This window comes from Rhinichthys klamathensis, unplaced genomic scaffold (assembly GCF_029890125.1).
Source record: "Rhinichthys klamathensis goyatoka isolate OS25496 unplaced genomic scaffold, OSU_Roscu_1.1 h1tg000482l_1, whole genome shotgun sequence".
Classification (NCBI taxonomy): Eukaryota; Metazoa; Chordata; class Actinopteri; order Cypriniformes; family Leuciscidae; genus Rhinichthys; species Rhinichthys klamathensis.
Window position 1 is genome coordinate 617,501 of NW_026606969.1, and position 202,500 is coordinate 820,000.

The 202,500-nt window shown below is 39.3% G+C and overlaps 4 protein-coding genes across 4 annotated transcripts in view; all 4 read left to right on the forward strand.

Moving 5' to 3' along the window:
• LOC130072194 (adhesion G protein-coupled receptor A3) overlaps positions 1-18,440 on the forward strand; it is a 221,027-nt gene extending 202,587 nt beyond the window's left edge. Inside the window, exons 17-19 of the mRNA XM_056237207.1 lie at positions 1-48; positions 15,946-16,041; positions 17,233-18,440. The exon at positions 1-48 is cut by the window's left edge and continues 101 nt beyond it. Coding sequence (XP_056093182.1) covers positions 1-48; positions 15,946-16,041; positions 17,233-18,361 — 1,273 coding nt within the window. The 3' untranslated portion in view covers positions 18,362-18,440. The remainder of the gene's footprint in view (positions 49-15,945; positions 16,042-17,232) is intronic.
• A 48,836-nt stretch (positions 18,441-67,276) lies between these two features.
• On the forward strand, positions 67,277-165,076 carry LOC130072193 (kinase non-catalytic C-lobe domain-containing protein 1). The gene is made up of 31 exons (XM_056237206.1): positions 67,277-67,638; positions 71,498-71,696; positions 80,056-80,114; positions 82,646-82,798; positions 84,000-84,117; positions 85,069-85,255; positions 85,804-86,221; positions 88,500-88,611; positions 89,828-89,899; positions 90,232-90,293; positions 90,371-90,529; positions 91,348-91,425; positions 94,105-94,195; positions 95,141-95,303; positions 101,980-102,602; positions 103,560-103,683; positions 120,196-120,485; positions 122,945-123,222; positions 127,325-127,418; positions 134,031-134,128; positions 139,653-139,846; positions 140,547-140,657; positions 142,427-142,568; positions 143,269-143,457; positions 151,505-151,720; positions 152,826-152,908; positions 153,649-153,787; positions 154,685-154,807; positions 155,360-155,419; positions 156,779-156,936; positions 164,726-165,076. Exons 1-31 carry the CDS (start codon positions 67,534-67,536, stop codon positions 164,955-164,957), a joined length of 5,130 nt encoding a protein of 1,709 aa, XP_056093181.1. The 5' UTR covers positions 67,277-67,533; the 3' UTR covers positions 164,958-165,076.
• A 3,956-nt stretch (positions 165,077-169,032) lies between these two features.
• On the forward strand, positions 169,033-170,420 carry vox (ventral homeobox). Its single transcript, XM_056237205.1, has 3 exons — positions 169,033-169,585; positions 169,692-169,912; positions 170,036-170,420. Exons 1-3 carry the CDS (start codon positions 169,336-169,338, stop codon positions 170,288-170,290), a joined length of 726 nt encoding a protein of 241 aa, XP_056093180.1. The 5' UTR covers positions 169,033-169,335; the 3' UTR covers positions 170,291-170,420.
• A 2,899-nt stretch (positions 170,421-173,319) lies between these two features.
• Positions 173,320-174,991, forward strand: vent (ventral expressed homeobox). Its single transcript, XM_056237200.1, has 4 exons — positions 173,320-173,375; positions 173,482-173,535; positions 173,761-174,031; positions 174,735-174,991. The coding sequence occupies exons 1-4, from the start codon at positions 173,320-173,322 to the stop codon at positions 174,942-174,944; spliced, it is 591 nt and encodes a 196-aa protein (XP_056093175.1). The 3' UTR covers positions 174,945-174,991.
• Positions 174,992-202,500: the final 27,509 nt, after the last annotated feature.

Below are 202,500 nucleotides of genomic sequence, written 5' to 3' on the forward strand. Positions count from 1 at the left end.
ACAGGACGGAGATCACACGCCGCCTCACCCGAAGTCCCCCATGCTGAGGTACGAACAATCGAACACACACACGCCCATCTAACACACATGCCCATCGAACAGACACACGCCCATCGAACACACACACGCCCATCGAACACACACACGCCCATCGAACACACACGCCCATTGAACAGACACACACGCCTATCCAACACACACACGCCCATCGAACACACACACGCCCATCGAACACACACACGCCCATCGAACACACACGCCCATCGAACACACACATGCCCATCGAACACACACATCCCCATCGAACAGACACACGCCCATCGAACACACACACGCCCATCGAACACACACACGCCCATCGAACACACACACGCCCATCGAACACACACACGCCCATCGAACACACACATCCCCATCGAACAGACACACGCCCATCGAACACACACACGCCCATCGAACAGACACACGCCCATCGAACACACACACGCCCATCGAACAGACACACGCCCATCGAACAGACACACGCCCATCGAACACACACACGCCCATCGAACACACACACGCCCATCGAACACACACACGCCCATCGAACACACACACGCCCATCGAACAGACACACGCCCATCGAACAGACACACGCCCATCGAACAGACACACGCCCATCGAACACACACATGCCCATCGAACACACACATCCCCATCGAACACACACATGCCCATCGAACACACACATCCCCATCGAACAGACACACGCCCATCGAACAGACACACGCCCATCGAACACACACACGCCCATCGAACACACACACGGCCATCGAAAAGAGACACACGCCCATCGAACAGACACACGCCCATCGAACACACACACGCCCATCGAACACACACATGCCCATCGAACACACACATCCCCATCGAACACACACATGCCCATCGAACACACACATCCCCATCGAACACACACACACGCCCATCGAACACACACACGCCCTTCGAACACACACACACGCCCATCGAACACACACACGCCCATCGAACACACACACACACGCCCATCGAACACACACACGGCCATCGAAAAGAGACACACGCCCATCGAACAGACACACGCCCATCGAACACACACACGCCCATCGAACACACACATGCCCATCGAACACACACATCCCCATCGAACACACACATGCCCATCGAACACACACATCCCCATCGAACAGACACACGCCCATCGAACAGACACATGCCCATCGAACACACACACGCCCATCGAACAGACACACGCCCATCGAACACACACACGCCCATCGAAAAGAGACACACGCCCATCGAACAGACACACGCCCATCGAACACACACACGCCCATCGAACACACACATCCCCATCGAACACACACACGCCCATCGAACACACACACGCCCATCGAACAGACACACGCCCATCGAACAGACACACGCCCATCGAACACACACACGCCCATCGAACACACACACGCCCATCAAACACACACATCCCCATCGAACAGACACACGCCCATCGAACACACACATCCCCATCGAACAGACACACGCCCATCGAACACACACACGCCCATCGAACAGACACACGCCCATCGAACAGACACACGCCCATCGAACACACACACGCCCATCGAACACACACACGCCCATCGAAAACACACACGCCCATCGAACAGACACACGCCCATCGAACAGACACACGCCCATCGAACACACACACGCCCATCGAACACACACACGCCCATCGAACACACAGACGCCCATCGAACACACACACCCCCATCGAACAGACACACGCCCATCAAACACACACACGCCCATCAAACACACACACGCCCATCGAACAGACACACGCCCATCGAACACACACACGCCCATCGAACACACACACGCCCATCGAACACACACACGCCCTTCGAACACACACACGCCCATCGAACACACACACGCCCATCGAACACACACACGCCCATCGAACACACACACGCCCATCGAACAGACACACGCCCATCGAACAGACACACGCCCATCGAACACACACACGCCCATCGAACACACACACGCCCATCAAACACACACATCCCCATCGAACAGACACACGCCCATCGAACACACACATCCCCATCGAACAGACACACGCCCATCGAACACACACACGCCCATCGAACAGACACACGCCCATCGAACAGACACACGCCCATCGAACACACACACGCCCATCGAACACACACACGCCCATCGAAAACACACACGCCCATCGAACAGACACACGCCCATCGAACAGACACACGCCCATCGAACACACACACGCCCATCGAACACACACACGCCCATCGAACACACAGACGCCCATCGAACACACACACCCCCATCGAACAGACACACGCCCATCAAACACACACACGCCCATCAAACACACACACGCCCATCGAACACACACACGCCCATCGAACACACACACGCCCATCGAACACACACACGCCCATCGAACACACACACGCCCATCGAACACACACACGCCCATCGAACAGACACACGCCCATCGAACAGACACACGCCCATCGAACACACACACGCCCATCGAACACACACACGCCCATCGAACACACACACGCCCATCGAACACACACACGCCCATCGAACACACACACGCCCATCGAACAGACACACGCCCATCGAACACACACACGCCCATCGAACACACACACGCCCATCGAACACACACACGCCCATCGAACACACACACGCCCATCGAACAGACACACGCCCATCGAACAGACACACGCCCATCGAACAGACACACGCCCATCGAACACACACACGCCCATCGAACACACACACGCCAATCGAACACACACACGCCCATCGAACAGACACACGCCCATCGAACACACACGCCCATCGAACACACACACGCCCATCGAACACAGACACGCCCATCGAACACACACACGCCCATCGAACACAGACACGCCCATCGAACACACACACGCCAATCGAACACACACACGCCCATCGAACAGACACACGCCCATCGAACACACACGCCCATCGAACACACACACGCCCATCGAACACACACACGCCCATCGAACAGACACACGCCCATCGAACAGACACACGCCCATCGAACACACACACGCCCATCGAACACACACACGCCCATCGAACACACACACGCCCATCGAACACACACACGCCCATCGAACACACACACGCCCATCGAACACACACACGCCCATCGAACAGACACACGCCCATCGAACACACACACGCCCATCGAACACACACACGCCCATCGAACACACACACGCCCATCGAACACACACACGCCCATCGAACAGACACACGCCCATCGAACAGACACACGCCCATCGAACAGACACACGCCCATCGAACACACACACGCCCATCGAACACACACACGCCCATCGAACACACACACGCCCATCGAACAGACACACGCCCATCCAACACACACCCGCCCATCCAACACACACACGCCCATCCAACACACACACGCCCATCGAACAGACACACGCCCATCCAACACACACACGCCCATCGAACACACACACGCCCATCGAACAGACACACGCCCATCCAACACACACACGCCCATCGAACACACACACGCCCATCGAACACACACACGCCCATCGAACACACACACGCCCATCGAACACACACACGCCCATCGAACACACACACGCCCATCGAACAGACACACGCCCATCGAACAGACACACGCCCATCGAACACACACACACGCCCATCGAACACACACACGCCCTTCGAACACACACACGCCCATCGAACACACACGCCCATCGAACACACACGCCCATCGAACAGACACACTCGCCCATCGAACACACACACGCCCATCGAACAGACACACGCCCATCGAACAGACACACCCCATCGAACACACACACGCCCATCGAACAGACACACGCCCATCGAACAGACACACGCCCATCGAACAGACACACGCACATCGAACACACACACGCACATCGAACACACACACGCCCATCGAACACACACACGCCCATCGAGCAGACACACGCCCATCGAACACACACACGCCCATCGAACACAAACACGCCCATCGAACACACACACCCCCATCGAACAGACACACGCCCATCGAACACACACACGCCCATCGAACAGACACACGCCCATCGAACACACACACGCCCATCGAACAGACACACGCACATCGAACACACACACGCCCATCCAACACACACACGCCCACCGAACAGACACACGCCCATCGAACACACACACGCCCATCGAACAGACACACGCCCATCGAACACACACACGCCCACCGAACAGACACACGCCCATCGAACACACACACGCCCATCGAACAGACACACGCCCATCGAACACACACACGCCCATCGAATGATGGGCGTGTGTGTCTGTCGAACACACACACGAACACACCCATCGAACACACTCACGCCCATCGAACACACACACGCCCATCGAACAGACACACGCCCATCGAACACACACACGCCCATCGAACACACACACGCCCATCGAACACACACACGCCCATCGAACACACACATGCCCATCGAACAGACACACGCCCATCGAACACACACACGCCCATCGAACAGACACACGCACATCGAACACACACACGCCCATCGAACAGACACACGCACATCGAACACACACACGGCCAGGGAACAGACACACGCCCATCGAATACACACACGCCCATCGAACAGACACACGCCCATCGAACACACACACGCCCATCGAACAGACACACGCCCATCGAACAGACACACGCCCATCGAACACACACACGCCCATCGAACACACACATGCCCATCGAACAGACACACGCCCATCGAACACACACACGCCCATCGAACAGACACACGCACATCGAACACACACACGCCCATCGAACAGACACACGCACATCGAACACACACACGGCCAGGGAACAGACACACGCCCATCGAATACACACACGCCCATCGAACAGACACACGCCCATCGAACAGACACACGCACATCGAACAGACACACGCACATCGAACACACACACGCCCATCGAACAGACACACGCACATCGAACACACACACGGCCAGGGAACAGACACACGCCCATCGAATACACACACGCCCATCGAACAGACACACGCCCATCGAACACACACACGCCCATCGAACAGACACACGCCCATCGAACACACACACGCCCATCGAACAGACACACGCCCATCGAACACACACATGCCCATCGAACAGACACACGCCCATCGAACACACACACGCCCATCGAACAGACACACGCCCATCGAACACACACATGCCCATCGAACAGACACACGCCCATCGAACAGACACACGCCCATCGAACAGACACACGCCCATCGAACACACACACGCCCATCGAACAGACACACGCCCATCGAACACACACATGCCCATCGAACAGACACACGCCCATCGAACAGACACACGCACATCGAACACACACACGGCCAGGGAACAGACACACGCACATCGAACAGACACACGCCCATCGAACAGACACATGCCCATCGAACACACACATGCCCATCGAACAGACACACGCCCATCGAACACACACACGCCCATCGAACAGACACACGCACATCGAACAGACACACGCCCATCGAACAGACACACGCCCATCGAACACACACACGCCCATCGAACACACACACGCCCATCGAACACACACACCCCCATCGAACACACACGCCCATTGAACAGACACACACGCCTATCCAACACACACACGCCCATCGAACACACACACGCCCATCGAACACACACACGCCCATCCAACACACACACGCCCATCCAACACACACACGCCCATCCAACACACACACGCCCATCGAACACACACACGCCCATCGAACACACACTCGCCCATCGAACATACACACACGCCCATCGAACACACACACACGCCCATCGAACACACACACGCCCATCGAACACATGCCCATCGAACACACACACACTCCCATCGAACACACACACACGCCCATCGAACACAAACACACGCCCATCGAACTCACACACATGAACACACACACACCCATCAAACACACACACACTCCCATCGAACTCACACACATGAACACACACACGCCCATCGAATACACACACACGCCCATCGAACACACACACGCCCATCGAACACACACACACACGCCCATCGAACACACACACGCCCATCGAACTCACACACATGAACACACACACACGCCCATCGAACACACACACACGCCCATCGAACTCACACACATGAACACACACACACCCATCAAACACACACACACTCCCATCGAACTCACACACATGAACACACACACGCCCATCGAATACACACACACGCCCATCGAACACACACACGCCCATCGAACACACACACACACGCCCATCGAACTCACACACATGAACACACACACACGCCCATCGAACACACACACACGCCCATCGAACTCACACACATGAACACACACACACGCCCATCGAACACACACACACGCCCATCAAACTCACACACATGAACACACACACACCCATCGAACAGACACACGCCCATCGAACACACACACATGCCCATCGAACTCACACACATGAACACACACACGCCCATCGAACAAACACTCGCCCATCGAACACACACACGCCCATCGAACACACACACACACGCCCATCGAACACACACACACGCCCATCGAACACACACACGCCCATCGAACACACACACGCCCATCGAACACACACACACGCCCATCGAACACACACACGCCCATCGAACACACACACACGCCCATCGAACACACACACGCCCATCGAACACACACACGCCCATCGAACACACACACGCCCATCGAACACACACACGCCCATCGAACACACACACATGAACACACACACATGCCCATCGAACACACACACGCCCATCGAACACACACACGCCCATCGAACACACACACGCCCATCGAACACACACACGCCCATCGAACACACACACGCCCATCGAACACACACACACGCCCATCGAACACACACACGCCCATCGAACACAGACACGCCCATCGAACAGACACACGCCCATCGAACACACACACACGCCCATCGAACACACACACGCCCATCGAACAGACACACGCCCATCGAACACACACACGCCCATCAAACACACACACGCCCATCGAACACAGACACGCCCATCGAACAGACACACGCCCATCGAACACACACACACGCCCATCGAACACACACACGCCCATCGAACACAGACACACGCCCATCGAACTCACACACATGAACACACATACACGCCCATCGAATTCACACACATGAACACACACAGACGCCCATCGAACACACACACGCCCATCGAACTCACACACGTGAACACATTAGTCGCTGCTTGACATTAGTCAGATCTTCAGATCTTCAGTGCGCTGATTGTGACCTTCACGTTAGCCTTCATAAACACAATCAACTTCTGCTCATGTGAATAAAGCAACCGTCGAGAGAAGAAGAGAGATCACAGAGCGGCTTGTGTCTAAATCAGTGTGTGATAAAGTTCTCTTCAGCCTTGGGCTGGTCAGTGTACAGTAGTTACCGTTTATACGCAGATATATATATATATATATATATATATATATATATGATTGATATGTAGATCTGTCGATGTGCTTGTTTTATAGTTTAATTGTTGAGTTTAGTTGTCTACGGTTGTTTAACACACAACTTTGTACATTAATAACAATTTATTAATTAAACATTTTTAATCACAAATTAATTGCACATGAAATTTGTCTGAGAATTGACCCCCAAATGATCATTTTAAGTCATTATTGAGTTAAATGAGAAAAGTGTCAAATAGACATTACAAAAAGTTGCTTTAGCAAGAAATATTATATATGATTCAACATAGAATTTATTACACATAAGCTTTTAGGCTGCAACGGCCATGAGAGGTGCATAAATGATGATTTTTGGTTGAACTGTACATTTAATGTTTTTTTTTTTATTATAATGAAATTCGTTTTTTTTTTATGAAGTAATTCTCTAAATACGAAACTAAAACCGCCAGTAGGTGGCAGTACGTGTCTAAATGAGCGAGTCATTGAATCATTCATTAGATTCGTTCAAACGCTGATTTGTTTAGGAATGAAGTAAATGACCCTCTTTATGAATCATTGGTTCACCCGATTGATTCGCTCAAAACACGAATTCATTTAGAAATATCAAGGCTGTAACCATGTCTTCAACATTACTTTATTTCTCCTTTAAAGTAATAAAGAAAAAGTAATAAGAACGGTAAAAGTTCCAGCTTTGTAGTTTGTGAAGTAGGCCTAATCAATTTTGACTATTTGCAAATAATATATAATTTTTGCAAACATTCACCGTTAGTGGTTTGTCTAATATGTAAAAAACACAAACCATTTCTTGTCTCGTCTCATTCAGTTATGAATCATGTAAATAAAAGCATGTTTTCATGTCCTTCAAAAAGGTGAAATTTCATAAACATGCTGAGTAGTTTGCTTCACTGGATATTATTGCTGATCATTTCTGTCATAAAATATTGTCAGATATTAAATGTTTTGCTACTTGCATCTTACCACACACTCTCACTGCTAAAACTAAAGGCCTGCGAGGGGATTCGCACTCGTCTTCTGTGAACACTAAGCCCCGCCTCCTTTGATTTGATTGGCCGTCTCACTCATTTTGACATTGAGCGCTGTTCAAACTGTTCATCATCGTAACAACAGACAGAGAGATGTGTGATGGAGTGCGACTGAGCAGAATTAACCATATCAAATATTGGGGGGGACAATTTGGCTATTTCTAACTATTGGGGGGTCTTGTTCCCCTCATTATCTGTGGTGCTACACACATGCGCGCGCACACACACACACACACACACACACAATCACACGTCTAAATGGGGACATTTCATAGATGTAATGGTTTTAATACGGTGCAAACTGTATATTCTGTCCCCTTACACTAACCCTAAACCTACTCATCACACACACACACACACACACACACATGCACACACTACCCATCACACACACACACACACACACACACCAACCCGACCCCTAAACTTACCCATCTCACACACACACACACACACACCAACCCGACCCCTAAACCTACTCATCACACACACACACACACACACACACACACACACACACTACCCATCACACACACACACACACACACACACACACACACCAACCCGACCCCTAAACTTACCCATCTCACACACACACACACACACATACACTAACCCGACCCCTAAACCTACCCATCACACACACACACACACACACTAACCCGACCCCTAAACCTACCCATCACACACACACACACACACACTAACCCGACCCCTAAACCTGTCCCATCACACACACAAGCACACACACACACACACACACACACACACACACACACACACACTACCCATCACACACACACACACTAACCCGACCCCTAAACCTACCCATCACGCACACACACACACACACACACACACACACACACACACACACTACCCATCTCACACACACACACACACTAACCCGACCCCTGAACCTACCCATCACACACACACACACTAACCCGACCCCTGAACCTACCCATCACACACACACACACTAACCCGTTTTTTAAAAACCTTTAATTACTTTATTTTTATACCGGATTTACAAATGACGTCCCTAAAGGAGGTTTTTGGAGATTTTTGTCAGGTTTTGGTCACTTCTGGGTACAAATTTGTCCCGAAAATATAGTTAAGTAGACACACACACACACACACACACACACACACACAGCTTCACTATAAAGCATATATATTTAACACAGCTCGTCTGCTGGTGCTTCACAGTTTTTAATCTGGGATTTTTAGTGCTTCTGGGTTTATTGTGTTGAAAGTAGGTCACGTTGTGTTCTCTCAGCGGCGGTTCAGAAACGCTCTGGCCTGTGAGACGCGAGTCAGACGCTGTAAACCTTTCAGCACGACGCTCGATTTACACTTCAATTCAGCCTCGTTCCTGCTATTGATTTGGTTCTTAATTAACAGAGAACATGAGGATGGTTCCTCAATACTAGTGTACAGCGCAGGATATACTGATGAATGAAGCCGGTTACGTGTATGTGAAACCGTAAATGCAAACGTGTGTGTGTGTGTGTGTGTGCTATGGCTGGAGAATACTGCAGATAATAGTATAGTATAAGCTGGATCGATAGCTCAGTAATGTTTTTTCTCATCTGTGATGTGCACTTCCATGAGTTTGATTGAAACGTGTTTCTTTTCCGGAGTGATTCTGCTGTACGACTGCAAGCGACATGATTGTTTTTTCGTTTATCTGTCTTCAGAATTATTCTCACGCTTCAAACCTCCTGCGGTTCATTTTATTTCTTGATTGTTGGTTGGATCAGCACATCTATTTTACACTCTCACATCTCAGTTTAACTTCATGTTGCGAGCTCATTTGGTTTCTCTGTTTAAAGGCGTATAGAACATCACTTTCACACTAACATGCTATTAATTACGTCCAAGTCACATCAGGTTTGATTTAAGGCAAGTAATCAGGGTAAAAAATTACCATTTCATTAAGAAATACAAACCTTTTTTATATTACAAGTTTCCGCAAATGTTACATTAAATTATGCAAATTATGCATTAACTAATTAAATATGCACTAATTTGCATACACTTCCCAAACAGAAATCTGAACACTCGATGAAGCCTGATTTAAACTTCTTGTATTGTTTTGTTGACAGAGTTTTGGATATCTATTTTTATTACTCCATAAATTAGAAAATAGTCAAAAACAGCCAGAAAAAAAATGGGAATAAATGTTCTATGAATCAGGTGAATGATATAGGCCCTACATATATATATATATATATATATATATATATATATAAACAGACCTTCAGCATATACTGTAGATCAGTGGTTCTCGAACTTTTTACACCAAGTACCACCTCGGAAAATATTTGGCTCTCCAAGTACCGCCATAATGACCAAAATGAAAATACAGTAGTGTAGGCCTATAACTATTCAGCTACAGTTATGTACATCTCAAAAATGAGGCAGTTTAATTTCTAATAAGAATATGTATTATTGTCAGCCACTTTAAACATTGTAAAAACACAGTTTGAACATTAACTGCACTGTTCTGCTTACATACAGGTAAATAAAAAACTTAAATAATGATTAAATTCACCTAAAGTGAAATAAAAACTGTAGCCTATTGTACTTAAAATATTAAGTGAAAAAAACTACTGTAGCCTACTTAATAAAAAAACAGGCTGTGTATTCATATTTAACCTTTTTAAACGTAACGTTACATGTAAAATATTTTTCAAGGCGATCATTATTTAGAACTTATCACTTTATTGTTTCCATGGTGACGCGTCATTGTTTGTCACGTGACACACCGCAGCCACTCAATGACTAATGATCTGCTTTTATTTAAAAAAAAATATTAAAAATATTCACAAATTTGTTAGCTATGGCATGAAATATTTGATATTCCGATTGTCAAATATATGCAAGTGGAAGTGTTATGTTGTTTAAACACCGTTATAACGATCGCGTTAGTTGAGCTATATGCGCCTCCATGTTAGTTCAGAGAATCGGATCTGTTGGATTTACAGCACGTGAATTCATCCACTTCTCCCGAAATACATGAAAGTAAGTGGCCGGTGAACTGGGAGAAAAAGATCACACCGGTTTGATCTTACGTGCGAAATTCAGTGATTCCTCTGCATAGCACACAACCACTGCTGTAACTTGGATGTAAATACAACTGTAAAGTTTGGTGTGTGAAGCTGCTGAAGTGGAGATTTCTGCCTTAAACTCACAGCCTTTAAAGATATATATTATAATCTACAGATGCGGATAGATAAAGTGCAATAAAATAAACACTCAAATGTGTATTTTGGATGTTTTCTTTCCACTAATCTGACATGTTATAGAAGCTAAATAGACCAAACTGACCAGTGCCTGAGAAAACAGTGGTTTTACCTGAAGTGTTTTGCCTTAAAACATTTTAAATACTTCAGAAAGTTACTATATAATACAGTAAAATCCATATTATGTGTAACTTGTGTTTGTTACTATGGTTAATATTCAGCTTGTTTCGGCCCTTTAGTCCACAGATCCGGTGTAAACACTCCAGGTGTGTGTGATGAAGGTCGCAGCATCTTTAGTGTCACCGAGAGACTTGACAGAAGTGCTGATATCTGAGTGTATGAGCTGTTCACTCGGGGATACTTTGACCCATCCATGTTTCCGAAAGCTCATCGTGTTTGTTTAACATTGTAATGAGAAATTCAATATTCTCATTCTCAAGAAAAAAGTTTAACGACATTTGAAGATTGTTAGAGTATGTTTTACAAGACAATTGCATTTCATTCTTTTCTTTCTACTTACGTTTAATTCAATGTGTTGCTTGCCTTTTTTTGTAATTATTTCTGATATTTACTAGCAATTTCTGAATTTAAAAAAAGTAGCTAAACGCCAAGAACTAAATTAAACATTATTAATTAACAATTAAATTGTTCAAAGCTGACAGTAAAGACATTTATAATGTTACAAAAGAACTTTCTGTTCATCAAAAAATGCTGAAAAATAAAATATATTATAAAAATATAATCTGTTTTCAACACTGATAATAATCATAACATAAATGTTTCTCGAGCATCAGATCCTCATTCTGAAAATTCACAGGAATAAATTACACTTTACTGTATATTCATATAGAAAATGGCTATTCATATTCTAATAATATTTCACTATTTTTACTGTATTTTTTTATCAAATAAATGCAGCTTTGGTGAGCAGAAGAGACCGTGTGTGTGTGTGTGTGTGTGTGTGTGTGTGTGTGTGTGTGTGTGTGTGTGTGTGTGTGTGTGTGTGTGTGTGCGTGCGTGTGTGTGTGCGTGCGTGCGTGTGTGTGTGTGTGTGTGTGTGTGTGTGTGTGTGTGTGCGTGTGTGTGTGTGTTTCTAAAGCAGATAATGTGCTGACACTGGTGTATCTGCTCGCTGGGACGATCTCATGTGATTGACTCTAATGCTGTGTGTCACAGGAGCCGATGGAGAGAAATCAATTTCACACACACAAACACATGCACAAACACACACACACTCACTCCCACCCACTCTCACACATAAACACACACAGAATCACATCAGCGCCGGCGACCTTCCACCAGGTCATAGTCTTCCTCCATTTCTCAACGTCTTCGGTTGTGATTCATGAAGATGTGATTGTAAAGCTGAGCATGAAGAGATCCATTATGGGAGAATCTGTCCTCGTTCACTTTCCACAGTAATTGAACTGAATTAACACTGAAGCTGAACAATGTAGAGCTGCTATACAGTAGGGGTGGGAATCTCTAGGCACCTCACGATTCGATTCGATTACGATTCAGAGGGCTGCGATTCGATGCTAAATCGATTATCAGAATCTTTTTTTTGTGTGTGTGTGACTATAAATACTTTGCTTTAAAAGTAGAAAGTAATGACCCATAAAGAATTAACGTACAATATATTTTATTAGCATTGCAAAGAACCAACAGGAAAATACATGTGTGTCTGAACTAGCAGCAGCATATTTGTAGTAAATTAATAATATAACAACGACCGGTAACGTTACAGCCGAGTGTTTTTCCTCCTCTGGCTGGAAACGTGTCATATGGCTTCTCATATGTGTCTTGTTTCCGAAATATTTTAGTTTTACTCTACAAAGCTTACAACTAGTGTGGCTCTTGTCCAGCTCCTTTCCCCCTTCAACTTCAGAAGCCAAAATATTTCCACACGTCAGCTTTTAACGAGGAGGGTGTTTGGATTTGGCGCTCAGCCATCGCGTCCGCGTCTGTTACGTGCACGCCACAGACGGTCCGGCCACTGCACTTCCGCGCTTCAGAGTTCCGTCTTTCGCGTTCCGTCAATATTACGTTATTATAAATATATATCTAAAAATTTTTTATTTTTTTTGAAAATCGATTTTTGACAATTGTGAATCGATTCAGAATCGTCCACGTCCGCATCGCGATGCATCTAAGAATCGATTTTTCCCCCACCCCTACTATACAGCAGACTTCAATTCACACACACACGCACACACACACACACACACACACACATATGGAGAGGAGATTCCCCCCTTCCATATGTGAAGCGCTTTGAGGTCCCAGAAAAAGCGCTATATAAATGTAATGAATTATTATTATTATTATTATTATATACACATTTGTGTCCTCATATATCACAAAAACAAGAGCACACTGTCTCACACACACACACACACACACTCACTCACTCACTCTCTCTCTTTCTCACACACACACACATTCACTCATTTCTCTTACACACACTCACTCACTCACTTAGTCACTCACTCTCACACACACACGCACGCATTCACTCATTTCTCTTACACACACACACACACACACTGTCTCACACATACACTCACTCAGTCACTCACTCACTCTCTCTCTCTCTCTCTCACACACACACACACACACACAGCGACATACGATTAAATATGATTGTGTAGATGAACTATAATCCTGGAGTCTCATAGAGGTTGTGCTAAACTCATGTTAAATGTCATGTTCTTCTGAGCTGTGTGTGTGTGTGTGTGTGTGTGTGTGTGTCTGAAGAAGGATCAGACTCGTTAGGTTTGTTTATATCTGCTGATTGTTGTGCTTGAACTTCAGCGTCTTCGGTCTGTCATCTTGAAGCTCGGTGAATGTGGGCGGGGAACGACAGGCTGAGAAGATTGTGTCTGAACACGGGAAAAAGAGGAGAATGACAGCACTTTAACACACACACACACTCTCTCTCTCTCTCTCTCTCTCTCTCTCTCTCTGAATGTAGTGAGACAGGTGTATAAAGATCTAGATTCTAGAGTTTCATCTTAATATAGTTTTTTACCTTTTGAAGATGTATTTGCTCTTAAATAGTTTGAATATTAAATAGTTTGAACGTTGTGTTTTTATTTTATTAGAAGTGTAATGTTAACCAAACAGTTGCTGTAGTCTGAGAGATTCAAAATGTTTGTTAAAATACAGTAAAAAAATACAGTAAAAATCAGAACAAAAATATTCAAAGGCATGTTTTTCACACTTTTTCCTTAAATAAACACATGGAATAGAAATATTTAATTGCGTTCAGGGCTTGACATTAACTTTTTTGCTCATCAGTCACTGTGGCTAGTGGTTTTTCAAAGTTACTCGCCACTCAGCATTTTCACTGGCCACAATTTGGACACCGATACCATAGGGGAATAACTACCATATAGATATTTTTAATATTATCTCATTATTTGGCAGCCGGTATATTAGGCTACTGTCACTTTAAGACCTGACGCACGGACCCATTATACTGTTTTATATAGCAATATACTTGTCTTTATGTTGGGTGTGAGCACAAAACCTGTGGGAATAGGTACAATTATGCTCAATACGCGCAATCCCTCGCCCTGTAACCAACAATATTCATCCGGAGCAAATTAAACGAGTGAGTAAAGGGTTGTGGTGTGTCGACTCGCTGTTATTTAACACTGTAAACACAACACTAGACATCTGAAGGAAACTCTAGCGCCCCCTGGAGTCGTGGAGTTTAATATCGCCTAGAGTGTCATTTCTGGAGTGATATTGTTCACATTTTCTTTGTGTTGTCTGAGTTTTTACATCGCTCTGATCCTGATTTTCCTTTGTGTTTTAAAGCTTCCCTCAAACCGTCCTGACAGTTCAAATCGATCAACATAAAACACTCTCTTCGGGGTTGAAATCAGACGCTGTGTTTTTAGCTTCAACATGAATATGAGTGTGTTTTGTGTGTGTCTGCAGGTTTTATTTAATCAGTGGAGGAGTTCCCTTCGTCATATGTGGGATCACAGCAGCGATCAGCATGGACAACTACGGTAGTGGAGAGCAGACGCCGGTGTAAGTATACAGGACTGTGGAGATATTTGACTGGATCTTGGTCTTCATTACATCTTTATCATGTTCAATGTCAATTGTATGTGTTAAAGTCAGCATGAAAGGGATGTTGTGCTAGTCTTTTCTCCTCTATTGTGTCGAATATCCCAGTGAAACGCTTCTTTAACAAGAACAAATGTGGGCGGGGCTTGATTTTCTCTGTGGGGAATTGATTGGATGGTGGTGGTTTGCTATTGGCTGATCTCATGTGAGTGACAGGTTATAGCCCCGCCCACATCATCAGAGAAGAGAAGCACTGCAAAAAAATGCTTTTCTTACTTAGTATTTCTGTCTTGTTTTCAGTCCAAATATAAAAAAATTCTTAAATCAAGATGCATTTACTAGATGAGTAAAATTACATAAGATATTATGTCCTGTTTTCCGGAGGAATTCATCAGAATTAAGTGAGTTGATGCTTAAAAAAAGCTAAATTATCTGCCAATGGGGTAAGAAAAATAATCTTAATTCAAACAGAAACAAGATTATATTTCATACCACATTGGCTGATAATTTTGCTTGTTTTAAGCAAAAACTAACTTTATTTTGATTAATTTCCCCAGAAAACAAGACTTAAAGGAGTAGTTCACTTTTAAAAACACTTTTGCTGATAATTTAGGCGAGCATGCGAGCATTAGGCGAGCATGTGAGCTTATAAAACTTAAACTTTGTTGTTGTTTTTTTAAATGAGCGATCGTTTCGCTTGATAAGACCCTTATTCATCGTCTGGTGTCGTTTAAAACCATTTGAACAGTTTGCGGTTTGCACTAAAACTGTCATTTGGACCTTGGACCGTTTGGTACCCAGTAAAGTGCATTATATGGAGAAAAATCCTGGAATGTTTTCATCAAAAACCTTAATTTCTTTTCGACTGAAGAAAGAAAGACATGGACATCTTGGATGACATGGGGGTGAGTAAATTATCAGCAAAAGTTTTTTTAAAAGTGAACTAATCCTTTCATATCTTATGTCATTTTACAACTTTAGTAGATGCATCTTGATTTGAGAAATGTTTGATATTTGGACTGGAAACAAGCAGTAGAGGGAGTTATTCTGATTCGATATTATTAAAACAATAATGATGTGCACCGATAAATCATTTACAGTAAGCACTGCAATATTGCATAATAAATACGCATTTTGATTGTGTGTTTGCAGTTGTTGGATGGCGTGGGAACCCAGTCTAGGAGCGTTTTACGGTCCGGTGGCCTTCATCCTCCTGGTGACCTGCATCTACTTCATCGTCACCTTCATCCAGTTACGCAAACACCCGGAGAAGAAGTACGAGCTGAAGCCTGTGAGCGAAGAGCAACAGAGACTCGCCGACGTCCACCAGAGCGAGACGAGACCCGAACCCGGTCAGTGTCACGGCGGATGCCCGGGCCTCATCAACCCCTCCACGCTAGCGAACGAACACTCGTTTAAAGCTCAGCTGAGGACGACTGCCTTCACGCTGTTTTTATTCCTCACCACGTGGACATTCGGTGCTCTCGCGGTCACACAGGGTCACTTTCTAGATATGATCTTCAGCTGCTTATACGGGGCGTTTTCCGTCACGCTCGGGTTATTCGTACTAATCCACCATTGCGCGAAACGTGACGACGTGTGGCATTGCTGGTGCGCGTGTTGTCCGGGACGCCGCTTGAATACGAGTAATAACAAAGCGTGTCACGCGCACAAATCCAACGTGAACGGGGACATGCGACACTGCCATTCGGATTCAATTTGCCCGGGGAAATCGATTCTGAGCCATTCGCATTGTGCGTGTCAGACTCACAATCACGTGACTTGCTTGACGCCGGTTTCGCCGTGTTGCGCCGCGCTTCAGCTTCTCGATGACGAAAACACGCCTCATGTGCTTCTCCACGCCGACCCCGAAGGATACCGACCCGCCGTGCATCTGCACCGCTGCGTGAAACCCGTCAGGACTAAAGCGCGACGCCAACGAGAACTCGCGTTTCGGATTCCCTCGGATGGCGCTAGTGCTAGCGCGCATAGCTCGCGCGCCAACTCCCCGCACGACCACATCTGCCACCTCGCTCACGACTCCTGCCATCATCATCATCATCACGTGTGTTGCGCTAAAGACGAGCTCCTGAACGAGACGTTTCTGTGCGGCTGCGGGAAGACGGCGGAGGACGATCTGCATCACACACACATCGAGCTTCACGCTCGCACACACTCGCTGGCCAATCAGAACGGGCTCCTCAAGGGGAACGCGCTGTACCCGCCCGACGGCACGGGGAATATACGCACCGGACCCTGGAGGAACGAAACTACCGTGTAGTTCCAGGGATCCATCCCACTCTAGGATTTAAGAAAGGAACTTTTTTTTTTAGTTCCATCACGAGTTTTGTTCGCTGTTTTCCTGCGTTGTGCGTTGTACAGGACGATTGCATCGGCTCCTCGAACAACACAAAACAGGGGCCTCGTTTATAAAGACGTGCAAAGAATGATCCTAAATGTGAACGTTTGCGGAAGTTATGACAGTTTACTAAGCTAACTTTTTTTTTTTTTTTTATGTATATCTACACTCACCTAAAGGATTATTAGGAACACCATACTAATACTGTGTTTGACCCCCTTTGGCCTTCAGAACTGCCTTAATTCTACGTGGCATTGATTCAACAAGGTGCTGAAAGCATTCTTTAGAAATGTTGGCCCATATTGATAGGATAGCATCTTGCAGTTGATGGAGATTTGTGGGATGCACATCCAGGGCACGAAGCTCCCGTTCCACCACATCCCAAAGATGCTCTATTGGGTTGAGATCTGGTGACTGTGGGGGCCATTTTAGTACAGTGAACTCATTGTCATGTTCAAGAAACCAATTTGAAATGATTTGAGCTTTGTGACATGGTGCATTATCCTGCTGGAAGAAGCCATCAGAGGATGGGGACATGGTGGCCATAAAGGGATGGACATGGTCAGAAACAATGCTCAGGTAGGCCGTGGCATTTAAACGATGCCCAATTGGCACTAAGGGGCCTAAAGTGTGCCAAGAAAACATCCCCCACACCATTACACCACCACCACCAGCCTGCACAGTGGTAACAAGGCATGATGGATCCATGTTCTCATTCTGTTTACGCCAAATTCTGACTCTAACATCTGAATGTCTCAACAGAAATCGAGACTCATCAGACCAGGCAACATTTTTCCAGTCTTCAACTGTCCAAATTTGGTGAGCTCTTGCAAATTGTAGCCTCTTTTTCCTATTTGTAGTGGAGATGAGTGGTACCCGGTGGGGTCTTCTGCTGTTGTAGCCCATCCGCCTCAAGGTTGTGCGTGTTGTGGCTTCACAAATGCTTTGCTGCATACCTCGGTTGTGACGAGTGGTTATTTCAGTCAAAGTTGCTCTTCTATCAGCTTGAATCAGTCGGCCCATTCTCCTCTGACCTCTGGCATCAACAAGGCATTTTCGCCCACAGGACTGCCGCATACTGGATGTTTTTCCCTTTTCACACCATTCTTTGTAAACCCTAGAAATGGTTGTGCGTGAAAATCCCAGTAACTGAGCAGATTGTGAAATACTCAGACCGGCCCGTCTGGCACCAACAACCATGCCACGCTCAAAATGGCTTAAATCACCTTTCTTTCCCATACTGACATTCAGTTTGGAGTTCAGGAGATTGTCTTGACCAGGACCACACCCCTAAATGCATTGAAGCAACTGCCATGTGATTGGTTGATTAGATAATTGTATTAATGAGAAATTCAACAGGTGTTCCTAATAATCCTTTAGGTGAGTGTAGATATATATATATATATATATATATATATATATAAACAAATAAATAAATTATTAATAAGTACAATGATACTAACTGTGATTATAGGACAGTCTATGAAATGTTCCTATAAACAATTTATAATGGTCCATATGCACAAAAAAATGCTTAAATTTTTTTATATATATTTTGAATTTTCACATATGTATGAGTATAAAGATTCGTTTTTCAGGAAGTAATTAATTTGCGATCACAAATCAGTTAAAAATGTTGCTCATTTGAGCATATATAATAATATAAATGCTTATTTATATTCCCTAATTTTTATTTATTTTTTACATATTTTTTTAGATTTTCACACACTTATGTGTAAAAAAAATCTTACTTTTCAGGAAATAATCATTAAATAATTAATCACAAATCAGTTAAAAATGTTGCTCAGTTGATCATATAATAATATAAATGCTTATTTATATTCCCTTTTTTTTAACTTACTTTTTAGATTTCCACATATGTATATAAACATGTACATGTATGTGTAAAAAGAAATCTCATAAATATAATTTTTTCAGGAAATAATAATTTCTTAATTCGTTATTACAAAGTCAGTTAAAATGTTGCTTATTTGAGTTTATATCAATAGAAATGCTTATCATGATTCCCTATGTATCTTTACATTTTCATATTGTTGTATTGTTTTAATTACTGCTTCATAAATCCTGGTTTGTTCCGCGCTTTTGACGTTTAAGCTCATCTCTGTGCGTTTGCTAAACGAGGCCCTTGGTTTCACTGCATTATTGGAGCTGGTGCACATGTTCACACTGCAGTTTAATCTGGAGTCACTTCACTTATTAGAGTTTAATGTGGTTCTTATTTACAGAAGTGGCAAACAAATGTATTTCTGTGCAGCCTGTACATGAACATTGTGTTCCAAGCTGGTGCATTTATCACTACAGGTAACAAACATTGCGTGCGTGTGTGTTTATGTGTGTGTGTGTGCGTGCGTGCGCGCGCGTGCAAACGCAACCAAGTTTATGTGATGAAAAGAAGCATTTCAAAGGATTTTGCCATATATTTATTTTCATAGATGTATTGAGAGTCCCTCGAATGTCTAAATCATTTCTGAGAAAAACATCCAGATACATGAAAATTCACCAGCAATTTTGAACCGCTCATCGTCCATCAGCTCAACATGTTTAATATATACTGTGAATATGAACTAGCGAAAACTTAGTAATACACAGAAAAGGCCTGCTTCTGTCTTTCCTCTGTTCTGCCGGTGAAGTTTGCGATGTAAACAGACGAAGAGGCTTCGTTCCAAATCCTAGTGAGCTGCCGATCTAGACAGCATTTGAAGGGAACATAAACATAAGGCAACGTTGTATGTATATACTGTACATCGTAGAGTACATTAAAAAATGCCTCCAACGTGACGAAAGAAATGTAGATTCTCATTTTTCTTTCAAGACTAAAAAGTATTGATGTAAAACACTCTATTTTACCCATTATTTGTGTGTTTTTATGATTATTACAGTACTGTCTGCTTAGAAACTTGCTAATTCAGACTCCATTTTGTGAAAATTAGGCTTAAATTTAAGATTTATCTATTTGAATTGCATATAACAATTTTTTTTTAAAGTTATGACATAACTAATAAACTTGATGTGATGCATATTGGTCAGTCACACAGACCAGATTTCTAAAATATTACTAAATAAACTGAATGTGTTTTGAATTCACAATAACCAGGTTTATATATTTAGCATCAATAAATCCAATTTTAGTTCAATCTCATACATCGTAACTAACTGAAGATTGCTTGTTATACAGCTAATCATATTTTAACCATCTTTTTATCTGAATAAATGTAATTGTTTTCACAATGAACAGATTTATTCTGATTCTAAGCCATTTAAATAAATGCATTTCAAAATATGATCATTTAATAAAAGCGAGATGCAGATATTTCGTAATAAACTATGCCATGGTTTTTTAAATCTGACAAATATGAATCACATTACGTTTATTAGTTCGTTAAATCTGTGGGAAACACTTTACTTAAAGCTTTTATGTATAATGCATCACAAAGGTATTCATATTGTATGCTATAATGCATCGGTAACACTTTACTTAAAGGGGTGTGCATAAGACTGACATGACAGGGTTTATGCATGTTTATGACAACTGTCATTAAGAGTCAGCCAATGTCAAAACCAACCACCTGACAGTTTAATGTAATGTTAACCCATAAAGCTAAGTGCTTTCTTAAGTTTGATAATTAATCTGCTATGTCATGTTTATGACATATTTATGACAGCTTGTGTTATCTTAGTAATGTCAAGTTGTCATGACAAAGACACTGACAGATTATGATGGTTTATGTCAAGTTGTCATTACCAAGACATCTCAAACAATGTCATATTTGCATTAAAAATGTCATAACTGAGTGAATGACACTTAATGACAGTTGTCATAAACATGCATAAACCCTACTTCATATTCATGACATGTGTCATGTCAGTCTTATGCACACCGCTTCAAGTAAAGTGTTACCAATGCATCTAATTGTAACCAAAGTTAAAATGCATTATAATATTTGCAGATTCCTTGTCAAATATGAAATTGGTTTTACTTTACTTTCTAAAGGCGTATTCAATTAATAGATAAGTATTATAACTGTGGTTACTATTATTCATGAGATTATGCAATGCATTATAAGTCGCAATACAAGGCATAATTAATGCATTAAAAAATGTTGATGATGCATGATATAAAGGCTTTAAGTAAAGTGTTGCCAAACGTGTATATTCCAAATTTCATTTGCAATTCAAATACATAAATGTTGAATCTGTGAGTCAGATCCGTCACGTAAGATGTGAAGTGGCTCACTGGGTTCTGGAACGTCTCTAGTTGTTCTATTGCAGATCTGTGCTGATTCTTTACTGTTTCTATGGTGAATCACTGTTCTGTCGTCAAGGAGACGTTTGTGCAAGAACATCATTGTGGCACTTGAAGGAGAAATGACAATAACATGATGCTTGTGATTCATTGGTGAGCGGCCGTGTGTGTGTGTAACACCAGACTGTGGAGGAGAAACTGCTGGATCATTCACACGCTTTCTTCATCCTCTGATGTGTGTGTGTGTAAATCTCAGTAAATCTGTCCAGAACATATCCTGCTCGTGTTTCTGTGGAAGCTTGTTTCCGCCGCTGAAGAAATCAGAAATAATAAAGGTAACTGAGACTTTTTTTTTCTAGGAATTGTGAGTTTTTATCTTAAAACTCTTGACTTTTTTCCCCACAATTCTGACTTTTTTTCACGCAATTTAGATTTGTTTCTAGTAATTGCGAGATTTTAACACAAAATTTTGACTTTTTTCCCACAATTCTGACTTTTTTCCCCACAATTCTGACTTTTTTCCCTACAATTCTGACTTTTTTCACGCAATTCTGACTTTTTTCTAGTAATTGCGAGATTTTAACAGAAAATGTTGACTTTTTTCCCACAATTCGGACTTTTTTTCTAGTAATTGCGAGATTTTATCATAAAATTTAGACTTTTTCCCCACAATTCTGACTTTTTCCCCCACAATTCTGACTTTTTTTCACGCAAATCTGACTTTTTTCACGCAATTCTGACTTTTTTTCATGCAATTCTGACTTTTTTCTAGTAATTGTGAGATTTTATCACAAAATTTTGACTTTTTCCCCACAATTCTTTTTTTTTTTTTTTTTTGCAATTCTGACTTTTTTTTAGTAATTGCGAATTTTTTTCTCACAATTCTGACTTTTTTCCCACAATTTTCTAGTTTTTTCTTGCCATTGCGAGTTTATATCACAATTCTGAGGAAAAAAAGTCAATTGTAGAATATAAACTCACAATTGAAAGAAAGTCAGAATTGTAAGATATAAAGTCACAATTCTGAGATTTTTTTTATTTTTATTTTGAGATCGTCGCAATTACCTTTTAAATTTTTTATTCCATGGCGGAAACAAGCTTCTATATATTTCCCCCCAAAATCAAAAGAAAAAAATCAATAAAGTTATTAAATATATAAAAAATATTTTTAAAAATTATATTAGAAAATTATATTTTCATTAAAGAAGACTATTTTAAGATGTATTACTTTTATTTATTATTATTTATTTTTATTTTATCATTATTTTTTGCATTGTGATGGGAAATGTTTTTAACTGCCATGACATTACTTTTTCTATTTTCTTTATGAATTTAAATGTGACCTGGGGCCGTATTCACAAAGAATTTTAAGGCTAAAAGTAGCTCCTAACTGGCGAATTTAGGAGCAACTCCTAAAAATAATGGGCGTGTCACTCCTAACTTTAGGACTCCTAATTTTTTTCACTAAGAGTAATTCACGAAGCATTTTAGCCCTAAAAGTAGCACCTAAGTCTGGGACAGCTTAAAAGCAGTCGAGAGGACTCCTAACTCACTAAGACCTATTCACAAAGGATTGTAGCGCACACCACTGCCTCTCGCAGTCGTCCGGGGTCCGCGACACAAGCGGAAATGCTGAATTGATCTGCAAACAAATCCTCTCCCATGTCTCATGCTTAGTTTTGCTTGATATCCCAGTGCCGAATTTCACTTTTATTATGTTTTTTTTTCCAGCACCAGCTGGGCCAGCAGCAGTAACTGATCCTGCGTCCAGTTGGGCTTTCTTTTCCGTTTTGGCGAGTTCATAATCCACCGTCATTCAACTATTACATTACTTCAATAGGAGCAACATTTCCTTGCTTTAAGTAGTCTATTTAGGCTAATAGGATGTCAATTAACCAAGCAAGTGTTAATGCAAGTGGCGTTTTTTCATTATTAGGCAAGTGGCGGTTTTCACTAGGCTACCTTGATTTAATTTAATTTAATTCACGACTTTTCTCTCTCTCTCTTCCTTTTTAGAATTACACTTCACTGGAGCCGGCACAAACATTATATATGCATTTCGATGACATTACTATTATTATTTTGTGTAGATGTCATATTTAGATGTCGTAATTCCATGATTATGTTAACATGTTATGTTCCGCATGATGGCCCTGTCATCTAACAACCAATCACCGTGATCACTGCGAGGAGGCTCGTGCATGAGAAGTGACGTCATCCATAGCAACGAAGACTCACTCTTAGTTTAGGAGTTGTCATTTTTCCTTACTAAGAGTAGGTCTGAAAGGCGTTGTGAATAACTTTTAAGAGAAAACTCCTAGCTAAAATATTTTAGTGCGATTTAGGAGTACTCCTAGTGGTAAGATAAAATTCTTTGTGAATACGGCCCCTGGACTTTTTTTTTTTTTTTTTTTTTTTAGATTCTCCAATTTACTTTTAAATCTGACTTTCAAATGGAAAGGTTTCCTCTTGAGGAAGAGCAACAGGTTCAGCGGTATTTAATGCACCGCTTGACAGAAAAGCATAAAGAGGCTTTAATTTCACGCGTTCCTGTTTCCATGCACCACAGATTGAGATAATAAATATTGAGAGATATTTAAATGAAGAGATGTGTGTGGATGTGGAAGATTTCTATGATGGTTTATTGCTCAGTATCTGAGTTCATACGTTTGATTTGTACAGTAAGTTTGTTGTTTTCATGCATTTGTCCATCTTTATACTGCAGGATTGTGGATTTACACTGTGAGATTTGCTGTCAGTGCTGAGAGAGTTCAGAAGCTGCTGTAAAAACTACAATTATAACTCAATCCTGTAGAACTGGATGTCTGACTGCACTCCTTTTACTAATACTTCAGATGTTTGACTTTTAACAGCAGATTTGTACAAAAAACACCCAGTCTTGCCTCAAATATCAAATTATTCAGTTCAAGAGGTTGCACTCTTAAAGTTAGTGTATGTCTATGCATTTCCAAAAAAATGTCCAATATTTCATCAGCTGAACGTGATTTCTCTGTCCCTTAAGCTTCATTTTCATATCCTTCACATTAAACATGCCATCTACTGAATAATGTCCATAATTAAGAGTTTAAGTATGCTCTGTGATGTCGAACTTGTGGCCAGAATAGAGTTTGATCTGCTCTGAAGCAAAGAAATCATCCATATCTATAATTAAGCAGCGTAACTGCGTCATATTTTTGTGGATACCGTGATACACTATCATTCAAAAGTTAGAGATTAATAAATAAATACATAAATAAGGAATGTGACAGCAAAGATATTTGTTACATGTAAAACATGCATTATAAATTGGAATATTTCACACAATTCTTACTGTATTTTTGATCAAATAAATGCAGTCTTGGTGAGAACAAGAGACTAATTTCATAAAAAATTCATTTATTCAAACTTTTGACTTTTGTGTAGTCACAAAAACATTAGAATTTCACATTTTAAAGGGTTTTTCAGCCAAAAAGTGTATTTTAATCAGGTTTGTGGAGATGCAAATGAAAGATGTGATGGAGAAAGCAAATAACGACTCAGATTTTGTGTGAGTAAATGATGATCATGTATTGCATAAATGTGTTTTCCACCATATAATGCAGGTATTCAGTTATTGTTGTTGTTGTTGTTGTTGTTGTTGTTGTTGTTGTTGTTGTTGTTGTTGGTGTGTGTGTGTGTGTGTGTGTGTGTTTTCAGACTCGCTCCAGGAGATCGTGCTCACGTGTCGTTCTCAGATCGTCTCAAACCTCGCTCTGTTTGACAGGCGTGAAATCCCTGAATACAGTTAATATATTCAGGGTCTGAACACAAAACCCCAAATACATCAATCTCCTGCCAAAAACTAACTCTTCCAGGCATATATACAGTGTGTGATCGGTAGGTCTAGGGATTGTGTGTGTGTGTGTGTGATCAGTAGGTCTAGGCGTCGTGTTAGTGTGTGTGTGTGTGTGTGTGTGTGTGTGTGTGTGTCTGATCGGTAGGTCTAGGGGTCGGGTTAGTGTGTCTGTGTGTGTGTGTGATTGGTAGGTCTAGGGGTGGGGTTAGTGTGTGTGTGTGTGTGTGATCAGTAGGTCTAGGCGTCGTGTTAGTGTGTGTGTGTGTGTCTGATCGGTAGGTCTAGGGGTCGGGTTAGTGTGTGTGTGTGTGTGTGTGATTGGTAGGTCTAGGGGTGGGGTTAGTGTGTGTGTGTGTGTGTGTGTGTGTGTGTGTGTGATCAGTAGGTCTAGGCGTCGTGTTAGTGTGTGTGTGTGTGTGTGTCTGATCGGTAGGTCTAGGGGTCGGGTTAGTGTGTGTGTGTGTGTGTGTGTGTGTGTGTGTGTGTGTGTGTGTGTGTGTGATTGGTAGGTCTAGGGGTGGGGTTAGTGTGTGTGTGTGTGTGTGTGATCAGTAGGTCTAGGCGTCGTGTTAGTGTGTGTGTGTGTGTGTGTGTGTGTCTGATCGGTAGGTCTAGGGGTCGGGTTAGTGTGTGTGTGTGTGTGTGTGTGTGTGTGTGTGTGATCAGTAGGTCTAGGCGTCGTGTTAGTGTGTGTGTGTGTGTGTGTCTGATCGGTAGGTCTAGGGGTCGGGTTAGTGTGTGTGTGTGTGTGTGTGTGTGTGATTGGTAGGTCTAGGGGTGGGGTTAGTGTGTGTGTGTGTGTGTGTGATCAGTAGGTCTAGGCGTCGTGTTAGTGTGTGTGTGTGTGTGTGTGTCTGATCGGTAGGTCTAGGGGTCGGGTTAGTGTGTGTGTGTGTGATTGGTAGGTGTAGGGGTGGGGTTAGTGTGTGTGTGTGTGTGTCTCTCTCTCTCTCTCTCTCTCTCTCTCTCTCTCTCTCTCTCTCTCTCTGAGTCAGTGTTGTGTGTAATTAGCTCTTATTTAATTAAAAAGGTCTTGAAAGGTTGGACTGTGTGTATATCTATCCCACCTTTAATGCAGTGCTTTATTATCATTTCATTCTCGGGTTTAGTTACAGGCAGTTTCCACAAATAGGGTATAAATTAGTGTCCTTTTTTTATTATTCAATTTCATTATTTGTTTTAGTCCAATAAATAGGCTATTCATTTCTGTCCTTTTATTTTATTTTTTATTAATTTAATTAAATTTCATGATTGATTTTAGTCCAACTAATAGGGTATAATTTAGTGTCCTTATATTTTATTTATTTTATATTTAATTAAATTTCTTGATTATTTTAGTCCACAAATAGGGTATAAATAAGTCTTTTAAATATTTATATATTTTATTTCATTTCATTATTTTAGTCCACAAATAGGGTAAAAGTGAGTGTCATTTTATTTTTAACATTTTTATTTTGTATTTATTTAATTCAACTTCATTTTTAGTTATGGGTATTTTTCACAAATAGGGTTTAAATTAATGCTTATTTTTTTTATTTTTTTTTATTGCTTAGTTATTGGTACTTTCCACAAATAGGGTATAAATTTAATTAATTTGTTCGTTCGTTTGTTCATTAATTCAAATCCCCTGTTCTGGAGGTAAAGTAATTTGATATGTTAATTTAACTTTTATCCAAAACAATTTGAATAGCATGAAATCCATTTAAAATGATGTTTTTTGCCTGTCCCGACTCACTGGTCTCGTCTTTCTCAACTGAAATCATGCAACAGCAACATTTTGAGTTGCTGTCAAATTAATTTAATTTTGTATAAATGTTTATTTGATAAACAGAAATAAACCACATAAATCAGGTACTGTAATAAAAAAACACTTTTTTAAAGTGCATTTTACAAGAAAAGTGTATTTCATTTTTACTTTTTAAAAACAATTTAATTCAATGTGTTTCCGTTTGTTTGTAATTATCTGTGAAATTGACTATAGCAATTTGGGTGAATTATTGCTTCGAAGTAAATCCAGCATGTGAAGCTGAAGGCACTTTTTTATATTTTGCATAAAAAGAACAAAAGATTCGACTGTCACAGTTGGGTTGAAAAAAGAGACAAGTAAAGGATGATAAATGGAGCAGTTTTACGTTTATTTTTCAAAGAACTCAGGAAACGAGAACAGAACAACCAAACATAGAGTAATGTGATAAGATTAGACGAAGAATTGGACAAAACAGGTTTAAAAACACAGACCAGACTAATTAAACGAACAGCAGGTGTGCTAATCAATCAATGAGGAACCGAGGAAACGAACAGCAGATGTGCCAATCAATCAATCAATGAGGAACTGAGGAAACGAACAGCAGGTATGCCAATCAATCAATGAGGAACCGAGGAAACGAACAGCAGATGTGCCAATCAATCAATCAATGAGGAACTGAGGAAACGAACAGCAGGTATGCCAATCAATCAATCAATGAGGAACCGAGGAAACGAACAGCAGGTATGCCAATCAATCAATCAATGAGGAACCGAGGAAACGAACAGCAGATGTGCTAATCAATCAATCAATGAGGAACTGAGGAAACGAACAGCAGATGTGCCAATCAATCAATCAATGAGGAACTGAGGAAACGAACAGCAGATGTGCTAATCAATCAATCAATGAGGAACTGAGGAAACGAACAGCAGGTGTGCCAATCAATCAATCAATGAGGAACTGAGGAAACGAACAGCAGGTGTGCCAATCAATCAATCAATGAGGAACTGAGGAAACGAACAGCAGGTGTGCTAATCAATCAATCAATGAGGAACTGAGGAAACGAACAGCAGGTGTGCCAATCAATCAATCAATGAGGAACTGAGGAAACGAACAGCAGGTGTGCTAATCAATCAATCAATGAGGAACCAAGGAAACGAACAGCAGGTGTGCCAATCAATCAATCAATGAGGAACTGAGGAAACGAACAGCAGATGTGCTAATCAATCAATCAATGAGGAACCGAGGAAACGAACAGCAGATGTGCTAATCAATCAATCAATGAGGAAACGAGGAAACGAACAGCAGATGTGCCAATCAATCAATCAATGAGGAACCAAGGAAACGAACAGCAGATGTGCCAATCAATCAATCAATGAGGAACTGAGGAAACGAACAGCAGGTGTGCTAATCAATCAATCAATGAGGAACCAAGGAAACGAACAGCAGGTGTGCCAATCAATCAATCAATGAGGAACTGAGGAAACGAACAGCAGATGTGCCAATCAATCAATCAATGAGGAACCAAGGAAACGAACAGCAGATGTGCTAATCAATCAATCAATGAGGAAACGAGGAAACGAACAGCAGATGTGCCAATCAATCAATCAATGAGGAACCGAGGAAACGAACAGCAGATGTGCTAATCAATCAATCAATGAGGAAACGAGGAAACGAACAGCAGATGTGCCAATCAATCAATCAATGAGGAACCAAGGAAACGAACAGCAGATGTGCCAATCAATCAATCAATGAGGAACCGAGGAAACGAACAGCAGATGTGCTAATCAATCAATCAATGAGGAAACGAGGAAACGAACAGCAGATGTGCCAATCAATCAATCAATGAGGAACTGAGGAAACGAACAGCAGATGTGCTAATCAATCAATCAATGAGGAACCGAGGAAACGAACAGCAGATGTGCTAATCAATCAATCAATGAGGAACTGAGGAAACGAACAGCAGATGTGCCAATCAATCAATCAATGAGGAACCGAGGAAACGAACAGCAGATGTGCTAATCAATCAATCAATGAGGAAACGAGGAAACGAACAGCAGATGTGCCAATCAATCAATCAATGAGGAACCGAGGAAACGAACAGCAGATCTGCTAATCAATCAATCAATGAGGAACTGAGGAAACGAACAGCAGATGTGCCAATCAATCAATCAATGAGGAACCGAGGAAACGAACAGCAGATGTGCTAATCAATCAATCAATGAGGAAACGAGGAAACGAACAGCAGATGTGCCAATCAATCAATCAATGAGGAACCGAGGAAACGAACAGCAGATCTGCTAATCAATCAATCAATGAGGAACTGAGGAAACGAACAGCAGGTGTGCTAATCAATCAATCAATGAGGAACTGAGGAAACGAACAGCAGGTGTGCTAATCAATCAATCAATGAGGGACCGAGGAAACGAACAGCAGGTGTGCTAATCAATCAATCAATGAAGAACTGAGGAAACGAACAGCAGGTGTGCTAATCAATCAATCAATGAGGGACCGAGGAAACGAACAGCAGGTGTGCTAATCAATCAATCAATGAGGAACTGAGGAAACGAACAGCAGGTGTGCTAGTCAATCAATCAATGAGGAACTGAGGAAACGAACAGCAGGTGTGCTAATCAATCAATCAATGAGGAACTGAGGAAACGAACAGCAGATGTGCTAATCAATCAATCAATGAGGAACCGAGGAAACGAACAGCAGGTGTGCCAATCAATCAATCAATGAGGAACTGAGGAAACGAACAGCAGATGTGCCAATCAATCAATCAATGAGGAACCAAGGAAACGAACAGCAGATGTGCCAATCAATCAATCAATGAGGAACTGAGGAAACGAACAGCAGATGTGCCAATCAATCAATCAATGAGGAACCAAGGAAACGAACAGCAGATGTGCCAATCAATCAATCAATGAGGAACTGAGGAAACGAACAGCAGATGTGCTAATCAATCAATCAATGAGGAACCAAGGAGACGAACAGCAGATGTGCTAATCAATCAACCAATGAGGAACTGAGGAAACGAACAGCAGATGTGCCAATCAATCAATCAATGAGGAACTGCAGAAACGAACAGCAGATGTGCTAATCAATCAATCAATGAGGGACCGAGGAAACGAACAGCAGGTGTGCTAATCAATCAATGAGGAACTGAGGAAACGAACAGCAGATGTGCTAATCAATCAATCAATGAGGGACCGAGGAAACGAACAGCAGGTGTGCTAATCAATCAATCAATGAGGAACTGAGGAAACGAACAGCAGGTGTGCTAATCAATCAATCAATGAGGAACTGAGGAAACGAACAGCAGGTGTGCTAATCAATCAATGAGGAACTGCAGAAACGAACAGCAGATGTGCTAATCAATCAATCAATGAGGGACCGAGGAAACGAACAGCAGGTGTGCTAATCAATCAATCAATGAGGAACTGAGGAAACGAACAGCAGGTGTGCTAATCAATCAATCAATGAGGAACTGAGGAAACGAACAGCAGGTGTGCTAATCAATCAATCAATGAGGAACTGAGGAAACGAACAGCAGGTGTGCTAATCAATCAATCAATGAGGAACTGAGGAAACGAACAGCAGGTGTGCCAATCAATCAATCAATGAGGAACTGAGGAAACGAACAGCAGGTGTGCTAATCAATCAATCAATGAGGAACCAAGGAGACGAACAGCAGATGTGCTAATCAATCAATCAATGAGGAACCAAGGAAACGAACAGCAGATGTGCCAATCAATCAATCAATGAGGAACTGAGGAAACGAACAGCAGATGTGCTAATCAATCAATCAATGAGGGACCGAGGAAACGAACAGCAGGTGTGCTAATCAATCAATCAATGAGGAACTGAGGAAACGAACAGCAGATGTGCTAATCAATCAATCAATGAGGAACCGAGGAAACGAACAGCAGATGTGCTAATCAATCAATCAATGAGGGACCGAGGAAACGAACAGCAGGTGTGCTAATCAATCAATCAATGAGGAACTGAGGAAACGAACAGCAGATGTGCTAATCAATCAATCAATGAGGAACCGAGGAAACGAACAGCAGATGTGCCAATCAATCAATCAATGAGGAACCGAGGAAACGAACAGCAGATGTGCTAATCAATCAATCAATGAGGAACCAAGGAGACGAACAGCAGGTGTGATAATCAATCAATCAATGAGGAACCAAGGAAACGAACAGCAGATGTGCCAATCAATCAATCAATGAGGAACCGAGGAAACGAACAGCAGATGTGCCAATCAATCAATCAATGAGGAACCAAGGAAACGAACAGCAGATGTGCCAATCAATCAATCAATGAGGAACTGAGGAAACGAACAGCAGGTGTGCTAATCAATCAATCAATGAGGAACCGAGGAAACGAACAGCAGATGTGCCAATCAATCAATCAATGAGGAACTGAGGAAACGAACAGCAGATGTGCTAATCAATCAATCAATGAGGAACCGAGGAAACGAACAGCAGATGTGCCAATCAATCAATCAATGAGGAACTGAGGAAACGAACAGCAGGTGTGCTAATCAATCAATCAATGAGGAACCGAGGAAACGAACAGCAGATGTGCCAATCAATCAATCAATGAGGAACTGAGGAAACGAACAGCAGATGTGCTAATCAATCAATCAATGAGGAACCAAGGAGACGAACAACAGATGTGCCAATCAATCAATCAATGAGGAACCAAGGAAACGAACAGCAGATGTGCCAATCAATCAATCAATGAGGAACTGAGGAAACGAACAGCAGATGTGCTAATCAAATAATCAATGAGGAACCGAGGAAACGAACAGCAGATGTGCTAATCAATCAATCAATGAGGAACCGAGGAAATGAACAGCAGATGTGCTAATCAATCAATCAATGAGGAACCAAGGAAACGAACAGCAGATGTGCCAATCAATCAATCAATGAGGAACTGAGGAAACGAACAGCAGATGTGCTAATCAATCAATCAATGAGGGACCGAGGAAACGAACAGCAGGTGTGCTAATCAATCAATCAATGAGGAACTGAGGAAACGAACAGCAGATGTGCTAATCAAATAATCAATGAGGAACCGAGGAAACGAACAGCAGATGTGCCAATCAATCAATCAATGAGGAACCAAGGAAACGAACAGCAGATGTGCCAATCAATCAATCAATGAGGAACCGAGGAAACGAACAGCAGATGTGCTAATCAATCAATCAATGAGGAACCAAGGAAACGAACAGCAGATGTGCCAATCAATCAATCAATGAGGAACCGAGGAAACGAACAGCAGATGTGCCAATCAATCAATCAATGAGGAACCAAGGAAACGAACAGCAGTTGTGCCAATCAATCAATCAATGTGGAACCGAGGAAACGAACAGCAGATGTGCCAATCAATCAATCAATGAGGAACCAAGGAAACGAACAGCAGATGTGCCAATCAATCAATCAATGAGGAACCGAGGAAACGAACAGCAGATGTGCTAATCAATCAATCAATGAGGAACCGAAGAAACGAACAGCAGATCTGCTAATCAATCAATCAATGAGGAACCGAGGAAACGAACAGCAGATGTGCCAATCAATCAATCAATGTGGAACCGAGGAAACGAACAGCTGATGTGCCAATCAATCAATCAATGAGGAACCAAGGAAACGAACAGCAGATGTGCCAATCAATCAATCAATGAGGAACTGAGGAAACGAACAGCAGATGTGCCAATCAATCAATCAATGTGGAACCGAGGAAACGAACAGCAGGTGTGCTAATCAATCAATCAATGAGGAACCGAGGAAACGAACAGCAGATGTGCCAATCAATCAATCAATGAGGAACTGAGGAAACGAACAGCAGGTGTGCTAATCAATCAATCAATGAGGAACCGAGGAAACGAACAGCAGATGTGCCAATCAATCAATCAATGAGGAACTGAGGAAACGAACAGCAGATGTGCTAATCAATCAATCAATGAGGAACCAAGGAGACGAACAACAGATGTGCCAATCAATCAATCAATGAGGAACCAAGGAAACGAACAGCAGATGTGCCAATCAATCAATCAATGAGGAACTGAGGAAACGAACAGCAGATGTGCTAATCAAATAATCAATGAGGAACCGAGGAAACGAACAGCAGATGTGCTAATCAATCAATCAATGAGGAACCGAGGAAATGAACAGCAGATGTGCTAATCAATCAATCAATGAGGAACCAAGGAAACGAACAGCAGATGTGCCAATCAATCAATCAATGAGGAACTGAGGAAACGAACAGCAGATGTGCTAATCAATCAATCAATGAGGGACCGAGGAAACGAACAGCAGGTGTGCTAATCAATCAATCAATGAGGAACTGAGGAAACGAACAGCACATGTGCTAATCAAATAATCAATGAGGAACCGAGGAAACGAACAGCAGATGTGCCAATCAATCAATCAATGAGGAACCAAGGAAACGAACAGCAGATGTGCCAATCAATCAATCAATGAGGAACCGAGGAAACGAACAGCAGATGTGCTAATCAATCAATCAATGAGGAACCAAGGAAACGAACAGCAGATGTGCCAATCAATCAATCAATGAGGAACCGAGGAAACGAACAGCAGATGTGCCAATCAATCAATCAATGAGGAACCAAGGAAACGAACAGCAGATGTGCCAATCAATCAATCAATGTGGAACCGAGGAAACGAACAGCAGATGTGCCAATCAATCAATCAATGAGGAACCAAGGAAACGAACAGCAGATGTGCCAATCAATCAATCAATGAGGAACCGAGGAAACGAACAGCAGATGTGCTAATCAATCAATCAATGAGGAACCGAAGAAACGAACAGCAGATCTGCTAATCAATCAATCAATGAGGAACCGAGGAAACGAACAGCAGATGTGCCAATCAATCAATCAATGTGGAACCGAGGAAACGAACAGCAGATGTGCCAATCAATCAATCAATGAGGAACCAAGGAAACGAACAGCAGATGTGCCAATCAATCAATCAATGAGGAACTGAGGAAACGAACAGCAGATGTGCCAATCAATCAATCAATGTGGAACCGAGGAAACGAACAGCAGGTGTGCTAATCAATCAATCAATGAGGAACCGAGGAAACGAACAGCAGATCTGCTAATCAATCAATCAATGAGGAACCGAGGAAACGAACAGCAGATGTGCCAATCAATCAATCAATGTGGAACCGAGGAAACGAACAGCAGGTATGCCAATCAATCAATCAATGAGGAACCAAGGAAACGAACAGCAGATGTGCCAATCAATCTATCAATGAGGAACTGAGGAAACGAACAGCAGATGTGCCAATCAATCAATCAATGTGGAACCGAGGAAACGAACAGCAGGTGTGCTAATCAATCAATCAATGTGGAACCGAGGAAACGAACAGCAGGTGTGCTAATCAATCAATCAATGAGGAACCGAGGAAACGAACAGCAGGTGTGCCAATCAATCAATCAATGAGGAACCAAGGAAACGAACAGCAGGTGTGCCAATCAATCAATCAATGTGGAACCGAGGAAACGAACAGCAGGTGTGCTAATCAATCAATCAATGTGGAACCGAGGAAACGAACAGCAGATGTGCCAATCAATCAATCAATGAGGAACCAAGGAAACGAACAGCAGATGTGCCAATCAATCAATGAGGAACCGAGGAAACGAACAGCAGATGTGCCAATCAATCAATCAATGAGGAACCAAGGAAACGAACAGCAGATGTGCCAATCAATCAATCAATGTGGAACCGAGGAAACGAACAGCAGATGTGCCAATCAATCAATCAATGAGGAACCAAGGAAACGAACAGCAGATGTGCTAATCAATCAATCAATGAGGAACCGAGGAAACGAACAGCAGGTGTGCTAATCAATCAATCAATGAGGGACCAAGGAAGCGAACAGCAGGTGTGCTAATCAATCAATCAATGAGGAACTGAGGAAATGAACAGCTGGTGTGCTAATCAATCAATCAATCAATGAGGAACCAAGGAAACGAACAGCAGGTGTGCTAATCAATCTATCAATGAGGAACCAAGGAAACAAACAGCAGATGTGCTAATCAATCAATCAATGAGGAACCGAGGAAACGAACAGCAGGTGTGCTAATCAATCAATCAATGAGGAACCAAGGAAACGAACAGCAGTTGTGCTAATCAATCAATCAATGAGGAACCAAGGAAACGAACAGCAGATGTGCCAATCAATCAATCAATGTGGAACCGAGGAAACGAACACCAGATGTGCCAATCAATCAATCAATGAGGAACCAAGGAAACGAACAGCAGATGTGCCAATCAATTAATCAATGAGGAACCGAGGAAACGAACAGCAGGTGTGCTAATCAATCAATCAATGAGGAACCAAGGAAACGAACAGCAGGTGTGCTAATCAATCAATCAATGAGGAACTGAGGAAACGAACAGCAGATGTGCTAATCAATCAATCAATGAGGGACCGAGGAAACGAACAGCAGGTGTGCTAATCAATCAATCAATGAGGAACTGAGGAAACGAACAGCAGATGTGCTAATCAATCAATCAATGAGGAACCGAGGAAACGAACAGCAGATGTGCCAATCAATCAATCAATGAGGAACCGAGGAAACGAACAGCAGATGTGCTAATCAATCAATCAATGAGGGACCGAGGAAACGAACAGCAGGTGTGCTAATCAATCAATCAATGAGGAACTGAGGAAACGAACAGCAGGTGTGCTAATCAATCAATCAATGAGGAACTGAGGAAACGAACAGCAGGTGTGCTAATCAATCAATCAATGAGGAACTGAGGAAACGAACAGCAGGTGTGCTAATCAATCAATCAATGAGGAACTGAGGAAACGAACAGCAGGTGTGCCAATCAATCAATCAATGAGGAACTGAGGAAACGAACAGCAGGTGTGCTAATCAATCAATCAATGAGGAACCAAGGAGACGAACAGCAGATGTGCTAATCAATCAATCAATGAGGAACCGAGGAAACGAACAGCAGATGTGCCAATCAATCAATCAATGAGGAACCGAGGAAACGAACAGCAGATGTGCCAATCAATCAATCAATGAGGAACTGAGGAAACGAACAGCAGGTGTGCTAATCAATCAATCAATGAGGAACCAAGGAGACGAACAGCAGATGTGCTAATCAATCAATCAATGAGGAACCAAGGAAACGAACAGCAGATGTGCCAATCAATCAATCAATGAGGAACTGAGGAAACGAACAGCAGATGTGCTAATCAATCAATCAATGAGGGACCGAGGAAACGAACAGCAGGTGTGCTAATCAATCAATCAATGAGGAACTGAGGAAACGAACAGCAGATGTGCTAATCAATCAATCAATGAGGAACCGAGGAAACGAACAGCAGATGTGCCAATCAATCAATCAATGAGGAACCGAGGAAACGAACAGCAGATGTGCTAATCAATCAATCAATGAGGGACCGAGGAAACGAACAGCAGGTGTGCTAATCAATCAATCAATGAGGAACTGAGGAAACGAACAGCAGATGTGCTAATCAATCAATCAATGAGGAACCGAGGAAACGAACAGCAGGTGTGCCAATCAATCAATCAATGAGGAACCGAGGAAACGAACAGCAGATGTGCTAATCAATCAATCAATGAGGAACCAAGGAGACGAACAGCAGGTGTGCTAATCAATCAATCAATGAGGAACCGAGGAAACGAACAGCAGATGTGCTAATCAATCAATCAATGAGGAACCGAGGAAACGAACAGCAGATGTGCCAATCAATCAATCAATGAGGAACCGAGGAAACGAACAGCAGATGTGCTAATCAATCAATCAATGAGGAACCAAGGAGACGAACAGCAGGTGTGCTAATCAATCAATCAATGAGGAACCGAGGAAACGAACAGCAGATGTGCCAATCAATCAATCAATGAGGAACCGAGGAAACGAACAGCAGATGTGCTAATCAATCAATCAATGAGGAACCAAGGAGACGAACAGCAGGTGTGCTAATTAATCAATCAATGAGGAACCAAGGAAACGAACAGCAGATGTGCCAATCAATCAATCAATGAGGAACCGAGGAAACGAACAGCAGATGTGCCAATCAATCAATCAATGTGGAACCGAGGAAACGAACAGCAGATGTGCCAATCAATCAATCAATGAGGAACTGAGGAAACGAACAGCAGGTGTGCTAATCAATCAATCAATGAGGAACCGAGGAAACGAACAGCAGATGTGCCAATCAATCAATCAATGAGGAACTGAGGAAACGAACAGCAGATGTGCTAATCAATCAATCAATGAGGAACCAAGGAGACGAACAGCAGATGTGCTAATCAATCAATCAATGAGGAACCAAGGAAACGAACAGCAGATGTGCCAATCAATCAATCAATGAGGAACTGAGGAAACTAACAGCAGATGTGCTAATCAATCAATCAATGAGGGACCGAGGAAACGAACAGCAGGTGTGCTAATCAATCAATCAATGAGGAACTGAGGAAACGAACAGCAGATGTGCTAATCAATCAATCAATGAGGAACCGAGGAAACGAACAGCAGATGTGCCAATCAATCAATCAATGAGGAACCGAGGAAACGAACAGCAGATGTGCTAATCAATCAATCAATGAGGAACCAAGGAAACGAACAGCAGATGTGCCAATCAATCAATCAATGAGGAACTGAGGAAACGAACAGCAGATGTGCTAATCAATCAATCAATGAGGGACCGAGGAAACGAACAGCAGGTGTGCTAATCAATCAATCAATGAGGAACTGAGGAAACGAACAGCAGATGTGCTAATCAATCAATCAATGAGGAACTGAGGAAACGAACAGCAGATGTGCCAATCAATCAATCAATGTGGAACCGAGGAAACGAACAGCAGATGTGCCAATCAATCAATCAATGAGGAACCAAGGAAACGAACAGCAGATGTGCCAATCAATCAATCAATGAGGAACCGAGGAAACGAACAGCAGATGTGCTAATCAATCAATCAATGAGGAACCGAAGAAACGAACAGCAGATCTGCTAATCAATCAATCAATGAGGAACCGAGGAAACGAACAGCAGATGTGCCAATCAATCAATCAATGTGGAACCGAGGAAACGAACAGCAGATGTGCCAATCAATCAATCAATGAGGAACCAAGGAAACGAACAGCAGATGTGCCAATCAATCAATCAATGAGGAACTGAGGAAACGAACAGCAGATGTGCCAATCAATCAATCAATGTGGAACCGAGGAAACGAACAGCAGGTGTGCTAATCAATCAATCAATGTGGAACCGAGGAAACGAACAGCAGGTGTGCTAATCAATCAATCAATGAGGAACCGAGGAAACGAACAGCAGATCTGCTAATCAATCAATCAATGAGGAACAGAGGAAACGAACAGCAGATGTGCCAATCAATCAATCAATGTGGAACCGAGGAAACGAACAGCAGGTATGCCAATCAATCAATCAATGAGGAACCAAGGAAACGAACAGCAGATGTGCCAATCAATCAATCAATGAGGAACTGAGGAAACGAACAGCAGATGTGCCAATCAATCAATCAATGTGGAACCGAGGAAACGAACAGCAGGTGTGCTAATCAATCAATCAATGTGGAACCGAGGAAACGAACAGCAGGTGTGCTAATCAATCAATCAATGAGGAACCGAGGAAACGAACAGCAGGTGTGCCAATCAATCAATCAATGAGGAACCAAGGAAACGAACAGCAGGTGTGCTAATCAATCAATCAATGAGGAACCGAGGAAACGAACAGCAGGTGTGCTAATCAATCAATCAATGTGGAACCGAGGAAACGAACAGCAGGTGTGCTAATCAATCAATCAATGTGGAACCGAGGAAACGAACAGCAGATGTGCCAATCAATCAATCAATGAGGAACCAAGGAAACGAACAGCAGATGTGCCAATCAATCAATCAATGAGGAACCAAGGAAACGAACAGCAGATGTGCCAATCAATCAATCAATGTGGAACCGAGGAAACGAACAGCAGATGTGCCAATCAATCAATCAATGAGGAACCAAGGAAACGAACAGCAGATGTGCCAATCAATCAATCAATGTGGAACCGAGGAAACGAACAGCAGATGTGCCAATCAATCAATCAATGAGGAGCCAAGGAAACGAACAGCAGATGTGCCAATCAATTAATCAATGAGGAACCGAGGAAACGAACAGCAGGTGTGCTAATCAATCAATCAATGAGGAACCAAGGAAACGAACAGCAGATGTGCCAATCAATCAATCAATGAGGAACCAAGGAAACGAACAGCAGATGTGCTAATCAATCAATCAATGAGGAACCGAGGAAACGAACAGCAGGTGTGCTAATCAATCAATCAATGAGGGACCAAGGAAGCGAACAGCAGGTGTGCTAATCAATCAATCAATGAGGAACTGAGGAAACGAACAGCTGGTGTGCTAATCAATCAATCAATCAATGAGGAACCAAGGAAACGAACAGCAGGTGTGCTAATCAATCTATCAATGAGGAACCAAGGAAACAAACAGCAGATGTGCTAATCAATCAATCAATGAGGAACCGAGGAAACGAACAGCAGGTGTGCTAATCAATCAATCAATGAGGAACCAAGGAAACGAACAGCAGATGTGCTAATCAATCAATCAATGAGGAACCAAGGAAACGAACAGCAGATGTGCCAATCAATCAATCAATGTGGAACCGAGGAAACGAACAGCAGATGTGCTAATCAATCAATCAATGAGGAACCGAGGAAACGAACAGCAGATGTGCTAATCAATCAATCAATGAGGAACTGAGGAAACGAACAGCAGGTGTGCTAATCAATCAATCAATGAGGAACCGAGGAAACGAACAGCAGATGTGCTAATCAATCAATCAATGAGGAACCAAGGAAACGAACAGCAGATGTGCTAATCAATCAATCAATGAGGAACCAAGGAAACGAACAGCAGATGTGCTAATCAATCAATCAATGAGGAACCGAGGAAACGAACAGCAGTTGTGCTAATCAATCAATCAATGTGGAACCGAGGAAACGAACAGCAGATGTGCTAATCAATTAATCAATGAGGGACCGAGGAAACGAACAGCAGATGTGCCAATCAATCAATCAATGAGGAACCGAGGAAACGAACAGCAGATGTGCCAATCAATCAATCAATGAGGAACTGAGGAAACGAACAGCAGATGTGCCAATCAATCAATCAATGAGGAACTGAGGAAACGAACAGCAGGTGTGCTAATCAATCAATCAATGAGGAACCGAGGAAACGAACAGCAGATGTGCCAATCAATCAATCAATGAGGAACTGAGGAAACGAACAGCAGATGTGCTAATCAATCAATCAATGAGGAACCGAGGAAACGAACAGCAGATGTGCTAATCAATCAATCAATGAGGAACCGAGGAAACGAACAGCAGATGTGCCAATCAATCAATCAATGAGGAACTGAGGAAACGAACAGCAGATGTGCCAATCAATCAATCAATGAGGAACCAAGGAAATGAACAGCAGATGTGCTAATCAATCAATCAATGAGGAACTGAGGAAACGAACAGCAGATCTGCTAATCAATCAATCAATGAGGAACTGAGGAAACGAACAGCAGGTGTGCTAATCAATCAATCAATGAGGAACCAAGGAAACGAACAGCAGATGTGCCAATCAATCAATCAATGAGGAACCGAGGAAACGAACAGCAGATGTGCCAATCAATCAATCAATGAGGAACTGAGGAAACGAACAGCAGATGTGCCAATCAATCAATCAATGAGGAACCAAGGAAACGAACAGCAGATGTGCCAATCAATCAATCAATGAGGAACTGAGGAAACGAACAGCAGATGTGCCAATCAATCAATCAATGAGGAACTGAGGAAACGAACAGCAGATGTGCCAATCAATCAATCAATGAGGAACTGAGGAAACGAACAGCAGATGTGCTAATCAATCAATCAATGTGGAACCGAAGAAACGAACAGCAGGTGTGCTAATCAATCAATCAATGAGGAACCAAGGAAACGAACAGCAGGTGTGCTAATCAATCAATCAATGAGGAACCAAGGAAACGAACAGCAGATGTGCTAATCAATCAATCAATGAGGGACCAAGGAAACGAACAGCAGGTGTGCCAATCAATCAATCAATGAGGAACTGAGGAAACGAACAGCAGGTGTGCTAATCAATCCATCAATGAGGGACCAAGGAAACGAACAGCAGGTGTGCTAATCAATCAATCAATGAGGAACCAAGGAAACGAACAGCAGATGTGCTAATCAATCAATCAATGAGGAACCGAGGAAACGAACAGCAGTTGTGCTAATCAATCAATCAATGTGGAACCGAGGAAACGAACAGCAGATGTGCTAATCAATCAATCAATGAGGAACTGAGGAAACGAACAGCAGATCTGCTAATCAATCAATCAATGAGGAACTGAGGAAACGAACAGCAGGTGTGCTAATCAATTAATCAATGAGGGACCGAGGAAACGAACAGCAGATGTGCCAATCAATCAATCAATGAGGAACCGAGGAAACGAACAGCAGATGTGCCAATCAATCAATCAATGAGGAACTGAGGAAACGAACAGCAGATGTGCCAATCAATCAATCAATGAGGAACCGAGGAAACGAACAGCAGGTGTGCTAATCAATCAATCAATGAGGAACCGAGGAAACGAACAGCAGATGTGCCAATCAATCAATCAATGAGGAACTGAGGAAATGAACAGCAGATGTGCTAATCAATCAATCAATGAGGAACCGAGGAAACGAACAGCAGATGTGCCAATCAATCAATCAATGAGGAACTGAGGAAACGAACAGCAGATGTGCCAATCAATCAATCAATGAGGAACCAAGGAAATGAACAGCAGATGTGCTAATCAATCAATCAATGAGGAACTGAGGAAACGAACAGCAGATCTGCTAATCAATCAATCAATGAGGAACTGAGGAAACGAACAGCAGGTGTGCTAATCAATCAATCAATGAGGAACCAAGGAAACGAACAGCAGATGTGCTAATCAATCAATCAATGAGGAACCGAGGAAACGAACAGCAGATGTGCCAATCAATCAATCAATGAGGAACCGAGGAAACGAACAGCAGATGTGCCAATCAATCAATCAATGAAGACCTGAGGATACGAACAGCAGATGTGCCAATCAATCAATCAATGAGGAACCGAGGAAACGAACAGCAGATGTGCCAATCAATCAATCAATGAGGAACTGAGGAAACGAACAGCAGATGTGCCAATCAATCAATCAATGAGGAACCAAGGAAACGAACAGCAGATGTGCCAATCAATCAATCAATGAGGAACTGAGGAAACGAACAGCAGATGTGCCAATCAATCAATCAATGAGGAACTGAGGAAACGAACAGCAGATGTGCCAATCAATCAATCAATGAGGAACTGAGGAAACGAACAGCAGATGTGCTAATCAATCAATCAATGTGGAACCGAAGAAACGAACAGCAGGTGTGCTAATCAATCAATCAATGAGGAACCAAGGAAACGAACAGCAGGTGTGCTAATCAATCAATCAATGAGGAACCAAGGAAACGAACAGCAGATGTGCTAATCAATCAATCAATGAGGGACCAAGGAAACGAACAGCAGATGTGCTAATCAATCAATCAATGAGGAACCAAGGAAACGAACAGCAGGTGTGCTAATCAATCAATCAATGAGGAACCAAGGAAACGAACAGCAGATGTGCTAATCAATCAATCAATGAGGGACCAAGGAAACGAACAGCAGGTGTGCCAATCAATCAATCAATGAGGAACTGAGGAAACGAACAGCAGGTGTGCTAATCAATCAATCAATGAGGGACCAAGGAAACGAACAGCAGATGTGCCAATCAATCAATCAATGAGGAACTGAGGAAACGAACAGCAGATGTGCCAATCAATCAATCATTGAGGAACCAAGGAAATGAACAGCAGATGTGCTAATCAATCAATCAATGAGGAACCGAGGAAACGAACAGCAGATGTGCCAATCAATCAATCAATGAGGAACTGAGGAAGCGAACAGCAGATGTGCCAATCAATCAATCATTGAGGAACCAAGGAAATGAACAGCAGGTGTGCTAATCAATCAATCAATGAGGAACCGAGGAAACGAACAGCAGATGTGCTAATCAATCAATCAATGAGGAACCGAGGAAACGAACAGCAGATGTGCTAATCAATCAATCAATGAGGAACCGAGGAAACGAACAGCAGATGTGCTAATCAATCAATCAATGAGGAACCGAGGAAACGAACAGCAGATGTGCCAATCAATCAATCAATGAGGAACCAAGGAAACGAACAGCAGATGTGCCAATCAATCAATCAATGAGGAACTGAGGAAACGAACAGCAGATGTGCTAATCAATCAATCAATGTGGAACCGAAGAAACGAACAGCAGGTGTGCCAATCAATCAATCAATGAGGAACCAAGGAAACGAACAGCAGGTGTGCCAATCAATCAATCAATGAGGGACCAAGGAAACGAACAGCAGGTGTGCCAATCAATCAATCAATGAGGAACCAAGGAAACGAACAGCAGGTGTGCTAATCAATCAATCAATGAGGAACTGAGGAAACGAACAGCAGATGTGCCAATCAATCAATCAATGAGGGACCAAGGAAACGAACAGCAGGTGTGCCAATCAATCAATCAATGAGGAACTGAGGAAACGAACAGCAGATGTGCCAATCAATCAATCAATGAGGAACCAAGGAAACGAACAGCAGGTGTGCCAATCAATCAATCAATGAGGGACCAAGGAAACGAACAGCAGGTGTGCCAATCAATCAATCAATGAGGGACCAAGGAAACGAACAGCAGGTGTGCCAATCAATCAATCAATGAGGAACTGAGGAAACGAACAGCAGATGTGCCAATCAATCAATCAATGAGGAACTGAGGAAACGAACAGCAGATGTGCCAATCAATCAATCAATGAGGGACCAAGGAAACGAACAGCAGATGTGCCAATCAATCAATCAATGAGGGACCAAGGAAACGAACAGCAGGTGTGCCAATCAATCAATCAATGAGGAACTGAGGAAACGAACAGCAGATGTGCCAATCAATCAATCAATGAGGGACCAAGGAAACGAACAGCAGGTGTGCCAATCAATCAATCAATGAGGAACCGAGGAAACGAACAGCAGGTGTGCTAATCAATCAATCAATGAGGGACCAAGGAAACGAACAGCAGGTGTGCCAATCAATCAATCAATGAGGAACCAAGGAAACGAACAGCAGGTGTGCTAATCAATCAATCAATGAGGAACCAAGGAAACGAACAGCAGGTGTGCCAATCAATCAATCAATGAGGGACCAAGGAAACGAACAGCAGGTGTGCCAATCAATCAATCATTGAGGAACCAAGGAAATGAACAGCAGATGTGCTAATCAATCAATCAATGAGGAACTGAGGAAACGAACAGCAGGTGTGCTAATCAATCAATCAATGAGGAACCGAGGAAACGAACAGCAGATGTGCCAATCAATCAATCAATGAGGAACCAAGGAAACGAACAGCAGGTGTGCTAATCAATCAATCAATGAGGAACTGAGGAAACGAACAGCAGATGTGCTAATCAATCAATCAATGAGGAACCGAGGAAACGAACAGCAGATGTGCTAATCAATCAATCAATGAGGAACCAAGGAAACGAACAGCAGATGTGCCAATCAATCAATCAATGAGGGACCGAGGAAACGAACAGCAGGTGTGCTAATCAATCAATCAATGAGGAACTGAGGAAACGAACAGCAGATGTGCTAATCAATCAATCAATGAGGAACTGAGGAAACGAACAGCAGATGTGCCAATCAATCAATCAATGAGGAACTGAGGAAACGAACGCGTTGTAAAAGCATCAGCAATGCTTCTATCGCTTGTTTCCACTTCTTTCTCATCTGTGTTTTGATCCGGTGATTCTATACTCTTTTAGAAAATGCGTAATAACAGCATAACATTGAAAACATGGTGGGGAAAGAGTTAATATTTATTTTCTGAACTGTCTAAATGCATCCATATTCAGAGTCCAGTCTTTTACTGAAGTGCTGTACTGTGGATCTGTGGTCTCCGTCCTTTATGTGACATTAGCTAATGAAATGATATTCCTATATGTACATATCCATTATCTGTGTCACATTCACACACACCGTCTGTCCTGATAATGAACGCGTAACGTACAGTAAACGTGATTAGCATGCTAGTTTTGCCCTTGACGTGCGTTTGTTCTCGCTAAGACAGGATAGAGGGGGAGAAAACGGATGGATTGAAGGTGACAGAAGAGCGATAGAGAGATTGTGATGCAGCAAAACACACACTGATCTGATTTAAAACACACTCGAGGGGTGAAAGACATCAGACCATCTCACACACGCTTCAGTCGCACGCGGAAACATCAGCGTTTTCCAGCACAAATATCTCAACGCCCTTAAATCAAGAAAAACTGTTTTCCCTCTGAATTATGTTGATTTTCTGACCGCATTGGCAGATATTTGTTTTTGTTTTAAGCATGAACACGTCATTTTGATACATTTTTCAGAAATTAAGACTTAATATCTTCAGTCATTCTGCTTCTTCTCCAGTAAATTTAGCTTGGATAGCTTAGCTTAGATATTAGTGCTGGAAAACAAGACAGAAATACTGATCATTTTTTACAGTGTGTTGGTCTTTCGTGTGAGCAACAGAATTCATGTGCAGATTCAACTGATTCAGATTCTAGTATAAAATTCAACTGATTCAGATCTGAGTTTAAAATCAACTGATTCAGATTCAAGTTCAAATTCAACTGATTCAGATTCTAGTTCAAATTCAACTGATTCAGATTCAAGTTTTATTTTCAACTGATTCAGATTCGAGTTCAAATTCAACTGATTCAAATTCAAGCTCTAATTCAGTTTCGAGTTCAAATTCAACTGATTCAGATTCAAGTTTTATTTTCAACTGATTCAGATTCGAGTTCAAATTCAACTGATTCAGATTTGAGTTCCAATTCAACTGATTCAAGTTCAAGTTCCAATTCACATTCGAGTTCGAATTCAACTGATTCAGATTCGAGTTCCTATTCGGATTCGAGTTGAAGTTCAACCGATTCAGATTCAAGTTCAAATTCAACTGATTCAGATTCTAGTTCAAATTCAACTGATTCAGATTTAAGTTTAAATTCAACTGATTCCGATTCGAGTTCAAATTCAACTGATTCGGATTCGAGTTCAAATTCAACTGATTCAGATTCGAGTTCATTTTCAACTGATTCAGATTTGAGTTTAAAATCAACTGATTCAGATTCAAGTTCAAATTCAACTGATTCAGATTCTAGTTCAAATTCAACTGATTCTGATTCAAGTTTTATTTTCAACTGATTCAGATTCGAGTTCAAATTCAACTGATTCAAATTCAAGCTCTAATTCAGTTTCGAGTTCAAATTCAACTGATTCAGATTCAAGTTTTATTTTCAACTGATTCAGATTCGAGTTCAAATTCAACTGATTTAGATTTGAGTTCCAATTGAACTGATTCAAGTTCAAGTTCCAATTCACATTCGAGTTCAAATTCAACTGATTCAGATTCGAGTTCCAATTCGGATTCGAGTTGAAGTTCAACCGATTCAGATTCAAGTTCAAATTCAACTGATTCAGATTTAAGTTTAAATTCAACTGATTCAGATTCTAGTTCAAATTCAACTGATTCAGATTAAAGTTTAAATTCAACTGATTCCGATTCGAGTTGAAATTCAACTGATTCGGATTCGAGTTCAAATTCAACTGATTCAGATTCGAGTTCATTTTCAACTGATTCAGATTTGAGTTCAAATTCAACTGATTCAGATTTAAGTTTAAATTAAACTGATTCAGATTCTAGTTCAAATTCAACTGATTCAGATTTAAGTTTAAATTCAACTGATTCGGATTCGAGTTCAAATTCAACTGATTCGGATTCGAGTTCAAATTCAACTGATTCAGATTTAAGTTTAAATTAAACTGATTCAGATTCTAGTTCAAATTCAACTGATTCAGATTTAAGTTTAAATTCAACTGATTCGGATTCGAGTTCAAATTCAACTGATTCGGATTCGAGTTCAAATTCAACTGATTCAGATTCGAGTTCAATTTCAACTGATTCAGATTTGAGTTCAAATTCAACTGATTCAGATTTGAGTTCAAATTCAACTGATTCAGATTTCGAGTTTAATTTTAACTGATTCAGATTTGAGTTCCAATTCAACTGATTCAAATTCAAGTTCCAATTCACATTCGAGTTCAAATTCAACTGATTCAGATTTGAGTTCAAATTCAACTGATTCAGATTCGAGTTCCAATTCGGATTCGAGTTGAAGTTCAACTGATTTAGATTCAAGTTCAAATTCAACTGATTCAGATTTAAGTTTAAATTAAACTGATTCAGATTCTAGTTCAAATTCAACTGATTCAGATTTAAGTTTAAATTCAACTGATTCGGATTCGAGTTCAAATTCAACTGATTCGGATTCGAGTTCAAATTCAACTGATTCAGATTTGAGTTCAAATTCAACTGATTCAGATTTCGAGTTTAATTTTAACTGATTCAGATTTGAGTTCCAATTCAACTGATTCAAATTCAAGTTCCAATTCACATTCGAGTTCAAATTCAACTGATTCAGATTCGAGTTCAAATTAACTGATTCAGATTCGAGTTCAAATTCAACTGATTCAGATTTGAGTTCAAATTCAACTGATTCAGATTCGAGTTCAAATTCAACTGATTCAGATTCGAGTTTAATTTCAACTGATGTAAATTCGAGTTCCAATTCAGATTCGAGTTCAAATTCAACTGATTCAGATTTGAGTTCAAATTCAACTGATTCAGATTCGAGTTTCAAATTCAACTGATTCAGATTTAATGTTTAAATTCAACTGATTCAGATTCGAGTTCAAATTCAACTGACTCGGATTCGAGTTCAAATTCAACTGATTCAGATTCGAGTTTAATTTCAACTGATTCAGATTCAAGTTCAAATTCAACTGATTCAGATTCGAGATCAAATTCAACTGATTCAGATTCGAGTTCAAATTCAACTGATTCAGATTGGAGTTTAATTTCAACTGATGTAAATTCGAGTTCCAATTCAGACTCGAGTTCCGATTCAGATTCAAGTTCAAATTCAACTGATTCAGATTCGAGTTCAAATTCAACTGATTCGGATTCAAGTTCAAATTCAACTGATTCAGATTCAAGTTTAATTTCAGCTGATTCAGATTCGAGTTCAAATTCAACTGATTCAGATTCGAGTTCAAATTCAACTGATTGAGATTCGAGTTTAATTTCAACTGATTCAGATTTGAGTTCAAATTCAACTGATTCGGATTCGAGTTCAAATTCAACTGATTCAGATTCGAGTTCAAATTCAACTGATTCAGATTCGAGATCAAATTCAACTGATTCAGATTCGAGTTCAAATTCAACTGATTCAGATTGGAGTTTAATTTCAACTGATGTAAATTCGAGTTCAAATTCAGATTCGAGTTCCAATTCAGATTCGAGTTCAAATTCAACTGATTCAGATTCGAGTTCAAATTCAACTGATTCGGATTCAAGTTCAAATTCAACTGATTCAGATTCAAGTTTAATTTCAGCTGATTCAGATTCGAGTTCAAATTCAACTGATTCGGATTCAAGTTCAAATTCAACTGATTCAGATTCAAGTTTAATTTCAGCTGATTCAGATTCGAGTTCAAATTCAACTGATTCAGATTCGAGTTCAAATTCAACTGATTGAGATTCGAGTTTAATTTCAACTGATTCAGATTCGAGTTCAAATTCAACTGATTCAGATTCGAGATCAAATTCAACTGATTCAGATTCGAGTTCAAATTCAACTGATTCAGATTGGAGTTTAATTTCAACTGATGTAAATTCGAGTTCCAATTCAGATTCGAGTTCCAATTCAGATTCGAGTTCAAATTCAACTGATTCAGATTCGAGTTCAAATTCAACTGATTCGGATTCAAGTTCAAATTCAACTGATTCAGATTCAAGTTTAATTTCAGCTGATTCAGATTCGAGTTCAAATTCAACTGATTGAGATTCGAGTTCAAATTCAACTGATTGAGATTCGAGTTTAATTTCAACTGATTCAGATTTGAGTTCAAATTCAACTGATTCGAATTCGAGTTCAAATTCAACTGATTCAGATTCGAGTTTAATTTCAACTGATTCAGATTCGAGTTCAAATTCAACTGATTCAGATTCGAGTTCAAATTCAACTGATTCAGATTCGAGTTCAAATTCAACTGATTCAGATTGGAGTTTAATTTCAACTGATGTAAATTCGAGTTCCAATTCAGATTCGAGTTCCAATTCAGATTCGAGTTCAAATTCAACTGATTCAGATTTAAGTTTAAATTCAACTGATTCAGATTCGAGTTCAAATTCAACTGATTCGGATTCGAGTTCAAATTCAACTGATTCAGATTTAAGTTTAAATTCAACTGATTCAGATTCGAGTTCAAATTCAACTGATTCAGATTTAAGTTCAAATTCAACTGATTCAGATTCGAGTTTAATTTCAACTGATTCAGATTCGAGTTCAAATTCAACTGATTCGGATTCGAGTTCAAATTCAACTGATTCAGATTCGAGTTTAATTTCAACTGATTCAGATTCGAGTTCAAATTCAACTGAATCAGATTCGAGTGATTGAAATGAATCTCCTCTTTGTTGCAGCTCAAATCAGCCGTCGGGTTTGACGTCGGTAACGTTTCCTCACGTGCAAAAACCAATGATGACTGGTGATATATATATCATTTGAGAGCTTCAGTGGAGAGAAATTCATCTGAATAACAGCATAATTCCAATCTCTTCCTCGCACAAAGCTGTTTCATAGACTTGGAAGATAATGCATGCATCATATGGATTACTGTTATGCTACTTTTATTATGATTGTTATTTAGATTATTTTTAAGAGTATATTTCTCTACAAGCTAATTTTAAGGGTTTTTTTTATTGGCATCGATGGATCCATGAAGAACCTTTAACATCCACAGAATCTTTACATTGCACAAAAGGTTCTTTAGATGATTAAAATGTTCTTTACACTAAGAAAAAATGGTTCTTTTCAGATCTGATCACTGAAAGGCTCCAGAAATGAAAGAAATCCCTCTTTTGAACCTTTTTTCCATTTTCACCAGAAGGCAGAATCTGACGGATGAAAACACATACGGATACAAATCATTAATGGGCTTTAAAGTGAAGCGTCTCGAGTGTGTCGAGCCGCGAGGTACTTGTGCAGACAAACATAAAACTCATATTTTATTTAGAGAAACATAATCATCCAGTTTCCATAGTTTTCTACTGTGTTCTGATTTATGGAATCTAATCAAATCTGATTTTTTGATCAGCTGTTGAATTATACTTCAGTTAGTTCTTTGTTTATTAGCAGCTCACTAATCATTAATTATGTGTCTTGTCCAGTTAGTGAGGCTGGTCACACATGACTCAGATTACATTGAATATGTGAAAACATGTGATGTGGAAATACTAATATTAAGTGGAAATGTGTGTGATCATAAACGCATTGATGTGTCAGTGTTTTATGAGAGATTGAGGATCAGTGTTTGATTCTCCTCAGTGTTGTTCTGCCATCTAGTGGCGGATTCATTCACTTCATAAACCATCATAAACCATCATAAACCTAGTTTACATGACAGCACTGGATCTACTAGATGAAGTATGATAACACACAATAATATTGAATGAAATTTGTGTCCTAAATATTTCTATGCAGTTTTATACATCATTAAGGCACAGAAAGTCATGCTATTTTGCGAGTCTCTGTTATTTTAGTATTATGTTTATACTAAAATAACAGAGACTCGCAAAATAGCATGACTTTCTGTGCCTTAATGATGTATAAAACTGCATAGAAATATTTAGGACTAAAAAATAAAATGTATTTTTTAGTCCTAAAAAATCCTAAAAAATTCAATTTTTTTTTTTTTTTTTTTAATTAATATTTATTTTTTAGGACTAAATATTTTATTTTTTAGTCCTAAAAAATAAAATATTTAGGATTAAAAATAAAATTATCTAGTATTTCTAGTATTTTTAATTTTAGTAATTTCTTTAAAAAATTCTATTTATTTTTATCTTTCATTTATTTTTCATTTCAGTTTTAGTCATTTTAGTACTTCAACCTAAACTTAATTTTTTTTCTCATTTTCATTTGAACTGTTTCGTCTAATACTTATATTTTAATTTCATCTTTATTTCAATAACCTAAATTAAAAATTAAATAATGTTAAAAATTACAGATTTGAATAGTTTTAGTTTTTCAATCTTATATTCATGTTTTATTTCAGATTTATTTCAATTAGGCTTGCCTAATTACCCATTTTTAATAGTTTTAGTTTTTGAATATTTTTGTTTAGCTTTTCAGCACTCATACTTCAGCTAAAATTAAACATTTCTAATTTTACTCTTTGAAATTACGTTCAAGTTTTTTTTATCTAATATTCATATTTTATTTGACCTTTATTTCAATTACCAGACTTAAAATAAATATACAAAAAATAAAATGATTAATATAGCCTACCTATTTAATTATAAGATATGATAACAACACATAGTTGTGAATTTAGTACCGTAATTTCGTGAAATGCTTTTGTAATTTTTATTATTTTTGAAAATAAAATTTCTTATCTAGCTTTCATTTATTTTTATTTCAGCTTTAGTTTTAATAGTACGTCAACTGATAATTCATATAACATATTCATATTTTGCTTTTACTTCACCTTTATTTCAATGACCAGACCTAAAATAAATATAAAAAAATGACCTATTTGAGTTATTTTTAGTATGAGATAAAGATACACAGTTGTGAATTTGACAGCTTGACCTCTTTGCTTCACTGAACCCTGAAATTCCCCTAAACCCCCCAGAGAAGAGTTAATGCTTCATGAAACAGTAAATCATCTTTATATCCTCATACTTGTGTCTTCTGCTGTTGATCTGTGTGTGTGTGTGTGTGAGTGTGTGAGTGTGTGAGTGTGTGTGAGTGTGTGAGTGTGTGAGTGTGTGTGTGTGTGTGTGTGTGTGTGTGTGTGTGTGTGTGTGTGTGTGTGTGTGTGTGTGTGTGTGTGTGAAGGTCAGCAGACAACAGTGTGGAATCAGGACTGAATGATAATGAGTGTGAGATTATGATCTTCTGATGATCGTCTCCTCAATGCCGATCCGCTGAGGGCTTTTGTAGGTGTTTATTATATTTCTGTGCACTGTAAAAAGTAATACCTAGATCTAACTTATAAAAAGTGAGGCAAGTGGCTGCATTGGATGTTTTATGTTGATTCAACTTGCAGCCTTTTTTAAGTATATTGAACACTTTAACATTACTTTATACAAACGCAATAAAATCAAGTTGAGTTAACTAATAGTACTAGTATTACTCCGTTAGATAAACCTACTTTTCTTGGTACAGGTAACTTATTTATGGGTTGCTACAAGTAACCTGTACTCATTTTAATTAGGTTTTATGAACTTTATTTTCTTAGTAAAATTAAATTAATCATATGTGAATAAACATTTTAATATATATTTTTTAATTGTCAATAACAATTACAAATTCAATTGAACAAGAAAAAGATGAGAAGATAGATTGAAGACAATATTCAATTTATTCAATGTCAACCAGTGTCACTTTTAACAGTGACTACAAAACAGCAGATAAATGTGGCCGCACATGTACACTCTAATATAAAACAAACACTGTAGAAGTGTATTTTCAACCTGTTCTGAACAGTACAGTGAAATATCCAAACTGCCCAATCTGAAATGTTTGGATCAAGGTAAATGTGAGCCATAACATCACATTGTATCACACTGGAACTGCAATGTCAAAAATGACATGATGATGGTTTAGGACGCACAGGGTCCAATCCTACAAAAAGCCTCTGATATATCTCAAGTATACACCAGTTTTGAGGGATACTTGAAGTCGAGAGCATAGGTAAGTTCAAACAGGAGGCAGCATGCTTTCGACAGGTTTGGCACACCTCTGACCACGGGCTGTCCTTATATGATAATCCCAATCGTGTCGGGGTGATGGCACATGTACATTTTCAGTGGGCAACTCCCAAGCTCAGCGTGCACCTCTGTTTCAGCCCGACTCTATTGGTGGAGACAAAAAAGAAACAAGAGTTTGGTCAGACAAATAGGAAATGAGATGAATATAGCAGACAGGTAGAAGAGATAAGACACAAAGTCCAAATTGTACTTTTGTTGCTAAAGGTGGTGGATACAAGATGGATACTGTGACTAGAACATGTGACCAGAGTGAAGTCTACCATGACAATGCCATAGAGTGTGGGTACTAAAATATCATGATCTACTCTAGCATTAGTGTTGTATTTTTCTGGTTCAAAGCATTCATTACAATAAAACAAATGCAATTGTCCTTGCCTGTACCTGATTGGTCATCACATTACTGTTAATTAAGCTACAGAGTTTAAATATCTTTCAAGAGCAAACGTAATCACCCCATATCATCACAATATTAATAAACCCACTAAGCAAAATTATGTCCAAAAGACATCTTTTCAACGTCTTTGTCACAATGACGTACATTGAAAAGACGTCCACTGAGGAGCCAGAATGAAAGTTTTTACGACTTTTTTTGAGGTGTTCTGTAATGAAACTAGTTCAGATGTGGACAATGTGGACAATTTTCAACATCATTTAAGGTCTCATTTGGACAATTTATACTTATTCTAGACCAAATAAACACTCTCAGGATATATTAAATTAAAACTCACATTTATTTCAATGTAATTTCCATGTGTAATTGCAAAGCAATTCACAGACAGTGAAGTTTCTTTTCATGATTTTTGGACAAACACGCACTGACACCTTTAGACAGCTTAGCATCTGTAGTTTATATATTTGGATCGTGAGAGAAATCAGATTCGAACCAGGGACCTTAAGCTGCCTGCCCTAAGTAGACAGTAATGATTTCATGATTTTTGGACAAACACACACTGTCTGTGAGTTGCTTTGCAATTAGAAATTACGTTGAAATAAACATGAGTTTTAATTTAATGCATCCTGAAAGTGTTTATTTGGTCCAGAAACAGTTTAAATTGTCTAAATGAGACATTAAATTACATAAAATATGTCCACATCTGAACTAGTTTTTAACCTTGTATGGAGGTTCCCTGAACGTCTATTGGACTTACAGAACACGTATAATCTGATCAAATTGTAATTGAATCTATTCTGAAGTTTGTCTTACCTGGATGTGAAGCTCGAAGACCCCAGGTAACAAAAGTGCTTGGGTATCTAAAGACCAGGAAAATGTTAGATGTTAGAAATAAGGTTAAAAAATCAGTTGTAAATGTAACTTCTTTAAGTAATAGGTTAGAAATAGTTTAAAAATCTAGACCAAAAATCTGTCATTAATTGACTATGCAGCATTAAAATAACGTGGATCAAATCTCTAAAATCAGACAGACTACTAAACATACATCTCTACAGTCTAATCTGTGCATCTGCTTTAGTAATGCAAAAGTATAATAACATAATCTCGGAGTCCTGTCAAAGACACACAACACACAAAACAAAGTGTTGTCCATAAAACACCACATCTTACTTTCCCTTATTTGCCCGCACAACTATTGCCTGAAGGCTCGAAATTGCGACCGTTTCGATCGCATATGATCCCAAAATTTAATCTGTGCAATCTAAAAATATAACTGAGGACATTTGTGCAACTAATTATTACATACGTAACTTGTATGTGTTTTTAAACACTGCTGTTGTCTGCCGATCGACCACACTGTGCAGCCATCTTAGCTTACCATGTGTGCAGGATAGCTAGCTATACAATTAGCAAACCTAACCTCAGCTCCCTAGTGGAGTAAGCGATTTTGCGTGACTTTAGTTTACATCACCAGTCATTCGGCTAAATTTGCTCAACTTACCGTGTTAATCAGACCCTGAAATTCAGATCCGCTGCAGCGACCAAACAGTTGAAGTGCCGAGGAAGATATTGCATCTGCCTGGAGTCCCCGCCAGTGAAAAAGGGATAATGCCAACTAATAAAATTTAAAATATTTACGTTTGATGAACACACCTGTCACATCGACAGCTGCTCAAATAAATTGTGCATTGTCAACTCACTTTTATAACATTTATTGTACACAACAACCACATACAAATAACTACCCAAATAAATTGCATGGGTTTTATTTAAAATATATTATTATATAAAAACTGATATATTTTAAGTAAAGAGGAAGTATTTTGATACTTTTTTGTATAAAACCAATAAAATAAACTAGATTACAAATATTTAAAATATATAAAACCTACTTTGTGGGTGTAGCACTTTTTACAGTGCATGGCTCGTGTCTCCTGAATGCAGGATATTTCGGGAGAATTTGGTTCACGTCCAATTTGCATTCTAAAGCTGCGAGGCGCCTTAAGGGAGACGAAGAAAATGTGCTTATTTGTCGATGTAAATTCCTGCAAGAGCTGCGGTGAGAGTGTGAATATGATACAGGGCTATAGACTTTTGAGCACTTCGACTTTAATATCTGCGGGATATTATCTGAAATTCTGCTGGAACTGTTCTCGAGGTATGAAGTGTTCATTTTACCCGCAGCTCATAAAATTACTTTACCAATAGAAAAACAAACTGTTAAACAAAGTATTATGTGATCCTTTAAAGAGTCAATCATTTGATCCCTTAAAACTCACCAAAATTACATATTTAAGTGTTTTTTCCTGTCTTAAAGGGATAGTTCACTTTGAAATTATTTTTTGGTATGTTTTAGCTTACCTCAAGGGCATCCAAGATGTAGGTGTCTTTGTTTCCGCAGTAGTTTCAATTGTGATATTTTTAGGTCAAACCGTTCTTGTCTGTCAGTCATATAATGCAGGTCTATGGTCACCACCTCAAAGAGCATGACCAGAGAAGTCCAAATTAAACATGATTTAATGACTCGTAAATGTAAGTACACATTGATGGCCTAAGACACGAAACGAGCGGTTTGTGTGAGAAAACCAACAGTATTATATCGTTTTTACCTCTTGTAAACACAGCCACGTCCAAGTGATCTGAGGGCGCCGGCGCTTCGGTCTGGAAGTGATCTCTCGCGTGTGTACGTCACTCATTGTTTACACAGAGATTTCGGAAGTGTTACCTTTCACTGTGAAGATCTAAACATATTTAGATATACAGGAAATCGCAATGGAAGACGATTTCGATATATCAACAGACAACGTTGAATTTTTTTCGCAACCGCGCGAGAGATCACTTCCGGCGCTTTCCGGCGCTTGCACAGACCGAAGCGCCGGCGCCCTCAGATCACTTGGACGTGGCTGGTGTTACAAGAGGTAAAAACGATATAAATACTGTTCGTATTTAATACTGTCATATTTTTATAATGGAATATTGCAGTATTCAGTATTATATATTGGTGATCTTGAATCAGAATAACAGCGACTTCGCTTCTCTTCTCTGATGATGTGGGCGAGGATATATCACATGAGATCCACCAATAGCAAACCACAATCATCCAATCAATTCCCCACAGACAAAATCAAGCCCCGCCCACATTTGTTCCACATGAAACTTCTGTTTCATGCTGACTTTAATCATATGACTCCATAATGATTTGTATTGAGTTGTTTTACAATGTATGCTATTATTATTCTACAATCATATAGCCTTAAAACAAGCTGATGGCAGAAGAGTAACACTCTGCGTGTGTTAACATGAAGGCCAGACGCAGGTCAGCATTTATTTTCAGTATTTGTTATCATTGGTCTTCAGCCTCGGGGAGAGTCCGAGAACGAGCTGGTCACATCTGCTGCTGTCATGAAGATCTGGGGCAGATGAATCTGTGTGTGTGTGTGTGTGTGTGTGTGTGAGAGAGAGAGAGAGAGAGAGAGAGAGAGAGAGAGAGAGAGAGAGAGAGAGAGAGAGAGAGAGAGAGAGAGAGAGAGAGAGAGAGAGAGAGAGAGAGAGAAGCGCTCTGTCACAATGATTCTAAACGAATGTGTGTGTGTGTGTGTGTGCGTGCGTGCGTGCGTGTGTGTATGTGTGTGTGTGTGCGTGTGTGTGTGTGTGTGCGTGTGTTTATTTGTCTCTGAAAGAAGTCTCCTGCTCACCAATGCTGCATTTTAATTGATCGAAAATACAGTAAAAATTGTGTTCAAAATACAGTAAAAATAGCATTTTTCCAAGTTTGGGGACGGAAATATATATTTTTTAATGTTTAAAAAGTCTCTTCTGCTCAGCAAGGCTGCATTTATTTGATCGAAAACACAGTAAATATTGTGAAATATTTTTCCAATGTAAATCAGCTGTTTTCTATGTGAATATACAGTAAAGTGTAATTTATTCCTGTGATCAAAGCTGAATTTTCAGCATCATTACTCCAGTCTTCAGTGTCACATGATCCTTCAGAAATCACTCTAATATGAGGATCTGATGCTCAAGAAACATTTATGATTATTATCAATTTTTAAAACATAATTGTTTTGTGGAAACTGTGATACCAATAGAATGAATACTTTTATTCATCAAGAATGCATTACATTGATTAAAAGTGACAGTGAACACATTTATAATGTTGCAAAAGATTCTATTTCAAATAAATGCTGTTCTTTTGAACTTTCTATTCATCAAAGAATCCTGAAAAATAAAATGTATTACGGTTTCCACAAAAATATGACTGTTGATAACACTGATAATAGTCATAAATGTTTCTTGAGCAGCAAATCATCATATTAGAGTGATTTCTGAAGGAAGTTAATACAAATTAAATTCAAAGATTGTTTACATTTAAATCTGTATAGTAAAAATTAAATGTTTGGAAAACATTTTTGATTTGTTAGTTCTGATTGGTATTAACAAAACAAAAAACATAATACCATGTTTTTTTTTTTTTTTAATGTCACTTATATTACGGTGATATTCTTTGAATTAAAACATGAGTAAACATGATGTAGCTGTCAGGTTTTTTTTTTTTTGTTTTTTTTTACACATTCTACTTTAGTACAAAATGGTGAAATTGGGAGTCTTGTGTGTTCTGATATTGAGATTTTTTTTTTAATATGCTTTCACAGTATCTCTATTCAAGTCGAGTCAGCTTTATTTACACAGCGCTTTTTACAACAGTGTGTTTCAAAGCAGCTTTACAGAGATAACAGGGAAATAATGCAACAAAGTGTGTTTCCAGAAGAAAATATCATCGCTTAAGTGTAAGTTCAGTGATGGTTCATTTTTGTTGTAAAAAAGTTATTAATTTAGTTTAATTTTATTATTAACATTTATATATACAGCCGCTCTGGAGAAAACCATTACAATGTCTTTAATGTCTTTTTGGCAAGATTAACCCTCAGGTGCTCTTCGTTTCGGAGTCACACTTGTTATCTTCCCGGTCAGAAGTGACCGGACACCTAAAAAAAAAAAAAAAAAAAAAAATCTCCATCCCAGTAAAACCAATAAAATTTATTTTTGTTCAATAATATTTTTTCTTTTTAATTTTGTATTTTGAGACAATTTGATGTTACTTATTAATATTTATGCAATATTTATGGTCCATTTTTGTCATTGAAAACAATACAATTTTGTTTTCTAATTTATACAAATATTTCTTCAATTATATATATATATATATATATATATATATATGTTAATTATAATTATTAATTATGTTATGTTTTTCACTATTGATGTTTCTTTCTGCATCGTGGCCGATTTGTAGAGAATTTGTGTTTGTCAATTTCCCATTCATTTCCTATGGTCGGTCAATTCATTGGTGTGTATGTGTATAAAAAGTGTGTTTGTATGTGTGTGTGTGTGGGTGAATGTGTCTGTTTTGCACTCCTGGTGTTTTAGAGTGTCACCCCTTCAATGCTGAGCACTTTTTTTCTGCATCGTGGCCGATTTGTAGATTGTACACACAAAAATTCTTAAAGTTTTTGTGTTTTTGTCAATTTCCCATTCAATTCTTATGGTCGGTCATTTTTGACCGAAGAGCACAAGTGTGACTTTTTTTTTTTACGACCACTTAGCCTGCTCGGATCATGACCTCAATTTTTTTGTGTGTTCACATATCCAATGCCATAAAAGTCACCAAGTTTCGTAACATTCCGATGAAGCTGTGATTTTTAAAAATTTAAAACAGAAACTTTTTCGGTCAGAAATGACCGAAGAAGAGCACCTGAGGGTTAAACTGTTCATGAAGCTAATAGTTGATGAAACAAAAAATGTAAAAGGTAAAATTAAAAATGGCATAACATTGGCTGTGTGACAACTTGACCTGATAAAAATCTGACAATATACATATAGTCATACACTAGCCTGCCCTTTTACCATTTAACCCGTTTAATCCCACCGGTCACAATTGTGACCGCAGCTTTTTTCTTATTTCTGGAAGCTCTAAAAATGTTTTTATTGACTTTGGGCAAGAAATTCAACTTTTAAATGACAAAATAGATTGTCTTGATTAAAATCAATTAATGTCATGTGACTAGTGTGAAAGGTCACATGACCAGATCAGTTCACTTTCTGCTTGCACATCTAGAAGAAGATGTCTTCCTCAGACTACTACAAAAAGTAGTATATAAAACATCTTAATTTACATATAGAACTATCATATTTTGTACATATATTCTTTAAAGGGTCTACTACTGTTCGGACGCTCTTGCTTACTGCTCCGCGCTTTGCTCTATCGCTTTTATATTTTTATATTTTATCTCCTTTTATCACCTAATTTTAACTTCAGCTAATCAGCACAGTGCTCAAACGCTTGGATTACTACAAAAAAGCAGAATTTTTTTACTTGACCAGCCTCCCACTGAAAGCTTACATTCCGGGGAAGAGAAAATCACAACTGTCTACACTCATAAAGGATAAGAGAAAATGCCTCCTCTGGAATCTACTTGCTGCATTAACTGCCACAGACTTTTACAAAGGATTGTAGTTCTTGAAACAAAGTTATTTGTGGGACCACCAAACCAGACGGAACACACAACAGAGATCAGCCATGGACGCCCTCAGCATACAGCCGGTGAGTCCCATGCATCTAGTACTCCTCGACAGGCCATACTGAGTGTAGAGAAACAAGCCGATCGACTTACAAATCGATGGCACAAACAGGGAGCGAGACCCAAAGGCACTCGAGACATCAGATTGTCACGAGTATCACATATTGCCGCAGTAGCATCCTCTACCCCAGATACGGCTCTGACAAGGATTGCAAACACTGGTCTCCTACCACCGCCTATACATCTTGAGAACAGATTTGAAGTATTAATGAATGAGGAATCCCTGAATGTGATGAATGTGATCGAACACAGACTGAATCAGCCAGTAGCTAACACTGCTAACTGGCGCTCAAGGTCGAGCAAACAGCGGCACTCAGCTCAGAGCGCAGCCGAGCCCAGGACTCTGATAGTGGGTGACTCCATAATCAAAAACATTAGTAGCAGGGATACAACTACATGCTGCCTTCCACAAGCAACAACTTCTGATGTAAACAGGGAACTTCAGAACATTCTGATGAAACATAAAACTGCAAATCGACTCATCATTCATGTGGGGAAAAATGATATTCATAAAGAGCAGTCAGAACTCCTTAAGAAGGATTTCAATGAACTTTTTGAAACACTTAAAAGACTGAAAGTTCAAACATTCATCAGTGGACCACTCCCAGCAAGAGGAACAAACAGGTTTTCACGGTTGCTTGGGCTTAATACATGGCTCCAAAAAACCTGCTATTTAAAAGGAGTAAACTTCATTGACAACTTCAATCTTTTCTGGAGTCAGAGGCAACTGTTTCAACAGGATGGCCACCACCCAAACAAACTTGGCTCAAGAGTGCTAAAGGACAATATCTGCTTCTCCCTCAATCATCCTTCTGCAGTCTGTGCCAATCCACTCAACCTGAATGGCACACACATACCTGGACACAGTATGAATGACCACAGGACTTCACTTCAGCACCTAAATGGACATGCGGTTGACACGTCACACAAGGACAATGATAACACCATGCAGCCACAACAACTTCTGCTCACGGACACAATCTCAGCTGAGCCCTGCCCACAGCGCTCACCACAGACAGACTGTGACATACTAGAACTGCTCCAAGATTCAGCACCCAAGGACGACTTTCTGGAAAACAGCCAGGGAAACCAGGACAGCATATTACAGCCGATAACACCAGAGCAACAGCCCGTCTCACCAGACACATTTTCTCTATCTCCAGCATCTCCACTTCTGTGCTTCTCAGAGAAAATGGAAGAACTGGTGTTTGCTGGAACCAAACTATCCCACTCTTTTGCTGCAAGCCCCCAGATGTCAACCAAAAAGCGGCAGGCCCCACAACCACCAAAGCCTGCAGGCCCAGCTCGCCCTCCCCCTCCTCCTGTGAGAGCTCTTCGGCCTCTGCCACAGCGCCAGGGCTCACACCCTCCTCCATCGGCCCGAGGTCAACCAAAAACAACTGATACCAGCTCTCAGTGATATGTGTCGGGTCTCCGCTATGACAACAGTAACTTTCTTAAATGTTTACATAACAAGCGGGAACCCAGTGTGCCTGTATCTTTCTCTATTGCTGTTCGATTACATGATAGAAGGTCTAAGGCCTTCAAAAGCCGTACAGCAAACCCATCTAATCTGGTACCTATTACACGCCAAACTAAGACTGCTGTGGGGACAAAAAGTAAGACTGTTAAGTTAGCACTTTTAAACATCCGCTCACTTAAAAATAAATCACTTCTAGTCAATGACTTAATAACCACATACAACCTGGATTTTATGCTTCTAAATGAAACCTGGCTAGAAGACAGCTGCAGTGCAACAGTCCTCAATGAAACAGCCCCTCCTAACTTTACTTTTATGAGTGTCTGCAGAGCTGTAAGGAGAGGTGGAGGAGTAGCTGCTCTTTTTAAGGATGTCTATCAATGTAAGCAAACATCATTTGGTAACTACCCGTCTTTTGAATATCTCGGTATTGTTTTAAAAGGTGCCCCACGCATTTTACTTATCATTATTTACAGGCCTCCAAAATACTCTCCAGCCTTTGCTGAGGACTTTACAGAACTGTTATCAACAATTTCCTCAGAGTTCGACTGTTTTGCTATTGCTGGAGATTTTAACATTCACATAGATAATGATACAAATATGGCAAAAGAAATCAAAACTGTTTTAAAAACTTTTGACCTGATTCAGCATGTACACGGACCGACACACACTCGTGGACACACTCTAGATTTACTTATCAGTAAGGGTCTAAACATTTCATCGATTGTTATTAAGGATGTAGCACTGTCTGATCATTTCTGTATTTTCTTTGATATATTGATCTCTCCTGCCATTGAAGCTAGATCTGTGTCTGTCAAGAAGAGATGCTTAAGAGAACACTAGTGTACTATTTATGAAGGCTATATCTTCAACACCAAGCATATCTGCTGACTCTGTTGATTTTCTCCTTGATTGTTTTAACTCAAAAGTTAAAAGTGTAATTGATGATATTGCTCCTGTGAAAGTCAGGAAGAGTGGTAGACAAAAAGCACCTTGGAGAAACTCAACAGCTGTGCAAAATATGAAAAGACAATGCAGAAAAACAGAGCGCATGTGGCGGAAGACAAAACTTGTAGTCCATTATAACATCTACAAAGACACCATCCATGCTTTTAATATGGAACTAGGCAAAGCTAGACAGACTTTCTTCTCAAATATTATAAACAGCAACTTAAACAACACACGCACTCTTTTTGCTACTGTAGAAAGACTGACAAACCCCCCAAGCCAGATTCCCAGTGAAATGCTTTCAGACAGAAAGTGCAGGGAGTTTGCTTTTTTCTTCTCTGAGAAAATCAATAATATCAGAAAGGTGATCAGCACATCATTGAGCCGCACTGGGGTCAGACAGATCAGACCACAACCGCAGAAAGTAGTTACTATGTCTGATTTTGAAGAAATTGATGGCAAAATTTTAGAAGAAACCGTACAGCACCTTAAAACATCAACCTGCGCCCTTGACGCACTTCCCACATCTTTCTTCAAAAGTGTGTTAAACTGTTTAGAAGCAGATCTCCTAGAAGTGGTAAATGCCTCACTTCTCTCTGGGAATTTTCCAAACTCCCTGAAAACTGCAGTTGTCAAGCCCCTCCTGAAAAAGATCAATCTGGATAAGACCATATTAAGCAACTATAGACCGATCTCAAATCTTCCTTTCATAGGGAAGATCATTGAAAAAGTTGTCTTCAATCAGGTGAACAAATTCTTAAGCTTGAATGGATACTTTGACAATTTTCAATCTGGTTTCAGATCGCATCACAGCACAGAGACAGCGCTCATAAAGATAATAAATGATATTCGCTTAAATACTGATACAGGCAAATTATCAGTGCTGGTACTACTCGACCTCAGTGCTGCATTTGACACTGTCGATCACGACATACTTCTTGACAGGCTGGAAAATTGGGTGGGGCTTTCTGGGATAGTCCTAAAATGGTTCAGGTCATACTTAGAAGGGAGAGGTTATTATGTGAGTATAGGAGACCATAAGTCTGAGTGGACATCCATGACATGTGGAGTCCCTCAAGGCTCAATTCTTGCACCACTCCTGTTCAACCTGTATATGCTCCCAATGAGCCAAATAATGAGAAAGAACAAAATCTCTTACCACAGCTATGCAGACGACACACAGCTCTACTTATCCCTATCGCCTAACGATTACAGCCCCATTGACTCCCTGTGCCAATGCATTGATGAAGTAAACAGTTGGATGTGCCAAAACTTTCTTCAGTTAAACAAAGACAAAACTGAAGTCATTGCGTTTGGAAACAAAGATGAAGTTCTCAAGGTGAATGCATACCTTGACGCTAGGGGTCTAACAACTAAAAATCAAGTCAGGAATCTTGGTGTGTCTCTAGAGTCAGACCTTAGTTTCAGTAGTCATGTCAAATCAATAACTAAATCAGCATACTATCATCTGAAAAATATTGCAAGAATTAGATGCTTTGTTTCCAGTCAAGACTTAGAGAAACTTGTGCATGCTTTTATCACCAGCAGGGTGGATTACTGTAATGGACTCCTCACTGGCCTTCCTAAAAAGACCATAAGACAGTTGCAGCTCATACAGAACGCTGCTGCCAGGCTTCTGAGCAGAACCAGAAAATATGAACACATCACACCAGTCCTCAGGTCTTTACACTGGCTCCCAGTTACATTTAGGATTGATTTTAAAGTATTATTACTGGTATATAAATCATTTAATGGCCTAGGACCTAAATACATTGCAGATATGCTCACTGAATATAAACCCAACAGATCACTCAGATCATTAGGATCACATCAGCTAGAAATACCAAGGGTTCACTCTAAGCAAGGAGAGTCTGCTTTTAGCTACTATGCCAGCCGCAGCTGGAACCAGCTTCCAGAGGAGATCAGATGTGCTCCTACAGTAGTCACTTTCAAATCCAGACTCAAAACACATCTGTTTAGCTATGCATTTACTGAATGAGCACTTTGCCACTGTGTCCGACTGTTTGTACTGTATTTTATTTAATTTTTTAATTCTAAACTGTTTTAATTATTCTTATTTCTTTTGATTATTTTAATCTCTTTATTCTTAACTGTTTTAATTATTCCTATTTCTTTAGATTTTTCTATGTAAAGCACCTTGAATTACCATTGTGTATGAAATGTGCTATATAAATAAACTTGCCTTGCCTTGCCTTGCCTACTACTGATATATTTTGAGAATTATACTCCTGCATATATATTTTGCTCGTAAGACTTGTAAATTTGTTTACGGTCACAATTGTGACCGGTAGTATAACACAGTGCTTCAATTGAAAACAGAGGTATTGGCTGGTATTGGCAGGTTTTGGCAATCCTACACTGAATGGATGGATGTGAGGGGGATGGATGATCTTGGCAAAAGAGAAGTGCTCACTAACACAGATTTAGACAGATTTGTGAAGAATATTTGAGAGAAATAGGCCTTTTGTGTACATAGAAAAGGTCTTAGATCTTTGAGTTCAGCTCATGAAAAATGGGGGCAAAAACAAAAGTATTGCGTTTATAATTTTGTTCAGTGTAGTGATGAGTGTCCCAGAAACGGTCAATGTGCTGGACCTTCTTGACGTACGTGACCCCCTTCCCCCCCCACCCCCACCCCAAATTGAAAGTGACTGTGATAGTGATGGCTCAGATAGGGAGTACCAGGGTGAAACAGCCCATTTGCCAAGTAGACTATTGAATGGCGACGCAGAGGTGAATTATCTGGAGGATTGGGCAGATGTTCATGAGAACCAAATGGTGTGCCCCACACATGACCACAAACAACCCTTTCTACAACGTACGGCCCATCTTCAGTGCACTGAATGAGTGAACACACATCTTCCTGAAATTGGCCTAGGACAGGGCCCAAGTGTAGTCATGGTCTAGCCCATACGGGTCTAGCCGAACAAGCAGAAGTTCCTCCAGGGTGTAACTTTGTACATGACAACCTTTTCACCTCACTAAGCCTTCTTCACGAAATGACAAAACGAGATATTGGATGTCTTGGAATGAATTGTGTCAATAGGTCTAATTGAAGAATTTGAATGAATTCTGACTATGTTGTTTCCCACCGGTCACTATTGTGACCGAGTATAAAACCTAATATTTCACTAACTTAACCAACATAAAATCAAAAAAGGCATAATGTTTGAGTGTTAGGGAGGTCTAAGGAGTAAAATGCATGTACTCAAGTTGCAAGAAAAAATTTGGGATTAAACGGGTTAAGTGTCCGTAAAAGACGTCTCAGAAACGAAATGTTGCTGATATTTTATAGGAAAGGTTAACTGACGCAAATGCGCGTCACGATGACCAATAAATAACAATATTGTAGCGTGTGCGCGCATCTGATCAAAATGTGGAGCGCGTTTGTCTGCGCACGCGCGCTGCTTCAGACTTCGGACACTCGCTCGCGGGCGTCTCGTGTAGTAATAGCGTGCACGCGCATGTCGTTACCATGACAGCATAGTTAGTAAACTCCCATGTTGCCATCGGTTATTATCAGCAGAAGAAACACTGAATCCGCAGTGCAGGAGAATGTTCAGAACTCGCGCATCTGTGACGCGTCGCGTCGGGGACGAGCGTTTCTAGGAGAAGCAGAAGCTCCAGCGGATCTGGGATCCGTCAGGACACGCGTGGATTTATCCTGAAGATCCATGGGAACATTCGGCTCTGCTGTGGTGTGCCTGGAAGAGGATGAGGAAGAGGAAGAGGAGAAGAGAAGAGAAGTTGAGCGTCTTCCTCCACTGCTCGAGGACGAGGTGAGATTGATGATTGACAGGTGGTTGATTGACAGTCTCCTGGTGATTAATACTGTTATTATAACCATGGTTCTTTTTTTAACTTTGTACATGTAGCATGCAAATATCATGGCATATGAATATAATAGTCTGTATGTGTTATTATATTTCCATCGGACCATCACTATCTAACATTAGCTGTAAGTTGGTGGTGGGGTAAAAACATGATGCATTATTTATTTGGAATGTATTCTTTATGGAGAAATAATAGGAACAAACATAAAGGAACTGAGGAACTAACATAACGCATTTATGCAGAGATTCACTGAAGAGGTGAAGATCATCTTATGAACACACACACACACACACACACACACACACACATTCGTTTGATGTTCAGAGTTTGTTCAGTGCTTTTGTCGTGTTGAGCTCGAGACTGTTTTTTGTAAGGAGTGTTGTGAACTTCCGGAGGTTCAGGGACAAGCGTATCTGGGGCAGAGAGAGAGAGTGTGTGTGTGTGTGTGTGTGTGTGTGAGAGAGAGAGAGAGAGAGAGAGAGAGAGAGAGAGAGAGAGAGAGAGAGAGAGAGAGAGAGAGAGAGAGAGAGAGAGAGAGAGAGAGAGAGAGAGAGAGAGAGAGAGAGAGTAAGAGTGTGAGTGTGAGTATGTGTGTTTGAGAGAGAGAGAGAAAGAGAGAGAGTGTGTGTGTGTGTGTGTGTGAGTGAATGTGAGAGTGTGTGTGTGATTGAGAGTAAGAGTAAGAGTAACAGTGTGAGTATATGTGTTTGAGAGAGAGCGAGTGTGTGTGTGTGTGTGTGTGTGTGTGTGTGCGTGAGTGAGTGCATGTGTGTGAATGTGAGTGTGTGTGTGTGTGTGTGTGTGTGTGTGATTGAGAGTGAGAATAAGAGTAAGTGTGTGTTTGAGAGACAGAGAGTGTGTGTGTGTGTGTGTGTGTGTGAGTGAGAGTCAGAGTAAGATTGTGAGTGTGAGTGTGTGTGTTTTAGAGAGAGAGAGTGTGTGTGTGTGTGTGTGTGTGTGTGTGAGTGTGAGTGTGTGTGAGTTTGTGAGAGTGAGAGAGAGAGAGAGATTGTGTGTGTGTGTGTGTGTGTGTGTGTGTGAGTGAGAGTAAGAGTGTGAGTGTGTGTGTTTTAGAGAGAGAGAGAGTGTGTGTGTGTGTGTGTGTGTGTGTGTGTGTGAGAGTAAGAGTGTGAGTGTGTGTGTGTTTGTGAGAGTGAGAGAGAGAGAGATTGTGTGTGTGTGTGTGTGTGTGAGAGAGTAAGAGTGTGAGTGTGTGTGTTTTAGAGAGAGAGTGTGTGTGAGTGAGAGTAAGAGTGTGTGTGTGTGTGTGTGTGTGTGTGTGTGTGTGTGTGTGTGTGTGTGTGTGTGTGTGTGTGTGTGTGTGTGTGTGTACTGTAGGGAGTTTGAGAAGTCTGTGTCTCTGCTGTTCTCTGGACAGAGAGTCTATAACGGTCTCGGCTCGTACGGCTGCACCGACTCTATAAATTCAGCTCTAGTTTTATTCTTTATTGATGAATGAACATGTTTTTCTCGGAGAGTAGTTACTCTGTTCGTCATGTGGTGTGTTGTTTTACCAGTGTCATACATTAGCTCTGTCCCATCACATGACAACATCAAAAATACAAAAGCAAAAAGCAGCTAAAACAATGCAAACGAATAATTTATTTATATCGCAGTCCAAGCTGGGAACTATAAACTGCAGCATAAAAGTGTGGGCGTCACATTATTATTATTACAGTTAACCCGTATGGTGTGATCTTCTGTGCCACTGTAATGTAAATACAGCATCACAAAAGCAATGATAAAGACTCTTCTGACAGGGTTTAAAGGCATCTATATTATTACCTGTATAACGACCCAATTACTGGGAATTTATTATTTATTTAATATTTGAAAAATAATATTACTTAATTTATATTTTCTTGATAAATATATTATTTATTTATTTTTTATCTGTTTGTTTGTTTATTTTAAATATAGTTTTTGATTATTTATTTATTTTTATCTTATTTTTTTATTTATATATTTGTAAAACAAATCTGTAAAAACTTTTTCTGTAAGCATTTCCTCAAAAAATATTACTTAATTTATATTTTCTTAATAAATATATTATTTATTTATTTATTTGTATCTGTTTATTTGTTTATTTTAAATATATTTTTTTATTATTTATTAATTTATTTATTTTAATCTTATTTTTTATTTAAAACTTTTTCTGTAAGCATTTCCACAAACCCCAGTTTGAAAACTCCTGTCTTGGGAACTACAAAGTTTAATGGAAAATCCAAATGTGTCTTTTCCAGTTAAACACGGTCCTGATATTAAAAGAAGCACAAAAGACGATTATTAAACCTTCTGAAGGCTCTTTCCAGTCTGACATCATCACTGAGACGGGCTTGTTTTTGACTCGGAGTTTTTTTGTTGAATCCGATCTGGTCTGAGCCAACAGATTTCATTACTCAGAGATTAACTGCGACTCTTGTAGAAAGTCCCTTAACACTCTCCCATCTGCCGACAGCATGCCTCGGTTATATAGCCATGTTTGATTATTTCCTTATGAAGGATAGAACACACACACACACACACAAAAAATAGTTTGTATGGAGTTTTGTTTTGCAAAACACATTAGCAACTGCATAACAATGTCCTAACATCATATCAGTTATAGGCAAACACCCCTTTAGACTTGCTTCTAACTCAAATAGAGATGAAAACACTATAAATAGCTGTCAATCACACATAACACACACATTCCCCATGAATGCATTTAGGAAACTGAGCACAATGATGTACAGACTCTTGTGACATCATAGCAGAACTTGTGACAATCTGTCTTTTGTAATCTGTGGAATATTCCATTGGAATGAATGGGTCGCTATGGAGATTTCTGAGTTTTGTACTCTATGTGTGTATTTACACTACCGGTCAAAAGTTTTGGAATAATAATTAAAATAAAAAAAATCTTAATTTTTTTTTATTGTAAAGAAGTCTCTTGCGCTCACCAAGGCTACATTTATTTGATAAAAAAAATACAGTAAAATATTATTTTAATTTAAAATAACTGTTTTCTATATCAATATATTTTAATATGTAATTCATTCCTGTGAATTTATTCCCCAAAAAATAATAATCATAAATGTTTCTTGAGCATCACATCATCATATAAGAGTGATTTCTGAAGGATCATGTCAAGTCAAGTCAAGTCACATTTATTTATATAGCGCTTTTCACAATACAGATTGCATCAAAGCAGCTTCACAGTGATAACATGAAAGTAGTACAACACAGTTCAATAATATTGTTGAATATTAAATATCCCCAACTAAGCAAGCCAAAAGCAAGGCGACAGTGGCAAGGAACCAAAACTCCATCAGATTGGATGGAGAAAAAAACCTTGGGAGAACCCAGGCTAGTCAGGGGCCAGTTCTCCTCTGGCTAACAATCATAGGGTTTCAAAGAAGCTTTACAGTAAGTGCATATCAGTGCATATCATGTGACACTGAAGACTGGAGTAATGATGCTGAAAATTCAGCTTTGATCACAGGAATAAATTACACTTTATTGTATATTCACATATTTACATTGTAATAATATTTTAATTTTTTTACTGCATTCTGATAAAATATTTTTACTGTATTTTCTTTAAAAAACATTAAAATACCTTAATTATTCCACACTTTTAGCAGTGTGTGTGAGTGTGTTTATGTATTTGTGTGCATGTGTGTTTGACTTTTACTGTTATGCTGGTAATATAATTTGTAATGATGCATTGTGTGTTAAACTAGAAAGTCGTCGTAACCCCATTGCACTGCACGTGTCTCTATATCATGCATGCATGTGATCAATCACTCAATATTTCCTCAGGAGAATGTTTCTCTGGCTGATATTTTGTGTCTGAGGGACAGCGGGCTGTCGGAGCAGGAGCTGTGGGCGGTGTGTGTGGAGTGTGTGTGTTCTCTACAGAGCATCGCTCTCTCTCCGCTCTTCCACACACTCTGCGTAACGCCCGACACACTGGCCTTCAACGCTCATGGAAACGTGTGTTTCATGGATCAGCTCGGCGGTGAGTCATCAGCTTCGTGACTCAAACACACTCACAGCGTTTGCCTGGATTATTGAAAATATTGCTTTTGATGCACATCTCTACAAATGGAGGGTTTTGACAGATGTGTCTTCATAAAGAAACTATAGATAACCATATAATTTACTGTAAAAAACAGTAAAAAAGTGTAAAAAATTTAACTGTAATTTTACTGTAAACAAATACTGTTAAATGTATGGTTTTGGCACGTAAAAACTATGAATTACCATAATATTTACTGAAAAACAGTAAGGGGACTTTCTCTGTGAACAAATACCGTTCATCGCTAGTTAATGTTTGTAGCGGCAAAAACATTGTTGGGTTTTTCCTGTAACCCCCTGTTAATGTTTCCAACCACCTGGAGAATGCGAGTACTGGGTCAGACTCACAGCCCGAATCCAAGAAAATCCAAGAGTGTTGTTGCTTGAATGATTGTGGATATTTATTGCAAATAAATATAAAGTACAAAACAAAAACTGAGAACTGGTTTAAATGTCTTTAAGCATTCCTTTGTTGCGCTTGGCATTCAGCTTTCTCACACAGGCCAAGCTTCAGTAGCGCAGATCCAGGCCGAGGTCAAAGACTATATCAGCTGGCACGCCTTCTCCTTCTCTCATGCGCTACCCACTCCAACTTATAGGATAGCGCCCTCTCTGGCTGTAGAAGGTGTACCACTCAAATGCAATAGAAAAAACAATTATAAGTAAATTATGAAACCAAAAATAAAACTCAAATGCGGCTCCTACAATGTTAATTAATGCCTTAACTAATTATTGGGAAAGTTAACTGTAATTTTACTGTAAAATACTGTTATATGTATGGTTTTGGCAAGTCAAGTCATCCTCATTTATATAGCGCTTTTAACAATGTAGTGGATTGGACCAAACTATGGATAACCATATACTTTACTGTAAAAAAACAAACAGTATAATTACTTTCCCTGTGAACAAATGTACTGCTCATTGCTAGTTAATGTTAATTAATGCCTTAACTAGTTATTGGGAAAGTTAGGCTAACTGTAATTTTACTGTAAAATACTGTTATATGTATGGTTTTGGGAAGTAAAAACTATGGATAACCATATAATTTACTGTAAAAAACAGTAAAATTACTTTCCCTGTGAACAAATGTACTGCTCATTGCTAGTTAATATTAATTAGTGCCTTAACTGATTATTGGCACCTTAGTGTAAAAAGTTAACTAATTTTACTGTAAAAACAAATACTGTCAAATGTATGGTTTTGGCAAGTAAAAACTATAAATTACCATATAATTTACTGTGGAAAAACAGTAAAAGGACTTTCTCTGTGAACAAAAACTCCTCATTGCTAGTTAATGTTAATTCATTTCTTAACTAATTATTGGGAAAGTTAACTGTAATTTTACTGTAAAATACTGTTATACATTATGTATGGTTTTGGCAAGTAAAAACTATGGATTACCACATGATTTACTGTAAAAAAAAACAGTAAATCACACTTTATATGAATAAAAAAGGTTTACAGTGCAAATACTGCTGTTGCATACTGTGCATAAAAAAATAAAAAATTACAGTGACATAAGCTATGAAAAAATCATGTTCCTCTGCCTTTTTCAGGTTAAATAATGTTTATAGATGGGTAAGGTTACAAATTATTTATTAAGTAAAAAGACTGTTTGCTAACAGTTAAATGACAATTAACTAAATATTAAATAACTAACAATTTACCATCTATTAATGATTGTTATTATAAAGTGTTACAGAAAACTTAAAGATATGTTAGCATTTCCATATTTTGATATTAGAAGGGAAGGGATGCTGCTTTCACTACCAAAGCTTAAAAACATCCCAAGCTAATGTTTGATGCACGGAATTTATTGTGTGGTTTTCCTAACCCCCATTGGTAAATAGATTATCACGGTGGAATAGTTATGCTATGCCACTTTCATCAAAACCTATTAGCTATAGCAATGTCATGTCATTAAATACGATAAACAGTGATTCTGGAACTCCTAAAACCGTTAAAAAACATATTACAGTATGTAACGTTAACCATATTCCGTCCGTTCGAAAAAAAATTTGCACTAACTGTTCGTTACAAGCAGCATTTGCCGTCAGGCAGGTAGCTAACATAAACATATTTTTGCTAGCCTAATGTTACCTTCTGCAAAATTACACCATTTGTACAAGACAAGTAGAGCTATTTTTATGCAGTGTAATTTATTACTTTACCACTATCTGGTATTTTTCTTAACCTTCTCTTCTTTCTTTTCTGGCTTCCTGAAGCATAATTCCGCTTCATGATAACTCCCGAGGAGGTTTGTATTTTGCCGGCAGCAGAGATCGCGTGGTTGGCTGGCTGCTGTCAGCGACTACTGAGGGGGCCCCTTGAGGGGGATTCCGATAACAGTGTCATTGCACTTTACTGCATTGACTATCAAAGGGGCGCTCACAGTTTGTCGTTGCATTTTATTCTTAAACAGTCGTTGTCTTGGGGCCCCAGTCCAGCTCGGGGCCCCAAGCAATTGCTTGGTTTGCCTGTCCTGTTCCGACGCATAGACTGTAAAAAAAGATGGACGACGCCCCTTCGCTCTTTTCCATTGGAGAGAACTGAAGCCGCCAGTGTCCCGATATGGCGCTGACATATTGGAACTTGAGTCTGCGCAGTAGCGTTTTCGGGACCAGTCATGCGCAGTCGTGAGCAGGAAGTAAAGCTGCGAAATCAAGGCCCCGCCCTCACTCTCGTTGAATCAATCGTAAGCACACGCCCTGCACTTTTCTTAAGTGGCCTTGTCTGCTCCGTTCCTCGCCAATGATGTCTGCTGATTGCAGTACCTCATTAAAATAAGGTAAATACAACTACTAACCACATAGTCAACATTATGAAAAAAAGTCCGTTAGTACTTCAGTGACTACTTCGCACAGAGAAGCTGTCAATCAGAGCTGTCAATCATGATGTCACAGCACCGTTTTTATAGCATCAAATAACTAACTAAAAACTAACTTATTTTAAAAACAAACACTTGAAATTACATCAACGTGATAGAAACTACAGTAAATGACAGAAATTATCCTTAGAAAAAAGATATGTGAAGTGTAATTTAATTATTTAGTTGGTCACACGTCCCGTTGAATAACATGGGGAGGCGGGGTTTATGACCTATACTAGGACCGGTCACTGGGGGGCGATCGAGATGTTTTGGCTTCACTTTTGAGGGCTTGTGCGGCACGCTTGTTCCGACGGGCCTGTGGTTTTGGCAAGTAAAAACTATGAATTACCATAGTTAATTAATGCCTTAACTAATTATTGGAAAAGTTAACTGTAATTTTACTGTAAAATACTGTTATATGATTTTGGCAGGTAAAAACTATGGATAACCATATCATTTACTGTGAAAAACAGTAAAATGACTTTCCCTGTGAACAAATATACTGTTAATTGCTAGTTAATGTTAATTAACGTCTTAACTAATTATTGGAAACTTATTCTACAAATGGATGGCTTTGACAGACGTGTCTTCATAAAGCTTGATTTTATTAATGTGCATCTCACATGTGTTGGTGTGTTTCAGTGATTGTGCTGTCGGATAATGGGGGCATTAATTTGCATAATTATTAACAGATATGACACCCTCCCACGAGTGTGCAATTTATGCCGTAAAGCATTATTAATGTGCATTTTGTGACAGTCTAAAACCTCTGAGATAAACATTTGGAAATTAACTCAAGAGAGTCAGGATCATGTTAAGATAAAACTGGTAAAGAGTAAAAAAAAAAATACTCAAAATGCTACAGTAAAAATGCTGTTAAACTGTTACTTTAACATAATTGTAAATGGTTTAACATTATATGTAATGTGGTAACACTTTACAATATGGTTCCATTTGTTAACATTATTTAAATACATTAGTTAACATGAACTGACTATAAAAATTCTTCCACAGCATTTATTATTCTAGTTCATGTTAATTTGATAATACATTCTTATTAATACACCTGAGCTAACATGAACCAACAATGAACGGTTGTATTTTTTAACTAACTAAAACTTTGCTTAACTAAGATTCATAAATACTGTAACAACGTATAGCTCATTGATAGTTATTGCATTAACTAATGGGAGCTTATTGTAAAGTGATACCTGTAATTTTACTGTAAAAATACTCTCAAATGTATGGTTTTGGCTAGTTAAAACTATAAATGACCATATAATTTACTTTAAAAAACAGTAAAAGGACTTTCCCTGCAAACAAATGTACTGCTAGTTAACGTTAATTAATGCCTTAACTAATTATTGGGACCTTAGTGTAAAAAGTTAAATGTAATTTTACTGTAAAATACTGTGAAATTAAGTTTTTGCAAGTAAAAACGTTGAATTACCATACAATTTACTGTGAAAAACAGTAAAAGGACTTTCCCTGCGAACAAATGTACTGCTAGTTAATGTTAATAGTGCCTTAACTAATTATTGGGACCTTAGTGTAAAAAGTTTAATGTAATTTTACTGTAAAATACTGTGAAATTTATAGTTTTTGCTAGTAAAAACTATGAATTATCATATAATTTACTGTAAAAAATAGTAAAAGGACTTTCCCTGCAAACAAATTTACTGCTAGCCTAGTTAATGTTAATTAATGCCGTAACTACTTATTGGGACCTTAGTGTAAAAAGTTAAATGTAATTTTACTGTAAAATACTGTGAAATTTATAGTTTTTGCAAGTAAACATGATGAATTACCATATAATTTACTGTGAAAAACAGTAAAATGACTTTCCCTGCAAACAAATGTTCTGCTAGTTAACGTTAATTAATACCTTAATTAATTATTTGGACCTTAGTGTAAAAAGTTAAATGTAATTTTACTGTAAAATACTGTGAAATTTATAGTTTTTGCAAGTAAAAATGATGAATTACTATATAATTTACAGTGAAAAACAGTAAAAGGACTTTCCCTGCGAACAAATGTACTGCTAGTTAATGTTAATTAATGCCGTAACTAATTATTGGGACCTTAGTGTAAAAAGTTAAATGTAATTGTACTGTAAAAATACAGTTAAATGTATGTTTTTTGCAAGTAAAAACTATGAATTACCAACTGTGAAAAACAGTCAATTCCCTGTGTGACAAACACATGATTATATTTTATATGGTTTGTTTCTTCTTGTTTTGTTATCAGATTAGGGTGTTTCGTGTCACAACTTGTAAAGTACAGTAGTCAACATTTGAAGTGGATCAAAAAAGTGAATCAAAGTTGTCCAGGTATTGTTCAAAATTCATGTATAACTTTGACGAAAGGTTTTGATCCATTTTAAATGTTGACGACTGTACAAATGAAGGTACAAATGAGAACTGCATACAAACTAGCAATGGTTTTGTCCCCTAGTCCCGTTGGCAGCCTGAAGGTCATACACTGAAGGTCATTCTCAAAGGCCACAGCGTATACTTTCTAAATATACCGGTGAGTTCCTCTGCCCGAGTGTTTTCTGGAGGATCTGAGATACTGTGGAGGAGAAAGCCTGACCTATTTAACAGATCCAAGTGTCTGGAGGAGAGCGTCTCTTCTCAACGTGTCCTAGTTAGACAGCGAGAGTTAGAGAAGCTCCTCTGAGGACTTACACACTTATTCACAGAGAGAAACACACTCTCTCTGATTGATGAAGGGAATATAATTACACATCACAGTTGGAGCTTTTTATACCGTGGGTGTTTGTCACAGTTCTGCGCATTTCGACCCGTAGTTAATATGGTTTTATTGGTTAAGTGATCTATAACTATTATTAGCGCTCCTAAAATCAGAGGAAACACCTAATGCTAAATGTTGAAGGTGTGTGCGTCGTCATGCGGCGTTTCTGAATGTAAAAGGTCTGGAAAGTGCAGATAAATAGAGCTATTGTGTCCTAAAAGAAAGAAGTGATTCTAAACTTCAGTAACGAGTCGTCTAATTCACTGTAAAAAGTGATCAGGTGACTTAAATGAAATTTTTTTGCCTTAAAGGGTCACATGTTGCCTTAAAATTATTAAGTAAATAAACGTCATGCTTAATCAAAAAAATTAAGTAATGTGGAATTGTCAAGTTCACATAACTTAATTTATTCAATTAAGCATTACGTTTATTTACTTAATAATTTTAAGGCAACGGGTTTACTCAATGTTTTTAAGTAAGTGAACTGAACCCTTTTTACACTCTTCCAGTCTCACTTCCTACACGAACCTACATAGGTTTGTAACTAATTTGCATAATGCCAGCCCATTGGCTGCCTGCTTTGTCCCGCCCTCAAACACTGTAGTTTACCTGAGACTGGTTTGTAACTAATTTGCATAATGCCACCCCATTGGCTGCCTGCTTTGCCCCGCCCTCAAACACTGTAGTTTACCTGAGACTGGTTTGTAACTAATTTGCATAATACCAGCCCATTGGCTGTCTGCTTTGCCCCGCCCTCAAACACTGTAGTTTATCTGAGACTGGTTTGTAACTAATTTGCATAATGCCAGCCCATTGGCTGCCTGCTTTGCCCCGCCCTCAAACACTGAGACTGGAAGAGTTCGGCTCGTGTTGTTCGTGTCGAGAAAACGCTGTTTTCTGCTGACAAAGCAAATCCACTTTGATGAGATCGATACGGTAAAACCCACGCCACCGTTACTGTTCGTACCACTGCGATCAAGAGCTGAGATTCAGATATGATAATGAGCGTCGACCAATCAGAGCAGAGCAGCTCTCAGAGAGGCGGAGCTTAGAGAGACTGAATCTACAAACGAAGCGTTTCAGACTCTGAGAGAAAAGAGCTGACGCTGCCGTGGAGATTATGAGGAAATAAAGTGTTTTTGACATTAGATGCGTGTGAACCTGTTGTAGGAGACGCCAAAACAACATTAGGAACCTTTAAATAGCATAATAGGGGCTCTTTACATGATTATATTTTAGTGATCAGGGGCCGTATTCACAAAGAATTTTATCTTACCACTAGGAGTACTCCTAAATCGCACTAAAATATTTTAGCTAGGAGTTTTCTCTTAAAAGTTATTCACAACGCCTTTCAGACCTACTCTTAGTAAGGAAAAATGACAACTTCGTTGCTATGGATGACGTCACTTCTCATGCACGAGCCTCCTCGCAATGATCACGGTGATTGGTTATTAGATGACAGGGCCATCATGCGGAACATAACACAGACGCAACAAATCATGGAATTACGACATCTAAATATGTCTGTGTCCTACACAAAATAATAATAGTAATGTCATCGAAATGTTTGTGCAGGCCCCAGTGAAGTGTAATTCTAACAAGGCAGAGAGAGAGAGGTCGTGAATTAAATTAAATTAAATCAAGGTAGCCTAATACCCCAATGAAAACCGCCACTTGCCTAATAATGAAAAAACGACACTTGCATTAACACTTGCTTGGTTAATTGACATCCTATTAGCCTAAATAGACTACTTAAAGCAAGGAAATGTTACTCCTATTGAAGTAATGTAATGGTGTGTTCACACCGAACGCGAATAAAGCGTCAAATACGCGTCTATCGCTTGAACATTCGCTCGAGTTCAAATTTTTCAACTTGCGCGGAAGACATTCGCGGCAAACGCGTCGCCCAATTCGCGTCATTTGCAACGCCCGGCGCGAATGATGCGCCTATTCGCGTCTTTGCATTGACTTTGTATGTAATCTACTCGCGCAAATAATTAAATTCGCGTTCGGTGTGAACACACCATAATAGTTGAATGACGGTGGATTATGAATTCGCCAAAACGGAAAAGAAAGCCCAACTGGACGCAGGATCAGTTACTGCTGCTGGCCCAAAAACATAATAAAAGTGAAATTCGGCACTGGGATATCAAGCAAAACTAAGCGTGAGATGGGAGAGGATATGTCTGCAGATCAATGCAGCATTTCCGCTTGTGTCGCGGACCCCGGACGACTGCGAGAGGCGCTGGTGTGCGCTACAATCCTTTGTGAATCGGTCTTAGTGAGTTAGGAGTCCTCTCGACTGCTTTTAAGCTGTCCCAGACTTAGGTGCTACTTTTAGGGCTAAAATGCTTCGTGAATTACTCTTAGTGAAAAAAATTAGGAGTCCTAAAGTTAGGAGTGACACGCCCATTATTTTTAGGAGTTGCTCCTAAATTTGCCAGTTAGGAGCTACTTTTAGCCTTAAAATTCTTTGTGAATACGGCCCCTGGTGTACTATTCCTTACCTGGTGAATTCACTTGTTAATATTTAAGCTTGTGTTTTCTAGGGATCGAACCCTTGACATTGGTGTTGCTAGCGCAGAGTTGTATACGTGGCTTTTGCATTGACAAGCACCACTCACATTGGAAGTGTAAAAAGTTTTTGATTTCTCTCGTGTTATGTGTCTTTTCTCAGATGATCCTGACGGCTGTTTCGTTCCTCCAGAGTTGGATAAGACTGAACACACGTTTGAGGTGAGCTTAAACTATTATTTTACAAGGTCAGATGCAAATGCAGATGTTTGCTAAATCGACAGAACATGGCTCATTTAGACAGTGGAAAAGCCTCCCAAAACTCAATGCAATAGAAAACAATAGAAGCAGTTGTGTGTGTGTGTGTGTGTGTGTGTGTATGACATGCTGTGAGAGGAGAGTGATGCTGCGATCATGAGGTTTCAGCGCATCTCTTCTTCTGTAGCAGTTTCACTTCATTTTTATACACACACATGTTTCATATTCCCCAAAAATTACCAAAAACACGCTGTCAAGCTTTTGGGACATGTACCATATACCAATGATATAGCAGTAATACAATAATTGTAAAAACTGAAGAAAAAAAAAAGTATATTATATTATTAATAATTTGTTGCCTCTTCATGACATAGCCTAATTTGAATAATTTTGTCATTTTAATTTTATACTTCTTTTTTTTGGTTGCTTTATATACGCTTAATCTTTGTCAGATGGAGGCCAGCCTTCTTTTTATTTTGTTCGTATAAGAATAAAATTAAAATGACAAAATGATTAAAAGTATGTTATGACCATACAAAAAAAAAGTATATTATTAAAATTATGTTACTTCATATACACTTTTTTGTCAGATAGAGATCATTCTTTTTTGGCATGTTCAGAATATAATTGTAATAATTTAGTAATTTTTATTTTCTTCTTCTTTTTTCTTCATATACACTTCATTCTTATTTCAGATAGAGACCAGTCCTTTTTTTTGGCATGTTCATAACATAATTTTTTTTTTTTTATCATTGATTAATATTAACATTTTAATCTTATACTTCATTTTTAGGATGACTGTTGCATTCTGTCCTGGGCCTACAGATGAAAAATAGCCATTGTTTTATTTCATAAACTAATAAATAAAATAAAAACTAAATAACCTGCTAGCTTCTACCTTATATGTATATATATATACAGTAAAGGAATAAAAACCACAAGCCAGAATTGCTGTAGGCGGTTTGCATTTCTGATATGAAAACATCTTATGTAATGCTCTTTGAGTGGGAATGAACAGCCTTTTAATTTAAACACACCTTCATTCTGTTTCTCTACAAAATATGAATGTATTCTGAAGTAATGATGATGATCATATTTAATCATGATATTAAGAATCGTATCATCAGATTTTGGACAGACTGCTGAGTCTCACCTGTGAGAGGTTCTGTTGTTTGCAGCGTTTCTGATCTTCTTTTCATTGAAATGTTTGATTCATTTTCGAGCTGAGCAATGAGTCGTTTTGAAGAGTTTTGAAGAAAATATAGTGTCAAAGAAACTGTTATTGGAAAAACTGAAACATCATTTTAATCATATGTTTTTTTTACATGTTCATAACATAATTAAAATATTTTTTTTCATTTTATACTTCAATTTTGTCCTTCATATACACTTGGGGATGGAGACAAGTCTTTTTTCTTTTTGCATTTGCATAACATAATTTTAATAATTTTGTAATATTGATTTTATACTTCATATACTTTTCAGGATTATTTTTTCATTTTCATAACACAATTTTCATAATGTTGTTTTGCATGTTCATAACATTTTTAACAATATTTTTGCAGGTTCATGACATAATTTGATTAATTTTGTAATAATAATTTTATACTTCATTTTCATACTTTAAATACACTTCATTTTCTGTCAGATGGAAGCCAGTATTGTTTTTTTTTGTTGGTTTTTTTACATGTTCATAACATAATTTTCATAATATTTTGTTGCAGGTTCATATTATAATTTTAATAATTTTGTCATTTTAATTGTACAGGCTACTTCTTTTTTATATTTACAGTTCTTTTTTTGCATGTTCATAACATTTGAATAATTGTCATTTTATACATTTTTATACTTCATATACACTTAATTTTCTCAGACGGAGACCAGTCTTTTTCTTTTTGCATTGTCATAACATCATTTTTATAGTTTTGGAATATTGATTTTACTTCATATATTTTTCAGATAGAGGCCAGTCATTTATTACTATATTTTTTTTGTTTTCATAATATGTTTTTTGCATGTTCATAACAATGTTAATAATATTTTTGCAAGTTCATAGCATAATTTTAATAATTTTGTCATTTTAATTTTATACTTGTATACTTCATATACACTTCTTGTTTTTGGTTGCATTTTCATAACATAATTTTCTTAATATTTGTTGCCGGTTCATATTATAATTGTAATATTATTTTCATTTTAATTATACACTTCTTTTTTTTGTGCATGTTCATAACATTTTAATAATTTTGCAATTTTAACATTATTCTTACATTTTAGGGTGCATTCTGTCCTGTGACTTCAGCTTAAAAAAAACACGTTTATTTAATAAACTAATAAACAAAATAAAATCTAAATAAATGTGCCTTTTGTTTTGTAAACAAAAATACTCCCAATGCATGAGATGATCCATTAGTGATAGTAGATCAGGTTTTGGGTTTATAGTCTGTATATGTTTAAGAAGTATGATTTAATTAGCATGGCTCTCTGTTCTCCAGGGTCACATGTTCTCGTTAGGCTCCACCCTCTGGGCGGCGCTGGATCGCGTCACGGATCCGGATCAGGATCCGGATCAGGATCTGAGTGAAGAGAGCAAGTGTTTGCTGGAGCAGATGCAGCAAGAGAAACCTGAGGATCGACCCACTCTCCAGGTTCATCAGTCTTGTAGTGAAATACTTCTGCTTTTAGTTTTACATGAACAGTTTGATGGACATCAGCGGCTTTAGAGACGGCTGCATGATGACCAATAAAGTATTGGCTGATACATGAGAAGAAAATAAAAAACTGAAACATCATTTAAATAATTATATTAGCATGTTCATAATATAATTTTAAACATGTATGTTTAAATAATCATAAAAAAAGTAAAGTACAGTATGAGACCACTTGTGAAAATACTTCTGATTTAATTTTTTACATTAACAACATACCAATGTGAAAGGGATGCATATTAAAATATAATTTCTATTATTTCTTTTGCATGTTAATAACATAATTTTGTCATTTACAACAAAAATAATTCTGCCTTTTTTAAACTAACTTATTATTGTTGTATTAACAACATAACAATTTGATTGCGGCATAAACATGGACAAACAAGCACTGGGTTTGATGTGAACAACTCTTGATGTTAATGTTTGATGACCTTTGCTAAGGTGTCCGTGAGCGCAGTCTTGTGGTTATTCAAAGCTAGTGCACTGAAATAAAAGCAGTTTCTCTGACACACAAGAGGCACAGACTGCAGTGTTACCTGAGCTCTTTACCTTCAAAGATCTCTCCTCCATCTGACCGATGTGAACGGTCTCCAGAACCAAGCTTTACTGACGCCTCTAGATAGAAAACTCACACTAACCTTCCAGGAATAACAAAATATCCTATCGATCTGTTCTGGACTCTCTAAAGATTTTTTTGTCAGCTGAACCTCTGAGATTTTAAGTTAATATTTCAATAATTTAATAGTTAATTTAATAAATAATTTAATAATTTACTCAAGTTCACATGATATGCACGTAAAAAAATTAGAAAATACGATTTCAGAACTTCCACGACTTTCTGTGGAGAATTAAATATTTAAAATGTAAAAAAAGAGAAAAAAGTATTGCTTTCAATGGGGAAAATTTGATAATAATTATTGCATAAATATTAATTAGTACCATTAAATCCTCTCAAAATGCAAAATAAAAAAGATAAAATATTGTTGAACAAAAACATATTACATTGATTTTACTGAAGAAAATAGAACATTTTGTGTGTCCAGTCACTTCTAACTGTAAGGAACGTGAGTGTGGTCCACAAATAAGGGCCGCTCAAGGGCTAATGATGTGTGTGAATAACGTCACCTCTTGTTTCCAGGATCTTCTCTCTCAGGCCGAGGCTTTACTCGCTGACGTCTCGTCCACAACCGTCTGTCGGAAACTGTCCGCTGTTGGCCGAAGACTTCTGTCCATAGAGTCCGTCGCTACTTTCCCAGGTTTGATCCCACAGTTGTCTCATAATGTGACTTCCCATATATATATATATATCAAAATAGCAGCAAACAAAGAATAAACAAACAACATAAACCTAAAGAAACGTAAAAAAAACATTGCAAAAACATTAAAAAAACTAACTGAACATACTACAAGATACCAAACAAACCTCAAAAAGACAAAGCTTAATACAATTTCAAGTCCAAATAGCAGCAAACAAAGAATAAATAAACAACATAAAGTTATCATTCAAAAAAATACCTTCAAAAGAAATTATGGATTGATAATTAATCCAAAAATATAAAATTGAAATAAATAAATGATTTAAAAATGCAACTCATTTAAACAAGTAAAATAAAACACTTAAAAATAATGAATAATAAAAAGAATACATTTAAATATGTATATATATATATATATATATATATATTTTGTTTCACTTGCATGTCATGTGATCATTAATTGACATCAGAGAATAATAAAAAAATTATAATAATAATAATTTAAAAAACAATACAAGTATGTGACCATTAACTGACATCCGAGAATAATAATAAAAAAATGAAAAAAAATTATATATATATATATATTTTTTTTTTTTGTCTCCCTGCATTTCCTGTGACCAATAACTGACATCGGACAATGGTAGAAATAAAATATCTAAATAAATTATTAAAATGTTTGTTTAGCTGCATGTCAGTCACTATTAACGGACATCAGACAGTAACACAAAAAGTATGTGTGTGTGTATATATATATATGGGTTTTTTTCTGCATGTCATGTGAGCATTAACTGAGAACAATGAACATGTTAATTGTATTGAAATGTTCAGATAAAATCTCAGGTGGTCTTCAAGTAAATATTGTATCTTAAAGGGGTTCTGCTGACAAAAGCGGTGTGGGAGTCGCAGCTCTAGTATCTTGCGTTGCCAGATCTTTCTATTTCTTCACAGACGGTTCCAGTTTCCATTTTCTTGATTGCAAAGCTGTAAGCTCAAACTCCACGGAGAATCACAGCAGCGCTCGTCCCATGATCAGAAACCCCTCCGGCGACTCCTGTGACGGAGAAGAGCTCCTGTTGAAGCGGAGAGGTTTGGTGTGTCACGGATCTCGTTGGTCTGGAGCTTCGGCTGGACTCAGGTACAGAAACACACTGCAGAAATGCTTTTCTTTCTTAGTATGTTTGTCTTGTTTCCAGTCCAAATGTCAAAAAGTTCTTAAATCAAGAAGCATTTACTAGATGAGTAAAATGACATAAGATATCATGTCTTGTTTTCCGGGGGAATTAATCAAAATTAAGTGAGTTTTTACTTAAAACAAGCAAAATTATCTGTAAATGGGGTAAGAAAAATAATCTTATTTCAAACAGAAACAATATTATTTTTCTGAACCCCATTGACAGATAATTTTTCTTGTTTTAAACAAAAACTCACTTAATTTTTATTTATTTCCCCAGAAAACAAGACATAATATCTTATGGCATTTTACTACTTTAGTTCATTATGTAAAGTCATTATACACCACTGAAAACATAGTTATGTATATGATATTGCATTTCTGTCAACAGATCCTCCTAAATATTACACAATGCACTTTTAAATAATAAAGCACTGTACATAAAACAGAAATAAGCTGAGAATTATAATAATAATACAAATTGAATGCATATTGACTCGGCTCTTCACCAGGGAAGACGAGCCCTCGCCGGACAGCAGGTCTCAGAACAGTTCTCCGGTGCGCAGGAGGAGTCAGGAGAGGAGAGCCCTGAACCGGTCCTGCTCCGTGCCGGACTCCAACAACCCTCGGGTGTTCAGTCCTCCCTCACACACTCCCATCAGCATGCTGGTGTCCGACCTGTCCGAGATCAGCGAGGACGAGAGCTGGGGCGGGAGACTGCGGGCTAAACACACTCGGGCTGAGAGACGGTCCGAGTGGGGAGGAGAGGAACCATGTGTCCCGTCTGTGGATGCCACGGTCCAACCGGATGCTCGTGAGACGGATCACACAGACTTTGTAGACGCTGAAATCCTGGAAGACGGAGATCTGTGCTGCTCAAACCACGACTACAAAACTATCCTGTCCCTGAATGAGGGATATCAGAACGAGGTTTGTTTGTTGATACAGAACGGCCGAAATTTGACCGATTTTATTATTATTTGGAATTAAAATTCCATGATGATTTACTCTCCCGCACGTCATCCGAGATGTTCATGTCTTTCTTTCTTCAGTCGAAAAGAAATGAAGGTTTTTGAGGAAAACATTGCAGGATTTTCTCCATATAGTGACTTCAATGGTCCAACGGGTCGAAGGTCCAGATGTGAGTTTCAGTGCAGCTTCAAAGTCTCGACACGATCCAGCCGAGGAATAAGAGTCTGATCTAGACAAACCAGCGGACATTATATAACAAAAATAAACATTTATATACTTTTTAACCACTAATGCTGGTCTTGCACTGGCTGTGATGCGACACACATTACGTAATCAGGTTAAACGGTCAATTGATCTATTAGTTAAAATTTGACCCTATTCACCTGAAGTGTCTTCCCTTACAATTTGTTGTAATACACTTTAGGACCAAAAACACATTTCCTTACTTACAATTTTAGCTACGTTGTACACTCATCTTGAGTTTTGGTGATTTTCAGAGCAGGTCAAATTAATTTCAAGAATGTTTTCTAGCTCAGATAAGTTCAAATGTTTAAAGTTGGCAGTTTCGCTAGTTTTTCTCCTCTATAGTGTCGTATATCGAGTGAAACGCTTCTGGAACAAGAACAAATGTGGGCGGGGCTTGATTGTGTCTGTGGGGAATTGATTAGATGGTTGTGGTTTGCAATTGGCTGATCTCGTGTGAGTGACAGGTTATAGCCCCACCCACATCACCAGAGAAGAGAAGAGATGCTGCAAGAGGGAGTTATTCTAAACTAATCACTATTCTATCATACTTGGTTCAATGAAGGGATTATATTACAGTTGGTTAATACCAATGGATATTTGTTATCATATACTTAATTTCTACCAGTTAAACAAAGAGGTAGCAATATGATATAAGAAATGCAAGTTTTTGAGGAAAACATTGCAGGATTTTCTCCATATAGTGACTTCAATGGTCCAACGGGTCGAAGGTCCAGATGTGAGTTTCAGTGCAGCTTCAAAGTCTCGACACGATCCAGCCGAGGAATAAGAGTCTGATCTAGACAAACCAGCGGACATTTTATAATAAAAATAAACATTTATATACTTTTTAACCACAAATGCTTGCCTTGCTCATCCATGATTTCACGCATTACGTAATCACGTTCAAACATTTTTTTTGTAAATGGCGTTTGACTCAGTCTTTGCACGTTCGCTTTGTAAACACTGGGTCTGTTCTTACACCTACGTCACGCTTGACCTTTCAACCTGATTACGTAATGTGTGTCGCATCACAGCCAGTGGAAGACCAGCATTAGTGGTTAAAAAGTATATAAATGTTTATTTTTGTTATAAATGTCGGCTGGTTTGTCTAGATCAGACTCTTATTCCTCGGCTGGATCGTGTCGAGACTTTGAAGCTGCACTGAAACTCACATCTGGACCTTCGACCTGTTGGACCATTGAAGTCACTATATGGAGAAAATCCTGGAATGCTTTCCTCAAAAAACATAATTTCTTTTTGACTGAAGAAAGAAAGACATGAACATCTCGGATGACGTGCGGGAGAGTAAATCATCAGGACATTTTAATTCTGAAGTGAACTACTCCTTTAAGGCAAGACACTACAGTTTCTTTCCTGCACTGCTCAATATTGAGATTTGAGTCTATTCTGTTCTATAACATATCTTCTTTCAGACTAGTGGAAAGAAAACATCCAAAATAAACATGTAAGTGTTTTAACCAGGGCCTAAACCTAACTTTGGCCGCACCTGCCAATGGCTGGTGACTTACAAACATTTACTAGCCATAAGCATGTTTTAGCAAAAACAGGCAGAAAGTTTTAGATACCAGTGAAAATTCACAATCCTCTATTCCAATTTCGATGCTACAGCTAATTATTATTGAAGACGCAGTAGTATCAGTAGTTTTCAGGTGTTTTTTGACATATTTTTTTGTGAATTTGCACTTTCTGCGCTCGCTTCTGATGTTTGAGCACACAAACCCTTCCACACAGCGTTCAAGTAACGAATTGATTTCTTTTTTGCATCTTCTTGTGCTTGAATATTTCCATTGGCAAGGCTTAAACTCTCAAAGCAGGGCTGGTCATTTCTTCACGTTCATGTTCTCACAACACTGCCTTGTTAGAGTTCATAAAAGTCAGCTGGGGAATAATGGTGATACAGTTTTAGCACTTAGAAAGTGTAATAAGATGTAAAATGAATGAGTGATGTTGTTGTATGTTTGTTTCCCAGTGGATGTCCCTGCGGGATCTTCTCTCTCGCTCCGCGCCGCTCTCAGTGAACGAGCTCTGGGCTTTATGCCACACGTGTCTCTCCACACTGCAGACGTACATCGACCTCCCGGGTCAGTCGGCAACATCAAAGACGCTTTACTTCGTCTTTGCTAATGTATCATGTCGATAATTAACCTATATTTTAATGCAACATTATGCAGTGCTTTGCTAATGCACATATGCATGTTTAATAAACATTTTCTAATACTAATATGATTATTATGCATTAAGTGTAGGGACCTGATGGAATATTCACACTGAAGGAATAAAGTGAACATCAAAAAAGTTAGAACTTGAAAATAAACAAAAAATATAGAGAAGTGGTGACCAGTTACAGCATACAAAAATATACACTTTTCTATAAGCTTGTTTCTGCCATGGAGTAAAAAACATTAAATACAAAAGATAGTTGCGAGTTTATATCTCACAATGTAGATTTTTTTTTTTCTGAATTGCAAGATTACATCTCACAATTCTGAGAAAGTCAATTATAAACTTGAATTTATGAGAAATAAAGTCAGAATTTTGAGATAAAAAGAATTCGCAATTAGCTTTTTTATTTTTAATTACGTGATGGAAACCAGCTTCCGTACTTTGTCTTGTCATTTCAACACTATGAAAATAATATACAATGCGATTAATTAATATATAAATAAAATAGATTTGACATTCCCATAAATTTTAAACTAAAATCTTGAATGTTAAAGCAAGATTTTTTATTATTTACTATCATTATTATTAAAAAAATGTCAAACAATTAAAATAAAACACTTACAAATAATAAATAATAAAAATTGAACAAATAATTTTATTTTTTATTTATTTGTTTATTTGCATGTCATGTCACCATTAACTGACATCAGACAATAATAAAAATTATAATAAATATATATTTATAAATGGTCAAATGACATGCAGCTAAACAAAAATTGTAATAATTTTTTTATTAAAACACACACACACACACACACACACACTTTTACCTGCATTAACTGTTTGAACATTTTTCGTTGTTAAATTATTGAAATATTCAAATAAAATCTGAATTTCAAGTAAATATTTTACAATATTTTGGCTGACTTGATATTCCTAAGATTTTAACCTAAAATCTTGAATGTTGAAGCAAGGAATGTAATTTTCCAGCTACCCACATTCAGACACACTGATAGTCTCAGCAACCATCACACTTTAATAAGAACCAAAAGCAAGATTTACTCCGCAATCGTTTGCTCCTGATTTGTATGATCACGTGTTTGAGAAGAATCCCTGTTCTCTGTGTTCCATCAGACTATCTGTGTCTGGACTCAGTGTTTGTGGGCTGTGAAGGAGAGATGCTGTTTCTGAGACCCAAAGACTCAGGTACGAGCTCTAACAACTAATGCAATCGTTATAACTGATATCAGTTCATCAACTCCTAGACTCCGGAACGCACTTCCTTCTCATATTAAAGATGCACAAAATCGAAACATTTTTTGAATCCAACATAAAAACTCACTTTTTTAGGTTGGCTTTTTCCTAATGGTTTAATTATTTTGTATTCCAGTGTGTTCTTTTGTTTTTTGTACGCTTTTCTGTGTATTTTTTTACTCTTATTATTATTTATTTTTATGTAAAGTGCCTTGAGAAGCTGCTTTAAAGGCGCTATATAAAATAAAGTTTATTATTATTATTATTAACTCTGTCCTTCTCAGTCTCCTGTGATGCGTTTTTCCTGGCTCCTGAATTTCAAGAACATGGAATTGTGACGGAAAAGGTTTGTCATTATGGCAACCACTTTCTAGTAGTTACACACAGTGTTGTGTGTTTAAACGGGTGTGTGTTTTTCTCTAGGCGTGTGTGTACGGGGTGGCAGCCGTCCTCTGGGCTTCAGCCAAGTTTGATTTGTCTCCCGATCAAAAGTTGGCCATGCCGAGGAAACTCAAGAGACTCCTGCTGGAGATGGCCAAGAGAACGCCGATCGAAAGACCGTCCATTGAAACGGCCAAAAAGGTGCTTGAGAACGATCATACATTATTTATTCATTTAAAACGTATTTTATAGAGTCATATTTTACTCAAACACCCAAAATATAGGAGAATTATATTTATTATAAAGAAAAATAAAATGAAAAGAAAAGTCTATTGTGCAGGAATTTTATATAGTGTATACAAATAATAGAAATAATAATAATAATAAAAAAAAAGTTTTTAAGTGTCTTATGCTCAATGTACAGTAATATTGTGAAATATTATTACAATTAAAATCATTAAAAAATCTTTACAATATTTACAATACACTTTACTTTAAGGTTTCATTTGTTAACATAATTAATACAAATTGTATTAATTAACAGTGGCAAAGATTATTAAACGCTGCAAAAAAAATAATATTGCACACTGTTAATTAATAAAAATATAGTTGTTCATTGTTTTTAACTAATTAACTAATGTTAAAAAAATCCAACATTAAATCTAATTAAAACATTTTATAAGTAAATGTTGAAATTAACATATGTAACATATTGTAACATTATTGTTCATTGTTAGTTCGCGTTAAAAAACTAAGAGCTTTGGGTACTAGAAAAGTGCATTATGAATAACAAATTATTATTATGATTATTATATGTTAACTAAAGTGAGTAATATTAACAAAGTGCAATTATGGATGATTATTATGTAATTATTAATTCAGTGTTAAAAACGAAAGGCTTGATTTTCTTTATGCAACGAATGCATTTCTGGTTTGTTTTCTTCCTCCAAACTCTCGTTCTGCGGTCTCTCAGGCTGTTTGCGTATGGTAATGTGGGTTATTCTGCTGTCATCTTTCAGTGTTGCCGTGACTACCTCTGCCGGCAGGGAAGTGATGCAGAGAGTGTGTGGACGCAGCTCATCAGTCGAGTTCATCAGGTGAAGCGGCAGGATCTGATCAGTCCTGTGATCTCGTCTTTATAGTTCTATAGAGTCTCTGTTCTCTGTGCCTTTTACTGGGGAAACTTGTTTCCACCATGGAATGGAATTGCAACGTTTTATCTCCAAATTTAGCAGCACGATAGCTCACTGTCTGCACATACTCCCGGCAGAAATAAAGTCAGAATTGCAAGAAAAAAGTCATAATTGCGAGAAAAAAGTCTTAATTGCGAGAAATAAAGTCAGAATTGCGAGAAATAAAGACAGAATTGCGAATTGCAAGATATAAAGTCAGAATTATGAGAAATAAATTGAGAACTGTGAAATAAAGTCAGAATTGCGAGAAATAAAGGCAGAATTACGAGAAATAAGTCAGAATTGTGAGAAAAAAGTCTTAATTGCGAGAAATAAAGTCAGAATTGCGAATTGCAAGATATAAAGTCAGAATTATGATAAATAAATTGAGAACTTCGTGAAATAAAGTCAGAATTATGATAAATAAATTGAGAACTGTGAAATAAAGTCAGAATTGCGAGAAATAAGTCATAATTGCGAGAAATAAAGTCATAATTGCGAGAAATAAAGTCAGAATTGCGAGAAATAAAGTGAGAATTGTGAGAAATAAAGGCAGAATTACGAGAAATAAAGTCAGAATTGCGAGAAAAAAGTCTTAATTGCGAGAAATAAAGTCAGAATTGCGAATTGCAAGATATAAAGTCAGAATTATGATAAATAAATTGAGAACTGTGAAATAAAGTCAGAATTGCGAGAAAAAAGTCATAATTGCGAGAAATAAAGTCATAATTGCGGGAAATAAAGTCAGAATTGCGGGAAAAAAGTCTTAATTGCGAGAAATAAAGTCAGAATTGCGAGAAATAAAGACAGAATTGCGAATTGCAAGATATAAAGTCAGAATTATGAGAAATAAATTGAGAACTGTGAAATAAAGTCAGAATTGCGAGAAATAAAGGCAGAATTACGAGAAATAAAGTCAGAATTGTGAGAAAAAAGTCTTAATTGCGAGAAATAAAGTCAGAATTGCGAATTGCAAGATATAAAGTCAGAATTATGATAAATAAATTGAGAACTTCGTGAAATAAAGTCAGAATTATGATAAATAAATTGAGAACTGTGAAATAAAGTGAGAATTGCGAGAAATAAAGGCAGAATTACGAGAAATAAAGTCAGAATTGTGAGAAAAAAGTCTTAATTGCGAGAAATAAAGTCAGAATTGCGAATTGCAAGATATAAAGTCAGAATTATGATAAATAAATTGAGAACTGTGAAATAAAGTCAGAATTGCGAGAAAAAAAGTCATAATTGCGAGAAATAAAGTCATAATTGCGGGAAATAAAGTCAGAATTGCGAGAAATAAAGTGAGAATTGTGAGAAATAAAGGCAGAATTACGAGAAATAAAGTGAGAATTGCGAGAAATAAAGTCAGAATTGCGAATTGCAAGATATAAAGTCAGAATTATGAGAAATAAATTGAGAACTTCGTGAAATAAAGTCAGAATTATGATAAATAAATTGAGAACTGTGAAATAAAGTCAGAATTGCAAGTAAAAAGTCAGAATTGCGAGAAATAAAGTCAGAATTGCGAGAAATAAAGTCAGAATTGCGAGAAATAAAGTGAGAATTGTGAGAAAAAAAGTGAGAATTGCGAGAAATAAAGTGAGAATTGCGAGAAATAAAGTCAGAATTGCAAGAAAAAAGTGAGAATTGCGAGAAATAAAGTGAGAATTGCAAGAAAAAAGTCAGAATTGCGAGAAATAAAGTCAGAATTACAAGAAAAAAGTCAGAATTGCGAGAAATAAAGTGAGAATTGTGCGGAGCCCCTGAGGGGACCTTTGCAAAAAAATAAAAATAAAGACTATCGCGAGCGCACGAGAAAACTATCACAAGCACACGAGAAATTGTAATGCGTGCGACGCGATAGTCTTTATTTTTATTTTTTTGCAAAGGTCCCATCAGGGGTTCCGTAGAATTGTGAGAAATAAAGTCAGAATTGCAAGAAATAAAGTCAGAATTATGAGAAATAAAGTCAGAATTGTGAGAAAAAAATTGCAATTACCTTTTTTATTTGCAAGCTTATATTCCCCAATAATGACTTTTTCTCGCAATTGCTAGGTTTTATAACAATTCTTAAAAAAAGTCAGAATTGTGAGTAATAACCTCAGAATTTGCGTGAAAGTCAGAATTGTGAAATAAAATGTTGCAGCCTTTTTAGTTTTTTATTGTGTGTGGGAAACGAGTTTGCTTATTTGATCAACTGTGTGTCACAGAAACATCGTCCTTCTACCGCATTAAACATGTCAGTCCAGAGATATCAGCGACACACACTCATCTCTGTCACGTTTGCACATCTAATACACATTTTTTTTGTGTAACTCCAGCTTCCAGATAGTCGTGAATTGATTTTTCATGAGATTTCTCAAAGGAATGCAATTGCTCAGAGGTTGATCTTTCAAATCTCAGGAGACTCGGTTTAAGTATCAACGTTCCCACAGATGTTTATTCAAAAATTATTTATACAGACTAAAAATAGAAACAAATAAAGAGCTACTCTTATAAACATACCAGCTGTCAGTGCAAACGCTCGTCTGTAACTCTTTCCTGTGTTAATACATGAACTTCGCTCAGCAAGTTTCTCATAACAAGAAGCGTTTGTCATTGAAGGCATTGGATGGGAATAGAGTTACGGAGGAACCGTGTTCTCCTGAGAGTGCTGAAAACACACCTGACCCACACGTGGGACAAGTTCACACAGGTGCGAGTCATTCTGTCAATGTGCATTTTTAACATTTCAGATTAAACTCTCACAAAACCTGTCAAGAACATTTTCAGCTCATATTTCACCCTAAAATCAGAAGAGAGAAATTCTACTGCTCATAAAGAAAGCCTATTATCTGTATGACAATTAAGCACATTTACCCACACATTCTTTGTAATGTAATGTGAAACGAATCTCATATTAATATAATGTAAAAAAAATAAAAAAATAATTATGTATATGCACTGTTATTCAAAAGTTTTGGGTGGATTATGCTAACAAGGCTGTGTTTATTGATCAAAACTACAGTAAAAATTGTGAAATGTTATTATAATGTAAATCAGCTGTTTTCTATGTGAATATACAGTAAAGTGTCATTTATTCCTGTGATCAAAGCTGAATTTTCAGCATCATTACTCCAGTCTTCAGTGTCACATGATCCTTCAGAAATCACTCTAATATGAGGATTTGATGCTCAAGAAACATTTATGATTATTATCAGTGTTGAAAACAGTTGTGCTGTTTCATATGTTTGTGAAAACCCTATTATTATTAATTATTTGTTTTAAACAGAAATATTTTGTATGTATATACAGTATATATATATATATATATATATATATATAAAATGAGAATAAAAAAAAACATAAAAAAACTCAAAAGTAAAATGGATGCATTACAGAAATGAGAATATGAGGGGAATGTGCTTTTGCTATTAAAATACAGTTATCTTGCAAAAATAATTGCATTAATGGTCCTAAAATAGGATTCCTCTTCATCATGTAAAATTTCATATATCTGTTTTGGGGGGTGAAATGTGATCCACACGTTTTCATGAGATCCACCCTGTTTTGTAATAAACGTTCAAACATGTGTGTCGGCTGAAAATGAACATGCTTTACATTTGTGTGTTATTAATCTGCAGGTGTGTTTTTGTCTCAGGTTTTGTCCCGTTGGCCCTCGAGGGCCGGTTGGCCCCTGTAACGGGTCCTGTTCCTCATAATTACCCAGTGTCCTCCACCAGCATCCGTTTGCCCGAGGCCTTCACCTCTCCTGATACACACTTCAGCCCGATAGTCCTGACCCCAAACACACAGTCTGAGCTGTAGGTCTACTCACACACTTTTATATAGGCTATATATCCGTGATAGATGGACTATCCGCTTTCACTTCTATAACTTTTTTACACTTCGATTTTTTCAAGTGCTTTCACTTCTGCAATAATCTACCAAGTGTCTTCTTTATAAAGAGACCAACCTTAGGTCAAAGCATTCATGAATTACAACATTTAAGTTCAGATCGGGGGTGAAAGTGAACCGTTTCAAGAAGAATTCACTGATATATTTACCCCACATTTTTTTGCAAGGAATCAAGTCAGAATTGCAAGAAATAAAGTCAGAATTGTGAGAAATCAAGTTAGAATTGCGAGAAATCAAGTCAGAATTGCGAGAAATGAAGTCAGAATTGCGAGAAATGAAGTCAGAATTGCGAGAAATGAAGTCAGAATTGCAAGAAATAAAGTCAGAATTGTGAGAAATCAAGTCAGAATTGCGAGAAATCAAGTCAGAATTGCGAGAAATCAAGTCAGAATTGCAAGAATTAAAGTCAGAATTGCGAGAAATGAAGTCAGAATTGCAAGAAATCAAGTCAGAATTGCGAGAAATAGTCAGAATTGTGAGAAATGAAGTCAAAATTGCAAGAAATAGTCAGAATTGCGAGAAATAAAGTCAGAATTGCGAGAAATAAAGTCAGAATTGCGAGAAATGAAGTCAGAATTGCGAGAAATAAAGTCAGAATTGCGAGAAATAAAGTCAGAATTGCGAGAAATAGTCAGAATTATGAGAAATAGTCAGAATTATGAGAAATAGTCAGAATTATGAGAAATAAAGTCAGAATTGTGAGAATTAAAGTCAGAATTGCGAGAATTAAAGTCAAAATTGTGAGAAATAAAGTCAGAATTGTGAGAAATAGTCAGAATTGTGAGAATTAAAGTCAGAATTGCGAGAATTAAAGTCAGAATTGCGAAAAAAATGTCAGAATTGCGAGAAATAAAGTCAGAATTGTGAGAAATAAAGTCAGAATTGTGAGAATTAAAGTCAGAATTGCGAGAATTAAAGTCAGAATTGTGAGAAATAGTCAGAATTGTGATAAATAGTCAGAATTATGAGAAATAGTCAGAATTGTGAGAAATGAAGTCAGAATTGCGAGAAATGAAGTCAGAATTGCGAGAAATGAAGTCAGAATTGCGAGAAATAAAGTCAGAATTGCGAGAATTAAAGTCAGAATTGCGAGAAATAAAGTCAGAATTGCGAGAATTGAAGTCAGAATTGCGAGAAATAAAATCAGAATTGTGAGAAATCAAGTCAGAATTGCGAGAAATCAAGTCAGAATTGCGAGAAATCAAGTCAGAATTGCGAGAAATAATCAGAATTGCGAGAAATAAAGTCATACTTGCGAGAATTAAAGTCATAATTGCGAGAAATAAAGTCAGAATTGTGAGAAATCAAGTCAGAATTGCGAGAAATCAAGTCAGAATTGCGAGAAATCAAGTCAGAATTGCGAGAAATCAAGTCAGAATTGCAAGAATTAAAGTCAGAATTGCGAGAAATGAAGTCAGAATTGCAAGAAATCAAGTCAGAATTGCGAGAAATAGTCAGAATTGTGAGAAATGAAGTCAAAATTGCAAGAAATAGTCAGAATTGCGAGAAATAAAGTCAGAATTGCGAGAAATAAAGTCAGAATTGCGAGAAATGAAGTCAGAATTGCGAGAAATGAAGTCAGAATTGCGAGAAATAAAGTCAGAATTGCGAGAAATAGTCAGAATTATGAGAAATAGTCAGAATTATGAGAAATAGTCAGAATTATGAGAAATAAAGTCAGAATTGTGAGAATTAAAGTCAGAATTGCGAGAATTAAAGTCAAAATTGTGAGAAATAAAGTCAGAATTGTGAGAAATAGTCAGAATTGTGAGAATTAAAGTCAGAATTGCGAGAATTAAAGTCAGAATTGCGAAAAAAATGTCAGAATTGCGAGAAATAAAGTCAGAATTGTGAGAAATAAAGGCAGAATTGTGAGAATTAAAGTCAGAATTGCGAGAATTAAAGTCAGAATTGTGAGAAATAGTCAGAATTGTGATAAATAGTCAGAATTATGAGAAATAGTCAGAATTGTGAGAAATGAAGTCAGAATTGCGAGAAATGAAGTCAGAATTGCGAGAAATGAAGTCAGAATTGCGAGAAATAAAGTCAGAATTGCGAGAATTAAAGTCAGAATTGCGAGAAATAAAGTCAGAATTGCGAGAATTGAAGTCAGAATTGCGAGAAATAAAATCAGAATTGTGAGAAATCAAGTCAGAATTGCGAGAAATCAAGTCAGAATTGCGAGAAATCAAGTCAGAATTGCGAGAAATAATCAGAATTGCGAGAAATAAAGTCATACTTGCGAGAATTAAAGTCATAATTGCGAGAAATAAAGTCAGAATTGCGAGAAATAAAGTCAGAATTGTGAGAATTAAAGTCAGAATTGTGAGAATTAAAGTCAGAATTGCGAGAATTAAAGTCAGAATTGCGAGAATTAAAGTCAGAATTGCGAGAATCAAAGTCAGAATTGCGAGAATTAAAGTCAGAATTGCGAGAATTAAAGTCAGAATTGCGAGAATTAAAGTCAGAATTGCGAGAATTAAAGTCAGAATTGCGAGAATTAAAGTCAGAATTGCGAGAATTAAAGTCAGAATTGCGAGAATCAAAGTCAGAATTGCGAGAATTAAAGTCAGAATTGCGAGAATCAAAGTAAGAATTGCGAGAATTAAAGTCAGAATTGCGAGAATCAAAGTCGGAATTGCAAGATATAAAGTCGGAATTGCGAGAAATAAAGTGAGAATTGTGAGAAATCAAGTCAGAATTGCGAGAAATAAAGTGAGAATTGTGAGAAATAAAGTGAGAATTGTGAGAAATAAAGTCAGAATTGCGAGAAATAAAGTGAGAATTGTGAGAAATAAAGTCAGAATTGCGAGAAATAAAGTCAGAATTGCGAGAAATAAAGTCAGAATTGCGAGAAATAAAGTCAATTGCGAGAAATAAAGTGAGAATTGCGAGAATTAAAGTCAGAATAGTGAGAATAAAGTCAGAATTGCAGAAATAAAGTCAGAATTGCGAGAAATAAAGTCAAAATTGCGAGAAATAAAGTCAGAATTGTGAGAATTAAAGTCAGAATTGCTAAAAATAAAGTCAAAATTGCGAGAATTAAAGTCAGAATTGTGAGAATAAAGTCAGAATTGCAGAAATAAAGTCAGAATTGCGAGAAATTGCGAGAAATAAAGTCAGAATTGTGAGAAATAAAGTCAGAATTGTGAGAAATAAAGTCAGAATTGCGAGAAATAAAGTCAGAATTGTGAGAAATAAAGTCAGAATTGCGAGAAATAAAGGCAGAATTATGAGAAATAGTCAGAATTGCGAGAAATAGTCAGAATTGTGAGAAATGAAGTCAGAATTGCGAAAAATAAAGTCAGAATTGCGAGAAATAAAGTCAGAATTGTGAGAAATGAAGTCAGAATTGTGAGAAATAGTCAGAATTGTGAGAAATGAAGTCAGAATTGCGAAAAATAAAGTCAGAATTGCGAGAAATAAAGTCAGAATTGCGAGAATTAAAGTCAGAATTGCGAGAAATAGTCAGAATTGCAAGAATTAAAGTCAGAATTGCGAGAAATGAAGTCAGAATTGCAAGAAATCAAGTCAGAATTGCGAGAAATAGTCAGAATTGTGAGAAATGAAGTCAAAATTGCAAGAAATAGTCAGAATTGCGAGAAATAAAGTCAGAATTGCGAGAAATAAAGTCAGAATTGCGAGAATTAAAGTCAGAATTGCGAGAATTAAAGTCAGAATTGTGAGAAATAGTCAGAATTGTGATAAATAGTCAGAATTATGAGAAATAGTCAGAATTGTGAGAAATGAAGTCAGAATTGCGAGAAATGAAGTCAGAATTGCGAGAAATGAAGTCAGAATTGCGAGAAATGAAGTCAGAATTGCGAGAAATGAAGTCAGAATTGCGAGAAATGAAGTCAGAATTGTGAGAAATAAAGTCAGAATTGCGAGAAATAAAGTCAGAATTGCGAGAATTGAAGTCAGAATTGCGAGAAATCAAGTCAGAATTGCGAGAAATCAAGTCAGAATTGCGAGAAATAATCAGAATTGCGAGAAATAAAATCAGAATTGTGAGAAATCAAGTCAGAATTGCGAGAAATCAAGTCAGAATTGCGAGAAATCAAGTCAGAATTGCGAGAAATAATCAGAATTGCGAGAAATAAAGTCATAATTGCGAGAATTAAAGTCATAATTGCGAGAAATAAAGTCAGAATTGTGAGAAATAAAGTCAGAATTGTGAGAATTAAAGTCAGAATTGCGAGAATTAAAGTCAGAATTGCGAGAATTAAAGTCAGAATTGCGAGAATCAAAGTCAGAATTGCGAGAATTAAAGTCAGAATTGCGAGAATTAAAGTCAGAATTGCGAGAAAGTCAGAATTGCGAGAATTAAAGTCAGAATTGCGAGAATTAAAGTCAGAATTGCGAGAATTAAAGTCAGAATTGCGAGAATCAAAGTCAGAATTGCGAGAATTAAAGTCAGAATTGCGAGAATCAAAGTCAGAATTGCGAGAATTAAAGTCGGAATTGCGAGAATCAAAGTCGGAATTGCGAGAAATAAAGTGAGAATTGTGAGAAATCAAGTCAGAATTGCGAGAAATAAAGTGAGAATTGTGAGAAATAAAGTGAGAATTGTGAGAAATAAAGTCAGAATTGCGAGAAATAAAGTGAGAATTGCGAGAAATAAAGTGAGAATTGTGAGAAATAAAGTCAGAATTGCGAGAAATAAAGTCAGAATTGCGAGAAATAAAGTCAGAATTGCGAGAAATAAAGTCAATTGCGAGAAATAAAGTGAGAATTGCGAGAATTAAAGTCAGAATAGTGAGAATAAAGTCAGAATTGCAGAAATAAAGTCAGAATTGCGAGAATTAAAGTCAGAATAGTGAGAATAAAGTCAGAATTGCGAGAATTAAAGTCAGAATTGCGAGAATTAAAGTCAGAATTGCGAGAAAGTCAGAATTGCGAGAATTAAAGTCAGAATTGCGAGAATTAAAGTCAGAATTGCGAGAATTAAAGTCAGAATTGCGAGAATTAAAGTCAGAATTGCGAGAATCAAAGTCAGAATTGCGAGAATTAAAGTCAGAATTGCGAGAATCAAAGTCAGAATTGCGAGAATTAAAGTCAGAATTGCGAGAATCAAAGTCGGAATTGCGAGAAATAAAGTGAGAATTGTGAGAAATCAAGTCAGAATTGCGAGAAATAAAGTGAGAATTGTGAGAAATAAAGTGAGAATTGTGAGAAATAAAGTCAGAATTGCGAGAAATAAAGTGAGAATTGCGAGAAATAAAGTGAGAATTGTGAGAAATAAAGTCAGAATTGCGAGAAATAAAGTCAGAATTGCGAGAAATAAAGTCAGAATTGCGAGAAATAAAGTCAATTGCGAGAAATAAAGTGAGAATTGCGAGAATTAAAGTCAGAATAGTGAGAATAAAGTCAGAATTGCAGAAATAAAGTCAGAATTGCGAGAAATAGTCAAAATTGCGAGAAATAAAGTCAGAATTGTGAGAATTAAAGTCAGAATTGCGAGAATTAAAGTCAGAATTGCGAGAATCAAAGTCAGAATTGCGAGAATTAAAGTCAGAATTGCGAGAATCAAAGTCAGAATTGCGAGAATTAAAGTCAGAATTGCGAGAATCAAAGTCGGAATTGCGAGAAATAAAGTGAGAATTGTGAGAAATCAAGTCAGAATTGCGAGAAATAAAGTGAGAATTGTGAGAAATAAAGTGAGAATTGTGAGAAATAAAGTCAGAATTGCGAGAAATAAAGTGAGAATTGCGAGAAATAAAGTGAGAATTGTGAGAAATAAAGTCAGAATTGCGAGAAATAAAGTCAGAATTGCGAGAAATAAAGTCAGAATTGCGAGAAATAAAGTCAATTGCGAGAAATAAAGTGAGAATTGCGAGAATTAAAGTCAGAATAGTGAGAATAAAGTCAGAATTGCAGAAATAAAGTCAGAATTGCGAGAAATAAAGTCAAAATTGCGAGAAATAAAGTCAGAATTGTGAGAATTAAAGTCAGAATTGCTAAAAATAAAGTCAAAATTGCGAGAATTAAAGTCAGAATTGTGAGAATAAAGTCAGAATTGCAGAAATAAAGTCAGAATTGCGAGAAATTGCGAGAAATAAAGTCAGAATTGTGAGAAATAAAGTCAGAATTGTGAGAAATAAAGTCAGAATTGCGAGAAATAAAGTCAGAATTGTGAGAAATAAAGTCAGAATTGCGAGAAATAAAGGCAGAATTATGAGAAATAGTCAGAATTGCGAGAAATAGTCAGAATTGTGAGAAATGAAGTCAGAATTGCGAAAAATAAAGTCAGAATTGCGAGAAATAAAGTCAGAATTGTGAGAAATGAAGTCAGAATTGTGAGAAATAGTCAGAATTGTGAGAAATGAAGTCAGAATTGCGAAAAATAAAGTCAGAATTGCGAGAAATAAAGTCAGAATTGCGAGAATTAAAGTCATAATTGCGAGAAATAGTCAGAATTGCGAGAAATAGTCAGAATTGTGAGAAATAAAGTCAGAATTGCGAGAAATAAAGTCAGAATTGCGAGAAATAAAGTCAGAATTGCGAGAAATAAAGTCAGAATTTTGAATTATTAACTCGTAATTGCGGATCTAGGATCTAATGCTCTTGTTTGTTTTTAAGGATTGTCTCTTTCGATGACATCACAGATGAAGCTCTCCCGCTAGAGCCAGAAGAACCGTCCGAGAGCGACGCCGAGGATGATGGGATTGGGGGAGTTTTCTCGACGGCGGATCATGTAGCCGGTTATTCATCATCATCCAGCTGTAAGACTCTCGTGAATTCACCGCCGCCAGCGATTACCCAAACAACCAATAAAGAAACGGACAAACAGCCGAACTACCCCACCCTACCATGTGACAATGGGATTTATAAAAACTTCCTGTTACAGCAAGACCCACACACAGGAAATCTGACCCTACTTCCTGTTCAGATCGCCGTGCTTCAGCCAATCACAGGCGTGCATCACTTCAGCGCAGAACCACTAAACATCAAACTACCAAAACCTTCTGTAAAACCAGACGCCACTCTCAGGAATGAACGAGTCAGTGTTTGCCATAGAGATAATAACTCAGCGTCTCCTGAGAGAGCTGTGAATATCTCTGCTCCTCACTGTGTGAATCACTCACTGCCTCTCTCCAGCTCGTGTTGGAGATGCGCGTCTGTGAAGCGTGTGTGTGACCTGATCAGAGAAGAGTTCACGTTTGACGGATGCTTGGAGGACGGACTCGGAGATCTGCCAATGGGTAAACCATTTTATATGTAAATCATTTTCATTTATTTTAATAACAATTTAACTTTTTGACTTATTTTACCGTATTATTACTTCTTTAAACATTTTTAAAAATAATTATTTGGTTTTATTTTATTTTATTCTTTTATTCGATGATTCTATTCTTTACATTTTTTTAACATTTTGTTTTGTTTTATTATTTATATTTTATTATTATGTTTGTTTTACCATTTATTAAAAACAATTTTGTATTATTTTAATTGTTTTATTTTTTACATTTTACTTTATTTTGTTTTATTTGTTTTATTATTATTATTACTATTATTATTATGTTTTACCATTTATTATTATCATTTTATCATTAGTTAATTTTTTATTTTTAAATTTTATTTTTGTTTAGCTTTTTGTATTTTTTATATTTTAGTATTATTGTATATTAATTAAATTTACTTTATCATTTTTAAAAAAAAATTAAAATGTTATTCAGTTTATTATTATATTATATAGTTTACATTTTATTTTATTCTTTTTATGTTTGTTTTTTATACAATTTATTATAATTTTTTGTATTGTTTTTTGTATTTTTTTGGCATATTTTTACATTTTACTATTTTTGTATTATTTTATAAAAATTTTAATTTAAATTTTATTTTGTTTTATTATTTTTACATTTTATTCATATAATTATTATTATTTTCAGTATAACTTGCATGTGTTAAAAATCACCCCCACCTCAACCTTTAATTCTGTGATTTATGTCATAAATTCACAGATTTTTATATTAAGTCCGTCCAGGGGAGCTCACTCTAAAAGATATAATCTAAGAAATTTACGCAATGTTCCTCTGATCTAAGTTTATGTAATAGGCCACATATTTTCGCACAGATTTAGCATTTCTTTGATGGTCTTGATCAGCTGTTTGTCACTGGACGAGGCTTCAAGGACTCCCTCGTGTCTTGTCTCTTTCTAGGAGAATACATCTTTTCCTTGAAAACTCTCCGGTTTGACACTTTTTGCCGAGCAGTAAGGGAGAAGTTTAGCGCCGTGTTCTGGGAGCAGAAGTTGCTGTGTGACCTTCACCATCTGATCAACCTGTGAGTATCAACATAAATTAATTTTATTTAATTTGTTGTTTTTGTAAGATTTTAGTTAATTTGTTGGTTAGTTAGTTAAATGGTTGTGTTGGTTGGTTAGTTGGTTGGTTGGTTAGTTGGTTGGTTGGTTGGTTGGTTGGTTGGTTAGTTGGTTGGTTGGTTGGTTGGTTGGTTAGTTGGTTGGTTAGTTAAATGGTTGTGTTGGTTGGTTAGTTGGTTGGTTGGTTAGTTGGTTGGTTGGATTAGTTAGTTGGTTGTGTTGTTTGGTTAGTTAGTTGGTTAGTTGGTTGGTTGGTTGGTGTGTTGGTTGGTTGGTTGGTTGGTTGTCTTGGTTGGTTGGTTGATTGGTTGGTTAGTTGGTTGGTTAGTTGGTTGGTTGGTTGGTTGGTTGGTTAGTTTGTTGTGTTGGTTGGTTGGTTAGGTTGTTGGTTGGTTAGTTAGTTGGTTGGTTGTGTTAGTTAGTTAGTTAGTTAGTTAGTTAGTTAGTTAGTTAGTTAGTTAGTTAGTTGGTTAATTATATCTGTAAGATAATATATCTTGTAATATTATTAATAATTAATACTATTTCATTGAAAGATTTTAGTTGTTTGGTTGGTTAGTTGTTTATATCTGTAAGATAATATATCTTGTAATATTATTATTAATAATTAATACTATTTCATTGAAAGATTTTAGTTGGTTGGTTGGTTAGTGGGTTATATCTGCTGCCAGGATTCTGAGCAGAACCAGAAAATATGAACATATCACACCAGTCCTCAGGTCTCTACACTGGCTCCCAGACAGTTACATTTAGGATTGATTTTAAAGTATTATTACTGGTATATAAATAATTTAATGGGCTAGGACCTAGTTAGTTAGGTAGTTAGCATACATGTATTATTGCTTTCTGTCTCTGCAACCATTATTTTCTTAATCTGTATTTTTGTAGTGTTTTCCAGTAAAAATATCGAAACACCCTTAAAACGAGATAAAGGAATCGTTTTTGTCTGGAGTACAGATGCTGCGCAGTGAGGTTAAGATAAGATAAGATAAGAAAAACTTTATTCTCTGTCACAAGTGACAGAAATTTGTCTTTGACAAGACCGGCTCAGATAACATACAAAAACATGGATACACTCAAGACAATTTAGCCACATTTGCTGTACAGACATGTGCAAAATACAAAAATGTGATGTGTTCTGTCTATGGTTGTTCAGTATAGTAATGGCCGTGGGAATAAAAGATTTTTTGTATATCTTTTTCCTTGCAAGTGTGACTGTAGCGTCGACGTGATGACATTCACTGAAAGGATTGATTAAGGGGGTGGGGGGGATCGAGGCTGAAATGGACCAACAGCCTGTGGCTTTGAATTTGAATTTCAGTCACATGAGAGCTTCTCATTCTCAATAATCATATATAACCACGTCACTCCACTTATCATCAGCAATCAAGCCAGAATAATTTCAGGAGAAGCAGTTTTCCAGAAAGGTCCCTATGGAAACAGATGCTCCTGAAGTGAGTCCTCGTCGCCGTCGGGGTCAGAGAGATCACATGGGGAGACAGAGAGAGAGAGAGGCAGAGAGAGAGAGATAGAGAGAGATATAGAGAGATAGTGATGTGATGTTCTGAGACACAATAGTCTCTTTCTCAGTCGCCGGATCACATGCTCTGAGGGATCAGGCTGAAGTGGCTGTGGATGTTACACACTCTCGCTGTGTGTGTGTGGTTAAACAGCAGTGCTGGTGTGTGAGAGGAGTGTGTGGACGTCACACAGGTGCTGCAGGTTTAGTCGCGTCACAAGCCTCGGATCTAAAGAAGTTTTCTTATATCTCTGATAAAGCATAACGATCTACGGTAGGTGGTTTGCAGGAGGGATGGTTTAGCTGACACTTGAGTATTTATTTATTTATTTATTCATGATAAATGCTTTAGTTGACTTTTTATTTATTTATGATTACATTTATAGTTGACTAAATTTATTTATTTGTGATAAATGGTTTAGTTGACTATTTATTTATTCATGAAAAATGGTTTACTTTACTATTATTTATTAGTTTATGAAAATGGTTTAGTTGACTATTATTTATTTATTTGTAATAAATGTTTAGTTTGCTTTATTTTGTTTATTTATTTATGATAAATGGTTTAGTTGACATTTATTTATTCATTCATTCATTTATTTAGTTATTTATGATATATAATTTAGTTTAGACATTTATGTTTATTTATTTATGATAAATGGTTTAGTTAATATTTATTCATTTATGACAAGTCGTTTAGTTGACATTATGTATGTATTTATTTATTTTATTATTTATTTTATCTTGCAAAAAAATATATTTCTAAATCTGTATTTTTCTCATGTTTTTTTCCTAAACATCCTTAAAACCAGTGAAATCTACTGAAGAAGCAAAACTGTACACGATAATATATCTTGTATTAAGTGGGGTTTTTCTTGATTGGATTGAAGACTGAGTGGTGGATTTTCACCTATTTTTTTTTTCCATTTCATCTTGTTTCTGCATGGTTTGGTAAGTGTTTATTTTTCATTATTGTTGCTGTTAAGGCGAGTTTAAGTGCGGAGGGATGCGTCTCCGTGTCCGGCTGATGGGTTCAGGTGTGTGTGTGTGTGTGTGTGTGCGCGCCTCCTCATCATGGGGTAATGGTGGAGGATGTGTTTGTTGCGACAGGGGATGCGGTAGGCCACGAAAGTATGTCTTCTGCCTCTCGTATGAATAAGGCTGTTGTAGGTTTTTTTTTTTTGAAAGCGCAGAATCTTGTCAATCAGATAATTGAAAATTACCTTATTATTAACGACGATTTTAGTGCAAGTCATTCCACTCTATGCGGCTTCTTCTAAAATCACGATTTCCGCCTTTCATAACTAATGAAGCGTTGGAGCGTGCGCTAGTTTGCTGTGGAAAAATTGTTAGTCGTTAGTTAACACGATCCCTCTAGTCTAGTGCAACCACCCGGCTCTAAAACATGTGATGTCGTTCAGGAGACATGTCAACATGGTTTTGGATTCTCCGGTGCGAACGCTGGATATATCTTTTCGTGTTTACCATGAAGGGAAAACATGGTTTACGCAACAACAGGTAACGTTAATATGAAGTGTTTGAATGCGGTGATGTTGGGCATAAACGACATGCGTGCCCACATAAAGAACGCGAAGTTGAAAGTAATGTTTCGGGATCAGAGATTGATGTTAACGTTACTTCTCAAATAGTGCCAACTGACTCCTCCTGAGGTAAGAGTTTCAGAAATGAGTGTAATTGCGTAATTCTAGTGATTTCAGACTATAGGCCTACTTAGTTTATCACCACAGATCTCTAAACGTAATATTTATATATATAATATTCATATGCTAGCTAGCGAGCTAACTGGGATAGCTAGGATTCATTTCCAATCGATCTCACGCATTAAAACTGACTAAAGCAAAGGGAACATCCTTTTTATAAAAAAAAAAAAAAATCAGTTTTAGATTAGGATATATTGCACGTTTCAGTACACAATATATTATAAGTATATACATTAAAAAACGACGATTTACCTTTCATAATCAGGCTTCAGACGATTCTTTGGGTTGACTGTCAATGGACCGTTAAAATTTGAACCGTCGCTGCGGAAACCGTATAACCCAACAGCCGGGTAATTACTAGAAATTACCCAACAATTGTTTAAAAGGACCCAGCATTTTTTAAATAACCCAACATATTGACCCAATATGTGTAACCCAACGGTTGGGTTGAACAAATTTCCCAAAGTTTTTTACTGTATATGTAGCCGGTTCGGGCTCGCGTGTCTCTGCTATTACGACTCGGCTACCCCTCTGCGTTGTGTTGTGTTGTGTGATGAATAAAGACTGGAGTCGAATCGCTGGTTCAGAGGTTCTTTATCTGCATGAGTTGAAAAATGCAGTAATTATTTGTTGCATTCAATGTAGTGTGTTTTTAATCAGCCCTCTCCTCGCTCCGCTCAGACCTCCCGCGGACTGAAGCGAGCTCACATTGTACAATCTCATTTACAGTCATAAAGAATAAAAAGAAAATAGTAATAATTAATATCACATCAGATGTATCAACAATATACAATATATATATATCTATATATATATATATATATATATATATATATATATATATATACATCTCTGAACATACATTGACACTCATCAAACTCATAAAATATACATCTTTAAATCACCCATATTCCAGCATTTTATATAACCAATACGGTTGAACACAAAGAAATCACAAAAACAATTTATAACCATACCTGCATGAGTTGAAAAATGCAGTAATTATTTGTTGCATTCAATGTAGTGTGTTTTTAATCAGCCCTCTCCTGTCAAACATTTGAACATAGAAAAGATATCAGCAGACACGCTTCACAGGCCTACTTTCACACTAACATACTAACAGCGTGATACTGCATTCACTCGGTTAAACTTTCACTTATGCAGGAAAAACAGCTTAACAAGGAAAAATCACATACTTGTACATACTCCTTAACATTTTAACGAAATCAAATCACATTTTATTAGGGATTATTTTCACTTATAACACTCTTTTGAACAGGAGTGCACACATTACATACCTCGCTCCGCTCAGACCTCCCGCGGACTGAAGCGAGAGCGCGCGCAACGCGACAATGACGTCACAACTGCGACGAACGCAAACCTCATAGATATATATATATAAATTAATTCTTTTCTTTTCTTACATATATATCTAACAGAAAAATTTGGATTTTGTGTGAATTTAAAATTAAAACAAGTTATAATTAATACCCGTTACATTCACCCCCTTCTGAATTCACCAAAATCCCAAAGACTCAACCAACTTCACTCATACACTTGACTGAGGTCTCCAAAATGTCTCTACCCATTTCAGCCTGAAATTGCTACCTTCTTAAAAGGTTGAGAGAAATTCAAGGGTGATCAGGCCTTAAAAAACTCCCAGAATAAAATGATGCCTTTTACACCACACCAGGTTTCAAACCATAAATCCAAGTCAAATGTATAGCATCTATATCACATCAAATGCATTACTCTACAGTCACAGGGATAAGACTCGAGTGTATCAGAGAATATGAACTTAGACTATAGAATAACTCTTAAAACAAGGTGAGTAGTGACTGGGACTTTCTACCCAATGTGTTTGTAAGTGATTTAATATTTAACTGTCTTTGTGCCATAGATTCAATAAGACGATTGACCTTCTTAACCACTCTTCCAGCACGTGTAACTCGTTCTTGAGTATGCTCTACACCCTGAGTGTCTTGGTCTCTAGTCTCTGAACTAGGCTGTTCTGTATTGGACATCTCTCTTTCCTCCACTATGGGATTGTCTCTTTCCTCCACTATGGGGTTGTCTCTTTCCTCCACCATGGGATTGTCTCTTTCCTCCACTATGGGATTGTCTCTGTCACAATCAAGACTAAAACAGTCTGTCTGATCATTAAAAGGCTCTGTAAAATGCCTGCCATCATCACAAAGCTTCTCAGGACAATCACCATCTTGACTCAGCTGTTCACCCTCAGTATAGAACTGCACAGATCCAGTTTCACTTTGTGAGCTTTGACCCAAGAAATGTTCTGTTCCGTCTAATACCCAGAGGCTTGTCCGTCTCTCTGAACTTTCACTTTCCAAGGAATCTGCAGAATCCTGGAGCTGCGGATGAGCAACTGACTCCCCATCATCATCACAGTCATTGAGATACGGGTTACTGGCTCTTCCAAGTTCCGTCTGAATGGGTAAGAAGCTGATATTCAACAAAAGATTGCGATGTACAACTCTCTTAGCTCCTTTTTCATCCTGTACCATGTAGGTATGTGTCTGGGGATTCCGGTTGATGACAACATACAGGGTTGACTCCCACTTGTCGGCAAGTTTTCTCCTTCCCCTCTCTCCCTTATTAGCAATCAGCACACGATCTCCAACACTTAGGTGAGTGCCTTTTACTCTCTTGTTATATCCCTGAGCTTGTTTTTTCTGTTCTTTGACAGCATGCTGTTGCGCAATAGTTGCTGCTTCATGGAGATGAGAGATTAGTGTCTTGGCGTGACTACTATAATCAACCACCACAGGATCTCGGAGTACCTGTTTGAACATCACGTCTACCGGAAGTCTCGGCACACGGCCAAACATGAGATAAAAAGGTGAGAAACCTGTTGTTTCATGCACAGTGGCATTATAAGCAAATGTTAGAGTCTGAATTTGTTGCGGCCACTGATGTTTAGCATTGAGGGGCAAAGAACGCAACATAGCTCCTAGAGTCCTGTTAAATCGTTCAGTTCCACCATTGCCCATTGGATGATATGCTGTGGTATGCGACTTAGCAACTCCTGACAATTTTAATAGCTCTGCGATCAAACCACTCTCAAAATTAGCGCCCTGATCAGTGTGTATACGCTCAGGAAAGCCATAGACGCAGAAAACGTGATCCCACAGCTTTCTGGCAACTTGCTTAGCCGTCTGATTTGCACATGGAAATGCGTGAGCTAATTTTGTAAAGTGGTCCGTGACCACCAACACATCAACAGAGTTCTGCCTAGAGTCTTCTGCGCTCCAGAAATCCAAACATACCAATTCCATGGGTGCTGAAGTTCTGATACTCTCCAACGGGGCTCTAGCGGATGGCTCAGGCGTTTTAGCGAGGATGCATCTTTGACAACATTTAACATAAGACTTGATGTCCTGCTCCATCTTAGGCCAGTAAAATCGTTGCCTCGCTAAATGAAGCGTTCTTGCCTGCCCTTGATGTCCAGCGAGGTCATGAATGCCACTCAGCGCTTTGGCTCTAAGACTCTGAGGGAGCACAAATTGATGTCTTCTGTGCTTACTCAACGGGTCCTTGCTCACTCGATAAAGTATGCCATCCAGGAAGGTAAGTCTCTCCCATTGTTTACTGAGAGAAAGTGCACTTGGATTGAGGTTTGCTTTCTCACGTCTGGAAGGTCTTCTCCTGCGAGTCACAAAAGGAGCGACCACAGATATGGTAGGATCCTGTTCCTGTCTTTGTTGAAGTTCTAATAGCGAGAGTTCAGGTAATGTGTCCAGACTTGATGGTACAAACTGTTGAACAGACTGGATCAACTGCACTGCCCTAGACTCTGCTGCCCGTTCCCAGTTGTCATGAGCTTCACAAATGGCATGAACGTCGCCAACACTGCATGTACCTGGGCTAATCACTGGAAAGATCTCTCCTGGGTCAGTCTCCGACCCTTGCCGCTGACATTGAACTTTTAGTCGGAAAGTATCCTGAATCCCTTCCTCACTAATACCCTCAGCTTCAGACAACAAACTCTCATATTGTTCATTGAGCAGCCTATGGCCAATTGTCTTTGAAAAGGGGTCTCGACTGAGAGCATCAGCCACAATGTTCTTGCTGCCTGCTATGTGGCGTATCTCAAAGGTATAAGGTGCGAGCTTCGCGACCCATCGCTGTTCACAGGCATCAAGCTTCGGTTTAGTCATTATATATGTCAGAGGATTGTTATCCGTCCAGACAGAGAATGTGTGGCCTTTAAGCCAATGGCTAAACTTTTCACAGACGCTCCACTTGAGGGCCAAGAATTCTAGACGGTGAGCTGGATATCGCCTCTGCGAAGCACTGAGTGTTTTACTTGCAAAAGCGATGGGCCTTGCTTTGTCCTCGCCCAGGGGTATTTGAGACAATACCGCCCCTAAACCATCTAAAGAGGCATCTATGGACAGAATCAGGGGCCTTGAGAAATCAGGATGTGCCAGGACTGCGCAGTTCAACAGCTTCTCCTTTAGATCGCTGAAACTTGCATCACACTCGAGTGTCCAGTCGGAGGGCTTTAGTTTTCTGAAAGTACCAGCCTTTCTTGTGACATTTCCTCTACCCTTTCTCTTCTGTCCAGCAGTGAGGGCAAACAATGGTCTGGCAATGGCAGAGCAATTAGATATGAAATGTTGATAATAAAAGACCATACCCAGGAAAGACTTTACTCTTTTCACAGAAGGAGTGACTCCGTCATCCTCCATAAGATCATCTTTGGTCATGCGGGAAATCACACCCACCTTTTCTGGGTCCACAGCAACCCCACCCCCTTCGATGATGTGTCCCAAAAATCTCACAGAAGTGCGCATAAGATGACACTTTTTCGGGCTCAGCTTCAGATTATGTTGGCGGAGTCTCTGGAATACCACGTCAAGCCTACTTAAGGCCTCCTTCTCAGTGGCTGCAATTACCAGCAAGTCATCCAAGTAACACAATAGCTGGGTGAAGTTCATGTCACCAAATATACTCAGCATCATTCGCATAAACGAAGCCGGACTATTGCACAGACCTTGTGGCATACGATTGTACTCATGCAATCCAAGTGGTGTGGTGAATGCTGTGTATTTTTTATCCTCCTCATGCATGGGAATGTTATAGAAGCCAGAGGTTAAGTCCATAGTACTAAAATAGACATTTCCGCCCAGAGCTGCCAGACAATCTGATTGATGCGGGAGTGGGTGCGCGTCTTTTAGAGTCCTGGCGTTGAGCAACCTAAAGTCAGTGCAAATTCTCAGACTGCCATCCTTTTTCCATACCATGACCAATGGTGATGCAAATTCACTGATGGATTTCCTTATTATGCCTTGATTCTCCATCTCCGTCAAGACCTGCCTCAGGTTTTGGTAATGAGCTGGTGGAACTCTCCGGTAAGGAAGGCGGAATGGTCGTTCATCCATCAAGCGGATACGATGAGAGAAGCCCTTCGCCTCACCACAATCTAATGCATGTTTTGAAAAAATGTCATTATAGCTAACTAAAAGCTGAACTAACTCTCTTTTGGTAGAATGACTGATTTGGCACGAACTGAGGTCTATATCTTTCAAACCAACTTCTGCAAGTTGCTTCCCAAAATCTTCACTGTCTGCTTCTAGATAACTGATTACTTGTTCACTAGCCTCAACATGACTGGAGTTCTGGAAAACTGTAAAATCTTCAGCAGCGATACAGGGCGATACATCAGCTAACTTGCAATTCCTCTTCAAAGTCACAGGGCGATCAGAAAGATTCACTATCTTCATGGGGACGTATCTGTCACCCCACATAGGTGTAACCACCCGACCAACCAGAATATTTCGCGGCACGGATCTTGAAGATGTAGGTTCAACAATCACTGTGCTTCCGGGGGACATAGGGGTGTTGGTCGGCAGCCTGCCCCATACAAGATGTTCATGTCTAGCCAAAAGTGTTACAGCTTGTGTCAGCTTCACAGTCCCGATCTTGTTAGGAGTATCGACACCCTGCCATCTTGTCAACCCTGCCATCATATCAAGAAATTGAGAAGCGTCAGGAGACAACGACATATCACAGGCCTGAGTGGTCACCTTCCAATAGTCGTCACTGCTCTTCATTTCATGCATGAGATACTTTATGACGTTAGATCCGAGAATGAGGTCATCTTTCTGCCCTGGGACCACAAGAATGGGAACGAAACACTGCACACCGTACACTTCTATCTCCACCTCATACACACATTTAGGATGAGTCTGATGACCCCCACAGCCAATCAGAATGACTTGCTCCTTTAACTGCTTGCCTGTAGTAATTACATTTTCTTCAATCATCTTAGATACTGTTGCTTCGTTTACTGTACAAGCCATGGAGCCGGAGTCTAACATTCCCTTGACTCTGAATGTCTTATTCACGATTACTGGAGCATAAAATAGTTCACTAAATAGTTCAATTCTTTGTGAATTCTGCAGAACTACTTGAACACCTTCTGATTGAGATGTGTGCTCATACCACTGCTCCCAATCATCATCATCTTTTTCGTTGAGGGTTTGATTTTGTTCACCCGCACATTCCCTCTCCATATGCAGGCTTGTTAGTTTAACGGTGGTTGTTCCTGGCTTGAATGCATACCAGGACCACTGGCTCCAGATCCTGCCTTACGACACTCTCTCTTCCAATGTCCTGCTTTGAAGCAATACAAACACAACCCATCTCGCCTGCAATGCATGGTAGTAGAGTGGTCAGTCGCTTTGCAAACTTTGCATGGCTTTCGGAAAGACTGGAATCCGCTTGACATGTATGGTGCCTTAACTGCTGCTTGATGGTTCTGCTTTAACACACGATCAAGTTGAGCTATGAGACTCTGGATGCTGATATCATCAGACGATGTGCCAACATCACTCACAGCGTCCATTTGGCTTTGTGGTCTCATTGAAGCACCCACCAGAGTTGATTCATCAATTGCAGCAGCCTGGACGTTTGTAGAAGCATATCTCTCAGCACCTGAACGTTTCGATCTGGCTCGTTGCTGCTGAATCTTCAGTTGTGTCTGGTGATCATCGAGGCGTTCCTGAATTTCACTAGCTTTCCACTTGTCAGCAGTTTTGAACTTGAGCACTGCAGAAAGAGCTGAGTCTGGGCAGTGCTTAACGAACATCATGGTTACCTCTTTACTTGGATCTTCAAGGTTGCGTCCCTGCCTCTTCAAGCACTCCTCTGCCACGTCAACAGCTTTATTCAAGCGAATCCAGTAATCCATCGCGTTTTCTCCCACTGTGGGTAGGGTGTTGTAGAAGTCAGCGAGTGGCATTGAAGAATACGTCAGTTCACTAAAGTGTTGCTTTAGGATATCAATAATAACTCTTGGGTCTTCACCAGATTTTAATGATGGGTTACTGCGTAATGTGATTTTGATTATGTCTCTCGCTCTCCCTCCAAGTCTTGACATAATTTCCTGAGCCTGTTCTCCTGTCGGCACACCTCTCTTTCTTAAATAGAGGTCAATCTGCTCTTCCCACTCGTGGATAGAAAGTTTATCTGTGCTATCGCCACGAAAGCTTGGTGGCTCTTTCACATCAGATTGCATCACCAATTTTACACCAGTCATGGTTAGTGAATGAGGATCAGCAGAAAGTGGTCCTAACCCTACATTTTGGCTGCTAGTCATTCTCTCCTCATTCTCACTTCCCTTCTTTAGCTGTGCTGAAATGGACTGTCCTATTTCATGTGCTAACTGTGTAATGAGGTTGCTTAAATCAGTGGAAGTTGTTTCTGACTTGGGAGCCTGTCTATCAGTTTGTATGCGTGTGGAGCAAAACACTGGAGAGTCAGCGATACCTGCGGCTCCAGGAGTGTGAGCCATATCCCTAAAGAACTGCCCTCTCCCCCCACCAATGTATACTTCATCTTGCATATCTTCCACAACATAAGTATAAGACATTGTTACAAAAACAGTTAAAACAATATGACAATGAAAGTTTTTTTTTTTTTTTTTTTTTTTTTTTTTTTTTTTTTTTTTTTTTTTGGTATTGTAATACTCAGTCTTTGTACCTCTCTCTCCAGCAGATTAGACAGGAAAAGAAGAATTCAACTCAGTCCAAAAACGAAATATGTTGTACTCAGCAACGACCGGCGGTCAATCTGACGTCGATCCTTCTGGGAATCCGGGTCACGGCACCAATGTAGCCGGTTCGGGCTCGCGTGTCTCTGCTATTACGACTCGGCTACCCCTCTGCGTTGTGTTGTGTTGTGTGATGAATAAAGACTGGAGTCGAATCGCTGGTTCAGAGGTTCTTTATCTGCATGAGTTGAAAAATGCAGTAATTATTTGTTGCATTCAATGTAGTGTGTTTTTAATCAGCCCTCTCCTCGCTCCGCTCAGACCTCCCGCGGACTGAAGCGAGCTCACATTGTACAATCTCATTTACAGTCATAAAGAATAAAAAGAAAATAGTAATAATTAATATCACATCAGATGTATCAACAATATACAATATATATATATCTATATATATATATATATATATATATATATATATATATATACATCTCTGAACATACATTGACACTCATCAAACTCATAAAATATACATCTTTAAATCACCCATATTCCAGCATTTTATATAACCAATACGGTTGAACACAAAGAAATCACAAAAACAATTTATAACCATACCTGCATGAGTTGAAAAATGCAGTAATTATTTGTTGCATTCAATGTAGTGTGTTTTTAATCAGCCCTCTCCTGTCAAACATTTGAACATAGAAAAGATATCAGCAGACACGCTTCACAGGCCTACTTTCACACTAACATACTAACAGCGTGATACTGCATTCACTCGGTTAAACTTTCACTTATGCAGGAAAAACAGCTTAACAAGGAAAAATCACATACTTGTACATACTCCTTAACATTTTAACGAAATCAAATCACATTTTATTAGGGATTATTTTCACTTATAACACTCTTTTGAACAGGAGTGCACACATTACATACCTCGCTCCGCTCAGACCTCCCGCGGACTGAAGCGAGAGCGCGCGCAACGCGACAATGACGTCACAACTGCGACGAACGCAAACCTCATAGATATATATATATAAATTAATTCTTTTCTTTTCTTACATATATATCTAACAGAAAAATTTGGATTTTGTGTGAATTTAAAATTAAAACAAGTTATAATTAATACCCGTTACATATACATGATGACATTGATTTATGTTCGCAGGGATGTGCAGTGGTGTGGTGGACTCTCAAGAGTTCTCACAAGATGATTCCTCATTGTATACTTTAGAGGAGATTAATGCTTTTCCGGATGATACTTTTGGGAAGAAAGTTAATGTGAATGTGTTAATTGAGAAGTTTGAGAAGTCTGTTTTTAGTACATCAAAAGAATGTGAGTTTTGATATCTTAAGTGAAAAGAAAAGGTTTCGTTTGAAGAAACATGTAAAGGCAATTAGAAAGTATAGTGATTGTAAAAGGTTTTGTTTTAGCTAACCATTTCATGCATCACATGGTGTCTCTTTTTGTAATGCTGCTTTTATCTGTTTTTCCCCTTTTCCTATTAAACCTACATATGGATGCTTTAAGAGTAGGTTCTCTTAATATAAATGGGGGAGGGATATGCACAAACGTGCATTAGTATCTGAAATAATAGAGCAGGAAAAAAATGTTAATGTTATTTATCTTCAAGAAACTCACAGTGATGTAGGAAATGAAGTTGAGTGGGGACTGTGGTGGAAAGGGGTATAAATTAAGCCATAAAACAAATTTGAGTGCAGGAGTGGCAATTTTCTTTTCTCCTGATTTAAGAGTTACTGTTTTGAGCACAGAAGAACCAATGAATGGCCGTCGTGTTGTTGTTAAAGCTGAAATTGATGGGGAAATGTATTATTTCATTAATGCGTATGCACCAAATGTAGGGTTTGAAATATGAATGTTTTTTTGTTGTGTTTAACAATGTTTAAAAAAAAAAAAAAATTCTGTTGATTTGAAATACTGAAGAACGCCATTTTCAGTCTTCATCTCGTTTATCAAGGTTAATAAGGGCAGCTGATCAGTTTTGGATGTATGGAGGGTTAAACACCCTGACGTGAGGCAATATACATGGGTCAAGGTGAATAATAATAGAGTTACTGTTGCTCTTTTGGACCGAATTTATGTACCCAACCGTTGAGCAGTCAAATTATTGATTGTTCTATCACACCAATGGGTTTTACAGACCATAACTTGGTTTCGATTGTAATAAGTAAATCTCAGAGCTCAAATAAGTCCTCTTTTGGGCATTTTAATATTAGACTGCCTCAAGATAAAGAATTTTGTAGGTATTTTGAAATATTTTGGCAACATTGGAAAATGAAGAAAAAAAGTAGTTTTATGAAATCTAAGAGAGGGGTGGGACATAGGAAAAGTGAATATAAAAATGTTCTGTCTGCAATATACTCACTGCCAATTCTACTAATGTGTTAAGAGAAACGATTGAGTCTGTCTATATGAGAGTCAGGCAGATTTTTATTTTTAAAGGCCAGTTATTTCATGGATCCAGGACACTACGCATCCTGATAAGGTTCCCTTGGCAATTGGAATTATAATATCTGCACATCATCACACACCCTTCACCATACGTTTGCGTTTGGAGAGGAGTACAGAGACTTTCTGGATAACACAACGGTGATTCATGAGTGGACAGAAGGGCATGATTATGTATTTCCTTTACTCATATTCAATGGTGCTGTGGAGAATTGGAAAGAGGATGATCACTGTTTGTTGACGTTTAAAACCCCGGTTTTGGTTTGTTTCGACTTGTTTAAAAGTGTCAAATGCCAGTTTATTGACTGGTGTTTTTTTTTTCTACAAAATTGATGTATTATCTTGGACTTGACTCTTCCCCTAAAGGCTGCTGGGGTACTTTGTACAAATGTCCAATTAATAAGCGGACGGGTGATCTCCAGTGGGGAATTGCACATGGAGCCGTAGCTACGAACAGACATGTGGCGCATATTAATCCTGGCGTTGGGGTTGTCCTTTATATTTAGAGGTAGAATCGGTGCTCCATTTATTTGTGGAGTGCTCTCGTTTAGGGGATCTTTTTTCCCCCTTTTAAGCAATGGTTTTTTATCTTTTTCCTTCAAATTGTTTCTTTATGGTCCTAGGTATTCTGTAGCCTGGCTCCTCCCCCTACGTACTTCCGCTAAATTTTCATTTTCCTTCAGTACTACGTCTGGGTTTGCTGTGTATTCTTTGGTTTTCTCCGGTACCTTTTTTACTGGTCCAATCAGCGAACAGAGGGAGTGGCTGAGAACGATGACGTTGATGTCGTGCGCTAGTTTGAGTCGTCATCAAGGGTGTAATCCACCAGCCGGAAACTGAAGCTTCGCCTGGGAGCCGCGATTGTAGCAGAGCATCACCTGCTGTTAGCATTCTATTGACTCCCATTCATTTTGGCATCGCTTTGACAGCGAATAACTTTACATCTGAGGCGTCCAAAGACTCCATTTGTCCATTGTTTATTTCTAAAGAAACACGACAATGTATAAAAGGCTCCATTACTTTGTATCTTACGTTATGGCCCCGTTGAAGCCGTTTTTGTAAAAATAGGCTAACGAGTGCGTCGCGTCTCTTTGTTGCACAGTAGAGAAATTACCGAATAGACAGGAGCTCGTGGGCAATCTTTTACTGTCTATGAGGCAATCGGGTGGACATGAATGCATAAAGTCAAGGGAGAAGCCCATAGATAGAGAGTCCATACAAGCAACGGGACAAAATATTTCAACAACAGATTTGTTTCAGATTTGTCTCGGCACAGCTCTAGAAGCTCAGAACGGTTGCTGACGTCACATCTCCGTCGTCGCGCTCAGTGTGAGACTGCGCAGTGCGCTTGGCTATCAGGAAGAGATGCTTCTAATGGGCTTACATTTTCTCCATTGAAATCTATGGGGTCGCTGTGTCCATTTTTTTTACCGTCTATGGTCATCATACGTCACGACCAAACGTCAGCGATTGGTTATGGCAGATCCAGAGTGACTCTGGGCAGATCCAATAGACCCCTTTTGCGCCGACGTCACAGCGCTAGCTGGAGGCAAAACAAGGTGAAAACTGGAGGCGGCCAATACAAACCAGCACAGATTCGGCTACATAATAAGGACCTTAAATTATTGTTACTATTATTAAATGTCATCTTGTTGTGTTGTTTGGTGCAAGAATTGATGAAAAATGAATATGCTGTATCTGGAATTTTTATTTCTAGAAAATATTCACATCATTAACATTGCACCGTAATGTCACTCTTTACATTGTCGTCCTCTTGGCGCTGGCTAGGCAGAACTGCGGATCGTACACACAAGTCTTGTACATGATCATTCAGCACATAGTTATAGGCATCTAAAGATTTATATATGTTTTTCTTTACGATCAGTTTCTCTATAAGGTAGGTGTAGAAGTCAGGCCACTCAACCGAGGTAACGTAACGTTAATCCTGTCAGATCGTCCATCATTGAGTGAGTGTGTACGGGTCGGCCAATCTGGTTTCGTCCGTTAAAATTAACTTTTGCAAATTACAATCGCGGTCCTGGACAGTGAGTGACCTAACACATTAAGACAAAATCGGATTTTCTCTAGTCATTGTTAAAAAACAAGCTAACAATACGTGCTGACTAGCGTTAGGGAAGCGGCCAGAGAGATCGTTCTGCCTCCACCTAAGCTCCGCCCACAAAAAAGTCACCATGTTTACTAACTGAAAAGGGGTCTATAGTTTTAAACTTCAATAGAGTTCCCGCCTTCAAGGAAGTTAACGCTTGTGAATGGAGCGAGGCCAGGCTCTCGTCTGGTGGGACCAGGCTAGGTATTCCGTTCAAAGGAAAAGGACTTTGGTTTTAACTAATTTTTTATCAGGCACTGCAAAATTAGTAATCTGGAAAACAAGAAAAAATAAACTTCTAGGGCTGGATGCAATAAGTGTGGTTCCTTTGTTTTTGGGGCTTGTGGCAGCTAGACTTAAAGTAGAGTTTGCGTACTACAAGTCGGTGGACTGTTTACCAAAGTTTGTAGAAATCTGGTTTGTTAATGAGGTATTGTGGACATTATGTGAGAGAAATTAATTGGTGTTGACTTTTTAAATATACATGTGTATAAAAAAAAAGATGGTTGGATGATGTGTGAATAATTCAAGACTAAATTGTTATAATAAATCTCTGAGAAAGAGACTATTGTGTTTCAGAACGTCTCTCTTTCTCTCCCCTCTCTCTCTCTCTCTCTCTCGCTCTCTCGCCCTCTCAGAGTCTCTGATGATCAACCCTCCTCTAATGCAGTGAATAGGGCACCAGTATCTCTCCAGAACGCCAGACGTTATTTTTCCAGTGAGGAAAACGTTCATCTTGACCACCATGCAGAGCTCTGCTCGTCCCAGCCTTCAGATCGAGCCGCATTAGAGGAAAACCAGATCAAGAAAGAACTCAAATGCAAACTTGATGAATTAAAATGCAGAGAAACAGTAGACAGACGTGAGTCAGAGGAGACTAACACCAGAGGAAAAACACAGGAAGTGACATCACAGGATGACAGCAAAGGTAGGACCGCCCCCTCTCATCAACATGAAATAAAAAAACAATAATTAAAAAACTGTTTAGTCGTTGTTTAAGGTGATGCAAGATTTCTAATATGTTGTTCACATAGTAATTTAATGGATTGAAGGTTATGGCAACAATCACAAATAAAGAAACATTTAGTTCTACTCTGATAAACATCCTATAATATTATAGCTATTTAATGTAACACTTTATTTTACAGTGTCTTTGTTACATTTGTTACATGTACTTACCATAGTAATAAGAGTAAATTATGCACAATTACATGCAACTAACCCTCAACCAAACCCTAACCCTATAGTAAGTACATGTAGTTAATTATTATTACTCAGTGCTTAAATATATGATTACACTGTAACAGTGACACCTTAAAATAAAGTGTAACCACTATTTAATAAGCTGTGAATGCTGTTTTATGTTGCCTTTATTATTTCTGTTCAGATGTTATAGTCTGATTAGTGTCAAGGAGTGATTTTGACAGATTGAAAGCGAGTATAAAAGACTGAGTGTTTTCCAGCGCTGCCAGACACACACACACACACACACCGAGCTCTTGCTGCTTGTTAGAGGGAAAGAGTTGCCAGGAAACTGAAGTGAAAGAGGGGAATTTTCATCCCTTCTGTCAGACACTATTCTCTCCATTCTGCTGTCCCAAACACACGCAGTGATGCTTTCGTCTTTTATGTTCTTTGTGGCCTTCTCATGACACACACAAGTGCAAACACACACAGACACACACACGCACACACACACACAGCTCAATACAGGTGTAAAACACAAAAGTAAGAAAAAATATGAAACTAGAAAAAGACAGTTAATACAACATGTGATTGGATGAATGGCTGAATAGTGATAGATAGATGGATGGATGGATGGATGAATAGTGATAGATGGATGGATGGATAGATGGATAGATAGATAGAATAGTGATACATACACTCACCTAAAGGATTATTAGGAACACCATACTAATACTGTGTTTGACCCCCTTTCGCCTTCAGAACTGCCTTAATTCTACGTGGCATTGATTCAACAAGGTGCTGAAAGCATTCTTTAGAAATGTTGGCCCATATTGATAGGATAGCATCTTGCAGTTGATGGAGATTTGTGGGATGCACATCCAGGGCATGAAGCTCCCGTTCCACCACATCCCAAAGATGCTCTATTGGGTTGAGATCTGGTGACTGTGGGGGCCATTTTAGTACAGTGAACTCATTGTCATGTTCAAGAAACCAATTGGAAATGATTGGAGCTTTGTGACATGGTGCATTATCCTGCTGGAAGTAGCCATCAGAGGATGGGGACATGGTGGCCATAAAGGGATGGACATGGTCAGAAACAATGCTCAGGTAGGCCGTGGCATTTAAACGATGCCCAATTGGCAATAAGGGGCCTAAAGTGTGCCAAGAAAACATCCCCCACACCATTACACCACCACCACCAGCCTGCACAGTGGTAACAAGGCATGATGGATCCATGTTCTCATTCTGTTTACGCCAAATTCTGACTCTAACATCTGAATGTCTCAACAGAAATCGAGACTCATCAGACCAGGCAATATTTTTCCAGTCTTCAACTGTCCAATTTTGGTGAGCTCTTGCAAATTGTAGCCTCTTTTTCCTATTTGTAGTGGAGATGAGTGGTACCCGGTGGGGTCTTCTGCTGTTGTAGCCCATCCGCCTCAAGGTTGTGCGTGTTGTGGCTTCACAAATGCTTTGCTGCATACCTCGGTTGTAACGAGTGGTTATTTCAGTCAAAGTTGCTCTTCTATCAGCTTGAATCAGTCGGCCCATTCTCCTCTGACCTCTGGCATCAACAAGGCATTTCCGCCCACAGGACTGCCGCATACTGGATGTTTTTCCCTTTTCACACCATTCTTTGTAAACCCTAGAAATGGTTGTGCGTGAAAATCCCAGTAACTGAGCAGATTGTGAAATACTCAGACCGGCCCGTCTGGCACCAACAACCATGCCACGCTCAAAATTGCTTAAATCACCTTTCTTTCCCATTCTGACATTCAGTTTGGAGTTCAGGAGATTGTCTTGATCAGGACCACACCCCTAAATGCATTGAAGCAACTGCCATGTGATTGGTTGATTAGATAATTGCATTAATGAGAAATTCAACAGGTGTTCCTAATGATCCTTTAGGTGAGTGTAGATCGATAGATGGATGGATGGATGGATGGATGGATGGATGGATGGATGGATGGATGGATGGATGGATGGATGGATGGATGGATGGATGGATGGATGGATGGATGGATGGATGGATGGATGGATGGATAGAATAGTGATGGATAGGTGGATGGATGGATGGATGGATGGATAGATAGATAGAATAGTGAATAGATAATAAAATAGTGTTATTTTGGTGTGAAATATGATGTTGACTTCAGCTTTTGTGAGATGAACTTCTCTCTCTCTCTCTCTCTCATATAGAGGTGAGTGAGTGTGTGTTGTCTGTGCTGATGGAGGCAGCAGGCACTGGTGAGTGTGTGTGTGTATCTGAAGCGCTGGAAGAGAGTGTGATCACTCCTGACGACTCTGAGATGGACGAGTGTGCGTGTCAGATCTCCTCCTCCTCCTCCTCCTCCTCCTCCTCCTCCGGCTGGGCTCTGGCTGTGTTCGGGCACGCCTGCTTCGGGCCGGACGTGCTGAAGTACGCTCAGAAACTCAGCCGTCACACTCGATCTCCCACCATACAGGACCGATCACAGGTGAGATTCACACACGCTTCTGGGTCATATTTACTGTAAAGAAAATAAGAAAAGTTGTTTATTTCGTTAATTGAGGCATGTTCTTTGAACCGTAAAGTTTTTTGTATTTTGAAATCATTTTCATGACAATTAAACACATTTTTTGTTTGTAATTATTGTTATTCTCAGAGGTGGTGATTATATTTTATTATACCCACATTATATTTTATATATTACAATTAAAACGTACTTAGTATATCAGTGTAATTTTAGCAGCATTGATATACTATTAAAGTTTTAAGTAATATTTAACATTTTCACTTTAATAAAATTTTTTTGGTTTTTGTATTTTTTTTACAATTTTTTTTTTTAAATTAGTTTTAGTTATTTTATTGCTTCACATATTATTAAACGAAAATAAGAAATGCTGCCTTGGCAACTAGCAGAAATATAGCTTCATTTATTAGTTTTGTCCTCGTTTTAGTTTTAGCTTTATATTTAACGATCATATATATATTTTTCTTCTTTTTTTTGCGTCATATTAATAAGATTTTTCATGAAAATAATGTCACAGTGCAAAACATTTAAATTAAATTTTTTTTTTTTTTTTGCAATATTATTTCCTATTAAATTTGAGATTTTATTGTGATTTTTTTTTCTCCCCGTTTTGCGTGTCTTTGGCTTGTTCTCTGGTCTGTCATTTGTCCTAACGCTGATTTCCGGTGTTCATTTAATGCTAACTGTACTGAAAGGACCCACATTTAGATGCAGAGTTTCCCCAGGTACAGTATCCTGAACAATCTTCATTTTCATTGGAAGAAATGAACAGCTTCCATCATTTATATCTTGAATGAACAACATGCATTAAACATTCAGAACGAGGCAGACAGATATGGACGATGTGCATTTTAATTTGATTCAAAGAGAGTGTGCATTATGGTTTATAGCAGAATAGAAATGGTCAGTGTGTGTGTGTGTGTGTGTGTGTTTGCTTTGATGGTGTTGGAGGTCAGACTCCCCTTACTCGACTTCAAAGAGAAGACATCGATCTCTGTTACCATAGTGAGAAATACAGAGAGTTCATATTGCTGTAGAGACACTGAAGAGATGTACACTACCGCTCAAAAGTTTCGCAGTCAGCAAGATTAATACTTTTAGTGAGCAATGATGCATTAAATTGATTAAATGTGACAGTTAAGACATTAATAATGTTACAAAAGATTCTATTTCAAATAAATGCTGTTCTTTTGATCTTTTTATTCATCAAAGAATCCTGAAAAATAAAATGTATCAGAGTTTCCACCAAAAAATTGAACTGTTTTCAACATTAATAATAATCATAAATGTTTCTTGAGCATCAGATCCTCATATTAGAGTGATTTCTGAAGGATCATGTGACACTGAAGACTGGAGTAATGATGCTGAAAATTCAGCTTTGATCACAGGAATAAATTACACTTTACTACTCAAACGTTTGAATGGTAGTTTACTCTAATCATCTTCATTGTCGAGTCACACAGAGTCATGCGCTGCGTCTGAAGTCGCACACTATATAGTAGGCACTACATTTGGTTTGAAACACGGCCGTTAAAAGTATGTTCTTTATTGTATGAATGTGTGTAGTGATGAAATGTGAACAGCTACACAGTGATAAAAATGATCAAAGACGCAAACTACAGCAGCTCTACAGTCAGTTCAGTTCAATAACTGTAAAGTTTATTAATTATGAAACGAGTTCCATTCAGCTATAAGCTCAATAGTGTCGTTATTCACTTTGAGTCAGTTCAATGTTAATTCCATTAAAAACCCTCTGATGGTCTTCAAAAAAAAGTCACACTCATGGTCTTCGGGGTCTATTGGACCCCAGACAACAACATTTAATTTTGTAACCGAACAATATTTTTTTTTTTTTACAAATATAATTTTACTCTGTTTATTAATGTTTTTACTCAACATTTGTGCAGTTTTTGGAGAATTTATGATTTTTTTTAAATTATTATAAATAAATAAATAAATATTTAATTAAATAGGATTTTTACAAAAAAACAGCATTTTATGTTAAATAAATTTTATAAAAGACCCAGATGTCTAACTTTCATTCCTGGGGATACCATGGATAATTTTACAAGGTTTAATGTAAGATTTTTGCCCATTTTTTGGAAAATACAGGTTAAAATTTGTAATAAATCACTTTAACCACTAGATGGCTATAGAGCTCCATTATATGCTATTTGCTATTTGAATTACTGAAAGATTTAGTTTCTAAAGTTGGATTCAGTTGGATTCATATCTAAATATTATAAAATCACAATTATAACAAAAATAAAATATTTTTTGTCAAAATTTAGCATTTTTTGTACTGAAAAAACACTATGCATGGTAAACTGCATGACTTCTGCAGACAGGGTTGGAGCAGGTTTGGCACTTCACTGTTGTTGTTGTTGTTGTGTGTGTGTGTGTACATTTTATTTTTATTTTTATGTGTACAGTGTCACCAATTTATTTTTGTGGTGGTTCTTCATTTTGTATGATTTTATTTGACAAATTATAAGACTTTTTATAGCCTTACAAATGTATTCCTGTGTGTGTGTGTTTGTGTGTCTGTGTGTGTGTGTGTTTGTGTGTGTATGTGTGTGTGTGCACATTTTCAATGCGTCTAAGTGTTACCAATTTATTTTTCTGGTGGTTCTGCATTTTAGATTATTTTATTTTACAAATGATAAGAGAACAGTTTTTATAGTCTGTATGTATTCCTGTATAAATGTATTCCTGTTTATGTGTGTGTTTGTGTGTGTGTGTGCGCCTGTGGTGAGCATGATAATTTTGGATTGTGGATGTTTTTTGCATTGTTGGAAGTGTGCCACTTTATTTCTGTCATTTCTGTCTATGTGTTCTACATTGTTTCTGATTTTGATGATGTTATTTTGTCTATTTTGATAGCGGGGTCCAATAGACCCCGAAGACCACGAGTGTGACTATTTTTGTCACGCCAACATAAAAACAGATATCATGAATTTTTTTTTTTTTTTTTTTGTAGATCTAGAAAGTGTTGAGAGCCGTAGAAAGTTTCAAACCATTTGGACAAAGAGAACCTTTTTTTTAATTTGAGCAAAAGTCATTTGGGGTCCAATAGACCCCGAAGACCATCAGAGGGTTTTAAAAGTCACAATTACTAAAAGTTTTGCAAAAATAAAAAAAATATTTGTGAGACAGAATTGTAAGATTAAAAAAAGTTGTAATTAGCCTACCATTTTAATTTGTTTACTCCGTGGTGAAAAAAAGTCAAAATTGTTAAATAAAAAATTTGCAATTAGCCTACTTTTTCATTTTTTTTTATTTATTCCGTGGCCAAAAAACCCCCCAGAATTGACAAATGTAAAGTTATAATTACAAGGAAAAAAAGTCAAAATGTATTTGCTAGATATAAACTCATTCGAAATTGTATACTGTAGATACTAAATTTGGTTTGGAATTTACTTTGTGACGGTTAGAAAAGTATGTTCCATAGAGTATGAATGTGTGTAGAATTAATGCAATAGATCCTCCGTGTCATGTGACCTACGGCGTCAGTTTCACGCCGCTTCACTGTCATTCATAAATCCTCTCGGGATATTAAACTGTCCATCAGACGCACACTTCAGAATCTCACATCAATCTCACATTCTTTTCGTCTACTGTTTGGTGAATACTGTGAATTCAGACACACTCGGCTCACATACTATTTTTCGCCCACTATATAGTATATCCGGACGCAGCAATACAGTTTATCTTAGACTGTGAGACTCACCAATTCTGGAAAAGTCTGCTAAAACCAGCTTATGATAGACAGTGGTTTTACAGGGTTTCTTCAAGCCGTCATTAATGGCCATTATGTGCTCCAGATGGTTAATCAGGGGAACTGCTCGCTGGGTCGAACTGGTGAGAGTGGGAAGGCCTGCATGTTACAAACCCAGATTGTCATGAAACTTTTTTTTTTTTTTTTTTATCAGGAAAGTTGGTGAAATAAGAAAGCTATTATCTGTGAATGCAATGCATGGTTAGTTGCTGTTTCCAGGTTTAGTTCTGGTTTAGTGTGGGCATCGAGATCCATTTATTGATCTTTTTCATCTTTGCTCTGAAACAGGAGCTTCACCAACAGCTGATCATCGAGAGCAGGAATCTGAAAAAGACCAGAACGTTCTTCCACAAGCTGATACAGCAGGAGAGAAAACACAGCGGTACTTCAACACCTGATGTCTGTCCATTAATCATGCAATACATGTTTCTGTGTGTGTGTGTGTGTGTGTGTGTGTGTGTGTGTGTGTGTGTGTGTGTGTGTGTGTGTGTGTGTGTGTGTGTGTGTGTGTGTGTGTGTGTGTGTGTGTGAGTGTGAGTGAGTGTGAGTGAGTGTGAGTGAGTGTGAGTGAGTGTGAGTGAGTGTGAGTGAGTGAGTGAGTCTGAGTGAGTGAGTGAGTGAGTGAGTGAGTGAGTGCGCGAGTGAGTGAGTGAGTGAGTGAGTGCGCGAGTGAGTGAGTGAGTGAGTGAGTGCGCGAGTGAGTGAGTGAGTGCGCGAGTGAGTGAGTGAGTGAGTGAGTGCGCGAGTGAGAGAGAGAGTGAGTGTGCGCGAGTGAGTGAGTGAGTGAGTCAATCTGAAAAAGACCAGAACGTTCTTCCACAAGCTGATACAGCAGGAGAGAAAACACAGCGGTACTTCAACACCTGATGCCTGTCCATTAATCATGCAATACATGTTGTGTGTGTGTGTGTGTGTGTGTGTGTGTGTGTGTGTGTGTGTGTGTGTGAGTGAGTGCGCGAGTGAGTGCGCGAGTGAGTGCGCGAGTGAGTGCGCGAGTGAGTGCGCGAGTGAGTGCGCGAGTGAGTGCGCGAGTGAGTGCGCGAGTGAGTGCGCGAGTGAGTGAGTGCGTGCGCGAGTGAGTGAGTGCGTGCGCGAGTGAGTGAGTGCGTGCGCGAGTGAGTGAGTGCGTGCGCGAGTGAGTGAGTGCGTGCGCGAGTGAGTGAGTGCGTGCGCGAGTGAGTGAGTGAGTGCGTGCGCGAGTGAGTGAGTGAGTGCGTGCGCGAGTGAGTGAGTGCGTGCGCGAGTGAGTGAGTGCGTGCGCGAGTGAGTGAGTGAGTGAGTGAGTGAGTGAGTGAGTGAGTGAGTGAGTGAGTGAGTGAGTGAGTGAGTGAGTGAGTGAGTGAGTCAGTGAGTGAGTCAGTGAGTGAGTCAGTGAGTGTGCGCAAGTGAGTGAGTCAGTGAGTGGGTGTGCGCGAGAGTGAGTGAGTGAGTGTGTGTGAGTGTGTGAGTGTGTGAGTGTGTGAGTCAGTGAGTCAGTGAGTCAGTGAGTGAGTGAGTGAGTCAGTCAGTGAGTCAGTGAGTGAGTGAGTGAGTGAGTGAGTGAGTGAGTGAGTGAGTGAGTGAGTGTGCGCAAGTGAGTGAGTCAGTGAGTGGGTGTGCGCGAGTGTGAGTGTGCGCGAGTGAGTGAGTGAGTGAGTGAGTGAGTGAGTGAGTGTGCGCGAGTGAGTGAGTGAGTGAGTCAGTGAGTGGGTGTGCGCGAGCGTGAGTGAGTGTGCGCGAGCGAGCATGAGTGAGTGAGTGTGCGCGAGTGAGTGAGTGAGTCAGTGCGTGTGCGCGAGTGAGTGAGTGTGTGCGCGAGTGAGTGAGTGTGTGCGCGAGTGAGTGAGTGTGTGCGCGAGTGAGTGAGTGTGCGCGAGTGAGTGAGTCAGTGAGTGTGTGCGCGAGTGAGTGAGTGAGTGCGTGTGCGCGTGAGTGAGTCAGTGAGTCAGTGAGTGTGTGCGCGAGTGAGTGAGTGAGTCAGTGAGTGTGTGCGCGATTGATTCAGTGAGTCAGTGAGTCATTGAGTCAGTGAGTCAGTGAGTGTGTGCGCGAGTGAGTGTGTGAGTGTGTGAGTGTGTGAGTGTGTGAGTGTGTGAGTGAGTGAGTGAGTGAGTCAGTGAGTCAGTCAGTGAGTGAGTGAGTGAGTGTGCGCAAGTCAGTGAGTCAGTGAGTGGGTGTGCGCGAGTGAGTGAGTGAGTCAGTGAGTCAGTGAGTGGGTGTGCGCGAGCGTGAGTGAGTGAGTGAGTGAGTGAGTGAGTCTGAGTGAGTGAGTGAGTGAGTGAGTGAGTGAGTGAGTGAGTGAGTGAGTGCGCGAGTGAGTGAGTGAGTGAGTGAGTGAGTGAGTGAGTGAGTGCGCGAGTGAGTGAGTGAGTGCGCGAGTGAGTGAGTGAGTGAGTGAGTGCGCGAGTGAGAGAGAGAGTGAGTGTGCGCGAGTGAGTGAGTGAGTGAGTCAATCTGAAAAAGACCAGAACGTTCTTCCACAAGCTGATACAGCAGGAGAGAAAACACAGCGGTACTTCAACACCTGATGCCTGTCCATTAATCATGCAATACATGTTGTGTGTGTGTGTGTGTGTGTGTGTGTGTGTGTGTGTGTGTGTGTGTGTGTGTGTGTGTGAGTGAGTGCGCGAGTGAGTGCGCGAGTGAGTGCGCGAGTGAGTGCGCGAGTGAGTGCGCGAGTGAGTGCGCGAGTGAGTGCGCGAGTGAGTGCGCGAGTGAGTGCGCGAGTGAGTGAGTGCGTGCGCGAGTGAGTGAGTGCGTGCGCGAGTGAGTGAGTGCGTGCGCGAGTGAGTGAGTGCGTGCGCGAGTGAGTGAGTGAGTGCGTGCGCGAGTGAGTGAGTGAGTGCGTGCGCGAGTGAGTGAGTGAGTGCGTGCGCGAGTGAGTGAGTGCGTGCGCGAGTGAGTGAGTGCGTGCGCGAGTGAGTGAGTGAGTGAGTGAGTGAGTGAGTGAGTGAGTGAGTGAGTGAGTGAGTGAGTGAGTGAGTGAGTGAGTGAGTGAGTGAGTGAGTGAGTGAGTGAGTGAGTGAGTGAGTGAGTCAGTGAGTGAGTCAGTGAGTGTGCGCAAGTGAGTGAGTCAGTGAGTGGGTGTGCGCGAGAGTGAGTGAGTGAGTGTGTGTGAGTGTGTGAGTGTGTGAGTCAGTGAGTCAGTGAGTCAGTGAGTGAGTGAGTGAGTCAGTCAGTGAGTCAGTGAGTGAGTGAGTGAGTGAGTGAGTGAGTGAGTGAGTGAGTGAGTGTGCGCAAGTGAGTGAGTCAGTGAGTGGGTGTGCGCGAGTGTGAGTGTGCGCGAGTGAGTGAGTGAGTGAGTGAGTGAGTGAGTGAGTGTGCGCGAGTGAGTGAGTGAGTGAGTCAGTGAGTGGGTGTGCGCGAGCGTGAGTGAGTGTGCGCGAGCGAGCATGAGTGAGTGAGTGTGCGCGAGTGAGTGAGTGAGTCAGTGCGTGTGCGCGAGTGAGTGAGTGTGTGCGCGAGTGAGTGAGTGTGTGCGCGAGTGAGTGAGTGTGTGCGCGAGTGAGTGAGTGTGCGCGAGTGAGTGAGTCAGTGAGTGTGTGCGCGAGTGAGTGAGTGAGTGCGTGTGCGCGTGAGTGAGTCAGTGAGTCAGTGAGTGTGTGCGCGAGTGAGTGAGTGAGTCAGTGAGTGTGTGCGCGATTGATTCAGTGAGTCAGTGAGTCATTGAGTCAGTGAGTGTGTGCGCGAGTGAGTGTGTGAGTGTGTGAGTGTGTGAGTGTGTGAGTGTGTGAGTGAGTGAGTGAGTGAGTCAGTGAGTCAGTCAGTGAGTGAGTGAGTGAGTGTGCGCAAGTCAGTGAGTCAGTGAGTGGGTGTGCGCGAGTGAGTGAGTGAGTCAGTGAGTCAGTGAGTGGGTGTGCGCGAGCGTGAGTGAGTGAGTGAGTGAGTCTGAGTGAGTGAGTGAGTGAGTGAGTGAGTGAGTGAGTGAGTGAGTGAGTGAGTGAGTGCGCGAGTGAGTGAGTGAGTGAGTGAGTGAGTGAGTGCGCGAGTGAGTGAGTGAGTGCGCGAGTGAGTGAGTGAGTGAGTGAGTGCGCGAGTGAGAGAGAGAGTGAGTGTGCGCGAGTGAGTGAGTGAGTGAGTCAATCTGAAAAAGACCAGAACGTTCTTCCACAAGCTGATACAGCAGGAGAGAAAACACAGCGGTACTTCAACACCTGATGCCTGTCCATTAATCATGCAATACATGTTTGTGTGTGTGTGTGTGTGTGTGTGTGTGTGTGTGTGTGTGTGTGTGTGTGTGTGAGTGAGTGCGCGAGTGAGTGCGCGAGTGAGTGCGCGAGTGAGTGCGCGAGTGAGTGCGCGAGTGAGTGCGCGAGTGAGTGCGCGAGTGAGTGCGCGAGTGAGTGCGCGAGTGAGTGCGCGAGTGAGTGCGCGAGTGAGTGCGCGAGTGAGTGCGCGAGTGAGTGCGCGAGTGAGTGAGTGCGTGCGCGAGTGAGTGAGTGCGTGCGCGAGTGAGTGAGTGCGTGCGCGAGTGAGTGAGTGAGTGCGTGCGCGAGTGAGTGAGTGAGTGCGTGCGCGAGTGAGTGAGTGCGTGCGTGCGCGAGTGAGTGAGTGCGTGCGCGAGTGAGTGAGTGAGTGAGTGAGTGAGTGAGTGAGTGAGTGAGTGAGTGAGTGAGTGAGTGAGTGAGTGAGTGAGTGAGTGAGTGAGTCAGTGAGTCAGTGAGTCAGTGAGTCAGTGAGTGAGTCAGTGAGTGTGCGCAAGTGAGTGAGTCAGTGAGTGGGTGTGCGCGAGAGTGAGTGAGTGAGTGTGTGTGAGTGTGTGAGTGTGTGAGTCAGTGAGTCAGTGAGTCAGTGAGTGAGTGAGTGAGTCAGTCAGTGAGTCAGTGAGTCAGTGAGTGAGTGAGTGAGTGAGTGAGTGAGTGAGTGAGTGAGTGTGCGCAAGTGAGTGAGTCTGTGAGTGTGCGCGAGTGAGTGAGTGAGTGAGTGAGTGAGTGAGTGTGCGCGAGTGAGTGAGTGAGTGAGTCAGTGAGTGGGTGTGCGCGAGCGTGAGTGAGTGTGCGCGAGCGAGCATGAGTGAGTGAGTGTGCGCGAGTGAGTGAGTGAGTCAGTGCGTGTGCGCGAGTGAGTGAGTGTGTGCGCGAGTGAGTGAGTGTGTGCGCGAGTGAGTGAGTGTGTGCGCGAGTGAGTGAGTGTGCGCGAGTGAGTGAGTCAGTGAGTGTGTGCGCGAGTGAGTGAGTGAGTGCGTGTGCGCGTGAGTGAGTCAGTGAGTCAGTGAGTGTGTGCGCGAGTGAGTGAGTGAGTCAGTGAGTGTGTGCGCGATTGATTCAGTGAGTCAGTGAGTCATTGAGTCAGTGAGTCAGTGAGTGTGTGCGCGAGTGAGTGTGTGAGTGTGTGAGTGTGTGAGTGTGTGAGTGTGTGAGTGTGTGAGTGAGTGAGTGAGTCAGTGAGTCAGTGAGTGAGTGAGTGAGTGTGCGCAAGTCAGTGAGTCAGTGAGTGGGTGTGCGCGAGTGAGTGAGTGAGTCAGTGAGTCAGTGAGTGGGTGTGCGCGAGCGTGAGTGAGTGAGTGAGTGAGTGAGTGAGTGAGTGAGTGAGTGAGTGAGTGAGTGAGTGAGTGAGTGAGTGAGTGAGTGAGTGAGTGAGTGAGTGAGTGAGTGTGCGTGAGCGAGCAAGAGTGAGTGAGTGTGCGCGAGTGAGTGAGTGAGTGAGTGAGTTAGTGAGTGTGTGCGCGAGTGAGTGTGTGCGCGAGTGAGTGAGTGAGTGAGTGCGCGCGAGCGTGAGTGAGTGAGTGAGTGAGTGAGTGAGTGAGTGAGTGAGTGAGTGAGTGAGTGAGTGAGTGAGTGAGTGAGTGAGTGAGTGAGTGAGTGAGTGAGTGAGTGTGCGTGAGCGAGCAAGAGTGAGTGAGTGTGCGCGAGTGAGTGAGTGAGTGAGTGAGTTAGTGAGTGTGTGCGCGAGTGAGTGTGTGCGCGAGTGAGTGAGTGAGTGAGTGCGTGTGCGCGAGTGCGTGTGCGTGAGTGAGTGAGTCAGTGAGTGTGTGCGCGAGTGAGTGAGTGAGTGCGTGAGTGCGTGAGTGAGTGAGTGAGTGAGTCAGTGAGTGTGTGCGCGAGTGAGTGAGTGCGCGAGCGTGAGTGAGTGAGTGAGTCAGTGAGTGAGTCAGTGATTGAGTGAGTCAGTGAGTCAGTGAGTGGGTGTGCGCGAGTGTGAGTGAGTGAGTGAGTCAGTGAGTGGGTGTGCGCGAGCGTGAGTCAGTGAGTCAGTGAGTCAGTGAGTCAGTGAGTCAGTGAGTGAGTGAGTGAGTGAGTCAGTGAGTCAGTGAGTCAGTGAGTGAGTCAGTGAGTCAGTGAGTGAGTGAGTGAGTGGGTGTGCGCGAGTGTGAGTGTGCACGAGTGAGTGAGTGAGAGAGTGAGTGAGAGAGTGAGTGTGCGCGAGCGTGAGTCAGTGAGTGAGTCAGTGAGTGAGTCAGTGAGTGAGTCAGTGAGTCAGTGAGTCAGTGAGTCAGTGAGTCAGTGAGTCAGTGAGTGAGTGAGTGAGTGAGTGGGTGTGCGCGAGTGAGTGAGTGAGTGAGTGAGTGAGTGAGTGAGTGAGTGAGTGAGTGAGTCAGTGAGTCAGTGAGTCAGTGAGTGGGTGTGCGCGAGCGTGAGTGAGTCAGTGAGTGAGTGAGTCAGTGAGTGGGTGTGCGCGAGTGTGAGTGTGCGCGAGTGAGTGAGTGAGTGAGTGAGTCAGTGAGTGGGTGTGCGCGAGCGTGAGTGAGTGAGTGAGTGAGTCAGTGAGTGGGTGTGCGCGAGTGTGAGTGTGCGCGAGTGTGAGTGTGCGCGAGTGAGTGAGTGAGTCAGTGAGTGGGTGTGCGCGTGAGTGAGTGAGTGAGTGAGTGAGTGAGTGAGTGAGTGAGTGAGTGAGTGAGTGAGTGAGTGAGTGAGTGAGTGAGTTTGCGCGAGCGTGAGTGAGTGAGTCAGTGAGTCAGTGAGTCAGTGAGTCAGTGAGTCAGTGAGTGAGTGAGTGAGTGAGTGAGTGAGTGAGTGAGTCAGTGAGTGGGTGTGCGCGAGTGAGTGAGTGACATATATTCTCATTGTCATTGTAGGTTCGGACACAAAGGTGATGCTGTCTAAAGTCAAGCTGCAGTTTGACGAGCTCAGAGACAAAGTGGAGTTTCTACACACTGTGAAGAAATATCTCCAGGTTTGTGCCAATTCTCTGTTGTGTTTTTAAGACATTTTTGAGCAAGAATATTCAGTATTTACATTTATGTACTTGGCCAAGATGCTCTTATCTTACAGCTTATTCAAGGTTTACATTTATCAGAGCAAATCAAAGAGCATGACCATGATGATGTCAGGAGGACCTATTTACAGCATTACCACCAGAAAATGTGTAGCAGTGTTCATAATAAGAGCGTCTGTGCCCAGCGGCGTAACTTAGTTTTAAACAATACAATGATATGTACAATAACAATTGCAGAAAAAAAATAACATAATGTCCAGAAATCAATTCCAAATGACAGTGTTGTTAGTCCCGAGATTCTTCGCATCAGTGAAGTAATAAATAGATTTGCATACATTTCTCGTGTCCCCTTTTTAGCCAGCTGAAAACGCTAGCCGCTCTGCTGAAACGCGTAGCTGTGGGCGCTTGAGAACGTTTGGCAGCGCAGCGTTTTTTTCAGTTGAGACACTTCGTTGCTATGATACAGAATATCCACAGCACAGTTTACTTGTAACCAGAGAATGTCTGATATGGGGAGAACTTCCACTCTCAGTAAACTTCCGGCTCCTGAACTGGCTGCAATTCCACTCTGGCTCCACATGGGGGCCCTCACAGGACGAGTGCAGAATGAATGGAGGTCTATGGAGATATACCCCTCAAAATCCACTTTTCTCAGGATATAATTTTTTGTCTAGTAATTTGAATGTTGTTTTCGAAAGGAGATGCAAAGAAATTACACATAGCTGGGTGTTAGATTTTTAAGAGTCACTTATTTGCTTTAAAAAGTCTTTTAAAATGTCAATGACGTCATACACATCGTACGACCAGAGATACTGCTTTACGGCAATCCTTCAGTCACTTTGGTGTGTTCGCGCTCTGCACTTTCCTTTCTCTCGAGACAGCTGACACAGGTAACACAGCTGACACAGGTAACACAGCTGACACAGGTAACACAGGTAACACAGCTGACACAGGTAACACAGCTGACACAGCTGACACAGGTAACACAGCTGACAGGTAACACAGCTGACACAGGTAACAAAGGTAACACAGCTGACACAGGTAACACAGCTGACACAGCTAACACAGGTAACACAGCTGACAAAGGTAACACAGCTGACACAGGTAACACAGCTGACACAGGTAACAAAGGTAACACAGCTGACACAGGTAACACAGCTGACACAGGTAACACAGGTGACAGGTAACACAGCTGACAGGTAACACAGCTGACAGGTAACACAGCTGACACAGGTAACACAGCTGACAGGTAACACAGCTGACAGGTAACACAGCTGACAGGTAACACAGCTGACACAGGTAACACAGCTGACACAGGTAACACAGCTGACACAGGTAACACAGCTGACACAGGTAACACAGCTGACACAGGTAACACAGCTGACACAGGTAACACAGCTGACACAGGTAACACAGCTGACACAGCTGACACAGGTAACACAGCTAACACAGGTAACACAGCTGACACAGGTAACACAGCTGACACAGGTAACACAGCTGACACAGGTAACACAGCTGACACAGGTAACACAGCTGACACAGGTAACACAGCTGACACAGGTAACACAGGTGACAGGTAACACAGCTGACAGGTAACACAGCTGACACAGGTAACACAGCTGACAGGTAACACAGCTGACACAGGTAACACAGCTGACACAGGTAACACAGCTGACACAGGTAACACAGCTGACACAGGTAACACAGCTGACACAGGTAACACAGCTGACACCGGTAACACAGCTGACACAGGTAACACAGGTAACACAGCTGACACAGGTAACACAGCTGACACAGGTAACACAGCTGACAAAGGTAACACAGCTGACACAGGTAACACAGCTGACAGGTAACACAGCTGACACAGGTAACACAGCTGACACAGGTAACACAGCTGACACAGGTAACACAGCTGACACAGGTAACACAGCTGACACAGGTAACACAGCTGACACAGGTAACACAGCTGACAGGTAACACAGCTGACACAGGTAACACAGCTAACACAGGTAACACAGCTGACACAGGTAACACAGCTGACACAGGTAACACAGCTGACACAGGTAACACAGCTAACACCGGTAACACAGCTGACACAGGTAACACAGCTGACACAGGTAACACAGCTGACAAAGGTAACACAGCTGACACAGGTAACACAGCTGACACAGGTAAACACACGTGCTAGAAGAGTTTTTGTAAAACTAAAGTTCTTAACATTATGGTCCCGCTTCGGATGCCATCAAGCGGTGTCTCTGGTCGTAATCAGTCCTTTACTGACCAACCAGCGTTCATTAGCAGAATGCTAGCGTGTTATGGGCAACAACAACTCAACCTGTAAGAAATCGAAAGGACATAAGTACTCGTTCATTCAACTGTCGACCTATAACCCATGTTGAACTTGCAAAACCTACAATCAAATCTGAGATTTCTTAACGGCAATCGGGTGAAAGAGACAAATTTAGCCGTCTAGCTCCATAGACTCCCATTCACTCACGCACTCATGGGCGATCGCCCCCAGTGGAACTCTGGTGGAACTACAACCACAATTCAGTACAATAGACTTAATAGGGAGTGGCCAGGCTTTCCGTAGACGGGCTTTGTTGTAACTGATTTCGCAGATAATTTGTTTCATACTAAATGTATTTTTCATCCATGTTATTCGGTTAGCTCTGCTGGTGGATGTCGTTGTACAGAAAGAATGTTGTGGCAGTTGGTCGGTGTGGTATTAGCCCCGCCCCTCCTCCACTGTGATTGGACGGCTGGGTAAAAAGTGACAGTGATGAGCGCTGCGTTTTACCCAAAGTTGAACGTTCTTCAACTCTCGGCGACCAGTAAAAAGCGCCGGGCGCTCAGCGCTTCAGCGTGAAAAAAACGTTCTGCGCCTCGTTACACTCATGGCGTTTAAAAAACGCGGTGCTTCCATTGAAAACAATAGAAAAAATACGCCAGCCGCGTGAAAAAACACTTTGGTGGACACATGGCCCTGGTCGAACTTTTTCTAAGTTTCTAATCCGCCCTTGTATAGTTTTTTCCCCCATTAAAACCAAATGTGTTCATCATCGCTGATCAGTTATTCTAGGACGTGTTTCTGTGCAGTTTCTTTTGTGATTTCACCGGAACAAATAGATGCTGTGTTCGAAATCCCTCATTCACTATTCCCTACATCTCTCCCCTAATTTAGTCCACTGAAGGAGTGAATGAAAACGAGTGAGTGAATTCAGACACTGAGTGCCTTTTGCATAGTTTGTGCTGCTTAATAATCATTTAAAACGTTGCAAACTGGCAGCTCCAGGACCAGTAGTAATGAAAAGATTTATCTTTAACTCTGTCATGGAAACTAGCATACATAAACCGTAATTAAACAATTTAATAATCAATTAAAAAGGAATGATATTACGCTGTAGCCACATTGGACCAGCGGTTTGGACGCGCCATCTTCTGGTCATACGCGGGAATTCATCCGACGCGCCACTCTCACAGTGCATTATGGGTATTCTCTAGCCGTTGAGCACATAGATATCCATAATAAAGGCTAGATGTCTTACGGCGGAGTCTCTGGCCCAAACAATCTCTGTTACCTTAAATTGTATGTTTATCTCTGTAAAGCTGCTTTGAAACAATCTCCATTGTTAAAAGCGCTATATAAATGAAGATGACTTGACTTGACTTGAGTGTTTGGGATTTATCATGGATTCACTGCATTTACGGCCAGCAAAGCAACTTAGTAAAATTCGAATAGTATTTTATTTTTCGAATAATAATTACAGATCGAAAATTCGAATATTCGTGCACATCCCTACTTGCTACGGATGCGAAAAACGCAGAAAATCGAACCCGATTCGATTTTTTTAATGACGGACGAAAGTTTCGGAGGCAGTGTGCAAGCGTGATTGACGTGATAACGTGAGGTCGTATTTCTTTTTTAACGTGCAAAAATTTCGGATGTGAATTTCGGACTCAGTGTGCAAGGGCCTAGGAACGATTTTAGTTCTAGCAACTCTTTTGGAGGAACATATTTAGCTCCTACTTCAGAGTCGGTCTAAACTTAACCAGCACTACAGGGCCCTGTCCCAAATGGCACACTCCGGACTTGTTGACTTCCTCAGAGTCCACACTTCAGTGACGTCATGTAGTGCAGACCTATAGGGCCCTTAGCGCGAGTCCGCGAGGGCGCATTGAGAGGTATTTTTGGGACAGACTCGATCGTCACGCCGGAAACAGGAAGACGGTCTGGTTGTTGTTATGGACAGGAGCTGCAGGTTCGGGGAAATATGCCGCCTATTGTTGTTGTGTTTACATATGACTCAGTAAAGCCCTGACATTCTGTTCTATTTATTTAATGAATCATAATGCGATCGTATTATTCAGCTCGCTATTATTAGCCTATGTTTGAGACATCAGCCACTGGTCGATGATCATAATGTTTGTATAAACTTATCATAAAAACCGTAATGATAATTACACTTAAATATTTTCTTCTCAGCCATGTTAACAATTGTCCGTGAGCGAAATCTCCTCCCATCCGTTGTCTGATTGGCCTTTCGCAAGGATTCCTGGGTAGTTAAAGTGCGTGGAGCCTGCATGTATGAGGGCTTCGTGGAAGACCGCTTCAAGGGTACACAGGGGGCGCTGCTGAGCACACTTCAGAGCGTTAAAATGCTAAATGGGACGGCCTACGGACTCGTAGACTCGGCGAGCACGCGCAATTTAAGTCCACGAGACCGAAAGTCTGCATGAAGTGCGCCATTTGGGACAGGGCCTCTATCGTCATCACCGGCGGCCATCTTGTCACAGGCAAGCTTTCTGGCGGGCTCTGTGGTGCCTGATGTAAGATGAGTGATCAGCACGAACACAAATACTCTTATCTCGTTGAAATCTTGACGGATTTACAAACGGTTTGGTTTCTTACAAACATTATTAACGTGGCTATAATTCTGGATGATTATTTATTTATACACTTATTATTCATAAGTGTGCAGTGTCATAACTACATCTCTGACGTTTATAACAAACCAAACCGTTTGAAAATCGGTAGAAAATTTAGCAAGTTATGGTTATTTAAAAAGTACATGCACCATTAAAACACAATGTTACAAGTGAGCGAGCTGCCTGTGGCAAGATGGCCGCCAGTGCGGACGTCGACCTCCATTGGCCAGCAGCGCGGACGAGACATCTGGCCTTTACTATGGATATTTATGGTTGAGCATACATCGGTTGTACACTCGTTATTGCGGTGCATTGTGGGATTGAATGAGAGCACTAACGTCCACTATAGTTTCATACACCTCTACAAATGGCTGTTCCCTCAAATAGTGTCCTATTTAAGGGTATAGGGAGCGTTAAACGATAGATTGAAGCGTGTTCAAGAGAACCGATAACAGCGGCAACGAGCACTCGCCTTGATGTAAAGAACAACACATTCCAGCAATAGATCGCCTCTTATTTAACACAAACGAGTGGAGATGTTTCTGTCTCTCAGGTGTTGAGCGTGGATCAGTGTGGTTTGCCGCTCTCTCTGCTGCCCTCTCTGGCCGCGAGTGGAACTGCACCTCTAGATCTGCAGGACTCGGAGGATCCAGCGCTGATGCTGTTCGTGTGTGAGCGGCTCAGGGCGAACGACTGCCCGCTAGTGACCGCAACGCCACGAGGGCTGATGGCGTACCTGTACGCCAGGTAATGAATCTTTGCCAATAATAGTCATTATATATATTGTGACCCTGGACCACAAAACCAGTCACAAGGGTCAATTTTTGGAAAATGAGATTTATACATCATCTGAAAGCTGAATAAGCTTTTCATTGATGTATGGTTTGTTATGATAAATGTGCAAATATGACAAATATTTGGCCGAGATACAACTATTTGAAAATCTGGAATCTGAGGGTGGAAAAAAAATCGAAACATTGAGAAAATCGACTTTAAATTTATGTTCTCGCTTTTGCTGCATCCACTCACAAAAATCTATTTTTGATATATTTACGGTAGAAAATTTACAAAAATATTTTCATGGAACATGATCTTTACTTAATATCCTAATGATTTTTGGCATAAAAGAAAAATTGATCATTTTTACCCATACAATGTATTATTGGCTATTGCTACAAATATACCCTTGTGACATTCAATTCAATTCAAATTTATTTGTATAGCGCTTTTCACAATACATATGGTTTCAAAGCAGCTTTACAGAAAGTGCATTTCAGAAATGTACATAGAAAAATACAGTTAGTTAATCATGTATTAATTTAGGGCATAACATATCGCCGGCGTTGAGTCGTCTCTTCACAGGCGTCGACATGTGACTGGTTTTGTGGTCCAGGGTCACGTATGAGTCTGCTCGTACTCTTACCCTCATCACACGTGTCGTTGACAGGAACGCTCACTCCGAGGGATTTATTCAGCAGTTTTTCTACACGTATCGCTACTTTTGCACCCCTGAGGAGCTTCTGCAGTTTCTGATGGACAGATTTAACAGCACACTGGGGTACGAGTGAAATTAATATGACCACTGTAACAGAATAAACTTAGAGTAGACTGGTCAAGAAAAACTTGGATGTTGACCTAAAAATATAGTTTGACAGTTAGTTTGAATGTTATACAGTCTGAAGGGACGGATGGACTGATAGATAGATAGATAGATAGATAGATAGATAGATAGATAGATAGATAGATAGATAGATAGATAGATAGATAGATAGATAGATAGATAGATAGATAGATAGATAGATAGACAGATGATAGATAGATATAGATAGACAGAAAGACGATAGAGAGATAGATAGACAGATGATAGATAGATATAGATAGACAGACGATAGAGAGATAGATAGATAGATAGATAGATAGATAGATAGATAGATAGATAGATAGATAGATAGATAGATAGATAGACAGATAGATAGATAGATAGATAGACAGACGATAGATAGATATAGATAGATACATAGGCAGATGATAGATAGATATAGATAGACAGACAGACGATAGATAGATAGATAGATAGATAGACAGATAGATAGATAGATAGATAGATAGATAGATAGATAGATAGACAGACGATAGATAGATATAGATAGATACATAGGCAGATGATAGATAGATAGATAGATAGATAGATACAGTGGTGTGAATAAGTTATTACCCCCATGCTAAAGTTGCCTAAAAAGAGGAATAAAAAATCATCTTTTGGAAATTGATCTTAATTAATTAATTAGAAAAATGAGGAAAAATCCAACCTTTAAGGACACCAATTTTCTTTGTGTATGAATAATGTATCATAAATAAATAAATGTTCTTCCTTAAAATACAGGGTGCATAAGTCAGGCCCCCCCTATGTTAAATTCCCATAGAGTCAGGCAGATTTTTATTTTTAAAGGCCAGTTATTTCATGGATCCAGGATAATATGCATCCTGATAAAGTTCCCTTGGCCTTTGGAATTAAAATATCCCACATCATCACATTCCCTTCACCATACCTAGAGATTGGCATGGTGTTATTTCAGTTAGCCTAATAGCTGGTTTGATTTGCATTGAAAGATGATCTTATGGAAAGTACCCCATGCCAATCTCTAGGTATGGTGAAGGGAATGTGATGATGTGGGTCTATTTTAATTCCAAAGGCCAAGGGAACTTTATCAGGATGCATATTATCCTGGATCCATGAAATAACTGGCCTTTAAAAATAAAAATAGATAGATAGACAGACAGACGATAGATAGATAGATAGATAGATAGATAGATAGATAGATAGATAGATAGATAGATAGATAGATAGATAGACAGATGATAGATAGATAGATAGATAGATAGATAGATAGATAGATAGATAGATAGATAGATAGATAGATAGATAGATAGACAGATAATAGATAGATAGATAGATAGATAGATAGATAGATAGATAGATAGATAGATAGATAGATAGATAGATAGATAGACAGATAATAGATAGATAGATAGATAGATAGATAGATAGACAGATAATAGATAGATAGATAGATAGATAGATAGATAGATAGATAGATAGATAGATAGACAGATAATAGATAGATAGATAGATAGATAGATAGATAGATAGATAGATAGATAGATAGATAGATAGATAGATAGATAGATAGATTTTGTTAAGCCCACATAATTAAGGTTTACAGAGAGAGTTAATCATCCACAGTCTCATACTAATTAAATAATAATCTCCAAGAAGTTAATTTAAATGAAATGTAAGTGTGTTCTGCATTAACTGTCAAACGGCAGAGCGAATGAAGATCCCTCGTCAGACGCTGCAAAAGTGTATCAGCGAACGCTGGATTTATTACACTTCTGGATCGGACAGAGTTTGGACTTCAGCTCCGGCTCGGATCTTCTGCACACACTGAACACTTTCCTGAACTCTGAGGTACCAAACGTGTGTGTGCGTTTGTGTGTGTGTGTGTCTCTCACAGTGTCTGAATGTGTGTGTACACTACCAGTCAAACGTTTTAGTTTCGTAAGTTTTTAAAAGAAGTCTCTTCTGCTCACCAAGGCTGCATTTATTTGATTCAAAATACAAAAATAAAACTGTAATTTTGTTAAATATTATGACAATTTATTGATCTATTTTAATATAAAATGTCATTTATTCCTGTGATCAAAGCTGAATTTTCAGAATCATTACTCCAGTCTTCAGTGTCTTTCTATTTCACATAAATGCTTTTCTTTTTAATTTTTTTATTCATCAAAGAATTCTGAAATAAAAATGTAAATAACTGTTTTTAACATTGATAATAATCAAAAATGTTTCTTGAGCATCAAATCATCATATTAGAGTGATTTCTGAAGGATCATGTGACACTGAAGACTGGAGTAATGATGCTGAAAATTCAGCTTTGATCACAGGAATAAATTACACTTTACTGTATATTCACATAGAAAACAGAATTTAATTCTAATAATATTTCACAATATTACTGTTTTTTTTTTTTTTTTTTTTTAATCAAATAAATGCAGCCTTGGTGAGCAGAAGAGACTTGTTTTAAAAACATTAATATCTTACCGATTCAAAACTTTGGACTGCTAGTGTGTGTGTGTGAGATGACCGTGGGACACTGTGTGTTCAGGTGGCACCGGGTGACAGTCGCAGAGAGAGTTTGCTGGTGATGCTTCAGGCCATGCCCAGAAAGAGGCGTGTCTGTGGCCTGTCATGTGACCCATCATGTGATGACGACGCCTCCATCAGTGGTTCAGAAGACCAGCAGTCCATTCACTCCTCATCCAGGAGATCATCCATCCAAGATGTGACTCACAAGGTCTGTGAACATCAGTCAAGATGCTCATGCATTAAAGGCAAGACACTACAGGTGAATGGAGAAAAAACATAACGTTTATTTGACAGTGTCCTTGTTACACGTTACATGTAGTTACTGTAGTAATAAAAATAAAATAGTAAATTATACATTTTACTATATATTCACATAGAAAACAGCTGTTTAACATTGTAATAATATTTTACAATTTTACTGATTTTAATGTATTTTTTTAATCAAATAAATGCAGCCTTGGTGAGCAGAAAAGGCTTTTATTCAGTAAAAAACAAATATTTTTCCAAACATTTTACCGTTAGTGTAATTCAAGATATATGAATGTCGTCAGTTTTTTAATTTTCATCATGGTTCGTTCGTTGTTGTAATCATATGTTGCATCTACTTATCATAGTAATAACAGTAAATGCATAATTACAAGCAACTAACCCTAAACCAAACCCTTATCTTAACCCAAACCTATTAGAAAGATTGGGAGTTTTTTTTAAGGGAGGGGGGAGGGGGTCTATGGGCTCGGTCAGGATTTCCGGCTTGCAAGATGGGATCTGAGTGAGTCGGGTACAGCCAGGAGCTGGATTCTGAAAATGAGAAGCTAATTAATATTAGGATTAAAGTCGGTGAAGATTGTAGACATAGTAGTAATTATTAGAGCCTAAAAGTGTTCCTAAAAGAGATCTCTTCTTGGTTTTTATAGATTTCAAAAATGGATAGAGACGATTGCTTCAAGAGCATGGTCAGACTCCTACACAAATATATTAAAATCACTCACCACCTTTATTTATGTGAGATGGAGGAGGAACCAGGGCCAAGATCCCTGCAGAAGGTAGCCAGGTGGCTGGGAACGGTGGTAGTGCCAGCAGACCCGACACCCACAGTAGGCTGGAAGCTTCACGGGAGTGCCAGGAGGTGGCTCTGTGAAAGTTTGGATATTTTAAAGCAACCTTTATACTTCAATCCAGGAGGAAGTCTTGGCCTAGTTGAAGAGGATGGATTTGGAGGAAGGGGAGAGGGCTCTGGAAGTAGGAGTTAGATGGGCCCGCAGGAATTTGAAAAATATCTGGGAGAGTACCATAAGAGTTGCCATGGGAGAGATCAGACAACTGTGGGTTGGTGAGGGTTTGGCCGTGACGAGGCCCCTTGACCCTCTGAAGTTGGCGGGATTGGTAAAACCAGCGAGTAGTACCTCACAGGTGAGGCGGAAGGGTGTAAGACAGCTGCAGGGGGCCCCGCAAGAGCAGGAACAAGGGGACCAAGATTTAGGGGCAGCTGAGACTGAGCCTCAAGGGAATGATGGGGAACATTCACCGACCAAAGAGGAAGAAGTGAGGGTACAGGGACAGATGGGTCAGACAAGGATGATGTGATCTGGGTCACAATGAATGAGGTGGCTGGCAGTAGTGGATCACAAGTTACCCAGGAGGAGGATGTGGGAAAGAAGAGGATGGAGGAGGAGGAGAAGAAAGAGTCACAGGGGGAGTTAGAGGAAGCAAGGGATTGGGAGGGGTTCAGAAGACAGGATAATGGAGGTCATAAACTTAAGTATTGGTCTCTGCAACCTGACAGGGCCTACGGCTCTACCGGATTGGTGGAAAAATTGATCAAGAGGACCTTGGGGGCGGCGGAATATACCTTCCCTAATGCGCAGATCCTCATCCCGGTTATAAACTTCCATAGGTATCTACATAAAAACCAAGTCATGATCCTTAACCAGATCAATGCGCATATCATCAGCAGTGGGAGAGCAATAGACATCCTCCACAGCCAGCATTTCCGAACAGAGTTGAACCTGACCCATTGGACTCGAGGTACAGGCTGGGCAATGTGGAAGCACTGGTTGGCTCGTTTAAACTGATAAGGGAGAGGCACCCGGTCAACCAGAGTCTGTGGAACTTCTCCCAAACAAGAGTTCTTAACAAATTTGAGATGTCAGTCCTACAGAGGGGTTATCCTTTGTCCCTTGAGGCACGGGGATGGGAGGGGATACTTGGAACAGGTTGGAAGCAGAGGCAGGGCTTAAGGAATATCATAGGTGACTGAAATTGGCTGCTTTTTTTGAGGTAGAGGGAGGGGAAGGACAGAGAGCACCATATACACCAAGCTCGGGGTGGGAACCCAGGGGGAGCCAGGTTGCAAAAGTGGTTCAGGAGATGGAGGAGGACCAGAAGATCTTGAAAGAGATGAAGGAGGTTGCAGAAACCTGGAACCTTTCCGACGGGGAATGGGTGGCCCTGAAAGGAATGAGAGGGGATAGCTCTATAGTGATTAAGCCAGCGGATAAGGGCAGTATTGTGGTCGTGATGGATAGGGAGCAATATGTGAGGGAGACAGTGAGACAACTAGAAGAGTGTGAGTTTTATAAAGAATTAGAGAAGCCCATCTATTGAGTCGGTGGAATTGATTAAGGGGGATATGCAGATATTGCAAGAGACGGGGACCTTAAACAAAAGGCAGGTCCAATACATATCAGGGGGCAAGACACTCCCAGGGAGAGAAGATTCTACCTGCTGCCGAAGGTGCATAAGGACAGGACGGCCTGGCCCTTCCTGGATGTCCCTCCTGGAAGACCGATAGTATCGGATTGTGGGAGTGAGAGTTACGGGGTGGCTGAGTTCATTATTTCATACCTGAATACACTCTCCACCAGGCACACTAGTTACATCAGGGACCCCTACCATTTCCTGGAGAAAGTCCAGGGGATGAAGATCAGTCCCAACGCCAGGCTCTTCTCCATGGATGTGGAGAGTCTCTACACTAATATAGAGATGGAGAGGTGGCTGGAGGCAGTTAAGAAGTGCTTCCAGCGGTATCCGGAGGAAGGAAGACCAGAGGACAGTCTGCTGAGACTCTTGGAGCTAAGCCTTACCCGGAACGACTGAGTTTAATGGTCGTTATCTCTCTCAAGTCAAAGGGACGGCGATGGGCAAGAGATTTGAACCGGCATATGCAAATATTTATATGGCCGAATGGGAGGAGTCTGTGTTCCCGAAGTGCAAATCTCTGCCCACCCAATACTGCAGATATTTGGATGACGTGTGGGGAGTTTGGGACGGATCTGTACTTGGGAAAATGATAGTTGAAGCAGCTAAAACCCTGATGAAGGCCCTTAGGGTGAAGGGATATTCCCGGCACTTCCTGAGGATGGCGGCGAAAGAGGTGAGAGGTATGGGCAGGGGATGAACCCAGGCCCTACATTAAAAAGTGCTTCCTTTTATCGTGAAGTTTTCAGGCACGGCCAAGGGTTTAGCTACAAGAGTGAGGAGGAATTTTGAGAGGTTGTCACAGGACAAGGCACTGGGCATACAATACAGGATGGTGGCGGCCTACAAAAGAGGGAAAAACCTGCAGGATATTCTGGTTCACAGCAAACTGGGTCCATCAAATAAAGGAGCTCCAACAAAAAGCCCATGACACCTTGGTGAGAGGAGGACAGAGACAGTGCATCGGATCACTCAGGCCTAACCCCATCCTTCTTAACCACAGGAATTGCGTTTATTTGATCAGATGCTCCTGGTGTGGGAAGAGATACGTTGGGGAAACCGGCAACTCTATACTCACTAGGATGTGGGGGCAAAGGTACACTGTGAAGAAAGAGACACAGCGGAAGGGACCTAATTTCCAAAGGCATGGGATCCAGAACCTAAAGATATGTGGACTGGAGCACAATCCGGAATGGGGCAAGAGAGACAGGCTGAAGAGGGAGAGGTACTGGATCAGGAAACTGGACACATGGTTTCCCAAAGGGCTCAATATAAGAAACGGTTGAAAGTCAATAAACGTTGGTGAGAAATAATATGAAGTAATGTCTTTTGTTGGAACCCTAACAGGGATCCAAAAGGTAATCATTTTTTCTAAGAAAATGGGAGGGAGGGAGACTTAATTAGGATCCAATTGGGCTATCCCTGCTTCTGCAATATAAAACCTACCCCTTACTAGGGATTAGGACCAAATTCTTTTAACATACCTAAACCTACCCCTCACAGGAATGGGACTTAACTAGGATGTAATCAGTGTTAATTTCGTTGACGAAAATAACGACGAAAATTATTCGTCAACGACATTTTTTCACAGACGAAAACGAGACGATAACTAAATAAAACCTAGTTTTGAATGACAAAGACTATGACGAAAATCTATTGACATTTTCGTCAACGAATAAAAACTAGACGAAAATGTTAGATAGTGACGATTTGGGAAGCGATCCGTCAGAATTGATGTCCTGCGTGTGTGATAGATGCGCACATTTGTAGGCTACTGTAACGTGATCTACCCCGCGGTCATAAAACGTTAAAAAATGTGAACGTCTGGGAGAATGAGTAGAGCAGACATATAGATCTCTGAATAAGAGTGACGATGCAAAAAAGAGTTCTATTCGGTGCGGTTTTCTGTGCGCACACACCTAACCCGAAGCGTGCAGTCATGCACAATACGCCTACAGCGCGCGAGTAGGCTACTGAATTGAGCTCTCTTTCGTGTCTGAATGGACAAATACACACAACAGTATGTCTAAATGTCCGTTTTAGAGAGTATTCATGTAAACTATGTTGGTTATGTCTTAAACTGTGAGTGTATCGGATGTGCATCAGTGCAATTGTATCCGCATGTCATTGGACATGATCCGACGTCTTAAAGTGACAGTGGCAATAAACATAATGCGGTCCGTGTCCTTAATTTTGATCAAGCAACAAAAGAAAAAGAGAAAAGCATTCACTGTTTGTTAATAGCTTTAATAAGGATTAATTATATTGAATTCATACAAATAAATATGTCTGCTTGAAAGAATAAAGAATGATGTATGCAAGTAGTTATAAGGAATGCATATATCATTCATTGTAAAGAAGACTGTGTTGTACTTTAGGAAAAGTGGTTTTATTTAATTTTAAGATATTTTTTAAGTAACAGCAGTTAAATCTGTATCTGTATTGCATGTTCAAACTTAAAAATCATTCATATTAATAGGTTAATAGATGTTTTCTCCGGGAGTAAATGGGTTTGGAAATTTTAGAGAAATTCTAAATTAACGCATTACTAAACCCATTATATTTTAGTCGACTAAATCTACTGTAGATTTAGTCGACTAAAATGTTATTGTATTTCGTCGACTAAAACTAGACTAAAACTAAAACAATTCAGATGACTAAAATATGACTAAAACTAAATGCCATTTTAGTCAAAAGACTAAGACTAAAACTAAATAAAAATTTGCTGACAAAATTAACACTGGATGTAATTGGGCTATCCCTGTACCTAAAACCTAACAATTACAGGAGATTAAAATATAATAATAATAATTGAATAATAATTGAATAAGGGAAACTCGAGAGTTGCGTGGTGGGGTGGTTAATGCGGGTGTGTTGGAAACAGAGGGACCCAGGTTCGAGACCAGCATCAGAACGAATTTGTTTAAAGGTGCGATGGATTATGGGATGTAATTTAGGGTGAGTAGGAGAAATTTAGAGTCATGTGGTGGAGTGGTTAGTGCCGGTAAGTTGGAAACAGAGGGATTCGAGTTCGAGACCAGCATCAGAACAAAGTTGTTAGAGGGTGGTATGGTTCATTGGATGTAAGTTAGATAGAATTGAGACCAGTTTTGGTTCAAGTGAATGTTGGATTCAATTTAATGATTGGTTAAGAGGTTAGGTTGAGAGAACCGGTTACACGTAGGTGGTGGGCAAAAAAAATTTGAGATGGGATTTAAGAGAGTGAAACACGAATGGCGAATCCACGATGGAAAAAGATCTAGCAACGATGGATTGATAGACAGAATTCACCATTGAAACAATGATGGGTCGATAAGGGACAGTTTGGTCACAAAAGATTGTGGGAAAAGAGAATTAGGAGGTTGCCAGGAGTGTGACAACAGGTGCATGAAGATAATTGGTAGAGGAGTGTTAAGGTTTATGCTGCCTTGCGATAAGTGATGTCTTTTAAGGTTGGCATATTCTTAGGGGTGACGATTGGTAAAAGGTTGGTGCTTTGGTACCTGCCAATCTGAACCTCGTGACACAGGCCCTTTTCGGTGACCCGGGATACCTTGCGGTGTTAACGGAGGGGTTACTCGGGAAGGGAGGTAGGTATCCAACCTCTCTGGGTCCACTTGGACAGCACGCAGGGAAGGTGGCCTTGGGTTGAAGGGCCGTAACTGGAACCCAGTCTTCTTTCAATGATTAGCATTAGAGGTTATGTAATATTAGTTGAGGTTGTTGGGGATGGTGGGGAGGCACCTTGTAGATTGAGCAATGGTATCATGGGAGATATGGGTATCATGAGGTTGTGATCAGGCTGGCAGTCTTGACAAAACGGGATTATCATGAACTAGTAATTGTCCTGAAAATATCTGAAGTCTTCTAAGCCAAACGCCTAGGACTGATCCCCATGGCCGCCTCAGAGGAAGGGTGTCTGGTGTTTAAAGAGCCGAAACACCCAGTGATCCTGAGGTACACCACTGAAGATGTGTTCCTTGGATGAATAGGGTTAGACTTATGATCAGGTTTTTTTTTTAATTTTTTGTTAAAGGACCAAATTCCTTTAACATACCTACCAAACCTACCCCTCACAGGAGGGAGACTTAATTCATATAGGGTTGGGCTGTCCCGGTTCTTGAAACAATCATAGGAAAATGGGTTGATGTGGACATAGGAAAATAACCCAATTGTGTGTTTGTTGGTATGGGTGGATCAGCCTCAGCAAAAACATGTGCATTTCTGTGTCCTTGCTAATCTAAACTGGATAACCGGGAGAGGTTGTCTGGGGGAAGGCGTTGTCTTTTCACAAGCCTAGCCCTATAGTTAGAACATGTAGTTAATTATTACTACTCAGTACGTAAATATATAATTACACAAAATAAATTGTAACCAACTTAACTAATAGATATCACTATACTTCCACGGGTGATTACTTTAACAACTGCCAAATTGTTTTGTATTACAAGTTTGCTGAAATTATATGTTTCAATGTAAACGAGTCATTATGTCATTAAATATGCACTAATTTGCATACATTACAATTTTTAAGCCTTTTTTTAACCTTTTATCACTTCATAAATCAGAAAATATTGTCAACAACAACAACAAAAAAAATCATTTTCACTGTTCTTTGGAATAAATGTTATAAAATCAGATGCATGTTATAAACCTTCAGAAGATGCATAGGAATAAAACTGTAAAATTAGTTTTGTGTAAAGCTGCTGTTTTCAGTTATAAATAAAACATAGAATTCATTATACGAGTATATTTTACAAAAAATTCTATTTCAATCTCTACACTTTCACTCTACATTTCACATTTATTCCAAAGTCTTATTTGCCTTTTTTATTTTGTAATTTAGTAGAATTTCTGAGTAAAAATTGTGTACTACTATATTTTAGTACTGAGTAATAATTAACAGCATGTACTTGCTATAGGGTTAGGATTAGGGTTTGTTTTAGGGTTAGTTGCATGTAATTATGCATAATTACTGTTTTTATTTAGAAAAAAAATGTATTGAACAATTATTCATGTACAAACAATGCATAATTACTGTTATTACTGTGATAATTAGATGCAACAAATGTAACACAGACACTGTAAAATAAAGTTTATTTTCAGTTTATTTATTGTAACGGAAATCTAAAGATGCTAAATAGATAAAGTGTAATGAAATAAACCCCTTAAATGTGTATTTGGGATGGGGTTTTTTCCACTAGTCTGAAAGAAGACAGTGTTTTTGTCTGTATGGTTGTCTTAAGAAAAAATCGGTAACACTTTATTTTACAGTGTGCTTACATATGTTACAATTACTTACCATAGTAAATTAGTACAACAGTAAATGATGCATAATTACATGCAACTAACCCTCAACCAAACCCTAATCCTATACTAAGTGCATGCTTAATATTACTCGGTACTTAAATATATGATTACACGGTAACACAGATGCCTTCAAATAAAGTGTAACCAAAAAATCGAACGCATGTATATTTGTCCACAGCATCCATTAATGGTCTGACTGCATGTGTCTGGTATTGTTGTTCTGATGATGATGATGATGATGATTGCAGGGTTTCCAGTGGCGTGTGTCTCGTGTGGTGGAGCCTCAGAAGGGTGTGTGTAAAGAGAAAGGGTTCTCCATCGCCGCGGCTCTTCCTCGGCCCTGTTACGCGTCTCTGATGAGACAGATGTCCAACACCAGTGTGAGATCAGAGGAGAGACTGGCCTTCAGTCAGACACAACACACACCGACACACATCGCTCAGCAGCTCACGTTACTGGAGCAGGTGAGGAAAACACCAACACCCCTCACTGTCTCTGTCGGAAATATATTATACATTACATGTAATATAATATAATAAAATATATTATATATATATATATTACACTACCGGTCAAACGCTTGGAATAATTACGTTTTTTAATGTTTTTAGGCTCCTCTGCTCACCAAGGCTACATTTTATTTGATCAAAAATACAGTGGAATATTATTATAATGTAAATCATCTGTTTTCTATGTGAATATACAGTAAAGTGTAATTTATTCCTGTGATCAAAGCTGAATTTTCAGCATCATTACTCCAGTCTTCAGTGTCACATGATCCTTCAGAAATCACTCTAATATGAGGATCTGATGCTCAAGAAACATTTATGATTATTATCAATGTTGAAAAGAGTTGTGCTGCTTCATATTGTTTTGCTTCATTTGGGGTAAGTAATATCTAAAAAAAAAAAAAAAAAAAAAAGTAGTTTTATTAATCAAGGATGCATTAAATTGATCAAACATGACAGTAAAGTCATTTATAATTACAAAAAAAATGTAAAATATAAGTGCTCTCCTTTTGTACTTTATATTAATCAAAGAATCCTGAACAAAATTGATCACGGTTTCCACAAATACGTATATTAAGTAATCTTCAACTTAAGTAATTGATAATGGTTCTTATTTGTATCAATAATTAAGCATATTAGAGTGATTTCTGAAGGATCATGTGACACTGAAGACTGGAGTAATGATGCTGAAAATTCAGCTTTGATCACAGGATAAATTACACTTTACTGTATATTCACATAGAAAACAGCTGATTTTCCCAAAAAATGATCAGTCGTGTAATTCAAAATATATGAATGTCCTAAGTGTTTTAATTTTCATCTTCATCATCATTCGTCCGTTGTTGTTGTTGTTGTTGTTGTTTAAAAAGATCACCCTGTTTTCCCCGTTTTTTGTGCTCTATCCTCACGCTGTTATTTACAGATCCACCTCTAGGCGGAGACACATGATCATTGTCTTGTTTTCATGCATATGTTGATTCTTAAGTTTCTTCAAGGACTGAATCACCTCTCATGTCAAATACTGGTTTTGATTCAGCATTTATATTCACGTCTCACGTAGGAAATATTCCAGGACTGTCATCCAGTTCACTTTCTGAACTCGAGAGCTCATGGAGTGGCAGAAAACTCCACACACTTTTCCAGGTGAGTTTCCACTGATGCACTTCTGAAACTCAGATCCTTAAAAATATGTGTGTTAAGGATAGTTAACACAGTGTATCTGCTTTTTAAAGTCTCAAAACATGTTTCTAATTCATTTAACACACTGCATGCAACCTCACAGATACACAGGTGAAACTCGAAAAATTAGAATATGGTGCAAAAGTTAATTTATTTCAGTAATTCAACTTAAAAGGTGAAACTAATATATTATATAGACTCATTACATGCAAAGTGAGATATTTCAAGCCTTTATTTGTTATAGTTTTGATGATTATGGCTTACAGCTTATGAAAACCTTTTCACAATATTCTCATTTTGACTTTGGGGTTTTCATAAGCTGTACACCATAATCATCAAAACTATAACAAATAAAGGCTTGAAATATCTCACTTTGCATGTAATGAGTCTATATAATATATTAGTTTCAGCTTTTAAGTTGAATTACTGAAATAAATGAACTTTTGCACCTGTATATTGAGTATGTGTGACGGTAATAATAATGTTTATTTTATATAGCGCCTTTCAGAAAACTCTACAAGTACAAATAAACATGACTTAGAAACATGATAAAATGAGAAGGATAACATAATAGATAGTGGTACATAAACATAGAAATCAAGGGAAAGTAGCAAAAAGATATGTTTTAAGGTGGGTTTTGAAATCATGTAAAATTGTTAGACTGTAGAATTCCTGCTGTGTGTGTGTGTGTGTGTGTTGTTCAGGTGTGTGTCGCTAGAGGGCAACAGTCTGTTCCTGAGGGACGTGTCGGGGCCCGAGGAGCCGCTTCACACACTCATCACACACACACACTGTGTCAGCAACTGGGTTTCTGCCGAACTGGTCATCTGTGACTCGGTCAAGGTGATTCCTCAGAGTTTATTGAGCATTTTCAAATCATGGAAATGTTTATGAGTTAAACTGGGTTATGAATGTTCACAACAGAACAGTTTTGAAGCAAGGTTATTATGAGAATAGAGAATTAGATTTTAAACCGTGCAAGAACATGTCTGGGGAAATCAAAGAAATTATATAGATTTTTTTTTTCACTGTTTTCATGACAATATGGACTAATAATTCTCTAATATGCACATAAAGGAACATTTTAGTATACTTTTCATAAAGTCAGGTGTGTTTACGTAAGGGTTAATCCGCCGAAGTCCATTAATACCTGACGATGGACCCCTCGAGGGCCATTAACCCGCTTATACCACGGTCACTTGCCAAATAACACATTTTTAAAACATTAGTTTATATTTTAATTAGTTTTACAATCAAAATCTAAAGTTTTTACAAACAATAACTTGGTTTCCCTGGTTACGCCTGACGGTTTATTTAGCAAGCGGAGATATTTATAGTGCGCTCAGCTCGGAGAACCCTTCAGTTTAGCTCACTTACGAGCCAGAAAGCTAACGTATTTGTTTTCATGTAAGTTAGGCTTGTCTAGCCATGGCCGTTACACTTTGGGTTTTTTTTTTACCTATAATTAAAACACACTTTTAGGCGTAGTATAACGGCTAACTAGATGTTTGTTTTGATACCATAAATTGTCAACGGATACGTTGTCTGCCTGTTGCTATGGTTACTCACAGCTGATGTAAGTAACCATAGTAACGGTTACACACATCAGCGGTAAACAGTCGGTTTCACCAGAACTCCTTTACTAGGTGTCCTCTATCACTTTTTAATGGACACCCTGCAGCCAATCAGAATCGAGTATTCACCCAGATCATGGTGTAAATATATACATTTTATTTTCAGGCACAGGCAGCTTTACTCGCTCGGTTTCTTGCTGTTGGGAAGTTCTGCTACGAGACGAGAAACTTTGCCACCGCCATGCAGATTCTGTCGGGCCTGGAGAATGTGATTGTTAGGCAATTACCGGTAAGAAACGTAACCGCGCGTAATCCCTTTCTCTCTAAGTGATAAATGATCCCGCATTGAGAGAGTCATAACCTCATAAGCTCGACTGTATTTGCTGTTTTTGCTTTATCTTATCTGGCAGCTCCAGCAGCTGAAATGTTAATTGCATGTGCCTTTAAACTGATTAAACACTAACTCTATTTTTCAGCCTGTTTACGAGCATGAAAGGGTTATAATCGACATGCATTCGGCATTTTGTGCAGAAACAAAACAGTATTCATCATATTTGCCGTGAAATGAAATTGCATGATAAATGGGTTTTTATAAGTCTACTTATTCCCATCTTAATTAGTTTTACAGCATTTGTCCTGGTTTTGTTGTGTGTGTGTGTGTGTGTGTGTGTGTGTGTGTGTGTGTGTGTGTGTGTGTGTGTGTGTGTGTGTGTGTGTGTGTGTGTGTGTGTGTGTGTGTGTGTGTGTGTGTGTGTGTGTGTGTGTGTGTGTGTGTGTGTGTGTGTGTGTGTGTGTGTGTGTGTGTGTGTGTGTGTGTGTGTGTGTGTTTGTTGAGCGGCAGGCGTGGAAGCAGCTCTCGGGGAAAGTGTGTGAGGTTCTGGAGGAGCTCAGGGCTGTGCAGGTGAGACGCTCCAAGCTTCATTTATAAAGCACTTTAAAACAACCGAAGTGCTGGACAGAATAAAGAAACAACAAACACAAAATACATACTTTATGTAAAGCATATCATACAGATGAAACAAATCAGGAGAAAAAAAATAAAACTCACATCACTTGAATGTATTTTATAGCCCCCCCCCCCTCTTTAACTATTTATTGATTTTGAGTTATATTACTATATGCTCTGTAGCACTTTGAGAATTTTTTAGTTACTTTGCTGTGCAATACAAATAAAATGTATTATTATTATTATTATTATCACTTTCACTGACCTCGACACACACGCGAATGACATACCATACACGACGCACTATGCACTTATTATATTACTTTAAAATCATTATATACATTTAATAATGATAATATAACAAAAACTGCTTCACCACTATTTTATTTATTTTAATAACTTGTAATTATTTTAATCAAATTCTTAATTGCTACTATTATTACTATTACATATATATTTTAAATCATTATAATTATTATATAAAAAAAATATTATTATAATAAATATTATTATTTATTATTACGTATAATATTAATAATGACAACACTGCTTCACCACTATTTGTTTTAATTATTTTGATAATGTATTATTATTTTAAACAAACTCTTGATTGAACTCTTAATTGTTAATAATATTATATTGTTATTATTAATTAAATATAATATTAATAATAACAAAACTGCTTCATAGCTATTTGTATACATTTAATAATGATAATATAACAAAATGCTACACCTCTTTTTGTTTTATTTATTTAAATAACTTGTAATTATTTTAGACACATTCTTAATTGCTACTATTATTACTATTACATATATATATTTTAAATCATTATAATTGTTAATTATAATAAATATTATTATTATTTATTATCATGACATGCTTCACCACTATTTGTTTTAATTATTTTGATAATTTATTATTTTAAACAAACTCCTGATTGAACTCTTAATTGTTAATAATATTATATTGTTATTAAAACAATAATAATAAACTATTTAATCCCCCCCCCCCCATAATCTCCAGACAGTTACACCACCTACACATTGTTTACTTTATGTCCAGTTTAATATAAGCTAAATTAATTTTAAAACAGAATCTGAAAACATACTTATCATTAGAGATGAACTGAAGTCATTGTTTGTGTGGATTTTATTTTTAATATTGCTTTGAATAAATGAATGCATGCATTAAAGGGTTTAATTATGATCAGTTTATGCGTTCCCTGGGATCCGAACCATGACCTCGGTGTTGCGAGCACCGTCCTGTACCGTCCTGAGTCCCACAGATCCTGAAAGTGGGCTGTTGTTTCAGGTGTTTCTGAAGAGTGATAATCTGTGTCTGATGGAGGGATTGAAGCGTGGAGGGCGTCCGACTCTCCCAGACGCTCATATCTTCGCTCTGCACATTCAGCAACTGGAGATCGGCGCGTTCACCATGACCAGCGGATCCTACAAGTGGCCCAAACTGAGGTCTGATCCCTGCACATTTACAGTCACTGATGCGTCTAGCAGACGCTTGTGTCCCAAACAAGCGCGCCACACTAGTGCTGACAGTGAAGCCGAAGCGTCTCGATCGCCCCCCGGTGGCTGGACCCAGTATAGCTCATAAACCCCGCCTCCGTGTAGTCTAACGGGACGCGAATCAAATTACACTTCAAATACATTTTTTCCAATTATGTTTCCTATCAGTTTAGGTAGTTTTTATAATGGTGATGTAAATTCGAGTGTTCGTTTTTTGAAATACGTTTGGTATTGTGATAAACGGGAATGTGATAACATGATTGACGGCTGTGATTGACTTTTTGGGGATTTTCAGGAGGAGATTGAAGCTTCAACTTTGACATGAGTTGTTCTGCAGTAAACTGTACTAACGATTTCTGCGGGAGTGTGTGTGTAAGTGTGTGTGTGAGTGAGGACGGGACCTTGATATCGCGACTCCACACACACACACACACACTCACTACTGCGCAGAAGCAGGTCCCAAATCAGCGCAACATGTCAGCCCATATTAGGACTTTGGCGGCTTCACTTTTTCACCAATGAAGAGAGTGAAGGGGCGTCGTCCATCTTTGTTTTTACAGTCTATGGTCCCCACTGACATCACAACTCCACGTTATTTCAAACAAATTCAGGCCAAAACGAAGTTCGGTTCAAGAGTGCGCAACAGCTTGCCAAAGTAAACTTTCTGGAAAAGTGAATTCCGGATGTCAAACCCCTTCAAACTATCATTGGTCCGGATGGCGATGACATAATTGGTGGGCGTGGCTCTGAGGCTCCGCCTCCCTCTGGTTCATTTCTTCTGGTCGAGGTCAGACGCGAGTTAAAACATAAAACATGTTGCTCTGTATATCGATAGAAAAACTTATTTTAAACTTCTTTTTAACTTTAAAAGTGCATTGTGTAATATTTAGGAGGATCTGCTGACAGAAATGCAGTATCATATACATAACTATGTTTTCAGTGGTGTATAAAGACCTACCTTAATGAACCGTTGTGTTTATTAGCTTAGAATGAATCGAAATGTTTCTACGGTGGCCCTAAAAGGACAAACGCGCTTCGTCACTGTGTTGTTCTTAATGATAAGAAGCTGCTAAACTCAGCGAATAAAACACTGGCACAATGATGAACAAGTAACAATAATATTCGCAATAACATCGTTTTACTGAGTAATTAAGTAAACCTGATTTTTTTATTTATCTTTGTAAGGAAACCTCATTGTTTAACTGGCTACTCTCTGCTGTCTCAGAAGACGACATCACTTCCTGTCGGCCACCATAACTTCTGTTGGGTGCAATTCGCAACCTCACCACTAGATGCCGCTAGAATTACACACTGCACCTTTAAGCAAAGAATGAAAAAGAACTTGAGTATATCAGGGCTTTACATATTACTACACAACACACACACACACACACACACACACACACACGTGCACTGCAGGAGAGACAGCTGCCGAGGGCAAAGGTCACGGACAGTCAGATGTGGCGGTAATGACGCAGCTGGTGATGCTGCATGCTGGTGTGTGTGTGTGTGTGTGTGTGTGTGTGTGTGTGTGGAGCAGATGGTGTGTGATTGGAAATGCTTTGCCCGGGGACACGAGTCGATGCCAGGAGCCGTAAGGCTGCTTCTGTAGCAGATTCTGAGGTGGACACACACATGGTTGTTGTACATCTGTAGCTCACCGCGCACAGAATCAGGTCACTCGCACACACACACACACACACACACAAACACACACATTTAAGCAGAAGAAATTAATGTTTGTCTGGAATTAAACTCACTCTAGTCGTGTTTCCATTACATATTTGCGCAAAACTTTTGCGATATTTTCTAAATGTGGATAAAAATGATTCCTCTCGCAATAAGTCATTCCAACAATTATTGCAACGGATGTTATAGGTTTACATATATTCCAGCCAGCACTAGACATTATTATGAATGGAAGGAGACGTACAGTAGGTGTGTTATCCCGGCATTAATAACAAGGAAAGCCTCTTATACTGAGAGCGGCTCATATGAGGAGTTTCTGGGTGTTTCTCATTTCTGCTTCAAGATCTTGATAAACTGTGGCGTTTCTTTGAGGTTTAGAATCCAGTATTCCTGTAATTATTTTAACTTTTATGAGTTTAGTAAATAACTCTGTCTCGTCTTCTGTCCAAACACACCGTTTCTTCTACGTCATGTGACTGTAAATGCCGAATCGCCTGAAAAACTGAAAATTGAGTTCACATAAAAACTGTTTTGCAATATATGGGAGTTTTTGTGAAATTGACGTGTTTCCATTGGGCGTATTTTCAATTCAATTTCAAATTGCGCAATTTGAAGGGTAATGGAAACGCGGCTTGTGATGATTTATGTTTTGAATTATGAATTGATATACTTAAGGCAAAGTACTTTTTCGTTTTTCTCTTAGGGGTAAAAAGAAGTTTGAAATACGTGACTAGCGAACATGTAGATATGTGCAGCGCTCTTTCCTCTCAATAACAAAATAAACATGCAATGAGAAACAGCATGTGATCATAGCTCGTGTGTTTGGCTGTTCGGATGTTTGCAGCAATTCAGCACTGTCATGTCACGATTATTTATATAGCACTTATAGAAATATCATAATAGATTGCTATAAACATGAAAAAACTGTCTGTGTCACTTTCAAATAGAATTACAGCTTCAGTTTCTACTATAAAGCTATTCGTGTCTGACCTCGACGGACTGCACAGAAGAAATGAACCGGAGAAGATTTACACCTCAAAACACACACACACACACACACACTCAAACACACACACACACTCACACACTCACACACACACACACACACACACTCACACTCACACACACTCTCACACACACACACACACTCACACACACTCACACACACACACACTCACACACACACACTCTCACTCACACACACTCTCACACACACACACACACACACACACACACTCTCACACACACACACTCACACACACACACTCACACTCACACACACTCTCACACTCACACACACTCACACACACACACACTCACACACACACACTCACACTCACACACACTCACACTCACACACACACACACACACACACTCACACTCACACACACTCTCACACACACACACTCACACTCACACACACTCACACACACACACACACACACACACACTCTCACTCACACACACTCTCACACACACACACACACACACACACACACACTCTCACACACACACACACACACACACTCACACTCACACACACCTTTTAGGTCATTGCCATCCGGAGCAATGGGGTTTCTAAGGTGTTTACTAGTTCGTTATTATTATTACTACTGCTTTTAGTATTAGTATTATGACTAAAAAAATAGAAAATATATAATATATTTAAAAAACTAAATAAGAAATATTTCACTGTAAAATAAAAGTGGAGTATTTAGGAAAAGTAATATAATAAGAATAATTTTATTTGACATTACGACTGTAAAATTATAATATTGCTTTTTATTATTGCTATTATTGTTACACATTATTACAAAATAAAATATAAAAAATACTACATAGAATCAAATAAAATCATATTCCCTGAAAATGAAAAAAAGAGTATGATTATTTAAGAAAAGTAATATAATAATAAGTAATAATGTTATTTTACATTACAACTTTAAAATTACAATTATAATATATTTGTCTGTCTTTATTTCTTTGTCTGTCATTTTCAAACGTTAAACAATCAAGCTTTTATTTTGGCAGGTTGCCCTTAAAGCTTCTCTTGTGTTTATTCTTATTAAAGTTTGTGCAGATAATTGATCCATGCATTTTCTGTAAAGTTGCTTTGAAACAATTTGTGTTGTGAAAAGCGCTATACAAATAAATGTGAATTAAATTGAATTATAAATTACCCAAACTCACAGCAGATGCAGAGATGAGTTGGTGTGGAGCAGCGTTTACTTTATTTTATGTTTTGCTGTATGGGTTTTATTCTGATAATGTTTGTACGGCACTTTGGTAAATAAACTTTCAGTTCAGATGAGTTGAGTTCAGATGAGTTGAGTTCAGATGAGTTGAGTTCAGATGAGTTGAGTTCAGATGAGTTGAGTTCAGATGAGTTGAGTTCAGATGAGTTGAGTTCAGATGAGTTGAGTTCAGATGAGTTGAGTTCAGATGAGTTGAGTTCAGATGAGTTGAGTTCAGATGAGTTGAGTTCAGATGAGTTGAGTTCAGTTCAGTTGAACTTGAGTTGAGTTCAGATGAGTTCAGTTGAGTTCAGTTGAGTTGAGTTGAGTTCAGATGAGTTCAGTTCAAATGAGTGTAGTTGAGTTGAGATCAGTTCGGATGAGTTGAGTTCGGATGAGTTGAGTTCGGATGAGTTGAGTTCGGATGAGTTGAGTTCGGATGAGTTGAGTTCGGATGAGTTGAGTTCGGATGAGTTGAGTTCGGATGAGTTGAGTTCGGATGAGTTGAGTTCGGATGAGTTGAGTTCGGATGAGTTGAGTTCGGATGAGTTGAGTTCGGATGAGTTGAGTTGAGTTCGGATGAGTTGAGTTGAGTTCGGATGAGTTGAGTTGAGTTCGGATGAGTTGAGTTCGGATGAGTTGAGTTGAGATCGGATGAGTTGAAGTTGAGATCGGATGAGTTGAAGTTGAGTTCGGATGAGTTGAAGTTGAGTTCGGATGAGTTGAAGTTGAGTTCGGATGAGTTGAAGTTGAGTTCGGATGAGTTGAAGTTGAGTTCGGATGAGTTGAAGTTGAGTTCGGATGAGTTGAAGTTGAGTTCGGATGAGTTGAGTTCGGATGAGTTGAGTTCGGATGAGTTGAGTTCGGATGAGTTGAGTTCGGATGAGTTGAGTTCGGATGAGTTGAGTTCGGATGAGTTGAGTTCGGATGAGTTGAGTTCAGATGAGTTGAGTTCAGATGAGTTGAGTTCAGATGAGTTGAGTTCAGATGAGTTGAGTTCAGATGAGTTGAGTTCAGATGAGTTGAGTTCAGATGAGTTGAGTTCAGATGAGTTGAGTTCAGATGAGTTGAGTTCAGATGAGTTGAGTTCAGATGAGTTGAGTTCAGATGAGTTGAGTTCAGTTCAGTTGAACTTGAGTTGAGTTCAGATGAGTTCAGTTGAGTTCAGTTGAGTTGAGTTGAGTTCAGATGAGTTCAGTTCAGTTCAAATGAGTGTAGTTGAGTTGAGATCAGTTCAATTGAGTTCGGATGAGTTGAGTTCAGATGAGTTGAGTTCAGATGAGTTGAGTTCAGATGAGTTGAGTTCAGATGAGTTGAGTTCAGATGAGTTGAGTTCAGATGAGTTGAGTTCAGATGAGTTGAGTTCAGATGAGTTGAGTTCAGATGAGTTGAGTTCAGATGAGTTGAGTTCAGATGAGTTGAGTTCAGATGAGTTGAGTTCAGATGAGTTGAGTTCAGATGAGTTCAGTTCAGATGAGTTGAGTTCAGATGAGTTTAGTTGAGTTCAGATGAGTTTAGTTGAGTTCAGATGAGTTGTGTTGAGTTCAGATGAGTTGTGTTGAGTTCAGATGAGTTGTGTTGAGTTCGGATGAGTTGAGTTCGGATGAGTTGAGTTCGGATGAGTTGAGTTGAGTTCGGATGAGTTGAGTTCGGATGAGTTGAGTTGAGTTCGGATGAGTTGAGTTCGGATGAGTTGAGTTCGGATGAGTTGAGTTGAGTTCGGATGAGTTGAGTTGAGATCGGATGAGTTGAGTTGAGTTCGGATGAGTTGAGTTGAGTTCGGATGAGTTGAAGTTGAGTTCGGATGAGTTGAAGTTGAGTTCGGATGAGTTGAAGTTGAGTTCGGATGAGTTGAGTTCGGATGAGTTGAGTTCGGATGAGTTGAGATCGGATGAGTTGAGTTGAGTTCGGATGAGTTGAGTTGAGTTCGGATGAGTTGAGTTGAGTTGAGTTCGGATGAGTTGAGTTGAGTTGAGTTCGGATGAGTTGAAGTTGAGTTCGGATGAGTTGAAGTTGAGTTCGGATGAGTTGAGTTCGGATGAGTTGAGTTCGGATGAGTTGAGTTCGGATGAGTTGAGTTCGGATGAGTTGAGTTCGGATGAGTTGAGTTCGGATGAGTTGAGTTCGGATGAGTTGAGTTCGGATGAGTTGAGTTCGGATGAGTTGAGTTCGGATGAGTTGAGTTCGGATGAGTTGAGTTCGGATGAGTTGAGTTCGGATGAGTTGAGTTCGGATGAGTTGAGTTCGGATGAGTTGAGTTCGGATGAGTTGAGTTCGGATGAGTTGAGTTCGGATGAGTTGAGTTCGGATGAGTTGAGTTCGGATGAGTTGAGTTCGGATGAGTTGAGTTCGGATGAGTTGAGTTCGGATGATTTGAGTTCGGATGAGTTGAGTTCGGATGAGTTGAGTTCGGATTCGGATGAGTTGAGTTCGGATTCGGATGAGTTGAGTTCGGATGAGTTGAGTTCGGATGAGTTGAGTTCGGATGAGTTGAGTTCGGATTCGGATGAGTTGAGTTCGGATGAGTTGAGTTCGGATGAGTTGAGTTCGGATGAGTTGAGTTCGGATGAGTTGAGTTCGGATGAGTTGAGTTCGGATGAGTTGAGTTCGGATGAGTTGAGTTTGGATGAGTTGAGTTTGGATGAGTTGAGTTTGGATGAGTTGAGTTCGGATGAGTTGAGTTCGGATGAGTTGAGTTCGGATGAGTTGAGTTCGGATGAGTTGAGTTCGGATGAGTTGAGTTCGGATGAGTTGAGTTCGGATGAGTTGAGTTCGGATGAGTTGAGTTCGGATGAGTTGAGTTCGGATGAGTTGAGTTCGGATGAGTTGAGTTCGGATGAGTTGAGTTCGGATGAGTTGAGTTGAGTTCGGATGAGTTGAGTTGAGTTCGGATGAGTTGAGTTGAGTTCGGATGAGTTGAGTTGAGTTCGGATGAGTTGAGTTGAGTTCGGATGAGTTGAGTTGAGTTCGGATGAGTTGAGTTGAGTTCGGATGAGTTGAGTTGAGTTCGGATGAGTTGAGTTGAGTTCGGATGAGTTGAGTTGAGTTCGGATGAGTTGAGTTGAGTTCGGATGAGTTGAGTTGAGTTCGGATGAGTTGAGTTGAGTTCGGATGAGTTGAGTTGAGTTCGGATGAGTTGAGTTGAGTTCGGATGAGTTGAGTTGAGTTCGGATGAGTTGAGTTGAGTTCGGATGAGTTGAGTTGAGTTCGGATGAGTTGAGTTGAGTTCGGATGAGTTGAGTTGAGTTCGGATGAGTTGAGTTGAGTTCGGATGAGTTGAGTTGAGTTCGGATGAGTTGAGTTGAGTTCGGATGAGTTGAGTTGAGTTCGGATGAGTTGAGTTGAGTTCGGATGAGTTGAGTTGAGTTCGGATGAGTTGAGTTGAGTTCGGATGAGTTGAGTTGAGTTCGGATGAGTTGAGTTGAGTTCGGATGAGTTGAGTTGAGTTCGGATGAGTTGAGTTCGGATGAGTTGAGTTCGGATGAGTTGAGTTCGGATGAGTTGAGTTCGGATGAGTTGAGTTCGGATGAGTTGAGTTCGGATGAGTTGAGTTCGGATGAGTTGAGTTTGGATGAGTTGAGTTCGGATGAGTTGAGTTGTGTTGAGTTCAGATGAGATCATGAACTGCACATGTGTAAATGAAAACAATGCAACGCATCACTCTGAAACACACAGTGCTTATATTGATCTAACTAAATGCAGTCTTTGCCTTTTCATGATCACACTAAAACATGGTTGTTTTCTTAGACCGTTGCTCTGGCATCTAGAGCCGAGTCCTGTGACGAGTCTTGTTGTGCTTCTCTCCTGTTCTCAGGAACATTGCGCGTGTGGTCAGTCAGATCCATGCGTTTCAGGAGCATCTCTATTCCCACTCTCCCGACCTCGAGCTTCAGGCGTTCCTGCGCGAGCGAATCGCTCGATTCAGCGAGTGTGACGTTCCTCTCCTCGCCTCACACAACGATGCCAACTTCATCCAGACGGCCAGCGACCGATACACACACCGGATCCAGGACACACTGCGCAGGGTCAAAGCCTCGTTCCAGTGAGAGAACGCGGTCCTGAACCCACACACACACACAGATGTGGACGCTGGAAGACGATGAACTGAACCAACACACACACACACAGAGATGTGGACGCTGACAGAGGCTGTACTGAACCGACACGCACGCACACACACACACACACACACACACAGATGTGGACACTTACAGAGACTGTACTGAACACACACACTCTCACAGAGATGTGGACGCTGAGAGAGGCTGTACTGAACCGACACACACACACACACACACACACACTCTCACACACACACACAGATGTGGACGCTGGAAGACGATGAACTGAACCGACACACACACACAGAGATGTGGACGCTGAGAGAGGCTGTACTGAACCGACACACACACACACAGAGATGTGGACGCTGACAGAGGCTGTACTGAACCGACACACACACACACACACACACACACACACACACACACACACACAGATGTGGACACTTACAGAGACTGTACTGAACACACACACTCTCACACAGATGTGGACGCTGAGAGAGGCTGTACTGAACCGACACACACACACACACACACTCTCACACACACACACAGATGTGGACACTTACAGAGGCTGTACTGAACCGACACACACACACACACACACACACACACACACACACACACACAGAGATGTGGACGCTGAGAGAGGCTGTACTGAACCGACACGCACACACACACACACACACACTCTCACACACACACACCAGTTTCTGTTTGATGAATGGGTGATTCTCTAGTGAAGACACTTTAAAGAACAAACACTTTCATCTTTTGTGTTCAGCTACACAACCAAATAATGTATTTATAGATTTATTGATGAAAATTATTGAGAAATTATTACATTTTAGATAAGATTCAACTGTTTGAAATCGAAGTAGCCTAATACATTATAAACGCCTCCAGAGAATAGAGAAAAGTATTATAGCCTACTTTTAAAAATAGACTATATTTCTACACCGTGGTAAACTAATCTTAGAAAATTGCAATATTTTGTGCATAAATTTCAATTTAACTTGTTATATTTGCATCGCTACTTTTTGTAATGTTCTTTAAATTGAGACACTTTTGTAATTTCTGTGTTAAAGTTCATGTACACATTATCATGCATGTTTCTCATTAGAATTGAGTTCAGCTCGCTCACTCGAAGTGAAAATCATTTCTGCCGCTGTACTTTAAAGAGAACCTATTATGCCCTTTTTCAAAGTGTTGATTCTGTTTTTGAGCTCTAGAACACGTTTTAATGCTTGAATGTTCAAAAAACACATTATTATTTCCATATATCCGCGTCTCTTCTCAGTCTGTCAGTAACGCTCTGTTTACTTCCTGTCTCTCTGAAGCCCCTCCTCCTGAAAGGCACACTGTGCTCTGATTGGTCGGCTGGATCAGTGTGTTGTGATTGGTCGAGCGCTTGAGTGTGTTTGGGAAATGTCCCGCCCCTTTCCATAACCGCCAGTTTAACACACTACTAACTAACTCAACCAGGCCCCGCCCCTTTATTCTGCGCATTAATTATTATAATGAGGAAGAGATATAGAGATTAATTCATTTTTCATGCTCAAACAGCAACATTACACACTAGAGAGAGATTACAGTATAATAGGTCCTCTTTATTATTAATGAGGGTTTGGTGTTTGTCTGGCTCCTGATCTTTAGAAATGACTTTTGTTAATGTCACTTTAAATAAAAGCATGGTTAAACAAATACATGTAAATATAATTGATGTTGATTCCAGGTTTCAGTCTATAAACAATATTTTTAACTTGAATAAAATGTAGATGTTATCTCACGAAGCACGTTGTTTACAGTGCGTGATTATGAATTATATAAGTGTTAATAGCCCTTTAAACAGGTATAGACCTAATAAAATTGCATTGCATTGAATGAAGAACTTCTTAATTTAATACAGTGTTTTTTCCAGACGTGCAATTCACCATCTCGGTGTTGACCTTTGACCTGTAGTATATTCTTTGAGCTTTGATAACTAAAAATCTCTCAGTTCTCGGCAATTTTACAGCCATTGAAATCTGATGAAAATCGCTCAAAACTGCAAATAAAAAAAATCTAAACTTAACAAAATAGCTCTCAATGGACATACTGGATTTGAACGTCTTTTTAATACAAAAAGCATCATCATTCACAGTGCGAGTGCTTTTTGTTTGTTTTGTTTTTTGCTTTAAACGTTTTCTTTAAAACCATCAGATCTGGTGACTGTCTGACCATTAAACGAGATTCATTGTTTCCAGATCTTCACAGATCTAGATCTACTCTCTTCTTGGATTTGTTTCGTGGTCTCACGCGGAGGCGAGGAAACGCGCGCCCCGGAGGCGCAGTGTGCGTGCGGCGCGCGGCCGATCCTCCTCATTGTTCCGTAACGGATCAAAGCGCTCGAGATAAAGGCTTTAATTGCGAGTCAAAGAGCTCGAGCTCCTGCACTATAGATCAGTGATAAAGGACATAGTCAACATGCCGTTATCGCCATTGTCCAGCTAAACGATCCTTTCAAAGCCTCGTCTCATTCAAATACAGTCCGATAAGAAGAAACCCCTGATTAACTGTTGCGAACATGCGTCACGTGACATTACTGAGGATTTATCACGAATATTATTGAATCACGATCTGTCTTGTTTGATCATGAAACTTCAAATAAACAAATTATATGAAGACTTTTGAATTGATTTGTTATTGCATTGCTAAATCATCATATGCAAGTAGGCTATCTAAAAACAACTGATTTTCGGATTGCCTTATTGCGTGGTAAAAATTAAGGTTTACATCGTTAAACGGCATGTAACATAGGCATATGTGCATATTTTGCATATGCATAATTAAAATTGAGTTCATTCTAAAATAAATAGGCCTGAATCAAATGCAAGTAAAGTGTTGCACGGTTTTCGGTAGGTGCCATAGATATGTTCGCTGTCCTGAGTCTCTGGGCTTCAGCTTGTCCGGGTGTGAATTAGCATCTGAACTGCTGGTCAATCACAGTTAATTGTGTTGCTACTGTAACGCCTTTGATCCGGGATGTTTGCGGCGCGGCGCCAGAGACTCTGCGGGACACCCGCGTGTGTTAATGCGCGCCATTTGAGCCCAGTGACGTCAGAGACACATCACACGACACATTACTGTACGAAGAGAAACTACACATTTTGTGTTTTTTTCTTCTTCAATGTTTGAGTAATTGAAAAAAAAAAATGATGAAGCAATAAGTAAAAAAAAATATATTTTCCCACTGATGTCAGAGTAACGCCATAAAACCCCTAAAATGTTATTTAGAGGCTGATATATGAGAAAAGTTCGTCAAATGCCAGAATGTAGGAGCAGATATAAAATAAACAAGTGTTGAAAAAATAAACAGCATTTTTATTGTCCTTATTTATGTTTTTATTTTATATGCTATTTGGAACCTGTGACACTTTTTACAGGATTCATTGATAAATACAAAGTTAAAAAGGACAGCATTTATTCAAAATAGAAATGTTGATTTAAAACGCCATTACTGAATAAAAAAAAGAAAATAATTACTGAACCAAAACTTTTGATCAATAGCGCATATATTGTTACAAAAGATAAATAAAAGTCATTCTTTTAAAAAAACTTTTTATTCATCAAATCCTGAAAAAAGTATCACAGGTTATAAAAAAAATATGAAGCAGCTCAACTGTTTCCAACATTGATAATAAATCCTCATATTAGAGTGATTTCTGAAGGATCATGTGACACTGAAGACTGGAGTAATGATGCTGAAAATTCAGCTTTGATCACAGGAATAAATTACACTTTACTGTATATTCACATAGAAAACAGATGATTTACATTACAATAATATTTCACTATTTTTACTGTATTTTGATCAAATAAATGCAGTATTGATGAACACAGGAGACTTCTTTCAAACACTTTAAAAATAGTAATGTTTCCAAACTTTTGACCAATGTGCATGTAAATATATTATATAATATAAAAATATATCCGTTTCAGCTTGTCATTTGCGTTTCTCTCGTTTACTCTGGAAGTTTCCTGCATTATTACCTCTGCAGTTTCCCTCTCCACATCCAGTTGTTCTGCCACTCCATGTGTGTGTGAAGAGGATGCAGACATCTGGATGAGCCAGAGGTTCTCACAGACAAGCTGGCGCCAGGCTTTCACACAATCACAGGATATGTAAAGACTTCAATAACGAGCCATTAGGCCTAATGATTGAGAATCGATCAGGCGTTAACTCCTGCATGCATATGTTAATGTGACGCCGGGACGCGCCATATATATGCCCTGCGCTTCTGGAGGCCTGGAAACACTCTTGGATTTACTCGGATAGATCCACTTCCTCTGCTCTCGGAGAACACACACACACACAGCGATCATGGTGAAGATGTTTTCTGTGGACTGGCTCGCTCAAAGCTTCCATGATTCGACTCCTCAAGCGGTTCTGGAGCCGGAGAAAAGGACGCACAGGCCTCATGTGCCGTGTGTGGTTCAACCCAGACCTCCAACATCATACGACAAGGTTTATCTGCAACCAAAACCAAAGCTTACAAAAGCTGAGCAGAAGCCAGAATCCTCAAAGGAGACCATAACTCCGGTTGCACCAAGAAACTGCTCATCTCCAAGCTGTAAGTACTCGATAATTAATGTGCGTTCGACTCATTTAATGCATGCAATCCATGCATACGATTCTATTAAGGGTATATAACTAACGATGTATTGTATTTGATTCAGTTTCAGAAAACAGTGGTTATTCGTCTGGTTATGAGAGTGAAGCAGCCGCGTCTGAATGCGCGTCCGTCGATGATGGAAACGACGGTGCGACGCGCAGAATCAGAACTAAATTCACACCGGGACAGATCGACAAACTGGAGAAAATCTTCAACAAGCACAAATATCTGGATGCGGGAGAGAGAGTGAAAACTGCGCTGAAGCTCGGTCTGTCAGAAACACAGGTGAGACACGTGTGCGCGCATCTAACTTTATTCTCGTAACGTGAAACACACTCTCCAAATGCATGATGTGAACATTAACAGTGGAACATATTTTTTAAATGCGCGTGTGCTTTTGTTCTTCAGGTCCGAACCTGGTTCCAGAACCGCAGGATGAAGCTGAAGCGCGAGGTCCAGGAGATGCGCGCGGACTATATGCTGCCTCCCGTGGTTCTTCCGCACGTGCACGCGCTTCAGTACCACTGCTTCGACCGACAGCGACTTCCGTTTCCTCCTCACGGGCCTTTGATGCATCAGCAGCACGTGATCCCACATCTTCCTCATCATCATCATCATCATCCTCATCATCACCTCATGATGCCAAGGCAACATTACTACTGAAGACTCTTTCCTTTAAAACACTTATATCACATCCGGTGTGCAATATCTGTACAGTTTGTTAAAAAAAAAAACTGGTTTAACTAAAAAAGAAGAGTTTATTTATGATCAGAAATAAAGTATGTTTTATGCACAAAGTGTTTGTTCGTGTTTTACAAGCTTAAAGTTGTTATAGAAGTGATTAGATGTGAGTGATTTAAGAGTTTTCTTGAATCATTCCACATGAGCTAAAGTCATTTAGTGAGCATCTTGGTCATCACAACCAAGTTTTTAAGGCTCAAGTGTGGCAATATCTCATGCATAAAACATTACAAATTGTCAATGCGTGAGATGTTTTGTTTAGACCTAAAATATAAAGAAAAATATTCTCTTTTTAAACAGTACTAATTTTAAAAATAAAGAAAGCGGTAGATTATATTAGTGACTATACACTCTCAGAAAAAAGGTAAAAGCTGTCACCGGGGTGGAACCCTTTCATATGTACATATTAGTACCTAAAGTGTGCATATTAATATCTCAAAGGTACATATTGGTACCAATAGTGTACATATTAGTACCTTTTGAAAGGGTACCGTCCCAGTGACAGATGTTGTACCTTTATGATGTAAGTTTCACATGCATGAAAAAGCATAGATAAACTTGAAAAAAATCAAGGTTCAAATTATAACAAGATGGTTTGACCCCGTTTTAGAGCTTTTTATTGTCTTGCTTAAAAAACCTACACAGAAACCCAATGCACATCATAGATGTTTATATCCAATCCAAATAACAATATGCATCTTTTCTCTAAATGTGCTGCATTAGCCCTAAGTGTTTAGACGAGCACAAATGGCATCATGTTTTCTCTAAACGCTTAGGGCTAATGCACCACATTTAGAGAAAAGATGCATATTGTTATTTGGATATAAACATATATGATGTACATTGGGTGTCTGTGTAGGTTTTTAAGCTAGACAATAAAGAGGATATTAAGGAGGATCTACAATAAAATGAGTTAAATCAAATGTAGGCGCCAAAGAAACCCTAAAGAAACCAGGCCAGGCTCTTGATCCTCACAGGACCCGCTGTGCTTTCATATGCGCGTCACCTCAGTGTGTGTGTGTGTGTGTTTGTGTCCGCGACACTTCAAACGAGACCTAACGAGCAGATCATGCTCGACAATTAGTCCTAATTAAGTCACCCATTGATGAGTTTACACTCTCCCCATAATCCCCGACAGACTGGCTCCATCATGTCTGGGTTGTGTGTGTGTGTGTGTGTGTGTGTGTGTGTGTGTGTGTCAGCCTGATGTCAGGAAATGCGTCTCTATAGAACGCATTGTGTTTATCGTGCAATTTATATGCTGAAATGAGTTTTTACGTGCATATGACACGCAGTTTTCGCGTGCATATGATCCGCACTTACACACATTATTGCGTCTAATCCGCACGCACCCCACACCACTAACCCTACCCGGGGGGTTACAGTGCGTATCATATGCCCATTTTCGCGTATAAATTGCACGATAAACACAATGCGTGCTATACAGGCGCGCGCGAGTGTGTGTGTGTGCGTGCACGCTGTAGTGTGTGTGTGGTCCTGGTATTCCCCACTTTATTGGGACCAAATGTCCCCCTGGATATATCGCAACACTAGCAACACTTTGACCTCGTGCTCGTGGGGACATGTTTTGGTCCCCATAAGGAAAACAGCTTATAAATCATACAGAATGAGTTTTTTTGAAAATGTAAAAATTCAGAAAGTTTTGTGTGATGGATAAGTTCAGGTCTGCATAAAACATGAGTGTTTGGGTGAGTGTGTGTGCGATAGAGAGTGTGTGTGTCTGTGTGTGCGCGTGTGTGCGCGCGCGTGCGTGCATGTGCGGCCCCGCGCTCCTGAGTGCATGTTTAAGTTCACATTAGCCATTTTGTTCCATGTCAGTATTTATTGTTCGCCCTTTTATATCAGCCTCATGATAACATTAAAACGAACTGGTTACTGAAGGCCAGTCGAGGTTAATAACTTGTGATCATTTTGCAAGATCAATCATACAATCATGTCATTATTTCATCCCATCATTAAGGCATATCTCACAACAAGTCTTTTTAATACAACCCAACATATGTGTTTACTTTGGATCAGCAAAGACTTGTGTTTCCTTTTTCTTTCTTTTTTTGAAGTTGCATTAGGTTCTTCAGATGATTTATTGATGAATGAAGTCATACTGTACACTGCAAAAAATAATTTTTATTTAGTTGCAAGTATTCGAGACTAGAGCGTTTTACAGGATAATACTATTTAATTTTTAAGTGTTACTTGCCATTTCTCCGTTATTTGTGCAATTTACTAAAGGAAATCCTAAACCATTTTTTTCAGTGTATTGCAACCCAAAACTGTATGTTTAATTAAACGAAACCTATTTGCATGCAGTAGCCTATATATCATTGGTTTTTATACATTTATATTCTTGAACCAGCTGAAACGGCCAGTTTTAAAGCGCAAACTCGAGGTTTGTGAGGCGCCAGAGACGCATCTGAATTCTTGCCATTAGACATTAAACGCGTTTCTCTTTTCCTCTCGCTCAGATCATACACTCTTTACTGCAGGAGCTGGAGGAGAAACACACTCAGGTTATGAGAGCGAGACTGTATTCTTCTGCAAAAGACAATATTCCACAGAGCCATGGTGAAAAACGCATTTAATGATTTAATGCAATATACATTGCCGGTCGATCAGAATTTGCATAGATTGGACAGATTGAACTAAAATGGGGATCAAGACTTAATCCGACTGTAAGTAAAACAATGATCCACCCAAAAGCCACGACACTCTTTCATCTTCACATTATCTGTCGATGGATTATGTCTTGTCTTGAGTGGATGACCATTGATTGTATCAGTGCGTTGATTATTCATCAGATCTTCGGGTACTTGAGGTGCTCAGACTCGCTGGCGCCTGGATATCACAAGTGCTCTGGACGTGTGAACAAGCCCATTGCGACATATATTAGCTTCAATTACAGAGTTATAATTCCGCCGAGAGTCTCTTTACTCATGCAAATGAGCGCGCGCCTCCTGCATAAAGTCCGAGAGGAACTTCAGCTCATCGAGTGTGTTTAGGAGGAAACATCATGTCCAAGAACTTCTCCGTGGAGTGGTTGTCCCAGAGTTTCCATGCTCAACATTTGGCGCAAAAACCATGTGATGCATCTTCAGAAACACTGCATCTGATTGGAGAAGTAGAGAACAAGGCCCCGACTTCCCCCACAAGTAAGTACTTTCTCTCTCTCATGAAAATGCGTCTCTATTATTGCACGCATTGTGTTTATCGTGCGATTTATACGCAAAAAATGATATTGCATGTAATACACAGGCACCCCACCACACCACTACTAATCCTACCCAAGGGGTTTACAGTGCGTATCATATTAACGTAAAACTCATTTCCGCGTAGCTATACATTGCACGATAAAGCCTACACAATGCGTGCTATAGAGACGCATTTACTGTGACCGTGCTATCCGTTTTGAAATGCATCTTACATGTTCTTCCCATCACATCAGATAGTTGTGGGTACACATCTGCCTCTGAGAGTGATGATGTCGCTGATGACAGTGAAGGAGAATCCGGTGCGCGCCGCCGCGCCAGAACCAAGTTCACCTCCGAGCAGGTCGCGCGCCTGGAGAAGAGCTTCAGCAAACACAAATATCTCGGAGCGACTCAGAGACGCAAGATAGCAGAGAAGCTGCATCTGTCTGAAACACAGGTATGCATGAGAGAAGGTGACATGTTATGCATGAACACAGCAGTTTAAACATGCATCTGTCACATGCACTCCAGAACTATGAGTCAGCGCATGCGTGTTTTAGTGTTGGATGTTTAGATGTGTGTTAGGCCCTAAACTTTGGAACAAGCTTCAGTTTCATGTCAGGTTTTGAAAACACAGTTTGGGCTATACATTTCTATATTAATTCGTTATTTAATTAATTAATTGTATTTTGCATAAACATAAAAACATTAGTTTAATTATTTGCATTTTTTGCTATTAATATGCTTATTTGACATCTCACTATAATATTGGTAAGACTGGAATAAGTCAACTATTTTAAAATGTGTGTGTGTGTATCTATATTTTTTAAAGTTGAAATTGACATGCTAAATAAAAATTATGATCACTGTGAAAGGCTAAAAGTATGACCTTTAAAGTCATATTACACAAAAAAAACATAATTTGTAGTTTTTAATCTCATAAGTATTACATGGTTATGACTTGGTATGTTCATAATTATGTCATACTATTTCATATAAGTCACAGTTATGACATATAGGCATGTTTGTTATTGAGTATTGTGATTGAATGTGTATTGCACTTTGGTTCAACTCCTCCTGTTTGTTTTCAAATGTGCTTTTTGAGAATTAAATGCAAAATTTTCGAAGTTGATATTTATGTTAGTATGTTTCATCTTTAGGTGAAAACATGGTTCCAGAACAGACGGATGAAGCTGAAGCGGGAAGTTCAGGACATGCGCGCTGCCGAGTTTCTTGTGCCGACATTTCTTCCACCTGTGACGTCATTTCAGCACCACGCCACGAGCGGACAGCGCGCGCGCCTGTATTACCCCGCGCGTGCACTGCAGCAGCGCGTCCACCCGGTGCTGTTCGCGCCCTGTTACTTTTAAACATTTTCTTTGATTTTAAATGATCTGATCTGTAATCTAGAATCTAGATGTGATATATAAAAAACAAGCACTGTATGTAGTTCTATACATAACAAATCTACATGTATGTACATAAATAAATATTGCCTTTACGCACAACCTGAAGAAAATAAAACAAATAATGCTTTGACCCTATCAGGCTTTTTGCAGTAATTTTAATTATTTATCAGACGGGTCTATACACTAATGTTATTTAATTGCTTAATAAAGGATAATATGACATCAATCAAATGGTGGACACCAATCAAACCGTTTTATTAAATGTATGTATTATTATTATGTTATCTTATATTCAATCATCAAAATGTAAACATTGATGTAGCCTATGCAGTGATTATATAATCAACGTCATTTGATAGTGACTGAAATGCCTACATTGCACATACCCTGGTGGTTTAGTGTGATTTGGACACTTTTTCCAGATCCTCTCAATGTCATAAAGTGCCACAATAAAGCTGAATCCACTGGACACTTAATCACAGTGCACTTGTTTTTGATTATCGAACCCTCTATGTTTTATGTGTTTGAACTGTAAGATCTGGAGCCTCGTTTATAAAATGTTGCGTAAAGAACCCGTCCTACATTTGATCTTACGATCATTTCTCACATGCGCGTACGAACATACGCACAAAAAGCGCGCGTACGCACGTATGAAAGTTGGCGAGCGCGGATTTAGCGTACGTACGCACGCTCTAAGTTCAAATATGTGCGTGTGCACGTTTAATAAATGAGGCCCCTGGTCTCTGGCAGCCCGATCTCTTCCTCTCAAGAATCGTATTTATCGTGCAAATTATACGCAAAAAAAAAAAAGTTTTTCCGTGCATATGACACGCAGTTTTCGCGTGTATATGATATGCACTTTATGGCGTGTAATAGAGGCGTTAATAGACGCCCCCCCCCCCCCAACCACCACTAATCCTACCCAAGGTGGGGTTACAGTGCGTTGACACGTAACAACTCTTTTTTGCGTATAAATTGCACTAAAATTGCGTATAAATTGTCTGGTCTGGTGTGTTGATATGTTCCGTGCGCAGATGAGGGCAGATGAGGGCAGATTATGGCAGATGTGCGCAGATGAGGGCAGATGTGCGCAGATGAGCGCAGATGAGGGCAGATGAGGGCAGATGAGCGCAGATGAGGGCAGATGAGCGCAGATGAGGGCAGATGAGGGCAGATGTGCGCAGATGAGGGCAGATGTGCGCAGATGAGCGCAGATGAGCGCAGATGAGGGCAGATGAGGGCAGATGCAGAAGCTCTCAGGCCATTAGCACGTGCAGAAGAGCATCAAAGCCCCTGTAACGAGCAGATGATGGAGATCGAGTCTGAATGGAGAAGTTCACACCCGAGACACTGGCGCCATGAAGTCTGTCCTGATCGGATCCCGCAGAACTGGTGAGTGTGTGAGCTCAACATCAGTGTTAATAAAGTCAACACACCTCAAACACACTCAGCGGGGAGTCACGTGTTGCGCAGCTGGCGCTCTTTAAAGAGACAAACACAGGCGACGCGGTTCTCCTGTTCTCCGTAATTACGCTACTTTGCATTTTATCGTTTTATTTTGTTCAAAGATTGTAGCCAGTGTCTTTATCTAATGCAAAACATGGTGATTTTCGCTCACTAATTATTTTCTGTTCATTTATTTTTATTTATTACATAATAAACACAATTAGTTTAGCTGTTAATTATTGATTTTATTTTATGATTTTCATCAGCTCAGATTATAAGGTGAGAAAAAATCAAATGGTATTTTTATTCTGTACCTTATATTTATATATTCACAGGAAAAACAACTTGTTCACTAATTATTTCTCTCAATTTATTTTTATTTATTTATTTAAGTTTTAAGTTTCGTTTCTTACATAATAAACACAATGACATTAGCTTTTAATTATTTATTTGATTTGATTTGCATTTTGCCATCTAATTGCTAAACACCATATTGACAAATATATGATGTAGTTTGTGTTTTCAAAGTGTTGGGAATAGCCATTTATAAAAAATAAAAATAACCCTAACCCTACACACACACACACACACACATATATATATATATATATATATATATTATGTGTATATACATATATTTTTACGTCATAATTTTTCATCTTATTATTGACTAATTTCGACTTTTAATCTCATAAATAATACTGTCATAATTTAGATTTTCTTGTGATTTGTATGACTATTTTTTACACACACACACACACACACACACACACACACACACACACACACACACACACACACACACACACACACACACACACACACACACACACACACACACACACACACACACACACACACACACACACACACACACACTCTGTGTGTGTGTGTGTGTGTGTGTGTATATATATATATATATTTTTTTTTTCTCTCCAGGCAGAAGTTTGTAACCCTACATTTGAGGACTTCGAGACTGGTTTGGTTTGTCTGGAAAAAAGCTCAACTTATAAGGTGAGAAAACTCAAGTGGTATTTTTACCTTATATTTATATATTGACAGCAAACATCTCGTTCTGTGACAGTTCCACATCTGTTTATATCCTCAGAGCTCTTTAGAAGCAGGAGCACGAGAACCCTGAGATCAGAGAACCACAGGGAGGCAGTGTCTCCTTCTGTGTGAACATCAGCTGTACTCCTGTGTGTGGGCCTTAAACTACACTACACACTAATACTACACACTAATACTACACTACACACTAATACTACACTACACACTAATACTACACTACACACTAATACTACACTACACACTAATACTACACACTACACTACACTACACTACACACTAATACTACACACTACACTACACTACACTACACTACACACTAATACTACACACTAATACTACACTACACACTAATACTACACACTACACTACACTACACTACACACTAATACTACACACTACATTACACTACACTACACACTAATACTACACACTAATACTACACTACACACTAATACTACACACTACACTACACTACACTACACTACACACTAATACTACACACTAATACTACACTACACACTAATACTACACACTACACTACACTACACTACACTACACTACACTACACTACACACTAATACTACATACACTACACTACACTACACACTAATACTACACACTACACTACACTACACTACACACTACACTACACACTAATACTACACACTACACTACACACTACACACTACACTACACTACACTACACTACACTACACACTACACTACACTACACTACACACTAATACTACACACTACACTACACTACACTACACTACACTACACTACACTACACTACACTACACACTAATACTACATACACTACACTACACTACACACTAATACTACACACTACACTACACTACACTACACACTACACTACACACTAATACTACACACTACACTACACACTACACACTACACTACACTACACTACACTACACTACACACTACACTACACTACACTACACTACACACTAATACTACATACACTACACTACACTACACACTAATACTACACACTACACTACACTACACTACACACTACACTACACACTAATACTACACACTACACTACACACTACACACTACACTACACTACACTACACTACACTACACTACACACTACACACTACACTACACTACACTACACTACACTACACTACACACTAATACTACACACTACACTACACTACACTACACTACACACTACACTACACTACACTACACTAGACTACACACTACACTACACTACACTACACTACACACTACACTACACTACACTACACTACACACTACACTACACTACACTACACTAGACTACACACTACCCTACACTACACTACACTAGACTACACACTACCCTACACACTACACTACACTACACACTACACTACACTACACTACACTACACTACACACTACACTACACTACACTACACTACACTACACTACACTAGACGACACACCACCCTACACTACACTACACTACACTACACTACACTACACTACCCTACACTACACTACACTACACACTACACTACACTACACTACACTACACACTACACTACACTACACTACACTACACACTACACTACACTACACTACACACTACACTACACTACACTACACTACACACTACACTACACTACACACTACACTACACTACACTACACTACACTACACTACACTACACTAGACTACACACTACCCTACACTACACTACACTACCCTACACTACACTACACTACACTACACTACACACTACACTACCCTACACTACACTACACTACACTACACTACCCTACACTACACTACACTACACTACACACTACACTACCCTACACTACACTACACTACACTACACTACACACTACACTACACTACACTACACTACACTACACACTACACTACACTACACTAGACGACACACCACCCTACACTACACACTACACTACACTACACTACACTACACTACACTACACACTACACTACACTACACTAGACGACACACCACCCTACACTACACTACACTACACTACACTACACTACACTACACTACACACTACACTACACTACACTACACTACACTACACACTACACTACACTACACTAGACGACACACCACCCTACACTACACTACACTACACTACACTACACTACACTACACTACACTACACACTACACTACACTACACTAGACGACACACCACCCTACACTACACACTACACTACACTACACTACACTACACTCTACACTACACACTACACTACACACTACACTACACTACACACTACACTACCCTACACTACACTACACTACACTACACTACACTACACACTACCCTACACTACACACTACACTACCCTACACTACACTACACTACACTACACTACACTACACTACACTACCCTACACTACACTACACTACACTACACTACACTACACTACCCTACACTACACTACCCTACACTACACTACACTACACTACACTACACTACACTACACACTACACTACACTACACTACACTACACTACACTACACACTACACTACACTACACTACACTACACTACACACTACACTACACTACACTACACTACACACTACACTACACTACACTACACTACACACTACACTACACTACACTACACTACACACTACACTACACTACACTACACTACACTACACTACACTACACTACACTACACTACACACTACACTACACTACACTACACTACACTACACACTACACTACACTACACTACACTACACACTACACTACACTACACTACACTACACTACACTACACACTACACTACACTACACTACACTACACACTACACTACACTACACTACACTACACTACACTACACTACACTACACTACACTACACACTACACTACACTACACTACACTACACTACACACTACACTACACTACACTACACTACACACTACACTACACTACACTACACTACACTACACTACACTAGACTACACACTACACTACACTACACTACACTACACTACACTACACACTACACTACACTACACTACACTACACACTACACTACACTACACTACACTACACACTACACTACACTACACTACACTACACTACACTACACTACACTAGACTACACACTACACTACCCTACACTACACTACACTACACTACACTACACTACACACTACACTACACTACACTACACTACACTACACACTACACTACACTACACTACACACTACACTACACTACACTACACTACACTACACTACACACTACACTACACTACACTACACTACACACTACACTACACTACACTACACTACACACTACACTACACTACACTACACTACACTACACTACATACTACACTACACTACACTACACTACACTACACTACACTACACACTACACTACACTACACTACACACTACACTACACTACACTACACTACCCTACACTACACTACACTACACTACACTACACTACACTACCCTACACTACACTACACTACACTACACTACACTACACTACACACTACCCTACACTACACACTACACTACCCTACACTACACTACACTACACTACACTACACTACACACTACACTACACTACACTACACACTACACTACACTACACTACACACTACACTACACTACACACTACACTACACTACACTACACACTACACTACACTACACTACACTCTACACTACACTACACTACACTACACTACACTACACTACACTACACACTACACTACACTACACTACACTACACTACACTACACTACACTACACTACACACTACACTACACTACACTACACACTACACTACACTACACTACACACTACACTACACTACACACTACACTACACTACACTACACACTACACTACACACTACACTACACTACACTACACTACACTACACACTACACTACACACTACACTACACTACACTACACACTACACTAGACGACACACCACCCTACACTACACTACACTACACTACACTACACTACCCTACACTACACTACACACTACACTACACTACACTACACTACACTACACACTACCCTACACTACACACTACACTACCCTACACTACACTACACTACACTACACTACACTACACTACACACTACACTACACTACACACTACACTACCCTACACTACACTACACTACACTACACTACACTACACTACACACTACACTACACTACACTACACTACACTACACACTACACTACACTACACTAGACGACACACCACCCTACACTACACACTAGTGTAGCTCCGATGCAGCTCCGAGCCGGTGTACAAAACAACCGTCAGCGGATGAGATATACTGTATATGGAAGTCCATTTCGGACACTTTAGGGAAAAAATATCATGCTGTGGAAAATCGTATTTATGACATAAAAAGTCAAAATTATGAGAGGAGTTTTTATAAGATGAAAAGTCTAAATTAAATTATGCAATATTTATGAGATTAAAAAGTCAAAATTATGATTTAAGAAGTTGAAATTATGACTAATATTTAGACGTTAAAAAGTCGAAATTATGACAGTCAATAATGAGATGAAGTAATTAAATTATGACATAAAAAAAATCTGAATTATGACTTCAAAGTAAAAAATAGTCATACAAATCACAAGAAAATCTAAATTATGACAGTATTATATGAGATTAAAAGTCGAAATTATGACAGTCAATAATGAGATGGAAAAATTGACGTTTAAGAGTCATACAAAACTTTTAGAAAAGTCTAAATTATGACAGTCATAATTATGACACAAAAAGTTGAAATTATTACATAGTAATATTTGAGATGAAAATTTAAAATTATAGTTTAAAAAGTCATAATATTGAAATTACGACAGTCAATAATGAGATGAAAAATTATGACAGTAAAAAAATTTGTTTGAAAAAAAAGTCATAAAAATAATTTAAAGATTTTGACTAATATTTATGAGATGAAAAGTCGAAATTATGACATAGTGAGTCAATGAGATGATCAGTCGAATATAGACATACTAAATCATAATTATGAGTTGACATTTTTAAATTATGACATACTAAGTCACAATTATGTGATGAAAAGTCACAAGTGTATGCTTTCATTGACAATAACATTTATGAGATGAAGTCAAAATTGACACACTAAGTCAAAATTAAGACATTAAAAAGTGAAAATTAAGACATACATTTGAATGATGACATAATAAATCATAATTATGAGATTAAGTTGAAATTATGACATAGTCAACTAAGTCATAATGTCAATGTAAACGTCAGAAATTGTCTTCCACAGATTCACTGAAAGACTGTTCACACACAAATGTGGCTGCACACACAGATGGGACTTAATTTGATATACGACACGAGAGCTTGAGAATGAGACAGACTGTGTTTCCTCAGCAGGACCAGACCGAGGAAGAGGAAGATGAGGAAGACGATGAGGATGAGGAAGATGATGAAGATGATGAGGAAGAGGAGGATGATGATGATGAGGAAGATGATGAAGATGATGAGGAAGAGAAGGATGATGATGATGAGGAAGATGAAGATGATGAGGAAGAGGAGGATGATAAGGATGAGGAAGATGATGAAGATGATAAGGAAGATGATGAAGATGATGAGGAAGAGGATGAGGATGAGGAAGATGATGAGGATGAGGAAGATGATGAAGATGATGAGGAAGAGGAGGATGATGAAGATGAGGAAGATGATGAGGATGAGGAAGATGACGAAGATGATGAGGATGAGGAAGATGACGAAGATGATGAGGAAGAGGAGGATAAGGAAGATGATGAGGAAGAGGAGGAGGATGAGGATGAGGAAGATGATTAAGATGATGAGGATGAGGAAGAGGATGAGGAAGATGATGAAGATGATGAGGAAGAGGAGGATGATGAAGATGAGGAAGATGATGAGGATGAGGAAGAGGATGAGGAAGATGATGAAGATGATGAAGATGAGGAAGATGATGAGGATGAGGAAGAGGATGAGGAAGATGATGAAGATGATGAGGAAGAGGAGGATGAGGAAGATGATGAGGAAGAAGATGAGGAAGCTGATGAAGATGATGAGGAAGAGGAGGATGAGGAAGAGGAGGATGAGGAAGATGATGAGGATTAGGAAGAGGATGAAGATGATGAGGAAGAGGAAGAGGAGGAATATGAGGAAGAGTAGGATGATGATGAGGAAGAGGATGAGGAAGATGATGATGATGAGGAAGAGGATGAGGAAGAGAATGAAGATGAGGAAGAGTAGGATGATGATGAGGAAGAGGATGAGGAAGATGATAATGATGATGAGAAAGAGGATGAGGAAGAGGATGAAGATGAGGAAGAGTAGGATGATGATGAGGAAGAGGATGAGGAAGAGTAGGATGAGGAAGAGAAGGATGATGATGAGGAAGAGGATGAGGATGAGGATGATGATGATGTTGATGAGGAAGAGTAGGATGATGATGAGGAAGAGGATGAGGAAGAGGATGTTGATGATGAGGAAGAGTAGGATGATGATGAGGAAGAGGATGAGGATGAGGATGATGATGATGTTGATGAGGAAGAGTAGGATGATGATGAGGAAGAGGATGAGGAAGAGGATGTTGATGATGAGGAAGAGTAGGATGATGATGAGGAAGAGGATGAGGAAGAGGATGATGATGATGAGGAAGAGTAGGATGATGATGAGGATGATGAGGAGAAGGATGAGGAGGATGATGATGATGAGGATGATGAGGAAGAGTAGGATGATGATGAGGATGATGATGAGGAAGATGATGATGAGGAAGAGCAGTTGCTGTAATGAGTGCTGGAGGGAAGGAGGAGTCGGCCCGTCAGAGGACACTGTCTCTGTTTGATGTAATGATTTCCTCAGGCCTGTTCCCCTGATACCTGTGTGTGTGTGTGTGTGTGTGTGTGTGTGTGTGTGTGTGTGTGTGTGTGTGTGTGTGTGTGTGTGTGTGTGTGTGTGTGTGTGTGTGTGTGTGTGTGTCAGCTCTCGTTTATCATCTCTTAACTCTAGACAGACTGATCTTATAGTTCACTGCATGAAAAGCTGCAGAGTTCTTAATTTAGACAGAAAGAAAGAGTGAATGACATGAACAACTGAAGCTCATTTGTGTTTGTAGCAAATTATCAGGAGGACACACACACACACACACACACACACACACACACACACACACACTGTATGACATTAGCTTTATTAATGTTTTTTGTTTGAATTTGCATTTTTATCATGTCATTGTTACAGACACCACTTCATAATGACATGTCCATTTATTGTGGTAAAGTAATTTAATTGACCTGATCTGATTGCTATAGACACCATGCTGTTTGTGTTCTGAAAGCTTAATAAGAAAAAAAGCTTTTTATTGCTACAGCATTACTAACTTATTTCATATGCATTTATTATAGGCTATATAAATTATTATTATTATTTTTTACATGTTATGTGCTTATGTTATATATCACATTTATTTGGTTTTGCATTTCATTGCATGATTCTTACGGAATAAATTTTTTTTTTACTGAATTTTTTATTTAGAAATGGTAAAAAAAAAAATACTGTAATCACGCAAACCAAACAAGCCAGACAAAGAAAATGAAGTCAAACACACTTGAGAATCTTCCAACCCACTTTATTCAGTTTTCAGTTACACAAGCCAGGGGACTTTTATTTTGCATGTAAAACTGGAGCTTGAACAGATCTTCCGGCGGCGTGAGTTTGCAGGATCTCCGGTGTTGGAGTGGAAAACCTCTGCCGCCCCATTTTCCCATGCCCTATGCCTCTTTAAAGCTACTTCTCAAAGAGGTATATGCATAGGAAAAAGGAACAGCGAGTGGAGTCGGACGGGACGCCGGGAGAACCTCGGACGATCGAGACAAAGAGAGACAGAGACATTAGAAAAACATAACTATAATGAGAAACAAAAACACATCAGTAAAGATATACAGAACCAGGCGAAAGTTTGCAGTGAGCTGTTATATTTGGTCAAGCTCGATTGAAAAAGGTTAAACTGTTTAAAGTTTATTGCAACCACATTTGAATGAGAATAAAATCTACATTAACTGTTTCAATAAAGTGAAGCGCATCAAAAAAAATAATTTTTGGTTCCTAAAAAAAAAACTTTTTTGAACATTTTTGAAACATCTAAAGAACTTTCTTCCATTATAAAGAACATTAAGTGCAAAGAAAGATCAATTCAAGTACAGAACCTTTATTTTGAATCGTGATAGTAAACTCATAAGCAACATAAATTCAATCCAAACTTTTGCCTATAGTTATGCATAACTTCTGCCCAATTATAAAGTTTTCTGCAACGTTAAACTGGAACTATAAAGAAGAGAAAGACTTTAGTTGGAGAGTAGAGAAGCGTGTCTTACCGGATCAGCACCAGCGCGATCTCCTGCTGGAAAACTCTTCCTCTGGGAATTTATTCCTTAGCCGAGACCTTGAAGATGTGTGTGAGGAAGACACAGTAACGGTTTCTCCTCCTCCTCCTCCTGTAATCTTCAGTCCTGGACGGATTTCAGCATGAGAACATCTCGCTGGCGCTGGCATTGGCTGGCGCTGGTGCCCGTCACGCGCTGGAGTGGGGCAGATGTTCATTATCTTTAGGCTCACGTCAGGACAGCAGAGTTTGGGACACGGCGTTCTCTGACACACACACACACACACACACACACACACTGACCACTGTAATGTTTCTTATCTATCAGGGTCTCCCACTATCCCAGCGGATGAGCCAGTCTCCCATGATTCAACAGACTCAAGGACCCGGGCAAGGCCTCTCACTCTCACACACACACACACACACGCACGCACGCACACACACACACACACGCACACACGCACACACACACACACACGCACGCACGCACACACACACACACACACACACACACACACACACACACACACACACACACACACACACACACACGTCTGGTTTGCTATCTTTGTGAGGACTCTAGGCATAATGGTTTTTATACTGTACAAACTGTATATATTCTGTCTCCTTACACTAACCCGACCCCTAAACCTACCCATCACACACACACACACACACACACACTAACCCGACCCCTAAACCTACCCATCACACACACACACACACACACACACACTAACCCGACCCCTAAACCTACCCATCACACACACACACACACACACACACACACACACTAATCCCGACCCCTAAACCTACACATCACACACACACACACACACACACACACACACACACACTAACCCGACCCCTAAACCTACCCATCACACACACACACACACACACACACACACACACACACACACACACTAACCCGACCCCTAAACCTACCCATCACACACACACACACACACACTAACCCGACCCCTAAACCTACCCATCACACACACACACACACACACAGACACACACACTAACCCGACCCCTAAACCTACCCATCACACACACACACACACTAACCCGACCCCTAAACAACCTACCCATCACACACACACACACACACACACACACACTAACCCGACCCCTAAACCTACCTGTCACACACACACACACACACACACACACACACACACACACACACACACACACACACACACACACACACACTAACCCGACCCCTAGACCTACCTATCACACACACACACTAACCCGACCCCTAAACCTACCCATCACACACACACACACACACACACACACTAACCCGACCCGTAGACCTACCCATCACACACACACACACACACTAACCCGACCCCTAGACCTACCTATCACACACACACACACACACACACACACTAACCCGACCCCTAAACCTACCCATCACACACATACACACACACACACACACACACACACACACACACACACCTCACTTTAGGTCCACGGTAACACGAGTCCCCATTAATGTGTATGTGCATTCAGGTTTAAGTCCCCACCGGGATAGAAAAACATGTACACACACACACACACACACACACACACGAAGCGTTCAGGCATGTCAAGGTCAGCAGCACAGAGTCCCACTCAAGTGGAGAAATACGAGTGAGTGTTTTCCTCCCGAGTCTCGGCTTCCATACATTATAGCTGATGCTTTTCATAAAGGATCAGTGTAAATATTCTCCCAGTGAGATATTCACTACAGAGGGATTAGATGTGTGAAGGAGTTTTGAGTAGTTTTAGTGCAGGTGAAGTATGAGATGTGCTTTTATCAACATAGTGTGACATCCAATGTTATATGTTATTACAAATCATAAGCTTATTGGGGAATATCACAGAAACATCAAAAGAAAAAAAAATGTGAATGAATTTTGTATTGTGAATTTAAGGAAATGATACTTTTTAATGTATGTGTGTGTGTGTGTGTGCGTGTGTGTTTCAGTATCCTACAATTCCTCACTAAATGATATTTCACTTTTGTTTGTTTTTTAATTCCATTATTCTCACCAGAGATTTAATTTGCTATAATGAAGTATTTTTTCTTCATAATAATATTTTAAATCATAATTTAAAGGCAGTAAAGCAACAACAACAAAAAAAAAGTAGCTACTGGCCTCATTTTTAGTACATTATAATTCTTTATTAAATTCTTAATAAGTAAACATAAACTAGTAATCTCACATTTATCTCCTCAACTGTTTCAGAAGAGAAAATATGACCTCTATATACTGTATGATTACTGTTGACTTCTGTCTGTTTTTTCTCTCTTACTTTTAGGGTTAGTTCGGTTCATTTGGTCCGGACTAAGGGCGAAAAATTATACTTTGTATCATTTTCAGGCGTTTTGGTTCCTTTTCACACCGCACTGAATCCTCTGGTCCGAATCAGTGGATGAGTTGATGAAACGAACCAAAATGCAGTCACGTGACAACATCCACATCACGTATACTAACTGCACTTCGATTGGTCAGAATTAAAGTGCGGGAAAATTCCACAGATCTATGAAACCCCCTTTCCCTGAGCAGGTCGCTAAACAAAGCGAAGATTTCGCTGTTCTAGTTTTTGAAAGTTGGGACCTAATATGTTCATCAGACCAAATTTCTATGAGGCTCCGCTCCGCCTCACAACTCCCAAGTTTGTCCGAGAGCTGTCATGCTATAAGTGCAAACTGTCAACAAACATTAGTCATCATCCCATAATGCACAGCGCAGCTGACTACGGCAGCTGGTTTAGTCCAAACATGCGCATTTCATTGGCAGTTGGGTCTGTTCGAGCCCGGATCACGTTCTCACCACAAACGAAGAGTCCAGAGTTCGTTTGAAAGTGTTTGGTCTGCTCTGCACCCTGCATTCACACCAGCCCAAACGAGCCGCACCAAGGGGGACAACGAACTCTAGTGCGATTAACCGAACTAAATGAGGCAGGTGTGAAAGCATCTTAACTACACGCGACAAAAGGTAGGCTATCTTTTCCGTGTTAATCAGAGTTTTTGACCAACGGCCACACGCGAGGATTCTGTTTTAGAAACGGTTTTTATTTTTCTGTGACGTCGCGCTGCAACAACAAACACAAAGTGTGACGATGATAATCTCAGGTACTTTTTATGGGCTTTATTTAATGTTAAAAGCGTGTAATGTGACTCTGAATATCAGTTAGTGCTCCAGCTTTGCAGCTGTAAAACCAACAATGGATAATTCACCTCAGATCTTGAAATTAAACAAATGGAAACAAGAACGTTTAAACTGTGAACAAAGTGTATTCTTTGACAAAGATTGTTGTAGTAACTCAGTAGCCTATGTATTTAATAATGTTTAAATGGTGTAATATTTGTGAATTTGAGTACTCCATTTTCTTGCGAGTGCCGTCAATATGACTCTTTGGTGCCGTGCACTTGTTGCGAGACTCCGCCCACACGCTGTTCTGATTGGCTGAGGGTTTTGATTGATTTTGGCATCTCGCATTCGCTTCGCGTTTAGTGTGGACAGACTAATTATTTGTCGCTGGAATCTTATCGCAACGCGTCTGGTTAGGACTAGGGCTGTCAATCTTCCTCTATAATACTATTCGAATTCCATTCCTTGTTTTATATAATATTCGAATAATATTCGAATATTAAATGCTCAAATTCATCCTATTATTAATATTTACGATATTACTCAGGCTTATGGATCGCCAATGCCACTATAGCATGTGGTTGTTGTTACACGTTCTGTCCACTAGAGGGACATCTAACATTACAATAAACATTTTATTCACGCTGAATATGGTTGAAGCGCTTCCGATGGTTTTCGGCTAATATCTCCGCGAAAACACCACCAAATTGAACCAAATGGGCCATATTGTTTCGAGGCTTCGAATCAATCCGACACCCGTCTCCATTGTGACATCTAGTGGTCACTTGCAGGTGTTGATCTGAAACAACCTTGACAATGAGCCATTAAAAAATGTGTTGTTTTTTTATTATTGTATTTTTCTAATACGTGAAGCTTGTAACCTATAGGCTTCTCACTGTGCATAATGTTATTTTGGTCCTGCAAAATGAATATTAATAAAAGAAATCAAGCCACAATGTCTCACTTTTTAAGAGATTTTTATTCAAAAATATGAATTTCTCAGCTGTGGAAAGACTTAGCCTACTTCTTTTTTTACAGATAATTTCTCCAGCCTTTGAAAAAATCCCCTCACAAGGGACATTTGTTGCTGCTGGCATGCAAAGATATTTTTTAGCTAGGACATACAAATGAGGAAAGATTACTGCTCTCTCTTTCCAGTAAGTTAGTGGATCATGAGTTCTGGGCAAATCTATTTCTTAATCTATCTGTCTATATTTATATCTATGCATCTATTAATGTGTCACTATATGTAGGCTATACTCTGTCTGTCTCTAGCCTATCAGTCAATGTGTTGTGTAAATTTAAATGTAGGCTAAGCTTAAATAGCCTATAACTAATCAAATCGCACTGTCACTAAATCACCAAAATCTGCTATCTCAAAATCAAACTCCTCTCACAAAGACCCACGAGGTCAATATGCGTTGATTTCACTTTTATACAGATTTGCGATTGTGTGGTCTGTTGTTCCCGACCGTGTCAATCAAACGCTGATTCGGCGGATCACACCTGATGAAACACTTCGAGGCTTCGTTTGGCCATAGTCACGTGACATGGGTGTTTTGAATCACGCTTCGGATCAGTGTTTCGAAACATCTGCGCTTCGGGATCTCGCAAAGCTTCGGAACGACTGTTTCGTGTCAGCCATCCCTACCTATTTGGTCCGGATTTTCGGACTTCAGTTGGATCCGAATCAAAATTACAGGTGTGAAACTAGGGCTGGGCGATATGGCCAAAAAATTTATCACGATATTTTTTTATATATCAGTCGATATCGATAATTATCACGATAAATGTCAAATCTTTATTTCTTTCAAGTTTGCACAGTTTGCAGTGCAGTGCAGGCTGCAATATTCAAATTACATATTTTGTCTCGAAATGCATATTTGACAGTGAGTTGACAGTAAATCTGCATCCTAACTCAAGCTAATACTACTATGTTTAATTTATGTTCATTAACAAAAACAGTAACATCTGTTTTTTTTTTTTTTTTTAATTTAAGGACCAAATTTTTATTTGGTAAAATGTAATATTCTGACTGTTTGAGTTTTATTAAAATTAACCATTGGTCATCCAGTATTATGCATTTAGATCATGATAACCACAGATAAAGCCAGGTACAGCCTATAGCACCTCACTATCATGGCTAAATGTAACTTTATGGTTTCTATGGTATTTGTATGAAAAACAGTAGCCTAGTTAAATACATTATTAATTACTGTAATTATATTCCATTAGTCATTTAATACATTGTCTACATTAATAATATTATACAATTCAATATGTATTTCCCACATTTCATGGTGCAGTTAATATTACTAGGCTAACGTTACAGTAAATCCATGGTAGGCTAAATGGATTCAGTATCAATTCAGATTCTTACTGTTTCGCTACGCACAGTGTTTCTCCTGTTTGTCAGTGGTGTTTCATATGCCTTTGAACTGATTTAAACTGGACATTTGTGTTCTTCGCTGAACTTAAGCGCTTCTCACTGGATCTCGTGAGCGAGGCGATCAGAGTAAACGCGTCTGCTCTAGTGAGCTCGCGCTGCCGTTTGGACTTTGAGCCGAGCGGATAAACGGTCCGTGAGGCGCGCGCGGTTCAAATGAGTTTCGTTCTGCTTTTGGCGCATACACATTATCGAACATTTATCGACCTCTTGATATCGTTTTATCGAGAAAAAATATATCGCGATAATTATCGTTATCGTTTTATCGCCCAGCCCTATGTGAAACTGATCAAACTGAACAAAGGTTTGGTTCGTTTCTAGTGTGTGAACGCATTTTCTGTATGGTTCGGACTTTCAGAGCATTCACAGGAAGTTCCGGTGGTTCCCGCAGGATTGCTTGCAGTCTTCTCCTCCTTTCCGGCCGGCGATGATAAAATGTTCACACAAGAGGACGTTCATTTGGCGAATTTGAACTAGCCTTGAGTATAGTTGGTGCTGCAGGTAATAATAACAGAATAGTGGCAACGATGTTCGTTCATTCATGTCAAATTATATTAAAAAAAAATTTCATTCTTGTCAAAGTTACCGCCGAATTGAAAACACACTGACGTCAGACGCACGTCCGTTTACTAACCAATCAATGTCAAGATGCAACATAGATGATGACGACAGGACGCATGTATGTCACGTAAAGTTCTTTACTGTTAATCAAATCAAATCAAAAATGCTGTTAATCAAACATTTGATTAACAGCACCTCTTGCAGTGCCTGTAGACCTAGAGGATTCAGATCAGCTCAAAAGTTTGGGGTCGGTAAGATTTTTAAATGTTTTTGAAAAAAGTCTCTTCTCACCAAGGCTGCATCAAAAATACAGTAACGAGTGTGAAATATTATGATAATTTAAAATAGCTATTTCTTTGTAAATATATTTTAAAATCTAATTTATTCCTGTGATCAAAGCTGAATTTTCAGCATCATTACTCCAGTCTTCAGTGTCACATGATCCTTCAGAAATCACTCTAATATGATGTATTATACAGTATAAATGTGATGCTCAACAAACATTTATGATTATTATCAATGATGAAATCATATTTTTGTGAAAACCATCATACTTTAATTTATTTGATGAATAGAAAGTTCAAAAGAACACCATTTATTTGAAATAGAAATCTCTGTAACATTATAAATGTCTTTTAATTTCACTTTTGATCAATTTAATGTGTCCTGAATAAAAGTATTAATCAAACAAAAATCTTACTGACACCCAAACTTTTGACCGGTAGTGTATTTTACTGTGATATAGTCAATAAAAGTATTATTAAATGCTGTCTAACCAATAACCATCTTCAGATAACGTGTTTATGAATGACAGGCTTATTATTGAAACTAGTTTTATCTCTCATAACTCTGAATCTGTTCCTCATGTAACCTCAGGGCAGTTTTTATCCCACGTCTGATTTTTGCCAGATTTCACAACAGAAGTACAAATATGCTGAGCGAGCGCAGCAGGAGTGCCTGTTTTTTTGCGGCTTTGCAATAAATACTGTCGTCTGAAGTCAACACACACACACACACACACACCCAGCAGAACACATTAAACTCTTTAAACTCGTCCAAAAAAATCAGTTTCACATCGATCTCTCTTCTCTGTTTCAGTCGCTCAGAGGGAAGTGTTGCTTTAGATGTTTCTCTTTCAGAGCTCAGAGACAAATAGCCAATATAGAAGATAAAATATAAATATATTGGTAACACTTTACACAAAGGTTCCAATAAATATTTCTTTGTACATTTATTAGTCAATTTCAAATTTTCCTGATACATTATTCAAATCAAAAGTATTTGTTATTGTTATTTAATGGACCTAAGCTGACGTTAAAGAGTTGAATTGTTCTTAAATAACATTATCAAAGATTAATAAATACTGCAACAAATGTATTGCTCATTGTTAGTTAATGCAATAAATATATTACCGTAACTAACGAGGCCCTATTGTAAAGTGTTACCAATATATTTTTCACATTTCCTCTATGCTTTTTAATAAAAAAAATATATTTTATATTGTTCAAAATCTATTTTAATATTCCCCCAGAATGTATTTTAAGAAAAATAATTAGAATAAAAAACATAATAAAAAATATGATAAAATTATAATTGGTATTTTAAGAAAAAAAAAAAGGCTTGCTCCTTACAGGACATTTATGCTGTATTTTGGCATTTGAAGGGTTAAATGCAATGAATTTTTATGCAAAAAAATATATAATTTCTTAAGCTTTATACAACATTTTTAGGATATCTTCTAGGATATCTTCTTATATATATTTATATATTTAGGATATCTTCTACATATATTTAGGATATCTTCTAGATATATTTAGGATATCTTCTTATATATATTTATATATTTAGGATATCTTCTACATATATTTAGGATATCTTCTAGGATATCTTATATATATTTATATATTTAGGATATCTTCTACATATATTTAGGATATCTTCTACATATCTTTAGGATATCTTCTAGGATATCTTCTTATATATATTTATATATTTAGGATATCTTCTACATATATTTAGGATATCTTCTAGGATATCTTATATATATTTATATATTTAGGATATCTTCTACATATATTTAGGATATCTTCTACATATCTTTAGGATATCTTCTAGGATATCTTCTTATATATATTTATATATTTAGGATATCTTCTACATATATTTAGGATATCTTCTAGGATATCTTATATATATATATATTTATATATTTAGGATATCTTCTAGGATATCTTATATATATTTATATATTTAGGATAATCTTCTAGGATATCTTCTACATATATTTAGGGATATCTTATATATTTATATATTTAGGATATCTTCTACATATATTTAGGGATATCTTCTTATATATATTTATATATTTAGGATATCTTCTACATATATTTTGGCCCGACATTAAAAAAAAGCCATGAAGACACCAGCGAGTCAGCAGTTTTCATGCAACTAAAAAATAATGTATACTGAGACCATTTGATCAGGAATTTTGATAAGTCTTGAATCTGAGAACATTGTGTGCTAGTTTCATGCTTTTCTCAAGTCAACATTGTGTGTGCATGTATTTATTTGCTGTATTCATGCAGTATTTGAGATGCATCAGTGATACAGACTCTCAGGACAGACGTTGTTGAGCCTCGAGTCGACTGTGTTTAGTCTGCGATTATCTCACTTCCTCAAGGCCGTGTTCCTGTCAGGCATTTCAAACTCTTAAAAACATGTTTGTGAAAATGCCTCTCGTTCTGAACTCGTTTGTTGAGTGAAATGAGCTTTATTTGAGGGCTTGTTTCAGGCACAGATCTTCAGCGTCATACGGTGTCTTATAATGTCGGCGTTTGGGAGAATGATTCGACTAAAAGCTTCGCCCCTCAATGATTCATCGGCGTTCTGCTCCAGATGAGCATCGAGAGCCATCAAACATTCATCAAGCTTCATTAAGCACTCATGCTTTCACCTCATATGCCGAGAACCCGAGAGAAAACACACGTTACGGCTCCGAGCCTTCATTAGGAAGAGCAGTCGCATCAGTTTCTGAAGCAGAAATGTTACTAAAGTCACATTTACTTCTTATAGCAACATTCAGACACTCGCATGCTACTTTATAACAGCTTTGTAGGGAGTTTTGCATAATGAGGTCATGCAGAAATGATCTCTTCTCAAAAATAAAGTCTCATTAGTTTCTATATATTCAGAGTCTGAATGTATAATAGAGACTTATTCTTCTCATTAATAGAGATTATTCCTGTATCGACAACATAACTGCTAACATCTCCATCATTACTCTGCTTTACTCAATAGGATAGAGTTTAAGACATGTCTATTTGGGGTAAGTTGAAACCGGCTATTATAAGGCAATTTCATGGCTTTCAGGAAAGGTACAATTTTAATGTTTAAATGCTTATCATCATCATCATCATTTCCAGACTCTTGGTCCATTCAGAAGGCACAGACATAACATGCAACATGCATAAAACGAATACATATACAAAGATAAAACGATTTAAAAAAAGATTAAACGATATATCAAAAAAACCCTACAATACGACATTTCTAAAAGACACTTATACCAGCCTTTCCATAGTGATGATTGGTATCATATGGCACTTTTACTAGCAGCATCACAATGCTGTTCTGTACGGAAGCGTATTGCATTCACTTGAAGAAAAAAAATCTACTGTTTTTTCTGAATTAACGAGTTAATTATCTCAGAATTACAAGATATTTTTTCATGAAAAGGTTTTTGCTCTGTTTTTCTGATTTAACGAGTTACTGGTTAATAATGGTTCACCTTTATTTCAAAAAGGTACGCAGTGTATGTTCTCGCTAAATTGCTCCCAAATGTAAGATTGTTATATCATAATAGTAGAATAAGAACCCCTTAGTTATATAATACTTACAGTATAAATATTTGTTTAATTCTCCTGGTTGTTACCCCTTTATTCCCCAAACTTAAAATATTGTTCCCTTATACTTATATTGTAAGTACATTATAGGTACACTATAATCACCGAAGGTTACGCTGTAAAATTGCTTTAATTACGCAGTACTTTCCGGGCTGTAATCTAAAGCGTTTTAAACTTGGTCCATAAAGGAGCAGTATACAACGGAGTGCGATATGCTTTAAACAGGCTAATTTTGACGTCATCCGTGCACCTGTGTAATTTTCCTACCAGCATGTTAGCTTGGGCATATAATATGCGACGCTGCCTGTATAAATCCTCATCATCAGATAACTGATCTGTAATGTAATGACCCAGGTATTTCATTTTATTACAAACACTCATCACTTGTCCTGACAGATAAAAGTCTGGAAAACAAAGATCTTTCTCCACTTTTGTCCTACATATCAATACAGCACTCATTATACAACACATCAAATGTCATCCCATATTCAGTAGCTGCTGAAAACCACTGAAAATGGCCAAATATCAGCATACACTCTAAAAGATGCAGGGTTAAAAAATAACCCAACCTTAACCACGCCGCTGGGTCACTATAGGACAGAACACGCGCTGGGTTGGTTTGACCCAAGTGCTGGGTTTTTCCATCTAACCCATATTGTTGGGTCATTCATTTGACCCAACCAGTGGGTGAAATTGACCATCTTGCTGGGTTAAGTCTTACTCATGTGCTGGGTTATTTCCTGTATCATTGCCTTATTAAAATTAGTAACAAATATTTTTTATATTACCGTACTAATGTAAAATAATGATTGTCTCTGTAATACAATAAACCAGAGAGGCCACTGTATATGTGATTTCAATCATTTATTTTATTTTTAACATTTTTAATACATCTTTAATATTTTTTTGTAAACAATTATTACAATTATACAATGTATACTCATTCTAAGGTAAAAAAACATAACGGTTCATTAAGTAAGGTCTTTATACACCACTGAAAACATAGTTATGTATATGATATTGCATTTCTGTTAACAGATCCTCCTAAATACAGTATTACACAATGCACCTTTAAAAGTCAATAAGAAACTAATTTGAACTCTTATACGATTATGATTTCATTTATTAAGATGTGTTGATTTATTAAGAATAGCTACAAACATTTACAATACGACTAAATATCACAGGGTTTTCCTCACATTTGACAGAGGACGATTCTTTTCCATTAATTTGATACACTACTTCGTGTATTTAACATGAAAAACAAAATAAAACTTTGAAACAAAGATCACCAGCCTCCAGCAAAGACTCGGTCTCGATGACGTGGCCTGGAACAATGGCAACGGTCTGACGTGTCCCCCTCGACGCATCCCTGATGCTCCAGTCATTTTGTAAATATTCATCCATGTTGGTCCCCAACTGTTGATTACACACAATCACTTAGAGTGTTGCAATATAACTGACATGCAAGTTTTTTGTGAAAGTATTTATATTTTTTTTATTGCAAACATTACCAAATATGGCCAAATGTGAAAAACAAACAAAATGTATATTTACACATCTAAATAGACAATTAGCAGTCTAAAATAGTCTGGGATTCAGGATAAGACCAAAACACGATTTGGAAAATGGATTCATGATGTACTCGCTCATTATAAACATTTTGTAAATTTTGAACACAAAAAAAGTTATGGACTGCAGCTTTAAAAATGAACAAAAATCTATTTAAATCTATATTTTATGTTGCAAACAGAGATTGCACCTTTAAATATTCTAAACCTAAATTAATTTCATAGTTATCAAGCATATCAAACTTACAGGTTGCATGTCAAGGACCTCTGAGCCTCTGTGGTGGGTCTGAAGCCCTTTCCTCCTCTCCTGTAACGTTAGATGGATGGGGGAAGCAGAGTTTGCAGGACCTTCAAAGCCAGCAGCTAAACAATATGAGCATAATACATAAAGTTGCATTATCATTTAAATAGTATGCTGTATATAACAATTCATATTTCTAAAGTAGCATTTCTGACTTTTCTGCCCTGGTGTTTAAAATGGCGCTGTTGTGACAATAGCAAAAACTATTTATTGGCCTCAAACATCGCGCACACTTGATCCATGACCACTGTCTTAGTACTAAATTATTCTTAGTAGGCCTACCTCAGGTCCTAACAACTTATAATGGGTTCAGGGCGAGAACATGCTTAATATGAAATCGATTTATTTCTCATTGCCTCAGTCGCCGTTTGTAAAGATTGCACGTCAGACGTCATACAGTTATTATTTGATTTTTTTGGGTAAAAATGATCCTGGTTCCGACATAGATATTACAGAAGAAACACGCAGACTGTGCTGGAACTTACCCCCGTCGCTTCCTCTGACGAGAATTTCTTAAATGTGCCAGCAGACTTTAGTTTCCACACAGACTAGACTTTTTTCCCGCAGTTTTTACGTACGAGCCCTATAGGGACATAAACATAGGCTACTGCGCGTGCACGGGTTCATTCAAAACGCTTTTCTCACTTTTAATTACGTCCACAATAAATACGATATTTACGTGATGAAATTACAATTTAAACTACATATTTCATTAAAGGGATACTCCACCAGTTTTTCTTATTAAACGATGTTATTCCCTTAACTAAGACGAGTTGATACATACCTCTCTCGTCTCAGTGCGTGCACTATATCGCTCTGTATTGCCGCAAAACTATGTTAGCACTTAGCTTAGCCCATGCATTAAATATGGGCCAAGCAGAGAAGCGACCAAACACTTCCACGTTTTCCCTATGTAAACACAGTTACTCGAGTAGTGTAACTTGACCTGGGCTGGTGACACAAAATAAACCGTTGCGCTTTTCTAAGCGTTTAAAATTGATGACTATATTGTATGGCGGAATACCATAACAATTGCTTTTGAGCACTTCGACTTGGCGCAATAATATCTTCACTCGTGAAAAGTCCTCTTACCGGCTCCCGCTTCCTCTCCCCCTCCCTCTGACATTTCCGTCAATACAACGTGACATGCGCCGGTAGTAGTAGTTCGAGCGGAGTTGACGAAGTAACAGGTTGTTGGAAGCTAGTTTGTGTACAATAATGGTTAAAGCGTGCATCGTAAAGGGTTGTGAAAATAAGGAGAATGTACATAGTGCTGTCATTTTTCACCGAATTCCAACACACCTCATACAGCGGAGAGCTTGGTTAGCTGCTTTGAACAAGAATCCCAAAACACCATTGATGACTCTGAAGAAGTGGCGTGTTTGCTCCGAACATTTCACAAAGAAGGACTATACCTGCACAGGAACACGCCTAAAGGATGAGGCTACACCAACAATATTCAGATCACTTACAGAAAGCCCGTGGTCTTTCGCCAGCTCCAGTCTGTTCTGGATCATATCTTTCTTGCCTCTCACGGTCCACAAGAGCTAATTCCTCCTCCGTGTACTCGGGTTCAAACAGATATGGCTCTGGGTCTTCTAAAAGAAGTCATAATCATCTACAAAGTCGGCCATTGCAAATGATCTGCAGTTTGCTAATAGCACAGGTAGTAAAAGTCACGTTGGTAGTATTGACGGAAATGTCAGCAGCTGGATGCTATTGGAGGGAGGGGGAGAGGAAGCGGGAGCCGGTAATCTTTTCACGAGTGAAGATATTATTGCGCCAAGTCGAAGTGCTCAAAAGCACTTGTTATGGTATTCCGCCATACAATATAGTCATCAATTTTAAACGCTTAGAAAAGCGCAACGGTTTATTTTGTGTCACCAGCCCAGGTCAAGTTACACTACTCGAGTAACTGTGTTTACATAGGGAAAACGTGGAAGTGTTTGGTCGCTTCTCTGCTTGGCCCATATTTAATGCATGGGCTAAGCTAAGTGCTAACATAGTTTTGCGGCAATACAGAGCGATATAGTGCACGCACTGAGACGAGAGAGGTATGTATCAACTCGTCTTAGTTAAGGGAATAACATAGTTTAATAAGAAAAACTGGTGGAGTATCCCTTTAAGGCTGCTGATATAGCTGGTTTACAATGTGGCATATGTCAAAAAATCTAACCGGCCAGCTGTTACTAATGTTTTACAGAATAAATACGTTATAGCCTACCCCTCGCACTTCCATATCAAAGACTGTATGCTGAACAGTGAAATTATTAATGTTAAAAATATTGGTAAACATATTAACTTACCATAAAACACTGCCTGCTCCGACCTCCGAGTGAAGTCCTCCTCGAGTCAGAAGTGAAGAATCCAGAAAGTTCCGCAAAGAATAAACCGGTTGCTGGGTCAAAATAACCCAACCAGCTGTTTATTTTTGAATTACCCCCTTACAACTCATTTGACCCAGCATGAGCAACCCAATAATGTGTTTACAGTGCCCAAAACAACCCAGCATTTTGACCCAGCACAATCAACCCAACAATTTGTTTACAGAAACAACCCAGCATTTTTTTGAGTGTACATAAAATGATTAACCAAGGTGTTACCAATTATACAACCGGTTTTGCATCTTAATAATTGGTTGGATAACTTATATAAGATTGTCAAACATGTTTTGGCCACCATTAATTGTAATGAATAAATTGTATAAAATCCAAACATTTTAAATGTGACAACTTGCCCCGGACCTGACGTTGGGTAAATATGCACACAGTTCAGTCTGAGCTTCATTTTATAGTGACTTGCATTAATTTATGGTCGTGTCATATTTTATTGTGCTCAGTTGTCCAAAAGATATTACAAACATATGATCATACTTTTTATTTAATAATTTTATATGTATTTATTTATTAAACTAAAAATAACAACAACTATATATATATATATATAGTTGTTGTTTATAACTATAACTGTATATAACTATATATATACATATACACTCACCGGCCACTTTATTAGGTACCCCATGCTAGTAACGGGTTGGACCCCCTTTTGCCTTCAGAACTGCCTCAATTCTTCGTGGCATAGATTCAACAAGGTGCTGGAAGCATTCCTCAGGGAGTTTGGTCCATATTGACATGATGGCATCACACAGTTGTCGCAGATTTGTCGGCTGCACATCCATGATGCGAATCTCCCGTTCCACCACATCCCAAAGATGCTCTATTGGGTTGAGATCTGGTGACTGTGGAGGCCATTTTAGTACAGTGAACTCATTGTCATGTTCAAGAAACCAATTTGAAATGATTAGAGCTTTGTGACATGGTGGAAGTAGCCATCAGAGGATGGGTACATGGTGGCCATAAAGGGATGGACATGGTCAGAAACAATGCTCAGGTAGGCCGTGGCATTTAAACGATGCCCAATTGGCACTAAGGGGCCTAAAGTGTGCCAGGAAAACATCCCCCACACCATTACACCACCACCACCAGCCTGCACAGTGGTAACAAGGCATGATGGTTCCCTGTTCTCATTCTGTTTACGCCAAATTCTGACTCTAACATCTGAATGTCTCAACAGAAATCGAGACTCATCAGACCAGGCAACATTTTTCCAGTCTTCAACTGTTCAATTTTGGGAGAGCTCTTGCAAATTGTAGCCTCTTTTTCCTATTTGTAGTGGAGATGAGTGGTACCCGGTGGAGTCTTCTGCTGTTGTAGCCCATCCGCCTCAAGGTTGTGCGTGTTGTGGCTTCACAAATGCTTTGCTGCATACCTCGGTTGTAACGAGTGGTTATTTCAGTCACTGTTGCCCTTCTATCAGCTCGAACCAGTCTGGCCATTCTCCTCTGACCTCTGGCATCAACAAGGCATTTCCGCCCACAGAACTGCCGCTCACTGGATGTTTTTTCTTTTTCGGACCATTCTCTGTAAACCCTAGAGATGGTTGTGCGTGAAAATCCCAGTAGATTAGCAGTTTCTGAAATACTCAGACCAGCCCTTCTGGCACCAACAATCATGCCACGTTCAAAGTCACTCAAATCAACTTTCTTCCCCATACTGATGCTCGGTTTGAACTGCAGGAGATTGTCTTGACCATGTCTACATGCCTAAATGCACTGAGTTGCCGCCATGTGATTGGCTGCTTAGAAATTAAGTGTTAACGAGCAGTTGGACAGGTGTACCTAATAAAGTGGCCGGTGAGTGTATATATATATATATATATATATGAATTTAAAAATAAATAGTAAAAATATTAAATACAATTATTTTAGATAATTTTTATTTAATTTTTTACTCTTTTAAAATTAATATATATTTTGTATTTATATGTAATTTTTCGACAGAAATCACACACACACACAGACACAGCTATAACAAAATATAAGCACAGCCAGAGAAAATATGAATTTGTGTAACTGGACTTTTGACTGTAAATCATATCAATACTGAGATATAGACCTGACAATTTTCCCATGTGATATTACAAACATATGATATTTGTTAAAATTATTTAATGTTTTTGTAATTTTTATACATATTTAATGGTATAAATATTAAACTTTTCTGGCCAGAAAAAAACACACAAAAACAACGAGATATAGATCTGACAGCGTCCCCATGTGACAACTAGCCCCGGTCTACTAC

What these genes read in the sequence shown, in the direction of transcription:
- vox (XM_056237205.1), top strand. Translation starts at nt 169,336, where the DNA reads ATGGTGAAGATGTTTTCTGTGGACTGGCTCGCTCAAAGCTTCCATGAT. An exon ending in AAACTGCTCATCTCCAAGCT is followed by an intron (nt 169,586 to 169,691) that starts GTAAGTACTCGA and finishes TATTTGATTCAG; the next exon opens with TTTCAGAAAACAGTGGTTAT. An exon ending in TCGGTCTGTCAGAAACACAG is followed by an intron (nt 169,913 to 170,035) that starts GTGAGACACGTG and finishes TTTGTTCTTCAG; the next exon opens with GTCCGAACCTGGTTCCAGAA.
- vent (XM_056237200.1), top strand. Translation starts at nt 173,320, where the DNA reads ATGCAAATGAGCGCGCGCCTCCTGCATAAAGTCCGAGAGGAACTTCAG. An exon ending in GGCCCCGACTTCCCCCACAA is followed by an intron (nt 173,536 to 173,760) that starts GTAAGTACTTTC and finishes TGCGTGCTATAG; the next exon opens with AGACGCATTTACTGTGACCG. An exon ending in TGCATCTGTCTGAAACACAG is followed by an intron (nt 174,032 to 174,734) that starts GTATGCATGAGA and finishes TTTCATCTTTAG; the next exon opens with GTGAAAACATGGTTCCAGAA.
- LOC130072193 (XM_056237206.1), top strand. Translation starts at nt 67,534, where the DNA reads ATGGGAACATTCGGCTCTGCTGTGGTGTGCCTGGAAGAGGATGAGGAA. An exon ending in GCAGGAGAGAAAACACAGCG is followed by an intron (nt 127,419 to 134,030) that starts GTACTTCAACAC and finishes TTGTCATTGTAG; the next exon opens with GTTCGGACACAAAGGTGATG. An exon ending in ATGGCGTACCTGTACGCCAG is followed by an intron (nt 139,847 to 140,546) that starts GTAATGAATCTT and finishes TGTCGTTGACAG; the next exon opens with GAACGCTCACTCCGAGGGAT.